Source organism: Echeneis naucrates, chromosome 8 (assembly GCF_900963305.1).
Source record: "Echeneis naucrates chromosome 8, fEcheNa1.1, whole genome shotgun sequence".
In the NCBI taxonomy this organism is placed as follows: domain Eukaryota; kingdom Metazoa; phylum Chordata; class Actinopteri; order Carangiformes; family Echeneidae; genus Echeneis; species Echeneis naucrates.
The window spans coordinates 17097106-17380965 of NC_042518.1; the positions used below are offsets into that span (position 1 = coordinate 17097106).

Below are 283860 nucleotides of genomic sequence, written 5' to 3' on the forward strand. Positions count from 1 at the left end.
ACATGTTCATAAAAGTTGTGGGACAAATTACACAAATCCCCCTGTGCCTTAAACATACACTGCATTATTTTAACCATTGCATGTAAATTATATTCTCTATCACAGAGTTGATAAAAGTGAAAAATAAATAAATAAATAAAATGAATTAGGTCTCATAAGACAGAGTAGATACCCATGTTTTGTTTTTTTTTTTTACAAAAAACAAATGTACAAATATTAACCCTGTCTGTCCTCAGGTTTCATTTGCAGGCATGAAACCACAACTATGACAAATATAAACAATTTAGTCAAAACACACAAAGTTTTTGGCTATTGAGGTCAAAACAAAAATACACACACACACACAAACAGACTGAGGTTTACGAAAGCCCCCTTATTGGCTGGTTGTCTGTCTACAGCCAATATAACAGAATTTTTCTTTTATTTCACAAAGAGCTAAAGAAAAATCAGGAAAGAATGTAAACCAGCATTGTTTATTTAAAATTACAATGATAATTTTGAAGAAAACGTTTACAGGTTTTAATTAATGACAATAATGACAAAAAAAAAAAGAAAACAAAAAAAAAGACGTGCCTCCCAGGCTCCTTTAAATGAAATGAAATGCACATTAGGGGTAAAAATGACCTTCACAGCGAGTGTGACTAACTGGAATGCCAGGTCTGATCCAGAAAAAGAAACAACCAACCTCAGACCTCTACCTTGAGCTTCAGGAAATGAGGGGTTTAATTATGTATGTGAATTTAAAAATACAAAAACATACTGACAACAGATGTATTTAAGACAATATGGCCCCTCTCAGTGTATTCTCCATTGCTCCACTAATTTTAAAAGGAGATGAGTTACAAATACTGACCCTATCAGGGCAGCTGGGGAGGGTGATGAGAATGTCACAAGAATTGTTTCCAAAGTGATTGAATTAAAGACAATGTTGCTTCAGGGTCATGGCAAAATTAGACCAGATGCGCAAAAACTACGGTTAGCCAGAACAGCCTCGACATCCACAGTGGGTGCACTCAATGATCCTCCCCTGCAGAGAGAAAACAAAACAAAAACTGCTGATTGGTTGTGACATTTACTGAATTACTGAATTTCCAACCATATTTTCATTTTCACCTTTTTATTGTTTTATACATTTAATTTACATAAAAAAATAAATAAAATAATATATAATATATAATAATAAATAAAAACACTACACACACAGAAAGCCATTTAAGTTTGATGGTCCTTGTTGTATTCAACTGTAGACAACTGTAGCTAATTTCCAAACCATGTTTAACAGGTCACCAGTTTCTCCAGATAAAGTGAAAGGTAATTTTTTTTTTACTGCCACTGTATAAAAGCACCAAAGTGGATTTACAATTCTTCAGGGTGACATAAGAGTTTTCTCTGTATCTTCAGTGCAACCACACAGAACAAGTTTGTAATCAAAATTTCATCTTGCCAATGAAAAATGTCCTGTTACTACACCAGCTTCAGATCCCTAACCAGAGAGTGGCCACACTGATTATTAATTTGTTCAGTCTTGTAATGTTGAGGATGAATCTGTTTACCAGACTTGATAAATCAATGTCCAGCGATGATGACAGATTATTTATACTTTTCCATGCCAATTTAATTGTTGATATCAGACTTGACAATTACAGGAGCAGCATGCTGTTAACTAGACAAGTTAGCTTGAGTAACTCTTTGACCGCACATATTTCCAGTTTATGCCATTTTTAACCTGTTCAAATCACTGCACGATTAAAATGTGTCCCTTCCTTACATAAAATGGTAAGTTAGCACACTTTTTGTTGTCTATGTTTAATTTATTCCCAGAGCAAAAACGTGCAACTTTAAGTTAGGCTCTAGGGTTAAATTGTGTTCAAGTGCTTTTCCTTGAGCAGCTTCTTAATAATAGAGAGAGCATGTCAATGATTAGACAATGATTCATCCAATCAAAGAGCCTGAGATACTTTATGAACCGCCAAGGGCTTTGAAAACGTACTATAGCTCACTGTAGCAGGTACCATAAGCGTAATTGATGCAGCTACCACAATTATATAAAACAGCAGAAAACCCAGGCTAATACATTTAGTAGACTGTAATTTTTAAAATGATATTTCCAGACTTACGACTTCCAGCTTGCTCTTAGGGACTCTGCAGATACAGTTGGTTCCAAAGTTGGTGTCTCTTGTTTGGATGCAACGCAGGCAGCACAGATTTTCATAGCCCTGCTTTTTCCACTTGGCAATCAAGTTCTTGTCTGCATAGCCTTCCTTTATACAATACTCATACAGCTCTGGACACACACACAAAAAGACAATAGTGGTTTAGCATCTCAACCGTGATTTAAAAAAAATTATAAAAATATTATATTTAGTAAGTAGACAGATATAGAAGGGGAAAAATTACAAATTGGATGTGTCACGCATTACATTTAAGTAGTTCAGTTGCAGAGCGAGGTAACTGTGCCTACCTCTACTGATGGCTTTCCTTTTGTAGAAGAGGTCAAAGATGTATCGACTCCGCTGATGATGCAGCCTAAATATTGGCCAAAGTGACTCAACCTTTCGCTTTCCCTCATGAGGTTCTGTTTCAGCTGTTAAGTATAGGAGAAATGAAATGAAAAGATGTGTGATTGTTTGGATAGATACAAAGCCACTGTAGCCTATGTGAGAGTAGTGCATAGGGATGGTGATGTTACAACAGGCCTCTTTAACATGTCAATATTGAGACCAGCCTCTGATGCGGAAGCTGAGATCACCTCCCAATAAATCTAGAAGGCCTAGGACCGAGTAATGCTTGTCCAAATAAAAGGGAAGGAGGGAAAGCTTTTCTACAGGGGTCGAGCAAATAAAAAAAAAAAGAAGAGAAAAGAAAAAGATCTAAGTATCCAACCATGTTAATCAGCGTTTAGAATAGTACGTTAGATTTATAATTAGCACCCACCCTCGTTTTACCAGCACCAGACTACATTACATACAATTGGGGGGAAACTGTAGTTACGCCTGAAATCAAGTTACCACCTCTAACTTCACGCTGCGGTTTGTCGGGCGGCTCATTAATGCGAGGAGCAGTCGTCGGAACAATCAGGCTCTACCGTCTTACCTTCCCTCATTTTCTGATCCAGCTCGTCCAAAGTTGGCTCAATGAGCTCCCAGCCGTCTGGGGGAGGCTTCCGACTCCTCTTTACTTTGGGCATTTCGCTCTGATTCGTAAAAAATACAACAAATGTTGCCGTGAAGTCTTGATTGTTTGAGTACGTTCCTGGCGCTATAATTTGACGTCATTAAGGAGGGCCTGTATCACCTTTCCGCTGAAAGGTGACATCATCCAAACAAATACACTCAATTAATCTGCGTTCAGTAACATCTTAAATCTCCCCTGAATCTATCACATTGTTTTTGCTAATGTAAATATGTGTTTAGGTCAGAATATAGATATTTAGAAGGCTCAAACTCAAGTATTCGCCCTTCTGTTGTTCTTGGTATATTGCATCACTTTAGTGTACTCGTAATTTGCCTTAAGATAAATAGTAAGATGTACGTTTGATATATTTCAGAAATTATTATATTTACTCAATTATCTAGACATTAAACAAAAGTATGTGTATCGTCATGTTAATTTCATCAACTGCATTTAGCAAATGTTTGTAAATTGGCTTTCTTGACGATTTGTTGTCAGGCACATCTTTAGACTCCCTTAAGTCCTGTGCCGTTTATCGCTGCTGTGAGAGTAATCAGCTGTCAGTTTGTGCTATCGAGTCTGCATTTATGTAGTCCGTCAGTGCCCACATGTTTGGGAGTTTATTATAAAGGCGTCGCTTGTCAACATGCCCAAAGGAGGTAAGGCTTATTTTGAACCTGCTACAACGTTAAGTTCCGTTATTTGTAAACGTGTAGCCTGCTGTTAGCCACCCAGGCGAGCTGCTGCTGGAAGACAAGGACTGAGTCTCTCTGACTTCTATGTTGTTACACCAGCACTGACAACATGTTTACAGCCCCCTCTGCTCCTCATGACACCTGTGTGTCTATGTCATCTGTCACCCTGTTCGCCGTTGCAGGTAAGAAAGGCGGCCACAAGGGTCGCATGCGGACGTACACCAGCCCCGAGGAGATAGATGCTCAGATGAAGGCGGAAAAAGAGAGGAAAAAGGTTGGTGGTGACCACAACTGCAGTCTGGTCAATCATATGCCACATTATTGCCAGTTATGTGCAGCTGATCACTGATCTTAAAAAAAGAAAAATCTAATTCCTACACTTCCCATAATGCCATTCAGTGAGCTATCTTGACAGGAATGAGTAAACTGATCTTGAAGTTTAACGGTGCTACTGATCCCCATGTCCCAAAGCACATCAGCCCCTGATGTCACTCAATTCCTCTCCAACTAGAGTATTGGCAGGTCATAGAAAGCCTTTGAAAGCATCGTAATAAGTCGTTTTTAACAACATTTCCAAAGGTCCGGAATATTTTCCCTTGCTTGACAATACTCAATACCTACCCGGGCATTTAGTTAAAATGTACAACTGTAGGGATAACATGAAATTCTTTGTATTTCCATTCATGAATCCATGAAAATGATCCTGCTTATCCTGCTTATCCTCCTTATCGTAGTCCAGGCATGGAAAAATTATCTGACAATGGCCTCCTCTGCATTGACATGTATTCTCCTTTGTAGAGAAAAATACCATGAGGAAAAACCAAAGTTTTTCTGCTAAATTTTTGTCTCTTTGAAAGAGCTATGCTTCATACAATTAATATGTAATTCATGCAATATAATTCCCTGACCAGTGAAAAATTGATTAATAAGTAATTGCCAATTTTTTCCCCATTCCTTGACACATGCTTATATGCCCTAAAGGGGGCAAGGTTTTAAAAAGTTTAGCATTTAGTTTGGTGAACTCTCTTTTACCTGCTTGGCTTTTGCTTATGTTCTACAGCAAGAGCAGGAAGAAGAGGGGGTGGAGGGTGCAGCTCAGAATGATATGGCAGAGGAGAAGTTACCAGGATCTGGCTCAGAGGACAGTGATGATGAAAATTCACTGGTAACTTAACACAATTTTGGACACTCACAAATTTCTTAACATGCAAAACAGTATATAGTTAGTATGTGTGATATTGTGTTATATTGAAAGTGCATTTTAATGGAAAGCTTCTTGCAACTTATTTTCCTCATGGCAGTTTTGTATGAGTAATGCTATGCAGTCATTTTAGTGTACGCTATATTCAAAGTCTTGTCCTTACACTGTACGAGCTTTTGGATGTGCTTGCAGAGAAGAAGAGCGGGTGTGGAAGGCTTGATAGAAATCGAAAATCCTAACAGAGTGGCCCAGAAGTCCAAGAAGGTGACGCAAATTGAACTTGATGAGCCTAAGCAGTTATCAAGGAGAGAAAGGTGTGTGTCTGTCCGTCTGTCAGTCAGTCAGATCACTGATACATTAATTCATTCATCTTCAACCGCTTTGTCTGTGTCTGGGTCGTGGTGTACTGGAGCCAATCCCAGCTCACATCAGGTGAGGGCAGGGTACTCCTTGGACAGGTCGTAGTCTGTCACAGGGCCAACAGATGGACAGAGACCAACAACCACACACACTCAGAGCTCCGGACAATTTAGAGTCAACAATTAACCTAAACATGCATGTCTTTGGATGGTGGGAGGAAACTGGAGTACCCAGAGGACAACACACACAGGCAGGGGAGAACATGCAAACTCCACACAGAAAGGCCCCAGGCCTGGAACCGAACCCACAACCTTCTTATTGTGGGGCAACAGCGTTAACCATGCTGCCTTGGGATACATGGGAACATAATTTTGTGTTCTATATTCTGAATTACAAATTTTAAAGTTTCAACTAGATCTCCCAGGATGCTGAATAGTAAAGGGGCAGAAGAATTAAAATTTAACACATTATTTAGAATTTGGCTTTCTGGTGATATACAGGAGAATGTCAGAAGAGTGTCACATCCACAAATTAAAAGCCCAACAAGTTTGTTTTACTGATGTATGCCTATAAACAATAGATGTTTTTCATTTACTGTTGTTCTCAATGTTTTAAACCAACTTTATATCTCTATCTCCTCATTGATCAATACACACATGCATAGAGAAGAGATTGAGAAGCAGAAAGCAAAGGAGCGTTACATGAAGATGCACTTGGCGGGGAAGACAGACCAGGCCAAAGCTGACCTTGCACGTCTTGCTATTATCAGAAAACAGAGAGAGGAGGCAGCAAAAAAGAAAGAAGAAGAGAAAAAAGGTACGAGTCTGGAATAACTTTTAACAAGCTAACAATGCATTTAACAAGATTCTTTAAATAATGAGGGCCCTAGCTGGAAAAATAGTACAAAGCAAATGAAACCCCATATGTGATTCTTTTTCACAATATTGGCAAAACTGTATTATACTGCAGAAAATTGGGCAGGTTGCCATGGCCTGTTAACATATACTATTGAAGCCAAAATAAGTCACACAGTGACAGCTATAGTTGTCAACATTCTAAGATTATGCAGAAATAACTTAATTTATTATTTAAAGTGCCTGAGGTGTGGGCTGTTGGGTCCCTGGCATACCTCACAAAGCTTACTCTATAGCTGCATGGATTCACAAACTGAGCCAAACTAGTTTCTTGTAATGATGTTATGACTACCACTCTAGTTAGTCTTTAATTTAAAACTGAAGCACAATATGTTAAATGTCACATAAATCCATATATACATAAATGAGAAGTGTATATTTGTTTGTCTGAAATCAAGGCTTCACTGTTTCGGTGGTAAATCAGACCCGAATATATCTGTAAGATGAATGTGTGTCTTGCCACTATGGGTAACTAGCATAGCTGGGACTAAAGGGCTTAATGAATGACATATTGCAAATGAAAGTGAACCAGTAGGATGATTTATGGTCCTTACTCAGCACTTGTGTACAGTGTATGCATGTGCTTGTGGTGTGCCGAGCTGACTGTGCATCTTTTATTTCCAGCAAAAGAAGCAGCAGCAGCAGCAGCTAGAGGAATAAACTCCCTGTCACTGAAATGATGCAGAGTATTTATCAAAGGCTTTTTCACGAGTTCTGGACTGACGCAGTATATATATTTGACTATTTTTAAATGAAGAGCTACTGTATGAAGAAGATTTGACATTATTTTAACATATGACCATTTGGAAAATGGTTGAAGAGACACCAATGGAGAGGGGTTGCGTATATTTTGGCATGGAACGATTGCCTTGTTGATCCTTCCAGGAAGTACAGTTACTATTGAGATGGGTCTTCATGTACACTTGGAATGAACCCTGTCTAACCTATGAGCTTGTACATGATATTAATAATGCTTAGACTTATCACTGTACAAGTCCAACTTTGTTAACTGAGCTTTGCCACTATGTTTTTCTTTGAGATCCTTCATTGTATATAACTGATTCATGAAAATATTTCAGATTAATATGATGAAACCAGTAAAATGTGTGTGTTCCATTTCTTTATTTGCTTCATTCCCCTATGAAAATACCGCCATGAGATTTGGAGCAGGCTTTTCTAAACTCACTTTCAAAGTTAATGAATAATAATACTGGAATGAGGGAAGAAAATAATTATATGACCCCACAATAAACAAAATCAATTTACCACAAATTCACACAAAAACATTTTACAACCTCCAGAAATAAATGTAAAGTAACATGACACTATAGTCGTCTTTAACTTTTCCAAATGGAATATATTTGTACTTTTAATATAACTCTAAGGAAACTATGTCAAATGTCCTCCTGTGTATATCAGTATGTTGATGCCCATAAGAATGAGGTTAATTACCAGTCAGTACTCTTTAAATCGATGGCGGAAGAGGTATTTAGGTTAATATAAACAAAACAGCGAAATGTTGTTTTTGAAATATCCCACTAAAAAGAAGTGTCCCTTTCAAAGTATCACATCAGCACCATTACATAATATCAAATGAATTTCATTTTGACTTTACAGCTTGAGGAAGCTGAGCTGATTCTAACTGCCTTATAACCTCTTTGTTAAATCTGTCATGATGAATCACATATTGTATAAATTGATGTCAAATTAGATTTACTTTATCAATCCAAATTATGAAGGAGCAAGATGGTATACAACTGTATGTAGGCGCGGTCATGACTTTAATCTGTAGTAACAGTATATAAGACTTTATCTGTATGTTCTCACAAAGAACGACTTTATTTTAATGTTGTCACACACTGTGGTCTTTGTTAATCAGTGTAAACACGACCCTCTCTAAGTGCGTCGCACCAGACGATCGTGTTTTTTCCAGACTCGGTGCTGTCAGAGAGACTGCGCCGGGTCCACAGTCCGACCACCGGGGGGCGGGAACGTCCTCCATCCGCTGGATGGAGGGCATGGCGAGGAAGACGCCGCGCCCTGATTGGTGGAAAGTTTCGTGGCTCTTCTGGTCGGGAGGAGGAAGTTTGTGGTGCGGAGCGCGAACTGCAGGAGGAGTTCAGATTTTTCCGTGACAGCTGCAGGAGCCTGCTTTCGCCACGGTGAGTCAGCCGACCGGTCTAAATGACACAAACAAACAAATGTACACAAAAAAAAGAAAGAATTCATGTCTGTGCTGGCGACCGGAGGTCGGTTTGCCTTAAAATTTAGAAAAATGTGTTTACCCGCTTGTTCACGGCAGCACACACCTGCCGGTGAAGTCTTCTGGACAAAACCAAAGCCAGGAATGATCCCCATTATATGATACGTGAATATTTCTACACTTGTTTACTTTCATTCTCAGCTTTTTTTTTTTGTTTGTTTTTTTGCTCAGTGTACTGTAGAAGCTTTACTCAGTCTGTTTCCAGACCGAGGGGCTCAGCTAATCGGAGCGGCTTCAGAAACACGTGACAGCTGCTCAGCTAACAGATAACCGTATCTCCTCAGTCCTCTGCTTGTGCCTCTGCATAATGGTTCAAAGTTCAGGTGATGACAGCAGGTCATCCAACAGTTGCAACACTGCTGCTGCCGGCCTGGCCTTGTTACATTGGAGTATAATAACAAATCTGTCTGTCAGCAGCACTTATTGCTTCTTTCTTTTCAACACCATGTCATGCTAACATATCATGATTGAGGGAAAAATTGTAATGCTTTTTTCATTACTCTAATTCTTGTCTAATCTCTGAGTCACGATATTTTTTCCTTCCTTCAGATCTTCACTTTTTGTGACCCGAAAATCAACAATCATGTCTCCAATGAACGGCCAAAGTGTGAGCAAAGAAACGTGGGAATCGCACAACAAGATGATGGGGGAGCCTCTGGTCATCAACGACTCTGAGGTTTGTTTTCAGGGAATTTTTAAAGGTTGATCACGTCCATAAACTGGAAACACCAATGTTAATACCTATTTAAAAGTAAAGCTTTTAAGCACACTTAGAACTGCAGCTGATTATTGTTTGCAATGATAATTATTAAAATTATTATGACTCTAGTAGGTCAGGGTGTGAGTGGTTGTTGGTCTCTGTGTGTTGGCCCTGCGATGGATTGGCAACCTGTCCATGGTATACCCCGCCCTGGCTGAGAGTTATTTGGGATTGGCTCCATCACCTCCTGTGACCCGGAAATGGGAAAGCGGTAGAAGATGGATGGATAGCATTAATTTTTATTATTATTATTATTATTATTATTATTGTTATTTTAAGGCCTGTTGCTCACTGTTTCTGAATGCACATGCAGACAAACTTAACGTCAAAAAGGGTTGGTATGTTGATCAATACTGAATTTGGGATGGTTGTCAGCATGAATCTCAGCCAATGAATTTTAATTTAATTTCTATTTATTTTTTTCTATTGAGATTCTCCAATCTTGTAGAGTTTTCTTTTTTTTTTTTTTTTTGTTTGTTTTTCTTTTTTGGGTTTGGTGTGTGTGTGCTCAACCACTTCACCTTATTCTAACAGGGACACTTGCTTTTGAACATGGACTGTTTATGATGTTTCCTGAGAAAAACAAAATGATTCTGTTGGTAAGTGTTCAAAAAATAAAACAGATTTATTAATGCTTACTGGCTGTCGCCCAGAAGGTGCTTGTTATAATGTTATGATCGTGGATCTGGACTCTGAGGATAACTTGTTTTTCTATAACAAACTTGATAACATGTTAATGCAGTGGCAGTGGCAAATAGCTTGGGTTTTATATTTGATTTGATGACTTAGTAGACACTAACCACTTAGACATAGTGGTTAGTGCTGCTGCATCCCAACAAGAAGGTAGCATGTTCGGTTCCTTGGCTTGGGGCCTTTTTCCGTGGAGTTTGCATGCTCTACTTGTCCTTTCGGTTTACTCCAGCTTCCTCCCAACGTCTAAAAACATGCATGTTTTGGTTTGGTGACTCTATTTTGTCCATAGGTCTGATTGTGAGTGGTTGTTCAAACTGTCCAGGGTGTACCCTGCTCTTGCCCAATGTGAGCTGAGATTTGCTTCAGCGCTTTTGCACTTTTGCTTATATAGTAGTGATTTTAAAATAAAAGTGCACAATACAATTAATTATATATATATATATATATATTATATATATATAATATATATATATATATATATATATATAATGAATTTAGTTTTTTATTGTATTTTTTATTTTTTTGCCAGCAACAAGTTTGTGTTACAAATTGTTATCTTACCCCTAAATGACACACACACTTTTTGTTTATTTGTTTTTAAGGTGTTCTCCATCATAAAAAAAGAGAAGCACCGGCAGATCTATGGTCTGGAGCTGATAGCGTCAGAGAACTTTGCCAGTAGAGCTGTTCTTGAGGCTCTGGGTTCCTGCATGAACAACAAGTACTCTGAGGGATATCCTGGACAGAGGTACAGGAATTTAACAAGTGTCGATCTCTGTGACATGTATCAATGTTTGAATCTATCTTAAGTCTTTCACAATGAATATGTGTCAGGTACTATGGTGGTACAGAGCATGTTGATGAGCTAGAGACACTCTGTCAGAAGAGAGCACTAGAAGTCTATGGGCTGGACTCAGGGAAATGGGGTGTCAACGTGCAGCCATACTCAGGTATTGCATACTGATTTTGAAATACAAAAAGGACTTAATGTTTGGTGTGGAGCCTGAATCATGCAATCTATCCATCAAACTGCTTGCTTTTTCCATTTCCTCTCATCATCTTCACCCTCAATAACTCTCTGATTTGTCACACTGGTGCTCTCCGTTAGGTTCTCCTGCAAACTTTGCCATCTACACTGCCATTGTGGAGCCCCATGGCAGGATCATGGGACTGGATCTTCCTGATGGAGGTCACTTGACTCATGGTTTCATGACAGAGAAGAAGAAAATCTCAGCAACATCCATCTTCTTTGAGTCAATGCCGTATAAGGTAGAAAGCTGCCATATGTGCTTTGTCAGCACACAGAAACTATATATAAGTTGACGAAAGACAAAATGCTCAACATTTAATTAAGTAACTGCTTCAGACTACAGACTTCAATAATGATTGGTAAATAGTGGCAATGGCAGTAGTGCAGATACACTCAAAGAATATTCTTAATTAATTTACACATGAAGGACAGCACAGTGGAAAAGTGGTTTGTGCTGTTGCCCCACAACAAGAAGGTTGCACGTTCCGTTCCCAGCCTGGGCCCTTTCTGTGTGGAGTTTGCATGTTGTCCCCGTGCCTGCGTGGGTTTCCTCCCACCGTCCAAAGACATCATATTTGGGTTAATTGGTGACTCTAAATTGCCTTTAGGTCTGAGTGTGAGTGGTTGTTGGTCTCTGTCTGTATGTTGGCCCTGCGATGAATTGGTGACCTGTCCAGGGTGTACCCTGCCCTCACTCAGTGTGAGCTGGGATTGGCTCCAACAACCCCTGCAACCTGGAAATGGATAAGCAGTAGAAGATAAATGAATGAATTTACACATGTACAAAATTTACACTTATTTAAAAATGAAAGTTTTTATTAAATTATTTTCAAAAATGTAACAATTTCAAATGAAAGTATGCAAATGAATAACTTTGTGGCCAAAGTACAATTCTTTTGATATTTAGTATTGCATTGATGTTGAATTGTTATTGTGTCTTTACTATGACAATATTTACTGTTTGCATTGTTTCTAGGTGAATCCAGAGACTGGATACATTGACTATGACAGACTGCAAGAAAATGCACGACTCTTCCACCCAAGACTCATCATTGCAGGTCCTTAAACTGACACTTTTAAAGACAATCGTTTTACAAATAACATGGTGCTATTTATCCAGAGAAGATGAAAAACATCATATTAATATCTTTATTGTTTTCCTCTTCAGGAACAAGCTGCTATTCCCGTAACCTTGACTATGCCCGCATGAAGCAGATTGCTAATGAGAACGGTGCATATCTGATGGCAGACATGGCTCACGTCAGCGGTCTTGTGGCTGCCGGAGTGGTGCCGTCACCCTTTGAGTACTGTGACATTGTTTCCACAACAACACACAAAACACTGCGTGGCTGCCGTGCTGGACTTGTATTCTACAGGAAAGGTAGAAACTGAATTGACCCTTATCAAAACATACTCATCCTTAGCAGTGCAGGTGCATGACTCTCCCTGTTTTCTGTCGGCCTCCCTGCCAATTACTGTCTGAAAGAAGGGCATAAAACAAATCAATACTTGACTCTGGCTTTACTAGTGCCTAACATACTGTATATCTAAATTTTCTCCTGTTTGTCTTTGCTTTCTTCCTCCAGGTGTGCGCAGTGTGGATGCTAAGGGGAAGGAGACTTTGTACAATTTGGAGTCTTTGATCAATCAAGCTGTGTTTCCTGGGCTGCAGGGAGGACCACACAACCATGCCATTGCAGGTATCCCTCTATTATCATTTTTCTGTTTCTGACTTTGAGTTTTCTATTAACAGCCATGGCAGGTATGTCAGCATCAATCTTATGTCTGTCTGTGGCTGCCTGTCCCCAGGTGTTGCTGTTGCTCTCAAACAAGCCATGACAATGGAGTTCAAAGCCTACCAGATGCAGGTTCTTGCTAACTGTAAAGCTCTGTCTGCTGCGCTTATTGACTACGGCTACAAAATTGTCACAGGTGAGAGACATGGAGCCTCTTTACAGACATAAACGTGACCAGTCTATAGCTGTATTTGACATTGCATTTGTCACAGCGCAAGTAAAATAGGACAATAACAAAGATTATCTTTCTCCTTAGATTGGGATGGATAATGTATAATGACTTACAAATAATATGGTAGTTTCATAGGCATTTTAGTTTCATTGTTTCTGTAGGAGTTTACAGGTCCCAGATCAGACTGATAACTTCAACAGTGATCAACAATAAATCCTTTGAAATGTGAGATCATTTTCCTTTGAATTATGCAGCAAGTCTCTCATAATTATGAGATAAAGACCATTGTTGGCTGTCTTGTAATTACAATATGCTATCTAGTAATTATGATGCCTTGAAGTCATACTTATAATTACAAAAGTGTTTTCTGTTTGAGGCATTCAGTCTGCCTCATTTCCTTTGAAAATAATGCTCCTGCCTCACTTGTCTTTTGTGTGATCTCTGACAGTAGATCTTTGAAAGCTTTGTGTGATACGTTGTGTCCTAATGTTTTTTACCTTTTCCTGTCTAGGCGGCTCTGACAACCATCTGATCCTGCTGGATCTGCGCAGCAAGGGAACCGATGGAGGCCGTGCTGAGAAGGTTCTGGAAGCCTGTGCCATTGCTTGCAATAAGAATACCTGCCCAGGTAGTGTGTGTGTCTGTGTAACAGACCCCGGCTTGAGGTCTGTAGACAGATTAAATTTGTTCTGCAAAGAACAGAAAAATGATGAGACAGGCAACAGGTAATGTGATTCCTTCGCTCGCTTCTGTTGCACTGAAGGCGAGAGTTGAATACCAGCCTCATCAAACCGACTCACTACAGAGGTGATGCCCCTTGTGGCGAAAACTAGAAATTGACTCCAAATATCCATTACCTACTAACTGAAAAAAGGCTCTGCTGTCACAATAAACACATCGAAACTGAAACAATTAAACCATATAATGTGATCTCGCATTCATGGGTGTCTGCTAATGACAATTAGCCAGACAATTATACATGCAGCATTGTTTACATGAGATTATGAGCCATTTGTGAATGCCATTCTTAATTTTCCACATATGTCTGTTTGCTTAGGGGATAAGAGTGCTCTGCACCCAAGTGGTCTAAGGTTTGGCTCTCCAGCTCTGACCTCAAGAGGCTTGGTGGAGGAGGACTTCAAGAAAGTCGCTGGGTTCATTCACAGAGGTAAGCTATAATAGATTACGTTGAACTGGATATTATGAGCAGCAAAATGATGACACCGCCCTCCCCTCCCAAATTAAAAGGAACATGCGTTTACAGTAATGAAATTTCTGTGCCTGCAGGTATTGAGTTGACCTTGGAAGTGCATAGGAATCTGGATCCTAAGGCCACTTTGAAGGAGTTCATTCAAGCTCTGTCCCAGGGAGAGAATTTCCAGGAACGCATAAGAGAGATCAGAGCAGAGGTGGAGGCTTTTGCTGGTCAGTTCCCAATGCCTGGCCTACCTGAATTATAGAGAGGAACAGTTCAGCGCCAAAGCCCTCTGGCATTATGATCGAAACATAATGCTAATTTTGATGGAGTTATGTTTCATGTGTATAGTTGAGCGAATGCCTGCTGAATGTGTCCCTCTTCAGACTAGTCTTAATTATTCAGATAATTTTTCGTCCTGTACTGTAGACTCAGTGTCAATTACTATTAAATTTAAGCTTACTTTTTTTTTTTAGAAAACTTGATTTCTTTAGTTATATTTCAAATTCCAGTTTTGTAGCAGTCTTTCCAGCACAAAGCATGACCACTAGTTTGTACATAAGCATCCTGTATCTTGAACCATTATCCATTTGATGGATAATAAAAATAATTTGTTTAAGTCAATTAAACTAACCATGATGAACGAAACAACAGCCTCCAAGCATGATCAATTTTCAATACTTATTACTTACTTACTTATAGGTCCTGTATTTTATAAAGGAATATTTCTATGTGTTTTTCATAATGAAGCACATCGAGCTATTATATTAATACTTTGAAAGTATCAAAGTGCTCAGTCTACCGGGAATACTATATACACTGCTGCTATGCAAAAATTTGGCTTTAAAATGAGCCTTATGGACTTTGTGATGTCACAGCTAGGCCCTGTGATGGACTGGTGACCTGTCCAGGGTGTACTCTGCCCTCACCCAGTGTGAGCTGAGATTGGCTCCAGCATCACTCACGACCTGGAAACACATAAGCAGCAGATAATGAATGAATGCATTATGTCACAACTATCGTCACCAACTGAAGCTATGTTCTCAGAGAAGCCATCCTGCATCCACCATCCAACCATGAACAATTATTTAACCATATTTCTTTTGACATTTATCACTGGCCTACATAGTTTTAATTCACTTTAGATGCTTATAAAGGGTGTAAGTCAAATTTGATTTGTTCAGACCCAGTTTGGCAATCAGCAGCAGGTCAGGACAGTGTATAAATATATACCTCCAAATGAAACAACTAAAGTAAATGCTACACAGGGCCGCTACAGTCAATCAAATCATAGAAAACCTTTTAAAGAGTGTATATGCTAATTGAGTTTGTGAAATTGCCGATTCCAGACATTGCTCAGTACAAGAGACAAGACTAACTGCTTTGAAGGTCTTCTGCTATTGAACAAATGATTTCTCTGCCAGTTTACTCATAAAATCACATAAAAAACATTTGAAGTTTTATATCGACAGTCAAAATGCATATAAAATACAGTTAAAAAGTTAATTTTTTATGGAAAATTTGGAAAAACATTTAGTATATTTAAAAAATTAGAAGGGATGTTTTTCATGTTGTTTTTGCTTTTTTCAAACGGTCTGCCAGGTTTTCTCCCTGAAAAGTTGCATTTATCTTTAGTAATATGAAGTTATTGTTACTAGGGAAAGTGATTTATTTTAGCAGATAGACAGACACTATCTCACTAATGAACAGTGAATGGGTAAGACAACTCGGTGCTTGAAGAAGATGGGAAACCCGGAGTCACTGGGGATAGGAACCAGTGATTATTCTTCAGTGGAATGCAAGGAGTTTAATAGCAAATGGACAGGAATTTAAAGGATTCACTGACAGTCTCAGAAGAAAACCAGAGATTATGTGCATTTAAGAGACGTGGCTGAAGCCAGCATTGGAGTTTGTGATAAAAGGTTATAATAGCATCCGCAGAGATAGAACAGAGGGAAGTGGGGGAGGGTGCATAACATTTGTGAAACAAGGAATACAGTATAGAGTATTGGAGAAAGGGAGAGACTATGAAATAATTGTTATTGAAGTGTGGACAAAAAATGGCATTGTTAAAATGGTAAATGTTTACAACCCCTGTAAGATGCTTTCATTAGAATTAATAGAAGAAGTAGCAGTACATTTAGACGGAAAAGTTGTGGAGATTTTAATGCTCATAGCACATTATGGGTAGTTATAATGATAGAAATGGGGAGGTGATTGAAGAACTAATGGAACTAAAAAAGTCTAGTGTGCCTGGATGATGGATATGGTACAAGAATCAATCTTAGAAATAATACAGAATCAGATATTGATCTTACTTTAGTATCAGAGACAAAGGCAGGTAACTGCAATTGGGAAATTATAAGAGACAACAATAGGAAGTGACCACTATCCAATAATAAATGGATTTAGAAGAGAATGGAAATAATAGATTAGATAGATGGGCTTACAGCTTACCCTATCCTAGGGGCAGCAAAGCAAGCAATTCAAAGGAAAGGAGGTAAGAATAAAAAGAAAATTATAAAATCTCGAAATAAAGCATTTAAAGTGTTCAAAAGAACTTAGAATTTCCAGACTCTTATTGAATATAAAAGGATTCAAGCTAATGTAAGGAAAACAATTAGAAGTGCTGGGAAGGTCTTTTGGAGAAAATTTTGCAATTCATAGGAAGGGAAACAGATATTACTAAAGTATGGGGAATGATAAAAAGAAGGAATGGAATAAAAAAAAGACTGTGGGTATCCAGTATTGGTTGATAATGGAAGTATTGCTATGACAAATGAGGCAAAAGCAGACATGTTGGCACATACCTTTGTCAAGGTGCATAGCTCAAATAATATTAGTGAAGAGGAGAAAAGGGGGAGGGAAATTACAATAACTGAAAATAAGACATCACTGCAGTTGAATGAAGATACTAATGATTTATTGAATATACCATTTACAATGGCAGAACTGAATCTTGCTCTTGGGAAAACTAAGTTATCAGCACCAGGAAAAGATCAGCTATTTTATATTATGATAAAACAGCTCAGTGATTCATCTAAAAACACCTTATTGGAATTATACAACAAAGTGTGGGAGAAGGGAAAATTACCACAGAAATGGAAGTAAGCAGGGGCTGTGTCGATACCTAAACCCTAACATCTAATATTTGCAAGGTAATGGAGAGAATGATAAATGAAAGATTAACATATTTTATGGAAAGCAAAGCGTATGTAGCAAGATTTCAGAGCGGAAAGGAAGAAATACTATGGACTCAGCTTTATGCCTGGAACATGAAATAAGGAAAGCACAAATTAGTAGGGAAAGTGTTCTGGCTGTCTTTTTCGATATAGAAAAATTATATGATATGATGTGGAAAGATGGCTTGCTAATTAAATTGAGTAAATTGGGGATTACTGGGCCCAATGTATAGGTTCATAGGATCAAGGAACTTTTAGTTTCAAGTACAATCCAAGTAAGGATAGGAAAAAGTTTTTCAAATAATTTTGTTGTTTAAGAAAAAAAAAAAATGCAACGCCGCAGTATAGTAAGTCCTTTGTTATTTTCTATCATGATAAATGACGTTTTCTTGAGTTTGGAGAAGGGGCTGGGGTTTTCTCTTTTGCAGATGATGGGCCAATTTGGAAGAGAGGAGGGAATGTATTGTGAAGAAAGTACAAGAAGCTATGGATAAAATAAACAAATGGTCGTTTAGGTGGGGATTTGACAGTAACATAAAAGTTAAATTATATCATCAAGAACTGGAAATAGTGAAACTATTTAAATTTCTAGGATTTTGGCTAAATGAGAAAATAACATGGACGGTGCATATTTAGAAAATAGTTGACAAGTGTAAGAAAGTTTTAAATATTATGAGATGTCTTGTTGGAAGCAAATGGGGGTCAGACAGAACAGCATTCAAGACCATCTACACAGACCTATATTAGATTATGGGAGTATCACATTTGGATCTGCAGCACATACAACCTTTAAAAAACTGGACATTATTACAATATCAGGCTTTAAGACTATGTGCAGTTAGAGCAACCCTGACTTCAGCATTACAAGTGGAAATGGGAGAAATCCCTTTAGAATTATAAGGAGAGAACTGCTTGCTCTAAGTTACTGGGTGAATTTAAAAGGACATAATAAAGATCACCCAACACAAGAATTACTGAAGCTTTGTTGGGAAAAGGAGAGGAGAGAAACAAAAAGCTTTGGGTGGATAATAGTGAGAAACTTCATATATCAGCAATGAATAACTAACTACAATGCATCGAAAAGTTAGACAACAAAATAGGTATTTTATTTATAATTCCAAAATGTAACATCAAAGGAAGCAAGAGAATCAACGATAAATTATCAGTATATACAGGAGAGATGATGGCATTATTAGTGGCAGGCCAGTGGGGGGAAGAACAGAGACCTTGAAAACGATAGTGTTCTCTGACTCAAGCTCACCTTTGATGAGCATAAAATATGGACAGTCAGATAGCAGAAAAGATATATTACTGGAAATCCAACAAACATTATTCAGAATCCAAATGATGGGACTGAACATAACCTTAGTTTGGATACCAGCAAGATTACGATTTGGTCACTCAGGACACACTCAGCACACTCTATAAAATAAAGAAACATGTCTCAGGAAAATGTGACTATTGTGATCAACAGGTAACAATAGAACATGTTATGCTGTACCTTGCAAAATATAATGAAGAAAGAAAAGATCTAATTTTGAGCCTCACAAAACTGAAACCGAGGTTAGATCTAGAGATAGTCTACAGAGAAATTCAAGTGACGCACTGTTACAATTTCTTGGAAGAAATGGTGTGACAAAAGAATAGAATAAATAAATAAACAATTAAACAATTCGATTAAGTCAAACGTTCGATCCACACTCCATACCAGTTAGTGGCGTGAACGCACCATAACGTTTTTTGCCAACCGCCAATAAAGCCAAGAAGAAGAAGAAAAAAAAGAAGAAGAAGAAGAAGAAGAAGAAGAAGAAGAAGAAGAAGAAGAAGAAGAAGAAGAAGAAGAAGAAGAAGAAGAAGAAGAAGAAGAAGAAGAAGAAGAAGAAGAAGAAGAAGAAGAAGAAGAAGAAGAAGAAGAAGAAGAAGAAGAAGAAGAAGAAGAAGAAGAAGAAGAAACCTCGAGGATCGCTTGGTCGAGCCTTGTTACGTCATAGAGAGGTCAGAGGTCGGTCTGCGCGCCTCACAGCAACTGTTGAAAGTAGAAAGCGGCTCCGTGAGAATCACAAAGTTCAACTCAGACCAGAGTCCCGGACTTTCACCAGGAGCACCTTACAGCTGCACGGGAGCAGCAGCTGCTGTGGTTTCAGATCTGGGGCTTGCTGGTTGTTGTCAGTTAGCTTCGCTAGCATCGTTAGCCACTTTAGCTGGCTGATGAAGAAGTCTAGTTAGCTAACTACCTCAACTTTGAGCTAGCTACTACAAGCGTGACATTTCTCTGAACGCGGCGCAGAAAATAAACACATGCAGGCATGCAGGAGATCCTGGCTAACGTGGATCACATCAAGTTCGACCTGGAGATTGCCGTGGAGCAGCAGCTCGGAGCTCAGCCGCTGCCCTTCCCCGGCATGGACAGTAAGTGCTCGGATGCTAGCTTGTCCCTAGCCGCTTTCAGGAACTCTTAACGGCGTACATCGTTTGCTTTCTCAGTCTGTTGTCATTACTCAGGTTGTAATCTGTCTTTATGCAGAATCCGGCTCTGCGGTGTGCGAGTTCTTCATGAGAGCAGCTTGTCTAAAAGGTAAATATAAAGCAATACAACATTTTCCACAGAGATTTTAGCTCTGAATGGGTTTGTTCTGTAGGTAATGTAGTTTCGCAGGCTGAGAACACCTGAAGATAGATAGAACCTTTCTTATCATTGTGTGTTCTACGATGGGACTTGTTCCGGGGCAATCCCTTTAGCAACATAATAAATAAATAAATAAACAAACAAACAAACAGACAAAAGTACTCCACTCCACAATGCTCATGACCAACCTTCCATACCATGATTAAAATTTAATAAAAAAAGACAATGAGAAATGGGGAATGTTTCAATATCAGGACAAATTACTGATATTAAGGGATACTCTAGTATTTTACTGTTTTACTTTGTAAAGTTGGGACATTCATGAGAAACAAAACAATGATCAATGTTGAAGAACACGCTGTTGGCCTCTAGTATGCATCAAGCTCATGAAAATCAGTGACCTAAAATTTCTCATAACACTATACCTTTTCATCAGAACCTCTCTGTCAGGAGCCACTAACTTGTTCAATGCAAGTGTCACTTAGTTTAAATAAGCTGAGATCTCCCTTTAACATGCAATGAGGACTTAACAGGACAGTGGAATTTAAAGTTGCAGGCAAATTTGAGTAGTGGTGATTTAAGCATTAATTTTATTTGGTATGAAACTGTTGGTCAGAAACATTTTGTGTGGCTGCTTTTGGTGGGAAGCTTTAAATCAGCAGTAACCGGAGACCATCAAATAGATTTGTGATACAAGATGTCGGGATGTCAAGCTTCTCAGGTCTATGCATGTGAAAGTAAAAACACATCTCTTTTGTAACCTTGTAGTTGACCTGAGCACCACAAACACTTTAGCATTACTTACAGGGTAATGAATCAGGGAACTAGTTTCAGTTGTCCCTGTTGAATGTTTTTTTTTTGTTTCTGCCCTCAGGTGGCATGTGTCCATTCCGTCATATCAGTGGGGAGAAGACAGTGGTGTGTAAACACTGGCTCCGAGGACTGTGTAAGAAGGGAGACCAGTGCGAGTTTCTCCATGAATATGACATGACCAAGATGCCTGAATGCTACTTCTACTCCAAGTTTGGTTCGTTGACTTTCTAAAAATTCTAAAAATAAGTTCAATGACCTAGTTAGCTTGGTGTGGCTTAATGTATTCTTTCCTCTGTATTTATTTGTGCGTTGATCATTACAGGTGAATGTAGCAACAAGGAATGTCCCTTCTTACACATTGATCCAGAGTCCAAGATCAAAGACTGTCCCTGGTATGACAGAGGCTTCTGCAAACACGGTAGGTCCCAGACCGCTCTGATTGTACAGTTTAACTTGCTTGTTTGAACATTCACGTACAACAAAACTGCTCTCTACGTTTTGATTTCTGTTTATGCTGTTATATTTCTGTTCCCCACTCTTTGTCTGTCTTTCCATCTCAGGTCCTGACTGCAGACACAGACACACAAGAAGGGTGATCTGTGTGAATTACCTGGTGGGCTTCTGTCCAGAAGGAAAATCCTGTAAATTCATGCAGTATGTTATCTTTATTTGACCATGCCTCTCTTTCTGTTGTAATAACTGTACAACTATGTCAATAGGTGAGATTTTCATAATCACCTTACACTTGCATAACTCTAACATGGGTATGTTCTTGTGCAGCCCTCGTTTTGAGTTACCCATGGGAGCTTCTGAGCAACCTCCTTTACCACAGCAGACCCAGAACCAGACGAAGGTGAGGACACGTCTTTTGATAGTGTTTGTATTTATCTCATTTATTCTAGTCTGAATTAATTTTTGTGTTCTGTTGCAGCCTGTGCCTACCATCGGCCGCTCATCACTCTCTCTAATCCAGTTAACCAACTCCAGTCCGGGCCAGCGGCCACAGAACAACACGGGAATGGGTGGTGTTCAGCAAAATAACTTGACCGCCAACAGAGGACCTCGTCCATTGGACCAGGTCACTTGCTATAAGGTGAGCCATCTTAATAATGGTCTGCTAATGTGGTCTTGTATTTTTGAAGTCTCTAAACATCATGGTAGATACTTTTGAGCCTTCTCACCACAATAACAGATAATAGATACACATCACACATTTCATTTGTTAAATGTAAGGGTACACTTTCAAATGCATGTACTAATAAACGATCATTAAATGTACTGATTGGCAGATTTTTGTTTTTAACGGCAAATGGAATACCCTAAGTTTGAAATGTTTTTTGTTGAACTATTCCTTTAGTGGTGCCAATTTGTACATCCAATTATGGTTATTCTCTCCTGATTATTTCTATACACTCACTACTTTTGATGAGTGCCGTTTCAAAATGTCTTCTTTTAATAGTAATATTGTTAATCATGTAAAGAAAAATGTTTTAATCCTTTTTGCCTTCCTTGTCTGCAGTGTGGTGAGAAAGGCCACTATGCCAACAAGTGCACCAAAGGCCATCTTGCCTTCCTGAGTGGACAGTGACCTTCAGCCTCAGGTCCTAACACCACACTGCTGTAACTCACCACCAACACCTGCTGTGAGCAGAGGACATGAGAGGAAGCCCCTCTGCTCCATGGGATGAAGTACAACAAAAACTTTTTTGCGTCCTACAAACTGGATATGTGACAATGTCCGTAAGGAACAGAAAAGACCAAGATCACAGATGTGTAGCTGTGATTGAAGGACTTGATTCTGAACAAGTAGATATTTTTAAATAGACATCACATTCAAGATCCAGCCTGCAAGAAGTATCTCCGGAGGTGTAGCGCTGTAACAACTCTGTTTCCTTGGGTCATGTGACTGCATGTGATACCAGACCACCTGTCAATTCTTACAAACATCTGTCTGACAATGTAAATAAGAACAAAACAGGAATATGATTAATACCAGCAAGAATGTCAGTTAATGCTGTTTGTGCGACTGGAAGTTTTCAGAACCTAAATTGATCCTGCATCACACTATTTGCTAAACACATTTTCAACTGTATGTGGTTTTTAGCATTTAAAATCCTGGATTTGATTTAAATTAGTTACAGGTGGAGGTTCTTTGTTATTAGATCAGAAAACAAGTCATTAAAATTTTATTTGTGTGGGGGGTGTAGCGCAAACTGTGCCAGAAGGTAAATGTCATTGTTTTGACAGTCAGAGTCTGAACATATTCTTACAATGTGTACAGTGTGTTCAAATAAATGTTCTTGATACAGACTCGCCTGTTGTACTTACATTCATGTCACATTCAATACTGAGAGAGCTGGCATTTAGAAAGTTCACATAGCGTTCCCGGGAGTTGAAAACTATTTTACGTTTGAACTATTCACAGCTGTAGATGTAGACAAAAGTATGATGTACAACTATAACCCTTTATACTGTTTATTGGTCACAACACACACATTAACACAACAGAGCTGAGGATAGAAAGAACAGGGGGTGTGAAGTGATCCAAGTTCAACCCCTGATGGCTGCCAGAGAGGCTTAGTGGTACTTCCTCCAGCGATCATGTTCTGGAAAAGGATGAGAGAAATAGAGGTGAAGGGCTTAATTTATTTATTTATTTACTATCAGTTGAGTGGTGTACACCAAAAACAGGAGTGCAAGATCAAACAAAGAAGCAACATTTACTCTTAGAAAACGAATTTATCAGGGACAAAAAAATATATATATTAATTTCTTACTGATGTGGTCGTATTCCCACACGTAGCTAAGGACCACATAGCCAGCCAACAGCATAGCTATACCACCGATGCCTCCCTTCTTCACATTAATGTACTTGTTGTAGTATCTGTCATGGCCTGCAAGAGAAGGTGGCCAGAAGAAAACAGTGAACAACAGGTGAGCAGCAAAATTATGTGATTTTAAATAAAGTGAGTGAAAATGGGCAATTAACAGGTGAAAGAAAAATCTTTAGTTGGGATTTTGAGTTAATAAGGTTGAATTCCTTATTAATCATGGTATCTATAAACTTCCCCTTGCTTTGGTATTTCTGGGTTTCCACTTCCAAATGATCTTTTACACATGTTTCATGAATTAGGCTGCTCAAATATGCAAAATGATTGTCTGATAGGTGATTGATCTGTTTCACTAATGCAAGAGTTCATTACCAACCTTTATTTCTATGATAGATTGTCATTGTTTTGGGGGACTGATCAGGGCTTAATCAGGTCATCTGAATGAAGTTTTCTAAAGTGCTGAAACAATGTTGGAGAATCACATTTTGCAAAACCGTAAAGATTTTGGAGATCTCTGTACCGTCTCTAACTTCCTGGAGCCACCTACCTTTACTGCAAAATGCTTTAAACAGGAAATGACAGGACTCACATGCCACTTATTTCTGCAAACTTCACTCTTATTTTGTAACAGAAACCTAAGCAGAGGACTCACAGATTCTTTTTTTATATTTTATCATATAGAAAGGTGGACTTGGGACATGTTTCCTCACCCCTGCGGACAGCTGAGATGAGCCCATTGGGAGTGAAGTCTCGCGTTCCAAGCCAGCTTCCCAGTTCTCCCAGCTTCACATCCATCAGCCGCTTCTCACCAAGGGGAACTGCTCATTGATGGAGACAGCACCAACAAGACACAAATCACAAGTTGGTCCTTGAGAACAAAGCTTGTTGTAGCTCGAGGAGTATGAGACAACAAATGAATAGCACAGATCTTCAGGCCTGACTCAAGCTTATGTCACTTTAATTGAGGGCAACGAGGCTAATTCATTTGTCAACAAAAAGCCCTCAACAATTCACTCCCTGTAATTATATTCAAGCAAAAATGTCAAGAAATAGCTGGTTTTAGTGTATTTGTTTTATGTTAGATCTATCATTGCGTTTTGAAATCACACCCTGACGGAAAAAAGCAACGTGAGAACTGTCACCTTGGATTCATTGAAGAATATTTTTTGGACAGTATTTCTGACATTTACAGTCAAATTATCGACAACTAATCCTGACAATAATTGCTGATTGCGGCACCGGATTCTGTAAAGAGACCAACACTTTCAACAAGGCTACATCTACTGTTTAATGTGCAACTACGGTTCACTTGCATGCTAACACTGATATACAGACTGCTTTCACAAGTCATTTTCCATCTTAGTCCACTTCATCCATCCAAACTACTTTACCCACCGTTTCAAATCAAATCTGAAGCAAATCGCAGCCATTCATTGTTTGCTTTTTTTTTTATTTTGTTTGATGGTTGATATTAACGGAAGAAACCCGTTTGTGCTCGTCACCGGGTTTAAGGTCTTAAGCGTGTTCGCCGACAGAGACGGTCACACGGTTTAAATACACAACAGCGTCCAAAGTCTCACAACCTCAGACAAGCTACATCAATTCAGACGCTTATCGCCTCAAAACACGAGAATTCAACAGAGCAAACGTTAATTTGAACTGACTCTCTGCCAATGACACCTAAAGTCCTTGACGGGACCAGCAGGACTGAGTGCGGCCTTCAGTCAGACCGACACTCCGGAGGACTCACTGACAGTCCGTCCGACACAGAAACACCCGCAGGCTCCAGAGACAGGGACCAGAACCGACAAACAGACACACAACAGACACACTGCAGGGTTATTTTAGCAGAGGACACGTTCAATTACCTGGTCTGTCCGCCATCTTGTCTGGTGCAAGGAGTTCGCAGAAGCAATGGTTGCTGGGAATAAAACAAGTAGTGCATTATGGGAGAGGATGTAGTTTTTAAATCCATTCGCCAGAGGGCAGCAGGAGAAACGAGACCAGACAATGACGGAGTAAAAAAGGTTTTCAGTTACATCTGCTGTTATGTAAAAACAAACAAACTAACAATAATAATAATAAAAACGTTGAGTTCATTTTGTGTTTCTGTAAAATAATGGACGTGTTTTCAGGAGAATTGTACCAGATGCGAAAAATAATAAATGTTATTTTCCTTTATGCTAAAAAAGCCTGATTGCACAGTTTTGGAAAAAGTCTACCATACTGTGAATTAAACAATGGGCTGGACAAACACATCAACTCTTCCATTAGAAAATGGAAGATAAATGTGAAAATGATTGGGAACCATTTATTTGAGGGCTAATTGTTGGGTGTGGTCGGGAGCTCTCTAGACTGTAATAATGTAATGTTAATGAAAAAATATATTAGATAATTTTTTTTAATTCAAAATAACTGATGCATCCATCAGATATTTCTTTTCCTCTATATATATTCTTATAATAAGTGTTCTTCCTAAAAGCTCCAAAGCCTTGAGACACAGTAGGGAAGCATAAAAAAAGACATTTGCTGCACTGAATCAAGTGTTTATTTGTCTAACAGTCCTGTAATCTCTACTTTTGCGAAATCACTGGATAATGTAAGCCTATTTCAATAAACCGAGGCCTAAAACAACAATTAAATTAGTCAAATGACAGACAATTAGTCTGCAAGCATTAGTCATTTATAAATATTTACAAATGTAAAAAATTTAAAGGGAAAATATAGAAAATCTTCACAAATGCAAATTAAACTTTTAATAATAATAATCACTAATTGCAACAAAAAATATTTATGAAAGACACACACACACACAGGCAATAAGGCTGGCAACCACAGCTAAAATGTAGCTTTTTATTAAAAAAACTCAGTTTCCACAGTAAATGCTCACTCCATCAGAGGAAGATTTTAATGCATTAATATATTGCCATATAATTTATCAGCCTTTACCTGAGGTGTCGCTTCTATCTAAAGCTTTCCACCATAAACAGGAGGAAATCATAAATTAATTTCAATTCAAACCTCTCTCTGTCTTTATACGTGTGGCATATTTTCTAGGGTTTTCTACACTACACACACGCATATATGTATATATATATGTTTCTTTCAACAGAAAGCAGCTGGTCAATGTTCAGCTGGTTGCAATGCTATCAATAACACAACTGAAGATATAGTTTAGATCTTACTCAAGTTGGTGTTTGTGTGTGAGTGGCAGAGGTGGAGCTGTGGTAGATCAGGTCAGTTCTGAACACACCCACCAATCAATACACTGCTCTCTATTTCATCTTGCGCTCTCTCTCTCTGAAACACGCATATACACACACACACAGTGAGTTATAGAGTGTAGTAGTGATTTTGGCCTTCATCTAAGGCTGAGTAGCATCTTCTTTCCTTTATTGAACTGATTTTCATGCTTCCCTCTAATGACTTTCATTAGACTGACAACGTATACAGATGTCCAACACCCACTGTGCTCCCCTGCACCCCACTCTCTTCTCCTTCCAGTAGGTGGCTTCATGAATACATTATGTGTATGAGTGTGTGTATTGAACATGGATAAATCGTTTAGTGCTTGTAGATGATTCAGCTTCCTTAAACAGCATGTTGTCCTCAATTTCTCTTCTCTTGTTTTTATTCCGTACGTATGTGATTTGATCTGTGTCTGTTTTTGTGAGAGCAAAAAGGAAAATAAAAATATAGCTTTTGAAAGATGAGTCCACCAAGTCTCTTAAATGACACTACATTAACCAGAAAATGGCTTCTTTTATAGCTGGAAATAAAAATGTTTGAAAAGGTTTTATTACACAGCTTTTACATAGAATATAATTTAGAATGGCTGTAATCAATAATTTAGTGGAGACAAATCTTCAGAGAATTGGCTGCAATTTAGCCAGCTCTGCTTCATGACAACTGCAGTTTTTGAGCTTTTTATCTTGATAATGAGAACAAACCTAACATGTGGTACATTTTCATTAAGCTCTTATTTACTGTTTTCTCTGTAAAGGTTTCTCTGTCCAGAGCTTATTTTATAAGCCATTAGGCTCACATTTGACACTGTATGTTAATTTCTCCAGGGCAAGACTGGTGTTTTTTAATTCATTGGTGAATTTGAGGACTTTGAGGATTTTGAGGACTGTGGTTTTTCCATTGAATTTAAGTTGATCATTCATTATGTTTGAATCGGGCAGATAGCTGTTTTTGAATAGTTTTGATGTGCCTTTATACACCACATAAAAAATATTTAACATACCCATACTTGATAGCTTTTTCTTCATCATAACTTCATCTATATGAGCTGATAAATATTTTCTCACTAAGCTACTGTATTAACAAATTGGCCCCAATGTGTTCATACATAATACACAGAAAGCATCAAATAAGATAAAAAAAACAACAACAACAGCAACAATTTATTTATTATCATCTGATTTCTACTTCTTTTTTCCATTTTGTAGAATTACAAAAAAATGTCGGTTAAACAGCAGAAAATCTAACACTTGCCCCTCCATGCATGCCTCCAGTAGCAGATTCCTGAATGCATTACTTCCTACCTACAGACACACACAGACGCAGATGCAAACACACAGCAATATACATAGACAATGGTAGACTGACACTGAAAAGCCATGCTAAGATAGATAGGAACATAGACACACAGATATAGTTTAACCTGCACACATATTTCATTTGGGTCATAAAGGTTACCAAAACCACTGCAGCAAATCTCATTTAGACAAGTAAACGCAGGAATAGGAATGACCCAGCGTTCCAGGTTCACCTGCTTGTTTATTGGTTTTGTTTGTCTGCTACAACACCACCTAGGGCCCCAGTGTACTTCAGAGGAGTCTGTACCAGCCACATGCACACACAGACATACACACACACACACAAACACAAAAGCACTAGGGGACGGATGATTTTGTTCCATCTCAAAAGGCAGGCGCCCCCGAGGTCTGCCATGGAGACAGCTCTTTGAAGCTGATGGAGTGAGATAGAGGGAGAAAGAATGAGGGAGCAGTCTAGAGCTGGTGGTGCGAAGAATGAACAGCTCGGCTGAGGACAGACAGGGATGAAAAGGATGAAGGAAGAAAAGAGATGAAGACTGCAAGTACAAAAGGAGAAACTGGCAGAATGATGACATGAAATGAAGGATAAAGAAGAGAAAGGAAAATGGGATTGAGCCTATGTCTGTGCATCTCTAAAAAACACGACCTTTAAGCATCCACCCTTCCAGTCACTCCCCGTTCATCCATCTTTTGCACACCACGTCAGAAATCATTTTGCTCTTAAGGCTGTGGGTTTTCCTGTATTATTGCCACTTTTTTCTTACCCTTGCCAAAGATAATCTCTTTTCCCAGTTTCTATCTGTTACATTTTTCATCCCACATCAACTTCTATCTACCACTATCCTCTCAACATCTTCACTTAATAGTAATACTTATTGTTCACTGACTAATACAAGATGCGCCTGTGCATCTGGAATTTAAATTTGCTGGTAGCATTAGTGCTGCAATTGCTAATTGCAGAGTTAAGATAAACTTAAAGCAATTTTAACTTCTTAGTATTTTTAGAATGAATATTATTATTATTATTATTATTATTATTATTATTGTGAGTGTCACCCATTTGGATCATTTTTGTTTAAGAGCACAATGCAACAATGCACAATGCAACGATTTCCTCTTTGTCCAAAGACATCATGTTTGGTCTGAGTTTGAGTGTGAGATGTTGGTCTCTGTCTGTCTCTGTGTGTTGGCCTTGTGATGGACTGATGACCTGTCCTCACCCAGTGTGAGCTGGGATTGGCTCCAGCTACCCCCATGACCCGGAAACGGATAAGTGGTAGAAGGTGAATGAATGAATGAATAATATGAACTGAATGGTCCAAATGGCTTTCAAATAAAGGAAAAATACAACATAGATTTACTGACTGATGGATTGATTTACTCTCCTGTCTTTATAGTGAAGCTGAACCATCAGGTAGTTATTTTGGATAAGCATGAAGAATAGTATCCTTAACATATTTATTTGTGCTTTTCAGCCAGCTTTAGGGTTCCAAGTGAGTGAGAGAGCAGAAAAAGCTTAATTTCCAAATTATTCATGAGAAAAGAATTAAAGTGAATGTCAGGACTGGGGTTAAACTCTAGCTCATTTACCTTTTCATAATATTTAGCCTGAGGTGAGGTATAGTGTGCATGCAGCTGTCTGTGCCTGTATCTGTCACACAGACACAGATAGATGTGCTGTGTCGTGTGTTGCCATATAATTCCACGACAAATCTCATGCGAGTGCTTCCGAGTGCTGAAGGCACTTTCTTGTTATTCACAGGTTCTTAGATTGGGAGTGTGCGTACACTAGTATTTTTCTGCGAATTCATCCCAAGAGAAAAACAAATGGGGGTAATTTGTGCACGTGAGAGCAGTGAGAGTTCATGTGCCTGCACTCATGTCTGCGTGGCTTACAGAAATAGGAAGAACACAAGAGCATGTTTGTTTTATTGTGCTTGCTTGTGTTTGATAAAAAACTGGAGATTTCTTTTGTGAAGGAGAAAGACAATTGGGTGACCATATGTGTCTGTCTATTATATAGAGCTTCAAAATGAGACAAAAGCTGAGCGGGACAGGAAAAGTAATGATGAATCACCAGTTATTCTGTTTCAGTTCGTATTAGTTTTCCTTTCTAAATCTTTTCCTCTAATCTGATCAAATACTTTTATAAAACATCATTATGAAATAAAACTGTTCTATACTACGGTTACTGTATATGGAATCAAATGTTGAAAGTTTCAGAGAAAAGCCTCAGAGATACAGAAAGTGTCACATGTAACAGAAACTGCAGACCTGACTGTAGAGCACTAACTTTATTAAGCTACAGCATTTGGCTCTGTTTGGAGTTCAGCCCCCAGCAACATGTTGCATGTTAGTACTGGCATATTATGTCATGAAGTTCAACAAAGCAACAGCAAACTAACTTCAGTAATTTTCCAGTAATAACAGTAAAACAATCAAATCAAATCAGATTTATTTGTATAGCGCCAAATCATAACAAAGTTACATCAAGGCACTTTACATATAGAGCAGGTCTAGACCAAACTCTTTATAAATTTATTTAAAGAGACCCAACAGATCCCCCGATGAGCAAGCACTTGGCAACAGTGGCAAGGAAAAACTTCCTTTAAGAGGCAGAAACCTCGAGCAGAACCAGACTCAGGGGGGGCGGCCATCTGCCTCGACCGATTGGGTTGAGAGAGAGAGAGAGAGAGAGAGAGAGAGAGAGAGAGAGAGAGAGAGAGAAAGAGAGAGAGAGAGAGAGAGACAGGCAGGCAGGCATTGGAGGGGGGGGGGGGGGGGGGGGGGGGGGGGGGGTGTAGGCAGGAACATATTGTTGCATGAAGTTCATGGAGTTGAGCTGTAATACAGAATTCATGCTATATGGGACCAGCAGGTGTTGCAGGAACATGGGATGGAGATGAGTCACCACCTGCAGGATGAGGACAGGGAGAGAGAGGAGAGGAACTGGGAGAGACAGAGACTTTGACTGTGGTTGGTGACAACTATCAAAATAAGTTCTGTAATAAATCTGAAAAACACAATTTTGTTGAACAGCAAAACACAGTGAATCTGCCCTGCTCTCTTCATGGTCCACAGTTCTGCTATAAAACCCATCTCGCTCTCTTTGTCACATCTCAACAGACTCTCAGTAGAGTCAATAGACTTGCGCTGCCTCTTTCGTACTCAATACTTGTTCCTGACTCCTTTCTGTCTTCTCTTGTGTCTCTACTTTCATTTTCCTTGAAATCCACACAACAGCATTGCATACCAACGGGGTACATGTGCACACACTTTTTTCCTCTCCTCTCCCCTCGTACCTCTCACTGTTTCTCTTCCTCCATCTTTAAGGAACTCATTTCTCTCTGCTTCTTGTTTTTGAGTTGCTTCAGCTACTCTCCCCTCTCTCACTTCTCATTTTTCATTGTCTTCATTCACCCTTCAATCTCATTATCATGATCTCCTTCTGTGTGAACTCTCCATTTCCTGTTTCTTCTTCGTCCCCCTCTGTCTCGCTCTCATTCCCCTCCTCTCTCCATCTGTCCCCGTCCCTCTCCCTCTGCAGTTGCACCTGTCTCTTTCTTTCAGTCCCCTACTTTTTCACCTGCCTTGAACATCATTATCTCCTCCTTTTCTTCCTCCTGGTATGTATTTCTCATGGTCGTTCACATCTTAATTTGCACATGGGCCCACCATTCTATTTACATTCTCGTCTCTGACGTTCTCTGTTTTTTTCTCCAAATGTGAGTGGGGGCAGTGAAAGGCAGTAGTACTATCAGTATGCAGAGTCATGGCGCTGTGGCTCTGCCGTCACTGATTGAACCAGCAGCTAAATATAGACACTGTTGAGGCTCAGCATCTTTACGAGGCTGGCAGGAGGGATGGTTGAGTGGATGGAGGGATTGACACACACACAGCTGTGAGGTAGTGTTACGGACTTACAGACACTTCAGTCAGTACAGTCCCGCAGGGTATTGGCCGGACAGAAAAATAAATCCACTGAGCGAAGGAGCCGTAACGTGGTCTGACCTTTTTACACATTCATAACAGAAAGCTGCTGAGAAAAAATATTTATGAAAGACACACACACGCACAAACACGCGCACATACACACACACACAATCAAGTCGACAGGAACTCATTCTTTTCTGGACAGATTGCTTTAGGCTAAAACAACATTACTATTCAACACACAGCATAAATCCAGAGCTGTGTCTTCCCCCAAGCCCAGAGAGTGAAACAGCCACAGACAGGCAGGAAGAGAGAGAGAGAAAGCATGGAAGAGAGACTGAGTGAGAGGGAGATAGTCGCAGGGATACAGCAAAATTGAGAACAAGAGAACCAGCATCACAGACAGACAGAAACCAGTCAGCTCAATCATAACAGAGACAGACAGGTAAAGTGAAAGATAGACGGTTAAAATAAGTGTTGTTTCTTTGTCCGAACACTACACAGTGTTTTTTCAACATCTCTCAGTGCTGTAGTTTTTTTCACTGTTACTGCAAATTATGATTAATTTTCTGTGGGATTGAAAAGCAAATTGGAATAAAAGCTTGCCTAAGAAGTAGTTGAACATTTTGGAAAATAACCCAATTCCCTTTTAGATTTATATGATTTATTAAAGAGTAAATATAACGCTACAGCGAACACATTTTAGCTTAGCTTAGCATAAAACCTGGAATCAAGAGAAAGAGCCAGCAAAGCTCTGTCCATATAAATCATCCTACCAGCACCTCAAGAGCTCACTGATTCATACATTAAGCCCCTTTTTTTTTTAAATTGCTGTTTTCGATTCTATAAACTAACAAGGCGTTGGTCCATTTTGTCATAAAGATGGTAGAGTGCTTACAGTCTTCTCTGTAGGAAAATTCAACAGGTGAAACGTTCTATTGTAATCAGCTACAATAAAGCACAAATGAATGTAATCATGTGAAACAACTGCAAGGGTGAGATCCAGCCAACAGCGTTGTCAGATAAAGTGTTTCAAGTGTTAGACTCACAACAATGAGACAAAAGAGTCAGGATGGAGTCAGCGTACACAACGATTATATCGGGTTCTCAGGAGCAGGGAGGTCCCTCCGAGTGAGTTCGGTCTCTGCTGTCCTTCCAAAGTAGGACCTTCCACAACACCCACACTGTTTTCAGGAGTTCAGCCAGCTTTTAGCCTTGAACAATATCTGCTAAGATGCATAGGAAAATGATGTAATCAGAAATAAGAAAGAGAACATGCTATACATAATCTTTACAAGATCAGCATGACATTATTTGTAAATGCAACGAGTATTCACCACAGAAGTCAGATATTATTCTGTATCTTTTCTGTTACAGGATATGAACTCAGTAACAATACAAGTGGGGGATTCAAACCCACAACCTGCAAAGCAGCTGTAGCAGCACATCAGAATCTGTTCAGCTGCACCAGCAGTTCACCTAAAAACACACACAAACCATTTAACTAGTTTCCATCTGTTTTTTCTCCACCATGGCAGCAGTGGGGGTGTGCAATATGATGGAGGCCCTGCCAATAATGAAGTATTAGCATATTGAAGTGAACTGATAAAACTGTCAATCACAGAGAGGCTCCAGTGCCAGCATTGTGTCTGTGTGTGGGAGCAAATGTGTGTGTCTAAAAAGATATACCCTCGAGAAAAAGACATAATGATTTCAGCCGCTCTATTGTTCTTTTTATTCATCTCCTGCTTTCATTATCTTTGTGCTATATGGCAGCACACATGTATTTCACATACAAAGCCAAATAAACGGGGCAAAAACCTAATCTATAAAATGAAGAGAGGGCAAGACAGAATCTGTAATGAAAAATCAAAGGTTTTAATAATTCTGGACGCCCCTCCTTGGATTTATAAACTCATCTGTGAAATTTGTGAGTTATAAGCAACCTGTTGTGCTTTTATGTCATTTTTTAAAATCTTTTCTGCCATTGTGAGAATATTTCTATCGGACTTATTGCTGGCATTTGAATAACCTTTAAAAACAAAAAGGCAAGAATAAAGTTTCCGTCTACCGCTTTATACAGCTGCTGATCACTGCAAGCTTACTACTACTCGTTCGTTTTCCTCCAGTGCAATGCATACATTTATTTTGCATGGGGGGAAAGTTGTTTGCATTTGGATTCATTGTGAGAGATGAACCCCCCCCCCCCCCCCCCCCCCCCCCCCCCCCTCACCCATCCATCCACGCTCCCCTTCTCTGCTGCCGGATGGTGCGTTCAGGAGCGCACGCAGTACGGCACCGGGGCATCCCTTGTGTCTGATGGAGACGGGCTGAGGAGGGACCAGGTCCGACCGGCAGAGCCCACCTAGAGGATCTTGGAGGGGGAAGGTCTCCGCTTCTGCAAAGCCAGGGGAAACGGACACGGGAGACACAGTGGAGGTAAAGGGGCCATTAAGAACCTGTTGTTTGTGTGTTATTGTTTCTTCGTTGAATGATGAATGCGGCGGACGGAAAAAGAAAACGCGCTTGGATCTGAGGGCGACATATAAACCTTCCTGGACTCGGTCAGGATGGATGAGATGGAGAAGAAGAGGAGGGATGATCGTCTGTTTATCACCCTCGCCTTTTCCCTCGCTTTGATTCGTTCCAACCTCTCACGTCCACGCACGGTTAATTGGTGTGGAGTTGGTGCATTTATATAACGCTGATTTCTCTCCGGGCCAGGTGAGCTGCTTCACTCCTGGTGCTTTCGTGATGTTGCTACGTCTTGGTTTGTTATCTTTTAATATGAGATATAAACATTAGAAACTGCAGGGTGGCATGAGACTGCAAATCAATTACAGTCGCTGGATGGAGCCTTTTGGTTTGGAGGATAAGGCTGAGAGCGCCGCCCCAAGCCTGGAAAGGGAAACTCTGTAAAAGATGTCTCTCATGGCCAGTGATTTGGGATCATTATTAGGTTTAAATCCTCCGTGGAACAAGTGCTTTCATGTCCAGGAGAGGGAGTCCTCTATTGAAGCACCTGTTTCCCTGTTTCTTTGGAGGCCAGGATGAGCCCACATAACGGAGGTGTTAACCTTCTTACATCATCCGGTCCTGCCAGCTTTCTAGGCAGCTAGGCGGTTTAAAATAGGATCTCTCCCTGTAAACAACATCAACAACAACAACAACAAAAAAAAAAAAAAAAAAGCAGCTGTACTGCTTCTTTTGGTTTGCAAGAGATGAACTCTAACACTTAGTTGCCAGGCTACAGGGCTGATGGGAAAGCTGTGAATGTTCCCAAGTCTTTGTGTAACCACCAGGTGAACACAATAGATGAGCTTTGTTGCGTTTTTTTGTGTACATATGTTTGCATATGGAACACCATCAATACCTGTGTACACTGATCTCGCTCGGAGCAATATAATTTCCCTCAACAGTTCCCTGCTGACAGGGTTGAATGAAAGCAGGCAAGCCAGCCATGTTTGAGCTGCTGTAATGACAGGACGGACACCTGGTGCTAAGTGTTTGAATGTAAACACGGGCCTGAGGGGGAACAGGCTGCTCTATTTTTCATTCCACTGTCAAATGTGATTCATAGTATGTGAGCATGTCAAAATTACCAACACACACGTTCCTGGCAATTATCATAACAATTTCTTTGAATCATTGATTCCTTGCACAAATGTTTCAAGTGCCACAGTAAAATGTCCTCTGGATTTGTTGGATTTGCAGCTATTGCCTCATTTCTATAAAGAAATATCTTTGGGGCGTTGGTTGTTGGTGTTGAGTGTGTTTAAGGTGGCGTTGGTTGATCTGACAGAATAAACCCACTTGTTCGACTAATTCCATTCATCTACTACCAGACACACAGAGGATCTCATTGATTTGACAGTTATTTCATTAGTACATTGGTGTGGACTTAAAATGGGAGAAAACAGCGGTGAAAGGCTGTCAAAGACTGCAAGATCTGGATTTGAAAAGTTCAAAATATTCAACCTCCATGACATAACACAGAGAAACATCACATTAAAGCTCCCGGAACCACAGAAGATATTTTTCTTATATGTGATTTAAAGAAATAATTCATCATTGAACCTATAATCAATTAATTGTATAATTGATTTTCGCCATTGTGCTGTACAGTAATAGAATAATGAAAAGCCTGTTCACTGAATTCAGAGCTGTGTTTTGCTGACCTTGTCTGCCACCCAGTCACGCATCCTCTGTCACTCCGTTTTTCCCACTTGATATTCCTCCCACACAAACACACAGACAGCAATGAAATGTGTCTCTTTTGGGCGTCTAACCTTGTCTTGTCACTTTCACTAAGACACTGACTGAAATTCTTTTATTTGTTTCTCTGTTGCATTTGTGTGTCTGCCTCTGTTTCCTGTTGTTTCCTCCTGCAGATCCTCCATCATCTGAAGGTCTCCTGCCTTTCTTCCAGGGCGCGCCACTGGGATTGTGTTTAACATGCACACTCCTTAAAGGGTGTAGCTTGTAGAACAAGAGAGTGTTGAGTGTGTGTGTGTGTGTGTGTGTGTGTGTTTGTGTGTGTGCATACTTGAAGCGGGGAGATGGGTTCAGTGGGAGCAGAGCGCCGAAGGCCCCCGCCGGTCCAGACGCCTGAAGAGAGGGATGTGTGGCGGGATGGAGGAAGAGCTGGATGGAGGGATGTGGGGAGGGAGAGCGGCGTGGTGCAGAGCTACAGCTTCGATTCGTACCAGCTGGAGGAGGAGGAGATCAATAAAGACGCCCCGGAGCGAGGCGTGCTGGCTCTGTCCGAGCCTGGTGAGGGACTTTCTCTTCTGACTAACTGTCTTAGCGTGTTTATATGTGTGTGTTCAACACCAACAATAACTTATCAGAGTGAAAAAGCAGAACCACATGAATACTCTTCTACTCTGCAGCACCAGGATGAACAAAGTGTGTTCAGATACATCGATAGGAAGCTATTATTTCACTGTTTCCCAATAAGTTCAAAATGTTTTTTTCCCCCCAAGATAAGTTAAGAGGGAAATACACAAATAAGGCAAATGTTTTCCTAATTACCAACAGGAAGAAATATGACTTGCTCTCCTGAGAGTGTGAATTTCTGGTTGATGTGGACTGAGGGTGGATTACTGCATTTTCTGTACACATAAAATAATATTTCCACTACACATTTATCACGGGAACGCACACTAATGATTTTATCACAATAATTTCACATTCATAATATCACAGAAATTTCAAAACACTATTTAGTGTGTTTTTTTATTGCCTATTTTTGTTTATTTCATTTGACTCAAATGCATTGTAGGCAGGAAGAGACTGTAATCATTCTCATGTACAAATTACAAAGACATGCAGAAAGAACTATAAAAGGCAACCGGGTGAACTGGTAAACAAAAGGCCTAAGAGCTGCCATCTGATATAGTATATGCATTATTGATATCATATTAATAATTCATTGTAAAATTGTTTGGTTAAGATCACCCTCTTGTGATGTTTAGTGTGTAATGTCCCTCCCAGTGACTGGACTGATGTTGTTTGGTCCCATGTGCGATTCCATTATTGCCAGTTTTATTCTGTGACATCTCAGGTTAGTAACAGCAGGTTCTGTAAACATTTCTCAAACAGCCAATGAAATGCTAACCCTAACCCTAAGCATGTGGCTCAAATGAATGTGAACGCTCAGGCCTTTGTAGTGTTTGCAGCTGATGGTGGAGGCCAGAAAGAATGAAAGCAGTGATGTATGTAAAATGCATGCATGTATAATGCATGTAAAACGCTGTCGGGAGGCCTGTTGCCTGGTTACTCAGGTTAGACAGGGTGCGTTGATCAGATCAGAAGTGACCAAGGCCACATGCTGAGGGCCTTAGATTGACATACCCCCCACCCCCGCTCCTTGTCTCCTGATCCTTTGCCGCTGTCTCGCTTCTTTTGTACCACTACACTTCAGTCTGCAACCGGCAAAATAGAGAGCGTATGAGTCCACCTTTCCCTTAAAGAAAAAAGATGAAGGTACAGTAGTCTGACCCATTTTGGCAGAACGAGGAAACTTTCTAATGCTAATTTTACACATTATTTCATATCTTCCTTGAGCAAAAGCACAGATACAAGTTTTATTAACCCCCGAACTGCCATGTAATCTGTTTGAATGAATTCAAATGCAACCCATACAGTGAAATATTCAAGCTGTGTTCAGCTATGGTGAGCCAGTGTCTTTACGTTTTCCTGTGCGATTTTGCTACACTTCAACCTGGGAAGTACTCAGGTTGATTTTTCTCCATTGTTTCTCATGTCTTGCCAGACACTTTCAGCAAGCTCTTAGTTGGGTGAAGTGTGAAGAGTGTTTTATTGTAATCTATAACCAGGAATATTTCCACAAACTAGGTCTTAGATAGTTTGGGGTATATAATTATAAAACCAGTAAACTGTAAATGTGAACATTAGGAAGTAAAAATCCATCTTGAAGTCGTCCCATTTTGTTGGTTCCTCAGCTGTCAAGCCAGTCACAATATGAGCAATGCAGTGTTTTCTGTTAATGAGGTTTGACTTTCGGGGGGGGGGGGGGGGGGGGGGGGGGTATTCCTCTGTGTGTGCAGCCATGATGACAATGTATCTCTGCTCATGCTACACAGTTTGCTTCAAAATGAATAAGCCTGGACTGTTTTCACATCCTTTGTGTCAAACAACGAATACTGCAGAAATGTAGATATGGCCATTAAAACAGCTAATTATCTATAAGCAGATCCTGAGATTTTGCAAAATCTTACTGCAGCCCAGCAACCATCAATGGATGATGAAGAAAATCATTTAGCAACAACCAGTTTTCATAATGATAAATTATATAATTATAATTATTAGAATAACATGTGGAAACATTTTTCCTTCAGTTAGCTGTAAAATCAAAATGCTCCAAAATCATTAATAGCAGGATCACAGGATTAGGGACAGAATCTAAACCGTATATAAAGAGCATCTTACTTCAAACACAAAGCTGAAAAACACAAACGTCGTGGTTTTGGCTGAGACTATTTGTGCAGCTAGCTCAGTTTCTGTGATCAGTCTTTAACCAGCTCAACAGGAACCTCCGCTGCATTAGCTGCTCTATCAGCAGAGCAGCAGCTTTGGCTCTGCCCTGCTCTATCAGCATTCATCCTGATTAGCTTTAATGAAGATGGAATGCTGTGGCTTCAGACCTAATTTGGATGTTTTGTCATAATTTTTATTCCCACTGCTTGAGCATTATTTCATACCCTTTTAATTCTCTAACCCTTGACTCCCTCATTCCCATCCCAGACTTTGAGGAGCCAATCCCTGACGACCGTTACCATGGCATCTACTTTGCAATGCTATTGGCTGGAGTGGGTTTCCTCCTTCCCTACAACAGTTTCATAACTGACGTGGACTACCTGCACCACAAATTTAAAGGTATAAATATGCATGAGCACAAATAAACCAGAAAAAAAGGATACATGAGTAGAACAGTGCCGATGTGGAGAGTACACATTTCCATCCAACTCCCAGGAGTGATGGCTCCGTTTTCATGTTTTAGGAACATCCATAGTGTTTGACATGAGTCTGACATACATCCTGGTAGCCCTGTTGGCCGTCATCCTCAACAACGTGCTGGTGGAGAGACTCAGCATGCACACCAGAATCACTGTGGGTAAGTCAGGCAGGGACAGACAAGTCTCTAATTGTGAAATACCCCTCATCACAGCAGCTTAGACTGCTAGTCTTTTATTAATGAACCTCTGGGAGTCTTAAGGCTTATCAGAGCAGAGTACACATAGATAAAATGAGAAGACAGTATAAAGAGGGGGAAAAAATACTGCAATAATCCTCCTGTGTGTTTTAGTTCTAAACTGTTTCAAACAAACTTTGTCAAAGACTTTGGCACAAGGGAGTCTGTTTCAAGATCTTACATCATCCCTTTTTTTCATTCATAATGCTACTGAAGTAAACCATGTAAGTTTGCACTGAGGTTTGTAAAAGGGTGAGTCATATATAACGAGATATTTTTAAGCAAAAAAGAAAAAAAAAAAAAGTCTTTAAAAATGTATGTTCCCTGAGGAGAGGTTGGCTATCTCTGCATATACGTAGTGTATGTAAGAGTAAGGTGTCACCATTCAGCCCTCTGCAGCTTAAAATAGCTTTGGTCTTGCATCCTTGAGGAGATGTGAATATCTGCACAAAAGTTTGTCTCTGGAGATAATAACTCGCGATCAGACTTCACCTGAAAGTGAGAGTGTGAGTGAGTCAAACGTTGGTGTAGTATGTGTTTAGTCCAATCACAACATAGCCAAGTTCAAAGATGTTCTCATTGTCTGCCTGTCTGTCTGACTGCAGGTTACGTCTTAGCTCTGGGGCCGCTGGTCTTCGTCAGTGTGTTTGATGTCTGGCTGGCGAAGTTCACGACCAGACAGGCTTACATCGTCAACCTTGTTTCAGTGGGAGTGGTAGCCTTTGGATGTACAGGTACTACGGCTTTGCTGTGGAAGACAGTGCCCTATACAGCTTTCTTTACTAATCAGCACTTCTGCTGCGTCTTTCAGCTAACTTTGGCTTTACCCCCAACAATGGTATTGTGTTGGTTCGCTCTAACCCCAATCCATTATGCAGACAGCTGCTGTCAGCAGATAAACGTTTTTCAAAACCAACGTCGCTTGAGCTAAGGAGCTCAATATTTCCCTCAGGAATTTATGGAAACAAAAACTAAGTGAAACGGGTGGTGGGGTGTGTGTGTGTGGGGGGATGACGACTTACATTCATCAGGTGGGCAGAAACACACATCTTAATTAATTTTTATGTTGCTCCATATGCTTCAGTGAAAACAATACAGCATTCAACAACTAACAACAGTGGTGAATATTTCACATGTGGAGACTAAAATAGTCAGCCTTAATCTGGGGCTATGACTCTGCATTGTACTCATTTAAATGTATTAATTATATTCTGCCCACTTCCGTTAGTGTATGTATACATATGCAGTAAAATGTAAATGTATGTATTCAGACAGAGATGTCCAGTGGACAACCCGTTGTGTCAGCACAAACACGTGGTTTTAGTCATCAGCTGCTGCTCAAGCCTTTCCTTGTTTTGGGAACATGGAGCATGGAATTATTTCAGCCAACAGAAATAACAGTTTAATTAATGCAGATCCAGAACTCGGAGCAGCCTCTGTCAGGTGATGTGAGGAGGTTGAAGAAGCAGTACCTCTAAATAAAGACTTGGGACAGTGGTGACTGCTAGGACACTATTTGTCCGGGTAACCACTTCCTCCTCTGTCCCCAGTGCAGCAGTCCAGTTTCTATGGTTACATGGGGATGCTGCCCAAGAGGTACACGCAGGGAGTGATGACTGGAGAAAGTGAGTTCCCTCATACACACAAAGATGTCCTTCCTCAATGTTTTTTTTTTTCTGTTCTCATTGGTCGCCCTGTTTCCATCCTACCTCTCCAGGCACGGCTGGGGTGATCATCTCCCTGTCTCGGATCTTCACCAAGCTGCTGATCACTGACGAGAGGAGGAACACGCTCATCTTCTTCCTTGTCTCCATCAGCATGGAGATGCTGTGCTTCCTACTTCACCTGCTGGTACGGCGCTCCCGATTCGTCCGCTACTACACCAACCACGCCCAGGGTAGAGGCCCGAGGAAAGGTCATGACCCCCGCAACAACGGGACTGGATACAGGGTTCACCATGACGTCACTGCAGAGGAAGTAAGATTTGTAAGTCTGCGGACACTTTTTTGGCCATAGTGTGTGTTTTTATGGTGTTTCCCTGTAGTAAATACAATGATGTGTAGGTATATTGAAACATCTGGTCAGATGTTTTTCGTGGAATTTTAAACACTGAGATTTACCTTTCAATAATGAGTAGAGACTCACTGAACCAGTAGCTTGGTTGCAGTTCCTTACCTTGTGCCTCTGTTCATTTCTTATCCAACTTTACCTAACTCTTGTCAGTGTCTTTGAATGGCCACACAAAGTCGAGCCCTTAAAAATTACCAGTATGGAACAAAAAAGTGTCCATTTAATGTGAAATTCTTTATGCTATTGCTACAACTGTGTGCTGTACATGATAAAGATGAATAGCACTGGCAGTTTGTCATGATGAAATGTATATTTTACAGTACTGGCCTTCTGAGAATCTAACTCTCACACTCCCTGTAGACCAACTAATGTTTGATTCATCAAATCTTTCGAAAATGTTTCAACAACAACTGTTTCTGGATTCAGAGAGGAGTGAGAGGTCAGAGGCTCCTCACAGTGTTGTCATACAACTCAATTTCTTTGAGTAGTGTGCATGTGTGTGTATGAAAGTGTTGGAAAAAAAATTTATGGGCAAATAGGGGCAAGAAAATGCAGGGGGTGGGGTGCAAGTGTAGGGGGGACAGCCTGCCAATAGGAGGAAGAGGCAGGGATCGTGCCGAAAGTAAATAAATAAATAAATGGCGTAACTGAAATAAGCAGCAAGGAAGGGGAGGGGGAGGACAGAGCAGGACACCAGCCTTGATAGAGACATGAAGAAATGAGGAAAATCCTCTTTGTCGTGTGTTTGTTTCTGGCTTTCTGTGTGTGTCAGTGCATGTGTTTGTGTGGGTGTCTGTGTTCAGAGCCTTCACAGGAAAACAAATGACCTCAGAGTTTTTATGTGTGCACATTTGTGTTGTTCGCAATTGCAAATGCATGCGTGTGAGGGATACCCCGTGTTTTACAGCACTGTGTGTGTGCGTGTGTTAAAGTGTGTGACAGTGATGTTTTCTGCATCTGGGGGCTGATTTAGGCTGCTCTTTGCTATGGTTGCTCGGGGAAACCAAGGCAGTGCTCTGTATTATGGGATAATCAAATAGAGTGCTGCCCTCTGGCCTGCAAGTCCTACTAATCAACTAATGGACCTTTCTGTGTCTCTCTCACTTGCTATCTCGCTCTCTCCTTGTGTGTGTGCTTGTGCACGCTTCTCTGATGTGCACTATGGAGATATATAATTTGATGATGAGGATATGTGTGGGTCCTGGTCTTATTTGCAGTCCTTCCTGCATTCTCTTTGGCGTCATTACATCAACCTGCAGCTACTCACAAATGTCCTCTAATAGCTGCTACCATAAAAGGCTGATGTCATGCAGCCAGGAAGCCATTATTGACGAAAAGAAGTAAAAAGATCAAGTTCAAAGCACTGAGACATATTTATTTATGTATTATGTTTTCCTCAAGTGTTTGTGTAATGCCCTTGAAAAAGACTTGAAAGCGCACCAATCATATGAACAACAAGATTGTGATGTTCCCTGTGTGGTTTGATAGTTAATCATTTGATCTTTCACATAATGTGTGTCTCCAGGGGAATGGTGGGACAGGGCCGGCCTCGACAGAGGAAGGCGCTGAGGACTTTGTGGGTGGTACCTATGTGCGATTTGATGCCCCAAAAGCCAAGATAAGGAGGAGCTGGCCTGGTGTCCGCGGTACTCTCGCTTTAATCTCCTGTACTCATTGCTCTATTAGCCTTTGACTCTCACAGATGGATTTGAAATTCAAATATCTCCTGGTGATTTCTGGGAGGACTGTTTCCTTAGTGAGTTTTCTTGCTCGGTTCAGAATGTCAAGTTTACATTTTTCGTCCTGTGTTTGTGCGTCTTCTCCAAACAGACATGATCTTGCATCGTTATGTGGTGTCACGTGTGATCTGGGCCTATATGCTGTCTATAGCAGTGACCTACAGCATCACTCTGTGTCTGTTCCCTGGACTGGAGTCAGAGATACGAGAACCCACCCTTGGGGAATGGCTCCCCATCCTCATCATGGCCACTTTCAACATGTCAGACTTTGTTGGCAAGGTGAGGTGCAAGCTTTTATCTTTTTTTTTTATTTGTTAAGTAAATTTCAATGATAAAAAAGAGAGAAGGAGACACTGTAGGAAGAAACTGCAAATGAAAGGAAAATAATTCATAAACACATTAACATGATCGTTTACCATTTTCAGATGGTAAATGATCGTGTTCATTCTCGTTATACATGGAGTCCAGTGTTTCCATGCAAGTCTCAGTCCAGCTCCACACAACAAAAGACCAAAGCTCTTATCTAAAATCTATTCCAATGAGCTTTATGATTATGAGATGCACAGTTCTTTAAAGTTTCAACTCTTTCCTCTCTCTTTGTGTTCTGTTTTAGTTGTGTTATTATTGTGATCGTTTTAACACTGATGGTATAGTTTGGAATATTTCATTCCCGATAGTTTGGCTATGCAAGGATGGAATGTGATTCAGTCAGGAGACAGGTATTTTTAATTCTAATTTAAAAAGTGCCTGCGTCTGGCACTGCAGTTGCAGAACAAGTTCAGTATTATAATTGTCTGTCAGAGGAGAGATAAGGAGGGACCTTTGGTTTTGGGTACAGGAGGCTGGGAGTTACATATTCATAAATTAAAATTAAAAATGTTTGTTTAAAGACTTTAAAGAACTTCTAGCTGCAAATTTTAGCTAATTGTTTTACAATTTGATCACAAAGACCAAAAATAGAGCTAAATGAGAGTGAATGACTCAGTTCTGTCTGGTGACCTGAAATGCGACAGCTTTGGTCAGAATGGTCAGCTTTGTGTGTAGTTGTGACGGCCTCTGATATTTTCTCTATCTGTATTTGAATTATTGAAAATGCAATGAAAATTTTCAACATTTTGGTTCCAAATCGACGGTCTTGTTTGGGGAGCATTCAGAAATAGAGTGGTGAATCCTTTTTTCATTCAAGGGCTTTGACAAGCTAGTTCTTATGATCTTGAACAATATTTTCCTGATTAGATTTTCTTGGTAACCATCAGACTATTTCTAATCATGCAATAAAAGCACAGTATCATGGCTGCACCTGAAATTTCATAAAGCTCAAAATCAAACACATATCTTTTGTCCAGCTGGAGATGTATTTGGTCTATCCTGGACAGGCTGTCTGGATCTGGTCCTAACTTCCACACCACATCACACCCTGATGTAGACTATAAACACAAACCAAGAGAGCTTATGGAGTTTGCACAAATGAAAACAGGATATTGTGAGTGACAAGAGCAGGAAATTTGAGTGTAGAAAAATACTTATGATACTGCAAACACCTCAGCCACCTGGAGGCAGGGCTGCAACATCCTCCGTGCCTCTCCTTCTCTTGTGTGAAACTTCCGTCCTCATTCACACACATATTATGTCAAACAATGCAAAAGACACACTACATACTAATAGTTAGATTTTTACTTTATTTTTTTTAATTTTCATAATAACTCATAATAATGTATCATTTAATTTTCCAGAGCGTGTCTGCTGCCCCCCCGTGGCAGAAAATTGTTACTGAAAAATGGAATAAAAATTTCAACTCTGTTATTATAAACCTAGTTTGTGAGGTCTGTTCTTTTACTGAAGCCTTCATACGTTCAGACCAAACTCTGGTCCATCTTTGCAGAAAAATCACAACAGATTTGCAGTTGTGTTGTCAGATGTTATGTTGTGTCACCTAATGGGCACAGTTAGGTATAATACTTTTATATACTGTGGCAACTGCTTAGTCTGTCTCACATATAAAATCCAATCAAATATTGCTTAGTGCCAGAAAACATGCAAATGCCCATTTATTATTCCTGATCCCATCTTGAGATTCAGGGATTTAATTGTATTTTTGAAACTCCTCTGCTCCAGAGAGCAGCCTGAGGGGACGCCATCACGCTTTAACGCTGAAGTTAATCTTGTGAAATCGTTGAAGGAGTTGCCCAGTATATTAAACCTGAGTGTAAGGCTCAGGAATGAAACCTTACCTGGTGGACTTTGAAGGCAAAAAAAAAAAAACAACAAAAAAAAAAACAAATGATTGAGCAGAAGTCGCTTGGGTCACCTGATTTGACTTTGTCCTCACTAAAAATTTGCTTTTGCTGTAATGGAAGGACAAAATATAGGGAGAAGAGAATTTCAAACTTAGAAAGGAAAATAAAGGAAGCTTAGAGGTGAAAAAAAGTCTGTCGAGAACAGAGAAGAGGGAATAGAGTAGAGCATTTCGATTCATCTGTTGTGCTCTCTGGCCTCTCAGGGAGGTGAGGATCCTTGGCAGCTTGTAGTCCCTCCAGCATCACTGAAATATCCCCTGCTCCTCAGATCTTGGCAGCGCTGCCGTATGACTGGTCTGGAGGCCGCCTGCTGTTCTTCTCCTGCCTCAGGGTGGTCTTCATCCCCCTCTTCGTCATGTGTGTGTACCCCGCCAACGCGCCCACCCTGTCTCATCCCGCCTGGCCCTGTCTCTTCTCCCTGCTCATGGGAGTCACCAACGGATACTTTGGGTCTGTGCCGATGATTCAGGCTGCAGGAAAAGTGCCGCCAGAACAGAGAGAGCTGGCAGGTGAGCTGTTCACCTCAGTGGTCGATCACTGAATTGAGAAATAGTTTATAAATTTTTGCTTCAACACATTGGAGTGATATTGATGGCTCTCTTTTTCACTCTCATTTCAATATGAAGTTTTGTAAAAAAAAACAACAACACAGAATTACTTATGTGAGCAAAAGAAAAGCTCTTCAGCTTTTATGTAATTTTTTGGTAACAAAAACAAACATTTTCTAGTTTCATGTTCTCCAGAGTAGGGATTTCCTTCTTTCCACTGCTTTATTTTTTATTTATATATGTATATATATATATATATATATATGTATTTATTTTTTTTTCATTGAAAAGTGAAAATATTTGAGTTTTTTTAGTGATATGTTCACCAGCTCAAGTCATGATTTCATGATTTCTTATCTTTGCCTACATTTTTCAAAATTTTCCAGTGCTTACATACAAATGTTAATGATCTAATTTAAATTAAAATTAGATAAGATTTGTCTTAAAATAATCACTAGTTAACTGGTACCATCCTGTTAACTGATTGCAAAGCGGCACCTTACTATGGGATAGGAACAGGAAGTTACTGTGGAGAAGCCAGTTTCCTGTTCTCTCTGTACACTCACACTCAGCCTCTGACTCTCTCTTCAGGGAACACCATGACAGTCTCCTACATGACCGGCTTGATGGTGGGCTCGGCTGTGGCATATGCAGCTTACAGCTTCACGGCTCCAGGGACGGGAACACACTCCTCTGGGATCAATGTGCACACCACTGCCAATGGTACAGGATACTGAATGTCTACACACGATGGAAACATACATCCACAGAGTTGGACGTAAATACACCGATATCTACACATAGCTGCAGCCATTAATAACCATACAATGCCGGAAGAAGAAGTAGCACAGACTGATAGATGTCTGACATATTTTTACTTTTGTCTGCATCACTGTCAAAATTAAACAGGAGACATGAGAGACAAAAAGTCTAGCACGGAAGGAAAAAATATTTAACATTGAAGACGTAGCAGATTTGGCTACTTGCTCATTCTCTAGCCTGGTACCCCAGTGACCTTCACATGGAGCTGTGCAGCTGTCAGCCCTTTGAGTTACTCGCAGTGTAATTATTGTCTGTGTGTGTGTGTGTGTGTGTGTGTGTGTGTGAACAGATTGGCTGACATTTGTACAGAGTAGAGTCAGGTGATATTTTTCAGCAGGGACTGAACGACTCAGTTTTCATAGAGACCTTGTGTCTCTGGTCATATATATTACATTTCATGATTTCTCTGAACTGTTGCTGTTCAACACAGAGAGCTGATGTCAGTGTGGATTGTTCTGGATCAGCTGTTTCAGCTGCTTGCTCCTTTACCACTTTAACGCTGAGTATCTGGAGTATCTAGGTAATGAAAATATTGCTATATTTCTCAGCCATAGTCAGTTGATGGTAATATCCCTTGGATTTGAAAAAAGCAAATAAATAAAATACTGTAATGCCAAGGGGGTTTTTAGTTTCAGGATTATTGTGGTTATCTGAGTATAATCTGAATCAGACCCAGATCAGTAAAGTTATGACTATACCAGCAAAATTTTTGCTCAGTCAATAAACACACACTTTATTCAATGTATGCAAACACCCCTGAGTTCAAAATTAGTCATGGGAAAGATTTTATGGTCAAAGAAATAAAAGGGAATTTCATATAAGCAAGTGATAAATTACCTTTTACTGTAACTCAGTGACACAGAGGTTAACCCTGTAAACATTTATTTTTATTCTGCTGTGTATTCAAAAGCGCTTTGCTTTCGCTTCATAGTCGTTACCATTAACAGCTGTTTACCTACCAGGTCAGAAAAAAATGTACTTCTCCAAGAGTTGTCTTCAGCAGAGGAAAGAAACACAAAATTCAATTCATACCGCTTTTCCCCTGCTGAGGTCAACATACTCAGCCGCCGGCCCTGGCCTGTCTCATCACTCTCTGATAGAGACTCACTGTAGCTGCTCAGAGGACCAGTTCGTGTTCATGCATTATAGAGACAACAGCCAGCACTCACCACCAGACGCTCCTGCGAAAACATCAAGTCCAGTGGCAGGAAAAACACACAAAGGCCCCAATAAGGGAGTTGTTGTCTCTCGCTTTTAAGTCAAAGGCATGACACACACCGTCAACACTGAAAACTCTTTTTCTTTGAGTTAAGTTCAACACGTCAGGCTTTTTTGTCTAATCCAACAAACCGTTATCAGCCATAAAATAACTATTATTAAATAGTGTGATTAGGTTTATCAATGTTGTCACTGGCAGCTGCTCATCCCTGGTACTCTAATAAAAAAGGAGAGTGAGAGACTCCCGTCGGTTAAGTGGAATTCACAGCCTGTGATGGCTGAGAAGAGACTGAAATGTCGCCATGAAGTTTCTCCGTGCCCCGACTTTGTTCCTCTGAACTGTGTCTGTGTTTGACGTCCATGTATTGATGTGGGATACTATGAGGTAAATAACAGTTAGTGCCAAACGGTTTGCCTGTTTCTGATCAATGTGAATGTAAAGCTGTAAATATACAGAACAAAATACACTCGAGGCAGTGAAGAGATTTTATTTTATCCAGTTTAAACCCTCTAGAAACTGTCAGACTCCTATTTTTTGTAGCTATATTTAGCAGAGGGGATGCAGGAAGGCCCTAATTCTTTTATTTCAATGTTATTTCAATGTTTGTTTGCTGCTTTTTTTTTTTTTTTTAACAGCTATAGCAGCCTCTCCAGCTTCTTAATTTCTCCGCATCTTATATTGGATTTGCTAAGTGATAAGAGGATCAGCAGAGTTCAGTGTTTGTACATTATGGAGAAAACAGGCCCAAGTGTAGATGGCCACCAAGTGCACTGCATTATGTAGGTGACGGCTGGAATGGTGCTGTTTGAAGACTGCTAGGGTGCCATTTGGGACATAACCTCATTACTGCATGTATGTCCCACTGTGCTGATGGCGCTACACTGCCCAGGGCCTTTCTGCTTTCAGTGAGCTGCTGGGTTTGATGGTGTTCTTAGTTATTTTTGGTCAGATGTATCATTAGAGGACATGGAAAGTCTCTTTACTCCCATTTCTCTTGATCTGTGGCTGAAATGACTGGGGGATTTTGAAAAAAAAAAAAAAAGGGAGATCCCACTATGTAAAGAATTTTATCACAGTACTTTTTCTTGAAACCAGTAGACAAGTTTTCCGTAGCGATAACCAGTTCAAACCGTAAACTGCTCAGAGAAGAAAATGACACTTTGTTTACAACAGCCAATTTCAAATCTTATTCATAATCTACTAGCTGAACACTCTTGATTTTTGTTCAAAGGTAATGAATAATTCATGAGTTCACATTACATCTTTTGTATTACCTGACACTTTAATACATATTTTTTTATAATGACAGAAAAATGGGCTTCAAGAAACTGTGATCACCAAAATTTACAGATTGCAAGGAGTGGAAAGAAGAGAGGAAATATAGTCATTATGTGATGTCTTAATTAAGTATTCTGTTCTTCTTAAATGTTGTAATCACATCAAATTCCCCATTTTAGCTCATCTCTGTGGTCTTGTACTTGTCAGTTTGCCTTCCTGTTTCAGTTTTTGTACTTCCGCCACATTAGCTTGTAATGACATACATTTTGTCACCAGTCACAGCAAAGAATTTCTGCAGGAACCACCTCATGCTGACTAATTTAGACTATACACTGTGAAATATCAGTATTGTGTTGACACAACAAAGTTGCATATAGTTGCTATGCTGTTTATATGTATATAGTCACTGTAACATAAGATATTTTGCAGGTGATATTCATGGCAAAAGTATAGTTTAAGTGATTCAAACTAAGAATTGGGTGCAGTGAGTTGAAGTCGGCCTTTCTGCTAGTGACATCATAGTATAGCTGTTGGGTGTCTATTAAGTTATTAATACAAAATCCACATACACAGTAGTCAGGCTGAATTTAGTTCATTGTCCTAATTCTTCTGACTATCCCGCCATATGGGAGAGAAATTTTCTCATGAGGTGAAATTATTGCCGCTGAAGAAAAGTACATACCCTTCTCTGTCTAAAAACAATATTCATTGCTTAACCTCAAAAAAGCAACTAACATCGTGCTCTAAAACTTTAAAAACTTTAAAACTAAAGCTGATTTGTCAAACAGTCAAATAATATGAACTCACATTTTACTTTGTTGTACATAATCTACATGACTTCAGTTTAAGATAATGACTTTGTCTGTGCCAAACATTGTACCATCAGCAACGCTTAATTAAAAATCGTTTACATCTAAGTTTGTTGCTTCATTCCTGTGTCCTCACTTTTTCAGCTGCTGGAAGGAAAAAAAAAGGTTTATTTTTACATATCATGGTTTAGATCAGGGCTTCTCTTTGTGTGTCAAAACAGGAAGCCACCACATTTAGTCAGTCTGAATTTTTTCCTGTCTAAACAGCTGTGAACAGAACAACTCAGCACCACAACTCCAAAGAGCAAAACAAAGTCAGCGCATACTTGGGCCACATGCTGTTTTCTTCCGGCCCAGTATACACACAGAGCCACGGCCCAAGTCTGGCCCAGACACACCATGACTGTACAATGCTACTTTCACATTTGGACCAATTCTGGCACACACACACAAAGCAAAACTTCTGACTGTCAGTCAATACCTGAAGACAACATGCTCTGCCCGAATGTGGAAGTATATCGGTTGTTTTATCTTCTTATGATTTATATACCTGAGTATCTGTGCTTCTGTGAAATCTGAAACATTAGTAAAAAGTTTTATCTGGTCTGACTGTAAGTTGGTTGCAAGTGTTGAATTACAAAACAGAAATCAATGAGCAGGTTGTCGCAAAAGGATACAAGTGGATAAGAAATTAGACATCCTTAGTCTGATGACAACTAGCATCTTCTCCCCTGAAGTTTGGCTGCAGTCGCTGCTTTTGTCCAGCAGACAGCACTGCTGCTCAGAGAACAAGCATGGAGCACGTCAGCTCCAAATGTGTCCCGGTGAGGGGAGTTTTGCAGACAGATGAGGGTTTTTTCTTAGATAGGATTGATTCTTTTAAAGGGAAGTTCTTCTTGTTTTTTCTTTTTTTTTTTACTTTTGACTTTTGCAGCAGGACAGCGTCTCATACTCATGTCACCAAACCCCAAATAGACCATATTCACCTTTAGACTTTATATCTAGGTTTTTATGTCTTAGCACGCTCATGTGAGTATGTGAGTGGGTGTGTGTGTGTGTGTGTGCTTGCTAATTTTGGATGTAGCTGCAGGGAAAGTCTCTGGTGTGTGACAGAGCAACTGATCATTAGTCATTCTGCTCCACATACTGTAGAGAGGAGGAGGAGGAGGAGGAGTAAGGGGAAGATGAAGTGCAAGAGAGTAGAAAGAGAGTGGAAGTGTAAAAGAGTACAGGGACTGAGGTCCAGCCGTCTGTGCTGCTCTCTGTGTGTGTAAATGCTGCCACTGTCTCGATGGTCAACATCAGTGCAGCTTTCCTACAAACACTTTTCTACTCTTTATAAAATGAACATTGGCTTCATAAGCCCACTCCCTCTTTTACATGAGCTTTATCTGTTTGCCTGTTGTTTTTGTAAGCATCTCACTTGGACACATGGCAGCCTCTTTTCTGTGCCACAAAGCAGTAACAAGGTGCCCTAAATTGTAAAATGCAGTATCAATCCTATGTAAAATTAAATGAATAATTGCCATATATGAACGTGAAAATGCTGTACGTGGTGTTTTCAGGTCATTGTGCTGGTCTTCTTCTTTATTGTGTCTGTGGGGAGAATCAGCCCTAAACAAAGACAGAAGCAGGTTATACATTTATCATTTCATGTAGATGTACGGCTAAATAGCATTTGGGACGCATTCAATAAAATATTGATATTTTTAAGATGTTCATCAGGGAAACCGTTCTACACAATGTGAATAAAGATTACTTTTTGACTATGGGAAAGACACGGGTGAGTAATGCTGCTAGAATTCCAATACTTACTGATGTACCATGTTTAACCACATCCTTTACTTTCATGAACATTAAAACTAATGCCCTGATGGTCAGGGAAGATATTGGAAGTGAACAAATAAAAGTGACTTGTCTTAGCTGAAGAGCAAAGGTAAGTCATTAGAATGAAGAAGAGAGAGAAAGACAAAATACAGGTTATATGCAGTGGATGTGACAGAGGGGGCAGTCCTCAGACAAATGGCAGAGCAACACAGAGAGAGGGCCGTGGAGACAAAGAGGATGGCAGAAGAGGAAGAGAAATGTGAGGGCATCAACTAGGAGAATGAGGAAGAAGAGGGCAGGAAAGGGAGCAGAAGATGAAGAAAAATGTCTGAAACAAAGAGGTTTGGGGTGGGAAGGAGTGTTGATGGATGAGAGGGGAGAAAAGAGAAAATCTGAGAAAAAGAGACAGTAAGCAACAAAATACACAAATTCACTCACTCATGGATGGATGGATTGATGGAGTACAATAAAACAAAAATGATCGTTTTCAATGTCATACATTTCGGTTACAACAAGCAACTGCTAACTGACTAGGGACTGATTTATTTTTGGCCAGTACAATTTAACTGTGTTTTGTAAATGCACATTTATTTTTTTGTTTTCTTTAAAATCAAATATTTCAATGGCAAAAAAATAAAGCATATTTTCCCAAACAGACATTGAAAACAAACAAACAAACAAACAAAATGCTTTGATGGAATGTGGTTTACTGATAGACTGATGAGGATCATGGAATAAAAGATTTTCAGGCTGCTTCCTTGAAATCACCATATTTTGGAGTACCACCATATACTTTATAAGAACAAGATCAAGTTCAATGAAAATATATGCAGACTGTCAGACCAGCAAATTTCAACAATCATCAGGTGCAGCCTGAAAGCCAAAACCAGTGAAGGGACACTTCACTGGTGTCAGTGGTTGTTGGTCCCTGTCTGTCTCTGTGTGTTGGCCTTGTGAGGGACTGGTGACCTGTCCAGGGTGGGATTGGCTCCAGCACACCCCGGTGACCCGGAAATGGATAAGCAGTAGAAGATGAATGAATGAATATCAACAGTGTCATAAACTCCATCCTTATGAACTTTGGCAGCTGGACAGCCAGAGGACACTCGCCCCTCATCCTCAGAAGAAATGAAGGCCTTACTCCTTCATCGGGACAAGCTGCTGGAGCTGGATTTAGCTGTCAGGTATTCACTGGGCATCACCTTGTCTTCACAGCTACAATAGGATCTCATTCACACTGTCACTCCTGTCTAAATACTCACAACAGCAGCTGTGTGTGTGTGTGTGTGTGTGTGTGAGGGAGAGAGAGAGAGAGATAGAGAGAGAGCAAGAGAATGACAAGTAAACATGTCTGAAATACAAAGACTGTGATGTTTCATTCATTACATTGTCAGCATGAATAATAGATATCTAATTGATATGCAGTACATCACACACACACACACACACACACACACACACACACACACACACACACACACTTACTTCCATGTGGGATCACGCTCTGAACTAATATTTGTAAAGCTCAGTTGTCATTTCAGATTCAAATTTATCACAAGAGGCAAAAGAACAAGAGAGCGAGTGCAGAGAAAGACAAAGAGATCGAAAGGCCAAACAAAATAAAGCACACAGAGATAGAGAGAGAGGCCAATGGGGAGAGAGACTGAGAGAGAGACAGAGGCACAAAAACATATATTATACAATTGGTGGGTGTGGAAAATAATAACTATTTCATTGTAACATCAGAAATGTCACTTAATAAGCTTGTTGCTTGTTGTTTCGTGTTTTTCTACTTTGCTTTATGATTAAGATTCCACAAACAAATAACACAACTTTGAAATTGTCTTTATTAGCGCTGACAGGCAGATTTGTGGTGAGCCCATCTAGCTGTTTCCACCTGATTCTAGTCTAGCTATGATAACTGTCTCTTGACATTTTAGTCTACACCTTAGTGTGGCTTTGGGAGTGGTATCAATGTTTTTGCTCTTTTTCCACAAATAGCTCAAGTAGAAACCCCAGTAAAACCATTGTTGATATAACAGGATATAATGTGTTCATTTATTAGTTTTTAGAGGTGCTAGTGAGCAGATTGCGTGACCTTCAGAAAATGGCTGTACTAAACTGCTGAACTGACATCTGGATTCAAGATGTTCAGTTTCATAACAGTGTGACCTTTTTCAGAAACCTAAAGCTCTAGCTTGACATGTATGAGAGCGAGCCGCTGGGCACTACATATCCAGGAAAAGCCAGATGGAACTAACACAAGTAAAGTAATGAGTGGGACAGAGCAGAGAACAAGAGAAAGACGAGGAGAAATTAAAGTAGTGTTGGAAACAAACAGTAAAAAAACTTTTGTTTTCTTCTTCACAAACAGACTTGAAGGACAAACACAGTTCTTACAGTTAGTGAACAGGCTCGTCTGAATAACAAGCCTTTCATACTGTTGGTGCTCAGTGTGTGTTTGAACGCCCCCTCACTCAGACACCTGTCTCCTGGGAAACCGGTGTGCACTACACATGTACACACACACATGCACAGACGCACATTCACTACTTCCTGGAAGAGCTGAGAAGAAAGACCGAATTGGGAGGGGAGGGTGTGTGCGCACACACACATACACACACATTTTGGCTCTCTCTCTCCTTGTGTTCAAACTGTAATAAATACTCTGCCAATGGCGTGTCTTTCTTCAAGGGATGTTGGCCAATCAGAAGCCTGCATGCCGACACACCCATAAGAGGGTGTGTGGAGCGCTGCTGAGGTAGGATGGAGAGTGTGTGTGTGTTTGGATGTGTGGACACCTTTCTGTGCTAATGTATTTATCTGTGTGTGTGTGTGTGTGTGTGTGCGTGTGCGTGTGCCTGCCAGAGGAAGCTCCCAGCAGGTTCTGATGTTGCTGATGTTGGTCCTTTGGGGGAAACAGAGAGGTGGCTGAACCCCTGACTGCTGCTCTCACCATGAAACAGGAACACACAGTCAGTTCATGTCAGCAAAGATTTAATTACACGTGGACACACAGGCATTCAGACAGACCAACACACACACACACACACACCCTCGCCCGCTTTTTGAGGGCACAGTACTGAACAGTGAGTGCTGGAAAATGTGTCTCCTGCGGTCAGCTCTGCAGCTCAGCTGAGGAAGCTGAACTTTCCTCCATTTTATCACAACCAGCAGCTTCATTACTGGGCTGCCAAAATGGAGGCATGATAGAGTCCATTGTTGATTAAAGGGCCAGGCCACACAAACTGAAACCAGGCACTCAAGAAAAAAAAAAAAAAAAACTAAACAAAATAACGACAGGAGCTCATTATGGTGGGAGAACTGTCTCTTCTGGTAACACGGCAAACTACAGATAAAAAGATTCAAGATGACGTGCATTTAGCTCAGTATTTACCATGAATCATTCTAATTTATCAAACATATTATCTTATAGACGGGTGCCTGGATGCAAATGGAAGTAGACAAGAGTGGAAACCTTAAAAGATTGTTGGCTAGCTGCTGCTTCCCTTTTCCCAGGTTCTATACTAAGCTAAGCTAACTAGCTGCTGGTGTGCATATTTTATGCTACAGAGATAAAATTGTCAATCTTGTCTCTGTAACAAGGCAAATAACATTCCTCTAAAATATCTTTCAGATAGTTTTTCAAGGTCTCATCTTTGAGCGTTTGTTTACTCAAAAATGAAACTATGCTGTTTCTGAAAGAAACAAAACCAGCCAAAGAAAGCAACATTAGAAAAGAGCTCAAAGAATTAAAACATTGTTTTTGCGCCAGAGTCACAGCACAGCCAAAGTATAGTTCCATGTGTTTATTGATTAACTATAAAATATTGAGTTACTAAAACAATTTGAAAGAAACACTGATAAACATGGTTGCTGTCTGTAAAATAATAAAAAACAAACAAAAACATTTTTCCTTACACATACAGTATAGGGCGACAGAATATATCCGGTTTCAGATTTTTCTCTAAAATGTATTCTTTTGCATTTTTACAAGATTAGACATGTGTACAAAGTATATTCTGATAGCTTTTCTCCCCTCGACAGCGAAGGATCATTTACAAAACTTAGATGATTTTTCTATTTATTTTCAAAATAATCTTTTTTTTTTTTCTGTAACGGGACGATAACGATACTGAAGGAACAGCAGACGAAGAACCAGCCTCCAGTCCACCTCTCTCTCTCTCCCATTCTCTCTTTTGCCCTCTCTTCCATTAATCTCTCTCTCACTCTCTCTTTCTCTCTCTAGCAGCTATCTCCCTGTGCCTGTCAGCAGTATTGCTTGAGAGGCGTGGACGATTGTTCAGAGAGGGGAAGCGGGGTGGGGGGGGTGGGGGGGGTGGCAGGAATACAGAAACATAAGAAAAGAGAAACAACTGAAAAAAAGAAATAAATCAGAGGGAAAGGAAAAAAAATTTAAAGACCAAAATTTAAACACAAAAATCTTGATGGAAAGAGCATATAAAGTCAGACTCTTAAAACATACGACATCAAAAGAAAAAGAAAGCAATGTGGGGAATAGCTGATGCTATGTGTGTGTGTGTGTGTGTGTTGTTTGTGTTGGACCCTGTTTGAAGGCCTGAGACTGGGCTGTGGATGGAGATAGGTGGGCAAATAGAGATTGATAGACGATAACACACACACCTTGTGTAAATGTGTGTGCATATGTGGCAATATAATGGGATAGGGATGTGATGTCTTATCAACCTCTCTCTTTCACACATATTCAGAAAAAAGTGCGTTAACAGCTCCAGGGATTAACAAAGATTCATAACGGGGCACTTTAACTTGTTCACTCTACAAATACAAGTAACAACCTGCCTATCCATTGCATTACCATAGCTGAGGTACCAATCAGAAATCCAACATTTGTCTGCAGTCCTCTAAGTTTCAACCACCGATCTTCTGTCTGGTCTCAAAAGGAGCTGTATATCAGAGCAGTAGCTAAAGGAGCAGCTGGGGCTAGAGCAGATAAAATATTCTGGCATTAATTGATCGAGTAATCTCAGAAAACACCACATAGAGTCACTCTGTACCTGTAAAGCCACTTTCGATACCAACAAACTAGCAGCAAAACCAACCTTATCCTTACAGGGTGGCTATCATGTCTGGATTTAAATGTGCACTGAAATGCTGCTACACTGGCAGACATCTTTTGTTATTTATTGGGGAAATGACACCCAAACATCTTGGGTTGTCCTCTACATGTCACGCAGTCAACACAGCGTAAGTAAAAATATGACTTGGCCTATAATAAAATCAGACAAATCCAGAGAAAATCAAAACACATCAAAATAGTAGAAAATATTAAACCTATTGAATATCAACAAGACAATCTTTAAACTCTGCAGTAAAGCAGAGAGGGCAACATGGTACGCAACACAGAGAAAATTAACATGATAATTACAGATATACACTGTATATACAGTATACTGCATACTGTACATAGATACTGATATATCTGATACACTGTCCATACACAATAGTGTAACTAAGTGGGTTAACAGCTCAGGAACGGAGGGTTGTTTAAACTACAAATCACAAAGAATAAAGATGTTTCCCAACATCAGCAGACTGGAGAAAACCCCAATCTGATTTCTCCACAGCGCCTCAGGAGCCGAGGATAAAGGTGTAGTGGGCGGGACCTAAGAGAGATTTGGCGAATCATCATCATAAGGCCTAGGAGAGTAAGGCCACCCAAGCGCTCACAACCCTGAGCACGACATTCAACAGTCTCACTCGAAAACGTTTAAACTAGGCACACTGAAAAAATTCATAAGCAGCTAAGAGAGCCAAACAGAACAAAGTGTAAAAGGGATGTGGTCGCGTGTGTTTCTGCCTGTGAGTAAGGATGAAGGGGCATATCACTGGCAGGCAGAGGAGAGGCAGCGAGAGCAGCGGGAGGGGGTTTAGCAAATACTCTGGGAAGACATACCTTACTCCCACTCACACAGTCTCCTCTGCAGCCAAGCTTGTTCAAAGTGCACTCATGTCAAAGAAAATTGTTTGGAGGGCTAAATGTGATAAGAGGTTAAGATGGACACCCATATAACAGCAGAGGCAAAATAAACAACAATACATAGAACATAGGACATTTAGGGGTTGCAAATGCTGCAGAGAATCTGATTAATGAAACCAAACTGTGGAGCTTTAGAAATTGAATTATGTTGATCTGATCTGTGCCAGCAGCTTCATACTGTACGAAGTATGAGGGCTCTGACCTTGCTGCATCTTGGTTCTGACTGCAGTATTTGCGACCCTGGACACACCTTAAAAAGGAAAAATCCACCCTCTTGGACTCCTGCACAGTTCATATACCAGTTTGTCTTGTTTAGTGTATTCGTGGAGTTACCTTGTAAGTCACTTGGTTACCCATTTTGCTTGGTTCAAAAAGGGAGTGTCCTACATTTCCCAGAATGCTTTTCAACACCCCCGCCCCTCCAGACAGGCCTGAATGCACCACATCTTCAGGCTGCCAAGAAACCGGCTGCTCTTTAAGGATCAAGTGTTGTTGTTCAACCACAGTACAAAATGGTAAAAACAACAAAACAAGTTACATAAAACTGCTGCTGCTTTTGTGTTTAAATTGTTTCTGGGTGGATTTTCCTTTTGAAATAAGGAACTCAAGATGAAAATGGGAAATGCTTTTATTAGTACACAGTTCCTTCCTCTCTCTCTAGCCTGAGTCTCTGAGGGAGTCAGAAGATTTAGTAAAACACTAGCAGTTGCCTGCCCAAGTCAGGATTGTCAAGGGGAATTGAAAGGGTTAAATTAAAGGAGGATAGACTCTCAAGTGTTTTTTTAAGTGCTCTCTGTTGGACAGCAAAGGGAGGGAGTCTCCACCTCTCTCTTTCTGTGCCTCTCTTTCTCTTTTTGCATCTGTCTGTCGCTCCTGCTGTTCTAGATACATTTATATGACTGTAACATGACTGTTAACATCACCACGGCAACATCATAATCACAACGTCATACCACTGGCATGTGTGTCTGTCTGTTCGTCCTGTTGGGGCAGGGAGGATGGATGGACAGACACAGGTCTCTCTCTGTATCATCATTCACAGTTCATTAAAGCTTCTTGACTGTTTACCTCTTTAGAAAAAAGTACTCTGACATAAATCTATTACATGAAAATAAAACACTCATATTTTCCTCTATGTAACTGTATATGTGTTTGTGTTACATGGGGGTGAATATTTACATGTGCGTGTATGTGAACATATGTCTGTGTTTATGTGGGTATATTTACATGTAAAAGAAGACTGAAGCACTCGTGTATTCAGAAACTCCCTAAGGAACACAATAAGCAAAACAGTCTGTGTTAATGGAGTCTGTGTGTGCAAATGTTCTGGGAGACTTGTTCCTTTTTCATAATACTGTCTGTAGTGTCTCCTGTAGTAGTAGTAGTAGTAGTAGTAGTAGTAGTAGTAGTAGTAGTAGTAGTAGTTGTAGACGTAGTAGCTGTTCATGACAGTCTGAAGTATATCATACTATAGGAGCGGTTAAGTTCATTGCATCACGGTGGCAGAAAAGATCCATCATGGGAGAAGATCAGTGATTAGACTTGGTAAGACCACGGGTTGGGTTTGACTCCTCGTGACGGCCAAAATCAGGTTTCAGATCACTCCAGGCGATTTTGTGTTTCAGCAGATGACCGGGACTCCGTTGGTGTTAAAGATCATGCCAGTGGTGGGTTCATAGGTGCCAGCCAGGTAGTAGAGATCTTCGCTGTCGGCATAGCGACGCGTGTGAGTCATCTGCTCATACTCATCCACACTGACCACCAGGCACTTGTGGCTGACCGTCTGCACGTCATTCTCGTCGCTGTGAGACGACTGGTAGAGAGCGCGCTGCAACCGAGACACACATTAAGTATTGTAGAAAACACAAAAGGTGATCAAGTCAGAAAAAGCTACATTTTAAGCAACAATTTATTAATATAATTTAAAGTGTAAAAAGAAAAATACATCTTTATATTTTTTGTATAATCGCCAATCGGTTGAAAAAAGCAAAAAAGACACTTAGGTTAGCTGGTTATTTTTAGCAAACATAAAACAAACAACACAAAGTTGCTATTTTATTTAAATGTGTATAGTTGACTAATTTCTCCTAATGTAAAAAAAATTAAGACAGTAAATGAAATGTTGGTGGTGTTATGCTACTGACTAATAATGCTTTGCTAATATCACAAGACTTCATACACTGATGCTACAGAAGTCTATAGGACAGTATGTGGATACTCAGTATGACCCGCACAGACCCATGTAATTATATATCTAATGTAGGTACAAAATCCAGGATATAAAATAGACATTTGTTAAGATGCGTGCCATCTGACAAAGACACAAGCTTGGAGGAAAACTGGAACATAAAGAAAAAACTTTTTAGCTTGTGTCCAGTGTGAGCATGTGAATGGGCTAGGGTTGAGTTTGGTATCAGTTCTTACAATGCATGTCTTAAAAGATACTTAGTCCTTTTGAAAAGTCCCCAAACCCCTGTGACAGTGTTAAAAAATGATTTAAGTTACTGAAAGATAAATAGAATAAATTAACACATATTCATTTATTTTATTCACTCATTGTGAATTATGGAAAACAATAAATGCCTAAACAAATGAAGGAAAATTAAGGGAAAAGTACAAAGCCTGAGGAGCAGAACTGAAAATAAAAAGGTAAAATAACCAATTTTCCATACCTCCATGAAGTCTTTCCTCTGGATAGAAGAGTGCAGAGCTGCTGGTAAAGACTGGCCACAGATCTGATCCCAGTTCTGTAGAGGAAACCAGACTTAAATTTAGAAATAACACCTCAAACTGAGACTCAGACATACTTATGTTTTTGTTCCTTTTTCCAATTGTATAATTTTTTTTGTATAATTATTCTTTCACTTCACAGCTTGACCTTTGTTAATAAAAACTCTACTACCTTCTTGTCTGTAAGTTTCTTTCCAGGGTTCGTCTCCTCTGGATGATAGAACCAGTTGACCCTGACCACCATGTTGCTGCCCCAGGACTCCCACATGCTCTGGATACGGCCAATGAAGGGCAGATTGGGCCGGCCAGCAGACAGGAAGACGGCACAGTCACCGATTCGGATCATCTCCCGGCCGCGAACAATTGCCTTGTAGAAAAGCTTCTTGGCCTTGCCCTTCATGCCACGTCTCTAGAAAGGATAATGAGAACAAACTGGTCACAGACTGAAAGGAATGATATGCTGGTGAATGTGTCTTTAAAGCGATAACAATTCATTTCTCTTATCATTTCCCTGTCTTGCCTCACCTGTGTGGGTTTCCCAAACCACTTCCAGAGCTGTCTGGCTGGCAGAAAAGCAGAAATTTTGGGCCTATTCTCTACACTGGGTAGCCTCTGACGTTTAGCCAACTCCTTGGTGGTGGGGAGGTGAACACCTTCTCTCCGCTTTGGTCTCCCCACTTTCCCCTCTCCTCCACTGGGCTTTGGTTTTGGAGGGCGACCTCTTTGTCCAGAGCCTTTCCCGGTGGCTGGTTTACCAGATTTAGTGGGGGCAGCAGCAGCAGGAGTTGGAGAAGTTGGCGGTGAGGGAGATTCTGAGGGCAGTGATAGTTCTTCATCTTCCACTTTTATCTCTGTGTCTTTCTTCACATCCTCTTCCTCCTCTTCTTCTTCTTTCATCTGTTCTTTTGGTTTGTCCTGAGCTGGAGGCGAGGAGACAGGGCCTGGTGGAGGTGTAGGGGTTCTCTCCTCATCTGAGCTGCTGGACGAGTCATCAGTGGAAGAGGAGGATGATGAGGATGAAGATGATGATGAAGATGAGGAAGAACCAGAGCAGGATGAAGAGGAGGAAGAGCAGCTTGAGGTGCATTTCTTCTTTATTTTCCCTTTCTCAGCTTCCTCCTCTGACTCTGAGCTGCTACTGCTTTGAGATTCCTCTTTCATCTTCCTCTCCTCTCTTTTCTCCACCTCCTTCCTCTCTTCTTTTTCAACCTTCTCCTCTCTTGTGTCCATCTCCTGTCCTCTACCAACACTTCCACGGCTGTCTGTCTTTTCCTTTACCAGCATGGGTGCCTTGTAAGTGGCATCTTTCTCTGGCAGGTTAGTGTCTCTCTCAGGAGCTCTCATTTTAGCTTTTAGCATTTTTTGATTAGCAGAGGCTGTGGTGATGGGGGTGTGGTCTCGTCTGACACCTCGACCCTCTAGCAACATTAAAGCCTTGGTTTTCTTGGTTTTGGGAGAAGTTACACCTTCATGGTCTAGCTTCACAAGGGGCTCTGCTGACAGGGACTTGCGTCTCACCACAGATCCTCCATCACTTTGCCCCGTGCTGGGTTTGGACCTGGAAATGGAGCTGGAACTAGGTCTGGAGCTGGAGGATAGCTGATCAGACGGAATTTTTAGTTTGGGTCTGGGTGCAGCTGATGATGATAATGATGGTGATGACGAAGGTCTAGGAGTTAGTGAGGAGCTGGGTTTGCCTGTTGATAACCTGGAAATGGAGTTGGACACAAGCCCAGAGCTGAGGCTGGTTCTGGAGCTGCTGTGATGGTCTGAGGAGGTCTTCATTTTGGGTGTGGAGGCCGAAGTTGGCCTGGGTGTGGATGAAGCACTGGGCTTGGGCGCTGCAGATGTTGTCATGGGTCTGGACATAGGTCTGTTAGTGGTAGGACTGACGCTGCTGCTATTCTCTCTTTCTCTGCGCTGGCTGTTGTATGAGCTGAGATTTGGCTCACTGTACAGATCCACAGTCAGGACTTTTCCATAGGTGGAGGGATAGAGGGAAGGAGGGAGAGTATGTGCGGGTTTAGACACAGAAGGCTGGGCTGAGCTGGTCTTTCTGGCCCCAGGTGTGGGAAGGGTAGGACTACTTGTAGGGGACGTGGTTGAGCTTTTGCGGCCTGGTTTTGTTTGTGTTCCCATTATTGGTCGAGATGCAGGACGGGGCTTCTCTTGTCCTGCCTTCTGGATAGAGGAGGTCCTGTCCTGGGCTGGTTTTGCTGGGGCCTGTGGTCTTTCTGCAGGCTGCACAGAGGAAGGTGGAGGATCATTTTTCTCCCGACCATCTGAGTTCATGGAGGTTTCTGTGGGGAAGAAGAAGAAAAAAGAAAAAAAAAAAGAAAGGGAAAATTAAATTTTTGTGTGTTACAGTGCCAAACTACACTGTTTACACTGGACATGCTGACATTTTCATTGTGCTGCCTCATGTTTTTTTTTTTTTTTTGTGGTTTTGCAGCCTCATATACTGAGATTGGAAGACAAATCAGCAAGGAAACAATTTTGAAATGGAAAGATTGCATTTAAAAATTGCTTATCCAGTTGAAACAAGGGCAGTGTCAGCAAATCGCGCTACATGCCATGTATTACAGCCAGATTAAAAGAGTTTATGAGTACGTTTGAGCAGGTTTACTGAACTGATATCCGCAATAACAGTCATTGTTAAGTTAGAAAAGCCTGATGAAAGACCTCTGAGTGTTGACCTGTTTTTGTTATTTCTGTTGTTTTAAAAAAAGACTCATCAAAAGACGACCGTGATAGCAGCATTTTTGAGTTTGACTCTTTAATGGTAAAGTAAGTACTGCAACAAGCCACATGGAGGCCAATTCTATTATTATTCCTAATCATCACCACAAATGAAGTAAATGTCTATCTGCCATTAGTGAATAAGTAAAGCACTCAAGAGAGAAACACACTGCGCTTCCATGATGAGCACTGAACCGTGAAATCCATCTCTTTTTTATCACACATTTGGCTCCAGTGTGTGAAGAGATGTCCTTTACGTGTCCCATGGAATTACTCAAAGAAGTAAAAAGGCAAATAAAGTGAAAAGTGATGGCAGTACTTAATGCACATTGGATTAGTTTTACTTTAAGCAGCCCCCTACCATTATTTTACTTCCTGTGGGAAACATTAGAAATTCTTTCTTCAATAATTCTCACAGCTCTGACACTTATGGTCAGCCATTTCTGTGGTATGCGGTGTTCCACTGATATAGTTCACAAATGTGCAGTTTTGACTCTGAATGTATCTATCAAAAGGTTACACAATGGGTTTGTGAGTTCGTAATAACTTTTAGTGTTTATGATACTAAAGTCAACCTTCAAGCCCTATTGAACCAACAAAGTGAGAGTAAGGACTTTCATTGGCCTGTCTATTAGCTTTGTTAAGTAGGAGGTTCGTTCAGCGGACAATGATTATCACCACAAGGCTCTATAAAAACATCTTGTGCCTTCAAGAATTTCATTTTAAATAACACTTCCCAAATACACAACAACAAATGGTAATGTTTGCTCAAGTGGACCAAATCAGGTAAATAAAGTGAGACATCGAAAGGGAGGTAAAGGAAAGGACGTAGGTAAGAACCGAGTGTGGAAAGCAAGAGAAAATAAGTTTGATGGCTCACCTGGTTTGGGTTTTGGTTTGCGACCAGGTTTTCCCTTAATCTTTGGAGCATTGTCCTCTGACTTTGTTCCTGCTTCTTTACCCTCTTTGCTGCATTTGCGAACTCTCCTCCTGGAGCAGCTGGCCACAAGCAGCGCGGGGGATGGCTCAGCACCTGGACATAGTCAAAGGGCCAGAGGGTTTCTCTCAAGAATATAACCTTGATTTATATCTAACATTTTTTTAAGATACGGAAATCAATTAAAAAGAAAGAAAAAAAGTAAAGTATGTACTTAGTTATCAATACATAATTATCTTTTGTAAAGTGCTACTCTTCTTGGAAGCTTAATTTGCCTCACTATATTTGATGTGAACACTCAGCAGGAGATGACAATAACTTGTGTTCCTAGTTGTGGTCTCCTGCTGAAACATAAGCACACACACACCTTTCAGAGAGTGTAGTGCAATAGAAGAGGCCTATCTTAGAATTAGTAGCAGCTTTTTAGTAATAACTTTTTATGCTTATACTAAAATCCTTAACACATTGACATGGACAAATGTAGATTGGTGAGGTCATAGAAAGGAACACAAACACATGTTCATCTTGATTCAACCCAAAAATAAGCTCTACACCTATGACTTTATATGAAGGTGTGATGAGAGGAAATGTGTGTGTTTGTACTCACAATGGATCTTGTAATCTGGTGGCAGCAGTCTGATGTGTGAGAGGGGGATGCGGCCTGTATCACCATCATCAAACTCCACAGTGATCAGATCATCATTCTCGTCAATATCTGAACTTCCTGTTATGAGGAAAAAATAACAGTCAAAGGTGAATGTTTGATTTTCGACACACTTTTAGCCAGTAAATACAAAAACAAACAGCCAAACAAACAAAAAAACCCATAACAAACACAGCTGCTGTCAGATCAGTGTTTCATTTGTATATCTCTCACACCCAAACAATTTTATTCATTACTGGAGAGTTCAGTGAATAAAATTTGTACGGTAAGAACAGAGCCCAGGCCAGTTATGTTTCCATAATCATCCGACTCTTCAAAATAATAGACTGCTGTATCATCCATTGAAGGAGCATTCTTCTGCATTTGTTTGTGCTGCCAGTAACATATAAATTGCCCATGTGAGTGGATTATGAATTAAATAATGTAAGCAGTGGGTGCTTGAGTGCTGCTGCTGTTGTACCATTGACAACCGTGCCGGGGTACAGGCAGCGGTACTGCTGGCTCCAGTAGGCAGCAATGCGGGTGCCCTCTGGGAGATAGCGCACAGATGGAGGCTTCACATCAATGATCTGCACGTACAGAACAGAAAAGTTGTAAAAGTCAACACGTGGAAATGGCACTTTTCTAACTGCTTAAAGTGGTATATCATGGGAAACCTCTAAATATAGAGGTGAAGGAGGGCCATAGTTCAGATATGTCTAATTTACTCACAGCTTCCTGTAGCAGTTGTTCCAAGCAGTAGATGTGTGGTCGGTTCCCTCTCTCTCCCTCCACCACCACGCTGTATCTACAGGGAGGAATCACCCCAGGAGGGTCAGAGTCAAAAGGTTGAGGTCAGTATGCAGGGGCTAGATCTTTTTGAAATGATACCGCTAGACAGTATTTGGTCACACCAGTTTTCACTGAGGTGTAAATGGTTGCTTTGCCCCACAGTGAGTGCTTATCTTGATTCTGATATGTCACAGGTCAGGGAATGTGCTGTCATTCACAAATAATGACAACGGAGACTTGTCTCTGGTAAAATGTTGTCTGGCATGGAGCAGAACTAGCACCTGGAATATCAGTCCTGTCTGAACAGGCCTTCATTTTGTTTGCTTTTAAATAAAGCATTCTTTATGCTAAGCTAACCAACTACTGGAATGTCTGCATCTCATCTAACAGGAAGGAGAACAACAAATTTCCGACAGCTTCAAACTATCCTTAGGAGAACAGAGGACTCCTCTACATGAACACCTGAGTGATCTTTAAAATCATTTGTTCTTCATATGAAATGTACAGGATTCTTTAAGAGGTCACTGTGCTTCTTTTCAAATCAACTTCAAACTTTAAAGGCAAAAAACTGGAGTACACGGAGACGTGTGTTTCCTCTGTTCTAGGATACACATAAATTATGATGCTCTGTTTAAAGATAAAACATCACCCTATGTGCACTCACATGTCAGGGGAGTGTACAGTGTTCACATGCCCGGCGTACAGTAGTTGGTCGTCCATTGGGATCAAAACTCTGAGCCCATCCACCAGAGAATCCTTATCCAAAACACACTGTACTGGAGCTGAACACAACAATGCATGCAATAAATAAGCACATTATCATTTAATGTGCGTGGTTGTTTTGTGAATGAGCACTTTCCTACAGTGTGTGTGTGTGTACTGACCAGGTGTGGAGGACCGCTCTGATACACTGTTGCTCTGCGCTGGGAGGAGTTCGTCTTCACTGAAGCTGCTGTCCTGGTTAGGCTCAAAGTCTTCGTCTGCAGCCATGCTCTCCATCAGCCGACTCACTGCCCCCCTGGAGGGCTGAACAGAAACATACACCTCAACAAAACATGCCTCATATGCATCAAAATGATATTCAACAGTGGAAATGACGAGTGTAAGCCCCTCCTAAATACCAATTTAAAATGAAATTGTGGCAGCTCACCAGGCCCACACATGACATATTAACTCACAACATATTAAATGGGAGTGGTAACATATTACAACACTTATGCTGTTACATTACAGACAATCATTCACTACTGTTTCACCAGCACACAGAGCCCTGCACACATTTCAGCTGCCTTTAGCGTTTCCTAAACAAACTAGCAGATGGAGAGCAAAGCAAAATTTTTGGCAGAAATCACATGAAACCAAAGCTTTACTTTTCTTTTTCTAAGATAAGAACAAAACAGTGTTAATTAGAACACAATGAGTCAATTTCTTGAAACCAATTATTCCAATGCTTGGACATTCCAATCTAGGAGTAAGTGTTTTCATTTAGGCCTAATAAATAAATATGCCTGGGTTTTTTGTCCTTTCAAAGATAATTAAGTTCACATCCATAATAATTTTGTGACTGATGCATCATTGGACTGACCTCTCTCGCCTTGGTCTTGGCTTTTGGTTGGCTCTTGCGAAGTGGGCTGAGGCTCAGAGGTACAGGGCTGTCTGTGATTGGACTGCTCAGAGTGGATGGACTCACAGGAAGAGAGGAGTCCTTTAGCTTCTTTTTCTGGTTTTTAAAAGTCACAACACACACATAGTTAAAATATGAATATGAATCTCATATGAATGAGAGAAGGGACTAAGGACAGATTTTTACATGTGCGCACGCGCACAAACACACACACACACACACACTGAGGGTAGGATGGTGCCAGGCTGCCTGCAGTTGTCCTTTCTTGTCAGCAACATGACAGACAGCAGGGGATTGCTCCAGTGACTGAAGTACTGGGAAACCCTTCTGGCACTCTGACACACACTAAAACACAATGTCTTTCTCACACTGGCACGCATACACACATGCACACGCACACACAAAAACACAAGTGTCAAGGAAGACAAAAGGATGTGAGGGTCCCAGACTTTAAAGGTGGAGAAAAGGAGTGAAACAGTAAAAGGAAGCGCAAGGAAAATGAGAAATGAGAGAGGCAAAACAAACGTTTGCATGACTTTGTTTTAGAACTCATCTCAGTGAAACAAAATTTGGGAATTATTGACATACTTTTACCACATCTTTTGCCTCTCTGCTGGGCAGAGAGGGTTTGGGTCTGGAGGTGGGTTTCTGGGTGAGAGGAGGAGCTGAGCTGGAGGAGGAGTTCTGACTGGTGGATGCAGGGGCTGGCACAGGCATCTGGCTGGTTGTGGCGTCATGGAGGAAAATCCTCTCACTGCGCCGCCGGTTCCAGCCCTCGTCCTCACTGAAGCCTCCAAAACCAGGGCTGGTGGAGAGGTCGAAGCTGAACCGCCGTGGTGACCGTGGTGAAGGGCGTGGTTTGGGTAGAGGCTTGCGTTTGATTGGCAGTGACTCATCTCGCTTGGTGGGGCTGGACTGGTCAGTGCGGCGTGTTGCTGGGGGCAACAGGGGGAGCTCTGGGGCAGAGCGTTTGCCGTGCAGCAGTGAGGGAAATTTCCTCAGTCTCAAATCTGAACCTGAATCTGACCATTCGCACTCTGAAGAACCTGACAGAGGAAAGAGGGTCACATGATGTAAACACTCACATTTTAGTAATCATATTTCTACGTTGTAATAAACACGAGACACACACACACACACACACACCCTATAGTTAAAATGAAATGAAATAAGGTGTTAAATTTTTTTAAATCAATATCTCAGCGAATAGGTCTATTGATCAATTTGAAACTAATACATAATTTATGTATCAATTACAAATGAATGAATATTTAATCATGAATCAATAACATAATCCTGAATGAATGGTCTGGGAGTGAACCTGGTCAACCCCACACACACACACACACACACACACACAAAGCAGAGAAAAAAACAAAAAACAAAAAAAGAGAGGCAACAAACAATCAACAACAAAAAAACCCCACACAAAAATTCCCAAAAAACAGAAGTTCATACTTTGTCTTACAACATAATTAAAGAGAATGATTGTTCTTTCTCACGTTTTCTTGTTACTTTCCAGAAAAGTAATAATAATTCTAAACTTAGTGTTTTTGGCACAAACTGTTATGATGCTCAGTTGCACACACAACTCTTGTGTCTGTTTTTACCCAGAGTGTTCTGCCTGCTGTGGTGTTTGCTGTCATGGAGGAGGCTCAAAGGGGCCGAGCTGACAGGCAGTGCGCTCGCTGCAAACCTGGCCAGTAGACCCAAGCCGCTCTCCTCACACCCACCATCATCCGAGTCGGACTCCTCGTTGTCATCGTCATCGTCTGCTGAGGTTTCTGTTTGAAAGAAAAGATTTTCACCAGGGAAGGTGGCTGAAACATTGGCATGGGTCTAAGGTCAAATCACTTTCAATTGTCTCATCTGACGATACAAAGACCAGAGAAGATGAATTACCAGAGGAAAAACAATGAAGATACAATTTTCTTATACAGCAATCTCGATATTACAGTAACACAATCACGGATAGGCATCTGAGGCACAGACGAACACACAAATGACATCATATGCCGAACAGAAGCACCAGTGAGAGAGAAAAGAGACTGTCCAAACCACTGCAGCCTTTCCTCACACTGCTATGCTGTGTAAGCAAGATACAGCAGGAAAAACCGTCATTTACCACATGCATGTGAGCCACATACACAGTCAACAGCTGCTGAAACCATGTGAACTGAGACTGACTCAGACAAAATTTATTACTGTATTTAAAAAACCTTCAGAGATAAGTGAAACTGCACTTTTTCCTCCTAGTTTAACAGGCACACAAAAGGCAGCACGCAAACACACACAGACGTATACACTCAGTGGTCAGTTTTGTGTTTTTTTTTTTGTGAACATCTACTAATGCAGGTAAACAAAATCTTCATTGAAGTGTCTGTTTAGTTTTTGTGTTCAAGAGGTGGTAAATCCAGACTACATTCTCTGTGTATAGCAAAATGCTCAACAGCAGCACCAATTGCAGCCTCCAAAATGATCATACAGATCAATACACATTTTTTTAACACAGCCTTAACAAAAACTAAACATTATATCCTCAATGAAGGGAGGATTTGTTGCAGGACTTTTGTTTCAGACTGTATTAGCCAGGTGTTCCTAATAAACTGCCACTTGGATGTATATAGACTGGAGGATACTGTTAACTGTGTGTTGCTGGAAGTTATCAGTTAGATCCACAGCAACAGATGAGCAGAGGTTAGAGTGTTAACACTGAAGGTAAATGCACAGTACAAGATTTCCTCAAGCCTTTTAAACCTCTGAACCCACCCTACAGTGATGTCACAGTGCACAGTGTACTCATGCATCACTGAGATGGAAATCAGCGAAACTATGTTTAGTTACTCCTGAAAGCCATAATGAACTGATTATTATCAATTAATTCATTTTTTTAAGAGTCAGAAACTTGGAGAGTTGAATTCCGTTGCACGTTGTACTGTGAATCTACCGTGGCAACAGCAGCAAGCAGAAGATGCAACAAGCAGGCACTGAGAGGACAGCCCTGTGAAGCCCCTTGGTATAATCTTCATATGAAGTTCGAGTAACCATGGTTCCCATTAATGAGCTTTAATTTATGAGAGTAAAAAAAAAAAAAAAAACCCCAAAAAAACCATTCAAAAAAGAAAGTAAAAACCCCAAGAAAAGATCAAGGTTAAAGTTAATGTTCTCTATATGTAGTTTAATTTCAGCATAGTCCCTGTTAGTGGTGAATAAGAAAAAAAATAAAATTTAAATAAATAGTGGGAGGGGCACTTCCTACTTACAGAGCAGGTGACAGGGGTGTGGCCTCAGGCAGGGCAGGACAGTGCGGCGATGAGAGCGCAGCCCAGCAGTAGCGTAGGCTGGCCTTAGCACAGTCTAGCTTAAGCAAAGCTTTAGCCTAAGCGTAGACAAGCCGCAGCGAGGTAGTACAGGCTCAAGGCTGTGCTATTCCTTGCCAAGCTTCTGTAATGTCGCAGCGGCAGCAGGACAAGCACATGGAACAGGCTGAGAGACACTCAAAGCATCATGGGTAGGACGAAGGGGGAAGGGGTGGGGAAGGGGTGAGGAGGGAAAGGTGAGAGGACAGAGCAAGGTGTCTGAGAGAGCAACATAAAAGGGAAAAGGGTTATTTGAAGGTTTAGTAGACAGAGGAGAAGCTCTATTGTCCAAATATCCCCAACATCTTATACAAATCATTGTTGGTTCATTTACGTCCCCCACATCGTCGAAACAATAGGCCACATCATCAATAAACATTTAGTCTGGTAAATGTAGCTAACCATTTCAACAAAATAGAAAATCAGCCAACTAGCATCAAAGTTATCTTTATTTACAACCATGAAGAATTATCTCTGTCCAATCAGATTCAGCTCTTGTGTGCTCTGAATTAGTCTTCTACATAGAAAAGTTTTTCCCAACCTTTTTCGGCAGAACTTAAGGGATATTTGACGAACAGAGCGCTAAAGGATGTGTGAGGTGCAGTGGCAGCTGGACGGACTCACAGAGACGGACAGACAGATGAAGCAGACACAAGGACCACAGCGCTTCGCTTTCTGTACCAATCAAATCAACACCTTTAATAAAGCTTATAGGTACCAAACTGCAATACAACAAAATCTCACAATTCACACAATTTTTCAAATGTACAAATGCTCCAAAAACGGTTTGCATTCCAGGCAATAAAAAACACCATCGAAATAGGTAAACTCTTCTTAAAAAAAAAGGCAACTTTTCAGAGAAGCCAGCAGCAAGAGAGGTAGAGATCGTCAAGCTAAAGCAGTCTGAAAACAGAGGCCTTAGCAAAAAGCAAACAAAGACACGAGCTGTGACGAGGCTAAAGGACACAATATTGTCTGACTCAACAGCAAGGGGCTAGGGGCTGTAAGATTTGGTCAATAACCTTGGTCAAAGGAGTCGTCAGAGGAGCTGAGGCCTGCTTCCTCCAGGAGCAGTGATAAGTGCTTGTGTTTCTTCTTCTCAGACTTCTGACTGGACAGCAGGGATGTTGGCGATGACACAGACCGCCTCTTCCTGGTCAGGTTGGCATGGGAACGCATTCCTGAGAGAGGGGGCCAGCCCCCTTGAGCAGAATTGTGCTCCTCTGAATCAGAGTCTGGTGCGGAGAAAGTGTGATTAATGATTCATGAGGTCACAGGAATAAAAAACAAAGACAGACAGAAAGGTGATTTCTGCTGATCCACAATATCAAGACCATCCTGCTATTTCCAATCGAATTAATGCCACATTTTGTCACATTTCTTCACATAACTACATGACCTGTGGGGCCTGCATTGTTACCAACTGACCAGTGGTAGATTTTCTACCACTACCACGCAATGGCTGCACAACAGGACCAGAAAAGATGTATAAGAATAAGAGGCATATTAAAAGGGGTTGAGATGAAGAAAAACATCTTTTAGCAAGTGCTAGTTAGAAGAAGAACTGACGACGGAAAATGAAATAAAATGGTTAGTTTAATTGTAAGAAGTACATGAGTGGGTGGAGGATATCCCTGTGTATGAGATATATTCTTAGGTTTTTCTTAATGTTGAATGTAGCATTGTTTTTTAGCTATTTTCATGGAAAATTAATTTACATTTGCTTCTCTTTAGGTGCTAATGACAGCAGGCTGCCACGAGATTCACTCAAAATACACCACAGTACATTTGTTTTCATCATAATCTAACGTGCCACCCACAACACTTAAAAGAGACTCTTCATGGAACTTAATGTCTATGAGAATAAAAATTGTTCAACATAAGCAAACTCTAAAAGTTTGGGAAAACTAATTAGAAGACTAAGATGTTTCTTTCAAACTACTATTACCAGTGCAAAACCACTAGACTTATGCAAATGCTCTTCTGTACTCAGTGTGCTTCTAAAAAGTGTTTTTGGTGATCGTGTTTGAAAAGAAAGCTTGGAATTAATTCTACCTGACACCATTATTGCCAGATTGTTTGTCTTCAGGTACTCACTGTTGGAGCAGCTGCTGAGCTCTGATCTCACAGGAGAGAACAAAGATGTCTTCTTCTGACCTTTCACCTTCTGCATGGTCTCTGAAGTGGAAGCCTTGACAGCCATTTTGTGTTTCCCTCCTTTTGTAGTGGAATGGATGGAGCGTACCTTCATCCGACCATCGGCAGACTTGCCCTTAGGCTTGTCTAATTTGGTATTGGAGGTAAGTTTGCGGGATGTGCTGAGTGAGCTGAGCTGTGACAATGACAGAGCTCTGTCAAGGTCTGATGCCAGCTGCTCCTGCTCACACACATGGCTGTGCTTTGCCTTCAAAACCTGAAAGCACACAGAAACAAATCAAAAACACAAATAAGTGACAAACACCTTACACTGCTGAATTGAACTCAAAACATGATCATCCAAGTGGCTTACCTCCAAAGCATGACTAGTGGAGGGCTCATGATCGTTCCAGTTCTTCTTTTTTTTCTTCTTTTTCACCTTCGCTCCCCCAATTCCTGCCTCTGTCTCCTCCTCATCTCTGGACACCCTGGACCTCTTCCTCTGTCCTTCCCCACCTTCAGAGTCCTCAGAATATTGCATTGTCCTCCCCATCCTGAGACAAGGCGGATTGTATGAAGCCAAAACCTCAATATGTATACAAGAAAACCCTAAGAAAAGGGGCAAAAATTGGCTGAATTGCAAATCATCACTCACTTTCCAGGTCTGTTGTCCAGTTTGTGAGGTGTGACCAAATGTTTTCTCTTCCTGGGACGCCCCCTGCCACGCCTGGTAAGACTCCGCCTCTCATCCTCCTGTTGCTGCCGCTCACTGAAAAACATAAAAGGGTTATGCATGTTTGGCTGGGCTGGAGATGTAGGAGCTTTTTTTTCTGCAGGTGTGTGCAAGTGTGTAATAACAGTAGCAGTGTGATTCATTTCTTTTGAATGTGGTTATAACAATATGTGTACAACCTTTATTCAATAGCACTCACTGCTTGTCACGGCGTCTCTGTAGCTTGCTCAACTCCCTCTGCTTCTCTTTATATGTCTTCTGGAGCTCAGCCAGCCGAACACGATATTCCACTTCTACTGCATCCAACATGTCCACAGACATTTTACTATATAGCTGCAAAGAGGGGGAAAAAGACAACTCTGTAACAAAATTTCACAAACCATCATCTCTTGGAGACCATGAATTTTTTCTTCATCTTACAGGCTCCTCCTTCCTCTGCCTCCAGCTGTACTTCTTGGTGGGATCCAGAATCCGGGGCAGATCAATGTGGGACTGTTTCTCAATGGCTTCCAAGAGGATCTGTCTGCTTGCTTCAAGAAGACAGTCCAGACCCTCCAATGTCAGATCTGGATGAGATTGAGCAGTAAACATTGCAGAAAAATAAAAACGCTAGAAAAAGTTGATGCAAATCATACCTTGTTTATTTCTACTTCCATTTTTTATTGACTTATCTCTAATTCTGTCAACCTTCATCCCACTATTTTATCATATCTACTTACCCTGCCCCTGGCTGAGGTGCTCCATCTCTCTTTGGGCCATCTGGCTGAGCAGGGCCATCCCTTCTAGTGCCACCATCTCCAGAGGCCCTGCACTACTACAATCTTCACCCACAGGAGGGTTTTCTGTTTGTGGTATGAGTATTGGGGCAGGTGGGGTGCTGGGTCTGGCCTGGGTGGCCATCTCACTGGCTGTCAGCAGGGCAAGCATCCCTGCCATGGGATCCTCAGGACCGATGACCGGTGGAGGTGGAGAGTCGGAGGTGGGGGGAGCATATACCGGTGTTTCATTAACACTTTCTTTCTTACTGGGAGTCTGTGAGTCGATAGGAGTGTGTAGCTGTTCTTGTTCACACACGGTGTTGCTTTGCTCTAATGACACACACTTCTGAGAAGACTCCTGGCTGTCAGACTCCACAGTGATGCAGAGTGGATATCGTGTTCGCTCTGGTTCCCTGATGGCCTTTCGTTTAGCCTCTGCTTCTGTTAGAGTGGGGGTTAGAGGATATGTTGCATGGCATGAGTAAGATGACATTTCCATTTTGATTTGACCTCCTTCCTTGTCTTCCTCTCTGACTTCTTCCAGTCTTTCGTCCTGTTGTGGTGGAGGACTGGGGACATGTAGAGGAGGTGGCTGAGGCTGGGACTGGGACTGGGGCTTCAGGGTGTCTGTGTCTGTCTCTCTACCTTGGATGACTTGAACAGGGCTACAGTTCTGGCGAAGCGGACCCAGAGGTTCTGGGATCATGCCAAGCTCAGCCTGCTCCAAACCGGGTTCCTGCTTGAAGAAAGACGGTGTTTTTGATGGCTCTCGTTTCTGTGGCTTGACGTCTGTGTCCAAGAGCCTTGAATGGAGGTGTGCTGAAGGCAAAGGAGCAGCTGAAGGTGGTGAGCGGGAACGGTGCGGTGGGACAAGTTCTGTGTCTATGCCTGTGGGTGCTGGGATGTGATACGGGGGGTATGGAGAGCCAAATGGGGCAGTGATGGACTGGTAAGGATAACGGGGTGGCAGATCTGTCAGGAAAGAGATCTCGTATAAGTTAATACAACAACATATGCAGGCCTGCTTTATCAACTTTTTAAACATTCCTCAGTCAATCACAATCCTAAAATCTTTGTCCAATTCATCCAATTTTATGTGAATCCAGTGAAGCCCACAACAGGCTCAATCCCACAGCAGCTGAGCCCTGAAATCTCACAAACATCCACCAACAGAATGAAACAGAGTTTTTAATGCTCAATCCACACATCAATAACTTCGTTACAAAATAAAAATCAAACTTCCAGGGACTGACCAGAGTAAATGCCTTGAAAGGGTCCAGCGGCTGGCTTCTGTCCTTCCGTCTGCTCTGTCCGTCCCATGTCACCATCCTCAGCTGCTTCTTGTTTAGGCCGCCGTGGAGAGGATGGGGGTGGAGAGGCTGACCGGGGTGATGGTGGGTGAGGCAGAGGTGTAGGTGGGTGTGCCAATGCTCTCTGACCCCCTTCCTCAGACTTGAGGGTGGTCACTGGCGAGGGGAGTGGTGGAAGTGGTGTGAGGGAAGACGTGGATGGGGTTGGCGAGCGAGAGGGATGGGGAAGTTTGCGGGGATGCAGAACAGGTGAAGGAGACGGGGAAGATATTGAGGAAGGTCTGGGTTTTGGGTCAGTGTTCCGCTTGTCTGTTTTGTCTTCTACCTCTGGCCGATGCTCGTTGGCTTTCAAACGCTCCTGGAACACAGGAGGTGACAGAGGTCTGTATATAGTACATTATACAGTATGTGCAAAGTATATGTATGATGTGCGACTGCTTAAAGTTAAAAATGTCAGTGTGTGCTTCCACTGTTCAGATTTCCACGGCTGTGTTATTCTCCTGCTGTAAATACACTTAGGGGCATCAAATGTGTCTTAACCCAAAAATGGCTAAAAATGGTGAGAAAGACATAGGTTAATTGACTGTGTTTAAATAACATTTTCTCATTTCTTCATGATTCTTTTTTAGAAACAAAATTATGTGTTGTAATCTGATTTAAAAAAAAAAAAAAAAAAGTACAATTTTGGGCTGAATGCCACAGACAAAGAAGAAACTATTAAGAAAATATGTGCATATACATGTAAATATTTTTCAGTAGAGGGTGTGAGCTACGTAGGTGTTGAAAAGATTGTGTGCTCAGCAACACAAAGTCCACTTACAACAAGCTGTGCATTTCTCTGCAGTTCCAGGACCTGTGCTGTGTGCTGCTGGATCATGAGCAGCTCCTGTTGGCGGAGCATCTGTTGCTGGGAGAGGAGCTGGAGCTGGGCTGCGTGCTGCAGCGAGCTGCCTGTACCATAAACCCCTGACCACACCGGGGCTCCACGCTCCAGTACATCACCTCCTGTAGAGCAATGAAAGGAGCCACGATGAAGACTAACTGTTTACATTATTTACCAATACCAACATCTTGCTCAAAATGAATGTGGTACTCATTTACTTCTGCGAATATGCAATTTGCTAAGTGACAAAAGTGTCAAACCAACATCATTTGCACATTTTTCCAATTTCACATGTATGTGTGTATACCATAGTGAGGCAGGTGTTCAGTAGGGATGACTATGAGCTGTCCAGACTGTGGATCCCTGGCAAACTGGTAGGAAGGGGGTAAAGAGCCAGGCAGAGATGGTGGGTAACCTGGGGGGAGGGTTTGGTGGAGTGAGGAGGGACCGAGGGCTGAAAGGGACAAAAGGGAAGAGAGAGAGAGAAGGAAGGTCAGAGACAGGGAAAGTGAGATTAAAAATAAATAAATAAAATAAAATAAAATAAAAAAAAATCTCTCAGCCAAGCTAAAACGAACCTTTACTCAGCATCATTCTTCATCTAGTATTTATACCTAAAGTGAAAACATAATGGAGTTTCATATGAGAGCTGCTGAATTTAGCCGCTTTTTGAGACGATTTTGTCTTTTTCACCCTCAGTGTCTAGACAGAGATGGCCCTTGGGGAGCTCCACGTGTGTGCATGCATATCTGTGCTTGCGTTCTTGTGTGTGTGTGTTCTAAGATTGTATTGTGTAAGCTCATGAAAGTATGCAAGTATGTGTGTCCTGATGCTGTTATTTCTGGACAACAAGTGTGGAGGAGGAAGTCTGGACTGCCCTGCAAAGATCAGAAATGTCTCTGGCACTTGACCCCTGGAGGCTGTTACTGGGCGGCTACTCAAGAGACACCACCCTTTCTGCTGCGCCAATTGGAAGAGGCTCACAGAGTCACATACAGAACTTAGAAAGCCCTTTATCAGCACGACACTGGATAAGTAAAGACTCAGATGTCTTCTGAAGAATGTGTACATTAAGAACTACTGTACAATTAATGCTTTGTTTTCTGCTATGTCCCTGTCCACATCTGGAAGTTTACCTTAGTGTTTCCAACAGCAGAAAGTCAACTTTTCTCACATAAGGAAACTACATGTTTCTGCTCAGTGACTGCTGTAATGAAAACACAGTCAAACATTCGAAGTTGTAATAAAAGCATAAAGAGTGCCGCACATTGGACTTAAGTATACCTGTTACCTGATTTATCAAAGCAGAAGTCAAAATAAAGATATATCCAGGACACTTTCATCCAAGAAACTCTAACATATGCCATTTTTCTTTAAATTGACAAAAATTGATGCAAATGGGAAGCACGGGTGATTCAGTGGTCAGTGGTTAGCCCATATGCCATGGTATTGTAGCATCCTGTGTTCGATTCCAGCCTAGGACCTCTGCTGCTCTCTTTTCCTGTTTCCTGTCCGCTTCTCTGCCACTTGGCAATTGAAAGCCCCCCCCCCCCCCCCCCCGCCCCGGAAAAAAATATACAGATCAATTATCTGAAAATTTGCTCATTAATGACTCATTTTAGCTCTTAAGCACATCTAATCACTTACATCCTGTTTTATATTTTTGGACTCACTAAATACACCACACACGTTTCATCAGGCAATTTTGGGAACATCTAAACATGGGCTTGTCACAGTTAGCAAGTATCTCCAGTGTTTGGCCACATACAATATGGTGTGCTGGAGAGCCAGACTGGGGGGGCTCCAGGTCGGGGTATCCAAGGGTGAGAGGTCAGAGTTGATGGGTCTGGAGGCCAACGTCCTGCCCCTGCCAGTGCAGCCCCTCCTGTCACCATAAGGTTGGGGGTCATGAGGCTGGATGTCATCATACTGGGTGCCAGGCTGCTAGACAAAGGGGCTGGGTGCATCTGAGTGAACTCTGCCAGCTCTTTGGACTCTCTGTGAGGAAACAGGATGCATTTTCATTCTCTTAAGTTACCAAAAGGATAGGTTCTTGATTTTTTTCATACCTTTTATTTGGCTAAATAGAAAAGCTTAACAGCAAGGTTACACTCCCTAACCTGAGCACTTTTTCTTGCTCGCGCTCCAGTCGTCCGGCCAGCAGTCTGTCATCATGGTGTCGAGCACGGTCCTCCCCCCGCTCCTCATCTAAAACAGGTTCAGGTATGTTTGGTTAAGGATGATTTTAGTGGCTGCATCCTGAGACTTCTTGAATGCTTAACCCACAGTTCTATGTGTAATATTGAATTAAAAGTGAGAACAAAAATATATCAAATAACAGCAAGGTAAAAAGATACGTGGGGGGAAGAGAAAGAGAGAAATGGGAGGGGGGAGAAGATAAGGTGACACCAGTTCTGTAACACTGATATGACATGTCAAAACGAGAGTAGAGGCTAAAAATATGATGTTGGGCCAAAGTCTGAACACAAAGAGCAGAAGTACACATCTAGTACACACACACGTACACACACACACGTACACACACACACGTACACACACACGTACACACACACGTACACACACACACACACACACACACACACACACACACACACACACACACACACACACACACACACACACACACACACACACACACACACACAGAATGACAGCTCTTATCAGTTATTAGCCTAATGCCAAAGAGATGTATGAACACCTCTTCTACTGCCTTACTATACACACAGTCTTAAACCTATCCTGCTTACTAAGAGGGCCAGTGGTAAATGACAGATGGAGAGCAAGGGGAAAAAAAAGAAGACGAAGGAAAGCAGGAGCACTCAGCCAAAACATACAGAATAAACATGAGGTTCTCCTCCTCACACTCGCTCCCTTTAACCCTTTTCCATCGCATCAATGCTGACTGAAGGTCCCCGAGCAGTAGAAAGGTTTCATTTGAGTTTGCTAAAACCTTCAGTTCTGCTCTAAAAGTGTGCATGTGTGTGTACAGACTCTAAAGGGACAAAAGACTAACAATTCCTGACATACTCCACAGGAAAGGTTTCAAGACTGTTACCAAGGTTACAGGGAACCTGTCCCACCTGCTATCCTCCCTGCATCAGAAAGCTAGCGATTAGCACTGCACGCCCCCCCCCACTGTTCTATCACTGGTCTTCATCTCACACTCCCTAAACTTCGTCTTTGCTTTGCTATCAAACTGCTTTCTTCTCGTCTATCAACTTATTGATCTACATCCATCAGTCCATCTTTTATTGCAAGCCTATCCTCCTCCTCAGTTAAAATCCTATGCTGTTTATTTAGTGCACCTCTCAGCATGAAGGACTAATGCTACTAAACCAATCACTCTGCTCAACCCTCTAACAGGGTTGCATGTGCACGCACATGCACAGACACGCAAACAGACATGCATGCATGCATGCACGCACACCCAGACACACACACATCTACAGTATCCTGCAAACAAACCGTTCCTCATATAGTCTAAAAACTCTCACACGCACACCCTGTCTGTCATTCTCAAGACTGATCCATTGCTTAGCAACGCATCCATGGTCTTATTGTAATTCAGGGCTTGTTTTCAGCTTTTAGCTGCACTCTGTAATGACATGTTTAATGCAGAGAGGGTGGAGGTGGGGCTGAAGAATAGAGTGGAGAAGGAGAAAGGGGGCCTGAGGTGGGACAAGGAGGGAGTGCCTCTACAAAGACCTTCTCAAAGAGGAAGGAAGGATGGGGAAGGAGGGAGGCATTCAACAAAAAGAAAAGAGAAATAGGCAGAGAGGGACAGAGAGGCTGGACTGTGGGAGGATAGAGAAAAGCAAGGAGTTGAGAGAAACAGAAACAAGGGGAAAGACAGAGATGGAGAGGGAGCACTGTCACTGAATGACCTTGACCAAGAATAGAGCACATTATGGTAGGAATTGCTATGCAGCACAGAGTACCAAGTGACATGCCAAAAAGAACCTTTCAACAAAATGCGAGTCATGACATAATTGTCAAAAAGTTGTTTTAACAATTCCAGTCACGTTACAGAGATGAGCAGCTCAAAGTCAAACGGGCTGAGGAAATATGACTTTAATCTGAAAGAAAATGACTTCTCCATTATTCATGCAAGCCAAAATGAGGAATCATTTGTTCTTGGTTCATTTAACTAAGGGATCTATTGTCCCTGTAGTACAAGTGTGAAAACAGCAACATCAGATTCAAATGCAGAAGCAGGAAATTTTGCATTTGGTAAATGTTTCAAATATGTTAAGTACACTTGATTTAACTTGCCAGAACCTTCAAACATAAAATGGATTGTGTGATCAACTGTGAACTTCACAACCTGACTCCTTCTGGTACTTCAAACCAAAGTGGATACGGTATTGGTTGGTTCAAAGCAGGATCACAGCAGGAACAATTAAGTATTCAGGTTAATTTGCTTTACCATTCACATGCAAGAAAACATATTGTATGGTTGAGTGTTGCAGAATGTGCACTTGAATTTGCCAGGTCTATCGCTCATGAAAGAATGCTTACCTTTAATAGTTGTTTGCAGCAGTGGTCTCTGCGTGTCTGAAGGTCCACTGGTTGGTTTAGTGGTGCTCCCATTGTCTCTCTGTCGGGCCACAGCTACAGCAATCCCAACAGGAGGGTGACGCACCTCGCCCTCTCCCTCCCGGCCAAATGAGCGGGCGCTGTCTGGCCGCTCCTGTTCTCTCTTCAATTGTGGAGGAACCCTCAATGCCCCTGAACCAACTGATCCCACTGCGAACCTCTCCCTGTCTCTCTCCCTCTCCCTTTCTTTTTCCCTCTCTCTCTCTCTTTCAGCCTCCATGCCAATGTTACCCAGACCACCAAAGGGCCCTCTTCCATCTGAAGCATGCCTGGAAGACCCAGGGCCTTCAGCACCAAAGTTTCCACTGTATTTAATTAGGCTCTGCATGGCTGAAACTTCTGTGGTTTCAGAGCTGGATCCTCCACCTCGCTCTCCCCCACTGGACCCTCCCACCAGTGTACCCCCAGGTCGATAGAGGGCTGATGGGTCCAGAAAGCGCCTCTGACACCCCTCTTCACCTGCACGCCCATGTTGGGAGGGGTGGGTCTGTGGGGAATGGCAGTGGGAGTGTGGGTTGTTGTTGGATCTGTGCGTTGTGTGAGGAGAATGGGACAATTGTGTGTGTGTTGGCTGGCTGTGGGATGAGGACATTGAGTGTCCATGTTGGGCTGCCAGAGCAGCCATATGAGTTGTGGCATAGTTGGCCAATGGGCTGATATTATTCCATTTGGGCTCTGCCCCTGACCGCTCGATACTCAATCGGATTGAGTGTTTAGAGATGTCCCTGCTTTCTGGGCTGAACCTTGAATGACTGGAAGGGTATGATGTGTCCTGGCCTCGTTTACCAATTGAACCATTGGAACAAATGACAGAACCTTCCTCTCTCTGATTGCTTGAATCGCTAGATTGGGAGAGTCGAGGATGATCCATTAGGCTCCTCTCAGGAAACCGCTGGCTCTCTCTCTCTCGTTCTCTGTCTCTGTGTTTATCACTGTGTTTGTTGTCACGGGCCTGTGAGGCGATCTGGATTGGGCCAGCCCGCTCGTCATAAACCTCCACAGAAGGCACATATGTTGGGGCACTGACTCGTTGCTCTCTGATGAGCTCTCTAGGTGCAGAAGGGTGGGGTGGACCAGCCACAGAAGGCTGGAGCGCTGGGGGAAGGACATAAGATATATGGAGGGTCCCAGCCGACGTGGCCACAGAGTCATTCCTCCTCTGTCTGTCTGATTGAGAGTTTGTGTTGTTGGAGTTAATGTTAGAGTTGTGGTGGTGAAGGGGTCGAGGACCACCCTCTTCATCCCGACCCCCTCTGTCAATTTCTGGTCCATGGAACCTGCCTGTGCTCCCACCTGGAGGGAGGGCGGCTTGTGGAGGTGATGGTCGGGACCTAGCCTCTACAATCGAAGGCTGAGAGTGTGATTTGTGCTGGTGGAGGTGAGGATGGAAAGAGTAACCATCTCTGTCTCTTTCCGTGTCCCTTTCTTTCTCTCGTTCCCGGTCTCCGCTCCTTGCCCAGCGATCATCCTCACTCCTCCCATCTTGCGTCAGGTCTACCACGCTGTGTGGCCGCTGCTCCTCTCTTGACCGCTCTCGCTCTCGCTCTCTATCCCTGTCCCTCTCCCTCTCCCCCCGGTAGGCCCGGTCTCTACCGCAATCCCGGGACATCCTCTGTGGGGGTGTTGAGCTGGAGGGTGTGGGCGGCGGTGCAGAAAGAGGATGGATAGGCGACTGGCTCAAGGAGGCTGGCAAGTAAAAACCATCTGCAACATAGAAGAATACATGAGTTTAAAAATACAAACACACAATGCAGCACAGAGGCAGAGAAGACTACGATAAATAAATGTCTTGAGAAAACAATGTAAAACCCACAGCAGATAAGGCACATCAAAAAGGAAGAAAGAAAAATGTTCCACATGTTATAAAGTGAAACTGGGCCAGAACTGGTCCACCTGTTGGCCTTTTTCTAGCTGGAGAATTGACCCAGTTTCACAAAAAAACAGTACACCACTGAATCAAAAGCAATGTCTTAGCACAAAACCTACAGCTACTGATCTATCACGGGATACAAGAGAATCTGTACTTTAAATACAGCCATTTGTCTTCATGAAAGCTGGCAGTGGCAGTGACTGACCTTTATGTGAGTCGTAGAGAGGGTGCTGCGAGAGAGAGGGAGGATCAAGGTGCCCCAGGGACAGATAGGGGCTGGAGTAGAGGCTACTTGACAGTGGAGGGTAGCCTGTAGACACCAATACAAAATATGTCAAACACTGCAGATTAAACAAAAATATGTCAGTAGTGTAAATATTAAGGCCTCCTTAGGTTATGAGAACTAGGACAACCCAAGCTACTAACCAAGACTCACTGACTTTTTGGAACTGCAATGAATAGTCATTTAATCATTTATTTGATTGGCAAAAATTAATCAGCAACTAATGTGATATTTGATACATTGTTCAGTCTGTACCGTATTTTTCGCACTATAAGGCGCACTTAAAATCCTTAAATTTTCTTAAAAATCGGCAGTGCGCCTTATGTATGAATTCTTGTTTTGCTTACTGACCTCGAACCAATTTTATGTGGTGCACTGCGCTCAAAAAATTTGTCAAAATGTTTTAGTGCAACTTTGGTAAGCGACGAAGCCACTCCGCTTGATGGATTGTCTGAGCATTCCCAACTGACAAAGGGAGTTGTATTAACGTTGGTCCTTGGTTGGATATGGGCTGCAATGTCAGACAACGTTAGATAACTAATTATGTAGTGCTGGCAACCAACCACCATCCAACATTTAGTCAGTGTTACCTTACAACAATTAAGACACTAAGCCAACGTTTGGTTTTTAATGTAAACCCAATTTTCAAATCCATATCATAATCCAATTATAATCAAATGTTTTACAACATTGTTCCAAAGTCACACTAACTCTGGCAACGATAAACCAATCAAAGAACAGTACTGAAAGCAGACCCTTTCATTGATATAGCACCTTACGGTCCACAAAATACGGTAATTTAGATTCTTCCATGTTAAATATAATTGAAAACTTGTATTATCCTAACAAAACAATTAATTTGGAAATGCCACAGTTTATTTCAGATCCTTTCATCACTTCACATCAGCACACCTATAAGATGAACCTACAGTGACGCCATTATTGACTTATCCACCATGGGCAGATTGATTTCCCTATGCTCATTATCATTTAACCCACCAATTATTTTGTAAATCATTTGCTGTATAAAACATTCTGAATATATTCAACATCAAATTGAAAATAAACATTTGAACTAGTGACTTTTTCTCTTATGCTTTGAAAATAACATGCTGAATCATTTTTCATTTAATCGATCTCAGCTTCACCTCAGACTTGTTTACAGATCACCAGATTTGGCCACTTTTCAATCGCAGCAAACTTTCCCACCTGACTTAACTGTTTAGGAAAGAGGTTATCGTCAGCCCCACATCACCTGCAGCGACTCATCTTGTTGATCAGGTTAGTCTGTGGTTGGTGTTGGGCAAGAGACTGTCTGTCAGCCAGCTGCTGCTCTCACAGACCAGCTCTTAATATAGACAAAGCCTTACTCTCTAGTGTAATGCTCTAACCACAACTCTGATACTGGTTGGTGTCATGGTGTTAGGCCAAAAGCAAAAAAAAAAAAAAAGCAAGAAAAGATTGCCACCTACAGAGGATGACACATTCTCTGATTTAACACTTCGGTCATTCCAAGACGTATCAAAGACACTGATGCTGTTCCACCATGAAGCAGTGGGGACAAGAGTCGGATATAAATCGGTATGTTTTGAGAGGCAGAAATGGAGAAGGCAAAAGAGGCAGGTGGTGGGGTTGTAAGTGGTTTGTGGAAGGAATAGGAAGACAGAAATATTAATATAAGAAAGAGGAATGATGTGATGGGGGTAAAGGAATTCAGGTTGGGTTTCTTTCAAAGCTTCCTTTAACCACAGTTAACAGCTAGCCTTGATCTCTAACAGCTTTGATATGGGTTCCTCTGCAGCTACGGTGCGTCCCAGGCCTATCTAAAGTCTGCCTTATAATTGTTGCCCGAAAACGTCTCCAGCTTTAAACAACTTTAGCTGCTATTAAAGCAGCCTCCAGGTATTAAGAAGCTCTCTTAGGCTATGAAGGGTTTTATTCATATCAGAGTGAGCGGAGCCTGTGGCTGCTCCAGCCAGCAGGAGGTTTTCGCTTCTTTAGATATTCAACTTCAATTCAGCCAAAGCTTGAAGTCAAGACACAAAAGACCATCCATCATTTCTGCTTGCTTTTTAGGCTGACTGCAACGTCAAACAGGGCCAATGAGCCAAATACTGACCCTCTTAAATGTTCTTCATACAATTTTTGGTTGGAATTTTTTTCCTTCAACAACAGGTGTCTAGATATTATATAGACAGATTATATTCTGTGACCTGTGAGAGTCCATCGTTAGTGAAGAGACATGCATATAATGCAGTGTTAAAAGATCTACTTCCACACTTGGGCAAACACACCTATTTTATTTTTAAAAGAGATTTAAAGAATTCAATAAGTTTATCTTAGCACAAACAACAAAAGATAATGCACAATTTTACATGGAGTTGTGAACATTTGCAATAACTACAGTTAGGTAACAGTGTTGCCCTCTTGAACTGTCCCTGAATTGGAGAAGGAGGGATCAAGGCAAAATCTGGACACTAATCAAACACTATCTGATTGGCTGTGTTTGGTAAGCACTGAACAAGATGTGTCACACAGGCGATACAATCAACTTTAAAAGAAATCCTAAAAAGAATTCATTCGTCCTCCTCCTTTTGCCTTACCAAAGCGCACTGTGAAATGTGGTTCCTCCTATCTGACCTTCTACTCCAGTGAGATTTGATAAGGAGACACAGGGCATGAGGAAATGAGGAGGGATGAGAGATTCAATCACTGAGCCAGGCCTTGAAAGGAGTTCAGAGACAGAGAGGACAGAGTGGTCCAAAGAGAGGACATATTACATATTCCAAAACATGCATGCAGCATGCTCTCATGGCTGTTCTGACTGGCAAACAGAGGTGCAGCAAAGACACTGACTGGGCTGGTAAAAACTTTATGTATTTTCTGTAAGATGGAACAGCACAACCTATGCAGCATAATAAACCAACTTTTATCAAATGAGCCAAAAGCAGCCCCTTCATTGTGAGGTTTTTCCAAAATAGCACATTTGAAGCCATTAATAAACTTAGCCAGACGACATTCAAATTATTTCATTATTGTATTCATACAAGGTATAAGGTTACCTATGGCTGACCTAAAAGGTATTTTTATTAGGCATATTAATGTAAGAGATAGCTTTAACAGGTGTATTGATATCTAATCTTTAAAAAAAAAAAAAAAAAAAAGCCCTGCACAGTGCTGGAGAACTTTAAACCCTTCATGTGTATGAGTGGACATACCCTCACACCTCTGTATCTAAAACTGTGTTCATAAGCTAGGTTGGGAAAGAGATACAGAAAAGTGGGCCAGAGGAGCTACAGAGAAACTGACAGGAAACTCAAAAAAAAAAAGAACAAGAGGGGAAAATAGATTACAGTAATGTATGACTGGCCGAAGTAAGAGAAAGGCTGTGGACATAGGAAGCACAATTCATTTAGGACAGAGCCAGGAGCAGAGCTACTAGCAAAGAGACAGAAATGGAACAGGATCCCACTGGTGTAAGCAATGAGGAGCAGAAGAAGGACAGGCCTCCTGGGCATTGGACAAGAGCGGACTAGGAGAAATGTGATGAAAATATGATGTCACAAGTGTCTTGGGCCATTTGAGCTATGCACTAATACAGAAAAAAGAGGACAGACGCTTCCAGGAGAAGGGGGGACAGTGTAAATGTTTATTGAGGCAAATTTACCCTCATGAGCGTGTGATGCCCAGAGTTGAGCCATCTGAAGACTGCTGGGATTGCCTGATCTGTATGCTGGGTCAGAAGTCAAGGGGGAGGGGCCTGGATAACCTGAGAGGAAGGGACTGGAGCCTGATGGGAAGGCATCACCTGGGAAAAAAATAATAAACACAAAAACAAAACAAAGCCTGTCAGTCACCCTCATACCCAAAGAACAAAACTAATAAGCAATCTATACTATATGTTCTTTCCTTTTCCTCTGAGTGCGTAGAGCACAATCAATACACGTTGATGTTCCTACACTGGAGAAATCTGTTTTAATCGCATTATTACCGAGCCACCATTATATTGCATACACTCAATTTCAGCAAGACAAACCACAAACAGACTGCACTCTGAGGAAAAACACAGTTAATGTAATCACCAACTCACCCACAATTGTCACAGCAGCAGAGGAACCACGCGGTGTCTGTCACTGTGCTGGGATGTCACTTCTTCAGGATTCAACTACCTCCAATTAATCTAATGAACCTATTCTCATCCTTACAATCTATTCAAAAGTTCAATAAATAATTATAAAAAAACAAACAAACAAAAAAAAAACACTGATAACTTCACTTTAGATTTTGATTTACTTTTCACATAAATACATATTTTCTCTCTAAAGGAAGGTAGCATCTTTTAAGATCTCATTTTAAAAAAGGTACTGTCACTGCTAATATGCCAATTTTCCACCTGCACAGACCAAGAGCCACCATCACCAAATGCAGTCTAAGGCCCTTTTCATTACCCACAATGCTGTGGTTACAATCTGTCTGTTGGTTGTAAGACCTGTCTCCAGGGAAATGTGTACAAGTATTGACAGTTCCTGTCATGACTTTCACAATAACGAGGAGAGTGGAGATGGTATAAAGATTGGAATTCACATTATGGATTGCAGTACTACCACAGAAAATTGACAACTCTTGGCCAGAATAGTCCCCTCTACTTACAGTGGTGGTTTAAAATCCATGAAAGTGTACCGATCTGGTGTGTTTCCTTATTTTTGGACTGTAAATGAAAGTCATTTAAATCAGAAAGAGAGGATATGGTCTTATTGTTGAAACTGGACCAAAGGGAACATCATTTATCCTCTTTAGTCACCTCAGCTCTTGGTACTGGGGACACATTTTTGTTACTACTGTTTAAACTTTGGTTTATACAATGTCAAAGAAAATAGTAATTAGTGAATATCACAACTTCTCAGAGCTAAAAGTGACAGCTTCAAATGTCAGAATAAAAGTTCAGAAACCAGATATGTATACTTACAAAATCCAACACAATTCTAAATACGTGCAGATCACTTTTCTGTTGACTGATGAGATAATTGAGTGATCATTTAAGCTCTACTTCATGATGCACCATGTTTGGATCCCATTATAGTATGGTATGGTTCAAAGTTCTGTTTCTGACAGACACTTTCTGCACAGATAAATTATTTCCAGAGTTTAAATTCAGTCTTTCCACAGACTGTGCCGAATACTTCAGCCTCTGCAGTCACTGTAAATTTAGTTTCCACTTCAGTCAGGTCACAAAACTGCCTCTAAAAACATGCTCTTAAAAGATCATTTCTTGTTTCACATGAAATTTGGTATATAACTAAATTACCAACATATAATATTCAGGATGTTAAGGTCACACATGGGAGGGTTTATTCAACGCTTTGGAACATACAGGCCCATGAAAGTGAGTGCAGAATCAGATAATCCGTAACAGTGATGTGGCCAAGCAACACATCAAAAACTCAAAACAGACATTTAAAAAAAAAAAAAAAAAAAAAACACTGCCCGATTTAGATCTGTTCATGATGGTTTCTCAGTTAACGCGTACATGAACTGTTCCCTCAGAAAAAAAATTACCGTATTTTGCGGACCATAAGGCGCACCGCATTATAAGGTGCAATATCAATGAACAGGTCTATTTTCATACATAAGGTGCACCGGGTTATAACGCGCATGATAAAACATATATAAAGCAAAGCACAGTATGTGTATGTGTACCAGTCTTACAAAATGTGGCGGAGGTAAGCGTACTGCGTACACCTGAAGTTAGTGTGACATTGGAACGTCACAAAACATTTGATTATAATTGGATTATGATATGGATTTGAAAATGGGGTTTACGTTAAAAACCTTACGTTGGCTGGACGTCTAATTATTGTAGGGTACCACTGACTAAATGTTGGATGGTGGTTGGTTGCCAGCACTACGTTATTAGTTATCTAACGTTGTCTGTTTGCAGCCCATATCCAACCAAGGACCAACGTTAATACAACTTCCCTGTGTCAGCTGGAAATGCGCCGACATCAAGTGGCTTCGTCACTTACCAAAGTCTCACTAAAAATTTTTGACAGATTTTTGAGGGCAGCGTACCCCATAAAATTGGTTCGAGGTCAGTAAGCACAACAAGAATTCATACATAAGGCGCACTGCCGATTTTTGAGAAAATTTAAGGAAGAAAAATACGGTATACCTCATGTTCAGTCACATGACTCCACCTGCCAAACTAAGGTTAGTCCACTGGCAGTCTGGATGATACGACGATGCTGAACCTCATCATCTCAACTTAGTTTTAAAATGCATCATACTTGCTACATCTACACATGGCATCCCTAAAATTGAGATACCACTCAAAAAAAAAATTTGCTTTTCCAAATTTAAAGATTGCATGACTTAAGAAGCTGTTGAATAATTTTGTTATTGATTTAGGGTCAAACATTGTCGAACACTGTTTTGACAAATTTCCACTAGATTGTAGAATCTTGACCCTTAAAGCAACCACGGGCACTTCAACTAATAATTATAATAATAAAAAATAAATAAAAAAATTTAACATTAATTTCACATTGCCAATCTTTCAAGTGAGGGCTGGTTGGTGCAACATTTTTAGGATAAATATATTGTGTCTAGAGCAAGGATTCATCCAAAAAAAAAAAAAAAAAAAAAAAAAAAAAAAAATCCATTCTGCATACCATGAGGTGTGTGTTCACTAACCATGACGAGGCCACACACACCTCACCATGAAAACCAGGTCCATAACTTTAACATTGAAAGAGTGACTGCTCATAAAATATTTCATATCTTAACATGATACCAGCATTGATCGTGTTTTATTAGCCTTTTTTTTTTTTTTTAACTAGACTCCATTCCCAGCATGTGTGCCCCAATGACCATTAGTAAACTTTGAACCTTTGAACCATTACTGCCTCTTCCAATCACAACCTTCTAAGAGCTGGAAAAGGTTTCATGTTTAGCTGAGGTTCCTCCACCCAGGCCATTACTGAACGTGCTGCACAGCCATTACCCTGATAAAACTAACCATGTGTGTAGGGGAAAGGGTGCTATCTGTATAAGGGCGAGGGGGAAGGGCCTGAGTGTGTGTGTGTTTCTGTATTAGTCCTGTGGGAATCTGAGAGACTTGCTGTGTTTGCCGAGTTTCTCCTGCATCTAAATCAGTACATTAAAACTGCAGTCCATCAGCAGCTATACACACACACAGTATTTTAAAATAAATAGCACATGCAGCTTTCCAATTAATCACAAACCAAGCTGCACAGCATTCGGGAGTAATGCAGCGTGCCTTTACTCACCTTGTTTGAAAAATACTGCGTAGGTGGATCCTTACACACCAAATAGCTATTAGACACAGATATACTGAAGTCCCTCCATATTTGGATATATGTGTGTGCATCTGTGTGTATTTACTCAGGACCTGTGTGTGAAGCTTAAGTGGCTGCACAGCATCATGTTTTGATCACTGACATGTGCAAACAGTTCCATGTAGCTTTGCAGTGAATGCCTTATGAACCAACCACTGCAACAAACAGATAAAGAAAAAGATACAAATGCAAAAAGATACATACACATACAAACGCACACCCAAACAAGCATTTAAAAATTGACACATGCATACATACACTACAAAAATATGCTGAACCAGCCCCAGCACCAACCGTCCCCCACCACTGACATACACAGCCTGTGATTAATCTTCAGTTAGTCCCAGTACGTTAACTCTGCTGGAAAACACCCCCCTTGTCAGCAGCAGTCAGGACCAGCACAGTGACTTTGTTTTGCTTCCAGACAGACAAAACTTCACATATTACAATGTCAGAAGTGAGAGCAGCTTATGCTTATGTTTACAATACATTCAAAAACACTTAGGCTGTTTAAAAAAAAACAAAAAACTTCAGGCAATTATTATGCTTTTTCCATCATGACATGATTAATCCATGACCTGATTCCATAGGGCTGGACGATAAATCAATTTATTGATTAATTCAAATTTCTAGTTTAGGACGATTAGTTTTCAGTGAAAATTAGTTTTTTTCTTTAATTCTCACCGCTGAGGCTTGCTTTGGGCTCTTACACTTCAGTGTAGGCTGAGCTTTTCATGATGTAAGATGCACAGTGATGCCCACCTGTATCCGCCATCTTAGACAGGTACATATTGCAGCTCCAAATAGAGCAAATGGCATCTGACTCAATCACAATTTTTGAGAAAATGTGACCCTTTGACAATTTAACCTGAAGGGAATTAGTTATAACTCTAGAAGGGAAAATCCAAACATAAAAAAGCAACATTTGTTTGAACACTTTTTGTCATTTACAGTTTGGTTTTAGGAAGGAACAAAAATCAATCATGAGCGTGAATCAAGCGTGGTGTGAAAAAAAATCTGATGTGGGGATTTTTTTTTTTTTTTTTGCTATATTGCCAAGCCCCAATCCACACTGCAAATAGGTTTTCAAACTCCATCTAACAACCCACAGTGGCTGCAAATAGTTCTCCTGTTTGTTGTACTCCTTTCTTGAAAAAATTAAAAAACATATTAGAGGAAAGATTGCTGCCAGTCCTAACCACAGTAATAAATTCACATTTCCTGTGACCACCACATAATAAAAGCCTCCCCATGCTTGTCGAAAGCTTTTAATGTGAAGCAGCTGCAGTAGGAAATGTTTGGTTTGCATTTGCAGTAACTTAATACAGCTCCATAGCACTGTAAAAGAGTGAGGGGTAGGCAGTGATGGTGATATCAATAAAATTGATAAAATTACAAACTGCCAGGCTGGATTACAGGCTGCATCATTTCCTTAGAATCCCTCCTGTGTATGACACCAAGCATTAAACCTACTAGATAAAGACATCCTTACACTGTAAACATGTTGAGTAGCTGGTGCTGAAAAAATAAGCATCAAAAGCTAATACAAAGCAAATTAAAAAAAAGATAGACACTGCCATAATCTCTACTGACAGAGTACGACATATTTTTTTTCAGCCTAGTGATGACATGTTACACTAAATTGTATTCTGTTAAAAACATGTAATGATGCCCGAGTTAAATGTCCAATAGCAGAGGCTGGCTATTCATCTGTGTGACTATAAAAAGTAATTTGCCAGTTGTTAGTCATGCAGCGTATGAGGGGGAAGTATGATTCACTTCCAGCAGCTCATGACTGTTTGTAATTTGATCACATAAATTATATAATTTTGCACGTACAAACACAAAGAGAGCCTTTTTCACTGCTACCTTTCCCTCCAGTGTGCCCATGTGTGTCAGGCTACGTACCAACAATGTTGTTGTAACAAATTATTCTCACCTATTTATCTAATTGTTACCTGGTGTGCATGTGAGGAATGAGATGTTGACATACCCCCTTTATAAACACACACGCACACTGAACACATTCACAACCACCACCTGTCTGGGATGTTAAGGTCCTGGTAGGTTGTCAGCACTTTGCATTCCTTCAGGCCACTCACCAAGGTTTCTCTAACATACACACACATGCACTCGCCAACGCACAGACACAGATGCCCAGTATGCACTAGAGTATAGATCAATCTCAGTATCACAGGCACGCCTAAAGGCCCTTTATCCATGTGTGTAGAATTAACAAACAAACACACACACTCCACAGTTGTGTTTCATGCCAGTATTCAGAAAAAAAGAAAAAGACAACCCCCCCCCCAAAATAGTCTAAGGGAGGAAAAAGAGGAGGGGTAGAGTGAGAGAAAACATTTGCCCTCCTAGCTCCAGAAACAACATCCAAATGGTAGCTGAGAGGTAAATGTTTTGAAATTACTCTTTCATTACCTCCCTCTCTGTTTCTCTCTGCCCTTTCCTTCCTTTCTTTCTCCACAACTGCATACCATTTTCTCACCCTATACACACACACACACACACACACACACACACACACACACACACACACACACACACACACACACACACACAGATACACACACTCACACACCATTTGGCTCCTACTTCAGATGACAGTTAGTTTTCCATATTGGGATAAGTGAGTTGCCAAGAAACAAGCTCTCTGACTCCCAATATGTTCTGAGTCTCTACTTTCAGATCCCCGTAAGAAACGCATCTCAATATCAAAGAAGAGGTCTGCTTGAGATTGAGTCTTGATAGACATGTCTGCAGATCACACACACACATGCACACAGGCCCACAGTGGAAAATCTGTGAAAATTCTTGATTACATATAGATCTACAATATGTAAAATGGACTGAAACACAATAGAATTCAAAGCACAAAAAAGTACAGTAGGGAGGGGGAAAAAAAAAACATTTCTGGTACAAATGTGTGCCATGCACGCACGCATGCACACATATATACACTTAGACACTGCATGAACCCATCTGTTATCCATCAGTGGCACTCAGAGCTGGGTTAGCTGGGGGGGGTGTCTCTATTGATCTCTGGTTTTTATTCCCTGCAAGAAAAACATTCAAACAGTAAAAATCTACTGTGCAACCCTTCTCTGTCCCAGTTAACTGGCACACTGACACTGGTAATCATTAATCCTGACTGTAAAGCAGGGAGAGGCTTCCACACATATACAAGAAAGAGGTGAAAGCATGTCTGGCACAGATACTGTGTCGGTCTTTGTGTGCATGCTAATTCAGGCTGTGACCATGTGGTTTCAAGTGTGTTAATGATTTCAAAATGTACAAGTCTGGTCTCCCTGCGTTCTGAAGAAACTGTTTTGTTTGTGAGCTCAAGCTGAACATAAACTGTTTCAACTTCACTCACAAAAGCCTGCGCCTGTGATGAGTTCCAAGCTACAACATGTCAACTTTGAGTCTCACTGCAGTGAGTTAATGCTGGATAGATCTCCTCCTTTGTAGTACTGTTTAGTTATAAAGAAATAGCACAATAGATTTACATGTATTCTAAGCACTGAATGTTAAAGGAACTTTGCTGGCAAAACATTCTTACTTGCAGAGCCACGTCATTCAAACATTTTATCTATCTGGTTTGGGGGATGTGTTGCAAAGTAACTTGTGGAGAAGACATGTATAATGCAACTACAAGTACAAAAAAAATTAGTCCGGTACTGAGTCAGGTACTCTGGTTTCCGCCCACTGTCCACTGTTTGGGTTCACTGGTGACTCTAAATTATCCGTAGGTCTGAGTGTGAGTGTGAGTGGTTGTTGGTCTCTGTGTGTTGGCCCTGTGATGGGCTGGTGACCTGGTTGAGCCCCGCCCTCACCCAGTGTGAGCTGGGATTGACTCCAGCACCTCCGCAAACCAGAAACGGATAAGTGGTTGAAGATGAATGATTTAATAAATAGATTAGATAGATATAAAAAAATAAAAAAAAAACCCACACATTTATATATGTATATACATAAAATAGTTTAAAGCACACCTTTTAGTCATGCATTATTAATAGATAGTTATTTTTGCTAGTGTTAGAATACATTTGTGTTCTGTGTTTGTAGCAATGATGAGAACTGATAGTGGTATAAAGTTTTTAGTGTGTGATTAGGATGTAGATAAGCTACGTGATTTAATAATAGTCATGGACCTGGCCAATGTGCAACTTTTGGAGAAGAGTCACAACATATTCCCCTCCTGGACATCAGCAGATTATTTTCACTGAGCATTAAATTGCCACTTTTGTGGAGCTGGAACTAGCAAATGTTTAACATTATCCTCTCATCAATCAAGTAGTTAACTATTAACTGAGTGTGGGGGGGGGGGCAGTTTTTTCCCCAAGGTTTATGAAATATTGTGGTCCTTTTTCACAGCAGATATATTGAAAGGCATGAAAAGTGCATGTATAGCCGGGCTTTGAATTCATTTTTGTAAAATGAGGGGGAATTCCCCCCTTGTATGCCTCTCATGGGGGATTGTTAAAATGTAATTTTAATCAGATCATCTTATCTTATTTGCACCACCAATTTAAAGGGCTGTAATTATACAATACACACACAGCATTTGAAAATAAATAGCACACGCAGCTTTCCAATTAATTAACTGTTACTAATATTGATACCCATGAAAACATTCAATTCAGCTGATACCATTTTTAATTTTGTGGGGACAAAGAAGTTACAAAAATTTAAAAGGCATTTTATTGACATTAAAACTGCAAAATTAACTATTTTTAATTGAACATATAATATTTCTTCTTAACGGAACCACAAAATGCTAGTTATCTGATCACTTACAGAAAGTTGTAGGTTGATTTTGCTCTGCTTCACTCTGAGACAATAAGAGGAATTAATGCTTGTTAGTTACAAACATTAACATAAGGTCATCAGGTCTACATTGTCTATTAACTTTATAAAGTGGCAACAATAATAAAGTTGCTGCCTAAAAACTACAGGGTCAGGACCGACAGCTAACTCCTGCGAGCTGAATGACACTGCTGTGTAAGCATGGGGGTGCGGTCTTACTATGGATACTTTGTTGAATGAGCATTATATCCGGCATACAGCATTTTAGTAATAGTGTGTGTGTGTGTGTGTGTGTGTGTGTGTGTGTGTGTGTGTGTGTGTATAGGGAGGACACTGCTCTAAGAAAAACTGTCCGGACACTTAACAATGATCTAGCCAGTCGGTTTGGAATTAACACTGGTTATAGTAAAACATTGCAGAAATTCCCTGCGGGTAGGTCCTGCTTTATGGGTACTTAATTTGCGGGATACAAATGAAAAAAAGAATAAAAAAGCAGCGCACTTCTCACAATCCTGCAGCGAAATTCAAGACCTGTAGAGTGAGTCACTGTTTACAATACCAGGCCTTTGACACTGAAGCAGCTAAATTGAATTCAGCCATTACAGCTAGACCAGCCAGAAAAGACACAAAGTTAGAGTCATATTACTCCTCTGAAATTTTGTGTTGTCAGTCCTGTGTGTGAGCTTCTTTGTGCCACACTGCTGCACTCAAATCTTGTGTTAAGTCTGCAGTAGTTATTTTAAAACACACCTTGACAGCAGCAAATGGGAACATTCTGACAACAGACTTGCTCTCACGCACACAATATCATGCTGTGTCACACACAGACAGTGGTATGCACAGTTGCATACTTACACAGATCCAATGAACGACACACACTCGTTCTGTAACAGAGGAATATGAAAAATATATTTTACACCTGTGGGGCGTGGCTGGCCAACTTAGGGTGTATTCTGTATCATAAAGTATACAAACTGACTGGAAATTACCTGATTCAAAGACACTATGACTGTCAGTGACAAGGACTAAGTAAAGAAGGATTAACCAATTGAAACTAGTCGAGGGCTGTTAGTGTGCAGATTATTTGGTTTACATAGTCTCAAGATGATTTCAGAAAAAGGATGGTTAATGGTCAGAGATGGAAGTCATCATGGTGCCTCAGATAACTGAAAAACCCAACCAGTCAGCAGTTAAATGTTTCTTTTCTTAAATGTCAAGGCTGCTCTGTGTGTCTCTTTAACCCTGCTGCTCATTTACAATTTTACCTAGTAATCCGGGAGGGAATATTCTACTTCTTATGTAACAGGACACGTACAAACTCGAAATGCAGCCAAAGTGACAGGCATAACCCAGTGTGTGACCTCTGTGTGTCGGAGGGTGGTGTTTGAGTTATGGGCAAGGTTCTGGCGGAGAGAGTGAACAACTTAGCTAATGCTTTGGGTATTTCAACATGCCACAGCACGTTTGTTCTCTCACTCACTCACACACACATGCACACGTCACTCTTATTTTTGACAGCTGAGTGTGTGTTGTATGCATGTGTCTATGTGTCCCTGTGTCTGTGTGTGTGTGAATGACTGTCATTTTTCTCCCTCTGACAGGTTTATTGTAGTGGGCCAGCAGTGCCTTGTGCTTTCTCTTAAAGAGGTTTTCTCTCCTGAAAGATTCAATTAATCTGAGAGGGGACATGTCTGAGTCACATCTTCTCTCACACACACACCCACACCCATGTAGGAGTCTGTGTCTTGAAAACACATTAAACACACACACTCACCACATTAATTTTAACCCAAACAGACACACAAACCAAGTAGTGTGGAAGAAAAATTGGTATTGGGCAAGATAGACACGGCCTGCCCTGCGAGTTGAATAGTTTCTCTCCTTTACCTGTGTATGAGACTGAAAGAGAGAGCATTTCAAGGGCCACAACATTTATCTAACCATGTAAGAAAGTGTTGTGGTCAGAATAACCCCCCCCCCCCCTGCAGAGAGTCTCAGGGGGAAACCCCAGCTCTAACTGTACTAAGCACAATCACATGCTCCTGTTCCCATACACAGGGTCTAAATCTAAAAAATTTTCACATTATAAAAAAATCTAAAAGCAACACACACACACACACACACACACACACGCACACACACACACACTACAACTTTTGCTCTTATCCTTTGAAAACAAAATACTGCTTCCCACCTTAGGGATTCTGCATCTTTTTTTCTCCTATTCCATTTGTCTTGAGTAGTTCTCATCTCAATCTATTCCCCTCTGCACTCAACACACCTACATCAGCCACACTGCCATCACCTGCTTCTCCCTTGCTACCAATAAATGTGCATATATGTTTACATATAAGCAAAAAGAAAGGTTAGGTTGCTGGTTCAGACATGTTATCCCTCAAGTCTCACGGATGAAGGGTGCTGCCCTGAATGCCTCATTCACCCCAGCTTGCATTTGTTCCAAACTGTACATCTGAACTTATCAGTTCAGTGTCTGGACACTTAAGAGTACTCATCTGCCACTGTGTTGAGTAACAATAGCCTCAGTGTTCATGCACGCTACAAATTCTGCTCTCAATACCTGGAAAAAAGCTGCCAGACAGGACAGGAAATTGTGTACTTTATTTTTACTGCAGCTTCACTAACATTGCTCTGTATGCGAAGGAGATGAGAACAGAGAAATCCAAGGAAAAATATGTTACATGCAGTTTGACCACCATTGTCAGTGCAAAAGGCTTCTTAGCAGGAAAAGTGGTCCCCCCCCCCCAAAAAAAAGATCTCACCTCCGCTACTCTTGGATGCAAGAGGGAGGGAAGGGGATGAAAAGGACAGATGGCCTCAAACTGGTGATGGAGGCATCCTCATCTCCAGTGAAGATAACCACTTTCAGCAATTTTACATTTATAAACATTGACTAAGACCTTGAAACACATGGACAAGACCAGTGAATACAGAGGAATAGATAGTATGAAAAGAGGACTTGCTGCTGGTGTCTTTACAGAGGGCCCCTCTCTTGCTGCTGAGTGAACAAACAGCACGAATGTCAACAAACTATTTGCACATTCACAACACATCTGAAACAAACCCAACTCTCCCACACATCTGACAACCTGAAGGCATGGAAAAGAAGGTGACACTCTAGTCCTGTAAGTTCGGTGGAAATCCTGTTAAAACTGAACTTAAAAAATAAATTAAGGGAGACTACTGGGAAATAGATGCGCGTTGGCAGCCATAAACAGTCAACCCTGCTATCAAGAGCTCAGCCAAATGCAACAGTGCAAAAAAAAGTGTCTTGAATTCCATGAAACACATGTAAACAAAAACAGAAGCAGGGCGGCCTTGGCTCCTCTGATTGCACACTGGCTGCTTGAGAGCTGGATTCATGCTGCTTACTGCAATTAAATGGGAACATTATGAACATTTGCAATTACCGGGTAATTATTATGTAACAGGGCTGTGTAGTGTTATTACAAGCATGGGACCTACATCTCAATCGGATTTGGTTAATGTAATGTGTGGGGATTCGATATGGAGGAGCTCCATAAAGCTAAATGACCTGTGTCGTACAGTGGTGTGTTTTAGTGGGCGGAGGCTGCCAGTGTGTGTAGCAGGGATGAGAGTCAGGGAGTGAGAAGGTCAGTGTGTGGGCAGAATAAAATGTATCCCGTTTTAAAGGAGTGTTTAAACTTCCAATATGGGCTGGAACAGCGGTTGGGTCAATTCCACTTCACAGCCCCTCCCTCCGGCTGCACAGCAAGTTGTTCCACACAAGCACATCTGCACACACACCACAAGCAGTTTTCAGCTCATTTCAGAGCCACAGGAGTGGAAATGGAGGAACATCATCCCAGCTGAAACATGCCGCTGCTGCAAAGAAGCTTTTTTTAACCAACAAAGGCTGTTTTGCTACGCTTTTCCCTGCAAATGCACATATGTGATCATTTCACCTGAAAACGTTCCCAAGTTATTCTGAAGGCAGAAAATCTGAACAACTGGCTGCAATAAGCTGCACCCCAGCACATCCCTTTGCTGCGATACACCCATCAATCACCCTAACACTCCCTGCTGCGAATTGATTTCATCTCTGACAGCTTTTGTGTGCGTGCATGAGTTGAGGGTGTTGGTGTGTCAAATTAACACTTCATCAGAACCCTACCCTGCCAGCTCTGCCTGACTTTACTAGACCTCTACTAGCTGGCGTGCCAAATGACAAGTGCTGCATTGTACCCACGCTCAGCAATGAACACGGGGAGCATAGCTCAACTGGAATATTATTATCTATATCAGTGGGGTTTACCCCAAAAAGAAACCAGTGCAGCTGCAAGTGAATCTCCGATGCCAGCAACAAGAATTGATCCAAGTAACTCATTGAGAGTGTCTGACAGATTTTCCATTATCCAAAGGACACATCAGACAAACAAAACATATGGTTTGAACCTTTACATGAACATTCTGGCATTCCCTCTGACTAGCTGACCGCAAAACTGTATGCAAATATGCAATGTTATCTTTTGTTTTTGCACAATGTTATTTCAAGGCTTCCATTACTACTGGCTGGAACATAGATCAGTGTGCGGGCTGCGAAAGTAAAGGGAAAATCACCAGCTCAGCAGGGGATTACATACACTGTAGATGATCTACTGACTGCAGTAGGGTAATACTGTCTGTACATACACACATTCTCTCTCTCTCACACACACACACACACACGGCCGGTACAGAGTGATCTAAACAAACACATCGGAGCTTTATAAAGCCTCTATGTACTTAATGTCACACCTTTTCTTTAAATGACACATATCAAACCATCCAGTTTCCACCTAACACGCTCTTTTGAGCACGCACGCACACACAGTGGTTATGCCAAACAGAATTGTTACAAATACAGGAAAAAGGAGCATCAGCCATTTACCAACTGCTCCGGTAGAGTGTCTTTCACACCACATACTGGAGTCTGAACCACAGGCATTTGTCAATCATACAAACACTCAAGTAACCCCCCCCACTCCCGGTCTGTCATCCCAGTAAGGTCACAACTTCACCACCCCCCCCCATATCCCCAAAAAATACTGACACTCGCATGCAAACACAGCCTGCATCTGCTGCTCCCACAGCAATGAGGGTGTAATAGTCCACATGCAATTCAAAACCATTGCACCCTGACCTGCACACTGCTGCAACAACACCCACACCACACAACGCTCAACAGTCAGTCCTGTTGTGCCTTAAAAACCGATGATGTGTGTGTCGGAACCTGCCAAGTAATTTTCCGCTGATGCGTTGCCCACTGCTAATACTGAGAATCCTTCACATGATGCCATGTTTTCATATCTGAAACTTGTCACAGCTTTATAACAGCCACTCCTCCTTGTGAAAGCGGTATCACTTGGCACTAAACACCGTAGCCACATCAAAATAATGACCGCGCATACTGCCACTAACTATGCGCATTTTGGCGCAGTTTTATATCAAGTTAATATTTGACAAATTGATGGTTGTGTCTTTATTTAGCAGTCGGGGTAAAACAATCTATGCGTGTTGTACTTACTGTGGTGTGAATGTAGGTTAATGGCCGATGGCAAGAATTTTCCAGAGTGGAGAGGCGGCGGATGACTCGCGCCCAAGTGACCGGGCGAGGGAGGGATCCTCCCGGCTGCTGCTGCTGCTCCGAGTCGGTGAGACTCCATTGCGAGCCCCGCCAACAACGGAGGTGGTACGTGGACGGATCGAGGAGGTCCAAAATCTCTGCCATCCATTATCCACAGAGGGAAAGTTGTATAAAGAAATTGCCCGTTCGGATAGGCCCCCTATTCCGAAAAAGACAATTATGGCTATAATAATGTCTTTAATTTTCCAGGCGATTCGAGCTCCTTTTCAGCCATCCTGCTGACCTATAAGATACAACAAGAAAACCGATTGATTTTCAATCTATGATCAGACTGAGGAAACCTGTGTTTGAACTGGTAGTTTTAGGATTTCTCTTCTTTTCAGCGGACAGGCGGCCCATACGTGCAATGACGCAGTTTGGAAAACCACTTCAAAAACTAAACGCCGAGTACGGGCTGGTCGACATTAAAGCCATATGAATTGCAGCTGGTGATTCCCAACTGCAGATCTGTATGCAGCTTTAATTTATATCCAAAATATTGTTATCTAATGTCTGACTGGCAGCTCTCCGCCGAGCAGGCAGCCGCTACGGGGCTCCGCTTTCCCAGGGAAATACAACCAGGAGCTTGGGCGGTCGGATGCTCAGTCCCGGCCGTAAAAACACCGTGTGATCGTTGAGTGGAAACGGGCAAAGGCGAATTTTAACAGCCTCTTCCACCTTTTCCGATTACCCAGCTGTCCTCAAACGGTAAACCAGCAATGTTGACTATGGGTCGGCTCGCCTTGTAAACCAATACACCATAAATACTAGAGCCGCATCAAATATAAATTTCAAATGGGTTAAAAATAAATAAGGTTGCAAAAGCCTGCATCATTAATCAGCCAAGTTGGTGGTGTTTTGTTCCCCGTAGATGCAAATATAGTCCGGGCTACTTCGCAACTGGCCATGGGTGCTGCCCAGAGAAATCAAAACCCAGCCCGTAAACAACACTTCGGCACAGTTTAAAAACCAAAACCTTAGAAACCGGACTATCATCCAGATCCCGGTTTGAATCGGTATTAACGTACAATACTGTTTTTTACACCATTAATTGACGAGTAATTGAATTTCGACCAGAGAAATGCTTATCAAATTTGTTAAATGTCGATTTTAGTCGTTTTGGAAAAACAGCTTGTTAAATACAATCTTGGAAGAAATGTTGAGTGTGGCATTAAAATAAATAAAATAGAATAAAAGTTAGTTGAATGAGAACAAGAAGGAGCCATCGCGACTTTATCCGCAGGCACCGCGTAGATATATTTTTTAGCGTCTTGTGGATGCTCGGCTAGCCGTTTTTTTTTTTACACAGTAGCCAAAACTATAAACACTAGTTTGTTTAGTTAATTAAATTGCTTATTCTTCGAAACCAAAAAGAGGCGAAGGTCTCGTTAACCTTCAACTACTGCAAGTAAACACATTACAGCAATGACTCTTGATATAAGCAGGCAGGGGGGATCTGAAGGAAAGCTCGTTCAGAAATCACAATTAACCTTTTTCTCCTATTTACAAAAACACGGCGGACACAAATGTTGCTGTGGGCTATGTCAAGAAGACTCAGGTTAGGACGGTGTCCCCCTCGGTGGTGCTCCATGCGGCTCGGCAGCACAGGGGCTCGGCTCTTCAGCCACGTTTCAAACTTTTTCTCGGTTCCATTAATGCCACACCAAACTTCCTCCGAATGAACGTCTCGAAAGTTAAGTTTCCAAACCTACAACAGCTCCCCCCACGCCAAAAAAAATATCCAAAATGTCGTGTGCCAACCTCCGCGCCCTTTCGTTCCTCATTTACAACACAAATTGTGTTTATAAAAAAAAACAAAACAAAACACCGAACACCGTGGCATTAAGCTGGGGAGAAAAAGAAAAACTAAAGCAAGAAAAAAAAACATGCCGAGCGCTTACTTGAATTTAGAAAGTCTGTGGGAGAGGAAGGAGCTAAAAATGCAAACGATTCTCAAAAGCGGTCCTGGCTGCTGGGAGAACTGGAGTAGTCCATTACAGGCTCGTCCGAAGGTAAACTGGGGGATAGCTGGGGGGAGAGAAAGCCCCCGACGCGTCCGTAAACTCCTCAGCAATGAAACACAGCATTGTTTTGTAGACCCCGCCCCTCTCCTTCGCCACCACCCAACCCCAGGCCAACCCCGTACGGCGCTACACAGCTGCACTCTGATTGGCTACAGCGACTGTCAATCAAAAGTCCCTGGTGTTTGAAGAGGAAAAAAAAACAACTGGCCACTCGCCAGCACTATAAAACCAATTATGGAGCAAGGAGGTTGAGCCGTTTCAAGGTCCCCTCACCCTTCAAGACTGAACGATCAAAACAAGCGGTGGGCTCCTGGCTCTTCTTCTTCGGTCGTCTGTATCGTGGATGGTGGTGGTTTTGGTGGTGGGGGCCAGTTTCAAGGCGACCCCCACACCCCCACCCATCCATTTCCACGGTTATTATGACAGACGCACATGATTGGGAAGCGGAAAGTGAGGGGGCGTTGTTGCCCCTCAGTAATATTGCACTAGTTTTTAATGTAGTGTGAGTTTACTTGTTCTCACCAGGCTGCGGTGGATAATTACCAAAGGCAGTACATGTCTTTCCACTTCAGACGCTCCCTCCTCCAAAGGAAAAGACATGCAATCTGAAACATCAGAAAATCTAAAGACTGTAAAATCAATTTCACAACTGCGCCTCAATTCGTTATTTGGTTATTTAGTTTGGTAGTTGTTACAAAATTGCTTTAGCTTGGAAAACACATAATAGCCTGGGTAAGGTATTAGGGATATACGGTTAAAAGAAGACTGAAACATGTGAGACCTATAAGAAGCCAAGATATATTTAGGCCTGGCTAACCTAAAATTAATTTCTTATAATAAATGGACTCAATAGCTCATCGTTGGCTTCATATGTAAGAGTCAGTCGCATTAATAAGAAAGACGATTTAGGGAGGCCCAGCGCCTAATGTCACATCTTTATTTGAGATGTATTTCATTGTGTAAGTGTCACCGCTCTTAGCCTGAGTGTGCAGGCCGGGCTCCGACCCTGGCACCCCCATGTCCAGCCCTGATCGGTCCTTGTCGCCTTCATGAGCACCGAATTTCGGATTCCCCACATACATTTCCCCTTCAGCGGCTCCCGGCATGCAAATGCACAGACTGGGCTGTAGATAGAGATGGACGTCCCCTGGTCCGAGCCAGGGACGCTCAGATTAGCATGAGAAGAGGAGAGCAAAGTGTCGTGCTCAAACCGTGGTATTATGCTAAATTCATTAGGAGAGAGGGGGGTCGGCCTTCAGTGTGATCTGGGCTCCTAACTCACGGGTTGTCCCGTCTTCTGCCCGGTGCCGTGGATGCAAGTTGTCAGCTCCTTGGGATTTGTGACTTACATAGTTACAAAAAATGTAGATTTAAAAAAAAAAAAAAAAGAAAGAAACGCAGGCGGTTTCAAGTTACCCGTTTCACCCCCCCCCCCTCCTCGCCCTTCAGGAGCCCCTCCTCATCCTGACTGTGTGTCGGTTTCAAGGCGTCCCTCCGTGAGGGGCAGAGAAGCGCTTCCACCGAGCCCAAACACCCGGAGCAGCGGAGGAACCGGACGCACCCGGGACCTGACAGCCAACGGCGGCGGAGGAAAGGCGCTCCACCATGTTCGTCCGGTGTTCCCGTGAGACAACGGAAACCCCAGTTTTTTTGTTGTTTTTTTTTTGTAATCCTCTAGGACGTATTAAACACCGAGCCGAGGAGAAAGAGGACGCCGCGCAGCGACGGCTCTAACCCCGCTGAGCCTCTCACCCCTGACGGTGCACAGGAGAGGCATGCGGCAGCCGGGTTGTCCGGTCACACACCGTCTCCGCGTCGCTCGGACTCTGCTCTCTCTCAGATTAAGGCACAATTGTCGCTCAGTTTCCGCACAGAGAGCACGAGGCAGGTTTCATCCACTGGCTGTGGGGGTCCATAGCTGCAGTTTTCTTTAAAAAAACAAACAAAACAAAAAACAGCACAGTCACGGTTCTGTCAGCCAACAATGTGCACAATACATTAACATAAGTGCAGTCATATTGTATGTGATTCTCTGATTTATGTAATATCTCCATTTTCATTCTTTCCACCAAAAACTGAAATCAGACTACTAAATTATTGCCGCCTGAGATGTTGCTAAAATGATCTTCAATCCGCCACCCCATGAGCCAAAACAATCTAATAAAGACTGATTCAAGATTTCTCAAACCACTGTCCACATAGATAACAGCAGCCAGTTCATTAGGAGAACAATGTGTGTTTTATATCTAGGTTCTCACCTTCAATTAAATGGCTATTACAGACCTATCGTCTATCTGTTTATTTCTAGGTTGCAGCATCTCACAGTGATGCTTAACTACAGGAACAGATGGGACCATTTGGTAGATTATATTTTTTTTATAGCCTATACACCAACTGGGTTCTTTGTGGTTGGTCCAACTTTAAGCTCCAAGCTTGTCCTGTATGCAAGGCTGCAGTGGAAAAGTACTGAAATCCGTGATTTATTACATAAAATCCTGCTGAGTCAATAAAATAACACAGCCGATTTTTCACTCCACTGACATTATTTTGATCCTGCGAACCAATGCACAATATGATCATTAGTTATCCTCAGCTATATTTTAGGTTAGTTGGGTTTTGTTTCTCGCCCTTCTTGTTTGTCTCTTATTTTATTTTATTTTATTTTTTTTGAACACCATGACTAACATCAACCTCTAGCTGTTTGGCTGCTAAAATATCATTGCTGGAGCTCAGGTTAATTCTGTCCCATCAGCTGAAGGATCAGGTAAATGATTTGATTTGGCGGCCAGACTATCTGATTTTCTCCGGGCATGTGGCTGCATTAACCCACAGGGGACAGAGCATAGAGGCTGCACTGATTAATTCATCTGGGGGTTGCACTCCTCTCTGGAGGCAAAATACATAAATAAATAAATCCACTAGGATGTCCTCCTGCATAAGCACCCAACCATCAATAACAGTGCTTTCATAAGCACATCTCACCTCACTCTGGGGGAACTAATAAAGCTTGAATGCATGGCTATGTTCCCAATTACATATTTTCCACAATATTCCATAAATGACAAATAAGACACTGCAATAAATAACAGCTATTTTATTTCCAGCTATTTTATGTGCCCCCTCCCAACTTCATTCTTGAATACACACCAGTACACACACACACTGCCTGTCCACAGGGCTGAATCATTCATCATACCTTGCCTAATGCTGTCCAGAAGCACTGTACTGTTGTTGAAACAGGCACTGCTGCACTGCAGCAAGACAAATCCTCAACGTTATTTTGAAGAGAGCTAATTGCAATGTCATGTTATCTGTTGGGCTGAAATATACATGTGTACAGAAAAACAGACAAATGCAAGAAACATGGCACTGAGTCTGAGACATCACCAAGCACACGCACATTCAACCCCCACTTGGGCACACACACACAGAGACACACACAGCCCACATGGGGAGCCTGTCAATCATCACACAGGGCCTTGCAGGGTTTTATGGTGGACCACTGGAAAGGGTGGGGGAAAGCTTTCTGCTGGAGGACAAACACCCAGCCACAGGCACTCTACTCTGAGAGTCAGCATACAGCTGAATGTGTTGTTGTCAGATGATATGAAAATCTAGAAGCCACGCACATTACATTTTCATGGTTTTATCATTGGCTGATGCAATTTCTGGTTATTGCTAGTAGCTTCAGCTGATTGAGCAACATTTAGAAATCAGTGAGAGACATGTGCATAGAGTAAATTAGGCATGACTGATTGATCCCACATGCAAAACTGAAAATGACGATCAAAATCTAGAGAAAATTTAATAAATTGAACAATATTTCAACCATATCAAACCAAATTAAAGAGCGACACTTATATGGTAGAAATTATACAATTATACATATATGAAATCATAGAAATGATCAAAGCAGCCACTGTACTTATACAAGGCTCTCGGTCCGTGTTAAAGAACTAAAGAAATTAGATTTGACCTTTTTTTTCTTTTGGGGAAAAAACCCACCTAGCCTTGACAAACCCTTAAAACATTGATGCAACAGACAGACAATACTGCTGAATGACAGAAACAAACAAACAACAACAAAAAGGAGCAATGGTGATGTGTCAGGGCCACCGGGAAAAGCAAATTCCTGCATGGACTTCCATTCCTCTTCTCTGTCGTCAAACTCTCTGGGATGGGTTGATTTGACTGAGATATAGAAAAACAGATGGCGCAAACTACATGTAACCAACATTTGTGGTCTCATGTCAGTGAACCAATCATTGGTGCCGAGGCTGTGCATGACCCGCAGTAAACTTGTCACCTGTAAATCACTCTGAAGCATACGAAAAGAGGACACAAATCTGTGTGTGAATATAATCAATTATTCTTTGTTGTCCTGCTTGTGTCAACTGTGGTAGCTTTTATATTTGCCTTTCACCCACTTTATATGCCAGACTCTTGCAGCAGAGTGGCCCCATCTGCTGGACAGAGATGAGACCTGCAGGGTGGATCTGCTCCCTGACCACTGGGGCTGTTGGAGGCTCCACAGCTGAAGTAAATGGAAAAACACAGTTAGCCTAATTTTCTGACAAATTGGTCTCTCTGTGTCCTCTCTCAAGGGAAGACATTGTGTTGTTACAGACATTTTTGAACTGAGTAAGTGGAGCGGCTCATTCACAAACCTGGAGTGCTCAAACCTGCAAAGGCAACACACAAGCACAAGAACCTCAAGGAGCACAGAGGAATACACTTACTCCCACATACAGAAAAATGTGCACACACGCACGCACACACACACACACACGTCCAGCACTGTTTCCCTGGCAGTGAGTGTTTTGCTGGCGTGGCAGTAAAAGGATATCAGAGTGAAGCAGTCTCAGCAGAATCACAGGGTGGTGGTGGGGGGCTGCAGTGAGATAGAATACATTTCCAATATCAAATATGCTTCATCTTCAGTGTGTATGTGCATGTAGGTAGAAGCTATCATGCAGCACAGTTTAATGGGGACATACATGAATTCATTGCAATGCAAACACTCACTTCTGTATGCAGGAGCCTGGCCCCCCTGGATCATCATATATCATGAGGTGCCTACATGCAGCCCAGGATACTGTGGGATAGTCAGACTAATGTCTTTGGCTTGTGCTGGATCTAGTGTGTCAAACACAGAAACAGGATGTGATGCATAGAATCTGAGGGTGGGGCTGCACCATCCACCATCCATCTTACTGGCTTTCATCTCTGTACTATGCAAATGTGCAGCCCTGTCTTTTGATGTGGACAGGGAAGGTGCGCGTATCAGCAGAAGATCTATTTCCCCTTTTCTTGGAAAAAAAAACACAATTGGAACTCGCATGCTCCATTTTTTACCCATGCTGCTGGATTAAGCATGCTGTCTGTTGCACCCCAAGCAAGAGGAGAACATGCAAACTCCACAAAAAAAGGCCCTAGTACCAGTAGTAACCACTTAATCAAAAATGTATCATTATTTAAAAACAGAAATGAACAAAAATCAAATGGCTTTATGACTAAGCTCTTCGCACAAGTTTTACTGTCAGTAACTGTTCAGAAAAGCAGAGCGAATGAAAACATAATAACACTCAGACTCACTTCTGACTGTGAGCAGATAATAAAAATCGGCATTTATCGCCATCCCCTGTCTGAACTGTGTAACTACTGTAAATTCACAATAAAAAATGTATTCGAGCAGCAACTACAAGTAAGAATTTACCGAGTAATACTAAATAACAGAGCAATGGAGTGGAGATGCAGAACTGTAAGAGTCATTTCAAACTAGTGAACATCCCATGATCTAATGATGACACAAAAAGAGCCTGAGTACATGTTTCATGAGGTGATGACAATGAGTACTCTGAGATCTGAACTTCATGTGTGACTGACTTGCTCAGGGTCTCTCTTGACCTTACTGTCCTCAATTTGACTCCCAGTCAGCTGAACCTAATTCAACACTGCAGCAGGAATGCTGAGAACAGACGAAATGCAGGCCAGACCTGGTGATGGTTCTGCCACGGTGATGACAAATTTGTACAAAGACTGCACAAACCGCATCCATTCAAAGTTTGTTTTGCTGCTTGCATAGGGGAATCTATTCCTTTGTAATAGAATAGTGAAATCGTGCATTGTATGTACAGAAATTACCAAATCCTACATGAATCTTCATTTTACACTTTTTTACAAAATGAAAATCTGCATTCAGTTTTGTAGCCCATCAAAACTATCATTTGCTGGTATAGTTTGCTGATTGTCAAGAGCACAAACATTGCAGGGTATTGTAAGGGTGTGCAGCAAAATAGCAGGCATTGCCCTGATTGCTCATTCAGATTTAGATCAGGCTGTATTGCTGCTGTGATGTTTCTATTGTCATGAGGTTGTGCGATTGCTTCCTGTTGTAAAGTTGACTGTTGGCTGCCCCTTGGGAATAATACCTTTAGGGTTATGCTACTGCATTAGAGCTTTGATAAGCTGCAATTTGAAGGTTTTATCTAAAAAAAAAAATAAAATAAAAAAACAAATCCCCACTGCTCTAAACTGGACAGTACAAGTTTTATCTGTACATCAGGTTTTGAAATACTAATGCAACCCAGAGCTCATTTGTCACAAATGTCTGAGCAGTTCAGATGTGTAAACAATTGAGTACTGCAATTTCAACTCAGTCTAATGGAAATGGTTGCATGCAACAGGTCAGAGGTTTAAGCAACTCCAGCATCATTGTGAAAAGCTCCTTTTATATTACATTTTCAAAATGTAGTTCTCAGGGAGTTTGTGAAAAGGGTACATGTTTCATTTTTGCAGGTTACTGCTAGGATTAAAGGCTCAAAGTCAACAATTCAGTCTAAATGCCAACACAAAACTAGGCACTGCAGTATTTGCATAGTGTTTGTATAAGTGTAGAGATTTACTTTTCTATAGAACACGCAAGACAAGAGTCAAACATCATGTCGGAACACATGTGCACTTTATTGGGATTGTTTAGTCAGTGTACAGGTTGGCCCCACCGGTCTGGCACCCCATGTTACCCCATCACTTCGAGACCCCTTGCCCCACCACCCAGGTGATGAAACCTCCAACAGCAGGAAGAAGAGGTCACGATTGGGTTTTGCATAACCAAAAAAAAAATAAACAGGACCAAGATAATTTTTTAAGGCTGAAAGTACAAAAAACCCAGACATAAATTTACATACAAGCGATACTACAACAATGTTTAAGTATGCGCCAACCACTGGGCAGCCTTCACAGAGGCAAATACGTGTCTGAACAATGCAGTTAACATTTGGAACCATGTGTCTGAACAATGCAGTTAACAAACATTTGGAATGACTCAAAGAAAAAAACAAAAACAAAATGTACATTTTTTTTAAGTCCCCAGATGCAACTGCAGAACCCTGGGGTGCTTTTTCTTAAACCTAGCCAAACATTACTGTCTCCTTCATTGTTCCAGTTTTTTTAAATCCTGAGTCAAGCGCCAAAAATAACTGAAGCCATGCCAATGAGTTGGTCATCTAGGCTCTGCGCCTGAGTGTGTATGAGAAATGTGTGGTGTGGTTGTTTTGCACAGAGCTGAAGTTGCTGGGCGTTCGGTTGGGGAGGGGGAGGAGGAACAGTCTGTTTAGAAGCATTTGCGGTGGACAATGGAGGGGCCGGACTCATCGTACTCCTGCTTGCTGATCCACATCTGCTGGAAGGTGGACAGGGAAGCCAGGATGGAGCCTCCGATCCAGACAGAGTATTTACGCTCTGGTGGGGCAATGATCTGCCAAGGGGGAGGAGAAAAACCCATTAGGAAACTCATAACATTTACAATGCATCTGTACTGTCATGCAACTGTTGTCAGCTTACCTTGATCTTCATGGTAGAGGGGGCCAGGGCTGTGATCTCCTTCTGCATCCTGTCAGCGATGCCAGGGTACATGGTGGTACCTCCAGACAGCACAGTGTTGGCATACAGGTCCTTACGGATGTCGACGTCGCATTTCATGATGCTGTTGTAGGTGGTCTCGTGGATTCCACAGGACTCCATACCTGTGAGTAAAGACAAGACACTTGTCACCAAGTTGAAGAGCAACAGAGCCACAGAAGGCTGGCTGTTTTAACATGTGATGCATGTTGGGTTTTAGCTGGGAAACTCACCGAGGAAGGATGGCTGGAAGAGGGCCTCTGGGCAACGGAACCTCTCATTGCCAATGGTGATGACCTGGCCGTCAGGCAGCTCGTAGCTCTTCTCCAGGGAGGAGGAAGAAGCAGCAGTACCCATCTCCTGCTCGAAGTCCAGAGCGACGTAGCACAGCTTCTCCTTGATGTCACGCACAATTTCCCTCTCAGCTGTGGTGGTGAAGGAGTAGCCACGCTCTGTCAGGATCTTCATGAGGTAGTCTGTGAGGTCGCGGCCGGCCAAGTCCAGACGCAGGATGGCGTGGGGCAGGGCATAGCCCTCATAGATGGGCACTGTGTGGGTCACACCATCACCGGAGTCCATGACGATACCAGTGGTACGACCAGAGGCATACAGGGACAACACAGCCTGGATGGCAACGTACATGGCGGGGGTGTTGAAGGTCTCAAACATGATCTGTAAAGGAAAACAACACTTAGAATTTTTCTCTGCAAGTGTTAAGCTTTGTGGCCACTGCACCCACTACATGCAACAGAGTGAGGCTTGGAATGAAGTTAGTAGAAAAGGTGCAGAAAGTCAACATTCCTTCACACTTGTGCATGTCAGATGACAATTTAAGTGTTGATCTACTGACTCAGCTACACAATGTCGACAAGTGCAGAGAAAAGCACACAGTCAAGAGACCTGTTGATGACAGACCATCTTAAAGGAGAGAGGTCCTGGAGGAGAGGGAGGAGCAAGTGAGAATGGGATGAAAAGGAAACCAAGAAATGAGGTAACTAATTTAATAGAATTTATTCAATTACTATCTAGCTAGCTAAACTGAGTGAGTTCATCTGCGTTTAGCAAGATTATGTACCTGGGTCATCTTCTCCCTGTTGGCTTTGGGGTTCAGAGGGGCCTCTGTGAGCAGGACAGGATGCTCCTCAGGGGCAACTCTCAGCTCATTGTAGAAGGTGTGATGCCAGATCTTCTCCATGTCATCCCAGTTGGTCACAATACCATGCTCAATGGGGTACTTCAGGGTCAGGATACCTCTCTTGCTCTGGGCTTCATCACCAACGTAGCTGTCCTTCTGGCCCATACCCACCATCACTCCCTGAATACAAAAGCAGAAATCTTTAATTTCCAGAACACACAATAAACATTCAAATATGTCTTAGTCTAAGTGGGCCTTGCCTTTAGGCAAAAAGCTGATTTAGTGAGTAAAGTTATGGAATTTGAGTTTCAAATATTCAAGCGTTTAAGGTGCTTAAATGCTTTTCAAAGCATGTATTTTTCTTAATCCTGTGAAGTCACGCCCTCACCTGATGCCTGGGGCGACCGACGATGGATGGGAAGACAGCACGAGGGGCGTCGTCTCCGGCAAATCCGGCTTTGCACATACCGGATCCGTTGTCAACAACCAGTGCGGCGATTTCATCTTCCATGGCTGAACTGGAGACAAAACGGAGAGAAGATACGTCAAGACCAGGTCCGACACAAAGCAGCTCAGTGATCGTTCCGAGCTTTCACTTCCTGTTAATGCGTCAGCTGCAGTGGCCTACGTCAGCCGCTGGGTGGAGCTCGTGCGCCACATTCCGCCGCGGCAGACAAAAGGAAGTGGCGCTGCGTTCTGATATTACCATATAAGGACATGCTTCGGTTTTCAGCAGCTTTGCTGCTACCGGCGCCGTGGCGCGCGGCCAGCGCACAGCAGAGGGGGAGGGAGGAAGAAAAAAAAAAAAAAAGGCGTCGCGATACCACTCCCTCCGGTTCACTACAGTCACTTCCCCTATTGCTCAATCACACCGGCTTTAATACCACAGCAGAAAGCTCTGCGTCATGCCATCCACCATTTAGTGCATCGGTCATCTGATACTGACCACGCACACTGTTAAGACTTTAAATTGGACAGCCTTGATGCGTTCGATGCTGGCTGTTAAGGAGAACTCAAGTTGCATAAGTGACCTATGTTAACTCATGAATGATTACAAGTCCCTGACTGATGCTCCATTTCCTGAAAGCCACGCCTTTAACCAACTGTGCATTCTAGCACACTCAATTTCCTCAATTTAGCGTGTTCAACCTGTCACCACACTAGTAAATGGGAAATTAGATCATTAATTTCGGTTACTGGTCAATTTGGGCTTTTTACAGGCCTTGCATTCTTTAGAGTCTTACTGACAATTGTCCTTATCGTTTTTAATTAAGTGACCATTTGATATTTAATGGAATCTCGAGTATTAACAAATATGCCTGGAAAAAACTAATTAGTGAATTTACCACTCGCAAGTGTAAAGGGCGGAGTTGCATGATGTGGCTAGGCTAATATGCTAAAGTAGGTCACACCCCGCCGCATTGGTCGCACAAAGGGAGCAGCCTTGATCCAGACAACCTAAAGTCTGACGCCCCTTACAAACTATTCTAACGGGGAAAAGATAAAACTCGGCAATGAAGAAAGGAACTGGTCAACAAAATGACAAGCCCACTTTAAGACAGTTTACTAAGAACCATTTCCCATATGCCGGCTACATCCAAAAGCACCTGTGAGCCACCTTAGTACTTGTGTGGCGGACTCTGACCAACACCACTGTTCATTTTAAAGAGAAACCAAAACCTCGAAACATTGATAGTACTTTCCTATGAAGTCTTACGATTTCATATTTAAGATACATTAGCAGTAAGTGCGGTGCTTGACAGGACAAAGAACCTCGTGGTCCTTGACATCTTTTACATCCCAAAACCGCAAATTTAACAAACAAATACATTTGGGAAAAAAACAACTTGCTGTTTACTCTGTTAATTCTGTTTTACAGGTCGAAATTTTCAAATATAAATCTCATTTCCTTACCTTTGGGAGGGGGGCTTTTTGCTTTAAGGGAACCGGTTTCAGGCAAATGATATCCCGCACAAGCTGTGTGTGACGGAGCTCAGAGTGTACCCGTTAGCCGTGGGCGCATGGCTTTTATACTGCGTCAGCTGCCCGGCTCGAGCCATAAAAGGTAAACTTTCGGAATGGCGCGCTCTGATTGGTCCAGCGTCATGCACTGGGGCACGTCGCGTGCACACTCTGGTGCACTGTGCGCTCGCGATTTGAAGGGGAGAGAGAGAGAGAGAGAGGGAGGGAGAAGCGATAATAGCAAAGGATTGGAGAAAATAAGAGGGAAGGGATTGATGATGTGAGGCCTAGTAAGCCCTAATCTCTTCATACACTGTTTTAAACACAAGGTTAATTGTGTATAAACGTGAAGTTAAACTTTAAGTGTGAAAATATCTCCCTGCACTTGCTTTTAGCAGTTTGGAGGCACAAACTTACATGATAAAGGCAAGAGCTCAGCTCACTGGACTCCTCCCTGTGAAGGCTGCAAAGACCCATGACTTTTGTTCAAAGGCTGCCCTTACTCCAAGTCCTCTGACACTGATCTGATTTTTAGACTAACAGAGGGGATGTCGCCATGCATTTTGAAAAACAGCAGTAAGCTCACTGGGAGTCACTGCCCTGCATCACCAGGTCAAACACATGACATAACACAGGATAGTGGAGCCGCCCCGTACAGATCAGGCAATGGCTGTCTACTTATGTAGGCTACCTCATCCCCATATTCTGTCAATGCTTACTGATCATTTATTTATTGATCAAGTATTTGTGCTTACTGACTGCATAGTGTTGGGCTCCACCTAAAGATCCTGTCACTGGTTGATTGCTCTCTCTCGCTCTGTCTGATATATGACAGTTTGACAAAGGTGTTTCATTCATGGAGAGGATGGGATATGTTAGCATTCACAGATTTTAACAGTATTGGCACTGTACTAGTGGTAAAAGAAAAATAGCAGTGAGGTAAAAAGACACCCCAAAATAAATGTTGAGTGAAAGTATCAACCAAGGTTTTCAGTTACAGTTTCCTTTCAACCATGTAGGCTGCATTGGTATTGCATGTCATTTTAGTTCCTGTAAAGCAGAAAGTACTTGAAAATGACTCCCCTTATTCAACCTAATTAAACTTTATCATTGAAAAAAAAACAAAAAAACATACAATGCTCAGATTTATACATTACAATTTTGGGGCCTTTCTCCCTCTGTCTGACTGATGAGGCTGATGTGACACATTCTCAGGCAGAAGTCTGGAGGCCTTGGCAGGCTGCTATGATTCCTGATTCACCATAAGTTCTACAGACAATCAGGCCAGGGTGTTATAAGAAATTATAATGTTCCACTTTCAGGCACTTTTCTTTTATTCCCATTTCCTTCTCCCCCCTTATTTTCATCCCACTCTCTTCTGTTCCCTTGTCAATTTGCTCTGTAATATATCACACAAGGAACACATTTTTATTTAATTTTTGTTCTTAAATTATGAATGTATATACTTTCATAGAATGGCTGGGTGGCATTAGTTTCCCTTCAAAGCTGTGGCTACTGAGACATGCAGCAAGTTCTTATCTTCCTCCTTTACCACTTCCCCATCCTCTGTTACTTGTATCAAATCTTGTGTGTTGTTTTATTTTTGTTTGGTTTTTCTTGGTTTTGTCTTCGATTCCTTTTCTTCATTCATGCTGTTCAGTTTGCTTTAAAAATGACATTATTGTCAACAGCACATGGCTCATATGACCCTTTTAAATCAGTTACATTCATTCTCCACTGCAGTGTCAAAAAGTGCTCTTTTCATAAAGATGACAATGATTTGAGTAACTTCCCTGTAATCCTACAGATTCTGTTATTCACAACTTGCCTATTTCCAAATGCCAATTTTAAACGTTAATAGAAGGGAATAAGCAAGATCGGACTTGTCAATTCATCACAGATGGTATTAGAGGGTTTCTGGACAAAAGAAAGTATGTTTGAGTATGTATGATCAAAGGTCTACTGGGCACACTTGATTTACAGGCCTTAAGTCCAATTGTTAAGGATCAGATCCCAGTCCTTGTTTATCCTTGTACAACTTAAGTTGGCCTGAAACTTGTGTTTTCAGTCATATTTGTTTAACTGAGGCTAAAGTTGCATGTCCGGCTGACTCTGTTAACAGGGAATTGAACATAAAACAGCTGAGAGGATTGTTCTGCCATGTTGACGCTGTGCTGGCATAAATAGGAGTTAGCTGGGAAATATTCAATCCTGCTGAAAGGGATTGCCTCTATTCTGTGTACGCGTGTGTCTGTATGTTTGCACGTAAATGAATGAGTGAATCATTATTCTAGCAAGGCCACTTTGATCTAAAAACATTTTGATGGCATGGCATTGTTCTTCAGTCACTCATGAATACAAAGTGGAATTAGATATATGCATCACTGTGTTTAATTACCTGCAACCCAGAAACAGAAAAGTGGTTGAAGATGAATGAATGAATGAATGTGTTCAATTAATTGTCAGCCATCTTAAGACAGCAGGTCTTTGGATGTGTATTTTTGAACAGCTGAGTGGTAGCAAGTAAGAGGTCTCTGGGTTAAGTGGTGTGTTGTCAACACTCTTCAGTTGGAATTTCTACAAGCCGAGTGCTTGGAATAGTGTCCTGGGAAGCTCCTCTCATGTATCATAACTGTGTGTGTATTTACATCTTGGGTGCCAATGAAATGCAGACCCTGTGAACTGAAGCCAGGCTACCAAGATCCTTTTTGCAACAAAGCTACCTAATGAATTTATACAAATACTCTTGAGGTGTTGTGTATATTGACTGTTACTATGAGTAGTGGTTGTCTAAATAGACCACTTGTTAAACTAAGTGATACTTTAACTAGTGCAACAAGTGAAAGCTCTGAGCTTAAGCCTGTCATTTAGTGTCAGGGAGAGTTGGTGAGCTGCTGCAAATTATTGTAATTTCACAGAAAAAGTCCTTTTTCATTTATCAAAAAACATCCTATAAGTATGTTTCAGCAAAATGGATGTTCAGCGACTGTACTGCCGCTAGTGGAAGCAAACATGATGTCAGAGTCAGGTGGGACAAAGATTTTCAGTCAGGTGAATTGTTCAGCTGTGCAATGCTTGTGGTTGCTGCTCATCTTTTTCCTTTATGGCTTGTAGGAGGCTGAGGGCTCCACCTGGAATGTTATGCCATAAATTACATAAGCCTGTAAGTAAGGTACTTCTTACATGGACGGGGAAATCCTATTGATTTTATCTTTAAACTTCATAAACCTCTGTAGCTTACAAATACACCTATCATATGCTTGGCATCTGCAGCATGAGCAGAGTGAGCAACAAGTGATCAAACTGACATTTTGCTTTTTGCCTGCTGAAGTCAGGCATCACTGTGGCCATGTGAAAAGTCAATTAGTAACTCATCCACCACTGCAGCATGTGTGTTTATACCCGTGTATGTGTGAAGGTCAAAGAACCTTAAATGTCAACAGCCAATCATAACCAAACATTATCTTTAATGACAGAGTGAGTAGGTGTATTAACTCTGTGGTAAGCTTCACGTGGATGGTGTGTTAAGGTGATGAGCACACGTTTGAATCTGTGTTGCTACACCTTCCACTATTTTGACTTAAAGACTCAAATTCGCATTTCAGTGACCAACTAACACACTCCATCGACACTCAAACATACTCGCTAAGTATTCATGTGTGTTCCCTTTACCATGTATGTGTGTCTGTGTCGTGTCAGTGTTTACTGCTGAATTGAAACTGTTGTGACACACTTGTGTGACGTCACCAGCTTTCAGATTGAGTTTTCACTTCAAATAAGGCAACCAACCAGCCAGCATCACAGAAGAAGAAGTCTGTTCGGCAGCATTGCCACGCCCCATATTACTACACCCGTCCCACCATGGCTTCCTGTTCCTCTAATGAGTGAAGATGCTGCAAGTTTCTCTTAGATAAACTTGAAGACAAAAACAAGGGCATTTTGGTGAATATGTGGGCTCAGGTCTGTGGGGGTGGGGAGAGAAACCATGGAAGGCCTGAAACCAATGCGTTAGACTGGCCATAGGGGGTTAGGAAATGGACATGATTACTATTCCTTTTATCCACACACAGAAACACAAACACAGACATACACACATGCACACACACACAATTTTAAATATCTGATGTCTAACATCTACTAGACTGTAAGACTGCAGTTCAATACAAAAAACATTATCTGCAATTAGCCTTGAGTGAAGTTGAAAGCTCAGGTCTGGATATGAGGATGTCAAAGAGGGCTGGGAAAGAGGGATAAGAGGGATAAAGCCCATTAGATCGGGACTGATGGAGTAAAGGGGGCGGCTCTGAATAAGGAAAAGAGAAACGAAGGATGATAAGAAATATTTCATTACATCTTGGAAAGGTATCACTTCTGTCATCCACAAGAGTTTTATTCTTGCTTCAGTGTATTGTTTGACATGTGTAATAGTCTGTATGATCACATGAAGTCAAGCTGAATACAGCAATGTTGGGATTTCCTCATTTACATTCAGGTGTTGGAAGGAGTAGTCTGACACAGAAGATTGAGACCACCGTAATTTTTGTATGTTAGATATAAAAGTAAGGCCAGAAGAGTGTTTGGTTAGCTTAGCTTAGCTTATTGAGCACAAAGACTGAAAACAGGGGGAGTAGCCTGACTGTCCAACGGTCCCTTTAACAAAAATAGGCACAGAACCTTTTGTAAAATAGCAAAAACTAATTATATTTTTTACAATGAGGGATTGACTGATTGTAAAACAAACCATGTAACTGGTTTGGCCAGACTACATCATTTTTGTTAAGTTAACTAACTGCTTATTGCTCAATTTGAACATAAACATTACTTTGAAAAAGCTAAAAACCAACTAAAACACAAATTGAGTTAGCAATGGCCATGTCTTCTTTTATAGTTGCTGGCATGCAGATCTTGTTACTTTTGGACAGGATCTGCTAGGTAAGGGGAAGGCTAGCTGTTGTCAACATTTCCAGTGTTAAGAAAAACATCTCAAGGTATTCTTTTTCAAATTACGTTTTGATATGCTGATGTCAAAATTTTTTCTGTCAGCAGACTCTCCTCATTCAACCATTCCCCCACCTCGCTAAGGAGGCATGTTCGTCCTCTGCTCCCTCCTCACACCCTCTCTGTCTCCCTTGTCTTTGCAGCCGGTTGAAAGTGACTGGCTGACCAATTGTTTGCCATCTGTGACTGGTCATGGTTTCAGAGAGGGAAGCCCTATTCACTGTCCCCTCACCCCCTTCCTGCCTCCCTCCCATCCCTCCACACCACCCTCTTCTGACACAGCCAAAGGATTGGTTGTCTGCAGCGTCATTGATCCATGGGTCACCGTGGTGATAGTCTGAGTCCAAGGCACGGGCCACATACCAGCTGTGTGTATTTGTGTGTGTGTGTGTGTGTTGTGCCTGCCAGCTGGCTTATTCGTGCTCCGATTGGATTAGCTTCCCATTTACAGCCCAAATGGATCCTTAACTCCAACCCCCCACTTCTTACTGATGCACACTTAACTGGCCACACCCCATCATGGCATCCTGACCAGCATCTTTGGCCATTTACCAAATCTGCTATCTCTGAAACTCCTTATAACTTTCAGATTACAAAGCACATGGTGTTGTTTTACAGGTTTGGCATCTCCTCTTTGAATTTTGTCATATCTCATTCTTGTTTCACTACAACTATTGTCTTGGAGCTCTAGAACAAATGTGATGTGTTCTTGCCGGCTTCAAACTAAAGCAGAAAGTCTATGGCTATGAATAATCTATCAAAGTGTAATGCTGCCTTGAAGAATCTCCCAGTTCTTTGAAAATTGGGTGATAATTATGGCTAAATCTGATCAAGAGCTTGAACTGTATAATACAATTTCTCCCAGAGTTTTTGCACACAAAGAGAGTTTCTCTATAATGGATCAACTATAACATAATAACCACAGGCAGCGCCTGAGGCTGTGGCTTCTTTGAGTCTTTTTGTTCCTTATGAACACACACCAGGCCTTCTGTCCACTCCTTCCTGTGCACCAACCTCACTTTCTCTTGGTGCCCCGGCCTTCTATTGGCCCAATGTACAGATCATGAAACAGGCACTGGGTCACCAAGTGTCTTTTTCTAGAGAAATGTCAGAGCAGAACTCAAATCAATATGTGGAGACATCTGGTTGTGTATATCATGTGAGATGTTGTGTATGCACAATAATAAAGGGAATAGAAGGAAACCTTTCAGAAGAGAACATGAGTATGTGTTTTTGCATGGAGTTACCAGGTAGGTACCATTTAAAGTAATTCTCAATTTTTAGGGATGTCAGAGAAGATTTAAAATCCACCAATGCACATATACACACACACTCCTAATAGCAACCCCGCCCGCATGGTCGTGAATCCAGGGAGGCTTATCTATCCTCCGCCATCTGTCCCTGGTTAGTGGGAGGACTCCTTGGCTCAGATTGGCTCATTTCACATGCTTCCAGCCTTTTGATTGGCTTGTTGCGGAGTTGTAAGCCTCTTGACTGGTGGTGGCCCTGCTCTTACTTCCTGATTTCCCTTATTCCATCGCTGCCCCCGCAGCTGTGCAGTGAGAGAGGTCAGCCACCTACACACGCCCATGCACTTTGGTCTGTAGTCCTTGGCAGTCAGCTCTGTTTGTACATTCCTTATGTAATGTAACATACCTCATAAAATTCTCTCGTTTCCTCATTCTCTAAGTATCTCTTCATATCTCTGTCATTCTCTGCCATTTACTTCCTGTTTCCTGTATTTCTATTGAATATCAATCAAGAGTAGAACCACTCATTAAAGTGGTGAAACTCAAAGGAAATTAAACCCATCTTCTCCATTTCCACCAAATAACAATTTCAATTCTGTGCTTCAGCAGCTTGCACCCAATGCCCCTGAAATGCTGAGTAAAGTTTGCGTGCTTTGCTTTGCTTTGTTGTATTGTAACACCTCTTTTTTGTTTCAGGCCAGGCAGATTGTGTATATATGTGTGTGCTTGTGAACCATATTGTTTGGTATGGCGCGGTGCTGTTCATTGCTGTTTGCAATTCCCACCCTTCTCTGCTCTCACTCTAGCTGTTTGAATGAGCTGCCTGGTCTGTGTTGATTGGCTGCTGTCGGCTGCCATATAAGGACATAGGGCAGCAGCAGAGGCAGGAAATGGGGTAAAGAAGAAGTGGAAAGCCGGCTCTCTGAGACCGGCAGCATATTCTTCTGCCAGTACAGAATAAGTGCCACACCTTCCCTCCGATCCTTCTACAACTCTTCTCCTCAGTTCATGACATGTCATCCCTTCATGACTGACTGATTCTCTGATTTTCTCCTTTCCCTTTGCACACCTCATATCACGCACTCTTTTCTTCTCCTCTCCTGCTGTTTTCCTCCTCTTCCTTCTGACTTAGCATGGCTTCCCTGTTAGCACATTCAAAAACGTGTCAACACATTGGTAATACCTGCTGTGCCCATAAGTCTGCTCAATGTGTGTAAGTGGAAGCCTCTTAATTACTCATGGCAGCAATCTCTCAGCTTAGGGGAGCACACTAGCTTTACTTTACAGCTGATGGTGGAAAAAAATCCACTTGGAGCTGTGCAGTAGCACATGGTGCTGCTTCATCGGACTGTTGATATGAGTACAGCATGATGTAATGACTCAGTGCCAGGCATTCAAGGGAGATCCCTGTATTTGGCAGTAAATTCCAGCTGACGTTAGCTTGCTGATAAACACAAGAATGTCAAAGAATGTAAAAGATTGTTGTTTCAGAAGTGGAGGCCACAGGTATGTTAAAACTGACAGAGAAGCCTCGGGGCTGTGAGTTGAGTAATGAAGCTTTCTAAATGTATCAACGCAAAGACAAGTTATAAGTACTGACCACCATTGTCGACACTAAGGTCTTAAGATTTGACCATTTTATGAGCCGTTTGCAGTATATAACAGTAAATCTAAACACTGTCAGTGTTTCTGCTCTTTCACCTGACAATTTTATTGAGTTATTCAGATGTGTGGATGTGTAAGTGGTCCAGACACATCCAGCTCCAAAGATAACACACAGCACAAGCAGAGCACGCTGGAGACATCCCATCTGGTCAAAACAGACCCGTGTAAATGGGGTAATGTTGATGAATGGAGTATGGAGAAAAAAAGCAGATACTGTGTAATAATTGAAGCATGATTTGTCACATATTACTGAGAGCCTGCTGGAGACTGGTTGTACCTGTGAAGTGACTTGATGATGAGGGAAGATGACAGTGCTTCTAGTTTGATTTCACAACTCCTTCCCCTCTCTGTCTATCTCACAGAGTATGTGTTTATATTGGATTTGGCAGGGGTGTGTGAGGTGTTATGATGTGCAATTGTGGGCATTCTTTATTTGTGATTGTGTGCTTCCTTGTTGACCTGGGTGTGTATAAGTGAGGCCACACCCTCCTGTTAATGCTGACCTCCATAAAAGGAGATCTTTAAGTTTGTCACATGACAACAGTCTGAGGAATGCAAGACTAGTCACATGGGATACTGCCTCAAGGAAATCAGCTTCACCCCCTAAGGACTGTGAAATTATGTGTGTCTTTTTGTGTGTGTTTGTCTCAATAGGTGTGTGGCTCAAATTCAAAAGTACCTACAGAACCTCATTTTAATGTATGTGTCAGCATTGATATGCACAGAGTATCCTTGCGTCTGTTCGTAAAGTGCATGTGTCTTCCTATGACTGTGTGTCTCTTTCTTGTGTGTGTGTGTGTGTGATTATAGGGGAATTCACAGCTCGAGAGATTTCACTTCTCTTTCAGTCATGTTTCAGTAACTGGAAACTGCAGAGGAGGACATTCCAGTTTCCTTCTCTCTGTTTGTTATGTGTCTGTTTGTGTGATATGATGGATTGTGTACCTCAGTTTGCGGCCTGTAAGTCACAGAATGTGTGTTCGTTGTCAGACAATATTTCATGTCGGTGAATTCAGAGATGTGTCATTGAACTCTGTGCAAGCAAGAAACAGTGCTACATGTGTGTATGTGCGATTATGTAGAAATGAAATCAGCTCTGAAACCACTTCCTAAAGCTGAAGCTGCTGTGTGGGCCGCAACAGATCCTGCTCTGTGCTGCCTCCTACAGCTTCCAGCCATCTACTGAAACCACATGGCTGTCTCACTTTTTCTTACTCAAACATGAAGCAACTTCCTTTTTATTCACTATAGGGGACCATATAAGGTCAACATTTGACAGGTATTGACACAGACACCAGCACTGCACTAGTTCAGATGCTGGCATTGGTGGAGCGGTGGAAGCCATATCTGGTCAACGTGAAGCTGCATGAACCATCTTTCTTTTTATCTGGGGTTCTGTCAGTGTGTGTGTGTGTGTTAGTCATCAAGAACACCGGAAATTTTGGGCAACAGCTTGGGGAGGCTGTTTAGCTGTCATCAGCATACAATTTCTGGTTTTTCCATAATGGACAATGACAAATCTTCTTTTTTTTGCCATGCTGTGACTTCGGGGATGGAAATACAGGTCTATCCACACCTTTGGGCCAAAGAGAAATATTTCAACAACAATTTCCATTCCTGTTGCCTTAAGAATGAAGGCTTTTGGCAAGATCCCCTCACCTTTCCTTTGGTGCCACGGTGAGACTGACATATATGGTTTTGATGAATTGATGAATTGATGAAACACTGCTGTGGCACCGTGCAGCCCTATTTAGCTGCTAGCGTGGATGCAACCCTCAACATTAGCCCTTGAATACAGATTTCCTCACACACTCTGTTGCTACACTCATGCCTTCTTCTTGCATTATCACTTCTGCCAAATAGTACTGAAAATTTTTAACCAGCATTTGTAGGGTGTGTGTGTGTGTGTGTGTGTTTGGTGGGGGGGTATAAAGCAGGGGAGAGCCTGTCATACATTTATGGGTAAAGATATATAAATGACTTTTGATGAGATTTTTTTCCCTGAAGTTTTCTCACTTGACAAACCCAAATTTGTATTTGTAGTAGACAGATGTACAATTTGGAATGGAACTAGTCTCTTCTCTGACCCCTGTCCCTGTATCATCTGAGGAATGTGCTGTGCCCTACTTTACCACAGGAAATGAATAAACAGATTCTAATTCAGGCTTCAGTCATCCCCGGGCAGTTAGTTTCTCTGGTCATGATCTACCACCACAGATTTGGCTCAGTGGTCAACCCTCACCACTTCACCAGCAGTTGGGAAAAGTATCTGCATGAAGAAAGGAGACACAGAGGAAGAGGGCGGACGGAGGAATATGAAAGAATAAATGCAGGAAAACCATGTGCAGCTGAGAATGAAGAAAAAGCACAAGCTGCATTCATTCAGGATCCTTTTCCAACTCAGGCTTTGCTCTGTCTCACATCACCACCTATCTCCCTCCCCTTCCTTTCTTTCCCCGCCAAGCCAGAGCCTTTACTCCCCAACCTCACAGCTGAGATCCCACTTCATCCCCCCTGCCTCCACCAAGCCAACACACACATCCCAGAGAAAACAAGAGGAGGTGATGTAATGTAAGAACAAGCACCAGGCTGGATTCCCCCTCTTCTCTCCCTCTTTTCTCTCCTCTATCTGATGAACTCCATTCATTCATTCATTTGCTTGACTGGTATGTTTCTCTGGCATGGCAGTTAACTGCACCATCTGTGTGTGTGTGTCGAAGTTAACAAGCCTGTTTGGCAGCATGTCCAAATAAAGCAACCCTCCCTTCTTCCCTCTATCCCTCCCTCTCTCCAGCCCTCCTCTCTTCCTCTGCATTGTTACATTGACCATTTACACAACGATGTGGCCTAATTGCACTCCAGTTTGGCCATTTACTGTGTTCACATATTTGCTTCCTGTCAAGCTGTTAAAATGGAAACAGCTGCTTTAAAGAGCGGATTCAAGATATCATACATTGAAAGAGGAGACAGGGAAGGAAAATCATAAGCAATGAAGGAATTTTTGTATGTGTGCATGAATGAGCCTGTATTAATGGGTACTTTATGTGTGTGTTTTTGTCTGTGTGCTTTTGTGCATGATGTGTGTTATGATTAATCACTTGGAATTCCCTCAGCAGTGGGATACAATCACACTTTCAAATATAGGTCAAGAGGCACAGCACTTTTCTTGCACTGTTGTGTAACGTTGGTATCCATACACATGGATACTAGTGTATATATGCACATCTGTGTCGCTTGATCCTGTGCAACCAAGACGCACAATGTGAGCTGTGACTGTGCTGATGTGCTGGGAGCAATAGAAGAATACTAGAGTAATAATGGAGTATAGTTACTTTATGAAACGTTCAGTTGCACGGGTGCCCTCTATCTCTGCAAAAAGGACGATATGAAAGTAATAAGTGTGTGTTTGTGTTTTTGTGTGTATGCCATATCTCTGTATATGGGCTCAGTGGATAGAATACGGGAGGGAGAAATGAGACTTGCAGGTAGATAACTTGCTTCACAGTCATTGGCTGAGGGCTGCAGGTAACACCTGGGCCCATTACCCTATAAGGAGACTCTGGTAACAGACTGTAATAAAAAAAGAATCATTCACTCTATCTGCATACTCCCTCTCTCGCAAACTTCCACTCCTTTTTCTTTCATTCCTTTCATCCTACCATCCACTCCCCTTGATCCAGTCAGTTTTCTTTCTCTACCTTTACAAAGTCTATTTATTTGAGTCCTCCCTCCACTCTCTGTCCGCCCTGCTGTTTCACACACTCCCCTGTGCAACAAACGGCTGATCAGATAATAGAGTGAGAAGATGAGTTGGAAGATGAGGGAGAAGACAGATAGATGGAGGACTGAGGTATGCCTTTCTTGGCACATCTGATTATAAGCTGATAACCTGGAACATACTACCAAGCTGTTACATAAGGGGTAGGAGACACCCTGAGAGACTTTATGTGTGTGTGTGTGTGTGTGTGTGTGTGTGTGTGTGGGCGTGTGTGCCTTAAAGAGGGAGAGAGAGAGAACAAAAAATGGGTGACAAGTTAGCAGCAGACCCAATTCTGTCTTGTTTTCCTGAGTTTCTTTGGTAACGTACGGATAACTGGGTCACATTGATTTTTTTTTCAATGTATAAGAATTTGCTTGTATCTATGTGCAGAGACCACATTATTGTTGAGGGGGAGAGGAACATATTGAGTATCTGTGGGTCTTGGCTTTAATTCACCCTCTTTACAGTGACCTATTTCACAATATATTACATCATGTATAAACTGGTTTCGTCAAGCTGACTGGCATTATAGTGTAGTAAATGCCCTGCTCTGGCATGTAGCGGTAAATCCTGAAGAACACACTTGTGTCTTTTACAAAATAAAACATGGAAAGGAAATGAAGGAGGAATGTTGTTTTCATAAATGACTAAATGTAAAACTTAAACTTAAACTGGGAAAATTCCCCAGACAACACCCCTCCCCTGAATGTTTCACTCTGTGTCAGGGAATTTCATGTACATTTTCATTTTGGCTGCAGTTTCTAACTCTGAAACAATAAAGGGTCAAAAGCCTCTATTGTGAAAGTTATTACCTGAAAAACAGGCATAAACAACATCGAATATAAATACTCCAGAGCTCCAGAGAACTTAAAGTCTACGCCTCCTTTATGTCTGCTACACTGGTACAACACCCCTGAATTTCTATGGAATGTAGGGCAGAGATTTGGGTGATACTATATCATATATAAACATATAATAAATAGTTTTACTCCAGGTCTCTACACCTGCTGTTGGACCTGAAGCATGTCCCTGGGCAATCAGCAAGAACAGCCACTTTAAGGAGCACTCAGTGATTTCTATGTCAAGTTTTGCCAGTTTTTTCGGGTTTACGTTTCTTCTTTAGTGGAATACTACGAGAAAATTTAACAGAAATCCCTAATCAGTTACCAGGACACTGGACATTTAGTAGAAGTGGCTGATTAACGAGAGGATAAATAAAGAGCACATTAAAGCTTATTAAACATACATTAAAGGTCAAAGGTAAACAGTTTACTGCAAATGCCTACCTTGTCCTCTGTGTGTGGTACTATCATGCTGAAGCCATTGGGGCCCTGGCTTGGCCCACAAGTATGGCTGACCAGTGGGTGTGTGCGTGTGTGCTTGTGTGTGTGTGTGCGTGTGTGTAAAATAACCATCTGTGCCAGATGTTGAGATACCCCTGTGTGTGTGTGTGTGTGTGTGTGTGTGTGTGTGTGTGTGTGTCACACTCATGCTTGCTTCCATTATCAATTCCCCATCATCAATTATTCACATCAGGAGACTGAAACCACAGAGGAAAGATAAATAAATAAATAAATTAGAGTCAAATCTTACATGTCAGCCCTCATCTTTACAAAAAGGCATGCTGAGCTCACTTGGCACTTGAGTCTGTGCTCATTGCTCATGCTTTCCTTAAAAAAAAAGAAAAAAAAGTGTGTGTTTCTGTGTGTGTGTGTAAAAGAACCAGAGATCTGTGTAATAAGAGGCCAGCCGAGAACAGCTGGTGTATGTGTGTGTGTGTGTGTGTGTGTGTGTGTGTGTGTGTGTCCAGAGAGGCTCTGTAAAGGGGGGGTCTTTGTTGCAAGGGAATATGATTAGCATAAAATCCCTTATTTCACATGAAGTGAAAGAGATGAAAAGCTTCAGAAAGACAAGTAATAGGTGGATAGATAGATAGATGGATGGATAGATAGAAGAGGGGTGGGGGTCTAAGGGAAAGGAAGAGGGGAACCCATGGGATACAACAGGAAAGTGGTGGCATTGACCAGGAACACCTGCCAGCTCACACAAATGTACCCTCTGTGTGTGTGTGTGTGTGTGTGTGTGTGTGTGTGTGTGTCCATTCCTTGCAGATACACATGTGCAGCTCTGTGGGTGTGACCGTGAAATTGATTCATAAGTAGGTGGAGGCTGTGACTTCTGTAGTTTGCTGCCGCTGCCAGTGGGTGGCTCCTTCAGACTGAGAGAGGCACTGAAGTACAAGGCCTGATAGCACACACACACACACACACACACACACTATTGTCAAAAAAATTAAATACACATCTCGTGTAGAATTTCAAGCATCAAACAATTAAAAACAAGCTAGGAAAAAATACATCAAAATTATTGTATAATTTCTACATTACACCACAGCACATATATAAAATGGACAGAAATTTATATGACAGAAATCTGCAGAAACTGTGACATCAGTGAGAATAAATTATGCAAATGAAGATGTTATAGGTACAGTATAAATGATATTAGTCATAAATAAATCTTTTAATTAGTATGTATAAACTAATGTATGTGGTATTTGTGAAGTATGCATAATACACAAACACTATTGAAATATTGTACTAGTAGAACTGGAGGAGAATGTGACATGTCATTCCATATAATGTCATTTAAACTAAAATATAGTTAGATGTAGCTACATATATCACTAACCCCGTAGTAACATGCAGGGAGCAGCTGTAATGTAGCTGGATGCGTTAAAGCCATGAGCTGCCAAAATATATTGTTGGCTGGCTGTTGTAACTGTGCATACAGAGTTCATACAACCGGTGAACAGGTAGCTGAACTCTTTCAAGAATTTAAGATTATCAAAATTTTACGTTAGGATCAGTGTGCTTTTTGGCAACACAACAGTGTGCAACAAAAACTGCTCCTGTGAATATTTTTATGGGAACAATGTGGCAAATGAGCACAAGATCTATACATGGATATATTTCTATAGATATGCTATATGTGAAGGTGTTTCTTCTGTGAACAGGAAAATTGACAGTCGGCGGGTAGTTTTGTTTCTTTCAGATGATTGGTTTAATTTTATAATCCCCGGTTTTATTGGCTCAGTTTAGAACGACTTTAAAACTTCAATGAGCAGAATCTGCCCATCACCAAACACCAGACAGGCAAAGGAAATTCTCTCCATTTTTGGATGGAGAAAATGTAAAATTTGAAGCAGCTGTTGACTGCCACACAGATCAAAGACGTGGTCCGTGGTGTTGAGAACAGAAAGGAAATCAGCCAGGAAGGAGGTATATTCAGGCTACTTACTGCAGAAACACTGTTCATTCATGAGAGCAGGATGTGATGTCACAGACCCTTACTGAGAAACAGGAAGATGTATTTTTAGTGGCCTCCTGATCAAGTTTCCCTGTAGTCAGTGCAGTAGGTGCCAATTAGCTCACTTGCACACACACGTACACATACAGGCAAAAGACAAAAAGAGTGTGGTGGGTGCTCATGACCTTAAGAAGAATATCATCATTTCATCTTCAACAAAAGTCAGTGTGTCAGCTGTGGGGGATGGGGAGGAGAAAATGAGATGAGATGATGCGACAGCTGCACGCAAAGCTGACTGTTATGCTATCACACACACACACACCACATACCAATGTAAAAACCCGCTCATGCCTCATTACTCTGTTCCTCGACTGACCTATATCTTTGAGTCTCAGACACACACACACATACACACAGAGCTACACATGTATGATCATACACACTTCATAATGTGTTAAACAGAAGGACAAGCTTAAGAAATGCTCTGCTGATTTTGGCTAGATTGCCTTGCTGTCGTCATGACAATATGAGGGTGGAGAAACTGGAGGTACCCCCAAAGCACACACACACACACACACACACACACACACAAACACTGTTGCCCTTTGACCCAACTGCTGTGTGGAGAATGGTGGCAAAGGCCGGGGGGGGGGTGCTCCCCAGTGGCTCCAGCTTCCAGCTCTTTGTTGGTGGAGTGGAGGCCTTTGGTTGGGCTGCAGCTGTGTGCACACACTCACAGGCAAACACATACATTCCTTTATGACTGCAAAAGACACCAGCACTCACAGCTCACACACGTACATCACACTTTCTGCAATGTGTTGGTGCCAGTTTGAAAAGTGTTTTCATAACAGTTGCACTGGCCCCTGCCCACTAAGAGACAGTATCAGTATCCATGTTATTAAGATAATAAGATTTAATTTAATAATACGGTTGTTTACGCCCCCTTTATTTAGTAAAGCTCATTGTGATTCACAGTAAGGAGTGGCCACTGGCAGTTCTACAAGGCTCTAGCTCTGCACACAGGTGCTTTTGGGCTGGATAAAATAGCCCCAGTCTGCTTATTATGACTATGCTTACATGGTGGTTGGTTTATATTTACCATGTTGACCATCTCATTTCAGTCTCTCAGTACAGATTAGGATGAGTGGCACTCAGAGATGAAGAACATTTTGACCTTAAGTTGTTCAATAAAATTGGCATTGGATGGAAAGATAAGGGATGAGCAAGTTGATTTGAGTTCAACATCAAGCCAATGGTTGTTGAGACATTTCGAAGCCACAAATGTCCATCTCAGGTACAAACTGGAGGATCAATAAAAATACCCCTAAATCAGTAAGGTTCATCTTCTGAGGCCCTGCAATGTACCCACAAAGTGCCATACAATCCACCCTTTAATAAAGTGCTCAACTAACCAGAAAAAAGGGGGAGAACCAGAATGGGGAGGGGTCTCTTAGGACACATACCATTAGGACAATGATCAGTGTGATCAATAGAAAGGCCAGCTGAAATCAGGGGTAAGTACACTCAACAGGTAGGTCATCTGCTCTCCTCTCCACAATTATCACTTTAGGGACTAAGCAGTGGTGGACACTAGGACATAATATGAATTTCATGCCTTAATGGAAATATATTCATGACAGAGAGTCATGTGATTTATTGCAAGACCAAAGTGGGACATAATGTCTGATGACCCCACTCACAGACTGAAAGACTCACTGAGCTCAGCCACCGATCGAGTTGCATCCAATTAGCTGCCCATTGTTGGTAGTAAAATATAGGTCAGTATGGGAGACTGGCAGATATCTCGTAGACCACATGTTTCTCATAATCATTCTGAGGTGTATTTCCAGTCGGAACCAGCCAAAGCGTCTGCATCTGAACACCCCACCACATCCTTTCTGTACATTGGACTTCAAATAGACACGACTGACACAAAAACAGGTCAACAACCATCTCACTGTCTTTCTTTCACACATGCATCTTGTTACGTTTACATCACAATTCACTAAAGGCTGAGAATGAAATAATTTGTTACAATGAAATTAATCAGACGCAGACACCTTTGAAAAGACTCCATTTCAATAATAACTTCTCCCATACAGGCCTCTGGTCGGCCACATTCTCCAGACACATCTGGAAAGATGTTCCCTGATTGGTGGATGTTATAATGCAGGGGTGACAAAGACTTTGTGATTGGTTTTGGCTCAGAGGTGTGTGTTAAAAAAGCCGTTGATTGGCTAGCTTTACGTCTGCTGACGCAGTGCTGCAGTGTTGGGAGTGTAGCAAGTGTGTCAGTGTGTCAGCCTGTGCTTGTGTGTGCACGCGCTCACTGCAGCAGACAGCCTGCCCTTCATCAACCAACAGATTTGAGCCTGGTCTCCGTAGCAACCCCTCTTAAAGCTTGACTTGAGAACAAAGATAGTTTCCCTCTCTGTCCCTCCCCACTTCCTAAGAGACTCCTGGGGTGAGATCTCCCAAGTGGCCTGTGTTTGTGTGTTGGTTTGTGTTTGGATGAAGTGTAGAGTAATCACCAATATATGTTAATCACATCAATTTAATCACATATCTGGGTCAAAGCCAGAGAGAAAGATAGAGAGAGAGAAGGCGTCTGCCTGTCTGTGTATGTGTGTGTGGCGGTGTGTTTTTATTCATGTGTGCTCGGCATGACGGAGCGTCTCCCTCCACATCACAAATGAACTTACATTAGCAACAATAAAGGCAATCATCACCTTCACAGATACAAACAAACGCATACACACAAAGAGTGTGAGTGTGACTTCTGTGTGAACATAGAAATAAAGTACATATACGTACGCCTCTTCAAAACAAGATCTTCAAATTGACCTGAGCATCTTTTGGCTGCAGATTTTCTCACATCTGCCTGAGAGATCAGTTGTGCATTTGTTCTGATTACTGCATCTGCAGAGTGCTGTGCACTAGAGTTCTACAACAGATCAATCACCTGCTGAACTGAAGACAGTTATAATCTGCAATCAAAGTCATTTTGACTTGGAGGAAGCAGGGGAGGCATATTAATGCTTGAAATGTACGTTTAATTATGTCAAACTGCATGGCTATCATGAGGTGTGTATCTTGTATTAAGTATTTGCTATTCCTCCAGTCTTTAAAGAAGACGAGCCAAGTTGGAAATGATTGCAAATTCAATATAATTACGATGTGAAGACATCATTACTATTCACGAAACTTGTGACAAAGCCATCTTCAATTACAACATTGATAGTGAGCAATGCCCCCCCCCCAAAAAATGGATGCCTCATATCTGCCAAAGCTCAGCAAATAAAAAGAAGCTGGGATTCTGATGTCAGTGCTCATTGTTTTAAACCTCATATTGGAAACAGTCTTCATGATCTGTGCCACATGATGCCTGATATTTATAATGAAGTGCAGCACTGTATATATCTTTGTTTTCCATGTGAAGACAACACTGCTAAATAAATCAGTCGTCTTGCTCTGACGCTTATCAGACTCCTGCTCATTTATCCTCCTAAATGTGACCATGTTTGAAACAAACTGTCAGATGATTGTCATGAGGACACTGATGATGAGAATGTCATTACCTAACCACAAACTGTGAATGTTGACCATTGTCTGTTCATCAAAAAAGAATCTGAATCAATTATTCATCCGAATCTGCCATCGTTGGCGCACAAAAATATGGAGATTTGTACTTATGAGAGAGAGCTTGTAAATGCTGCAATACCCGCGCTGTTGATCAGCTCAGTTTGTATGTGGTCAGGTCATATTAAGGTCTGCTGCACAAACATTGACCCCTGTCCCTAAGTTGGACGCCTTTAGCAATTTATTTAATGAAACGGTTAAACTTTCAGGGATTTCTTTATTCAGCACAAAAAAGGAGGTACATTTCAGAGATGTTTACAATTAAAAAAAAAACAAAAAACAAAAAAACACCCAGATGAGTTTGCTCTATCCTCTGTTTGATATGGTAATGAGCTGCGCCAGCTCCCCCAACAGCAACAATATTAATATTTTACAGCCTGTGTTCTTTTTTCCACAATAAAAATTGTAAATAAAATGAAACATTGATGTTTTACATCATAGATTATGAAAAGGACTTTTGGTTCATCTGAATGTCTCTTTGTGTGCAAAAAAACAACAACAACAAAAAACCTGGTAAGAATGCTAGAACAAAGCAGGTGTGCATATATCATTGATATTAGCAGCTCGTGTTATGAATGTATGTGATATAACCTAAATATCAGACTAAGTGAAGACAGGCACATTTAATGTTTGTGTGGACTTGGAAAGTGCCATTTTCTTTATTTATTTATTTATTTATTTTTCTGTAAATAAGACAACTACAGGAATCTGTTTGACCACCAAGACTTGGGGTTGTATGTCTACTGCAGGGAGCAGCTACATGTGCAGTGCTACTCCTACTCATTTTACAGGTTAGGATGTTAAAATTAAACATTGCAAAACATGTGCAGGCAAAAAAATCTGAATCAGTCCGGTGATTTCATTAGACTGTGATCCGGGAGCTGAAATTACATTGATATTAGATTTGTTTGAACATTGGGCTCACCCAGACTGCTGCGGAGAGAGACGGGGAGTCAAGGGAAGATTACCAGCAATTAGATTATTCTCTGGGGTCAGATTACTTTCCATTTGCAAACCCACCAGGATGAATTCTGAGATACTGCTGTGATCCAGAACCACACTCAGACACAAAAGTGCAGTTTATGGAGTTTACTGTGGAGGGGAAAAGGGAAGTATGAACAAGGAGGGACTGGATACGGAGGCAGGCTAAGCAGCAGTGATGGGGAGCAGGATTGATGGGGAGCACGGTCCAGGCAGAGGTCACAGGAGGGCAGGTAGGAGGAGTCAGGCCAGAGATCTGAGGCCAAGGAAATCAGCTTGTAATGGAGATCAGGACTGCACACGGTGAAAATGTGGGTGAGTCAGAGCAGGGTATAAATGGAACCCTGGTGATTAGGGATGAGTTGCAGCTGAGGGGACTGGGACCTGACTCCTACACACCTGGCCTCAATCCTGCACACACACCCACAAAAAAGGGTAATACACACACACATACCAGCAGGCAGAGGCTATGACACATTCTTCTTCTGGCCATTATTCATTCATCTTCTACTGTTCATCTGTTTCCGGGTTGGGCGGGGTGCTCTAACCAATCCCAGCTCACTCTGGGCAAGGGCGGGGTCACCCTGGACAGGTCATCACAGGGCCAACACACAGAGACAGACAGAGACCAACAACCACTCACCTTTAGACCTAAAGATAATTTAGAGTCAGTTAACTTAGACATGCATGTCTTTGGATGGTGGGAGGAAACCGGAGTACCCACGCAAAGAGAACATGCAAATTCCACACAGAAAGGCCCCAGGCCCCGGAACCAAACCCATGTCCTTCTTGTAGTGAGGCAGCACGCTAACCCCTATGCTGCTTATCGTGACAAAATTGAAATATTCTGCTGTCCATATTATTGCCGTTGTTGCTTTTGACCAATCTCACTTTATCTCAAAAGTCTGAAAGACAGTTTTCTATTATTGGTGTTCTTTATTATGGTGTAGTGATAATGTATGCAAGGCAGTCCAAACCTACTTTCTAACACTATCTTGGTTGTATGTAAGACACAAAAACAATTCATTTCCCATCTCTACAAATGTAAAAATGTCAAACATTCAGAATAACAATAAAATAAATTTTGATCTTCAGCCTGTCTACCTTCATTCATGTATCATTTACTTCAGGGTGCTTCTGCATTATGGATGGATACCTGCTAAAGCCTGTTCTCTAACTTAAACGCATCCAATAGAAGTCTGAGGCTGAGGTCTTAAAGAGTTCTTGCCATAGTGACAGAGCCAGAACTAATATGTGGTTTGTAGAAGAGATGCAGGGAAACAGCTCAGAGGTCCATCCATCACTTTGCCTAAGGCACAGGGACAGCTGAGCTGCATCACCAACACTCCTGTCATGCCACTGGGAGGGAAATGAGCCACAAGCTACTTCTGCTTTGACCTTTGCGTGTGTCTTCTGATCAAAAACAAAGACAAATAGATCCACACTTAGATATACATATCTGCATGTGGGTGTTTGGTGCATATTCATGCTTGTGCAGTGACTGAGGAGATGCCAGAGTGATCTGTTTGGCCTCTTTGTTTACGGGGCCTTTCCTGCCCTCTGATGTGCTCGGGCCATGAATGGAGCTTTGTATCTGAAAGAACACAACTCGTTCTCATGATTTGAATGCTGAGTCCATCTGATCAGTGAGTCCGAGACAGACATGAGCGTGATATGATTTGGACAAAAAAACAAATCCCTAAATGTCCCTCAGGGTCCGGGCGGGGGCGGCTGAAATGTCTCCCTCTTGATCTTGCGGCAGGTCACACGCAGTTTGCCCCCTCTCAGTCCGAGTCAGTTCGGTTGGTCCCGGTTCTGTCTCTAATTTCACTACAACTCCCACATCTATGGCTATCTGAGGGGGCGTGGCCTGGAGCGTCACTGATGCTTATATAGGCTGCAGCTGTGGCAGCGGGCTCGCGCTGCTGAGACAGGCAGAGCACCGAGGACCAGTGGCGCGCGCTCACAGACTCCCACTCAGCCCCACACACACATACACACTCCCCAAACAAAGAGAAGCACGCGAGGCAGCACAGTATCACACCCTTTCAGCCGCGAGCTCAGTCACTGGCAGAACCGCCCCCCACCCCTCAGGCTCTCACAGAACCGGCCCGGTCATCCACACCAAACATGACGACTAACGGCGCGTCTAACGGAACCAGCGACATGCTGCAGATCCAGTTCGGCCTCATCAACTGCGGGAACAAATACCTGACGGCGGAGACCTTCGGCTTCAAAATCAATGCCTCCGCCACGAGCATGAAGAAGAAGCAGATCTGGACTCTGGAGCAGAGCGGCGACGACTCCAGCGGGAACGTGTTCCTCCTCAAGTCCCATCTGGGCCGGTACATCGCCGCCGACAAGGACGGCAACGTCACCGGAGACAGCGAGACCCCAAGCCCCGAGTGTCGGTTCATCATCACCGCCCATGATGACGGTCGCTGGTCCCTGCAGTCCGAACCGCACGGCCGCTACCTGGGTGGCACCGAGGATCGGATCATCTGCTTCGCCCAGACCGCCTCTGTGGCGGAGAAATGGAGCGTGCACATCGCCATGCATCCGCAGGTGAACATCTTCAGCATGACGCGCAAGCGGTACGCGCACCTGAGCGACAAGGTGGACGAGATCGCCATCGACCGGGACGTCCCGTGGGGGGTGGACTCCATGATCACGCTGGTGTTCCGCGAGCAGCGCTACCACCTGCAGACCTCCGACAACCGCTTCCTCAGGAATGACGGCGCGCTGGTTGCCACCACGGACAAGAGCACAGGATACACGCTGGAGTTCCGCTCCGGTAAGGTGGCCTTCAGGGACTGTAGCGGCAGGTACCTGGCTCCCTCCGGGCCCTCCGGGACCATGAAGTCCGGCAAGAGCGCGCGCGTGGGCAAGGACGAGCTGTTCGTGCTGGAGCAGAGTCACCCGCAGGTCGTGCTCACCGCGGCCAACGAGAGGAACGTCTCCACCCGGCAAGGTGGGTCAAAGTGTTTCATCCCTTGGTGGAGTGAGGGTTAAAGTGATGGAATGTCTCCCCCGCAACACACACACACACACGCAGGCAGGACAGTGATGGTCTATATATTCACACACAACAGGCCTTCATGCTGAACAATGGCTTGTTTTCCCAGAGTCCATCAAACTGAAGGCCTATCACATGTGGGTCACAGAGGCTCATCATCACAGGATGATGTCTGCTCCAACCCCTCTGCACTCATGTAAGCATAAGAGCTGCCAACTTAGTAACACCCACATGACCTGATGTCTTCCTAATGAGTTTTACAGGGGTCAAACTGTCCTCAGCCCTGTTAACACACGCAGTTCCATGTGCACTCGTGCCAGCATTCAAATGTAAAATAGCCTTAAACTGTCAAGAGCCTGAACTGGCATAGGGCAGAACAACTGCATGGTTAAAGGAAAGAAAGGGGGACAGTGGAGGCCACAAAACGGCAAAACTATTGACACCACTACATCAACTGAGAACAAACACTGGTCATTTAAAATGGGAGACATGAGCCATCACCACTGACACCAATGTAGCATTGAACAGAAACTGAGTCATCTTAATTTTAATCACAGGCCCAGATGAACTTGCAGTCCAAAGCTAAAACCACTTTCTTCCTGTAGCTCTATAATCACATGGTTGCAAAACTGAGGTTTGGGCCCTTTGCGGGTTTGAAAGCAGTTGAGATCTTCAGACAGATTCAGGCCTCTTCTTGTTTTTATTTATTTACATTTTTTGTGTGCCAATAATTAGTTGTAGCCCTCTCCAGCCCTCTCTGTGATTATTTTTACCCTTTTGTTATATCGTGTGTTGATTCCATCCATGCTTGGTTTTCAGCTGTTCAAGTGGGCAGAGATACAAGCTTGTCCCTCCTGCCTTCTTCCTTCCTTTCTATCCCCATCCCTGCTTAAATTTTCCGCTTCCTCCCTGCCTCTTCCTTTCACCTCCTCTCATTGTTCATCCCTTCTTCTTTTCAATATTTCTCACCATTTCCTTATGTCTTCCTCTCCCCCACTCTCCCTTTAGTCACTCAGCCTCCTCCCCCACTGCTCCCTGCAATGCTGGCCTTCATACTTGGCTGCCGAGTATGAGGTCATTACCAGTGGCATTCCTCATGCTGAGCAATTAATAGGTGTCCAAATGAAAGGCTGTAATTTTCTAAAACTCCTTGAATTTTTCCATGAAAGATACTGAAGTGAATTAAAATTAAAGTCTGAGTGTACGTGAATCAAAGTTATAAGACTATGGCACTGCGCCATGTTGGATGATACGGCGATCACTCCATACCCCAGTACAGTTTGCTTTGTTTAGCTTTTAGCTGCTATATTTTTCTGTCCTTCCCCTCTCAAAGTGCTGCTCAGTCTTTCACACAAAATGGAGGACAGTTTTAAGGTGGATGTTGCATTAAAAACATTCATGGCATGGAAACATTTTTGAAAAACTGGCAGTTTTAAACAAATACATTAGGATTACATTAAATGGCATCTGTATGAGAGCACAAATTAAATGTTCCAAATCTCTGCATAGCAAAGACGCATTGCTGCCGGTTCAATGTTTTCTTAATGAGGTTATGGCTTTATATCACAGAAGGCTGTATAATGCTGAATACAGTTAAAGCAGCTTCTCACTCACCCAAACTTGAGTATTAAACACAATCATGCATAGAGTACATTAATGCATTTAGCATTTACCTCTGTACAACCAAAGTCCCGTTAGGTGTTCTAGCATCTTAAATGGAATAATTAGTTTCTGCCTTATGCAGCTACTTTCCATCATGTTACCTGAATTCAACTAATGTTAAATGTCATAAGTGAAAGTGCTTAATTTTATAATAAGAGCCACTCTAGTGTTCTGTGTCAACATGTAGGGTCGGAGGTGAAGCTGCATGGATCTCTTAAGCAGGAAAGGTGTTGGTGTTGTGTATTAATCTGTAGGACCACTGGCCATCATGTTACTGATGAAAGGTTTTTGTTTTTTTTTTTTCTGGTAAAGAAACTAAATTGAGCACTGTTTACATTGAGTCTCCACACCAATCAGCATCTATTTGACATTTGAACATGTAGAATAAACATCTCTCCCTTGGAACCATTTGCTGAGATGATTTGTCTTAAATTCAATATTTACACACATGTTCACAAGCTTGTGATCTTGTCCATTTTGTTGGAATAGAGCTGACTCTGAGCTTGTTATTGACCCAACTGTAGATCAAAAAAATCAAGACGGCACTTCCTATTACTCTGCTGTTGTGAGCATGACATGAAAACGATAGACCCACTTGTACAAATGCTGCTAGTGGGGGTGACTGCGAGTGTTTTGGTCTCAATGTCATTATAAAAAGTCACTTCTGGTTACAGTAATTCAGCGACATTTAGATTGACTCACTGCTGGCCATAGTACTATCTAAGTCTTATATTGCAGATTTTAACCACACGAATCAGACAAGTAAATCAAATTGCACCTCGTTGTTGTTGAGTTGCAATTTTGTATGGGTAACAAAGTTGCCTCATCTGAGCAACAGAGCTCCTGTTACTGCTCTAATCACTTTCTCAAGGTCTGTAGAGTAGTTTGGATGCTCTCATTTGGGATGATGACCCCCATGGTCCTCCCTGCACTGTCTGCCTAACCCCCAGCTCAAATCTGACCATAATGAGGTCTAAATCTTCTGAAGAAGATCCACTAACAACTAGATTATTGTGATGTGGATTAAACGTTGAGTGGAATTAAATTGATTCCAGATGTTTTTGAACCTGACAGATGCTTGTAGCGTCTCTCTGCAAGGGGTATTTGCCTGGGAAGACATGAGCCAAGATGGCGGTTGAAGTCGGCTGGCTTCCATTAGCAGCCTGAAGGAAGGCTTTTGACGTGTGCAAGCTCAAATGGGTCAGTCTGAAAGCTGTGCTGCCCAAAGAAAATGCCTGATTGTGTGCCTCCATTTAATTTTTGATTACATTTGTTTACTTAGATGCATTGAATGCAGTTAAGGTGTTTTGCAATTTATTTTCTCATACTACTCTTGCTTGAAGTAAAAATTTGCCTTTTTTACTGTGCCTTCATAATGATTTGCTCATTTTTTCTTCATGTTTATTTTAGAGATGCAAAATAATTTTCTGGGTTGGTTTGACTGTACTTTTTTTTTTTTTTTTTTTTTTTTTTTAATTCTGGTGGTGGTTGCAGCTATGGTTTTGTGTATCCTCATCTCAACAATGGGGCTGGGTTATAAAATATGACCTGAAAAGATGGGGTCATTGCCGGAACTCAGGAAAAAAAAAAGACAGATAACTGGCCTCTATTCATGTAGGTTAAACTGGCCTACTTTGATGTTAATATTGAAAACAAGACAACAGTACCTCTAATGTTAAAAGCTCTTTACATTTTGTTTCAAGGAAATCACTCAATCATTAATTTTTGAGCACTGACTTTGATGTTGCCAAAAACCTTTAGCTTTGCACTGTCATTTGTTGTTTCAGCAACATCTGTTTTTATTCCTTCTGAACATTTCTGATTCCTGAACATTAACTGAAAGAGCTCCTCCAGGGAGTTTAGTCGCGCCCCCCCCCCCCCCCCCCCCCCCCCATTGTACCAAGTTTCTTGGAGTGGGATACTGTGACATGATGGCCAATTTGTTGAATTTCATTAAAGTTAATATATACTTAATGTTTGAAATGTATCAGTTTATCATTTCCTAAGTCACCAGAGATGAGTTTAATCTTCCATCTGACAAATTAGATAAACATCAGGGCAATCCTTCTGTTTCTTACTAATTGACCTGATGTTGCAGCTTGTTTCTGCTCAAAAGATCCACACTCTTCATCCCTGTTTACTGACAGACTGTTAAATGTCCTCTCACATGAACTAAGATACTATTATCAGTCTGTTTGCCTGGAGCAAGTGGCCCATTATGTGGCCTGTTCTGCCCCTAAACTGTGGAAGTGTGAATGAAGACTGGCTGTCAGTTTGTCCTCAGCCTAATGGATGAGAGCCCATCACATCCTGTTGGCTCCTGCTGTGACCACAACGTGCTGACTGCTCTTCTTAGCTGATGCTGCCCTGGGACAATGGCTGTAGGGACTCCATGGCAAGGTACATGTTATGGAGATGTGAATAGGTGTTCTTTTCTGTAGCTTATTTGTTTAAGTGGAATGTGATTCTTGTTGGGACCAGGTTGTGTTTGTCGGAAAGTTACTCAGGTTATTTTCAGACATTTCTGTTAGCATCTAACAATATGGCAATGAGCCCTTCAGTGTTCACTAGTTCTGGCTTCTCGCCTCTGACTAAGCCTCTGGTTTTTATTAAAAATGAGATTTATCAGACTTGGTTTAAAGGCACAAAGCTTCCTGAAAGTTAAAACATGACCAAGCTTCACAAAAATGTTCTAAATGCCAATCAACTCTGAAAATAAACATTTATATTTCATTTTAAATGTAAACATTTCTAATTTAAGAGAATTAATTCTACTTTCATATCTGTCCTTTCAGTGTAAAGCTACAGCCAGTTAGCTGCGCTTAGAACAAAGACTGGAAATGGATGGGAATGCTGCATGCTCTCCCTCTGTAACAGCATTAACTAGGGTTTTACTTGGGCTTATGTGCTGCACTGCTTCTTGGCTATTAAGACAGACTGCTGTAGGTAATTCTGTCAAGAGGGTCATTAGCAAAAGTGGTGTAACGGAAAAACCTCTAAAATCCACAATATATTGTTCCTACATTAGGATTTTTTTTTTTTTTTTTTTTTTGTGTCGTTAAAGACAAGCTTTACTTGGATTAGTCACCTTTTTAAGGCTGACCTTGTTACCTTTACACAGAACCAGGCCAGCTGTTTCCCCTGTTTTCAGTCTTTATGCTAAACTAACAAGCATTATATTTAGCATATGGAATTAGAATATTGCGTGTGGAAATATTGGATTGTAATTGGTTTAACTCAAACTGTGCCTCTGGTTGTGGTTGGCTTTTTTTTTTTTTTTTTTTTGCGTCTAAAAAAAAAAAAAGGTTGAAAATTTGTCATGTCAAATCAGAATTACAGTCTAGTTGTACATCTTATGTTGGACACAAAGGTAGACAAAATGTGGCTCCATGTTGTGGCTGGCCATGATTCAGCCCTGACACCCTTTTCTGTGTCCTTCAACCCCCACCCGCCCCCACTGGCAGGAAATGAGACGCACAACTGCAACCTGTGTGTCTGTCCCTGCAGGACTCACCAAAATGAAAAAGTAGAAGCAAAGCTATCACTTCAGGCATCTCTGGTATTGTCTACTGGTTTTGACAGCATCCATGCTTATGGTTCTGATGTTTGTGTCTTCAGTGTGCAATTGTATGTTGATGTACGAGATGAGCTGCTTCACGCTGGCTATAAGGAGCTGCTCCTCTTTGTCTACTTTATTATAGGTTAGGCTTTAGCTGGTCTCCGGTGCGTCATTCTGCTCTGGGTGTGTCTCCACATTAATGCCCTTTGACTCCCAGTTTGACTGTACTTCAACTGATTTTGGTGACACATTAAGCACAAAAATGGGCTTTGAATCAGTTAACAAAACATGTGGGTCATCCCGAGGCTCAGTGCTGTATCTGACCTAATTTTTAAGTTTCTGGTTTTGTATTTGGTTGTTGTCTAGTTTGTGCATGCTGTAACAGTGGTGGTGTTTCAGCCAGGACAGTGCTTGGCTGGTAGTCTTGCGTGTGTGTGTGTGTTTGGATCTGAACAAAGGCCAATGATCTGGCTCCCTGTTTGTGCTCCAGCTGGTCGCCTCCTCAGTCAGTCCTGCTGAACAATAGGGGCCACACACACAAACAGACACACATTGCATTTGATAGAATTGCGTGTGTTCACAGCAGGCCTCTGGTGCTGGCTCACAGTGAGTGAGGCCAACAATCTGTGCCTGCCGCTGTCAGGCTGAATGTGGTGGGCGAGGTGGGCAAAAAGATTGAGGGGTTGCAGGGACAGCTCTGCATGTGTGGTCACTTTTGGTGTGGCTTACTGATGTGTGCCTGATGCTGCGTTTACAGACCCTCTTCCTAAGTTTGAAGTTCAGTCCCTGAGCTTCCAAGACTGAGGCAACCAGATGTATCTGGATATAAAATAAACTCACACAGAACGTCATCCCAAACCCAACATCCAGCCTTGGCCTCTCTCTGAGTCACAGCTGGAGGGCCACAGGCCTTGGGACAAGTGTTTTGTCTTGTCACGCTTGTATATTTACTTTGTCTTTGTACCCACCACTGTTCTGTCCTTGTGATCACTCGTGACCAGTTTCAAGGTGTATGTGTGGGAAGATCAGACACTAACACTCTACAGTGACAGAAGAGCAGAGCAACGAGCCAAATAATGTCTCATTCCCTCCAAAACGTTCAGGTTTGTAAATATCATTCACAAGCATAAAAACCCCCTTTGACAGCACCTGAGTATCTCACTTGCATTAATTCAAATTTCTCTGGAATAATTTACTCAAACCATCTCGAACTGAAGTGACCAGTGTTGCACAGCTTACAGTGCAGCCTGAAAAGTGGGTTAATTTCCTGGTGTCTTTTCATATAGTAAAATTTATTACCTTTTGTATTTTATATTATAAACACAGAAAATGTTTTTGCTTTGTAGTTCCTTCATAACACTGAGCTCCACTATATGACGCTCTCTCCTATATTCAGCATTCTTAAAATTTTAGATGTAGTATTTATATTATACAGCATGTATTTAGTTGGATGTACTATTGAGGAAAAACAAGTATTTAGACTTTGACAGATGGAACTCAGCACCTCAGTTTTTTTTTTTTTTTATGTTTTTTTTGAATTAATGGATTAGAAACTGCGCTTTTATGCAGCCTTGGCTATTGTAAAACTGAGAAAAATCATAAAATTGAAGAATAATCTGAATCATACTAAATTGCTCTTGGTCTTTTCAGAATCTGTATATTTTAGTCCCAGATTGACTTTACTGGCAACACTGGGCCCTTCATGCCGTTGTTGTCTGGAATAGATTAAATGCCATAGATTCTCTTGGATTTAGTTGCTTTTTGGAATGGGCCCATTCACATTGTAGGTGAGTCAGTAACTCCTCCTGGGTAGAAGCCTCCAGCAGATGTTTGTTCTCCCTCCGCAGTAATAAATGGTGTTAACTGTGCTACTGTACTGACTGTGTGTTGGCTGAAGTGGAGGCAGTGAGGATTAGAGGACAGTTCAGCGACGTAAGTGATGAAGTGATGATGCAGTCGAGCTCTGACCCTCCTCTCCCCTTGGGTTTTTTTTTTTCCCCTCCTCTATGTTCTTTTAAACTGTTGCAGCCACTTAAATTTTATCTTTGACCCACCCCAACCCCCAACATGTGGTTCCCATTACGGTCAGTTATATTTTTCCCCTGAATCATTTGTGTGTGTGTCTTTAAGAGCCTGTGCACTCGTACATTTCCTCACATATTTCTGCAGAAACTCAATCCGTCCGCAGAGGCCAGAGTTCCCAAGATGACTTTAGCGGGCACTCAACAGGAGAGGAGAAATGTGTTTTTTTTTTTTTTTTTTTTGGAAGCACAAATTTCCTGAGTGACTAACACCTTATACAATGCTTTTAATGGCAGCATGGGCTTCTTTAGTCTACATGCAGTTTGATATTAACCAAGTGTTTGACTTTAGTTGGTCACAGTGTTCAGCCTGTAATGGGATTAAAATTAATTAAATTAAAGTGTAGGCACTAGGTTTGGACAAGGCAGAGGAATGTTTAATAATGACAAAGTACAGTAATGCTCATTCTGCTGCAGCAATAAAAATACAAGAAATTAAACTGGAAATATTATACAAGTTAACCTGGAGAAGTGTTGAATTAAGGTAGTGGGAATACAATGATTATTATTTTAGGCTTTTCCATCTATATCTTCAGTGTGACCAGTGGAGTCAGTGAGGCTGGAAGAGAGCAAGAAACATGGAAAATGGGGGAGGGGGGAGGGTGTCACAGATGAAAATGGAGAAGGATAGAGAGCATGAGTTGGTTTGTTTCCTCAAACACATCTTTCTTTCGCACCATCTGCCTCTCTTACACTGTGTCTGTCAACTTTTCAGCCACTATGTATCTGCAAAGCTAAAGACAACATTCAGCTGTACTGTAAGTGTCAATTAGAAAATGAAATGCAAGATGGTGTCAATGACTGCTGTCTTTAGCTTCAGTCATCACTGCCAACCATTATGTCTAGTTTTTCTGCTTTCTGTGGCCATCCACCATGACGACTAATCCTTTGAACTCTACTGTGGTATGTCTGGGCGTGCGTGTGTGTGTGACCCCTATTAATCCAAACTGTCTTAGGTTGCTCATTTAGTGTGTCTCATCCCAACTAGAAGATGCATGTGGGCATTTTCCTGCAACTGCGTTTTTCATGGTCATCTTCTGTGGCCATTTAAATTAACCACTGCTCTACAACTACCTCACCTCACCCAGGTATGGATCTGTCAGCCAATCAGGATGAGGAGAGTGACCAGGAAGTGTTCCAGGTGGAGATTTGCCGTGAAAACAGGAAGTGTGCGTTTCGAACTGCTGCAGGGAAATACTGGACCCTCACTGCTAATGGCGGTCTGCAGTGCACCGCCTCCACCAAGTAAGAGAGAGAGAGAGAGAGAGGGGGGGGGGGGTGTGATTTGATACTGTTCTGCAATTTGAGCTGTAGCATGACTTAGAAATTGAGTGGAGTGTGATTAATTTCGTTGTGGCAGATAAAGTGCATTTGTGTGAAATCTCAACCTGTGAAGAATAAATCAAACCTTTGGCCCTGTGTTCCTGGATCACTTATTTGAGAGGCTGGTGACAGTTAGCATACGCTGGTCATCATTGTGTTGCAATTGCCTAATACTCGTTTTCTGTATTTGTGCAGGAATTTTCTTTCTTTCTTTTTTTTTTTTTTTTTTTTTTTTTTTTTTTTTTAAATTTTGGTTTGTTTATTCACTTTTTGTGTGTAACAAGTTGGATGCCTACAACTACTACAACTACTTCAAACTGTAGTGGTGTGATACAGAGCACAGCAATAACTTGTTCTACTGTAAGGTTGTAAGAACTATGTTAACATGGTAGCCGACAACCCTCTAAGATAAGGAGCTGAAAGGGTCATCGACACTAGACAGCGCTTTGCAGGATGTTCACCAAATTCCTTCTTCACATTCTCGAGCTTTGACCCAGTTCCCTCCTCACAGATTAAACCACAAAAATGTTATTAAAAAGTCTTGTCATGTGGTTGTAGGAAAACATTGTGGAGAATGTTTCAGAGCTTCTCTCATGGAAAGTAACAAAGAAAAGACTTAGTTTAGATCCATCAAGATTGAAGCTAGGCTAGAAAATAAAACGCCTTGCTGCCACTACGGCTACTTCATTCAAATTAATCAAAGACTACAAGTCTATCCCTTTACCCCGAGCCTGCATATCCAGTTACCCAACAGGGACTTAAGCCCTCGATAAAATAGCAGGGTTTAGTTCTCAGAGCAACAGGAGATCTAAATGTGAATATGTTTACACTCATTCAAGGGTGCGACTGGATGCTTAGTTGCCATGTAAGTTTAATTGTCCTTACTGCTCATGCCTTCACTTTCTCTATCCGCAGGTCAGCTAATTGCTACTTTGACACTGAGTGGCGTGGGAAGAGGCTGACTCTCCGGGCTGCTAATGGGAAATATGTCGCAGCCAAAAAAAATGGCCAGCTAGCAGCCACCATGGACTCTGCAGGTCTGTGCGATTAGTTGATTTGGCCATTCAGACAGTGACAGCGGGCTAAGAGATTTACTTTTCACCATGACAGGCAGGAATTTCAGAACAGTTACTGATTAAGTCATGTCTGTTTCAGTTGTTTCTGGCCTTCAAAGGCTTCAGCACTTCTGAGGGCTTGTTTCGTAACAACCAAGCGTAGCTGTCTTCTCCATAGGGATTTAGCTTTGTAGGAATCTTGTTTTCATTGAGTGTGTATTTAAATCTGGTCATGGCAACTGTATACGTGTTGAGAAAACCTGAGTCGAGTTACTGAGGAGCCTGCCACCACAAAATGTCACAACAGACATGGTTTTTGCTAACTGTGCAAAAGATGAGAATTTTGCCAGCAAAAATCAAACCACATGCCATGATGCATTTTGAAACAGCATTAAAAACCTTCAGATTTCTTTATTTATTTTTTCAGGATTCCTTTTAACCTCTGCCCTTTTCATTGTAACATGTTGGTTATGTCCTTTTTTTATTTAGTTTTTTTTTTTTTAAAGATGCACACGTAAATAACCAAAATCCACAAGTTGCTCTTGTTTCGATGTTCATCCTTTATCTGCCCCCAGGTGAGACTGAGGAGTTCATCATGAAACTGATTAACCGCCCAATCATCGTGCTGCGTGGGGAGCATGGCTTCATTGGCTGCAGGAAGGTGACAGGCACACTGGACTCCAACCGCTCCTCTTATGACTACTTCACTCTGGAGTTCAGAGATGGCGCCTACAGTCTGCAAGGTCAGTTTCTGTCTCCGTTCTCTCTGGAGAGGACGCGCTCACTGAAATGACCAGCCATAGACCAGCTCCACTACAGTGTACTGAGGGTGGAGGGGCCTCCAGCAGGCTTACAAAGGATTAAATCATGTATTCTTTCAGGGATTCTCATTATGGATTTACTCATTAATCATGTGTTGGTGTCAAAAGGGAATTTCATATGGTTAATTTCACAGTTCTTGCATTATACAATTCAAGCCAAATTTAAGCTAAATCTTTTGTTCCTTCCTCCATTTTCACACCCTTCCCCCACCTTCTCCACATGCAAAACCTCAATTACACTCATTCTTTCCTCCCTGTAATCTGTTTCCCCTCCTCCTCATCCCTCTGCAGACTCCACAGGTAAATACTGGATGGTTGGAAATGAGCAGTCTGTGGTGAGCAGCAGTGACACGCCTGTCGACTTCCTCTTTGAATTCTGTGACTACAACAAGTTGGCAGTTCGCCACGCTGCAGATGGCAAGTACCTGCGTGGTGACCACGCTGGCGTGCTGAAGGCCAACGCTGACGACCTGGAGACCGCCACACTCTGGGAGTACTGAAGGAAGCTGGGGAAACCACAGCAATGGGGTTGTGGTCTCCCACTGCTGTAATGCTGGTGAACGAGTGATGTATGGCGACACAGCATGGCAGCACTAAATGTCCACATGTCTACCTATCCACCCCGCCCCCATGCCCCCCCGCCCCCAATCCTCATGTTAGTTCCTGTACTTTGACTTTATTTGTTGATAAACTGCACAGAGAGAACAGGATGGGTAGAAGGTGGGAGACTTCTCTCTCTGCATCTCCTGCCTCCCTTTCCTTTATCCTTCCTCCCTCCCTCCCTTTCCCAGCTCTGCAGCGCCAACCTATCTGTTGCCATAGTTACCATGGGGCTGTGCACTTTCACTTTTTCTGCTCCAATCTGGTTTGCTGCTCGACCTGTCACTCACTCTCTGTTGCCTTGCGATTGGGCCACCCCTCCCCCCCAGAGTAGAGCAGAGCCACATTTACAGAGCCCCCCCACCTGTCTCTATTGTCTGTGTGAGCAGCGTATGCTGGCAGTATTTATGGCATCACCTCTGGTCTGATAGAACCGTTTCTACCTGATCTAATCTCCCAAAACAGACTCGCTCCTGGGTTCAATCTGCTCCAGATGCCTCCTGGTAGCTGGATGTGCACACACTGGGTGCGTGTGCGTGGGTTGTGCAGATTAGGCCATGTGGATACTGATTTTTCTGTCAGACCAGGCTGAGTATGTTTATTTCCATGAGCAGGCCTTGATGCCTATGTGTGATATAACTGGAGTGGATCTTATGATTATAAAGATATCAAACATGATACAACTGATGGGTGTAAACCCCACCCTCCCCCATCTCTACTGTAAGAGATTGAAATGTAAACCAGCTTCCCTGTGTGTTGTTTTCCGGGTGGCAGGGAGTCCATCTCCTGGCCTAAACAGGATGTAGAAAGTTCAAACACTTGCCCACCTTTTTCTCCTGCACAAGAAAGCCTATTGTCCTGAGAACAGTATAACAGAAAATGAATAGAATAAATATGGTGCAGTCACATATGTTTACTGCACTCATGTCTTACGGGGGGAAGAAGAAGAAGGGAAAAAAAACAAAAAAACACATACACTTGCTGACACAGTTGGATTTGTTTTGTTTTGTTTTTTTCTATGTCCAAGGCACAGACATTATCATGGGAAGGAGTAGGTAGCCATAGCAACAAGAGTTAAAATGATTTCTAGATCCTTTTTGAAAAGCTGCTTTTTGAATCCCTCAATCAAACTTAAACCTCAGCCTTTATCTCAGACCAAAAATTTGATACTGGATTAATAAACTGTCATCTCACACACAACCAACACAACTGGAACCTGGTGCTAATAACTAACAACCCATAATAGAAGAAATGTTACTACCTGTAGACCTTCTCACACTGTGTGGACCAGCAGACAGGCCTGTGAGTGTCCTTTGCATTTAGATCCTTCTTTGTGCAGTTGTCACCATGAGATTTGACCAAACTTTGTTTTTGTTGGATGTTTTAGGTTTCTGGCTCGTCAGTGAAGTTGGGAAGGGATGAGTTAAAAAGAAAACAAAGATGCTGACCCTGAATTTGTCGTCTATTTAACTGAGTTGTCTGTTATTGCAGTTGTGTAGCACATTGCTGCCATGGACTCTGCCCTTTGATTCTCAACCTTCCTGCTTTCCTCATAACGCATTAAGCAGCGGTGGTTTACGTTTGATTTTTCAGATTACCTTGGCATGTGGCCCTGAACTATTGGGCTTATCCATCCATCATCATAATCATCATTCCTGTGTGGAAAACCAATCATTGCAGCCAACACTAAAACAAGTCTGTCTAACTTCTCTTCTGAAGCTTTGACTGACTGTCTCTTGCAGGAAGGGCTGAGAATCTCAAACAAAAATGAGAAACCAGCATCTCCAAGGTAACCGAGACCAAGTCTTAGACAAACGGATGTGGAAGGGTAAACATGTGGTAATGACTGTGCCTTACTTTTGAGTTTTTGGGCAGTAAGAGAATAAGATTGGGGTTAAAAAAAAGAATGAAGTCCACATCTTTGCTTTGTATAACTGGAAATTCCTTTTGTATTATTTTGTATTTTTTTTTTTTTTTTTTCAATACTGTGGAATTGATCTCTTGTGCCATTGGTTCACCTGAAATCCAACAACCAATAAAACTGGGATTTGGAATGCTATGTGTCTGTCATTTATTCACTTAAATCCAGATTTATTTATTTTTTTTAATGATTAGGTGCTTTGGACCATTTGTCATTGAAGAATTTGTTTTTAAAAAAAATTTCTAATATTGTACACGGGATTGTTTTAACACTGAGCCAGTTATGTTTGCATTTATATTTTGTATTTCTACATTGTATGTTTTAACATGGCCTTGGATGGAATGCCACTACATGCCGCTAGTAAGTTAATTATAGCCACACATGCTAATCTTAGCAGCATAATTTCCTGATGCCATGGTTCTGACATAGTTTTGGCTTTAAAGAATCTGAGCACAAAGAAACCTGGACTATCCAAACCATGCAGAATATCATTACCTTACCTTACATCACCTACTGCAGCTCCATGCACATGGTTAAGGTTGCTGAGCTAAAGCTGGATATTTTAGTCAACAGTTAGAACACTGTTTATTTATTTTGAAGTCAACATGTTATTCAGGAGACTTTAATGTTCACTTCAATCTGACATAAAGCTCAGTCTAAAAGTATTGGGCACCTGAATCTCTGTTCCCACAAACCTGCTCTGGGAGTTTGTTTTTGCTTGGTTTGGTACCTTCAAAACGCTGGTATGTCCTGCACCGTTGTGTAAACCGTTGCTCATTTCATATAATCATAGTCCTTCATGTGAGTTTCTGACCTCATCAGCTCCAGTTGCTGTCCCACTTAAACTTACATATGTAGTAACGCACACTTTTTCCTGTCTCCTGAATGGAGCCTTTGTGTTGAAAAAGCTATGTCAGTGCAGGAAAAGGGTACTGGAAGGGCAACCCCCCCTCCAGAAGATTCACACACACGAACACCATTCAGGGTGGTAATGTAATGATAGAGCCTCCAGAGCAGGTCTCTAATCCATTTCCCCCATCAGACTTGCAGATCCCAGAGGAACACCCAACATGGCAAAACAAACACACACCTCCCTCCATCTAATCTGCTCCCCTCCGCTGCCTCTGCTCCCGGCCCCACCTAATCCCCCTCCATCTCTCTCACTGCCATCACTCCCTCCTTACTTAACACACTTTTTGAAATTTCAGCCTCTTTCTTTCCCAACCCTGTTTTTTTCTCCTCCCTACCCTGAATGATTTTGCTGAAAAGATGAGTCACTAAAAATATGACCTAAATCCCAGAAATGGGTGCAGTGGTTTATGGGTAAAGTGCCAGACTGCAGCCAGAGCCAGCTGGTTGGGTCTGCTTCTCATGCACGGAACAAGTGAACCGAGGGAGGGAGTGAAAGGAGGAGAAACTGTGCAAAATGGCTGCCATCTCTACCCATGTCAGAGTCCCCATGCACCCTGACCAATTGCCTTGTTACTATGGAAACACCTGCTGCAAGAAAAGGAGAGGTCTGAGTCAAAACAATGAGGCATTGTCAGGGCCAGATGCGTCAAAAACCCTCATTACATCCAAATCCAGGCTGACTACGACCAAGCAAAGGCTGTGTGTGTGTGTGTGTGTGTGTGTGTGGTTTGTTTGTGGGGGCAATTCACTGAGCTTAAGTGGTTTGGATGAAGATCCTTGGGGAGCAGGCGGAGCAGCAGGAGGAGTGCGTCTGTCTTTGATCAGAAAAATCATTCATCATTGAGGAAATGGCGCCAGGGCCAAACTGAGCTTAGCTGCTGCAAACCCCTCCCTCTTCCTACGGTCCTCACATGTCCTCCACTGCAGATGTGTGCATGCGCTGCCTTCTCCACCTCTCATCTGGCCGCCAGTTCTCTCTGCTCTAATCAAATCTACATCCACCGGTGTTTTTCCATCGCTCAGCCAGTCGGCCAGCCAGTCAGCGGGTCACAGGGTCAGTCAGTAATCTCTTTAGGGGATGTGCAGGGCTAACATGGGTCTGTACAGGATGAATAGCTGTTGACTTACTATGAGAGTTCAGCCACTGGAGACAGAGAGGGCACTTCTGGCATAGTTTTACATGTACAGCAGACTTAAAAAGATGAGTACTAAAATGTCTGTCTTAAAAATGACATCAATTTCCTATTTCCACTAGAGATTGAATCAGACTGTTCTACAGTTAAAATGGCCATCATGACAACATTTGTTTGTTCATTCGAAACACAAAGTAAAGCTGAGGCTGATGCCATTCGTTTGTCATATGACAACAGAGGAAGAGAAAACTCCAGGCAGATGCTACAAATGGTCCTGACATAAGCTCTTTGTCCAAATGTGTAAGACATTTCATTCAAAGCCACAATCATCAGGTCCATGCTGGCAAATGAGGAAAAATTGAGAGCATTGAGCATCTGGGGAATGCTTGTCCACTGTCTGACCTGCCGGTAACCCTGGATGAGTCAGGGGGTATCAAACATGATTAAGGTTCGTCATCAGGAAACATGAATACCTGAAGCAGCTTAAGAAAAAGAAAAATCAGCCTTTAGGTGGAGTGAGAGGAAAAGTCAGGGAATCATCGGGGTTAAGTCAGCAGGATTCCTTTAAATGCTGTGTAAACTGTAGCTGTAGTGAGCAACACAACTGTAAAAACACACAGTCGTTAAAAATAGACACTCTCATTAAGGATACACACAAACAATAACAGACACAAACAATGCCAGCGCAGATGGAGCAGCAAAAACTGTCTGGGGAGCACATGCTGCCAGATACCAGTGGTCCCTGTGGACGAGGCCCCAGAGGGCTTTAATACACATCTACACACCACAAAAAGTTTGACTCTCAGGGTGTGAAGGTTGTCAAGGTCATTGAAAATAATGCAAAGATTATGGCGCTTATTGTACAGTCTGTGTCATGTTTACTCTCACAGGAAGATGAATTCAGACTGACAGGAAGCTGCAGCAGGGGCCATGTTTGTCCGGATCAGGTGTGACAGGAGATATGCAGGTCATGCGTGGTTCATGTTCTCAGGACTACAGACAGACGACGGCGTCTAATCACGGCCCATTCAGAGCATCAGGTCCACGGATGCCATTCAGTGAAGGGGCTGATGGTTTGTGTTTGGTGGTTTGAATGGGGACCGTTGACGTTGTCGTGATACTAACTGATGTATGATTTACCTCAAGGCAGATAAGGAAAGTTCAGGATATTTAGGACACAATAAAAACAGCTTCATTTATTGCTGAGTAGACTAAAAATAACACATCCCGAGCCAGAGGTTCTTGGTAAACATTAAAAAAATGAAAAAAGAAAAAAGTTTAATGTCAGTTTTTGGGTAATCCTGCAAACCCAATGCCTGAAAATGGTCTCATTGTAAAACATTGTGTGTGTATTCCAAGCATTTGTTCTTCCTTCCAGTGGGAGATTATGAGAAAATGTAAAATGCAAAGTGAAAGGATTTTTCCGCACGCCATCCCTGCAGTGTATTTTCATATGTGAGCGACAGCACCACGTTGCCATAAGTTTCAGTTATTGAGCCTCTAAAATCAGTTTGACCCGCTTTTTATTCTTTGAATTGAATGAGTCGTGAGCAGATACAGCCCACTGTAATCCCTGACCCACACACTCATCAGCTGGGCCTTAGGGTGTCCTGAAGGACAAAGAATGAAACGTGGCAGGGAGGATTTCTTTTAAAGGTGTGACTGTTGTCAGGGATTCAGGCTTTGCGCTCTTCTCGTCATCAGAAGAAGCAACAGTGAGTCAGGCAGAGCGCAATGCAGGTCTGAGGTCAGGGTTAATATAGCAGGGGGTGAATACTCAGCACTGCAGCCGCCATGTTTACAGCAATCGTGTGAGTCACATGCTCATATACCCATGAGTGAGGACAGAGGTCAAGTTTAGGCTGCATCTGAAATCACTCCCTACTCCCCACTTTGTCCTCATATTTAGTGTGGACTATTACAGTCTATATACTGAAGGCTTCAATCACACACAGAACTCCGCTGCATTATAGAAAGTATAGTCTGTGTAATGGTCAATCTAACAATTCATCACAGGTGCTCATGTGGCCCCCACTGGATGAACCACAGAGACTTTTCTAGCGCCACCACATGGCTGATATTTAAGGTTGCAAATAAAATATTTCTACCAACTGGAGTGTTTTCTCCAAAATACCAGCCGGATGCAGTTATGAACTCCTAAAACTACCAGTCATGTTCTTAAGGACTCTGTAGAGGCCTCTGCCATTGTATATCTTTTGTTAAATACAACATTGACTATTTCATTCATGATGGCCTGGCTGATGTTACAAGATGCTGGATGTGATTAGTCTCATTCTGGCTCCCATACAAACACAGTCTGTCTCATTCCACCCATGACTAATACCATTAGGGCCCCCAGGCTGAAGTGGGGGTTTGCTCTACTACATTTATAGTCAACAGTGTGACTGAAAGTGTGTCTGCATATGTGTACAACAAAATGATTTGTCACACTCACAGCACACTCGGCTGAACAAAGAAGTCCCCTCTCTGTAACATCACAAAGCCCAGCAGTCTCTATGCTAGGATTGGTGGAAATCACCCTCTCTGTCATGTGATTGGTACGTAGCTTGGGGGCTGAGTTATCATGAGTCAGCCCCTTTTTTTGCATGAGGTGAGGGAGAGAAGAGGAGAGGCAGATACGGACTGCGTGGTCTGAAAGGGCGACAGGCCGGGGTGTTTATAACAAGGTAAAACCATCAAAATGACTCTAAATTTGTATGAAGAAGAACCTTAAGCTGATGTGAATAGAGTGCTTTATTAGAAAGCACAAAAATACACAAACTATATGGAAGAAAGGACTGCTTTTTTTTTTCTTTTCTTTTTTAAAAACTGTATAAACTGGAAACAACAAAATTTAAGCAGAAAAACTGTCCAAATGCATGAGAGGGTCATTCTACAGATGAATTTCCAATAGTTTCAGTGTGTTTTACTATTTAAACCCAGAAAGACAACAATGTCGAGCAGAAGGTCTGAACTGGATGGAGTGAACAAATAGAAAAAGATAATGCACACGATTGCACCAGGATTATCACACACTTGTCATTGTGTGTTAGAAGCGTCTGTAGTAGCGGTGGGGGGGTCCATAATGCATGGGCAGGTTGAGAGGGGGGTTCTGGTGATGATGGTGGTGGTGGTTGTTGTTATTGTTGTTGTTATTGTTCAGTGGGGGCAGGTGCTGCAAGGGCGGAACGTATGGTGCTGGGGGCAGCCTGGGCACAATCACCTGGTGGTACATCCTGCCCTGGGGTGGAACCGGAGGGTATCTGGCACGTGGAGGGACGAACAGGGGGGCTTGTACCGCCTGAGGGTGAGGAGGGGCCAGGTGGTGTGGCAGGGCCAGGGGGTTCGGGTTGGCCAGGTTTTCGGGTGCTGGACCCACACGCTGCCTTTTTACGTCAGTAATGGGCTCAGGAGGAGGACCAACCCTCTTCCCTGAAGTATCTGAGAAGAATAAAAAATAGCGAGGTTATTGCCCCGTTTCTGACTGGTTGAGAGAGCCGTCCCTGGAGGCTAATGCCTCAAACACTCATCTGCCTCACACACTTCACACAAACACAGGAAACACCCCTGCAACTGCTGCCGGTTCATGCTGTAAACAGACAGGTTGTGTGAATAAATAATGGTTAAAAGGATGAGGAGGAAGCAGCAGAGAGGAAGAGTAATGTTGCTGCGCTGCAACATTACTCTGCCAGGGAACAGAATTCACCATCAGTGTAAAAACGGGGACGGGTGAGGTGATAAACGGGACACAAACACTGTCAAATAATTCATCGTTTCAAATAGTTATCAAAGTGAGGTAAGAAGTTTGCGACTGCTTCCCTGACCTGAGCATTTCTTATTCAACTCCGCCTCTCCTTCCTTCTGAATCTCCTGGATGATTCGTTCGTCGTCTTGCTGCAGAAACACAAACACAAAGGAGCGTTAGATGGATAATTAACTCAAATGGCAACTTTAACGTCTATAAACAGTTGTACTTCATGGAACAACAGGAACACAGTTGCAAGATAATGCATAATAATCAGTTATTAGTGATACTGTTTGAAACTCCTATTGTGAGACCAGTTTGGACTGAGATGTCTCTGGTCATTCATGAGGTCCTCATTTACAGTGTTGTTGTACCGAATTAGTTCACAGTAAAACCAGTGAGCCTCAGGTGCAGACCTGCTTCGTTCTTCACCTCGACGTCTGACAAGGAAAACCTGACAAGGATAATGCTGACCCTTTTCTCATACCCTCCCTTCTTGGCAGTGCTTCCTGGACTAGTTCTTGGCTGGCTCTGGTGCCTCTGCAGAGCTGGAGCAGCTCCAACTCATTAACTTCTCAGGGACTAATTGCTGCTTCTGGCTGCCAGTGACACTGAGGCCAGGTCATGAGGAGCTGCCGTGGAGTCAGATGCTCAGGTTCAAAGTTCGAGTAGAATTGGTGAAAGTCATGGTGGGAGTGACGGAGTGTGTGCACAAGACTGAGGCACTGAGTAACAAATTGTTGAATTATAGATGACAGAATAAGCAAATGACCAAAGAAGAAAACACATGGGGGGCAGGAAGAACATGTTGGGAAAGTTACCGTTGGGTCGGTCCAAAGTGAACACTTGCGGCAGTGACGACAGGGCGCGCCAGGAGAGCGGGCATGTTGGCAGAAGTGGTTGTAGCCGGTAATGGCCTCTCGGCAGAGGTAGCACATGAAGCTGCCGCAGCGGCATGACATCCGGTTGCAGCCCTCTGACTTGACCAAGCCCGTTCCGCACTTGACGCACTTCCTCACCCGAGCTGCTGTCATACGCTCCTCACTGCAGCACAACGACAGACAAACACAGTTAGAAGTTTGCAAACAACAAAAACATATAAGAGGAGCACAGAAAATAGATTAGAGGTGGAGGAAGAAGGAGACTAACAGGGATGACAAAGCTCCAAATGACAGAAGCCAGATGATTTTTCCCCTGAGTAGCTCAAGGGCAGAGCTTTCCTGTTGTGTTTCAGATCTTGATATGAAATTAATTATTTTGTCTCTGGTGTAGATTCATGATTAATATTTATCTTTACAGATTAACCAGAGGTCATTACCCAGAGGTTTTTTTCCCCCAGGGTCAGAAAAACAGCATGAAAAGTGAAATATCTTCACATTGTGTTGACTATTGCTAAATCATACAGTCACCATGACCTGAGTAACAAAGATCCCCGAAGTACTGTACTATATATACACGCAGCAGGTACTGCTCATGGCTGCACTGACTGCTCTACAACTCTTGAGAGGGTGATACAGACGAAGCAAACAGTTTTCATGTCTTTAACTATCAAATTCTCATATTAAAAGTCCAAGCAAAAAATTTTAAACTAGATTTTTTTGGAAATTCATTACATATTTAGTTTTTTTATGCACAGTATTTCAATGTTTCAACCAATAATTTAGGGTTCTTTATTCAGACAAATAAATCTGTAATTCATTCTTCAGGTGCTACTAAAGAACAGAGTTAGATTTATATAAAGGTAATATTAGACTTATGTTTATACCTTTGCTATATGAAAAGGTTGACATATGACCACAGAGGCACATAATTCCATTATATGTGGATATGTGAGACCTAACCCCTACATGCAGAATCAAGTAATTTTGTCCTGTTATAATCATCAGGCCTGTCCTGCTCAGACCAAAATTCACTGATCTGTCCACCAGGCCACTTCCTGGCTCTTTCAGCACCAGGAAGTAAGAAGATCTGTGAACAACTCAAAACAGGAAGTGCCGCTGATGGGCCTGCTGGGCCAAGGGAAGCAGCCGGCCCTTCCAATTCCGGGAGGGCTGTCCGGGAAACTGAGCTGTTTACCCAGCATCCTCTGAGTGAGGAGTCGGGGGTGGACATTTGGATAATGGAGAAAGAGTCAAAATATTCATGGATACAAGACAACAGTCAAGAAATATGGACATGAGGGATGTCCCAGAAAAGGCATAAAATTAACAGAGAAAATGTAGTAACAATAGTTAAAAGACAGGCTGGCTGGGGACAAAGGGAAAGGCCACACTGTTCTTTAAGGGCTGGTGTGCATTTTAAAAGGTGGTGAAAGTCAAAGAAGCAACTAAGTCATCAATATTTGAAATATCTGTGGTGTTCTGACATTTTGCGACCTTAGTGAGCTTTTAAAACAGCAAAAAGCTAATTTCAAACATGTTTAATAGTGCTGCTGTGATGAGTCGAATGTGAGATACTTACAAAAGCACCCTCATGCGGATCTCATCCCTCTCTAGGACCTGCTCACACGTCTTCCCTACATGCTGCTTCCACTGGACATGGCACTTTCTACAGCTCTCCTTTAAAAAAAAAATGAATACAGTGAATAATCTGAAAAAAGACCGAGATAGAGGAATGTCAGAGCAGAAAGACAAAACAAAAGAAGCGCTTCTTGTACATCATATCATATTATATATCATATATTGACAAATAGCAAGAAATGTTACTACATTTGCACATCCATCCACCAGCCTAACTGTTCCTCGGACATTAGTGCAGATACTGCTGAATAAGAGGAGCCTGCAGTTACAATATTCCTCGACTGTGCCTGCTCTATATGCTGCTGGTGCTGCCACTGCAGGGACTCGGACTTGCACAGACACATCTAGGTGTGGCTCTCCCTGCAAATGTGAGCGTGTCTGCAGTGAGAGTGCGATTTACTCGCCACTGACTGGTTGGTTGCCTAGAAACAGCAACTCCATCTTCTCCAACCTCCTTTGTCGAGTCGGCCCCAAGACGTTCAGCGGAAGGGCCAGACAGCATCACATACACATCAGCTCAGGGTTGCCTCCTTTGCTAACCCTTAGCTAAGTGGTGTCACCATAAATATTTGAACCATTCATGTAATATTGAAGATTGTGGCAGATGACAGCTAATGGAGCACAGTATGATCCATTTCTCAATGACAACCTCCAGTCTGACCCCCAGCTTTTGGACAGAAACGCACACACTACATCCAGTGACCTCCCTAAATGTGTGTGTGTGTGTGTGTTTTAGCTTTTATGCATTTCTGCTAACATAAGCTTGTAGATCTCAACGCTTTTACTTTGACAGCTGTGGGTGTACAAGGTCAGTCAGAGGTTGACGAACAGGGGTGAAAAAAAAAAACCCAACAACAACAGTGTTTTCACTGGCATTTGGAACAGTTTAGATTTTAACACTGTAAAGACTCCCTACTCAAGTGAGGGTAGAGTTCATTAAACACAGAACAGATAACGCCTAGACCAACAGCATTATCGTTTTTTAGGTATTTTCAGCCTTATAAGACAGTGTCCAAGCAGATAGGTGGATGGAGACATTAGAGTGTGTATGGTTGTCCAGAGAGGTAAAGGACTGTCAGCAAAAGCCAGATCACACAAAGAAACACAGAGGGGGGCAGGAGGCAGAGTGGTGAGAGATCACCCCCTAGTGGTAAACAAAAACCAAGAGGGGAGATATCAGGCGAAACATTGAGCGCATGTTTGCATGTGGTATCTGTTTGGCAAGCTGTTGAAAAACAGGAACAAACCAGAGTTCTTATAGCGTGGCTAAAAATACAGGCTGTGATGTTGCAGTGCACCGTTGTGTAGGGCGTGTTTACCCCGCCCCTAGGTGTTTCATTTAAATCTATTAGTGCGACTGAAATATTATAAAGGTTAAACTAACACACAGATATGCACACACACATTTTATTTTATATGCAAAAGACAACAATGTCAACTACTGGAATCTGGAGGAAAGGTGCATGTTCAGTTTCTTCAGGCCCTCCATTCCTTCCACTGTATGCACTCCTCCCATGCTCCAACTTGTCCTCCATCTCTGTTCACTGCATTCCTTCCTCTTGGGTCCTATCCTCCTTCCTTCTTCCCCCAGCCAGTATCTCCTTCCTCCATCCTCACCTCACCTCCTCTGGATCCTTCTCTTTTTCTATCTCTTTTGCTGTGCTGCAGGCTGCAGCAGCCCTTATATGGCAGTGCAGGCTGTCTGCAAAGCCTCTGATTGGGGGGACTTGCATCCAGTGCGTCTGTAGTTGTGTGAGTGTGTGTGTTTTTTTTTTTAGGGAGAATGGGTTTTACTGCAATCTAATCTGAGTGTAGCGCACAGGGCAGAAAGGAAGAGAATAGATGTATACCTAAAAGGGCTCTGTGATAAAAGAAGCTTCTTTGGGAGAACTGATGAGGCGTGCAGAAGATGTGATAATATATTTGATGCAACAGCTATTACAAAACACAAGCACACTATTATTGCACAGTTTAAGCTCGTTTGCATCGAAGTGGCCATTCAGTGTCCTACATATTACAATCCTCCAATTTCATGAAATAATCATAACCAGGCCAGAAACAAGCCTGTCCAAATGTCCTCATAACCACATGTGGAATACATTAGCATCCACTAGTGTGTGCAAGTGTGCATGTGCGTGTGTGTGTGTGTGTGTGTGTGTGTGTGTGTAGGTCAGATGGAGTCAGGGGAGAAGAGCAGGAGAAAGAAAAGAGAGGGAGGAGAATCTGGGTCAAACTTATGTGTCCAACCAGTAAGAAACCAGTACGAGGAGAGTGGGAAGTGTGGTTGACCAATGAGGCCACAGCGTGTAAGGGGACGGGTGGGCACATGGAAGTGTGTCAGTTACATAATGAAGCCCCTCCCTGTTTCATGGACTGTATGGGGTGAGGGGACCACTGCAAAACAACCGTCTTCAGCTATGCTTATGCTGATGGGAACCAGAGCCCAAATAAACTAATAATATAAAAGGAAAAAGCAGCACATACTAAAGCCAAAGTGTGGAATAATTACACACTTGTAACAACAGGTAATATCTGGATTTGCTGGTTAGTTTCGTTCACACGGGGGAAACGCATACGCTCCTGATAAAAAGCACAGAATGAAGATGTGAGATCTTGATTCTTACACACATTAAATGAACAAAGAACAATGAGCGGAAATACTGACCACTCATAGCTGACCTACATCTGCAGCTGCTGGTTACTCAATTATATCCACACAAGAAAAAGATATCTGGAGCACATCTGACTTGTTTTTCCTTAGGGTGAGTAGGCCTATGAGAATGTAATAGGATGTAGCGACGCATTCTAACCTCAGCTACTGTGAATCTCTGGCTCCACCTACTGTTGAATGGACAGAAATGCAAGGTTAACAATGACTACTGGATCTGCACTGAACCTTAGCATTTATTTAACCGCAGAGGTTTATCTATGTATTAAAAAAAAAACTAACTACTTGTACGTACAATATACAGCCTTGCCCTCACTTCTCACCTCACAAAGAGGCAATAGAGACAACACGGAGTAAGCTGTTAACAGGGATTCTCTGCGAGTTACATGGAGCTAGTGAAGCCTGGGCACCGTCATAGTCAGATTACAGTTTATTAGGTCACGTGAAATAAATGCAAATATAACAGTAAATACCAACAGGATAAACAAGTATTGGATAGACTGTGGCTTTAGATTCCCAGTACAACTAGTTTCAACATGAAGCAGGATTTTATCACCATTTGGAGCCTGGTGTATAAAACTCTGTCATTTAATACTCCTGCTTGGTTTTACTGAGTAAATAGAAAAAAAGGTCACCCTTTGACCTGATACTATAGTGGTGACTCACAGAGCTATCAACTTTGTAGTTTCTTTGGACACTGTTTTTGACCAGTTAGTAAAAGTCAGCTCTGCAAACCTTTCCAGGCAAATTCCTGAAAAACATTTTTTAAAGTACTTGAACGATTGTATATAAAATAAATTTAGTCTCTGCTTCCTTTAGCTGAAACAGGGTTTTGGTCTGCAAGCTCCCCAACAAGTATTTCATCCCCTGGTAAGTTTCCTGCTGGGGGAATATACGAAAGGTTAAATCCAGTAAGGCAGCAGCACAGTCAGTAATAAACACCCCCTGATGAGGATCCAAGATTTAATTTGCTCAATGAGCAATATTCCAGCACTAGTGTGAATAATGCACTATAACAAATAATGTAAGCCTTATCTACCTTAGACAGTTACACAAAGCCTCATCTAATGGCAAAGTGCTGAGTAGACATACAGTGCACACAGACACAATTTAATATAACACAATTTCCCTCCCTTGTTCTGGGAATTTAGCGATAGTGAGGTTGAGTCATAGAGCAATAGTGCTGCGGCAGAAGAGGGTGAGACGTATGAACAGAATTGAAAAACAAAACAGAGATAAGAAAAAGAGGAGGGATGTGCATGTGTGGTTTGTGTGTTTATACAACTTTGTGTGCAAATATTTAGGAAAAATGATGGAGATTTTCAACTGGAATCCATGTGACTGCTGCAGCAGACACAAAGCATCAACTTCCCCTGCATTCCTCAGACAAGAGGGAGGTGGCCTAGAGATAAACAGACAGAGGTGGCGACCTTGCAGACGGAACCGTTTCACCATCAAACACTGTTCATCAATCTCTTCTTTCCCATTTAATTTGCTCTCTGTTTGTTCTCAAGGCTGCTCTGAAATGGATGCTGCACATCGTGCTTTCAGGTTTTACTTTGAGTTATTCAAAATCATTTATTAATCCTCTTAAAGAAATACCAGCCAACTCTCTCTTCTGTAGAGTATAATAAGAGTATATAACTGACAAATGGCCATATATGATTACACCAGGGGATGTCTTTACTGCGTTGCCTTGTGTATTCCTTTAACATTAGAGCCCATAGTGGAGAGAAACCAGCAATTTAACAGGCCCACAAAGTGCTTAACAAACTAAAGAAATAAAGAGCTGGACTGACCTTGCGGCACCGAGGGTTGGGACAGCTAAAAAGAGACATGTCTTTGTCCAACAAGGCTGGGAAGTTGCAAAATGGACACCTGCAAAGACCAGGGAGGAAAGAGGAATGAAGGTGTGAGGAAATGATGATGAATGAGTGATACAGTTGTGCATATGAGACACCAACGATCCCACTGAGTCAAAACAAATATTATTTCGGAACCCTGATGAGTGATGTGAATGAATGAAACTTACTGTTTGCAACCCATCAGACCTTTAGATATTGATTATTTGTATTAATAAATGTATCAATTCATTTGTCATTTATTTTCTTTCCTTGTTGATTCGTTGTTTTGGCTTGATAGTGTTGGGAAATGTTTAACAAAATGTTGTAGAAAAGAAATTTTCTACACAGCTAAAATTACAGGTTTTTCTGAAAACAAAGGTGCAAACTCTAGCTCATACACTTACCGCACTAATTCATCAGCACAGGTGGCAGCGACTGCCTCCTCTGCTTGCCTCTCATAATATTTACACAGTATGTTTTCTGGTAGGACCTTCTCCAGCTCACACACTGGGTAGGAGCATGGGCAGCCCGACTCCATGCAGCTCAGCTCCGACTGCAACAGAACCACACACACAATCAGAAATGCACAAGTACATTCACAAGACACCTTCAGATGTCCTCAGTCATACACAAAGGGCGCACCAGATTATCAGAAAAAAGAGCACGCTTGGTTAATTTTTTACCATCATATATGTAAATGAAAAACGCCATCTTGAAATACAGTCTCAAAGACTAACCAGATGTCGAGAGATGATTACTACATAATTATGATTGTTTTGTTGGATTTGATTCAATTAAATCAGTGTTTATAAACTGTGAAAATCACATGTCCTTGAACCAGGTCTATCTATGCTTTTAATTACTAAGACTGTATTGTTTTTTTTTATTAGAAATTGTGTACTTCTACCTCTAGTGTTATACACCGAGAAATTATTCCTTTAATTTCACTGCAGAGTTAGGATGTTCCCACAATGTACTGACAGTTTAGTAGAAATGTCCCCTGCACATATCAATTTGGTAGAACACATTTATTAATATGATAAGGAAAAAAATATTCTCCTAAAGACCATAATAGCAGAAAACTGTGTTTAACAAGCTGTTTGGTGATGTGCTGCTTTGAAACCACTGTTTGAATTATTATTTATTTATTTATTTTTTACTACAGCATTAGCAAGGACCAATTCACATTATTTGGGTTAAATTGTTTGTAAGTGTGTTTACCTTTCCGGAGCCAAACACTGCCTCCTGAGCATATTTGACCAGGCACTCTTTACAGAACAAGTGACCATCTGAGCACTGTGTCATCTTCTCAAATGCAAACTCCCCATAACAGCAGCCGCACTCAATCAGCTGGCCGTCCTGGAAAAACAATGACACATAGTCAAATTTTTGCGTAGCTTTCCTCTTTGGATCTTTTCTGCTGCTGTCAGAAAGCTGTTTTGTAAATTAGTGTGAGGTGGTAGCAGTAATAAGTCTACTAGTAAATTAGACTTCAAAGCCAACAATTATATTGAGCCATTTGACTTAAATTACACCATAACACTTTTGTGTATCACGGTAAATTACATTTTTATGATACTTCATGGAGAAGCCATTAATAGACAAAACAAGCAGGTTTGACTGGAGAAAGGACTCTAATGCCAGTGTTTTTTAGTGTACAGCCCCTACAGTTTAAATCTAGTCATTTTATGCGAGGTGGATACAGAGCGCTTCATACCTTCTTATACTCATCTTCATTGACCTGCAGAGCCAACAGGAAGTCCTCATGCTTTAGGGAGAGAGAGTGAGAGTCATTCATTCAGGGAACTACTGTGAAAAAAATACACTCAGACTAATAATAAAAGAAAGGCACACAATAAAAGGTGAAGTCCACAAGACTAAAATGGTTGGTTGGTGTCTAAATTTGGCATCGATCTTGAATTTGATATTTGCATTGGAGAACCTAGACATGTTCACAGAGGTGACACAGCCTAAATGTATGCCTTAGAGATGATTTATTTTGGTAGACTATATCTTTCATTGTTTTAGTCAGCGGACTATAGATGAAACAAATACAGAAGACGAAATGAGTAAGTCTAAACCGCTGACAGTGTCCTGCAAATGCTCTCCCCAATTTATGAAGTAAAAGGCACTGAAGGATGTTGGAGATCAACTTTCCCAGAAAATGCTCTCTGAACAATTATTTTTTCAGCCCATGTGTGGCATTTTGTGTATTTTAATATGTTTAGCTTACTTTTTTTTATTATTATTATACTATAGATGTTTTATTAGTATTCTGTCTTATCTGATATAGCTTTCCGACATCATGAATCTAACAGAGTTTGTCCTGGCAATAAAAGAAGTTCAACTCAATTTTACTGACAGCAGTTTGCAATCTGTTAGAGACTGAGAAACATGACATCATGGCATTATCATTTAATTAACTAAACAACAGAACTTGGTCTGTGTGTGTGTGTGTCTGTAGTACCTCTGCCCATTCCTTGGCTTTCTGCTGGTAGAAAGACAGCTCCTTCTGGACAGAAGCTTCCAGATTACTGTATGTCCGGCAATAGCGACGGTCATTCTCCAGAAAATTCATCCTTTTGTCCAACTTTGTTGAACCTGGTGACGTGAGCGAAGTGAAGTGAGTACAATGGTTTCTTCAGCAAATAATGACTTGATTACAAGCAGAGGAGTGCACAGAGAGAGAAGAAGGAATGTTCGCTCACCGTGCTCGAAGTGGAAATCAATGTAGCAGCGCTCAGAGGAAGCTCTGCTCCGCCGTCTCTTTCCTGAGGGGTCGCCTGAATCTTGCCACTTCTTCAGAGCTTCACATAAGGCCTAAGAGAGCAGAAGGGGAGAGTATGTAAGGAAGTGCTAAAAAGGCAACTGTAAAAGAGGGGAACAAAGTCAAAAATGGGGAGAATTGCAGTTGCATTGTTGAGTTACAAACTGCACTACTAAGCTACACATACCTTGCGTGTGATTGCATAGTGTCCCTTCAGAGCATTAAGAGCCCATTTGATGTCCTGACAGCTGAGCATCCTAAAATCTGCCATGAGCAAATCAGCAGCCTGCATCATAGCTTCAGGTCCCACTGTGCCAAGCTTGGCATAGTCAAACAGGTCCTCGGTCACCTGAAAAGATCCATTACATAATTAACACAGATACCTAGACACTCAGAATCCCAAATCCCCTTCATGCATTTTAAAATCAGAATTATCACAAATGTTTTTAACACAAGTCTTTTTGTTGACTAGAGGGTAAGAAAGAAACCGAGAGAGAGAGAGAGAGAGAGAGAGGCATAATAATCTCTATCTCTAATCTCTAACAGATCGAAGAGGTGGATGCCGTATTGTCAGAGAACCTGAGGTGGGATTACTCTTTGTTTCTGAAAGCTTTCATTCAGTATGTGGGTGTAGAGACCTGTATATTTTACACTTGCTGTTTCATTTCTTTGGCACCTCATAATACAGTGATTCTCTCAGTTCAACAAAAGCTTCATTAGAAAAAATGTCTGCTAAGTGTGATTGACAGAGCTACATAATGAGGAACAATGTCTCAATTATTTTTAATGATGTAACTAGTTGTTGTTCATGTTGGTGTAAAGGACAAACCTCTGTCTGGGTGTCTCCAGACTCCAGTAGGATGCTGGTCAGAGCTGCTGTGGCTGCTGCAGTCTGCCTCCTAGGATACTCTTGGTTCTCCAACAGCAGGTTACAGATACTAGAAACACAGAGAGGAGATGCAGGGTTTGGTCACACACGGACACACAAACAAAGTATATTGTCCTGGTAATACTCTCTACTATAATTTATACAGATGGTTTGAATTCAATATTTAATTATAGGTCTATTAAACCAGTCATTCATCATCTGTCAACCTAAACAAAACAAATTCAGGCATACAGATTTGATAATGTAGCCCAAACAATTAGTTTCAAGCCATGCATGCCTGCTCCATTGGAGATAAAAAAAAAAAAAAAAGGACAAATGTCAGACTTTACAATGGTATTTATTTTGCCTCTAATCACCAGAAAACATTTTCAGAAAAATCTCAATCTCAAAATCTTTTAAAATCTCAGTTAAAAGTTTAGGCACTTTCATTATCAAAAAGCACTTATGGAAAATACTGAAATTATAGATGCTTTCTAAAGTGAAAAATTCTAAAAACTGTTTGCCAGAGAACACACTGGCAGTGAATTCTTGTTTTGTTTGATCAAAGCTCTGAAACTCAAATGATCAGTTTACTGTAACCGTTGAGTTTACAAACCTGCAAATTATCATAATTAAGTGACTAAACTGCAGATTTTATAGTTATAGTAGTAAATGTGCACACATTACACTTTATTAAGTATGTTATGTCATATCTAATAATCTTATCTTATTTTGATGTAATTTCATTCTATAACAAAAACATTTAGTACCAGTGATACATGTTCATGGACAAGACTTAATACAGACACACAATATAAGGCACACGTACAAATACAAGGTATCACCAGACCAGTGATGGAGGATGTTCGACTTCCATGAATGAGACTAGTGTTGGACTACCTAATAACTATTTAATTAATAACAGCTGAATTACTTATCTTAGTGCCAAATTAAACACTGGAAAAAATGAGTGGATGCTTCTTACACATTCAAGTCGTTCACATTATTCTTTTGGATTAGTTCTGCTACATAGGTTTCCTGGACATCTGGGAATAGGTCCAACTGTGGAGAATACACAAAGAGTTGGCAGGATATAGGGGGAATTGGGGTTGAGAGGCATTGTCACATAACTGCTGAAGTCAGCGAAATTGACATTAACCAAGCTGATTCTCTGTTAAGATGCAGTGCACTTTGAGCGTAGATTAGATAAGGTACTCACAACAACAGTGATGAGGTGTCTGATGTGGGGATGTTGCTCTGGTCTCTCTCGTGGAGCCGAGGGACCAGGCCTTGCATCCTCTATTCGTGGAATGTCCTCTGGTGCAGGAGGGACTGCAACCAGACCAAGGGCTGGAACAACCCTCTCTGGATTTGGAGCCACAATGAAACGAGCATCTCCTCCATTTGGAAGGACTAGGGCTGGAGGAACAGGGGGGTTGGAATTCACACTAGCCACCCTGCTGTTCAGACCATGGGATGGCAGACCCACTCCACCAGCCTGAAGTAGAGGATTGGGAACAGCCTCCCCTGGTGCTTGGCTCCCCAGGATTATCCGGTGACCTGCCTCTGGAGGTCCTAATCTCTCTGGAGCTGCAGCTACTAGCACAGCAGGGGGGATCACTGGCATCACCTGAGGGGCTTGTGCTGCCTGGACTGGTGGCTGGGCAGGGGCCTGGGCCAGTGGTTGTGGCTCAATCTGAATGAGATTGCCTTGCATTCGATTAAGTGACACATACTGAAGCACTTTCTGCGTCCTAGGCTGCAGCTGTGGTTGGGTTATCAAAGCAGAGGCTTTGATACTGGGCTGTTGTGGATGAACAACAAGCTTCACCTCATTCCTCTTGATGATGTCTGTCTGTACGGCTGCAGTTTTAGTTGATGTACCAGGCTGAGGCTGTGTCCATGTGTGAGACTGTGCAGAAGTACTAGCCTGAGGATTGTCCTGTGAGTGAGTACTTGTACTTGCCTGCTCTTGAGTCTTTGCTGAAGAACTAGATGCACCTCCTGCAATTGCACAAGGATTGCATGTGGCACTGGCAGATGTACCCACCTGGGTCTCCACCTCTATTTTTGTTGGAGAGCCAGCCTGTGTTTTTTTCAGTCCAGATTTGCTGGTCTTAGGCAGAATATGTATTCGTATGGGTGATCTGGATGAAATGGTGTTAGCCTTGGTATGTGTGGAGGTAGATGGAATTTGGACAGAAGAAACTGCATGGACCTCCACTTTTCTATGTGTTGACGTACCTTCCTGTTGCTGTGATAGCGGGGTGAGTTTTGGCTGACGCAGTGCGTATGAAGAGCCATCTTGAGACTGTGAGGCTGCAGAAGTGCTGGACTGCCCTGGTGTCTGTGCTCGTATGGTGGGTCTTATTGATGAGTTAGTGTTGGGATCTCTGGAGGTAGAGGGGGCAGAGCTGGGGTCCTCTGTGGGAAGCCCGGATGTTGCAACTTGGATTAGGTTATGAGAAGTGCCACTCCATTTTGCTGCTGGGCGAATCACATGTCTGCGTGCAGGAGTTAGTGGCTGCAAGAGAATACGGGAAGCAAAAGAGACAAACTAATACAAACAATAAAAACTAATGAAGTCAAATAATGGTAAAAGTGTTGAAGAAACAGGTCTACTTTATCTGCAGAAAAGAAATGTATTAAGACCGCTCTGGTCACCTCTAGTATGCTGATGTCGTCATCATCTGCATCATCTGGGACTAAAACAGGACTGCCAGGTACCAGAGTAACAGGCTCTTCGTCAGAGTCGTCAGAAATTGTAATGAGCTCCCTCTGACGGGCACAGGAGCCTAAACAGCAACGTGTCACAGTTAATATGGGGATGGATAAAATTTCATTATCATTTGTGAACATTTATGTCATTAAGGGACAAAGTGTGCAGCAGCATCAAGAAAGAACATGCAAGGAGCCCTGTTGCAGGTATTTATATTTAACCTCATTACAGTACATTAAGATGAGTAAGGAAAAAAGCCCCTACATGCAGCCCATTGTGAAAATGTAAAAGCTATGCATGGTTTCAAACGGCTTCAAATCTGTGATCAGTGTCATGATGCAGGGGGCAGGAAAAAAATGTGATTGTGAAAGAAATCTGGTTCATCTAAAAAAAAAAAACAAAACAAAACAAAAAAAAACCCCAAAACAAAAACCAAAGGCAAAATATTCAAGAATATTTACTGCGTGTATGCCTGTGACCAGTCCAAAATCAGACCAAAGGATCACTGAAGTGGTGCTTGTTTTGTATAAATTTTGCATCATGAATCAACAGCAATTTTGTTGTGGAACACAGTCTAAATCAACTTTATAAATATGATGCTTACACTGTATTCTTTTCAATCTCAGATGTTGCATGCCAACTTTGAACATATTCACCACCAAGACCCAAGATAAGGGACTACTTTTTGTCTACTGGGGCACATATGACAACTGAATCAAATCAGCACTTTCCAAAAACTACAGGACACGTGTAGCATGTCGTGAGATGCCATGCTACTAAATAAATCCACTAGAATATATTGTAGTGTTTGCCAACCTGGCAATGAAAGATGATGTGATTACTGAGTTGACATATGTTCAAATGAAGAGAAGAAGGTTAGTCTCACCTTGGCTGCGATGGACATTGAAACTTGCCAGGTGAATAACATCATCATCACTGCCTCCATCTGCCATTGTGAAAGTCAGCAGCTCCCTATAACTGCCCACACACACAGTCACTGCTCAATCAGTATCATCTAATCCACACACACACACACACACACAAACAAAATATATTATGAAAATGGTAATCCCCTAAAATACTAAGACATGCTTTCACTTTAAGGTGAAACTTGAACTTTGCAGTAGACAGCACTCCACCCTATCACCGTACATAATGTGATCACTCATATGCTGTTACCCTAACACGAGGTATTCAATAACAGTAAAGAAGAACTTGACTGAAAAGGAAGCCTATTAAAAATCTAAAATGTAAACATTTTGGAGGAGAATGAGTGGACTGCGTGTGTGTCACTTTTCAAATATCAACAGCTAGCGAACTGAAAGTTGATTTGACGCGTTGACAAAAATAATCGGAGAGGATTCTTTTTTTAACACTGTCATTAGTATCTTGATTTGTTCACCCAACACTAAACAACCTAAATAAAATCAAACTGGACATCAATGCAAAGCTTGTATCTTACCAAATAGTAACGTTAGATGCTAACATTTCGAGTAGTTGACAGTATAGTAATTGTAACTATTTTAATTTGCGTTTTATTCATCGTCTTGACATTAACCTGAACACTGTAATATTGGCTTGAAGCTTAAAATGCGGTTATGAAAATGAAAACATGTCAGACCAACAATCGATCGCACACACAGCTAAGCTAACGTTAATTAGCTCAGCTGGCTAGCTAGCCAGTATGGCAAGTAGTTACCGCAGTTTTGCTACGATTTCTGCCCATAACACAGCTGAAAACCAAACATGTAAAGTTGAGGGCGTGTGGATGAAAAACGCACAGTCAGAGATAAACAATACCGCAGCTCTGCGTTGCTTAAACAGTCCAAAACGCCAGCTTGGTGGACTGACAATCCCTGAATATCGAAACAAACTGCCAAAACAAGAACAGTCAGACGTCACGCGTACACTGCCTTTCGTTCCGTAAGCCAGTGGCCTTCTGGGAAATGTGGTTTGATGGGAGTGAGCCCCCTTCGGAATTGTAATAGGATTCAGGGCTTGCTCCGGGGAAGGTAAGTAGACGGTGTTTATTCAGAACACAGGAGACCCAGAGACGTTGGGCGCGGTCGTGGGTGTGATCCAGAAAGCGGGTTTGTGTGAAAACTCTCACTTCTTGAGATGAAAGAAAACCTGGGTTAGAAATCCTCTACTCGGTGTCCGTTACCAGGGTGACTACCTGAGGAACCAGGTCTCTGTCTGTCACCGCCCCTCAAGTCAAGAAAGGGGAGCTGTAGTTATCTATCATCCAATTTGTCTGCATTAAAATTTGTATTATACATGTATATGTAATGTTGTATATGCAAACTCTGTATTCAATAATCAGTGAAAAAGTGAAATCTCTGGTGTTGTGAGCGGCCTCAGTGGCCGAGCAGCCTTATCAGAGCTGTATGATGATGAGTCAGGGTGAAAGTGCAGCTGAAAGCCCTTAAGACTACACTAACTATAATGCTTTAGAAAGAAATATAGGCTGCAGACCGTCTCAAACTGTTTTTATGCATAAAACATGTTGAAGTATAACTTTGAATTGTTCTAATCGGTGATCTGTTGATGATGGTTTATGAGGAGTCACTTTGTATATTTGCCTTCTGGACAAAACCCTGTTTCTTTCAACTAATTGTTCTACTATCAATGTAATTCATTTTTACCAAAATCATAAAGACCTAGAAGGCTTTCGAATTAAATGTGTCCAAAATATTAATTTATACAAACCTCCGATAAATTTTGGTTTGAATAAATATTAGCGGTAGGGGAGAAGAAGAGGTTACATTGGGAAGTGATCAGTAGTGCGTAACGATAACTAAAGATAACTATAGCACCACCAATTATATCAAGTCGGCTGTTCAGTCCATGCAATTTAAAAAATGAACATTTATGTTGGGAATGTTTTAGTCAGATGGCATGCTACACATTGTATTGCATGTTAAAACGCAAAGTACTATGCTGTATCTTCACACTGGAAGCATACACTGGTAGATTCTAAGAGGTTACGACCCACAGCTGGAACAGAGGTCTGCTCATAAGCACGGAAAAATGGGGAGTACTATTGCTGATGAAGATTGGTAAGGGGAGTACCAAGGGACAAGAGAAACGTGCAGAAATTGCACAGTCATGGAAAGTTACAAATTTAGGTGAAAACCAGCTCAAACTGGAATTTTAATAGAGCAGGTTGTGGTCTCGGAGACGACAGGAGGGGCCTCAGGGATATAGAAGCAGGTGTTTCAAATGATGTTCGTCGGTGTGATCAGTGTGTATTCAAACCGATCAGTCTAATCCGCTCAGCTGTTTGTTCAGATACTTGCTGTATTTCGAATTAACGTAATTTCCCCCGGAAAAAAACAATAACCCAAAAACAAACCATTTCAAGATCTGCTGTTTATGGAGAGCAGAAATGTAGGATGTTTTTAGATAGTGTAGTCAAAAGGAATCCATTGATTAGGTGATTTATTTTCATTGCCCAGTGTTCACCCAGCAATTCTCACAGAAGGAAAATAATGCACATAACATGGCATGTATTCTCAATTTAATTTCTTTTAATATAATCTTATTTACATTGTGTCTTTTCATAAATGTTTAGTACATAGTAAGTTACAATACTCTTGCATCCATTACACAGTGAACTCAGAACCTAGAAAATGCAGATTGAAATACTACTTAACAGTCTTCAATCTACAACAGATCCCAATGTTTTCCACAATATTCGCTCAACATTTAGGTTTTTGATTTCATTCACTTCTATGAAAAATTATGACCGTAAACAGATGTTATTCATTCATGGTGGTCTTGGGGAGGGTGACTACTTTTTAACTTCAGGCTATTGGCCAAAAAAAAAAAAAAAAAAGACAGGCAAAGAAACAATCAGGGCCCCAAAGGAATAAGAAAAGTTGGTGAAATGGATAAAACATGTATGAAAAGCTTGTGATGTTTTATTATACATGTCAAATACAACCAAAGAATTCCTGAAGTCGACTCCTTACAACCATTGTGGCTCATTTTGAAAAATATCCAGGTCATGCCCTTGTTCCTCTCCATAATGTCAGTACAGTTAGACTTTAAAGTTAGGCCTGGGAGTGTCAATCCCTTTCACTTCAATAAATGTAACATGGTATTTAAAAAACACCAAACGCACTAACATGTTCCATACACTGACAAGAGTATTTCACCGCAGTGATACGAATGTTAAAAAAATGTAACGAAATTCAATAAAACCCACTTTGTGGATTACTTGAAATTGCAAGTTAACTGACCCTTCAACTCTGATAGAGGGGGTAATGAAGAAATTAGTGTAGGCCCTTTGCAGGCACATAGCAGCTTGGTCGGTAATCACTTAGTAATAAATAATAAAATATCAGAGTGGATCAGAGTGGTTGCAGATACAAATGGAAGAGACAAAGAGTCACCAAACAGAGGAGCAGGCTCATTTGATCTTTTTTTTTTTTTTTCAGCGTAACTGAGACACACAGACAGACACACACACACACACACACACACACACACACACGCACGCACTTAAAACAAGTCTCACCTTTCTTACATACGCGCATTCTGATACACGACAGTGGTTAAACACGAAGCATGTTACTAGTCAATCAATCAGCTTGTCAGACAGAAAGACAACCAGTCTCCACCTTGATCTTCACATGTGACTTCAATGTGTTTGTTCGCAGGCTCATTTTTGAGTGGCTGATTCTGTCCGGAGTCTCGAGCAGGACTGGAATCTTGTGGTTACACATTCTGAAGAATGACATCATAGCTTGTTAAAACTGAAGGATAAAAATGCTTCTTCAAAACTTCTGAAAAATGTTTAAAATACTTTTTTTTTTTCCCCTCCTCCTGCTGTGCTCCCTTCACCGCCCAAAAGTTTAGTTGTGAGGAGGTCACAAGAGAGTGTGTGTGTTCTTGTGAAGCTTGGCCGCTCTGTATCCTGTATTTGTGATATTTTGATGAGGTGTGTGTGTGTACATGTCAAATGTCAAATAGTTGTATGCAAACACAAGTGTGACTTTGTATGTTGGTTCTGGTTGTGGATTCATCACTCCACAGCGAAGCCGCAAGTCTCCTCCACAGCTGTCAGCAGTTTCTCGTAAAGTTTCTCGTAAGACTCGTAGGGAGGGATGTCTATCCTGTTGAAACTAGAGACAGAGGATTAATCAGTGACTCTGAGCTTGACACAGTGAGAAATTATTATTATTTTTTTTTTTTTACTGTGTGTCCTTACCATGTGTGAGCCTTGGGCAGGTTGTCGGTGTTGGCATCTATCAAATGGATGGTGAACAGCCTTGGTCCTGCAGAACCTGTAGAGCCTTACACACATACATTCTAGTTATCACTGCTCTATTCTGGTACACAGATCATTATTCAGTATTTAAAACAACAATGTTTCTGATAAAAGAATGAGTTGGCAATGGTTTAATTGCGTTCTTTCACTAGTCTGTAAAGGCATTTTAAGTAAGTACAGCTGGTGTTTACATCAGAATCTCAGTTTTGTGTTCATTTTGGGCAAGAGAAGAAGCTACTCAACCCCAACTAAAATCGACTAACAACTGACATGCCTCCAGTGATTTATACCCCCCCCCCCCCAAAAAAAAAAAAAAAAAAAAAAAAAAACTATGCAAACTAGCATCTGAATCAAATGAAACTTGTGATTGCTAAATCGTTAATTTATGTGGTGTTTTCTAACAGTGACATGTTTTAGATGAACAGACTTCTAATGGTAGAATCATACAGATATTAGATAAGGAATCATTATCAGCAGGTACTCAAACATAACTGACTGATACCGCAACAAGTAATTTCTAAATCTACAGCTGCAACAATTGATCCTTAATCAATTAACTGTTGACTAATAGAAAGTTAATCAGTATCTTTGGACTGCTGATTGGACAAAATACATCTCATTACAATGAGATTTCTTTTCTGATTTCCACGCATTGTGTTTTTTATTACTCTGCATATCTATGTAAAAGGTCTCTTAGATAATTATGATTGCAAAGACAGAAGTAGAATGCGAAAATCAAATAAAATATGTGTGGAGTCCATGTGTATGTTTTCTGAGCCAGTGCATGACCAACCCTGCAGTGCCTTGAAACCCTGTAGTGGGACTCTGGTGGAGCCTGTGACAAACTGCAGCAGACGTCCTCTCCTTTCCTCAGTGAAGGCCTCCACTGCCTGCCAGAACCACCGCACCACATTGCTTTCACTTGTGCAATGCTTCAGACGAGTGTTTGTCTTCCAGTCGGCAAGGTCAATCTTTCCCAGTCCACCGATGATCAACTGGACAAGAGAGAGGGGAAGAGATTCAGAAAAGGTAAATATGGCCAACAAAATAAAAAGGCACAAATAAATAAATAAATAAATAATAATAAAAATCTGATGACATTAGTGTAGTTTTTTTTTTTTATTATTATTACTGTTTTCCTCTGTGCACCCAAAACTAAAAAACCTGCACTAAAATTAAAGTGCAGTGCAGCAATATGGTTTATGGTGATTATGTACAGTCAGCACCCTTACCTCTAGCTCTTTATGGTCAAAAGGTTTAAGGTGATGCTGAGGGATGAGCTCGCTGAATCCCTTCTGTAATGCCAGAAATTGGGCTTCAATTCCTCGCATAAACCTCCAGTTCACATAAAGTCTGAAAAATGGAAACACAAACAAGCAAGTCAAATAAATATAATGGGATAAACCAGCAAAAGTATTGTACACAACAACTCTTGTCTTGTTTCTCTCTCGGGCCCTCTCTGGCCAATACCCACACAAAAGATTGAAAATAATTGTCTCTTTGTCTTTACCTTACATATTCTTTCTTGTTCTCCTCAGTGACAGGGATATTACGCCCATTAGGTTTGAGCTCATGTTGTAAAAACTTTCCAAAGGCGTTGTGCTCCACACAGAATGTGTGGTCGAGGACTGAAGTGATGTCGTTCTCCCTGCATGGAGAAAATGTGAGTAAATAACACTGCAATAGCAACCTGCTGATGATTGAAACATATTTAGGTGGAAATGCTCACAATATCCAGACGAGGCTCTTGTGCAATTCAGGGTCAGTTGTCTCCAAGTCATTGAGCTGGATCGGTTTACCTAGCAGCTGTTTGTAGAAGGGCAGCGTGAAGCTCCCATTAATGTAGTGGCCATGGAAAACTGCAAGGCCCATAACACGACCAACAAAGTGAAAATATGACAAGTGGTCCTGCAAAAAAAATGGCAAAACAGGAGACACAGGGTCAGACAGAGTCTTCTTATTTATATCAGCTGTGATGTGTGCTGGTGTGAACTCACAGGGTTAATGGAGGAGTCGGGGTTGATTTGTAGTGTGTATATGTTGTCGGTGGAGTACTGGAACAGTCCGTAATAAGGGTTCAACATTTCATGACACAGCAGGTACAGCCACTCCCTGAAGACACCGCAAGGTTAACAAATGTGTGATAATCACAAAATCAGGTAAAAATTAACTTTATTCAAACTAACTTCAACTACAACTCTCAATTACCTGGCCACACCGCCATAATCAAGACCCTCCTCCCCCCTGAACTTCACCATCAAACGCTTCTTCAAGTCTTTGGGCCTCATCTTCATTATCTGCCGATAAGACTCCTACGCCATAACACAACATTGTATGCATCAGCAGAAACAAAGGACACAATGAGGCATCCACAACACAGCCCCTTTTCTCAGTGATGTTCTACTCTACTGTGTATTAATAGGCACAATCAGGGCTGCCTTTGTGCTTTTCTACAGGGCTCAGACCCTTAAATAATGGTTTGTTGTGACTGGTGTAGGAGTCAGGAGGAGTGTGGATGCGTTTGTATAAATGGAAGCTTTCACAGTATCTATGCCCTCTGGAGACTGCATTCATACAGTCGCCTAATCTGTCTGCATGTGTGTGTGAGAGAGGCTGGATGCAAGACGAGGGCAGAAAGATATGGAGTGACATTTTTTCCAACATCTTTTTCTTTAATTCCTTTGTGGCTGCACACCTGCACCCACCTCAAAGATCTCCTCTCGGGACACCTCTATGCGACAGTGTCCTGCTTGAGGCTGCTGCAAGGAAAGCTCGTGTCGGAGTAGCTTCAATTTATGGACCAAGTCTCTCTCGTAGCGTGCTGCCACATCTCCTTCTCCCCCTCCCCCTCCGCCGCTGCCCACCCCTCCACCTCCCCCCTCCTCACCCCCCACATCCATCTGGGGGGCTTGCGAGGACTCCTTCACTTGGGATTGCTGACTGGAGATGGCGACAAGGTGAGAAGTAGGGGGGCAACATGATGAGAGTGAAGATTGCCAGGCAATAGGTGAGTTGAAAGAAAGAAGAAGTTGAAAAAAAGAGCAGACTGGATTACACATTGTGTATTTGCCAGGAGCAGCTTAATCTGTTGTGAACGCATATTTTTTTTTAATCACATGAATTATTAACAGAGTTGATGACTGTTACTAGTTTATGTTACAGTCTGAGTTTGGCATTACGGTGGTCCCAGATTAGAGTAGATCCAGAAATCCCTATTTGTCTGCTCACAAGTGTATACCAAGGTTCATGCTGGAGTAGATATGATAATTACGCGTTTTCTTCTGCATGCGTGTACCTGATAATGGTGTGTAATCGTGGGTCTGTGAACTGTGTGGTTCGGTTGTTGTGGTCCACAAAATAGATACGGCCAGAAACTGTGCTTCGGACCTCCCAGCCCACTGGCAATGGACCAAGCTCCTCGCAGCTCACACTGGCCAGGTCCCTGCATCAGTGACAAGTGATCAGACTAAAACTGCTGCACTCTCAACCACAGTCCTTGCCAACACTCCAAATCCTACATACTATATTATTCTTAAACCATGATGCTGACCCTAACCCAGCCTCATGAGGACCAGTGAAATAACCTGAGAAATTTCCCTTTATCTGTTCGTGTAATTAGTGCAGAAGAAAAAAGACAATGTGAATTTCCATTTTTTTAGGCTAAAGACAAACAACAGAAGGAGGGTATTTGTTCATGCACCAGGGTCCAGCTTTAAACATTTCTGCTCTTCGAGTGACCAGTGATGCATAAAGTAACATTTGGATAACGTAATCCATGGATTTCTTGGATTTGAATTCAAATATTCAGTCATAAAGAAAGAATAGACCTTCAAATGACATAAGATTGCAATGATGCTACTAAATGCAGTTGCTGCAGTGACCCTGTTTCCCAGCAGGGTTTATTCAGGGCCATCTCATTTCAGGCTACGTTTGGAGTAGACCTAAGTAAAGGTAGGTATAGTCATACCGTGGTATCCGAGGGTCATGCCAGGTGCTGACGCCTGTCTGTGTGTGAAGGAAGTACACTTGGCCCTGTACTGTTGTTCGCTGCTCTGTTATAAAAAAGAAAATAGAGAAAGGTGTTAAACAACTTCCTAAATTTGACACATTTGGGTCAAATCATTATTAAGTGTAACAGCAACATTTGGCATTTGACTGACCGTATCCCTCTGGTAGGTCAGGTGGTTGGTGCCCGTGAGGTCTGTTCTGAGGGGTGTGTCCATGGCCTCTTGAGTCCTGCCCTCTGATTCGCTGAGTTTGAAGACGGCTTTCCTGACTGGGCGAGTCAAGCCGACAGTTCCCGCCCCCTGCTGCACCAGTGGAGTCGGAGTATGGAAGCGGCTCTTCACTGAAACATCCCTCAAACACAGGCCTACATATGCAAACACACGCACACGCACACGCACACGCACACGCACACGCACACGCACACGCACACGCACACGCACACGCACACGCACACACACACACACACACACACACACACACACACACACACACACACACACACACACACACAGTACACATGATGCGCCAACTGCTTTTTATTTTGAGCTCAACCAAACAAATAAATGATTATAGTTTAACTGACAAAACAAGTCAGAGTCCTCTTAACATGGGATCTCAGATTTATGAAGGACTTCACTACAACATCATAATAATTTTATTAAAAAACAGAATTTGTGGCTGTCACTCCCTGACTTACCTACAACTGACATTTGTCCTTGAACTACATAATACTGACTAGCGCAGGAAAAATTTATGTAGGACTGTCAAAAGCCATTGAGATTTTGAGTTTACCTGTGGGTTCTTTTTGAACAGTGATCCATTTCTCAGGGATACATTTTTACTACTTAGACAATTCTAGGCTGAAAGTTAGATACATTTTTGTTTTGGTTTTTACACACACACACACACCAAAAAAACAAGCAAACAAACAAACAAACAAACAAAAAAAACCTGTACATACTCACCCATCATTTTCCAATAGTCCTCTGCAATCGACCACAGGTCCTCCGCTGCCAATGCGGTCTCGTGTCTGCAAACTCACTGGAAACAAACAAGTGGTGAATTTCAGAATGATAGTAGTGTGATTGGGGGCAGGGAAAATACTAAATGAGTGAGACAAATTGACAACAAGAGACACAGCAATACTGTTTCTCTATGTCCAGCCTTACCTACTATCTGCCCCCGCACTGCGTCGCTGTCTGAGGGGTTTAGCTTACATAGATCTAGGCGCTGGTCTGAAAATAAAGGGGAAAGGAAATGCATCAAAAGCAAAAGTAACTGCAGTGTAACATGCTGGTGTATTTGCAATGTATGGTAGCCTGTAATGATGAAATGCTATATAGAATCAAAAAGCTGTATCAACAGACAGACAGACTCACATCCTGTGTCTTTTAGCCTACTGATGGCATTGGAAAGAAGTCGTATGCAGCCTAGGAAACCTGCCCCTTGTCGTTTATGGATCTTTTTGTGGTTCCATATACTGATGGTGATGGAGTCTGTCTTTCCAATGTAGCTGAAGCAGAGACATCATCACACTCTTATGTATCTATTTTGAAAGTAATGCACTGAAGAAAATTAAGCCCATTTATTAAATAAACACACCTGTAAACATGGATTTATGTATAAAATATGGCCAAACATCTGTAACAGATTCTAATATGTCAGAGAAAATCAGCAATAACCAGTAGATAGGTTATGAGTGTGGGTAAAAGACTCACAGGTCATAGTGCTGATTCCATTTGGGGTCCAGTGTGCTCTTGACTGTGTCTGTGGAGTGGCATTGACCTGATCCATCCACCACAACTTTGGCAAATGGATCTGGCAGGCCTGTTTGGACAGATCTCAAATTACTTATTTGCAGCCACTAAATTACACAGAGAATATAATAATTACACTCCGATGAATTTTTCTCTAGTCCATATCTTTCTGAGTCTGGCATACAGTGCACAGTACTTGGACCTATTCATAACATATTCTATTGACACAGATATGAACAATATTTGTGCACAGAGTGCACAGTTTGGTCATAGGATAATGATTTTTGGGAAACGTAGCGGTAGAAGATCTTGAGCCTGGCAATATTAGGAATGCATACGACAACCATAGGAAATTAGTTTACAGTGCTGCTTTTCATGGGACACCAACAGATACTTATGGAAAGCATCATCTCTCCGAGTTCATCAATTATCATATTTTCAGATTCTCGCACATGAATATAACCATTATAGAGGTACTTACGAAAGAAGTCTTTCTTTGCGAGGTTCTTGGCACATAATACTGCAAAACAAAAAATCATGATGAACAAAATGCCACAGAGACACAAGTGTGCAAATGATGGCAGTGTGTAGGCTGCCTCAAATGGATCTGAGGAAGACTTCGTTAGGGTAAAATATGAATACCAGGGAATGGTAATGAGCAGGAAAACGTATGTGACATGCAAACAGAGTGAGCAGTAGTATAGGCTACTGTTAGGACCATTGAACAGACACACAGCACCCACAGTTAGAGATAGAATGGCTTCTCAGCCACATCATTCTGTGGACATGGACAGTCCCACTGATTAAGTCTCTCTGAATTTTTAAATTTCTGCTTAGAGTTTAATTCATTGTGTCCATGTATGTATTTGTCTACCTGATGGCTTCTGTGGTCTTACAGCTGGTATATGGGGGTTTGCTCTGTGATTGGTATCTACAATATTCACATTTTTAGAAACATACTCAAGCCCAGTTTGTCACAAACATGAGTCCTGATTACAGGGCAGTGTATTCATTGAATAAAAACAAGCTGCTCGTTTGTTTTCATGGATGATGTCATGCACTCAAAAAGTGGCTGCAACACAAGGTGACGTAAAACCTACAATAATATTTACATTGTAGTCCAAAATGGCCCATTATGATTGTTTGCATATATGTCCTTTACTGGAAACTGAATGTGCTCAAAGAATGTACATACACATGAATGGTAAGCTTTATATGTCACCATTTCTCAAAAAAAAGAAAAGAAAAAGAAAGAGCTAGCAGTGTTGTCAGAATCTTAAACCTACCAGCCACTGTGGGAGAGCGCAATTTAATTCCTTTAACACCACACAACAGGTAACTTAAATACATGAACTACAATGTTTTGTGGGCTGCTATTTCAGGAGAAGAGTTAAAACAAATCGAAGCAGACCTAACCAACGAGTAAGTCATTAGGTTTTCGGAAAGATGGGGGCTTGTAGTGTGTCTCCCTAAAAGTTCCTTTGACTTTCTGAGGGTTTAATTTCCTGGTGTATATATCTAGATAAGTTTAAATAAGTAAACAAATAAAAAATAATGATAACAACAACAAAACAATAATCACAGTTGAAAAAATTAGTTGACTAATTACTTAATTACTCATAAAAAATACAAACAATTTAATAAATAACTTTTAAATAACAATAATGTCTCAGTTCATTATCAGTGCAAATTTAGTATCTTTGGATTTTATGTTTTAAAAAAGAACAAGGCAGACTATTTGAATATGCCACCTCAGGCAGTGGAAGATTATAATTATAATTAATAATTATCTTTTCAGATGAAATTGTTAGAAGAGTAATAAAAAATGTCTTGAAATTAATTAATAAAGACAATAATTGTTAATTGAAGTCTTAAATGTAACCTGTGATTTGAACAATGGTGAGGATGATACTGGCACCATTTCAGATATGGAGAATTGTGCGGCCGTCTTGGCTCAGGGGAACAAAAGCAATCCAATGCTCTATACACACCGGTGTTCAGTGACTTGCTACACCACCTACACTGTTATAAAGCATAGCTTTGAGATCCAATTAAAATCTGGCATGATTTGGTTTGGTCCAGACAGTCATCTAGGAAGTTAGTCAGTTGGTTGGGTCGGGATGTGGTGACTGTGGTGGAGTACATGTGTCTGGTGTGGCCTAGTCTATTTCCTGTGATTAACCCATGGAGAATGGCTGCAGGATATTCCCTCTTCCTCAACCCTCTCTATTCCGTCTCCTGACTCACACATTCCTCATTGAGACCTCATATCTTCTACACAGACAGGATGAAAGAAACCATGACAGAGACAAACCCTCCTGTCTCCTTTTCTGGCTTATCAGGAGAAGACTGTCACTGCTGTTCTCTCCTCCCCTCTTCCCTTTAGTGTCTGCCAGAGGAAAAAGACACCCCTAATTTCAATCAGTCCCTCCTTTTTTCAACTCTTGACCAGCTCTTCTATGGCACTGATGGACCAGTTCTCTGGATCTCAGGAAATTCCTCATTCAGTCAAGGTCATGGCTGGTAAAGACACACACAGCAACACTCAGCTTGTTCTCTTTCCCCCCCATTGCTGCTTTCTTTTTTGGCATTTATGTCCTATCAGGGAAAAAAATGGGGAAGTGGAAGCAGGGAGATGATTTCTATTCATCCAATCTCGAGGGAACAAGCAGAAACAGTTCAAGGGAAATGTGAAGAACTGAGCTACTTCTGTACCAAGCAAGCGGCTCCTTGAGGAATATGAAGTCACAGCACGTTTGTAGCACAATCAACATTCTCAAAAAGATTTCAAGAGTTTGTGAGCTTGCTCTCCTCTTGCACTTTAACTAGGAAGAAAACAACAATATTCTTCAGGCAAGTGACAAGAACTATAAAACTGTAGAGACTTCGGAGTTCATTTAAAACTTCTGAAATGACAGATAAGGCTCATGTAGAAGGAGTAAATAAATTAAATCAATGATCAGAACAATTAAAAAATGACGAATACATAAATCTGTACAGGCGCAGCAAATGTGTTTTCAAATATACAAAGATTTACACGAGAAGTAGCCTGGCCTATGTGAGGTTACAATAATATAATTTTCTACTTAATCTTTAATTTTTTCCACCCTTTCCATTTAGTTATTGCTCATTTTGTCCTCCTTTCCAGTTCTCTCCCTCGCCCTCATATAAGCATCACCTGCTTTCCTGACATTGTCTTGTTTTGGTACTTAGACAAGTTAATGTTCAATCGGGGAATCTGGCACCAAAAACCCAGCAGCACGTGTTGCTTCTCTAGGCAAATTAGCAAGATTAGGCTAATTACCTTGCTTAATTCAGGGGTCTGTGATCCCCTTGATTAATTCAACAGTATTTTATAAAGACTGTTTTGAAACAGAAAATCATTTTCCTACTTTGTGACCATCTTTTCCCTGCAATCAACGCTGTTCTGATTGTGTCCTTGCATTCAAGAAATGTATTTCAGAATCATAAATCAAAATCAAAAATCCTAATAATGCTGGGGTTAGGTATTTTCTGTCTTTTGATTGGGCTACAGTTAATGTTTGATTTATATGTGTGATGTACACACACATTTATGCATTTAAAAAAAAAAAAAAAAAAACTATGAATCCAATCAAATATTTCTTGCTGGTTGAGGTGTTAAGTTGTTAGACTCTGAAAGAGGATTTTTGCATGTTTCCCCACAAATTCTAATACTGTCAAATCACATTCCACTAAACTGCATTACCTTTGGATATTGTGACATCTTTCTTATACCCAGAGTGAGTACTTCTCCTTCAGCTATTTTAAGCTTATCCCTGAAAACTGGTGACAGGGACAGAAAGACACAACAATCACCTCTAAGTTGGCGAGAGCGCAGCTATATAAATGCAACCCAATCACTGAAATGTGACCTGAAGTCAAACTTGCCACAGACAGACAGGCCTTTCTGATGTAGGCCAAGCAACCCTTCTCTCTGACAGACTAAACAAAGTACAGGCTAGCCAGGCAACATTGTGCTCCCATTGGCTCATCGCACATTCCTCACCCAATTAGAATTCTTCTCATACCTGTGGAGGCGGGACACAGTGTGGGGCAATAACCTCTGCTAGCATCTAAACTGAAATAAAGATGAACTGGTTTACACCCACAAGACCCACACAGTGTATTATAATAGGTCCAATACATGAAATTAAGTAAAACAGAAATCATTTACATTTGAGAAGCTGGAACCAGTAGGTTTTGCCAGTTTTCATTTAATGAATCAATGTTTGATTTTGTTCACTGCTCAAGATCCATTGCTGGTGGCAGACAACTGTATGCAATAGTTTACTGTATGAATACAAATTAAAAGAGTCAACAACAGAGAAAGTATTACAATAAATCATTTCTCAAAAGGTATGCCTTCACTTCTCTCTTGAAATTCTTATTCACAAAATGGGGAATAGAGTTGAGAAATACAGCACATCCTGAACATTTTTAGAAGCACTTCAACAGCAAATGGGACATCACTTTACCCGAAAATCAGCCGCCGTGATTGTACACTCAGTGTGTTTCTTGTACCCTGCTTCATTCAATGATCATATCAACCAGCAAGAAAATTCTAGTGTGTACTCGAGTTTGATTCGGGAGAAGGACAAGGCTATGCCCAGGGGCACAGAGTGACCATTTCCATTTGAATGGAGGCCCCTGGGTGCCCAGTTGGGTTACATCTGCTACAGTAAAAACCTACTGTTACAGCTGTGCGTTTGAGTGAGAGCGTGATATTGAGAGGGAGAGAGAGAAAGAGACACTCCAGTGTGCCCTGGAGAGGAAACTCTGACCCGAAAAGGTGCACAAATGTTTGAGCTGAACTTAAAGGGGCAAACGTGTCAATCTTCTCTGGGGAAGGACAAGTTCAGTGAGTCAGACATTTGTCTAGCTGCAGCTGACACAGCAGCGAAATGCCAATCAATACTCATGGGTAAACTAGGCTAACATGTCAAATCTACCGACAGATCAATTTTCAGAGAGGCTGCTGCTCGGCATTAGCTTTCATCTTTAATACAGAGGTCGTCGCATTCAGGTCAGAAGATGGGTTCGCCGGGTCAGCCCAAAAACTGGGTGTAACGTTAGCTAGCCAGCGTTAGCGGTCAACAGTAACTACAATGTTACTATTAGCTTACGCTAGCCAGCTAAGAGGCAAGTGCTAGCGTCTGATAAAGTTTTTGAACACGGCTTTCAAGCGTTTGTGTTTTTAGTAGCCCTGAAGCAGCTGGCAATTCGGACGTGTGAGCCATGGGACCCACAGATCGGTGAACTGCTTCTCCTGTGTCCTTTCTGTAATTTATCTAGCATCTCAGCTAACAAGCTAGCACTTCTGTATGTGCCACACAAAAACCGGATGTTTGGGCAAAAGGCAGAGCCCCAAAGACACTTCGCGACGTCTTGTTGGGTATGCTTATTCAACACTTCAGACCAATGCTTACATGACGAGACATTTGAGCCACATTTAAAACATGCACCGTAAGCGCGTTCTTTCGATTTCAATTTTTACCTGTCAGTCGGATTTTGATGCTGGACCCGTTCCTCCGAGTCCCAGGATTCGACATCACTTCGGGAAAAACGGTCACGAAAACTTCCCGTTGGAGTCTTCCAAAAACACAGTTTCACCACTTAACAGGGGCGCGAATAACTTCAGTTTAAAATCATGCGGTTTATTTTAGTTTTCCTCACGGGTAAAAATGTATTATTTCAGGGTAAAGTCCTGCGCTCCTTCGAAACCCAACAACACGGGAGAACATTTTTGGGCAGGCTCAAGCACGTACTGACGTCATGATCTTAACGGGTATAACGTTACGTGCTCGCGTTCGGTAAGCGTGGGCGTGCCCGTGAAGGAGGACTCAGACCTCAGGTTTAACCTTTATTTCAGATTCTTCATCCTACATTAGATTGAGAAAGAAAGACGCATGTATTTTGCATAGTGACAATACAACTTCTTTTCAATTTCTACGTAGGTATGGAATCATATTAATATTACAGTTGATAAATTCAACAGAGCAATGAAGAGTAAGAAAACAATTATCATTAATGTACTTTGCTTCATAGGCATGCGCATGTTTGCTCACACATTTTCAGCAGGTTTACCTTATAACTATCCTCTCCAATTTAAACAACCATACACAGCTGTTTAAATGAATATTTCTGTTTTCTGCTTCCTCCCAATACTTAAAGAGACTACCTGCAGCTCCTGGATATGTAGTGACAAAAATAATATTTTCTGTGAGCACTTCACTGACTGTTAATCTTTTACACTCCACTTTCACATGATATTCTACAATGTACAATACAATTGTAATTGGCAGTGGCTGTGTGTGTGGAATTATCTTTGAATGTTGAAGAATATCTTTTAAATGTTTTTAAACAATTCTACTGTACCCAGGAAGAGTTCAAGTACTTAATATATGTCTTATGGGTTGGATTGGATGGATTGCTTGTATGATGCTTGATTTGTCTAAGGGACCAATAATCAGAAATAAAGTCTCAACCAATGGGAGCAGAACATGACAGCATGGTCAACTCAGTAGCACAGGTTGTGTGGTCCCCTGGTTTACCTCTTGTCATAATGTTTGACTTGACTGATGTGAATACACTTTTTTTTCTAATATGCTCTAGAAACTGTCAGGAATGAGAAATATAGAATGTGGTTGGCTTTAACACTGGTAGTATGTGGTCAAGGCTGAGGGAGAGTTGGGCTGCAGGGATTTTGGCTCTTTAACAGCACTGGGTTTAGCCTCACGACGGATGTAATAGCTGCTAGAACAATGGACCCTCTCAGCAGCCTGTTTACAGGGCACAGTAAATCCTCATAAGCAGTGAAACAGCTTGTCAGACACTAGACAAGGCTCACAAATATATACTTAGTCTCACAAACATAAGTGCCCAGTTTTGACCTTTATGCCTATTCTTTTATGGCTGTGTGTCTGAGTCTAGATGCTCATTGTTTCTGCACGTCTGTCCAATTCCAACTTGTCTTTGTATGTTTAACTATGTCAACACTACACAGATGGTAGTGCCACCACACACACACACACAAATTAATTTGTCAGTCATGTACAGCTGCTGGTATGATTATGTGATTATGTGTGCGTTTGTGTCCACATTTATGTGTGTATGACCACATGCCTATGGTGTGTGTGTGTGTTATTCAAAGAGCCTCTGGGACCAGCTGAATGTGCTCACAGCTACTTAGATGATTCTAGCCATAGCGACAAAGTTAGTTATAGCTGTGGGAGCACACACACACACGCTCACACAAGTAACAATACAGCATTTTCGCATTTTTAAAAAGAAGAAGAAAAGACCAAACAAGGACAAAAATACCATTACATCAGACTACAAGAGGGGGAGTAAGAGGAGATCGTAAAGAGAACAGTGGCAGATATTTCATACACTGTAAACTTTGTGCTTAAAATTTGTGAAATACAAAAAGATTTGGATTCAAGCTGTTGTCAACTCTCTTGAGGTTGATTATCCCTCTCTCTCTCTCGCTCTCTCTCTCTCTCTCTCTCTCTCTCTCTCTCTCTCTCTCTCTCTCTGTTTGTGTGTTTGATTGGTGCCAGCCTATGTTCATCAGTGCCTCCTCTGGGGAACACAAGCAACAGCTGCTTCGGTTCTGCAAAAACCTCCCTCTTGATAGATCAAGACGAATATACAATACTGTATATTCGTCTTGATCTATCACTCTACTATCATATAGTAGAGTAATACTGCCTCAGTTTTACTCTACTTTACAGTCCTGTCACCTGATTTCTCCACTATATTTGTTTGACTGGACAGGTTAATAATTATTTATTGATTTGTATTTTAAATGATAAACAACATAACATAATCTTTTAAAATACAAAATATGTTTAAGCTTCAACTGCTGTTTCCCCAAACAGTCTGGATTGTGACCCCTCACAAATATCTGAAGCTTACAGTTCCACCAAAGAAGCATCTCCTCTATAAACTTCTCTGTTTGAGGTGCAAAGAGACACAGAGAAAGAAAAGCTGAGATATAAATGAAAGAAATGAATGCATATTCATCAAGCAATAATATTTTTTGTGTGTGTGAACTTTGGCTAAACATGATTCGGCCATCTCATAGCTGCCCTATAGCATAAATCTGTTTGTTTCTACCCTCTTCTCTGTAGTTTATTATAGAACCAGAAAATTATACACATCTTCTGCTCTGCTGTCGTGAAACATGGCATACTGATTTGTTCAGCAATAAACTGATAGTAGGCAGTCATAGAGGTTTAGATTAAGATTACACTAAAAGATTTAAAGAGATGACCCTTAATGTAAGATGTATTACTCACCTGAATCCCATTGGGTACACAAAAAAATGGCAACTGGTGGTCAAGAGCAGAGGCATGATGGGATGAAACTGAGGTGTGGAAGGGCGGAGCGATGGAGTGATGGGGTGAGGAAAGGATACGATTTCCCTGTGACTAATGGCTTTCAAGGGAAACCCGAAATGGAAGGAGGCAGATTGAAGAATTCCCAGATCCTGTGCTGCCAGAAAGATTGGAAGGATGAGACCTCAGGGTGATGGCTGATTTTAGAGTTGTGACCATATCTGGAAGGAGAAGTCTTGATATATAATATGGCTTCAGCACACACTTCAGCATACTCCTCCAAAACGTGCTCCTGCCTCCTGCATTGGTGAGTATCACCCTGTTGAACCGACAACAACTTTCCTTCTTCTCACTCCTTAGAGCGACTTTTTCTTGCTGTTTTTTTTTTCTTTATCTCAGCCTCGCTGTGCAGCAGCCAGTTGGTAAGTGAAGTGTTCAGTTGGTGTGTGTTGGTGGCAGCAGCAGCCATGCCAGGTGCATATAAAGGAGAGTGTGGGGACGATGTGGACCCCATGCCATTCCTGGTACCTTCAGACAAGGAGCGGCTGGATGCTATGAATAGGCCATATGACATCAAGACCTCCTGCTGGGTCAAAGACGAGAAGGAGGCTTTTATTGCTGGGGAGATTCAGTCTGAAGATGGGGACAAAGTCACCATCAAGACCATCAAGAACACTGTAAGAACACTGAACCTGAGCATTTTGCCCTAGATGTTAATCATAAGTGAACAATCGTAATAATCATGATTAAAATATGGACTAATTGATTTTTTTTTCTGATCAGACTGTGACTGTGAAGAAGGATGACATTCAGCAGATGAACCCTCCTAAATTCTACCAAGCCAGTGACATGTCCAACCTGACTTTCCTTAACGAGGCCAGCGTCATGGAAAACCTACGCAGCCGCTACGTTAACATGAGGATCTATGTAAGCTCGTTGCTGACAGCAGAGGGAACTTAGTTCTATTAGTGCACAGCAAGCAAAAGCCGATTTGAGTTAGCTATGTTTTCTGTGGGGCATTCCTCTGTTTTACACATAAATATCAATCTATTCTATCTCAGCCTGTGAACACAGTCATGGCTTGTCTTCTCTGTCTCTGAAGAAGTTTTGTCACATCTGAGAAAATGTCCCGAATGATATAATAGCAATTTTATCAGGGTAATCTCAGTTTGTGGTTGGAAATTATATGAAAAAACTGAAATCCTAGGGTAGCTTGTGTGAAATGTAGTTTTTTATGGTTTCCTGGTTTGGCCCAGTCTATGGATGGATTGAAATTATGGACTGAAAGTGTGGCAGGATATTTAGCCTCTACATATAGGATTTTGACCTTTCATTTTAAAAATTCTCTCTTACAAATCCCCCCAATCTGTGGATAGTAAATACTTAATGTTTATATCTATCCATCCATTATATATACTGCTTATCCATCAGGGTTGGTGGGGGGTGGAGCCAGTACTAGCAAAGATTCTTAGAGGTCCCCTCCAAAAAAGAAGATAGCTGAATTAACAAGATATAAATTGTAACGCTCCATCACTCAAAATATCTCCTCAGCTGTGACAGATATCAGGACTTTCCCTGAGGTGCATTAACATTTGTCTTTCGAGACACACAATAGATGGGACAGTCAGCATGCTGAAGAGGGAGTTTCAGGGTATTTACGAAGCAGATATATGAAAATTTGTTGTCTTTATTTCCTGCTGCATCCTTCATTCTTCTTCATTTCTTCCAGACCTACTCAGGCCTCTTCTGTGTGACAATTAACCCATACAAATGGCTGCCCATCTATGGCGCAAAAGTAGCCCAGATATACAAGGGGAAAAAACGCAACGAAGTTCCTCCTCACCTCTTCTCCATCTCTGACAACGCTTATCACGAAATGATGATGGGTGAGGAGTGGGTGATGGGGAGAATGAATGGCTGTATGTGGAACAATGAGGAGAAAGACACTGAGGGGAACTTTTATAGAATAAAAAGGAGGAAGACATTTTAATCATCATAGGTCAATGATGGGTGAGTGGTGGGAGGGGAAGTTGGAAAAGAAGGGATCTAAGCATGGAAGTGGTATGTAGTAATTTGGGATACCCCTCATGAGATGAGTTGCTTGAAAGTCATTATGCAGTTAAATGTGGAAAGAGGGAGTGGGGCAGTTGCTGGAGCTGTATAATCACTGTGGCGTGTGATGATTTGTTCAGGGAATACACAAATACTTTGCAGCCATTATGTGGTATCAGGGGAGGGCTAACAGGTGTCTGTGTTGTTGGTACCGCTGACAGGGAACATGAGCAGTCCTCTGATCTGCTCAGAGGGAAATCAGCAGTAATTATGCTTGTCTTACACACACTCACTCCGTTTCTTCCCTCTACTATTTCCTTTATGTCCTGATGTTGCAGAGCATGAAAACCAGTCTATGCTGATCACGTAAGGACAACACATTTTTGGTTTTTTACAAAAAGAGCTTTCCAGAAATTGTGTATAACATGTAGTCTGGATACTCTCATTATTTTTAATTCCTTAATGGTGTGTCTGTCCTCCAGTGGAGAATCCGGTGCTGGTAAGACTGAGAATACTAAGAAGGTCATTCAATACTTTGCCAATGTTGGAGCCTCTGGGAGCAAACTGTCAGACTCCAAGGCAAGTGTATTTGTGCATAGACATGATTTCACTGTCTGCTGTTCTAGTCTGACATAAAGCATATTAATATCGCTCCTGACCTCTCCTTTCCTCTCTTCTCAGGGGTCTCTTGAGGATCAGATCATTCAAGCTAATCCAGTGCTGGAGGCATTTGGTAACGCTAAGACCATCAGAAACAACAATTCCTCACGTTTTGTAAGGACACATATTAAAAAAAGACCATGTTTTTCATCATTGGAGGACACAAACATTCAAACTTGCAAAAACAACCGTACAATCAGCAAATCTCTGAAAAATAACATTTATGTGTTTCAGGGAAAGTTCATTCGCATCCACTTTGGGCCAACAGCTAAGCTGGCTGGTGCCGATATTGAGACTTGTGAGTGGATTTCATTCATTGTTTTATCACTTCTGGTCAAGCTTTACAAGAAATGGTAAACACCATCATTCTTGGCTAATATGTTCTATGTTTAACCACATGTAAACACAATTGTGTTAACAAATCAGCTGTGACAGGTGAATTGCTAAGCTAAGTGTATTTTTATAAATTGTGTGTTGATGTGACTGCTGTGAGGTCTTTTCTGTCCTTATGCACATGTGTGTTTGTGCATCAGATCTGCTAGAGAAATCAAGAGTGATTTCCCAGCAGGCTGCTGAGAGAGGATACCACATCTTTTACCAGCTCCTTTCTGGAAGAAAGCCAGAACTCATGGGTGAGAGGCATAAAGCTGTCACTGGTTCATTTTGAATTCATGTAAATGTGAAATAGTGGGGATCTTTTTCTCTGCTGGAGATACCTTATGTGAAGAGTGATTAAAAATGTTCTTCCTCTTTGTAAGATGAGGGATAAATTGTCACTACTGATAGATGATATGATTTGTTAAAGAAGAAGACAAACATGGCTGTCCCTAAAGGTGTTAAATAGACTGTTGCTAAGTATAAAACAGTTGGATCAAATATTATTTCAAATAATGAAACAGCATTTAAAATAGTTAGCTAAAAGGCTGAATGATGAAAATAGCTTGAAATTTGAATCAGAAGTTGAGCTACATTGTTAAAGTCAATGGCAAATGGTGAAATATCAAAAAGTAGCACACAGTTAATGTTTAGCTTAAATTAGCAAGAAGGGATAAATGGTGATATATTTATATATATATATATTTATATTTTGAAATATTTGGCAGAAACTGTTCAAACTAATGGGATAAACACAATTGAATATTGTTGCCAGTAATAAATTCAACCTTCACCAAATTCAAATTTAAAAAAATGTCCAAAGAATATTAGCTATTCATATAATCAAGTTACATAATATCCATTATGAAATCATTACGAAAATAATTTATGCTATATGATAGGATACCCATCTTCATCTGAGATAGCTGTGGGACTTTCTTTGACTAATAATGAACCACAATTAAACACTGAGATTGGCTTTCATGGAGATCAATGATTGTTAAATATGTTTTCCAGGGGCTCTGCTGTTGAGTCCTGACCCCAAACAGTATGTGTGGGTCTGTCAGGGAGTCACTGTGGTGGACAACATGGACGATGGAGAGGAGCTACTGCTCACCGATGTGAGTGAACGCTGCTCTCTCTCATGTTTGCATTCATAGCATATTTTTGTGAATTCTTCTGGCTGTGCTTTGACTGTAAATCAGATCAGTAGGGAAAAAAAAAATGAAAAAACTTATTTGCATCAATCAATTAGAAATCTTGTCAGGTAAATTCATTGGCCTGTTGATGGCGCTGTAACATCTTTTTGCACACAGGAAGCCTTTGATGTCCTGGGTTTCACTCCTGAGGAGAAGATGAGCATCTACAAGCTGACCGGAGGCATAATGCACTTTGGCAACATGAAGTTCAAACAGAAACCCAGAGAGGAGCAGGCGGATGTGGATTCCACTGAGGGTATAAGAAGCCATCTTTCCCCTCTCTCTTGTTTATTCTCCTTTTTACTCTGCCCATCTGGCCTAGAGCCTTCTTTTCACCTTCTTCTTTTACCCCCATTTCATTCTGGGGTCCCAGAACTATGGTTTATACCTTCCATTAATCTAGGCCTTTATTTATGTACCGCATTGTGGCTGCATGATTTATTTTAGCGACTATGATTACTATATTATCATTTCATTAATTCCTTGTCCCCTCACTTATTCCTTTCCTAAAGTGGCTGACAAAGTTGCTCATCTCATGGCAATCAACTCTGGGGAGCTGCAGAAGGGCATTACGCGCCCCAGGGTCAAGGTTGGAAATGAGTTTGTGACCAAAGGTATTACAAGGAAATTTTTTTGGTTGAGGAAAAAGGTCTTGAAAGCAATGACCACACAATAAGCAGAGACAATGCACTTACCCACTGTTCAATATTTGAACTCAGGTCAGAACCAGGACCAATGTGTCTACTCCATCGGTGCTCTGGCAAAAGCCATCTATGACCGCATGTTCAAGTGGATGGTGACCCGGATCAATAAGACCCTGGACACCAAGATGCAGAGGCAGTATTTCATAGGCGTGTTGGACATTGCCGGGTTTGAGATATTTGAGGTGAGGTGCAGATGGATTGGGTGTTGGATTTGCAAGTTTTTTCATCTCATGATCCAAACCTTTCTTTTGTCTGCAGTTCAACAGCTTTGAGCAATTGTGCATCAACTTCACCAACGAAAAGCTGCAGCAGTTCTTCAACCACCACATGTTTGTGCTGGAGCAAGAAGAGTACAAGAAGGAGGGCATCGACTGGGTTTTCATTGACTTTGGTTTGGACCTGCAGGCCTGCATTGACCTACTGGAGAAGGTAAATGTTCTCACAAATACATAGCAGAGATCAAGTACAAAACTATGAGAGTATAGAGTCTACTCTTTATTACACATATCTCAATTGTTTTCTGTCTCCTTTGCAGCCTATGGGGGTTTTCTCCATTCTGGAGGAGCAGTGTGTGTTTCCTAAGGCAACTGATACTACTTTCAAAGCAGCTCTGTATGACAACCACTTGGGCAAGTCCTCCAACTTCCTCAAGCCAAAAGGGGGAAAGAAAGGAGCTGAAGCCCACTTCGAACTGGTGCACTATGCTGGCACTGTGAGTATGAATTGTTCTATTTGATTTATGGATAGATGTTAGGGGCTAGTGCATGTAGGTGCTGGAAGTGCAGAGGAGTCTCTGGTAGTGTATTGCTGACCAAGTGTATCTACTCTGTCGATAAAGTTACTAAAATGAATTAACATCAAAGTAGACATGTGTTCAGTCAACCTGTTTGTACCTTTCACAGGTGGGTTACAACATTGGTGGTTGGCTGGAGAAGAACAAAGACCCTCTGAATGAGACGGTTGTAGGACTCTTCCAGAAGTCCTCCATGCCCCTGCTGGCTCTGCTCTTCAAAGAGGAGGAGGGCGCTGCAGGATCCAAGAAGCAGAAGAAGGGATCTTCTTTCCAAACGGTCTCCAACTTCTATAGGGTAACAGAAACAACAGGATGTTGTCACATTTACACATGTCCACAGGTGCAAAGCCACAGTCAATAATCCTGTTTCCCAAAAGAGAATGTTGGTCTGAAATAATCTCTTTCCACCCTCATCATGAAACTTAATTTGAGGCGTAACCAGAATTAGAGTAAGGAACAAACTCAAAAAGATCAATATTTCATCTACAATCAAACACATCTGTAAACCTACATATGAAGCAAAGGCTCACATCAAGCTAACCAACTCACAGGAGTCCTTTAACTATTCACACTCAACAGGAACAACTGAACAAGCTGATGAGCACTCTGCGAAGCACTGCTCCCCACTTTGTCCGCTGCATTGTGCCAAACGAGTTCAAGAAGTCAGGTCAGTGGGTGAAAAGTGTGTTTGTTGCTTGATTTACTGGGAGGGGAAGCTATTTACTATAGTTCTAGCACAATGCCAAGTAGAAAGTGAATATGAGGGCTGATGACGGACACAGACACGCATCAAAATAATAAATTTAACTGCAGGACGAAAAGTAAATCAATCTCATAAAAATGGGCACATCTTGCTTTGTCAAGCTACGAGGACGCGTGCATGCACACACACACACACACACACACCTACACACATGCGTGCACACACACAAAGTGCAAAATGTATTTCATGACTTTGTCCTTTATTTCTTTATTGGGAGGCTAGCATTCCTGGCCTGTTCTTCAGAGTCACTTCATTGTCCAAAAAGTGTATTCGCCCAAAGTTAAACTTTTACAAAGTCAAATAATAAAATACATCAACAAGACATCTGTAACATCACCTGTGTTTCCTTATGGTCAAGCTTTGAAAACATCTGGATCCCTTTCACACAGCTCCCCCTAGTGCTCAGAGGAGCAGAGCTCCACTCAGTCCATGGCTCCTGGAATGTGAAGTAGTTCCAAATGTATTCTTTGTAGAAACTTTGACAATCACCTTCATTCTCTTCCATTTTATAAAGGTGTCACAGATAATCACCTGATCCTCCATCAGTTAGCCTGTAATGGTGTGCTAGAGGGCATCCGCATCTGCAGGAAAGGCTTCCCCAACAGACTACAGTACCCAGAATTCAAGCAGAGGTCTGACCCCCCCATCTCTTGTGTGTTGATCTCAATTAATCCAGTGTACATCTCCATTTGTTAGAAGTACATTGATGCTAAAATCTGTACATTTGCACATACTTTAATTCTTCCAGTAAACATACATATGTGTTTCATTTTTATTCTCCATTTACAGTTCTATTAACATCTCCCAAATCATTTAGTCTTTGTTTTTCTCAAATCAGAATCTCAGCTCATCTTTTTCTGCCTGCATAATTCTCGATTCAACATTTTCTTCTCTTGCTCTTGAAATCTAGGTACTATATTCTCAACCCCAATGTCATTCCTAAGGGATTTGTCGACAACAAGAAGGCATCTGAGCTCATCCTGAGCGCTATTGGTCTGGATAATATGGAGTACCGCATTGGTCACACCAAGGTACGTCATCAGCCATATTTATACAAATTAGCACACAACTGCATGCAATGGTATCCAGAGGTGGAAAGTGAAATAATGAGGTAATTTGTTTAGGTATTTCCAACGATTAAAAAAAAAAGCTGCAGTTAAAAGTGACCTTGACCGGTTGCATTGTGTTATGCATGAATGATAATGATTCAGTTATATACACAAAGTGACGGAGGCCACTTTTCATGAAAAGTAGTGTTACTTTTGAAATTTAGGGTAAATTTTTATTTCATATATTAATTATTTCCAATTAAGTAGAAATACATTTTGGATTACAAGACTGTTATTTGATTTAAATGTTTTAAAGCTGAACTTTTTCTTTCTGCAGTCCGGTATTTTTATAGTCTTGTATATCAGTTTTATTTGACTAAATCATCCCACACTGCTGGTATGTACTATGATGTATCATTGCACAGTCAAATCAAGTCTACCAAGGCTTTCTAAATAGATGACACTCATTAATGGATAATTAAATTGGAAATCGGTCTCATACATTTGGACCCCACTGTATATTAATAAATGTATTATATTACAGTTTACATTTTGGAAGGATCCTTGGAAAGGTCCCTTTCCGACTGCCGTTACTCCCTCGCTCACCTGCTTGTGTTTCCACCTCCTCAGGTGTTTTTCCGTGCAGGCGTCCTGGCAAAATTGGAGGACATGCGTGATGAGCGGCTGGCAAAGATCATAACCATGCTGCAGGCTCAACTCCGAGGAATGCTAATGAGGATTGAGTTTAAGAAGATGGTGGACAGGAGGTGACTGTGTTTGTGTGAAGGCAAAGCAGATTTTTTTATTCAAAATTTGTAGATAACAACAGTGTTTGTTCATGAATGCATGTCATGTAGAATTGCACTGATAGCCATCCAGCGAAATGTGAGGAAATTCCTTCAGTTACGCTTCTGGGGCTGGTGGAAACTCTACACGAAGGTAAAATGCTGATTTATCTCCTCATAACCAAAAATAAGTTATTTTCATCAAGACCACCTTCAACATCATGGCATGTGGCTCCCTCAGGTGAAGCCCCTGCTGATGGTCGCCCGTCAGGAAGAGATCTTCAAGGCCAAGGAGGAGGAGCTGAGGGTGGCAGAAGTGAAGGTCAAGGAGCTGGAGGGCAAGATCAAAGATCTTGAGGGACGGATGGTCACTCTGTCACAGGAGAAGAATGACCTGGCCTTGCTGCTGGCTGCAGTAAGTGCACATCTGCACACAGTTTACTTTATACAAGAACACTCTCTGAGTGATCATTTACGGCATCTCTCTGGAAATTGTTTCATTATCGAGTTAGTGTGCAGACGATGCACATAAATTATCCTTCAACCAGAGATTTCTCTAACAGCTCACTCACATATACAAACTTTATCTCCTGTTACTGTAGGAACAGGACACACTCGGGGATGCTGAGGAGCGCTGCACACAGCTGATGCACCAAAAGGTCCAGCTGGAGGAGTCTGTCCAGGTAATTTACCTCTTGATGAGTTAATAGAAAATGGAGGGTACTGACAATGCAGTGATTAAACAATGAGAGCAAATAACTAGCATAAAATATTGACATTACATAGAACATTTACGCTTTTAAGTGACTAATGACAACATTTGTTCTCTATTGTTTATAGCTTGCACCAAAATCACTGAACTGGTTTTTAAAAACTTACTGTCTATCCATAAAGCACTGAATGAGTCAGAGCCAAAAGAACAATCTGATCCACTTGTATGATATGAGATGTCCTGACCCTTAAGGTTATCTGGGATAGATTCACTCAGTGTTCCCAAAATCAAAACTAAGCAAAAGGACAAAGATTTTATTTTTTCTGCTCTTCGCCTGTGGAAGAAACTTTCGAAAATCTGACATCTGTAGGAATTGTAAGCGCATTAAAACTGAGCTTAAAACTTTACTATTTTCTGCAGTGTCCATAAATCATAACATATTTTTTCATCTAGTGTACTACCTATCGTTTATTGTTTTTCTTATATTGTGTCCAGGTGTCCTACATTTATATGTGTCCTTGATCCTTGTTTTTATAGTTTTAAATGCTATTTTTATATCATCATGTTCTATTTTTAATGTATTCCCAAGCCTCTGAAGCTCTTTGAACTGCTTTGTGTCTGAATGTTGCTATATTAAAAAAACTTGCCTTTGCTGCATGTATTGATTACAAAGAATCTGTCTTATTTTTTACTAAAATTATATTATTAAATAGGATCTGCGTGAGCGTCTGGAGGAGGAAGAAGGCAACACTGCCTCCCTCCATGGCCAGAGGAGGCAACTGGAGGGGGAACTGACTGAACTGAAGACAGACCTGGAGTCTCTGGAGTCCACTCTGAGCAAGACTGAAAAGGAAAAGCAGGTAAAGGGGAGTTGGATGAGGCTGAGGAGGGGAGAAAAGAATAGCAGCAGTGGAGACATGTTTTCACTAATCATTTCTAGTTGTAGATTTGGAACTGATGAACAAAAAGCCAGGATATTATGTGTGAGATTTAAAGTTTACCGCTGAACTCTTTTTCCTTTTTTTCTTTTAGGGTCTGGACTTCAAGGTGCGCAGTCTGACAGGAGACCTGAGCCAAAGGGATGACCATATTGCCAAGCTACAGAAGGAGAAGAGGTTGCTGGAGGAACTGCAGCAGGTTGACAAACACACAAACAAACAGGAAAACACAATCATTCAGATATTTCAGAATGTCAAATGTATGCGTACAGATTAAATAGTCACCAATTGATTTTGAAATTTATTCAGAAAACTGTGGAGGACCTCCAAACAGAAGAGGACAAAGTTAACCATCTAACCAAGACCAACAGCAAGCTCAACACCCACGTGAATGAGGTGCAAGACTCTTGACCTGATAGGATATATTCAGCATTAGAACCTTAATCATGCACAAAGGGGCTTATACATGTTTGTGTCTTCACATGTGTGTGTGTAGCTGGAGGACAGTTGGGAGCAGGAGAAGAGGATCAGGGCGGAGGTGGAAAAAGCAAGAAGGAAGGCAGAGGGAGACCTGAAGATGACAATAGAGAACCTGAATGAGATGGAGAACGCAAAGCTTGACCTGGAGGAGGTCATCAAGAAGTGAGGGGGCACTCCTCACAACCAGATACAGAAACACACTTGGCAAACCGTAGTTCACCTTAGTATTGTTGTAAAAACCGCTTTCTCATTTGAACACTGTCACTGCCAGTGGCTCCTGATCCTTCTTCTTTGTGGTTATCTACATCTAGGAGAGATTTTGAGATCAACAACATGAACTCAAAGCTGGAGGATGAACAAGCTCTCAGCTCCATGCTCAGCCGCAAGCTCAAAGAGCACCAGGTTTGTTGTTGGACACACAACAGCCCACAGGTTTTTATCTGCAGCAGCTCAGGAGAACCTTTGACTTGACTAGTGACAATGTTTAACCTGAAATGTCAAGTTATGTTTTGGAATCATTCCTATAGTCTGTTGGTTAATTGGTTCATCAACTTGATAAATACTGAAAATGGGGAAGAAATTAGTTGAAGAAGCACAAGTTCATCTCTTTCTTTTTCAGGGCCGCATTGAGGAGCTGGAAGAGGAGCTAGAAGCTGAGCGAGCCATGAGAGCCAAGGTACAGATGTTATCTTCACTAGCTTCATCCAGAATTTCAGCCATGACACAATATTTTAAACTTCGCACATGACTGGCAACTACACAGTCCTTTATTTCTATTTTGTCCAGTGTAAACATTACATGTTGTCATTAGCGAGCAAAGTTGGTACCTTCTTTGTTCTCTGATAGGTTGAAAAGCAGAGGTCAGAGCTGTCCCGAGATCTGGAGGATCTCAGTGATCGGCTAGAGGAGGCAGGAGGAGCCACAGTCGCCCAGGTGAGCGTGTCAGACAACTGTCAATCAGCCAGAAGGTATCATTGAATTTCACTGTGATCTCTGCCCTCCTGACCTCCACAACTTCCTGTGTGCTTCAGATTGAGCAGAACAGGAAGCGTGAAGCGGACCTGTTGAAGCTGAGGCGGGAGCTGGAGGAGGCAGCGCTCCAATCAGAGGCCACAGCAGCAGCACTGAGGAAAAAGCACTCAGATGCGATGGCAGAGCTCGGGGAGCAGCTGGAGAACCTTACCAGACTGAAAGTCAAACTGGAGAAGGACAAACAGAGCATGAAGGCTGAGATCGATGATCTCAATGTCACAATGGAGGCCACGCAGAAAGCAAAGGTGCAAAGTTTTGTGATTAATTCCGGGAGAAAAAAAACATACAAGAATGTAAACTCAGATAAATGTCTGTGTTTGCTTGTCTGGATATCTCTCTGTAGATGAATTCGGAGGCACACGCCCACAAGCTGGAGGACAACCTGGCAGAAGCCAACGCTCGCCTGGCTGAGATGGAGCGCAATCAGACTGAGCTCAGCACGGCCAAAATCCATCTGACAGGTGGGAACGCACAAACACATAAGACACAGCAAATCAGAGTATGGTTTTGTTTCCTAAGCTTTTTTTGTTTGTTTGTGTAGCGGAGAATAATGATCTGAGCCGTGAGTTGGAGGATGTGCAAAGTAAGTTAAACCAAGTGACCAGGCTGAAGGCCTCACTCACCCTGCAGATTGATGAACTCAAGCGGCAGGTGGATGAAGAGAACAAGGTACAATTTACAACAAACAACACAACACCACAAACAAAAAAGCACACATATCTGTTTAACCTTCATGTAGAGGAAATGTGTTGAGACCTGCCCAGTTCAGTCAGTGACGCTTTTCTCGTTGTTTCTGAGTTTTGATTGTCAGCTCTTTCTTTAACGTTTAGGTGACTGCCTTTCTTCTATATTTTTCATTTTGTTGCCGTTAAAACTTGGCTATAACATCATTGTCAACCATCTGATAAAACTGTGCCCTCTCTCCCTTTCTATAGGGTCGTAACACAGCAGTGGTGGCCCTGACCAATGCCCGCCATGATCTCTCCCTGCTGAAGGAGCAGCTGGAGGAGGAGTCTGAAGCCCGTGGGGAACTGCAGCGCCTCGTGTCCAAGCTGAATGCTGACGTCACCTCCTGGAGGAGCAAATATGAGACGGACGCCATCCACCGCACAGAGGAGCTGGAGGAGACTAAGTACGTTAGAATGAACAAAAAAAAAAAAAAAAAAAAATTAAATACTGCCTCAAATAAAAGGGAAGCCAATGTTTTTTGTACCATACTTATGTACAAATGAACTGGTAAATCTCGTTCAAAACACAAACAAACTTGTTAATTTAATCCTACATTTGACTCCTTCCTCTTTCCCTCCACCCACTCACATCCAGGCGCAAACTGGCTGTGCGTCTCCAGGAGGCTGAGGAGGTGGCGGAGGCAGCCCAAGCCAGAGCTGCCAGCTTGGAGAAGGTTAAGCAGAGGCTGCAGGGAGAGGTGGAGGACCTCACCATAGACCTGGAAAAGGTACACACTCACACAAACGGAAAATTGGTCAATCTTTGTATCCTACTCGCAAAACACTATTGTTCTTTCTTAAGATTTCAGTTTACTTACAGTGAAGAAAAGATCAATTAAAATAAATAAAGGATTCCTTAGCTGTAAGTTGTATCATGCATTCTATAAATGCACAGATAGGAAAAGCATGTTTTTTGAGTGTGAATATGCCTTTGTCTGTGTTTTATGTGAATAGTCCAACGCAGCAGCTGCAGCTCTGGATAAGAAACAACGAGTTTTTGACAAGCTGGCGGCCGAGTGGAGCCAGAAGAATGAAGAGCTGCAACTGGAACTGGACAACAGTCAGAAAGAGAGTCGCTCCTACATGACAGAACTCTACAAGCTGAAGACGGCCTACGAAGAGAGCCTGGATCAGATAGAGACTGTCCGCAAGGAGAATAAAACCCTCTCAGGTACAGAAGCTCACAACGAGAGAATAGATGCTAGCCCCATAAGAATCCAATTGAATACATGTGTATGGTAAGATGACCTTCTCTTCTCACAGAGGAGATCAAGGAGCTGGTTGACCAGCTTGGGGAAGGAGGCCGAAGCGTCCACGAGCTGCAGAAGGCCAAGAAGAAACTGGAGGTGGAGAAGGAGGAGCTGCAGCTGGCTCTGGAGGAAGCCGAATCTTCACTAGAGGTGCAGAGTGCTGACTCTTATTGTGGGAGCTATCTGTGGAGTAATGTTGGGAGATATGGTAATGAATTTCAGAAAGACAATAACAGATTATGAGTATATTTGTTTGATGTTGGAGCAAATGGGATGTTTGCATACATTCTTAGGGCCATTTGTCAAAATGTGGTGTGTGTGTGTGTGTGTGTGCGTCCATGTGTGCAGGTGGAGGAAGGTAAGCTGGTTCGTGTACAGCTGGAGCTGGCTCAAGTAAAAGCTGACATCGACCGCAGAATCCATGAGAAGGAGGAAGAGTTTGAAGTCACCAGGTTTGACTCACTGCTACATGACAGAACACACATCTGATAACTATGCCCACACATAACAATGTGTGTTGCAGTGTTTTTAGTCGTGAAAATGGAAAATAGAAGATATTGAACAGTGTTTGCTGTATAACTTAGAACAACTTTTGTGGTTATAAACCTAGTCTAGGTTCTATATTAATAGTGCGAAAAGTTCAAAGCTTACTTTGGGAAGCTAAAACAAAGCAGTCACCTGTCATCACTCTCAACCAAACCGCCAGCTTGGTATACCTTGACTAACCACCTGGCAGGAGTGCTGATCTATAATTTTACTTGATCACTAAGAGTCAGACAGAGGAAAGCTCAGAGCTGTCTGATTTCTTAACTTCTCTTCTTTGCCAATGCTCCAGAGAGAGGCCTGAAGGAGGAGATATAAAACAATGTTAAGATGGTTTTTAGTTTTCACAACCAGAAATATGTCTTCTTATGGCTATTGTATCCTCAATAATGTATTAGCCACCGTACCATTTATAACCATTACTCCTAATCTACAATCTATACATATGTGTTGTCCAGGAAGAACCATGTTCGTGCTGTGGAGTCTCTGCAGGCCACTCTGGAGGCAGAGGCCAAAGGTCGTGCTGAGGCTCTTAGGATGAAGAAGAAGATGGAGGGAGACCTGAATGAGATGGAGATTCAACTGGAGCATGCAAACAGGAACAATGCTGAGCTTGTCAAAACCCTCAAGAAACTGCAACAGCAGATTAAAGTAGGGGTTACATTTAATCATCGGCAGCCTGAATGTGCAACAGCTTGGCAAAATATCAAAGCAAAAAGTAATGTAAAAGCAATAATCCTTGTGTCCTGTCCCCTGTCTCTAATCCAGGATCTGCAGGTGCAGATGGATGAGGATGCCCGTCAGCATGAAGAGCTGAGGGAGAAGTACAGCCTCCAGGAGCGGCGTCTGAGTCTCATGCAGGGGGAGATGGAGGAGCTGAGGGGGGGCCTTGAGGCGTCCGAGAGGGCCCGCAAACAAATAGAGCAGGAGCTGGTGGACACCACAGAGAGGTTCAGTGAGATCCACATGCAGGTACATGACTGCACAGGACGACTCCAGAGGCACATACGTACACACAGATGATCATTTTAACTGTTGATATTTATACTTTTATTTTTGATTCATTCTGTTCAAAATGACTGTTGTTTTTTTCTAGAACCAGAGTCTAACTATCCTGAAGAGAAAGCTGGAGGCTGACCTCGCCCGACTGTCCAGTGAGAATGAGGAGCTAATCTCAGAGTTTCGTGCTGCTGAAGAGAGAGCCAAAAAGGCTGTAATTGACGTATGTGACCTGATTACACATGCACACACAAAAAAACATATGGAAAGTTTTAATGTGATGGAAAAGCCTGAAGCATGTGCTAAAATAAATGGTTTGAATTGATGGTTTGACCTGTTTTGTGTGAGACACGAAATCCAAAAGGAAAAGTGCCATGACATATACCGCTCCATCCAGGCAACACGGCTGTGTGAGGAGCTGCGGCAGGAGCAGGACCGGAGCGCTCATCTTGAGAAGGTCAAGAGGAACCAGGAGCAGAACCTCAGAGATCTCACACTGAAGTTGGAGGAAGCTGAGCAGCAGGCCTTGAAGGCCGGAAAACGCACCATCCAGAAACTGGAAACCAGGGTAAGGATTTGGCTGTATTGAGGGATGGCAGCAAAACAGACAACACATGGGGGCCAGGCCATTCATCCACAAATTTGGGTCATTTTTCCAGATCAAGGAGTTGGAGAATGAGCTGGATCAGGAGCAGAAGCGCCACGTGGAGACAGTGAAAAACCTTCGTAAGGGCGAGCGCCGAGTCAAGGAGTTGACCTTCCAGACAGAGGAGGATCATAAGACCAATGAGCGCATGCAAGAGCTGGTGGAGAAACTTCAGAACAAGCTCAAGTCCTACAAACGGCAGATAGAGGATGCTGTGAGTAAAGTCAATAACACTGAACTTATGAATTAGTTTTCCTGGTAACAGTTAGTTAGACTAGCAGCTTCTTTTACAAATACATGTTTCCACTGAACTAAAACTTAAACTCTGCTCCATTTATATCAGTCAGGGATGTACCAATACAGCTCAACGCCACCAAACACATCCTCTTAAATGACCAACAGGTTGAATTGGCACCTAAACAGTTACAAGGCATAAAGTACCAGTCAAAGGTTTGAATGGGAAAGTGGAAAGTGTGTCCAAATTTTTGACTGGTACTGGATATGGTGAATTAGTTATTGGCCTTCTGGAATCAGATAAGATTTTTGCTACCTCTTTTGTGTATATTCAAAATGACCAGAAATTGAATAACGAGAAATATCTAACAGTTCTTCTAAATTGTGTCAGTTTTATTTAATGGTTCATGAATCCCAATAGAGCCTTGAATAGAGGCTTATGACAATCAAAAAATTAGGACAGTGTCTTTATTAAAATCCTCAAAGGCAGACATACTCAAGAACAACCCCTCCTCAACAAAAGTGAATTGCAAACCTCCTGTCTGTGTCACTGTAGGAGGAGCAGGCCAACAGCAGCCTGTCTAAGTACAGGAAGACGGTCCATGAGCTGGATGATGCCGAGGAGCGTGCAGAAATGGCGGAGATGGCCCTAAACAAAATGAGGACCAGGAACAGAGCCTCAACCACTAAGGGCTTCACCTCAGTGGAGATTGTCCAGGTCACCAAGCCAACCAGTGGAGGACAGGACGGATAGAGAAGAGCATCGGCTTTGTTAGCAGGTGGGCTTTTACACACGCAGCTGCTGAGTTTGTGATTTTACTCTTTCATCTTTGATTTTCTTTGCTTTTTTTTTTTTTTTTTTGCTTCCACAGAGTGACAAACACCCATTCAGCCCTCTAGAGGATACTTCACCGAGGAAGTGTGACAGGCACAGGCACCCTGAAAAAAGTCTTAAAAAGTTCACACAGAGCTCTTTAGAAAGTCTCAAGTGATTAAATGAGTCTTTAACATCACCAATAGTCTTAATCAGTGTAGTCATAGGATTGTTCACATTGCTTGATTTAGTCCATGTTAGCCTGAACACTTTTTCTTTGTCTATTGTCTTTCGATGTACATCCAAACTTTTCATGTGTACCTGTAAGGATTGGAGGTTTGGTTGTCTGACCTCTGGTCTCGTGGTCTCGTTTTTTGAGCCTAATATAAGCGTGTGTGTTTGTCAATTTGCTGTCTAGTGTGTGTCTGTGTCACTTGCATCACCTCAGTCAGTGTCCTCGGGCCGGAGGGGGGAGTGGATAAAGCTGCGCTCTCATTTCAATGATAGAAAGCCTACCTGTGTTTGTCGCTGCTGCTTGTGTGTGGTGATCTGCTGAAAAGTCTTAATAAACTACAAGCAACTGATGGTGTTGTTTCATTATTTGTTAACCAGAGAGAAATAAGAAAAATTCTGCTATAGCAGCTCTTATGTTTTCCCAACTTGATTCATAATAATGCAGTTAATTTCTAATTTATTAAGGGATATAATCAACTGACGCAGGGATTACACCAGTCATAGCTGCTGGTTTAATGGAACAAATGTATCAGCGTCACGTGTTGTTACAAATGTAAAAAGTTATCACCCAATGAGCCAACTCCTCTTAATTGTGAAGGCATTTTTTATTGTTAATATTTACATTTGTAGTTTTTTTTAGGTTTTGGTTTTGTTAGCTAGAAACTAAAATTTAACTAAAAGGTTTGATAAATACACAGGGGCTTCCTGTCCTGAAACCAAATAACAGACAGAAAAGTTACAAACTAACTTTTATGATTATGATAGCAAATATGCTTAATTAAGCAACTGTTTGCTAATATCAGATTTAAAGATGTTGGCAGAATATTGCAGCAAGAAAGGTGGAGCCCAGCTTGCAGCATTCACTGTGACTTATTTCAGTCTCCATTGGGCTTCAGCAGTACAGCAGATATTATGCTATTAACCAACTCACCATATTACCTCTGATAAACTTTAATCACTATCAACTGTGACACTGAAGATTACATATGTTCGCTCTCTGAAGCGACAGCAAATTGCTCATTCACATTTTGTTTTCAATGCTAAATGAGTTTTTTCTTTGGCATATTTTTCATTTGATCATATCGTTAATTTAACTGTTGTTGTTGTTGTCAGTATTCTCTCTGTGAACTTCGAGACAAGTGAACCTGTGTAACACCAAACTAAAATCTTACAGTGGATCAAGAACAAAAGGCACCTATCTCGTACATCAACATGGAATTTATTTTCATTTTAGTTTCAGATGAATGTTTCACATTTTATACAAAATCATTAGAAAATGTTGGACACTCCAAACTCCCTAGGCCAGTCCTTTTAGTGGCTTCAGACACCAAAGGATTAATGGGAACTCATGCAGCTCAGCCTGAGGTCCCGATCAAATTATAATCCACAGTATTACTCAATAGCCAGACGCTCACCATCCCCGAGTCTTCAAATCCTAACCTGACATTATGGTACAGTGATATCTTGCCACATCTATTTATGTACAGAGAAGAGATAGAGTGGGATGAGGAAGAGGAGGAGACTGTCACTGAAGACTAATCACTGCCTTTCTCTACTGACCTGCTGCCTGACTTTAATGGATCGTCACCACCAAAATATCTTTGATTTATGGACACAGTAGCACATCAACACCACCATGCATGTTTTCATACGCATGACACATCATTGGTTATGGTGATTATAAAAAGGTTAATAATCAGTTTAAAATCAACCAATGACTGTGGGCCTGAGGAGGAGGGGTGGGGGTCCACCAAGCCTCTGCTTGGATGAGGTAAAAGTGAGTGTGGACAAGTGGAGGCTAATTGCTTATTGTTTAGCTAATGTACATGCCCAGCAAACACACACAAATGAAGTCTCAGCATGAGCACGCAAACACCACACAAACACCTCTGCCTCGTGCCAAAAGTTTCTAAATCCTTCTTTAAGGGGTAAACTCAATTAATGCCACAATTGACAGGACAGTGTGTGACTGGATGTGAGAGTAGGAGGTTAGTAAAGAGAGTACACACCTTTGATTAAGATCAAACAACTGAAAATAGACTTTATTGAGCCAATGCAAAGAGATCCCTCTCTCGGACAGGAGAAACCATGACTCTGGGGCAGAGAGGCACTTACACAATCACTTTCATTTTACACAGTGCTTACTTCTGTGTGCGCGTCTTAATTGGAGACACAGCTACAATTTTTGGATCAAATGTCAATTACACACACACAGATACTCATTTTCACATTGGAGCATGTTTTTAGCAGTTGGCACATGTACATGCAAAGCTTCAGTCTGGCCTGCACAGGCAAAACTGAGGGAAAAGGAAGTGAAGAGGGTAAGGAGGGTGGAAAACACGGACATGGATGTGGACAAACAACCCACAGACTGACAGACAGGCTCTTAAACATTTTGAGCATTTAAAAACACCCCCTGGTCTTTAATCCTGTCCCTGCCCCCCTTGTGTCACATATTCATAGCAGCACCAGAGGAGCCCTCTGATTGGTGGATGCAGCCGCTAATTAAGTCAGTCAGTTTCAAGGATGAGTGGTGGTTGCTCGTTCTCGTCCTCTAAGCGCAAGTCATTAAGGTCATCCTCTAGGCCTGCCCCTCCCACAGCACCCTGCTCTTCACAGTAACCTTGGAAACACAAGGTCGGAGGTCAAATATTGAAAGAAAACATTCAACTTTGGAGCAAGTCAAACAAAATAATTGCCTTCATAGCTGCATTTGTGCGACTGACCTTTAGTGACAGCAGCACTATAAGTTTGTGCTACAAGTGGACGGTCATGTGATGCCTGTTCAAGGATCTCATTGGGTGGATCAGCACTGCCATCCAACCTGCAGACAGCAACTAGCAGAGTTGAAACTCAAGAAACTCAAAGGAAAACTCTTTCTGTACATTTGTGTGTGTGTGTGTAGGTCACCTGTGCTGCTTCATTAGTGTACATTCCCCGCCTTCTTGTGGATCCAGGTTGTACAGATACAGGTAACCATCAGCTGCTGCAACCAACAACCTGGGAATCTTCTGAATCCTAATTTAAAATAGCAAAAATAAAAATTAACATTTTACGGAAAAGAATTAAAAAAAAAAAAAAAAAAAGAACAGAAATTTAAGGATTACGACAACCAAATTGAAAATAAAAAATTTGCGTTGGCACAATTTGCCATTACATTTTTAATCTTAATACTAAATAGATTAAAACAAAATCAACTTTATATATCAGGTGATAAATAGAAGTACTAAACAAACTGACAAAGAACTGCAACGCTGATTTTCATGACATGTCTGCACATGTAAATGTGTCCCAGATGGCAGACTGGCACTTACACAGCTAAGGCGCAGATATTCTTGTGTCCGCAGAAGGGCAGACGTACGGTGGCAAAGGCTCGCCCCTGTGTGAACATTTCTGTAACCTGGGAAGGCAGGTAGGTGGTGGATGCCATCAGGACCTTACCCAGATAGCCTCCCCATGTGGTGGGCTCCTCTGCAGGCCTATATGCACACGCATGCATACAGAAATGAAAAGAGCCGTCTCTCTAATGTAAATATTGATTGGTAGAACAACCCAACCAAGGTGTTGCAGAAGACATTTTTTTTTTTTACTCTGGTGTAAAAGGAGAGAAACAGAAAGATACGTACACATACTTCTCCTTCTGCGTTTCTAATTTGAAGATGTGGACCGTCTCTGTGTTACTTGAGGCTGAAAGGTACAGGCCTTCCATACTGAATGCCAATGAACAAATACTCACACACCTAAAATATGAGGAAGAAAAACGCAAACAGAGTACATGCCAATTCATGCACAGACACAGATACAGAATCAAACTTGTCCATCACAGTGAAACTGCTCTGATTTCTGAAAAACCAGAACCATCACCAATTTCAGCAAATATTGTCTACCTCTTGACTCCTCGCCGAAACTCAAAGAGCTTCTGTCCCTCTGGGATTGAGAAGACACGAATAACTGTGCCCTAGGAGGAAGTGAAACACGCAACATTAATTCAGGGAGAAAACAAAAACAAAGCAAAAACCTAAATAAATAATTACAAAAAAAGAATAATTATATATATATATATATATATATATTTATTAAGTTACATAGATAACAGGCCAGTCCGCCTCACAGCAACTGTCTTACCTTTTCTGAGGCTGTGGCCAGTTTAGTTCCACTGGCATCAAAAGCTAGAGCTGCTAAGGGGCTGTCGTGAGCCGGAATCATATTAGCCGCCCGCTGGAAAACAAATAAACAGCCTAGTTAGAAATGTGTCATTTTATTCTGCCAGACAGAATAAAGAGAAACAGCGTCTCAATGAGTAAGATTTAGCTCAGGCTCGTTTTCAACGTGAAGTTCACTAGTCACCATAGAAGAATCACTGGAAAGAATTCTTCAGCTACACATGAAAATGTAAAATGACAAAAAAAAAAAAAAAGAGAAGGAAATATGTAAAACTGGGGTTTTGTTTAAAGTAGAACGCATTAATTGCGTTTACCTACCAGGTTGACTGTGTCAAACACTTGAACTTCTCCTATTGTAGCACTCCCGGGGTATGCCAGGTAACAGTTATCATTGCTGATGGAAAGGGAACATAAACCTGAAAAAATGTGTTCACATGTAGAAACTGATTAATCAAGGACAAAGCAGATCAGAGCAGAAGCACTTTCATCTGAACTTCAAAATACATTATCCTGAGACAAAACTCTGTATATTGCGAGCCTCGAATAACCCTAAGAATTATAGAGGGTTTGGCAGCATTTGTCTCTCTTTCCCTTGTTCTGTGTTAGATCTGAGCTCAGCTTAACAGTGAGAGGGCCTCAGCCTTTTGGGCAGCGGCATCCAATCAAAAATAATGATGAGCAGGCTGTAAAAAACACAATTAACTGGAAATAAAGTAAAAATGAAAGGGAAACCCGAAGGAGGCTCCTTTCCTGATTTATCTTTGAGTACATATAACATACTGGGAAAAATTCCTCCCCTGTATTCCAATGTTTGGGCCCCATCCCCCCACATGAACACAACACATGGGACAGGGAATGCTGTTGCTCAGACTTACCTGAAGGGTTGGGTGGAGTCTCTCTGATAGTGTGCAGCACTTTCATATCTCTAATATTGTGAATGTACAGTGACTCCTCCAGACACACAATCAGCCTCTGCACAACACCAACAACATCAGCAAACAGTTTTACGACTATTGGTGAAAACATGTCTGTGGTGAGCCATACAAGTATTTCTTGGCCCTTGTTTTCCTACCTGTCTGTTGAGTTTAACAGCCAGTATGGTGTTGGAATAAGAGTAGTTGCAGATCTCAGTTCCCTTCTTGAAGTGACAGACTTTGAGCTTCCTGGGGGCCTTTAGGCTGACAATGGCTACCAAACTGCTGGAGAACAGACGCTCTACAATACACACATCCTCTGTGTCCGCTGCAGACATACACAGACAAACGCACACAGATTTAATCACGTCATATTTCTCATCTTTTAATAACAGCCCTTCTCTGTTTCTTGTGGTAGTCATTTTTAACTGTTTAGAGTTCAGGTTTATTGACAGTGCAGAACAGAACCTAGTATAATAAATTAAACTAAATAATGAAACTTATTTGCAAGAATGATTACATGCCATCCTCATCTTGAGGCTGCTACTCTGACTTTGCATTGGCTATTTAAATACGGCAAGACATACTAAAAAGTGCACGTTAATTTACCATATATGGGTGCATGATAAGAAGTAGTCCATAACTTCCTACAGTGTGCATAAATCCAATTATTAGGAGGAGGCTTTATGTTAAAGAGCAGGGGGAAAGTGCTGACAAACTTTATTAATATTTAAAGTAAGAGCACTTCTTTAATGGGGCATTGGTTACATTATGTCTTGACAACATGCATTACACACCATACCTCAAACATATGACCAAGCAATATAATGTCTCAACATACAAATGTTGTACAATTATTCTGCTCATTGTGTAGATTTAGTTGGTAGGCAATACTTACTACATTCATATATCTGTTCCAATTTATCCACAGCGGACAGGGAGAAAAACTTGTATCCTGATTTGGTGCCAACAGCTAAGGACCTGTTCAAATAACAACACAAAGAGACACAGCAGCGCAGCTGATCTAGCATTAAAGTGAGATTCAAAATCCACACACACAGACACTGGTGGATTAAAATGTCATTATAACGGGGGTCTTTCACACCAGACACTATGGGCCAGACTTCTTTCTGTGCCGTCACACGATGTTTTGCAATAGCACCAGGCCTCGTTGGTCTAAAGCCGGTCTACAATACCGGAATAATCGTCCATGGGTAACAAAGGTACCTGTACATATGTTCCTCTAGCCTGTCTAAAGACAAACGGTGCCCCAGTTTGAGACTGTTAGACCACTGTCAAACTGTCCTACTGTGGCGTCAGACCGCAAACATAGCTTCTGCCCATGACAAACTTAAATTTGTTTTACTTCAGGCAAGTCAATGTGCAACTAACTAATTAACGCGAACTGTGTTTACCTCTACCATCCGAGAAGTTACATGACACCTAACCTACATGTGCATTGTGGCTAAAGTTAGCCTCGGACCAAACAACATCACGTTAGCTACAGAGCTACGGTGGTGACGCCTGGCGTAAAACATGTTTGGGGATTTCCATTAGCTAGCTAACATTGGAGAGTCATGGCAGCCGGTCCTAATGTAAGAAACCACATCCAGGCCTTTTCACATCGAGCACTGTTACTCATTGAGACACCCACACAAGTCCACACTGAGCTAGCTGCTGTCAGCTAGCTTGACAGCACAGGCCATCGGATCCCCAGCCTCTCTCCCCTGGCCCTGCCTTACGTGTTGTCCTGGTTAAAGTTGGCGAAGAGGAGCTGGCTGCCGCCAGCGTCCCCGCTCTGACTAGCCAGGTTCATGGATTCGGCACCATGGACATATAAAGCTCCGGTAGAAACAGCAGCTGCTGAGCTGGATATTGCCTGTGGTGCGGGGCTTCACTGGGCCATCTCTCCTCTTTGGCCCTGCTGTAATGATTGTTGTTTTTCATACAGGCTGCTGCTCTCCCTTACTGCGCATGCTCCTAGCGCAGCGTGAGGCTCTCTTAAAGAGCGAGTGCGGATTTTGCTCCGCGCGCTGCCCCGGTGACGGTAAACACACGAGATGTTATCTGATCCGAGCAGGAGTTTCTGATTCTGATGGCTCCACGGAAGAGAGGAAGCACGAGCTGACATCTGCCTCCTGGAAACTTTCCGCGGCACGAATACTACTGGGTGTTCATCCTACAGCGCTCCCTCCTGGCAACGCGGGCAAAAACCATCTGAAATGAATGGCCGACATTCACATTGAGTTTAAAATCATTCTTTTTTTTTTCAGCATATGCCAGATAAGATATTGCATCGCGTAGGCGGTATTAGTAAAGGTTTGTTATTTTATTGGTGAAAGTATTTGTGTGCACTTTCAGGGCAGAGCCTATTATTCATACTTATACTTTATTATACCAAAATAACCATATCAATATACAGTACTGACCATGTATCAGATTTTATTTGTCTATTGCATATATTTATAGACTAAAAAGTATGACCGAAATTGCTATCTAATTCAGGTTAAACAAAGAAGACCACTTAATCCCCAAGATTTGATTTATGTCATTTATGTCATTTTGTAAACCCCATTTAATAATTTTAATATCCCTGTTTTTCATGTGCCAGAAATCATTATCATTGATCTGGGTTAGATATAAGGATGAACTTGGCAACCTACGAAATAACAAATGGAGTGACAAAATCTGGGGCGTGGAATGAAAAGGAAATAGTGAGAGTAATTTGGGATGTGAGTCACACATCTTGTGTGCATGTATTAGTTTCAGGGCAGTTTCAGGTGTAAGTCTGAGCATGTTACAGTGTGATCGTGATGAATACAAATTACTGAATGGATATAATGGCACGTAAGAAGTGGCTGCCTGAGACACTCTAGAAAGCTGCTGTTCATCCTGTGCACAGATCTCAGAGAACAAAAGAAGGACTAGAAACAGTCAGCTACATGGCATAAGTAGAAAACAGGAAAAAAAGCAGCAAAACAAAAAAAAAAAAAAAAAAAAAGACATGAAGAATAAATGAATCCACCATGATGAACATGTACATTGTTGGTGCATTTATTTTCAAATTTCATCTGTAGAAGTACCTCTGTGTTTCCATCCATGCACCCATCCATTGAGGTCCAGGTCCTCATAATTATGTGACAGATGTGTCCTTTGGACCAGTGTTGTGTTTTCAGGGGCCGAGTGGCTGCTTCTCCTCTAGAGATCTGTCAGTACAGGCAGAGGGCCAACACACTGTGTCCTGGCCTTTGGTTTACACAGGCCACAGCTTTAAAACAAATGTACACAGAGAAACAGAAATGAGGAATGGAAAAAATGATGGCAAGGTGACATAACCTGCTATTAATCACGGCGATCATTATGATAACAATGGTAACTATAATAGTCTGTATTATGCCCTTTAGCACAGAACACAACTGCAAAAGTAAATGTGTAACACGTTCTGCTGAAATAGTGGGAACTTGTTCTGAAGTCTGTTTGCATAATGTATCTGTTTCATGCAGCTGCCACGCACGGCCACAAAGGGATTCTAGTTATTGTTGGACAATATTTAAATTTCCATTCAGTTTGTTTGTTTGTGTGTGTGCGCACGTGTAGAAAGTAAGAGGGGAATGGGTGATCCGGCAAGATGAAGAGTAGCAAGACACTGAGAATAACAGGGCTTTTATGTGGCACAAATCAAGGCAACGCAGATCCATAAATTAATGTAGCAGACACACTTAAAATTTAGAAAATATTGCTGTACTGTACTTTAATTGGAATGATTAAAATAAAATACTGCTTACAACCGGGTGCGTTTTTCTTAATCATTTAATAATATCGGACCAGGCACTATTTTCTGCATGAATAATTGTACTATTTTTATTACATAAAACTTAGTTTTATATATTAGTGTGATCTGATTTGAGTGAAATGGGGAGGTGTTTGTGTTGAACTTGATGGTCTGTCAGACTGCTCACCCCTCACAGATACAGCCATCTCCATGTTTTCTCTCGCCTGAGACTATTGAAAGCAGCTTTACAACTTCTCGATTTCCGCATGTACCACTCACGTGTCCTCCAAAACACAGCCTAACTGTACACACAACACAGGCCAGTTGAAAGTGTAAATAAAGTGAGCTCGGAGAAAGTTGAGGTGTTTCGGGGAGGGCTCGCTGTTTGCTGCTGTGCTATCAGCAGCCGGGACGCGGGGGGGGGGGGGGGGGGGGGGGGGGGCAGAGGAGGGGTTACAAGCTCAATCCGGCGGAACATCCCGCAAACACATCAGAGAATCGGAACAAAACTCCGCACGGTGGCCCGCTGCTTTCTAGCTGCGGTGCGCTCCGCCTCCGTTCCCCCGGATGGCTCGTGGTTTGATGTCCAGCAGAAGCCCCGGCGCTTTGGTCAAAAGCCGCTCAACTGTTGTTGTTGTTGTTGTTGAATAGTTGGCCCGACTACGCAGGTTGTCCTCCTCGGACCTGTGTGTTTATGCTTGGACGTGCTGCGGTGGGACATCCGGAATGGGAAACCCGTAGGAGTCGACGACGCTCGCGTGCTGCAGTTGAAAGAGTGCGAGCGGACCGCCGCGTTGAGCGCACGCGACTAAAGCACGAAATGGACTTGAAGAGGACGAAGTTTGGCAGGTAAGTGTTACTGAGACACAGAGCAGATCGACAAATGTCACCATGTCTCCACAGGGACACACACCGAGCATCCATGCGTAGTGACGCACTGGCAAAGCGGCAAGAAAGAGTTCTAGATTAGTTTGTGTTTGCTTGTGCGTGTTTAACTTGTCAACCTCGCCACTAAAGACTAAAAAGAGCTGACCAACTAAATTCAATCACTTTATTTAATACACCTCTCCATCTGTTTCTCATTGTGTGCTTTCAGAATCAGTTTATTTTTTTTTTTTACTGTAAAAATATTTATGAATAACTAAAAAAAAACCAAAAACGATTTATTAATAAAATGTGCACGGAAAGGTTTCCCAAACCTTGATGCTATTTGTGTGTTGTAGGTGTATAAAAACCTGCTATCAAATGAAAAGACAATTAAAAGTTTCCCAACTAAACAATTAACTAACAACAGTTGACAGCAATGAATAAACAATGGTAATATGAAAGGGTAATGGATAAACGGCTAGGATTTGGTAGCTAAAATCACGGTTAGCTCATCCAGGCTAGTAAAAACTAAACTCTGTAACGGGTAACGATCTTTAATGGGTAATTTCTGTTAGCATCAGAAATAGCTAAGATAACAGACAATTACATGAAACAATTAGCTAGCTAGCACTTAATAAATTGTTAAAACTGCTTAAAGTAATGGATAAACAAAACACTTTTTAGCAAAAAAAGAAAACAGTTGGTATTAGCTAAAAGCATTGAATGAAACTTAACAGTAAAATAAATTCAAATAACAGATAAAAACATCTGAAATAGTAAAGAGCTATCTAAACTAATCTAAACAGGAATATACACAAACATTAGAGAGGAACATAACCACATAGACCATGAAAAAACAAAACAAAGCTCATGAAATTGTTCACTAAAAGTGTTCCTGAGCTTGTTGAATAAGGTTGTTGGGGTACAGAGGTTGGGAGCTACCTCTGCAGTGAATAGTATATCAAATCGAATTCTTTCTCAGACCATTCATCGCTTTGTTTGTATCTGTGTGTCTGAACTGTTTATGTGTGTGGGTGGGAGATTTTGATCATCGTGAGAAACAGAGTTGGAATCCCAGAGGAGATGAACTTGATCTTTGTTGGAAAAGGAATAGTCCTGAAGTTACAGGGTGTATTTTAATACACACACACACACACACACACACACACACACACACACGTACACATTCCTATAATGTACAGTTTCCTCACAGGATCCAGTGTTTCTGATCCTCTTAAATGCAGCCAATCCTTAATGCATGGAATTTATGTAATGTATTAATGCATGGAATGTCCTGTAATTGGGTTTTACAATTAAACACTTATGAGGTAAAAGAGCTATATGAGGGAAAAACATATACACATACAAATGTACAACATGTAACTAGAAGGAGAGCAAGTGTGTGTAAGTAGCAGAAAGAAAGAAACGAAAGAGAATAGTGTGTTGACAACAATGTCCTCTCTGATCTGAGCCTGTGAATCCCTCTCCCTTCCTTTCAGCTCATTACACACACACACACAAACTTACAGACACAGGGTTCTGTCATTTCTGTCATAACTGATTAGAGAATATTAGAGAGCTACATTCAGGTTCATTGATAGCTCTACAACATTCCAGTAGTGCTCAGAAAAATACTGTTCTTTCATTATGCACCAGGGAGAAAAAGATGAATGGCAGCCATACAATAATCAAATGTTATCGTGCTAAATATTTTCTAAGAATCTATTGTTCCTGGGATTCCTCGTTGTTAAGAGAGAGAGAAAGTACATATGAACAATAGGTGTTTTGTGCTTTTGAGAACTCTGATGCCTCGCACTTCCAACCTTCCAACCTGACTCACAACAGGAAAACACACCGACATTCCTGTTATGAGGGTTGTGATGGTGAGTGCACACAAACTCTCACCCTCTTTCTCTCTTGTTCTCCTATTTTTCGCTATTGTCAATTTGAATTTTAGACTTCAAAAATAATGAATTTACATTTTTGGAGATCAAGGACATTTTGTGAACTTCAGGGTTTTAGACTTAGATTTAGATTTAGGGTTAAATTTGCTTAGCTTGGGGTAAAACATTCAGCTGTGACGATTGATTTTGGGGTGAAAGGACGATAAATTTATTTTGTAATCTATATAATTATTTACACATTTATTCAGAATTTCCACATATTCCTTGTTAATTTTAACCTTTCTCTATATAATGTATTTATGAGAGACAGACAACCAGGACATGTCTTTAGAACTATCAATCTATAAAATACACTTCTTGCTAGATTTGGAAGATGGTGCAGATTAATGTACTTGTGCTTGACCTAAACTGGATTACCAAATTGGTAAATCTGGCATTTGCCTCAGAGTCCAGAGGTCTCAGGTTTAGTGCATACTAGTTGGTTTTGGACATTTGATTAAATGTAAATTAGAGTAAATTCAGACCACTAATGTAAAATATCAGCGCTGGCAGGTGCTGCATTTTTTTATTGACATGATATTATTATCTAATGCCTTGGCCTTATCTTGTGGCCCTGGGTTCTCTGGTTAAAGTAAATGTTCTCTGATTTATTAGCAAGTGTGAGGCATTCTACAAAAGGCGCAGTTCCCCTGTAAAGCCTGTGCTACTGGAGAAAATTATTAAATAATTCATTTGAGAAGCTGCAGGTCCCCCCCCCCAAAAAAGGAAAATAAGCCAAAAAAGGGATCTGAAGAAGTACATGGACACAGCGTTACCCCGACAACTCTTCAATGTTTGGAAAAAGAGAAAACCATGGTCCTTGAATGCTAACCAGAGATTCAGATTGAAAAACATAAACTTCACATCTTTGAACAAGAACCAGAAAAGGCTGTGCTTTGCAAGGGTCAAAGACAGAGTGGTTGAAGGCAGAGTGGGAGGCTGTTAAGGAGAGAATGGAGTTGGCCTTAAAACTTTCAGAAAGACTACATGACAGTATTTAAATAGTAGGTGAAGCATCTGAAGCACCAACCTGATGACAAACATCCTCCTGCTTCCAGCTGACAGGTAAAGTCAAAGCAAAAACAGAAGAAGTGTCCCTCCAAGCTTCCTGTTCTGAAGATGGACATCTGTAAATCTCAGAATTCAAGGTCGATGAAGAAGTCAAACAAAATTTGGCAGAGAAAAATATTACGTTTCCATTCCCATTTCTTCCTCACCAGCCAAAACTGCCCTTCATAGTGATTTCCTGGATTCGAGATCCATTGGTCTCTAAAATATATGTGCACAGAAACAAGACTCTTGCCAGAATGGTAGTTTACATCACACGCAACAGTAAGGCTGTGCATGCATTTGGTTTCACTCAAAATCATCCTATGCTGAGGCATCTTTAACTGAACACATTAATATCTCCTTCAGATAATCAGTGTCATAAAATCAGAAGGAAGGCAGCATCATTTCAGCCTGATTTGATGCCTGTTGACTGCTCTCACAGTGTCTGGAATGTTACACCTCAAAGAACTCCAAATGTTTTTGTTATTTGCCAACAACTCAAAAAATGTCACAAATTCCTTCAAGCTTTATGATACATTTTATTGTGACCATATCAAACACCACTCTGCAGTAAAAATCCTTCCTCCTGGGAGAGAATCCACTGGGGGTCTTGAAGCACAATTTCTAAAGCAATTACACAAAAATGCTCTTCATAGTATTATTGAACTGTGCAAATGTGCATTCCTGTTTAATACACACATTACCTTTTGGCAAGTGTTGCACATGTTGTGCTCTCAGATCAGTTTTTGATTGATAAGCCATGGCTTATCTCATCTGACACGGCATCTCTGGGTCTGTCGAAAGCAATGACATTGACTGCTGTTGTGCTTTTGAAGATTGCCTAAGTCCAACTCCCAGAGGTGGACTTAGGTAATATAGTGTTTAATAAACCTTAACTCGAATGTAAAAAAAGTTGTGGTGCTGTAGTTCAAATCAAGGAGCAGCCTGGTTACCTTCCTTCGTCTCGAATCCCTAACCTATCTCTCCTCTGCTTCACTTTCTCCTGACTGCACTCCTCCCTGTGCAGAATTAATAGACCGTTACAACAAAAAGCAATGTGTTTGTGTGTGTGACTTTAAATGTGTAAACAAATAACACAGCTGACTGACAAAGACACACCTGTTGCCCTGCGTGAGGAACTAAATTCAAATTAGCGTGTGTGTGTTCATCTTGATGTATAAAATGCAGTTTCGTAACAACTCCAGATGTGTTTTTTTCCTGTAAACCGGGATTTAGAGATTTACTGCTGATTAAATAGCATACACAATACATGCGATAACCTTCTTAAACTATGTGACAACGTGACAAATAATACAAATGTAGTTAATGGTTGTAGTCTGTGGTAGTGCAGACAGTGACATCACTGATGACCATAGGAACGCAGACAGGTGCCTAAGTAACGATGAGGCACACTAAAATTCAGACAATGTGATGTGGATTAGAGACCTGTAAGTCCCCCAAGAATGATCACACACACACACACACACACACACACACACATACAACATGCACACACACAAACTACTGACTTTCATTGGTGTCAGCACACAACTTATTCACTAATAAAACAGTACCTAGCCTCTCCTCCGTGTCTACATTCATCACATTTTTCTTTTTCTTTTTTCTGTGTTTTTTCTTTCTTTTTCTCTTCCTTCCTCAGGTTCATGAATTGCAGGGTGCCAGCCAGTAGGAGATATCAGCCCACTGAATATGAACATGCTGCAAACTGTGCCACACATGGGGTGAGTAATACAATTTGCCAAAGACAGACGCATAAGCACACTTTCAGTGAAAATCAGGCACCTATTTTGGTTGTTTGTCTCACTCTAGCCCACACTCCCCATGTCCTTAAGAAAAACTAATGAAAAAGATGGGGAGGATTGCGAGAAAAGAGTTAGAGTGGGGAGGATTTTTAGCTGTGTGATGGAGACTGTGGGTGATAATCTGTGATTCAATCTGTAGCTTTCTCTAATCTGCTATAATCTCTGCATGCTCCTGCCTCTGTGAGAGCAAGACAGAGAGTGAATGAAACAGAGTGAGTCAAATGACATGGCCATAATGACTGTAAAGCCTCACACAGAGTGCTGCCTTTTATAGCCAGTCCTATTTATGATACATGTCGATTGATTCACTGGTTCACTGCTGCTGTGCTGTCTGCTGAGGTGACATTATGCAGGACAGTTTGCACAATCTCTTAAACTTCATCAGCATGAAACCACACATAGGCAAGCTACTGCCAGATAGACACCAGGTTTGTCATAACAGGAATTAGGATTAGGCATTTATGGTTAGGGTTCAGTTTAGAATAAAGTGAAAACCAACCAACAATTCATTAGGCATTTTTAAAATTAATAATACAACCTTTTTATTTTTCTCTCTGATTCCTTCTATAAGAAAATGCCCAAGGATAGTCTGAGGAAACTTAAATATGTATTTGCACTCTATAGGATGAATTACACTTTTGCATACTAATAATAACGAACACTAGTCAATTTAACAACTTTAGGACTTGAGGCTAGCTATTTACAATTTCCAGTCTTTTCCAGGCCTAAACTCAGATAAAATAAACTGAACAGATGCTTGGGATGTTTTACTGCACAGACATGAGATTATTGTTGCTAAGTATAATAGCTAAATTGTTGCAGCTGTGTTTCATGGAATTGGAGAAATAGCAACATTTACAATAGTTTTCCAACGGGACCAGTTTTGGTTTCTATAATGTGAACATGAAGCAGTAAAGAAGGAATGTGGAGGAACCCCTGGACTATGCACTTATTAAATGTCTAGAGAATGCTTCGAGCCAAGTATTTGCAAATACCAAAGTTGTTTTATTGAGTTGAAATAATTTTTCAACAGTATGTAATATATGATTGAAAAAGCTATACTGGATACACATTTGAAATGGTCACAACAATATGGTGTGTGTGTGATGGTTTTGTGCTTATGTGATCCTTTCTAGTTTTGGATCCTTCCTAGTCTGGTGGGGGGGTCGGTGCTCTACTTCTTGTCTGGGGACCCTTGGCATCGTGTTGCTGCCTGGCTCTATGGGAGCGGTCTCACTGGCTTGTTCATCACCTCAACACTCTTCCACACCGCTGCATGGAAAGTCAGCCACCTCCGGTCTGTGTGTGCTTGTAACAGAAAATGCTATTAGGGATTTTGCAGATGTGCATGTATGTCCTTCTGTGTAGACTTTTACATCACACTCAGACATACAGTTTGCTAATTATGACAGAGCCAGATCGCTTCAGTTCAGGACGGCTTCCTTGACCACCGGTGTCCACCACGGTGTCAGAGGGTTACCGGTCCTTGAGGCACCTAAAACCTTGAGGTCACAGCTCCCCACAGCAGCTTCGGCAATAGAAGTTTTGAACATCGACCACTCAGATTTAATGTCCCTAGGCCTCCTCGAGACGTTCCCAGTTCACCCACACTACATGTTTGGGCTTGCCAGGTCTGTCCTGAGTCTTCCCCCGCCACCTAACCCAACTCACCACCAGGTGGTGATCAGTTGACACCACCTGAGTATCCAACACATGCGGCCTCAGATGAGATGACACAATCACAAAATCGATCAGTGACCTTTGGCTTAGGGTGCTCTGGTACCAAGTACATTTATGAGCATCCTTATGCTTGAACATGTTGTTTGTTATGGACAGTCCATGGCTAACACAGAAGTCCAACCACCCCTCGGGTTCAGATCAGGAAGGCCGTTCCTCCCAATCACGCCCCCCAGGTGTCTCCATCATTGCCTACGTGCGCGTTGAAGTCCCCCAATAGGACTATGGAGTCCCCTACTGGAGCCCCATACAGGACCCGATTAAAGGTCTCCAAGAACGCCGAATACTCCGAACTGCTGTTGGTGCATACGCACAAACAACAGTCAGAGTCCCCCCCCCCCACAACCCTGAGGCGTAGGGAGGCCCCTGGGGAAAACTCCAACGTAGTGTCGCACAGCCGGTGGCTTGTGATAATCCCCACACCCGCCCGGCGCCTCACCCCATGAGCAACTCCAGAGAAGAATAGAGTCCAACCCCTCTCCAGGAGTAGGGATCCAGAACCAAGGCTGTGCATAGAAGTAAGCCCCACCAGATCCAACTGGTAGCGTTCCACCTCCTACACAAGCTCTGGCTCCTTCCCCCCCAGCAAGGTGACATTCCATGTCCGCAGAGCCTTCACTGCCACCCAACTGGCAGCGCACCCGACCCCATTGGTTATCCCCGCAGGTGGTGGGCCCACGCGGTGAAGAAAGTGCCACATTGCTTTTTCGGGCTATGCTCCAGCCGGGCTCCGTGGCATGTGCGACCACCAGGCGCTTGCTGACGGGCCCTCCTTCCAGGCCTGGCTCCAGAAGGGGGCCCCGGGCTTCCTCGGGCGAGGGTCATTCTTTTCTCCCCTTGTTGTTTCATGGGATCTTTTGAACCACTCTTTGTCTGGCCCCTCACCTGCGACCAATTTGCACTGGGAGACCCTACCAGGGGCACTTGTCCCCGGACAACATAGCTCCCAGGTTCTCAGGGGCACACAAACCTCTCCACCACGATAAGGTGATGTTCTCCGGCGAGGTGTTTTACTTTTTGAACCAGGAATTTACTTCTCAATGGAAACAAGTTCATTAGGAAAATGGCACCAAAAGATGATTATGGTTTCCCTCTAGCCTCAAGTTCTCTCACACATCATCATATTATTATAAGTTTGGCTTATTTTTAACAGTATGTTCATAAATGAGCTTATGATCATGATCCAGCCTGTCCTTTATATGTTTTTACAACAACTTTGAAAAACTGGAAAATCCAGACTGGCATCAATTATGAAATAATAATGAAGCTAAATTAGTCATACACTTAATAAGTGAATAAAGGTTTCCTTCTTGCATAGCCTCAAGCTCTTTTCATTTAGTGTAAAATTAAGTTTCAATGATTATTATGACCAACACAGATTTTATTGACAAGCGAAAAGAAATCCCTCTTTGGACAAATAGTCCAAATAGACACAACAAACACTGTGTGATACGTTGAAGGACATAGTCAGAACCAGTTTGAAATTGTCAATGGGAATTCGAGTGTGGTTTTAACAACCAGACTTGCCCCTCTAAAAACTTAAATTACTACTTTAGCTCTTAGGTGTTTTTATTTTTTGGCTGATAAGTATGCTCACAGTCTGCACATGGCATGTCTCCATGGTTATGGATGATCAACAGAGGATTTTCCCAAACTGAATAAAGCTTATCATGTTCTTGAAATGAGCTGTTTTGCCATCTTCTCTTTGTCTCGGTGCAGCAAGCTGGAGCAGCGCTTCCACATGTGTGACAGAATGGCTATCTACTTCTTCATCGCTGCCTCCTACTCTCCATGGTGTGGCCACTTAATCATGCACCATCTAATGGACAACTAGACTGGTGAAGAAGGTCATCGTGCCATCATGTATGTGATTGTGTTTGCCTAGGTTGATGCTGAGGGAACTGGGACCATGGGCTTGCCACATGCGCTGGCTGATCTGGGTCATGGCTTGTATAGGATCCATGTATGTCTTTTTTTTCCACGAGAGGTAATGCTGTCTCCTTCTGTCTCTCTCCTCTATGTCCTGGGTTAATTAAAGTAACCTTTGCCCAAACTGCCGTCCCTAAGTGTTGACAGCAAACTCTGGAATGCTCTTTGAAGCTGAAACAACTGCATAGAGAACTGGAGGTATTATCTTCTCATGTCCCAGTTTTCTACCTGCAGGTACAAGCTGGTAGAATTGTTGGCATATGTGGCCATGGGGGCTGTTCCTGCTCTGGTCATCTTGTCCATGGTAAGAACAATCACAATCTAAGGTGCTGATTGACTCTGGTGAGAACCAGACAGAATACGTAGAGCCAAGTCAGATGTTTTGTTTGTTTCGGCCTATTTCCTAGAAATTGCAACTAGTTAACAAAATTCACATTTTCCAAAGTGTATGTAGAGGGACTTCCTCAACTCTGCAGAGTCACTTATTTCCATTTGAGCATTTTACAAAATTCAACTCAGAGAAACTTCAAACTTCCTTATGATGCCACACACTGTATTTGCTTATGTTGTGGTTTTTTCGGCCAGCGTGTTGTTTCAGATTGATATATCCCAACAATAATTCATTGCCATGAAATATGATAAAGTTGTTATTATTTATTTCATTTATCATGCTCAAAGGAAAAATCCTACTGATGACCACACTAGGGGGAGAAATATTGCGACAAAATGGATTACTAAGAAATTTGTTACATTTATGTCCCCCCCAATATAAATTTTAATAACTTGCAGACTCATGTACTAAATTTGTCAGTTTTTGTAACTATTGCACTATATCTCTGCCTGAATAGTGAAATTATACCGGCTAAACTAAAGTATGTCAGCATTTTGATTGGTTGATTTCTTTTTGGCTATATTCTAATTAGTTGGGTTGTAGCCTTTTTCTGATTGTTGCTTACAAATATATTTAACTGCAAAACAAACCAACCAAAATATGGCTACAAATAGATATCTAAGTAACATTGTGAGGGATTTACTTTCGATTTGGGACAGACATTAATTTGGTCTTAGGGATGTTTGTCAAAGGTCAAAGTTCAAAATCACGGTGACCTTGCAAATGAGTTTCGGCCCTGTGAACCTTGACTTGCACTCAGGGATGAGCTGACCAGAGTTTGGTGATCAAGGGCCAAAGGTCACGTTGACCACAGAAAATACATTATCATCCATAACCTTAACCATAACCCTTCTTTTTAAAGCAAGTATATATATCTGTATATATATCTATATATACAGATATATAGATATATATAATTTTCTGGACATGATTTATCTGAACCCTTTGGTTATGGGCTCTTCTGATGTGTTACAGGTGGAGCGTGCTGGTGTGTGTGAACTGGCAGTCGGAGGTGTCTTCTATGTTGTGGGTGTAATATTCTTCAAGAGCGACGGCCTGGTCCCTTTTGCACATGCCATTTGGCATCTTTTTGTTGCGGCTGGAGCAGGCATACATTATTATGCCATTTGGAGGTACTTGTATGTGTCTGGGCCGCCACTGCAGACAGCGAGGTGACCAGCTGATTTCAACAAAAATCACACGGCTCACAGGGTGGAAATAAGTTTAGTCATGAGATCAGCATGCTTTGAAAAGAGCTGACCTGATGCTTGACGATGTATGCAGAGAAATGGTGCTGACATGATCAATGCTGGCTGACCGTTATGGATGAGAGAAAATCCTCCCTTGGTGGGACCAAACTCCTTTTATTGTCTGTTACCAGCCAGTGGCTGGCCTAATCACGTAGCTGCAGCCAGCGATTAGAGCAAATGGGTAATGACTGATAAGAAGGTATGATGACGCTACATAGTGGACATATACACTATACTATATACAGAAATTTGATGTTATTGTCACAAAGACAGGCAAATAACACTATTCTATTTCACCACATAGATGCCAATCTATAAAGAAAGAGAATATTTTTGAATTACCGCCCTGGGTATGGATCCAAATGTGTATTAACAATCTCATTGGTAATGTTTAGGTAAATAAACACATGATGTACCAGGAAGTTTTAATATCATTGCTCAGATGAAGAGATAGTTTCACATTTTGGGAAATTCCTTTATATATTTTCTTAGTGTTCAGATTGATGCCAGTCTCACATCTGTATGCTGAAGAAGCTACCGCCAACCGCCTGTTAGCTTCGCTGAATACAGAATTTGTAAACAGCTAAACTCAATCTCTGAACTGTTATCTCATGTTTTTAATTTGTTGAAAAGTTTGAAATGTGTGATGTAAGTCATTGCGGTCTTGTCCATCACAAAACTGAAAGCAAGTCACTGCTGCTGTGCTAAGAAAGACTATCTTACTGCGCAATGATAAGACGGCATCAATCTTCTCATCCAACTCCTGTTATAGTCATACATTCCTTTGAAGTGGGGCCAAAATTGAATGAAATTGTGCAACTTGGTGTCACAGCAGCACAGCAGCATAGTGGTTAGCGCTGTTTCCCCACTGGTTCGGTTCCTGGCCTGTGGCTTTTTTGTGTGGAGTGTGCATGTTCTCCCCGTGTCTGTGTGGGTTTCCTCCCACCATCCAGAGACATCATGTTTGGGTTAACTGGTGATTCTAAATTGTTCGTAGGTCTGAGTGTGAGTGTGAGTGGTTGTTGGCCCTGTGATGGACTGGTGACCTGTCCAGGGTGCACTCCGTCCTCACCCAGTGTGAGCTGGGATTGGCTCCAGCACCCCCCACAACCCAGAAATGGATAAGTGGTTGACGATGAATGAATGAATGAATTGAATCTGAATCACCATGTTATTTAGTAGAGGAAAGAAGTCACATTATTTTCTCAACCCACATTATTAAATAAACTACGTGACAGTAAAAGTTTACTGTCTCTGTCTGTCAGCGCTATGATGGACTGGTGACCTGTCCATGGTTTACCCCCCAAGCCCTTTAATTCATACTGTACTGTATTCTTTGGCGTCCCAGTCTTCAGTTACCAATGGCGGAGTCAACTGTTTTGAAGTGTGTTGACAAATTGAAGGGTAACATATAATATCTGATTGAAAAACTGATCAATGAATGCTGTCACTTTACAAATAAAACAGGTTGGCCATCTTTCCGTTGAATTTAAGTCGAAGTAAGACAGCAGGCCTGTGACTGTTCTAATTTATGTATATCAGCAGATGGGTTAGTATAATGCATTCCTGTAATGTGATTTGAAGATGAAAAGTCTAATCTGAGATTATCACAACACTGATGGCTATAAAGTGGATCAAATGTTAAATTCACAAAGAACAACAAGGCTGTATGTATTTGGCCAAAGGACCACTATTGGTAGTGATGTGCTCTTAACCGGAAGCATTTCAATTAACAGCACTGACAATTTAAGTAGCATATGAAATAGCATTTTGGAATTAAATAAATGTTAATTATAAAAGCATATTAGCCTTTTATTTTCATAGATTATAATTCTAAACTAAACCAAGCACTTCATGGGTCACTTTGAAATCTTATCTAACTTTTAGTAGGGAAACATCCTTTTTATTTTCCAATTCTGTTTTAACTTGTGGAAAACAGAACTTAACTCAGGAATTGAACATTTCTTTTTTTCCCCTCTCTCTTTTTAATCAGAAGATCTATTTTGTAAAAGTTTATCTCTCTGAAATCACTGTATTAAAGAGATATTAAAGATCACTATATTAATTCACTGGCAGTGTCTGTGTGTTTTGTGAATTTATTTATTGCTTATCACATTTCAGTTAAACAACATTTATTTTAAAAAATAATATGCAAATTCAAACAAGATTCATTATGATACCCATTTCTCAAGGGCTTTTTTTTTTTTTTTTTTTTTTTTTAAAGTGCCAATGAAAGATGTCAATGTTTCTGTTGTTGTGAATGTGTGTCACTGTGAGTGTGTGAGGCTGGTGAGGGTTCGCAATTGCAGTGGCATGGACATGTTGGTGTCTCTATGCCACTGTGGTGTGGTGACATGTGGAGGTGGAGTCAGGACACTCTGAGCCACACCGGGGGTCTTCAGCAGCGACCACAGTTCTTCCCCTCGTGTTACTATGGCAACAAGGTCCTCCTCATCTGAGCACCATGTCACTGACCCCCCTCTGGTTACCGTTCTTAGCTTGGACAGGAACAGAGACACTCTACAATACACAAAACACAGAAAAACATAACTATACCCATGTCTCTATAAAAGAAATAAAAACTTTCATGTGTATGTCGGTCAGTCACCTGGGGATGAGGTCATGTGACCGTGATGCCAGTTTAGCGAGAGCACTCATTAGAGTAGTGATGACTCTTGGGGTGGGGCAAGCTGTTCCAGGTGGTGGGGTAGATGAAGTTATTTCAAAAAGCACCGCCTCCAGTGACTCAAAACAGGAAGTGATGAGCTTCACAGAGCAACGAGAGTCACGTGACACAGAGAGGTACTCTCCTAGCACCCACACCTGAGAGCCAAAAAGAGGCTTTGATTGTTACATTATTTTAATATGATCCTTTAACCACATTTCAATACAGAGGGAAAGACAGGAAAAGCTCTGAGATGAGAAGCAGGATCTTAAATACACAAGACAAAAAGACATGCACAAACACAGTGCCATTACCACGTGTGTGTATATTTCTTCCTTGCTGTAGACATTGGCTGTGGTTCCAGCAAACTCCAGCAGCACGTGAGACTGGTCCACTACCACATAGGGGTGGAGCTTACACAGCCGGAGCAGGTGGCAGCTGAACACCCTGAACAGGCAGAGAATGGGAGAGAGTGAGGAAATGGCATGGCATGGAACTATCGGAAACCCTTCAACAGCAGAGGAATGCTGTAGCTCCAGTTTGTGTAAAGGTTTACCTGTGTATCTCTTTGATGTATATGGGAAGGTTGAGCAGGAGGGTGCTTCTCTCCAGCATCGCCAGAATTAAACTGGCTAAAAGCTTCTCATCAGCTATCTATAAACAAGATGCATACAAGATACAGTTTCTAAACTAAACACGTTAATGTAGTAACTGCACATGCAATGTGTGTATCATGGTGAAATTTTGTAAAGAACATTTTAATATTTTCACCGTAATGATTGTGTTAAAAAAAATGTGTAACATCACAGGGACTGTTTGTGCACAGTGCGCAACTCTTGGCCAGTCAGCCGCCTCGGCTAGCAACTCATGGAGCATGCTCAGTCTGTCTATTGTGTCGCCTGTGGAGAGTGAGAAAAGTTTTATTTATTTTTTTTTTCTTAAAATCACAATTCCAAAATATAAGCCAAGTTAAGTTTCCCAAAACCAAAAATCGAGGAACAGTCCTGACAAGCTTGGACATTTCCTTAGATTACTTAAAACTGCTCAAAACAAATGACACTTGTCCATGTAATCAGGTGTACAAATCACACACACATATTATTACACATTGTATGTGTGTATGTGTGTGCACACTATCTCAGTGCTGTGTTATGTATTTGCAAATTCATCCTGCAGGCTGGAATTGACCCGCCTGGGGGCTAAATCATTTTATGAAGAGTTTGATCTAGATCTGTTCTGTATGTAAAGTGCCTTGATGTAAGCATATGTCTGACACCCCTGTTCTATGGCATTAGATCTATTACTGTTTTTGCAGTTGGACGGACTACACAATTATCAGCCAGAGGGTAGATAAGCAGCTTTGACAAAATGTCAAACTATTCCTTTATGTTGTGTGACTGTAGTTACCTGATCCTGCTTCTGTTCGAAGCAGGTAGAGGAAAAGCCCTCTGAATTTGGTGCTTCGAAATGCATCCAGAGAGTGGAGGGCTTGCCCACCCGCCTCAGAGATCGGCGAGCATGTTGCCCTGCAGTACAAAAGCACACACACATGCACATACATAACCAGTGAAATATAAAATTTCATGCACAGTCATCACAATTATCAGATTGTTTGACTGTTTTGACAGTTTTGCTCAGTTGCCACTGTGTGTGCGCACCTGAGCTGTAAGACCAGTGTGGCAGAGAGGCAGGGCAGGTCCAGCAGTGTATGGAGCAGCTCCACTGCAGTATCTGTGGTCACCAGAGAGGGCAGCAGATCCACAAAGTCATCCACCACCGCTGGGCTGTCCCATGCCAAGAACTGCAGCCACAGAGAGTGACTGTAAGAAGAAACCTTGTGCCTCCCACACTTTGTGTAATATGCATTCCTCATTAGTTTAGCTGGATAAGGAAGAGTTTCTCTGATTTTACCTTCAGCAGGTTTGGGAAGGAGCGACTGTACTGAGGAACTCGAAGCTGCAGGTTCTGGAGGTTCAGCCGAAGGAAACGTAAAAGCTCATGAGCCAGAAAGGGGTCATTGTACAGCTCAGCAGGGAACCGGCCAAACACCAGCTTCCACACACTCTCACAGTCCACTGCTACCATCTCACCTACACACATCAAGTTCAAATTTAGTAAATCAAGTAACTGAACATGTCCGAAGGTTCTCAGTCATCCAGGTCATCATCCAAATATCTTCATACTAGGTAAGAAGTTCTGTCACTTTGCACTCAATGCTACAAGGCAAGTAACTGAACAGCATACTTGAGAACATATTCATGTGAACATGTGATCTGAAAAAAGAGACAGAGATGTGAGGTTTGGTATCAGTATATGTTTATGCAGGTACACACCATGGTTGAGGTAGAATTGTGCTACTGGAAGCAGGACTCTGGCAAATGTCAGGTCAGAGTTGAGCCGACCAAAGAGTGCCTTAACACATGGGAATGATCGGTAGACCAGTGAGACCTCCTCTACACATACAGTGTTCAAGATGCACACTGCCTCCACTAGGCACTATGAAAGGAAATGGGACAGATGGACACCAATATAAATTAAATTAACAGCAGTGCTTGGAAATAAGTGCTCTCTGTGATTTACTTTCTTTTCTCTTCCTTCATTCCTTCTTGTCCTCCTTGCTGCCTGTCCTAACCTTTCTTACTGAATATTCATTTCCCTCTCTCCACATATGTATTTGGCTCTTTTATGTGTAGGTGTGGTGTAAAAGAGTAAATGCATAACAGAAGAGGCAAAACAGAGAAACCAACATTTACTTCATTTCCAGATTGAGTTGCTTTTCTCTTTACACGCTACACAATTTTGTTCATTCTGAGGACCAAAAACACTAACCCTGACATGTAAATGTAGTGGAAGTGGGAAACAGACCCTGAGCATAATCTTACTTAGTGAATAAGCTTAATGAGTGCTAAGTTCCATAAACTTACATCAGGGAAGACTAAGAGGAAACGCGGGACTTGTGAGAGCAGAAACTGAACAACTAAATAACACTGTCCTGCTTTGTGTATGACTGCACTGATTTACTGGATGTACGAAAGAGCTCACCGCCTTCTGCAGGTCTGCATCTGTCCTTTTTTGCGCCACTGAGACAAAGATATAAATGGACACCGAAATATCAATTACACATTGTATAATATAACATACCATTAGAAAAGAATCCGAACATTTGATGACAAACAATCTTAATATTTGTACAAGTTATTGATTCACATGCTGCATAAATGAACTGCTTATCTAACACAAATGCGCTCACTGCGATCGCTCTGCTCGATGAGGCGTAGGCAGTACTGGAAAGCCTTCTCCCTCAGACGCTCTTTTGGAGGCAGCAATCGGCTGGAGGAGGAAGTCGCTGAAACCATAGAAACCACTGATCCCTCCACCTCCGACCGGTCATCTGAGACACGAGAGGTGATGATTAAAAAGTCATGGCTCAAAACCTCTTTGAATAAATGATGGAGTATGATAAAAGCCCACATGAACAGCATTAGTGTAGTAGAATGGCCAACGACCACAACATTTAGTGAAAGGTTTTGTGTTAAAATGAATTTAATCAAAGCTTTTGTGCTATTGTTTTGAAAAAGTTTTGTGCAGGAGGAAAATTTTGGAAAGAGATTTACAGCTCCCATCCACCCCCCCAGATTATGCATACACGCCTGTGCACTTGGACAAGCCTGCAGTTTTTTCCTAATTGTTTCACAATGTACTGATCAACAGGTGGCAGCATCACATCTAGTAATTCAAAGATGGTAAACAAGTTTTAAGTTCTCCCCCAAAAAAAAAAAAAAAATGCTGTGGGGTTGTGGGTAGTGAGAAGAGTTTGAGCTAATAACATTCATCCATGAAGCAATCATCCCTTTAGAAATCAAAGATAAAAGAGCATTGAACAAAAGTGGAACAATAACCAGAGTACAAATTTCCCAAAGAGTAAAAATCATATCCTTATGGATTGCATACAGTATCCTTTGTAAATTGATGAAAGTTGGTCTGAAGATAAAACATTCAAACAAGGAATTAAAAGGGAAAAAAAAAAACTTCTGTTCGTTACACACCTTATAAAGACCACATGCTAAATGTAGTATGTTTAGTATAGTTTTGTCATTCAAACTATTGCAGTCTGAGTAGTTATTCACCACAGTCAGAGAGTCATCAGAAGTTTTGCATTTACATAAAATGCACACACACTTGGAAGCGTAGTTAGCAAGATATACATTAAGATTTCAGGTTAGAAATTATTTGTTAAATCAAAAATAGTTGTGAATCATGATCATATCAGGGAGTGAGATGACCTGCACCAGCCCCAAAGTAAACAGAAGATGTAGGAGTTACAGCTTCAGAGATGGACGCACATGCAGGGAAGCTCCACAGACTGACATATCTTACCATTAAGAAAGGAGTGGGAGTGTGAGAGGGAGAGACTGAGCTGTAGCCTGTTTGCTGAAGATGATGAAAACACAAATGAAGTCAACCAACCCGAATGATACAAATTTTGTTTCAGCCTTCACAGCTGCTTGTACAGATGTGTTTGTTCTCTGCAGCTAGGACATAATGTAATGAGCATCTCCTGCATTGAAAGGAAAAGGTTGTGGTTTGTATCAGAGTCATACCAATATCAGCTGCGGCGTTGCCACTGGAAACAGAGTGGTAGGTGAGAAGCCAATGATGCAGCATAGAAAAGGAGTAAACATTCATCCACTGGTCCTCAGTAAAGCCTTGGCCCACACACAACACAGTGAAGAAATCTCCGGAGACTGTCCCATCTAGCTCTGCTATAGGTACTGGCTGTTAGAAAACAAACAAAAGGAATACCGTAGAGAAGCTTATTTCACCCAGCCAGTTGTTATAATTATTGTAAATTACTTACCTGACGTGACCTGGGTCCTATGAAGAATCCTCCAGAGGAGGCCCCACCTCCTTGAGTAATGCTTGCATAACGCAGCCAGTCAACAAGCTTTTTACTCAGGAGGGTCAAATGATCTATGGCAAGTGGCGCAGAGAAGAGTGAATGTGAAAACCTTCGCTCCTTTCACTGCACAACTTCGCGAAACAAAAACTGGAGGATCAATGATTTAAATTTGCAGAGAAGCTTGGGCCTGATTTTTTCCCCATTACCTTCAGAGAGGCACTCAGGGCTGTGTGTGAGGACTGTGTTGAGGATTGGCAGCGTGTGTGTGAGGGAATGAACCGGCCCTTCTGATTGACGGCTCTCAAGGCTGCGAAGGACCAGGGCGCAGAGAGATGACAGATCAGCCCTGGATACAGCCTGTAGGGGTCACAGTATTTGAAAGATTACAGGTTAAGAAATTAAAATAGCAAGCTGCTTCACAAGTTGATATGCTACTTTTTGCTGAAATCAGTGAAAATAAACTACTTTCTATTCTTACACCTTATACCTTACACCTTACACCTTATAGTTATCTTTCACCTACAGATTTTCCCCAAAAATCACTCTACTGTCTGAGCCAAAAGTTCATTAGTCACTTTAACCTCTCACAATGTAAGTTTGAACACACCTGTGAGAGCAGCAGCGCAGCAGTGTGAGTGTTAAGCTGACCGATGTTTTCTGTGTAGTTCAGTTCCTTTCCAGAGGGGGGCAGTGTCTCTCTGAGCACAGCTGAGCTCAGCACCTGTAGCTGCTCCACCGGTGAGGACAGGAGAGAGAAAAGCCTCCTCTGCAGCTCTGCAGGCAACCTTTGGCCAACGACAGAGAAAACATACCCCAGTATAAAAACCAAAAAGTACTATGCGTAGACTGTCGGACGGGTTATGAAACAGTTGCATAGTGTCCGAAGAGCAAAGTTATTGGAATCTATGAGCCGATCGTCTGAGATACTTTTTGTCATTAGAAACATGTTGAAACGTTGTGTGAAATTGAAATAAGGCTGCGCCTGGTTAAGTTGTTGATGCCCTGGAGTTGGAGGAGTTAAGAGAAGGAGATAGAGTGAGGGAGAGAAAATGAGTTGGATCACAAATATGTCTGAAATGTGCAGAGTGTGAACAGACAGAGAATCGTGGATGTAAACTGAGAGGTACAGGCTGAAGCTCTTACGTCCTGGTGTACTTGGTGGCAGTGAGGATGAGTTGGAGCCTCTGCAGAGAGTCGACGGTCTCCCGACCAAACTCCTTCCCTTGGAGCAGCTTCACCAATCTGCCATAAAACCTCTGCAGCTCAGACTCCTGAATCTCTCTGGGGAGGGAAAGACCGCAGTTTTTGTCTCTGCCACGTCCTTTTACTGAAAGCTAAAAATACTTGACTACCTAAACGACTGACATGGTTTTAATTGAGCCAATATTTAATAATCCACCAATAGTTTAGATTCAATTTTAAGCGTAACAAACATCATCACCGGAGAGCAGAGTTAGCTTTCCCACTTGTCCTAAAGGACTTTTAAAATAAATGAACTTAAAACACTGGCACGTATCGGCAAGGCTAAATGGCCATAGCCGCATTAGCATGACAGAGGAAGTTACAGGGAAAACTGTGCAAACAGACGAGAAGCGCTGACGTCGACAGTAATCTTACCTTGCCTGCTTAATTAAACTCTCTGACCCATGAGAGTACATGTTGAGAGAGGGAGACGGTCATTACTCTGCTGAATATGCCTGCAGCGGAAGGTAAACAGTCCGGCCACTCATTCGGTCCTGACTGCAATCACATGACATGACTTTAGTTCCGCCCTCTTTCATTCTTTCTTTTGCATTTATTGGTGGATTGCAAATGTCTGTTAGATGCATACCACCACCTACTGTAGCAGAGTGTGTATCCTTATGTATGCTGCTTATTGCTTCCCATATTCTGCCTGTCAACCTTGTGCTGTAGAGGAAAACGCCTTCCTAACAGCCCTCTGCTGCTCCCCCTGACCCCGACAGTCCTACCAGGCTGCACTCCCACTGCCTCCTGAAACAGCCCCGTTTCTGAACTATACTCGACACAATGCAATATGTTCAACATTTCTTCCCTTTCCCCAATATATACATTGTGTCATTTAGTCCTGTGTGTCCGACTCTGAGTCTCACGATGATGATTCCCTCTATTCTATTTCTTTCCTTATAGTTCTGTTATCACTTATTTGTGAATTGTGTACAGCCTTCGTCCTTTCTGGTCTTCTTCCCGTCTTTGCTGCCATATTTCAATTCCTTTCGTCTTAATTATGGCTTTTCCTTCACTTATCCCAACAGGGGCTTGGACTCCTGTATTCTTTCCTAACGCCCCTTTTGCTAGTTCATCAGCAATCTCCTTCCCTTTCACCCCTTCATGTGTTGGCACATCCACACCCCCCTCACTGTGAAGTCTGAAGCTATCTATACGTCTGGCCAGCTTGACTATTCTAATTTCTTCCGCTGTCTCTTGTATATTTAATCGGGTGATGGTGCCGGCCATCTCTATTGACTCAGTGATTACTTTCCACTCATTTAGCTTTGCTTGCCCAATCTGCCCTTGCTTACTCGGACTTGGGCCCCGTTAAATCTCAGCGACTGGACTTCCATCCACTCCATTTCATTCCCACTATCTTCCTCGGAGTCAGTGGACATGATACGGCATTCAGAATAAACAAATTTCAATCCGGCCGCTCTCGTTTCCTTCACGACTAACCCACTTCCCCTTTCTTCGGCCCGCCCCGTAGTTCCGCCCTCTTCGCTTTCTTCTTATTCATTTGCCGGGGACGCAGCCTTAAACTGCTTTATAAAGTTCCACTTCTACTTCTTCTTCTTCTTGTGGGCTGAGGGTCTGACTGGTGCAATACAGTGGTCTTGTTGCCTTTATTGGTTTCCTCGTTGTCATCTAAACTGACTATGGCCATCAGATCAAAGTAATAAGAATGTCCCTCCTGGCCCCAAAGTATAAGAATATAAAATTGCACACACTGCAGAGGAACATGTCTCACACATTCAGTGTAGCTTAATGAACACTTCCGTTTAACTGGATCAATAAATAACTTGCCTTGTTCTTCCTTCCTCAGATTTCTGTGGTAATCATATGTAATGCTGATGGTTGTGGAGCATAATAAAAACATCCCCTTTTTTTCTATTTATGCCTTAATTTTTTGTAGATCAGTGTTACAGATATGTTTCCCATTTCATCCATATGCATATGAAATCCAGATATTTTCCTTGAACATGCCTCTTTATTCTTAAATTTGCATTCATATGAATCCCACATGCATCCAGCTTCATCTCTATGAAGATTCTCATTCATCCAGGTCATTGTTCTCTGTCTCAAAATTGATTTGTAGGCAACTTGACTTGTATTTGTCGATGTAGACGTTGAAGACGTTTCGCCTCTTATCCAAGGGGCTTCATCAGTTCATGTTAGTTGGTCTACTAGTCGGCACTAGTCTGACCAAGGCAGTGGAGAAAGACCCAGATATTTAACCTCTGTTGGTGTGTTCACCAAAAAGTACCTGTGAAAGTACTGCTTTCAATTGACCATTGCATCAGAACCTTCCAACACAGGGCGGATAATGTACCAACCTCTACTCGGGCCCAAGCAGAGGAACATAAACATCTGAAGGGAGTCCTGAAAACATGTGGCTATCCGAGTTGGACATTTGGCAAGACAGCAGCACACTCCAGAAAGAGTACTAATATGGATGATGCTGAGAAAACAAAAGACAAACGCAAGAACATTGTCATCCCATACGTGTGTGGGGTCTCAGAGAAACTCAGGAGGATTTTTAACAAACATCAAATCCCTGTAAGTAACCTGTGAGCCCAGTATTGATGAAGCCCCTCGGGTAAGAGGCGAAGCGTCTTCAACGTCTTCATAGACAAATACAAGTCCAGTTGCCTACGAATCAACTTTGAGACAGAGATCCAGCTTCATGCATAATCTGTGCGGTGACAATATTTCTATAAGCACATCTGGCCTGGCATTCTCATTTGATGCTTTATTCATTGGAGCAGAATGAGATGCCACTGAATTTTTCAGCTCATGTGTTGAATTATTCCACTGGCAAACCCCATGATCACAATTCTTCACCCTTCTTACTTTTAACTGTAAACTTTTCTTGATCTTTATACGAATTAACAACTAGTATACCCCCCCCCCCCCCACTGCCCACACACACACTTTCTATTTCTCTTTTAATAGATTCCCTTTGATAGTGATTTTCTTACTTGATATGATATTGTAAACACTCCATATTCCTTGATTTTGGTGTTTCTTTAAATGCATCTCCGAATTTTTTAAGTTCTTGTCCCTCAGCATTGGACTTTGAGGATTTATATGGTGTCCATCTGGTCGAGCCTAGTTATCTTACGAATACTGGAATGTATTCATACGTAAGCCTAATGTGCTGGTGAGCGTGTCCCAAAAGAATTTTGCTTACAAACTGGCAGTAAAAAAAGGAATTGCTACATATCGCAATTAAAAAGGTCTTTTTAATCAGAATCAGATGGAAAATCTCTTTATTCACAGAGCCCTACTAACACCATAGTTAGAGACAAATCCCACATTGCAGACTGTGACATGCCTTTTTATACTAAAGTCAGGCTATGCGTGTGTATTGGGTGGAATGGCTCCATCCTGTTTCATCCTGTTTACAGGCAATCCTAGCTTTCATGGAAGGAAGAAACATTTCTCAAATTCACTTATCTGGAACCTCTTGTTTGTGTGTGTGGTGCACTTTTCTCTGACTCAAACTCCAGAGGTTTCCTTACTTGTTGCTTTGGCCTGTTTGGCACCAGTATGGGTCATGGTGACGCCCGAACAGGGACCCTGTCACTCCCCTACAGTGCCTATAGAGTTATGCCTATAGTGCCTTTTCACAGAAAAGCTTAATTGTATCCATTCTAGTGCATAGTCACATTATATAAGCAAATTAATTAATGGAAGGCAGCATGGTGGCAGAGTGGTTAGCACTGTTACCTCACAATAATAAGGTTCAGTTCTCTGTGTGGAGTTTGCATGCTTTCCTCCAGGTACTCCAGTTTCCTCCCACCATCCAAAGACATCATGTTTGGGTCAACTGCTGACTCTAAATTGTCCATAGGTCTGAGTGTGAGTGGTTGTTGGTCTCTGTCTGTCTCTGTGTGTTGGCCCTGTGATGGGCTGGTGACCTGTCCAGGATGTGCCCTGCCCTCACCCAGTGTGACCTGAGATTGGCTCCAGCACCCTCCATGACCCGGAAATGGGTAATTGTTAGAAGAGGAATTAATGAATTGAATCTGAATCACCATGTTGTAATTCAGTGGAGGAAAGAAGAAGTCACATTATTTTCCTCAACCCACATTATTAAATAAACTACATGAGAGGAAAAGTGCACCACTATCAGAACCAAAATGATATTTAGGTAAGAGTGAAACTTATTCATTGCCATTTTTGTCAGTGGTGGTTGATGTGTTCAGGTTTCTGTTCAAGTAAAGCAGGACAACTTTAACAGTACCTTCAGATAAACGAATCAGTCAGATAAATCAATCATCATGGTTGATGGCCAACAGTTACAGACGTCTCCACTATTAGATTGTTACATTGATATAACTCGTGTTGAGGAGGCTCTGAGAGAGTGTAATCATCCGATATGAACTGTTGTGCCACAGTGATAAGTCCTGTCTGGGGACAGCAACAGAGCATTAAGTCTCTTCCTCAGTGCAGTCAACGTGTTGTTTCCACCGCCCGCCCCCGCTCTCTGTCTGCCTCTCTCTCTGTCGGTGTCTCAGTCAGTGGGTCGGGGCCACAGACAGTTCCCATGCGCCCCTCAGCGTCTGTCAAAGCCGATTCATGGACACAACCTGAGCCTCTGGGATTTGGACTGAAACAAGCGGGTTTGGGGATTTTTCAAAGGAAGAGAAAAGACAAGGCGAGAGAAAGAAAAGCCGAAAAGGAGAGCCAGCCACACTTCGGTGAAGTCTGCTTTCTCTCCGCCTGTCGGACGACTCATCGGCCGCATTTCAGGTAGGCTCACTGACTCCGATCGCGCTCCTGCTGCAAGGTCGTGGATGTGTCGACTGAGCGCGACCATAATAATAATAATAATAATAATAATAATAATAATAATAATAATAATAAAGCTGCCGTATCCGGACTCGTGAAAGTGTCCAACTTTGAGTGGAAAAAGGGGGACAAGTGTCAGAGTTAGTCCTCCCAGCCACCTGCTGTGGTATCACCCTTCAAATCAGGAGCGCACGTCCAAAACAGACGGGGACTACTCCTCAAACTTAGTTAAAACCAGCTCTGCTGTCTGCTTTTATCGTGGCTTTTATGTGTTTAATTTAACCCTACAGAAGCTATCAATGGGTTTGCCACCGTCACGCTCAAGCCTACTTGAAAAAAAAAGAAAAAAGAAAAGTGATATGCTTAGTAACGCAATAGCTGAACGTCTGTCATTTCATCGTTATTATCAAAAATGTGTGGTATTCCAGCAACAGGTGGAGACAGGTACAGGTGGAGACATGGACAGGCTCTATGCGCACTGGGATTTTACTGCATCCAGCTCAGTTGATAGGATCTACTAATGCCATCTTTACCCATTCTACTGAGAGGGGTTTTAATGTCTCCCCTTCATTACAGGTTAGGTTAAAACTCACAGCCCAATTCATTTGGATCAACTTTACATAATACAACGTAATTCAATTACCCTTTGATGCTGATATAAACTCCAAAAATTGCCGAAACTAAAAAACAAAATAAAATAATAATAATCAAACTGGCGACTTTTTTATTCTATAAGTGAACTATAAGATGGGTTTTCACTGCAGGCACTGTGCCCTTCTTTTTCAAAATCATGCAAATTGTATAAGCAGCAGACAGAGAACACAGAGCCCTGATATCAAATTCCCATAGACTTCAGTTAGTCTGCTGGACAATGGAGCCTTTATGATGGTCTGCACACCTGTACCAATCCTATCTGTCCATCAGCTAGCTAATACCAGCCCAGCACCCTCAGCGTGGCCCTTGAATAGGCCCTTCATTGAGCCTTAGGACTGAGTTTGACCCCAGTTGATTGGCGTTGAGACAAAGAGAATACATTATCACTTATGTGCTAGAAGCCAATATAAATAAACAACATGAACCACTGAATGGAAAGCAAAACATTTTCTATGAATTCAGTGACTAAGCGGCACTGTTTGACGTTGGATTCACTTGTCTGTAATCTGTATTCACATACAGTCTATGAGTCAGTCACACACAACTGCCAGTAGATTTCTTTTCCACTGTGATGGACAGGTTGGTCTCCCTGGCATCAATTCTGTTTGCGTGTCTGTGCGTGAGCAGAATATAGCTGTGGTTGACGGAGAGTAAATTGAATCTGGGTCACACTTCATTTTACAAACTCATGCATATTTGGCATTGTGGTTTGTGTACATGAGGAAACAAAAGAGAATTTTATTATATGTGACCCTTTTCATTCAGGTTTAACATCACAGCAACAGTGACACATGAACAGAACGACTGTAGAAAAAACTGTATCACACTTGCACACTCTGCCTCTTTGTTTTCAGTGGCCAAATTATCAGGAAGATCAAAAGACATCTCGTCTCGCTGCAAACAATTCAAAACTGTTTATAAATAGTAACAAGTAACCCGAGTAACAAAGTTTCGTGCAAAGAAAATAAACATTTCCTCCGTAGCTCTAATATCAGCACAAAGCACTGCAGCACCCATAGACCAGTGCACTTGGCTGTAAACAGTCGCAATGGCTGAAATGCAAATATAATATTTCATATATATAATATCTAGAACAATGGAAACAGCAAAGAGATAGAATGAACTATAAATATCAATAAAGCAAGTAATGAAAGTGTATATGTACACTAACAACATATAAGACATGACTACGGCCACAGTTGATTGGATGCAACTGCTGTGTGGATCAACGCCAACACTGCATCACATTTCATGATCATTTAATGTTGTGTTGCTTTTTATTATATTTGCTGCTTTCCAATTTGAATTTCCAAAATTGTATTGGAAAACTGCAGCTGTAATCTCTGTTGGAATGACACGTTGTCATAACTGTAATATGCAAATTCGTTATTTTCTTTTCGAACTGTGAAAACCTTGTGCATTGTTAGCACCCTAAGGATTGTGGTTCCACAGACACCCCAGCTTATAAATCATGTTCTTGGTTTGGTTCGAGAACCGACAAATTGCACGTAATTTCAAAATTAATTCATTGAAAATAAAATGCAAAAGCAATCATTACAAATCATTAGAAATGAAACCAAAAATTTTAATATCTGCAAAAGTAATCACGTTGTGATTTTTTTGCAAACATGAAGATGAATCAAATGATAAAAAAGACCCATGTTTTCTTTCTGTTTGTTTTGGTGGTCTTTGTAGCTGTGCAAAGCCCAGGATATGCCACATTGTGGTATTTCAATGTTTTTTGATTTGCAGTATTTTCTGCTATAGCTGGAGAAATCAGATATCGTAGATGAATATGTCCAGACCCTCACTTGCTCCATAACCATAATTTTAGGGGGTAGAAGATGATGTAGACACAGCTGTCAAAGCCAATGAATGACTTTTGAAGTAACTTTCTAACATTGTTTGTTGCAAGTATGAGAATAAGACGTCTTTGGCTGTTATTACTGGTGCAAATCATATTAGTGACTGTGAAATATAGCCAGCATTCATATTATATGCATGATTTTGCACTGCATGTAGTAAAATAACAGTGATATCAGTAGTGGGCTAGTAATAAGGAAGTCCAGTACAAGAGTGCTGTGAGCAGGTGTGAGATATTAATGGAACCAACTAGTGCTCAGTAGAAGACAGCACAAAGTCATGTTTGTTTGTTGGAGGTGAAAAAAGGGAAAATCAAGGCTTTAGTTCGAGAACACATGCACACCTCTAAAAAAATGTCAATCAACTCCTCCAACCACAATACTATAAACAAAAGCAGCTGACTGAGAGGACTTAAAGAGAATAAGAGAAGAGAGGAAGAGACCTACTACACACATCTGGTTTAAAAAGGAGGAAGCAAGGATGAGTTTTCTCGGTAATGAACTCCAAAATAAGAGAAGAGAGAAGAGGAAACATGTATGTGGTTACTGAAGAGGTCTGTGCGTGCGTGTATGTGTGTGTTTGACGTGCGTCTGCATGCACTGTGTATTTCTGCATGAGTGCATGGGTATATGTTAGTCTGAGCACTTGTGGTTTCATCATCTACTGTGAGCGTGACAGTACATGCACACTCAAGATAGAAATAATATCTTCATGTGTTAACAGAGTGTGATATTTTCTTTTACATTTGAAATTTAGCTTATTGTTGTTTTTGCTGTATGAGTCTGGAAGGAGGGGAATCTATCGGCTGATTGAAGTTTAGTAAAGGAGATGTAAAGACAAACTGCTCTCCTCAGTTAAACTTGTGTTTGTTTGTGTGTTTGAAGCGTGAAAGTGTGAGCCCCATGAAACCTGCGAACATGCGTACTGCGGACAACAGTTGTATGCAAAAGTGTGACTGATTGTGTGTGTTTACATGAGTAATGACATCAGATAGCCCTTCTTTGCATAGCTGCAGTGTACGAGTCACAAAGCAGGATTATAGGATAACACCTACGAAGAAGACAGCATGCAAATTGTGGAGGTGTGTGGCCAGCATGTGTGTTTGTGTGTGAAAAAAGACTGAACGGATGAAGAGAGGAAATCAGGTGGGAGTAAGAGGATGATAAAGAGAATAGAACTAAGTTTCTGGAAAAGTAAAAAGAGACAGGAAAGGCCAGTGGAAAGAAGTCAGTTGATTAAAAATTAGGTGTTTACATGGGGAACAGAGGAAGTGGAGAATGTGTGGGACCCACATGAGCAAAATGTCACCCTGGTTCTGCTTTGTTGTACTTTGTGAAGATGCGCATGGCTCTATTGCAGCGTAGTCTGAGTGATCATATCACATAGGGCACCTCACTTCTGAATGTAAAGAAAACTTAAGGAGCTTTACTACAAGCATGATCACGTAATAGCGATCGAGCTGTATTATTTATTCATTCACCCAATCTGAGAGTTCATCCAATGTACACAGAAGGTGGAAGTCAACTTCCTGCTTTACACCCCGTGCAGACACCTAGTCCCCAAAGTCATTATTCACCTGATGTTATTATGGATGTATTTGTATATTAAATGCTAAAGCCACCATGCTAACATGCTCATAATAACAGTCCTAATAGGCTGATGTTCGGCAGGTTAAGGGGGCCTGCTAGCATGGACTTCCACCAAGACAAAACATTTTATTCCACTGGGTCTAGATTAATTTAGATGCTATAAAACTCATAGATTATGCTATTGTGATTTTTTTCCTTAAATATCAACATGTGGACACTATGAGTGTTTCTATAAAAGTGAATGGAAGTCTATGAAATAGTTTTTGAATTATTTCAGTCGAATCCTGAGCTTCGTGATCAAGTTCACATTTGTTACAAATATCAATTGTGCAATAACTGAAAAAAATAAAATGTTACTTGAAGAGCATGCTTTGAAGCCACATTGTTTACCTTGAAGCAAAAAGGGGAATAGCCCTCAGAGCTAATCATGGCTAACATGGCAAAAATAAAGCAAGGAAGCGAATGAAGACAGGCATTTGTAATATTGTGCGTCAGCGCCAATTTGTTGATTTGATATCGCCTTCATTGTTTCATCCAGCTAACCTTGTTATCGAAGAGAACATGATGTTTGCAAGCTTGTGGTTCCTCAGGAACCCCCCCTCCCCCCAAAATATCATTTTGTTTCTACATTCTTTGATCACACATTTTGTTGTCAATTTGTCCCTTGTTTTCACCAGTTGACCTTTGTGATGTTACCCCTTTGGGTAAAGGGAATTGTAAGTCGTTAACAGACATGCACACCACAGTGCCTTGCAGTGATTCAGTTATGGATGCAACAATGAAAAAAAATCCTAATGTCCACACGGCATAGAGCAAAGGCCCCTGGGGATCTTATTGCCTTTCAGGGTGTAAGAGATGGAGAACGGGACCTCTGAGCTGTCTGACGAGGTGGAAGCACTGTGGGAGAATGTGGAGAGCAAACGCTACGATCTGTGCTGCATCATCTCTCCGTCTAAACTCACCCCGTACCTCCGCCAGTGCAAAGTCTTGGATGAGCAGGATGAGGACGAGATTCTCAACTCCTTGCTGCTGGTCTCCAAAGCAAACCGCACAAGTAGGCAGAAGGATGAGTGTGTGCTTTATCATGTTATCTTCACTGTTGAGCTTTTTGTGGTTAAAGTGTACTTTTCCATTAGGCCGTCTACTTGATATCCTCCATACCAAAGGAGAGCGGGGTTATGTGGCGTTTCTGGAAAGTCTTGAGCTTTACTACCCTGACCTCTACAAACTGGTCACGGGGAAGGATCCAACACGACGCTTCTCCACCATCGTAGGTGAGATACCTGAACAGACATATCTGCCTTATTTTTCACATTGCTCTCAGCTTAACCAGCGTGGGTTTAAATGGCTAAGACACACTATTCTGAACCACACCAAGGCTTTTGCATGGAAACAAACTCAGTGTCATACCAGTGTGAGGTAGGTGTGTTGACACACCTACCTTCACTAATGAAGCTAAATGAAAAAATACACATTTATTACCATTTGTTGAACAGGTTTTGTAGCTCAGTCTATAACACTTCTCCTAGATCCTTGCTTAGCTGGTTTGTTCAGTTTCTATCAGAATGAACCAGTTAAATTGTAAATTCGATCCATATTGGATCAAACTAAAAACACGGTCTCGCAGACAGAATGGCTTTTATAATATACGTTAGATTCAGTGATTTTTTTTTTTTTTTTGTGCCTGCTGCCTGATGTGTTGCTGCAGTGGAGGAAGGCCACGAGGGCCTGACACAGTTCCTGATGAATGAAGTGATGAAGCTGCAGCAGCAGTTCAAAGCCAAGACGCTGCAGCAGGTGGAGCTCAGCAGGAAGAACTGCACGCTGGAGGACGAGCACAAAAAGCTACGACTTGCCAATCAGGAGCTTCAGGCTTTCCAACAAAGTAAAATGCATTCTCGTTGTTTTTGATTGTGACATGTGAGACTGCATCAGAGTTGCTCCGCTGAATTCTACCCACAGAAGAAAACAATAAATATAAAAACCAGTAATGAGTGATGTTTAGTTTAAAATTGATGAGAAATAAATCCAAATCGTGTGCACTGAAAGCCCACCACAGGTGCTTGGTTTACCCTGCCTGGTGTACCACAGTTAAATTTATTTGTACTCCGCTGTCAATAACAATGCCTACCAAAGCATGTTCATGAAACCAGGGCAGTGAGGTATATGCCACCATGTCCTGTAAGTGTCTGCAGCTGGCACAGGAGTCACTTTCATGTTTTAAACAAATGCTATAAATAATAACACCCAATCACACCCACACTTCTCTGATTGCACTTTACATTCGAATGAGGAATATCTAGTGCAGTTGCCATGTCAACTATTTTGTTGTGACTTTCCTTACCTGGTCTGAAAACCAGACCTGTTCCTTCAAATATGTCTAAGTGTCATGCTATTGTTTGGTTTCCTGATGATGCAATACTCTGTTAAATCAAAAGAATTCATGAAAAACAGCAGATATGCATTTATTTCACAAATAAAATAAAATAAAGCAAAAGCAAAAAAGCTCATAGAGGTATAGTTAGTTTAGCTAATGAATGCTTTTACAACTTATTTTAGTGATTATGCCCTAATGCAAAGTTTTATCACACTCACAAATATCACAAATTCTGATTTCAAATTCATCCATAAGTAGTGGTAAACTGTAGCATGAAATTATTTCTGTTCAAAACAGAGCTCGAGAATCAAATGAAATTCTGAATTCAAAATATCTAGTGAGGTGCAAACAGTGTAGGAAATGTGCAGTCCCCAACATTTAGGAGTGTACATAGCACTTACCTGTCATGTCCAATTCTTTGTACAAGATATTATGTCACGTTACAAGTTAAAGGTTAAAGCATAAGATTTCAGACATTTTGCAATGATTCCTAAGAGTTGACTGTTGCTGGTTCTCCAGGATATAATAAGTTGAAAGAAGAGAGGAACACCTATAGCGATGAGCTGCTGAGAGTCAAGGATGAAAACTACAAACTGGCCATGAGGTACGCCGCTCTCAGCGAGGAGAAGAACATGGCAGTGATGAGGAGCCGAGACCTGCAACTAGAGGTACCGATGGAAACGATGCCTCATTTCAGACATTCTGGGGAACAGTTTGAAAAAATGGGGTGGGGGGGTTTGACATCTTTCCTCCCTTTTGCATGTGTAGATTGATCAGCTGAAGCACAGGCTAAACAAGGTGGAGGAGGAGTGTAAGATGGAAAGGAGGCAGAGTCTCAAACTGAAGAACGACATTGAGAACCGGCCAAAGAGAGAGCAAATCTTTGAGCTGGAGAGAGAGAATGAGATGCTCAAGATCAAGCTACAGGAGCTACAGTCCATCATACAGGTCCGACTAGTCTGAAACACGCACTCCTGCTCTGTGTTCTTTGTGTTTACATGGATATTAATGTACTCAACAGAAATACCTGCAACTATGTGACAGTCTTCATTATTTAAATCCATAACTGTGACAAAGTAAACATTTGTTTGAAGTTGTGTTTCTTAGTAGCTAAGAATTGTGCGTCCAATATTTGTTCTCCCTTAAACAAATTTTTAAGAGCACTGTGGCACTTAAGATAAAGCTTTGTTTATCTCAATAGCAAGTCACCACGAGGTTTAACAGGATTAATATCCAAAACCAGCCCTATTCCTGTAAGGGAATCCTCTCAGTAATGCCTTGATGGATTTTCTTTTTCAAATTTCAATCAAACATGAACTTAGCTTCAAGGATGATGACAATTTGGTGGGCAAAGGGCAAAAAATATGTCTCAAATTATTCATTGCTGTTAATCAGGAAGGGTAGATAGTGTACATATTTTCTGAATTTGGCTAACTAACAGAGGCAAACAAACTGAAGAGAGTAATTTCGGTTTCCCTTATTTGCAGCCTGGTCCCCTGCCTGCATCAGACAAGGCCATCCTTGACATTTTGGAGCATGACAGACAGGAAGCACTGGAAGATAGACAGGATCTTGTCAACCGACTCTACAACTTACATGAAGAAGTCAGACAGGCAGAGGAACTACGAGATAAGGTAAGATGAACACACTTACATATGCAAACAGGTAGTCTGCATGCTCACATTTGGGGTAATATGCGAAAGTTTGAAACCTTGTTTGAGTAAATTATTGTGTGCACATGGATGAATGTGAAGCAGAGACAAAGAAAGACAGGTTTTTAAAATCATAACAAACATAAATATTGACCAGAGAGCTTAAAGCCCATGAGACCGTCTATGTAAAACACGGCCTTTTCAGAAAGCCCCTTGTGAGGCTTTTCTTTCCTTTCTTTCCTTCTTTGTTTCTCTTCCCCCTTTCATCTTTCTTTGCCAAATAATGTGTGTTTGTGTGAATGTGTGTGTGTGTGTGTGTGTGTGTACACAGTATCTTGAGGAGAAGGAGGATCTAGAACTGAAGTGTTCAACACTGCAGAAGGACTGTGAAATGTATCACAACCGCATGGACACCATCACCATACAGCTGGAGGAGGTGGAGAAGGAGAGGGACCAGGTGCAACTGCACATTATGACCATTCACATTTTTCTGTGTGATAAAAATAATTATAATAATGATTAACTATTATATATAACTTCAGCATTTTTTAAAAAGGAACAATATACTCCAAGTAAGGAAAATATGTGCATTTTGTTGTCGCTCATTTGTTGCGTTGTTGCAGGCGTTTCGGTCCAGAGACGAGGCCCAGCACCAGTTCTCCCAGAGTCTCATTGATAAAGACAAATATCGTAAACAGATTAGAGAGCTGGAGGAGAAGAGCGATGAACTCCATATTGAGATGGTACGCAAAGAAGCCAAGTTGGTCACCCTGGAGTCTCGCCTACGACGGATGTCTAAGGACAGCGCTTTGGACCAGGTTAGAAATGCCACGGTAAAGAAGTGCAAAGCTGGTCGTCTCCAATTTTTCTTTTGTTTAAATGTCTTATTTCGCAAAATTGTTTCCATCATTTTCTTTTTTTTTTTTTTTTTTGGTTTGGTTTTTTTAGCATACTCTGCAGAGGGACATACCTCCAACCATCATCTCTCAAGAGTTTAAACCTGTCCCTGGCCAATCAGAATGGTCCAGTGATGAGTCGCCGGAGGAGAAGTTGCTACCTGAGGAGCCTCGCCTGAAACGCAGACTTAACCTTAAAGCTGCGGTAAGCAGCCTCTGCACCCTATCCACGTTTACAGTCTGACTTTACAGTGTATCTGTACTTACTGATGAAATGTATGAAATCAACAAAATCATTTGTTTGAAATCTCTCATATCGCCATATGAGGGATTTCATATGGTCATTATATACGTAATGACCTGCAGTCTAATATATTTATAATAGTTAACAGGACGTCAAATTTTTTCCATATCAGAGAAATCACAAGGATGATTTTTAACAAATGTAGAGTGTAATATATGTAATAAATGTAAATATAACTGAAGACCACAACAAAAGGCTGTTTATTGTTTTTGCAGCCATTATCAAAAGAATGATGGCAATAAAATTAACTTAAAAACATAAATGATTTATGTTGTAGAACAGAGTTAAGTCTCCAGTGTGTGTACCCAAAGAAAGTCAAGTCAACTCTGAGGCTACTCAACCTGCAGGTAACACCCTATCTTCATTCATATATTCGAACCGAACAATGTCACTTCCTTTCTTCAAGTTTGTCCACATTTGTCTCAAACTTTCAGTCAACGGAGGTGATTTCCTGGACATTCAGATGTCAAACCCACGTTTCAACAGCAACTCTCTCCCTCCCTCCCCCTCATATCCTCCCACTCCAGTTTCACCACTTTCCTCCTCATGTCCCTTTCCCGCACAAACTCCCTACGCTACAGTGGAGCACGGAGAGAGGCCAAACATGGTGAGGCCCACATCAAGCCAATGCAGAAAAATCTTTTCTGTATTAAAGTAGTTAATAGTTATGCAGTAGGGTCCAAGTCAGTAACGTCAGCTTCTGTTTGCGCCAGCTGCGGTACCGTCACGACAGCATCTTGTCCATACTCCCTGAACCACCCGAGTCGGGATCACTGTATCGCAGAGAAAGAGAGAAGGAACATGACTTCCAACCTCGCAGGTAGTCACAACCTTTTATGAGCTGATCAAAGCAGAGCACATAACATACATGCTGTTTAAATTGGTTTTTGTTAGCTGTGTAGATTTAACAGGTGATAGTTCAACCTGTTTTGACAATTGGGCCGGATTCTGTTTGGTATCTTTTAGCCTCTTGGATTTTGACAGTGACAACATGGAGATGGAGTATGGTAAAGTACTCTTTTACGCAAATCGCACAATCACGCTAAAGATGTTTTGGTTACTCCTGGTCATTCTTGCCTATATTTGTGTCTTCAGGGGATGAAGAGCGTGGTCCTCCCTCTGTCCATTCTTCTTCTTCTTCCCATCCATCTGAAGGGATGGACACCTATGACCTCGAGCAGGTCAAAAGTATCTTTAGGAAACTGTCTTTGGAGAGGTACAGCAGAGATACTCATATACCCCATGTACACGAATCCTCGCAAGTCACACTTGCCAACTATGTGTAAATGTTTGCTTGTGTGCAGGCCGTTCCGTCCTTCTCTTTCCTCCGTCTCGAGACTCAGCTCATCCCTGAAGCCGGTGCAGGAGCTGTCGTTGCTAGGTGACAATCTGTTAAAAGACATCACCCTGGTTGGCGGCAACGAAAGTGGGATTTTCATCTCGGCTGTCCAGCAGGGTTCCAATGCCGATCAGGCCGGGCTGCGAGAGGGCCATCAGCTCCTGTTGGTACGTAGTCACCTGCTGTGATGTGAGCCGTGCTGTCTGCATGGGTTAAACACACAGGCCCACACAGGCTGAGAATAATTTTATTTTGGTTCAAGAAATTCATATACAGCAGGTTGTGGAGCATACAGTGACAATTTCAGGCAAAAAAAGAAGGATTTTTTGTGTAATAACCACCGTTTGTAAGTGTGGCACTAATTTACAGGTGTCAAAATGAAATATAATACACCTGAAACATGATCCTCTCAATCACCTGTCTTGCTCTGTGACTGCTTGGCCAGCTTGAGGGTTGCATACGTGGGGAGACCCAAAGTGTTTCATTGGATACCAGCACACAAGAAGAAGCCCTTTGGACACTGCAACACTGCTCTGGATTGGTCCAGCTTCACTACCGAGCCAACTATGACTGTAGGTTCTGTTCATGTGTATGCATGTGTCTGTTTGTGTTATATTGACATATTATGAATTGAAGCATGTGCATTTTGCAGCCTATCGTCGTCTTCAGAGGGACCTAGCAGATGGAACGCTGGCTTCTGGAGACTCCTTCTACATAAGGGTCAACCTCAACATCTCTGGCCAATCAGACAACTGCTCCTTGAGTGTGCGTTGTGATGAGGTGGTGCATGTCCTTGACACCAGGCACATGGGAAGTTGTGAATGGCTGTGCGCCCGTGTTGATCCCTACACCAACTCCAATGTGGGCGAGCGTGGCACCCTACCAAGCTTCTCAAGGTGCTGAGCAGTTCTGTTACAAATTAAAGACTGTGCATTATATCATATGAGAGTTAGATGAAATTCTTTACTGGGGCTGTTTGTATGTTTGAAAATTTAGACATAGCTAATGTAAGCATTAAAAGCTGCTCACACGCCACTTTAAAAGAAACTTCAACATCAAACTTCTTTTACATGCCAACAGCTGTCTCTGCTGAAGCAGCGGAGTGTAACACTAATGTCTCTGTTGCCTAATGAAGCGTACCAATCACCGAGCTAGGGCCAGCTCATCACTTTCCAACAGCGACTCACTGTTGTCTCCTGCCTGGAAATGTTTACTGCTTAGGGAGTGTATGATAACAACTTAAAATGACATTTAATTTTAAAAGAGGAGACATTTTTTGGTTTGCATTTAACCCTAACACTGAGATAGTAGTACGTTCTCACAGACAGCTCTTAAGATAAATCCTGAAAGTTGCCTTACCCATGGTTTTAGTCTTGTATTTCAGAACAACTAACAAAGTTGTGCCAGTATTTTGCATGTGTACCACGCCCCCTCCCTCTGGTCCTGTTCAGTACTTGGTAGCAGAGCACTACAGTAGTCAAAGTCTGCTGGATACTAATGGATAGGTCAGTGTTTTTGTGTCACAAGAACAATGGACAAAATTCTTGCCAGGTGAAATTCAACACCAGCCATTCCTGGCAGAAATGCATGCTCCGCAAGCAGAGAAAACTTTCAATACTAAAGCACATCCTATAGCGGGAAGTGACTGACCCCCATGAGTCTGTCCTGCTTCAGTGTGTCATGATACTAAACAAGATACGGTGGTGCTGAACGATTGAGCAACTATATGCAGACACAATGGTGCTCTTTAAAAATAACAAGAAGGACAGGGAGAAGGGCAGGCAGACCCTTTGCTCATAATACATGATGCGTTGGCTTTAGCATTTTCATCAAAATGATGTTTGCCAAATGTCAAATTGATGAGAATTTGTGTATGTGTGTGATTGTAGGGCCCAGCAGATGCTCCTAGTGAAGATTCAAAAGTTAGTGTGTCGAGGGGGCAAAGAAGAAAGCGAAAGCCACCGCAACAGTAGGGTAAGAAATGTTTAGAACTATTTTCGCTTCATCATACACAAACATTTGAGTCCATGATCAACACAGCAAATATACTGAAGCAATCCCTCTGGGGCGCAGGGTTTGTATGGTAGTTGGCAAGTGTTTGCAGGATGTGAGGTGGGTGAGGGAACATGTTTTTGTGGCTTTTATAACAAGACCTTCTCATTATCAGGACATCTGGATGGAAGGGTTTAGACAAGGGGGAGAAGGTGTGAACCTCACGCTTTGTTTCATATCTCTCAAATGTGGTGCATTGCACTGAGCGACTGCTTGCAGAAATAGTGTACGAGCCAAAACAGGCCGCTATAGATCTAAGATGGAATAGTTCTGGACAACGACAAGGACTATAATAAACGAGTAACGTATTCTGCACAAAGGCTTCCCCGACGATTGTGCTGTTCAAGCTGAACAGATACTGTATGTTTATAGGTATCCACAGGGCAATACAAGCATCTTTAGTCTAACCATTTACTTCAGAGCTGTTGCATTAAGTCTGGTAATGAACAAAAATCGATCCGTCTCATGATTCTTCGTGATTTCTCTGCCGTTCATGTCATTTATCTGCTTTTGCTCATTAATTCCTGTGCCTGTTTAGATCAATTTACAGCCAGAAGAGACCAGCCCCATGCCTGATCCTAAAGCCAGCCCACGCTTGTCTAGAGCGAGCATCTTCCTGACTCAGATAATACAGGTAATAAACCCCCCCCCCAAAAAAAAAAAAAAAAAAACAGGTAGAGCCTCCACTTGCCCAGCACATCAATGGTAATGGCCACAGGCAGCACGCTCAGACCTTTCTATATTACAATATTTGTATTAGGGCTGTCAAAATTAACACATTAATCCATATTAATTCATTAGCATGATTAATTTGCTTTACATTTTTTTACACAATTAATATAAATATAATTAATTAATCACTGTCCAAGATGGCAAGCTGGCAGTACAGAGCAAAGCCAAGCATTAGTATGCAGGACTGCCCCTTGGAGAGGTGGTCAGTAGTGATGGGTGATCTCTGGTGCTTAGCTTATACTGTCTCAGCAGTTGGCTAAAAGATGAATAAGTGGGCCACAGTAATGTGGATATTTGCTTGTTTACTAAGTGGTTTCTAAATCTGATGGTTGGATGGATATTGCAATCTGGACACCACATCTATTCTTCAGTTAAGTGTTTATATATTACCCACACAAAATTAAACACAATTAACAATGAATGAATATTAATTGTGATTAATTTAAATGAATCCATCACATGAATCTGATAAAACATTTTTAATCGTTTGACAGCCCTAAGTTATGTTTGTTGTATATACTAAATAGACCAAGGATGATTTGCAGAATGTGTGCTATTAAACAAAGCTTTGAATCTCTGGTGCTTTTGTTTGTCTGCTGCCCTGTGTAGTTTGTCAGCAGGGTGGATATCAAGTACAAGCGAATGAACAGCAGTGAACGCGTGAGGCTTGTGAACTCCGGCAGCACAACACTACCCAGACAAGGCTTTGAGACACTCAGACCAGAGGGTGGGTACGAGGCAACGCAGGGCTTGATAAAACCAGTGCAAAACCACAAGAAACACCTAGAAAAAGCTGCAAGAAAATATACTGTTCATGTTAACTGGCAAAAATTACAGCTGACACATTTTTCACTGGTTAAAATTAGGAAACTACAGCTTCTCTGAGTTGAAATTGAAATGAGTTGTCGACACTCAAATACTGACAGAAGATGAATTAGAATTCAAAACACATCTGATGAAAGAAGGCTGATTTTCTTTTTAAGTTAGGTGCTGAGTAAAATTGAAATATCAGTTGAAACTGTTGAGCATTCAGAGTAAGTGAAAGCTGAAGTGTCTTCACTTTTGAAGTAGAAAGAAAATATACAGGAAGAACTTTTTACGAACAACATTTAATTTAACCAAATGCAAAATGTTTTGATCATTTAAAATAATGTTCAAAATCTACCTTTTTAAAGTATCATGTTTCTTTCTGTTCTTGGCTGTGTCATTATGTGTTATTCTTTCTGCATATATATCGGCTGTAAACAGATGCCGCTGATCCAGACAATGAGCTTAGCAGGGGTTTGAACCTGATACCCTACAGTCCTGTCACCCCCCAGAGGACGCAAAGGAAAAGACCAGTCCTGTTCACTCCTGCTGCTTTGGCCAACTCTATTATCCAGAAAATACTTAATATGGGGGCGGCCATGGACTTCAACATCTGCAAACCAGGTCAGTGCATGATGTGAATAAGTGAACCCATCATCTTAATGTCGTCACCTTGTTGACATATCCCAAGTATGTTCACCTATCGTGAAACAAAGATAGAAGAGATAGTTGATAGCAAGCCATTTCAGAAGGACAGAGGAGAGAGAAAACAGTTAATATCAGGATTTAGGTCAGGCATTGTTCTGCGCTGAAGTGTAAATGTCAGAGTGTAACCTGAGACAAAGTGGCAGGATGGAATATCGCCAAGTTGATAATTAGGCTGATGATGACAAGTTGAGTTTTGATCTCAATTTTTTCATGATATTACTAAGAGAGATTTATACAATCAAGCCCGCAAAGATTCAAATCCCCTCTAATGACAAACCAAATGTCCCCATGAGAGAGGAGGGTCAGACAGAGTTAAACATCTGGCAAACCAAGAGATTAGTATCTTCACTACTACTGGAGATTCCCCAGGGCAATAACCTCAAGGGTTTCTGTTCCTCTTGTGCTAAATGTGCAGGGGTAATCATTAACATAAAACCACCATTTTTCGTCTTTCACAGCAAAAGATTTCTTAACATTTTTCACACTTGACAAGATTTTTCCTCTCGCTTTTTTCGGCTGATTAGACATGCTGTCCAAAGAGGAGTTTCATCTAAAACAGAACGTGGAGCCGTTTGTTCACTACAAAGAGAAACAAGCCACATTTGAATGCATCACTCGAGAAAACATTGAGGCTGTTGCTGCTAAGGTAAACTATTAATTGTGTGCAGGCACATGAATTCATGTGCTTATTTGTTTGTTTCTTTGCAAAAGTCTCGCATTAGAAGCATTTGCATGCCTCTGGTGCCAGTAGCTGGCCAGGCAAGCTTAGCATAAGAAGAAAAATTACAGTTAAAAGTGTCAAAAGCTTTGTACAAAGGTTGGTTTTAATTAGTCCGTTTTTCAGGTATTAGCAGGTGGATAAATTACTGTTGCTTGGATTTGGACTAGAGACTGTTTCAAGTCTTGATGCTAGATTAACCTGACTGGCTGACTGTTGGACTTAGCATTATATTTGGTGAGAATTGGCATGAGGCAAGTATTAATATTGTCAAACTATTGACAATAAAGTCAATTTGCATTTTATCACCTTATTTACATTTTAGCTTTTGTTCCAATGAATTAAATTATCACACCACTGCCATAAAAAATCTCTGAAGAGGTAAGAAATGACAACTCTGTGTTTTTAAATCTAACCGTCAGACAAAATGCCATGTTAAAAAGCACCTTTTGTGTGAGTGAGGGAGAGTACAGTATGCGAGGTGTTCTGTATGCAATCTACTTACTCACTCATGTATGAACATGTCTGCAACAGACAGTAGACCTATATTTGTCTGTAAAGCAAATTTTTCCACCCGTCACCAGGGCAAACATTGCCTTCTGGAGGCCGAGCTGAGCTGCGTCAAAGACCTGCTACGGAGAGAAATCTATCCGATCATCATCTATGTCAAGATCTGTGAGAAAAATGTCAAGAAGTTACGGTAAGTCTAAAGTTACCCAAACCTCAGTTACTGTCACATGTTTACCCAGCACCTCTTACCCACAGCTGCAGGCCACACCTCTTTTTCCAAATGCAACCACATCAATCCTTTGATGAGATTTTGACTCCTGGCAGGAGACGAGGGTTCAGTTTGACTTTTTCATTGCATTTATGTATGAAATGAAAATGAGTCTGTATTTCAACAGCGATCTGAAAAGCTGAAATTACATGTTCTCTGGGTACATTTTAGTCTGATCTGTCAATGACAATGCCAGTAGAAACACATTATTTCTGGTGGATTGTGTCTTTAAAGGCATGACCCCTAATTAAACCCAGTATTGTCAGTTTTATTTTTGTGAGAATGACAACAAAGTGCACAGAACCCTGTTGCAGAGTGTCTACAGGATCTCATCAGGTTCTGGGCTCCAAACATTACCGCACTCACCGCCACTGTGCTGCTTCCTTCCTGTTTCCTGTCCACACAGGAAGTTTCCTCTGCGCGTCGAGGTGGAGGAGGAGTTTGTGAAGTTGTGCCGGGCGAAAGAGAAGGAGCTGGAGGTCCTTCCCTGCCTTTATGCCAGCTTGGAGCCTGAGGCCTGGGCAGGACAAGACGACCTCATCAGGGTCATCAAAGACAGAATACTAGACGAGCAGAAGAAGACCGTCTGGGTGGAGCAGGACCTCCTGTAAAAAACCACACACAACAACCCGGACAAGAAAAGAAACATGTAGCTGAGCACCAAAAACAAAAAATATCTCTGTCCATCATGTTTTTACTATGCATATACCTAATATTATGCTCAGACTCCATTATGGACACTCTAATAATTTTAGGCTTTACATAAATGCATTATATATTTTTTAAAAGTATACCTTAGAGAAATAAACTGACTGAAAAGATAAATGTGTCTTTATGTCCCGTCTGTTACCTCTTTAAACAAGACTGCACTGATCTCTAGTGGCTACAGTCAGGTTTTCACACTGTAAAAACTTCAGTCGAACCAGAACACAATATGTGCCGTATATGTATATGATTTATTTATTTACATCGACTATGGTTTTTGAAAATGTGTTGTGTTCCTTGTCAAAATATAGCAGAAATAGAGAGGGAAATTTGGAGAAGTTTTAAGACCATAAAAGGAAACATTTTCCAAAAGTTATGGTTTCAGTGAGCACATTAGAAATATGCACACTGGGGGATGACAAGGTCCAGTCAATATTTTCGCTCTTTCATTATTCCCTGTGACCGACGTGTGACTTGACTGACCGTCAGCAATTCATTCAAAGTATTTGTTAACAGGTGACCATCTTGTCGGCTTAACTTGGGATTCCTGGCCTGGGAACTGCTGACATTAGATTATATTGTTGATTGAGTCTGTATTTTAAATCACTTTTGGAAGCATTATCATGTGGTCTAGCTTTAGGCCCATTTCTGATATGTATTCAATACTATTCTTACTGAAGCTGCAGACAGCTATTACTGCATGTCACACCAAGAGATCATCAAAGTCACTCACTTTGTGAGAAACAACCATTGCTTATACATAATTATACTTAACATTCCTTTGGAAAACGCAGGAATGTTGAACCTGGTCTCATATTGTGGGTTACTCAGCAACTTTATCGTTGACTCAGTTAACCTCATCTGGCTCTGCGCACTTCTGTTTTTCCAGGTCACAAATCAGTGCTGTGATTTTTTTTTTTTTCAAAGTCAAACAGAAGGTTCATTTGGACAAAAATGTTCAGGCCAGAAGGGGATTTGGAGTAACGGCTTTCATAAGGATGCTAGATAATCTCCTCATCTGTGAGAGGAGAGATGCCCACGTCAATATGCAGCAGTCTCCCGTACATTAATGTTGTGCCACATATGTAGGAAACCAAAAACGTCCAGTTGGCTTCACTGTTGGCTACTATTTACTGCTATGCGCCTGTCGTTTTTAGTGAAGTACAACACATCAACATCAGAAAAACGTGCAAGATTTGTTTATATAATACAAGCATAAGTGATTGTCTGCATATCAATATTGTGACAAGCCTGCATTTCTATTTTCATCACCAGTGCTTAGAAAATACATTACAAATATTGTCTGCATCCTGTCTTCCTTCTCTTGAGGTTTTCTATGTAGTCTAATACTTTGTATTTAGATGTGTTGGTGCTTAGTGTGTGTGTGTGTGTGTGTGTGTGTGTGTGTGTGTGTGTGTGTGTGTGTGTATGTGAGATCTAAGCAAAATTATTGCCAGGGTACACAGCTATAATAAGCAAATGCATGAGAACACAGAGAGCAAAATAAAGAGTTGGAGGAGGTGGAGGTTATGATGCTGATTGAAAGCATATATGTGTGTGTGTGTGTGTGTGTGTGTGTGTTTGAATCAGCCGCTCTGTGGGGGCTCCTTGCCACGTTTCATGTTAGAGGATGAAAGAAGATCAGATATAACAGGATTCTAACCGCATCGGCCCGAGGCTGCAGGAACAGACCGTGATCCCCACAGCCTCACGTCCTCATTGACATTCCTTGGTTTAGTTTTTGCAGCGTGGGTGACATTTGTGTCATGCAGGTACAGCGGGGTATTTTCAGCACACTGCTCCGGTGGGAGGGCACAGGGAGGGAGAGGGGCCCTGGGCTGTCTGCATAAATCATCCTCGGGTAGGGAGACGTGTTATGCTGGCTGGCGCTGACCCAGAAAAGAGATTTTTTCCCCCCTTCATGATCTCACTCTGCAGAAACCTCAGCCTCCCAAGTCTCGCGGTGTTTGCAGAGCTCCCGCTCCATCTCCTCAGATAAAACTGGGGGCTCGCGGCGCAGGCAGGTTCAGCTGACGCGGCGCTGGCAGCGGGCTCCACGGACCAGGTGAGGCGGTGCTGCTCCTTTGTTCGGAGCCGGGGGAGCTCCACGCTCTCCGCAGCAGCTCCCACTTCCACCCAGACACCGCTATGCTCACTGGCTGCGGCCGCGGATGAGACCTGTTATGGGGTTTTGTTTTTTTTTTTCTTTTTTTTGCTGTTGTTGTTGTTTGTTTGTTTTTGTTTTGTTATGTCGTTTGGGTTATTTTTTTTTTCTTCCTTCGCCTCGCTTCGTTTCGTCCGAGCTAATGGGACACCGGCTCTGGCCACAGGCTGAGAGGGAACAGCCCGTCCCTGCTCTGTCCTCAAAGCCTACATTGTGTCCGGTCTGGCATCCGCCGGCGGCTGCGGCGGACGGGACGGTGGGTGGGCTCCGGACGGTTCTTCGTGGAGCAGTGCGTTATTTCCCGGCGGTAATGTGGCCGTGGACTAAAACACGAGCTGTCAAGCCCCTCCACGAAGAGTCAGAGCCTCACCAACAATGGGAGCACCGAGGAGCACGAGCCGTGAACTGAGGCATCTGAAGGGTTGATGTAGCCGGGATAACGGCAGCAGAGCAGCATCCCGGTGTAGCTTTGCAGGATGATAGCAAAATAATGATGGAAACTGCCAAAAGTACCTCACTTCGCCATGTAGAGTACCATGGGGTCATTCTTATCGAGGTGGCAAGACAACTTTCGAAGATTCTGCTTTTATGGGCTCAATAATTAAATATTAGATGCATTATTAATCATTTCGTTCTTTGATAATGACAATATGTCAGGCTAGCCAACATTTGGTTCTATGGTATTGTGATATTTTTTAAAACTGATTTTCAAATTCTAAATATTACACATGCTTCATCACCTAAAAAGTAAATACAAAAGGAGAGTCAAAATTAAGTACAGACTTTTTATTTTACTAGACGCAAATAGCATTTATTATAGCTGGAGTTTGAGCTAATTTTGCCTGTCAAATAACACCTCTTTGTCTGTACATACTGTTGAACCCATGATTTTTCAGTGGCGCCGTCTTGGCATGAGGAAAGAGGAAATACAGTAATGTGAGGACTGTTGCTCAAGAGAAGTTTGTAGGAATGAATCAAGAGACACCCTTTGACTTTTAACCTCAGTGGGAAGGAGAACGTAGGCCAGACATAAAATGTAATTACCAACTTTAATAGTGACTGAGATAAGCCATGTGTGGAACAGACACTATTTGTCCTTTAGGCGACTTCAGGGGATCTTTCTGTTGCTATCCACAGAGTCATGGCTGTCCACTATTTTGTGGACTGCAGGAGCACAGTGAGCTTCAGTGTGTTTTGTACACACAGAACGTATCTTGGTGAGGTGTGTAAAATATTTGCTATTGGCCGCCTTTCAAAGGTTGCTAACATTGGGGGCTTTTATGACTTTGGCGGTGCTCAGTATTAAAGTGTGTCAAAGCTGTATCACAATCTATGAAAGCCTGATGTGGGTACAGCAGTACCTTTGTGCAATGGACAACACCACTTGCATGCCCCTTGGTATGCAGATATTTGACAACCACTTGTGATTTCACTGTTTGGAGTGGGAGTTTGGTCAGCTCTGAGAGGTGAAGCAGAAATTTGGTGTATGCCTTGCTAGAGAATTAAAACCACTAAACGGAGACCCACTCATTTTGTGCTAGTTTTCAGGCTGTTTGGTAACAGCAGAGAACGTATATCTTGGCTCATGTGAGTGATTGTAGCCTGAATCTGTATTATGATACATTGGTGTGTGAATAGGGAGGCGTTTAAAAAGGGAAGAAAGCCAGGGATGCTCACAAACACTTAAAAGATAAATCTGTGTTATTTCACATCTTGGTCTATTATTTTTTTTTTTTTTTTTTTACATTTTACTTGCCTTCTGTGTGTGACTTGGCACAGTTGACACTGTCTATTCTGTTAAATTCTCTGCCTGTTTGTCTTTTCTCCTACTTCACATGTGCTTGAAACAAAGTAATGGCTTTTTGGTGACAATGTGGAAGCTGATGCTAAAACAGGTATAGAATCTAATCCAGACACAGGAGTGGTTCTTGAGCTAAAGCTAAATTAAGGTGGCTTTCTCTCTCTCTTTTGTGTCTGTGTGCAGGGTGCTGCAGGCGTGGAGCAGAGGTGAGCGTTAATCCGTGAATGGCTGGTCACACTCCTGAGCAGCACACTCCTGCAGTGCACCAGCATCATGATAAGATACACCACAGATTCTTCTCTAGCTGCCGTTTATTTTTTGCCATGGTGAGAGAGAGCTTCTGGACCTTGACTCTGTTGCTATGGTGACCTTGTAGCAAGAACCCTGGTGATCAAATAAGAAGATCCAGGTAACCATTCCAATCTGCTGCCATGGCGATGCTGTAGAAACGCCCTATATAGTCATTATTCTGTTGCTATGGTGATCCTGTAGCAAAGAAAAAGTCACTATGGGAACATCCAGGATGTTCCGCATTTTTGTCGTGCTGGGCTCGGCCTTCATGATCCTCCTCATCATCATCTACTGGGATGATGTTGGAGCTTCTCATCTGTATTTGCACACTCCAGTCTCGCCGGGCCCCAAAATCCCACACCACCCTCCTCAGCAGAAGCCTCAAACCTCCCGAACACCATCCTTTCTGTCCGACATTGATGCCTTCGTAAACCAGTTCTTAGAACCAGGAACTGGAGAGCCGACAGACCCTGTCCCCGTTGACACAAGCAACCAATCAGAGAAAGCAGAAGAGCGGTATATACCACGACGGGAGTGGAAGATTCACCTGACTCCAGTGGCAGCAGAGCTCCGTGAGAGACAGGTTAATATTTGAAATGATTATTGTTATTCATTAGAAGGAGTAGTAGTGGAAGTAAATGGTTAATCGAGCCTTTTGAATTGTTGGAAAGTATCAGCTGCATCTGAATAAAGTGAATAAAATAATTCCTGTAGCTGCTTTCATAGGGACTCTCAAAGTATTTAAACAGAACAAAACCATTGTTAATGTTATTGGCTTCACTGTGGAACAACTTGCCCACAGCAAGAACAATCACATATGTAGAAGCTGATTAGACAGCAGCTGGTCTTCTGATTCATGTAGTATGAATGCCGCCTGACTTTCACACTGGAAGGATTTGCACAAATATCATTTTAGAGAGCCAACCAAGGCCAAAGTCATTTGCGTTTATGGATTGAAGTAGGCTTTACGCCTTGTAATATTGACGGATTTTAGAATAATGTTCAATCAAATTCAGCTGAATTATTGTAGCTTTCTTTCTAGCTAATACCAGAATGTTTGTACCAGGATCATTAAATTTTAACCAGCAAATGTTTAATGTCATCAGCTGCTTAAGATCTCTGCTAGGATATAACATAGTCTCAGTTGGCACTTTTTTAAGGACCAAAGGAAAAAAACAAAAAACAAAACATGGGCCTTAGCCATGCTCCACCTGTGTTTGTCTTTTCAGTGGCCTGTTATTTTGGGCGTGCAGAGCTTTGCTGTATTTGTGTGCCAGGACCTGGTTCACTGATCAATCACAAGATTGAATCAGTAGCCTGGTATTAGTGTCGCTGCATCTTTGTCAAGTTTGATGAGCTTATGTAATCAAGCTTCATACTGAGAAGTGATTTAATTAACCAGATTATGCTGAAATGTGTACAACAGCTGAGAGTAAACTGTGCCAATATTTTAATGCATACCAACAGTGAAAGAGTGATTCTGTGTTGATTTGTTTGAGCATTCTAAGAAAAATTATGAGAAATATGATCAGATTCATACAGTTTAGCTGCTAATGATAAATTTGTGTGCGTTTCCTTCATGGATGACCCAGGAGCAACGCCGGCGGTTACTACAGGAGATGTGTGCTAATGACAGCATGGTGTTTCCTGGCAAAAACCTCTCATTTGATGACATTCCCAACAAGGAGCTGGACCACCTCATCGTGGATGACAGGCATGGTATCATCTACTGCTATGTTCCTAAGGTATGCCAATGCTTTTATTGTCTACTGCTTTATTTGAAGTTCTTACATCAAATGAGAGCCGCAGTTTCTTCATGCAACAAAATCCGACTCATCCGGCTCAGTATGTCTTTGTCCAGTCAAAGACATACTGAGCATGTTATGCCCTTGTGGTTTCTACTAGGTTTTCTGCAAATATTTTTCCTTGACTTTGTGTCACTCAGGTGGCTTGCACTAATTGGAAACGGATCATGATAGTTCTCAGTGAGAGCCTGCTGCAGGACGGTGTTCCCCAGAGAGACCCGCTGGCCATACCCAGGGACCTGGTCCACAACAATAGCATGCACTTTACATTCAACAAGTTCTGGAAACGCTATGGCAAGTTTGCAAGGCACCTCATGAAGGTTTGTTAAAATATTTATACCACAATTCTATAAAATTTATCCACTGCTGTAGTCATTTCTTAAAAGTTTGTTTTACTCTTTTTGATTTGCCCCTGTTTTCTCACTGAGCCGTCTAAACCCTAATACAGTGGTCACTTAAAGTAAAAAGGTGAAACTAGCTTGATGTCAAGTCTGTCTATGCATGCCCTTTCCTTAGATGCTTTATTATGATCAGTTGCTTCATCTGTATATATATATGTGACAGTAATATGTTATGCACTATTTTTGAAGGTAAAGCTGAAGAAGTACACAAAGTTTCTTTTTGTGAGGGACCCCTTTGTGCGTCTCATCTCTGCCTACCGGAATAAATTTGAGCTGCGCAACGACGATTTTTATCGGCGCTTTGCACAGGTTATGCTGCGCCGCTACGCCAACCAGCCGACCCCTCCTGCTTCTGTGGATGAGGCGTTTGCAGTGGGCATCCATCCCTCCTTCTCTAATTTCATCCAGTACCTCCTAGACCCTCAGACAGAGAAGGATATACCCTTTAATGAGCACTGGCGGCAGGTGTATCGGCTCTGCCATCCATGCCAGATTCAGTATGATTTTGTGGGTCACTTGGAGACAGCAGAAGAGGATGCTGAGCATCTGCTCCGCCAGCTGCGTGTGGACAATGTGGTGGAGTTCCCCACCTCCCATAGGAACCTCACAGCCAGCAGCTGGGAGGCAGACTGGTTCAGCACAGTCCCTGTGGAGGCACGGAAAGAACTCTACAAGCTATATGAACCTGACTTCAGACTTTTTGGCTACGACAGACCAGAGTCTATCCTGAATGAGTGACTCCAGTTTGTGCTAAGCTGGCTTTGCAACATACAATTTTTTTTTTTTTCTCGTTTGTTTCCTTGTTTTTTGGGAATGAAATGATGCAGAACTCCAACACTGAATGTGCGTATCATTAAGGACACCCACTGATCTAATGAAGTGAAGCCAGGTAACAGTTATTATCCATCACTGATTTGATTGAAATCAAAGATAATGTGCACACAATTTAGAATGCATAAGTTCAGGTACGGATTGCGCTGTCATCTGGTGTTCCTATAATGTGCTGCACATTCAGTTAGCCCTTAAAACTCCATGCCGAGTGTTTCGTACCCCCAATGTCGATGTCACTTCACGCCTGTGATTAGTGATGTCACGGCTGCGTTGTAGCTAATTGTGGTGATCACATAGGCTTTGTAGCAGGATGTTGTAGTGAAACCTTGTCAAAGTGATGCCACAATGCCAGGCTGTGCTTACTTGGAAAACCTTTTGGTTTTTTGGCCAACGCCACCCAGTAGCTTCGTAAATGTGGCCCTGTAAGTGCAAACAAGGTGATACTGAATCAGTTTAAATATAGTTGCACTAGAGTGTTAGTTGTCAGCTAATTTATTTCAAATTGTGGAAGTGGTATGTTTATGTAAAGCATGAACAGGATTTTTTCATTCAACGCCCTAATAACAGGTGCCAAAATCACAAACATAATTCTTTTATACCTCATGCACAGAAGATATTCATGTGTTACACAATACACAGTTCCACCTCAACAACATACTCTCCTGCTTTCTCAGCCCTGATATGGGTTTCAGCATGGAGGTCCATTGAAGTATAGTAAACGTTATTTCTGATAGTGTCTTAGCAGCTTGCCTCATTCCACAGTTTCAGAGCATGATTACAAAAGCCTCATCTCCGCCTCATCGTGTAGAAGCACAGCAACTCCTGTGAACTCTGGACTGAAGAGCTGCGTCTAGCAGAGCTCGTCTTTGAGGCAGAAAACTGGAGTTTGAGCTGTTTTTTTTTTTTTTTTTTTTTTTTAAGACTTCATCTCAGAAGCACTTGCACAAGTCTATTTAAACACTTTTAGAAAAGGGAACATTTTCTTTTTTTGCTTGTTGGTTCCATGTCACTGTTATCCATATTTACTTTGTGTTTTAATGTGCAAACTGCAACCGTAACCCTGGAGACTGCAGCAGTGCTGATGCCCCCACCCCGTCTCTCCCTCCCACCCAAAATTGATGAGAATTTTTAAGCCGCATTTCCTGGAGTGCAGTGTTTTGTAGCAAAGAGCTGAACAGATAACACAAAGAAAGTCTTACTGAGTATGTACAATGCTGCTGCCTGGTGTGAAAACATCTTGCAACAGCTTCTGTTATCATCAGCCTTTCAAAAACAACTCTAAAGGCAGTGCAACATGAGTCTGAATTAATGTAAGTAAAGGTTGGCCTTTGTTTACAGTCAGGATTAATCACAACACAATCTGGGCAAGGATTGGGTCATATGATTTATATTGGTGGGAAGAGAAGATAGTGCCTTTGGTTGCATACATTTACACAGCAAAAAAGTATTTTTGTAGGAGGACTTTGTTTTTACTTAAAGCATAATACAGTATGAAGCCACAACTAGGTATATTTGATATACTGGGCCTTTATTATCTTGTGTGATTATTGTTTTGGCCAATTAGGAAATAACAGATCCCTTCATCAGGACTGTCTGACCTTCTCTGGGACTTTGTATTATGTGTGAGGACTCTGCCAGTGTTCTTTCTAAAGTGCTTGTGTCCAGTGGATTTCTGTGTGTCATTTACCACATTGGATAACTGTGTGCTCTGTACGTGATAAAGACGTGCTCCTGCCACACTGTTCTGCAAGTCACTAACATGTATGTGTTCACACACTATTTACTCAGTGTTGTCACACTGCCTTTTGGATCTGTGTGTGTGGGGTGTTTTGTGAGATGACACTCTGTATTTTTCATCTTAAACTTTTGAAATTCCCACTTCAAACCTGAACAGAAAAGGACTGAATTATCAAACATCAGTGTCTGTCCCCCCCCCAAGGTGTTATCATCACAAATGCAGATTTATGCAAAGGGAAAAAAAAGTCATCCACCACACTGTTTTTGTCAAGTTGTACTGTATTTTCATATCTCTTTTGTATTTTTATGTTATTGAATTTTCTTACGAGTGTCCTTGCCTCCCCTTTTCTTTACTGTTTTTCTTTGAAAGAGCACACTGCAAATCTATGAAATTGAGTAATTTTGTAAGGTCAAAATATTATTTATTGGCAGAATATAACTGCATACAGTCTGGTTTCGTAAAGGTGGGGTCAGTCACAGTGGGCCTTGAAAATGAGGGTTTGGCTGCTGATATACATACTTTTCCTCAGTGATTTGACAAACACCACATTATTACAGCTTAAATGTTTGTTGAAGCTGCAGTACCAAACCGCATCCTACATTTTGACCTCATTTCATTTCTTATCAAATAGTGGTAAACACCAAAATCTATTTTGTGAATAGATGTTTTTTTTGTTTTTTGTTTTTTTTGGTAAAACTCCCATTCCTGGGAAAAATGCAACGTGTTCATTTGGTTTCTTTAATATTATTGTGTCATGCATCAAGTGGTCCAGTTGCAAGAGAAATAAAAGTTGTGGGGTGTGAGGGAAGATTTGTTAGTCTCTCTTTGTGCACACCACTTGCCTCAGCTGAGAGGAAAAAATTTTAAGTTTAATAAAGATATATTCAGATTATACTGTTTCAAAATTAACATGAAGCTGCTGTGTTAGCCTCTATTCAGATATTGCTTGGAGAGGAATTAGTCACATTCAGCAGCATGAAGAAGAATTATCACTATAGTCAGAATTGACATGAAGGCTTGGGGGGCATTTCATCAGCATGACTAAGAAAGTTTGCATCATGGGCACATGCAGATTATATCAACAGCCCAGAACAGCCGATTGTTAAAAATATTACGTTGCATGTCAGTTTCATTTACGTCCTCAAAATACTGTGGATAATCAAGTAAAACCAAACGAGTTACGGTTTCAATGTGACATGAGCTTTCTCAATGAGTCAAACATGGCTTCCTTCATCAGATAAATATCAGCGTGGTGAGCTGGTAGGTCTTTGTAGAGCACTTACACAGTGGTCTAACTGCAGTGCCTCAGAGTTTGACAGAGCTCGAGTCAGATGCACAAAAGCTTATTTAGTTGTACATCACTTTCTGTAGCCTCACGTCTATTAGTTGGGGGATATTGCTGTGAAGCACAATGACTCATTGTCAACGTTTTCAGATGCACATTTGAAGACATCCACATAAATAACTATATAATTCTATGCTGTATAATTCATAAACAGGACCTGCACATATGAAGCTTTTTTTCTTCTGCTTTGGGAAGAAAGTGCCAGACAATTTGTTTGGAATTATTTCAAATTGAGTTAAACGCTCTGCTTTGAAACGGACCATTTTGACCATTGTATGTCAGTGAGACTTTGAAGCACAAACACTGAGATATGGAGCAGGTTAGTCCAACAGCAGGACTTTGAACACTTTTTGAGCAGAATCCAAAGCCACAGGAATGAAACAAAACTCCTCTTCCAGTGGTATGACTTACCTAAATGAGCAGTATTTTCCTCAGCCTTGAAGGAACAGAGAGCAGGAAACCACATGGAAACTGACAAAGCCAAACCAAACACACGCAGAAGTAAAGGCTAATTGGAAACAGGTGGGACTAATTGCGCCACAGCAAACAAATGAGAAGGTGGGAAACACAGAGGGGAAGGAAGAACAAAAGCTAACACACAACATGGAAGGTGGTTTCAAAATAAAACAGGAAATGATAACAAAGACCTTAGGCTACACCAGTGTCTTGGTTCGTGATATTAATACAATAATTATTAAACTAATGAAATTTGTGGTGTGGAGATTTAAGACCAGACATTTTGAAATATGGCTCTCTCAAATACTTGTTGCATTCATCATTATTGACAAAGTTGGATCCTGCTCATTTTTTTTTTTTTTTCACACTTCCTCCACAACCACCTTGTGCAGCAGACATATTAATATAAACTTGTACTGCAGATCAAAGCACTAATCATGTTTCCATACAGATTAACGAGAGAAAAGGTAGTTCAACTTACTCACAGCTGCCAGGATGATTTATCATATTCTTTAGGCTTTCTTTAGAAATGGAAATGAACATTGTCCAGTCTGCCAAAATGTGTGCCATTCTTCAACTCATTCACCCCTGATCAGTACAATCACAGTCACAAAATGTTTGCAATGCTTGAAATTTTATTCGCTTAGTAGACATAAATGGAAAAAAATGACTCATGAAGTTTGTTTTTCCTCACAGTACCGTGAATGAGTCATTTTTTGTAAGAGAAACAATGAGGAATAGGGTTCAAGAACAGTGACTAACACTGCGTTAGTAGCTTATGGTACTTTCAGTCTTAAATTATATGTCCATGTAAATTGCCCGGTCTGATTATTAACAAATTCAAGTACAGAAAAACTAGTTAGAAGTCTTTGCTAGATGCATTATGCTGAATTCCTGGGAGAAAGCAGTGACACATATTCCAGTGAGTCTGTCTGCCATGACACTCCTCCTGAGCCAGACAACTTAACACAATATAACCCGCCTCAACTTGCCTCCAACTGATTTAGCTGCAGTGCAAGTACTGACAGGATTCAGAAAATAGATCACACCTCTCCTATGTTAGCTTCAATGTCCATTGACTCTTTATGAAATCCACAATAGCCCTTCAAATACTTTACATTTATATCTAACACAGATGGTCTTATCCTGTGATCCCTGTTTTCAGGCTCCTGTTTGGTGGAACCACATGAGGCACTGACTACTTCTCTTCTCTCTCCCTCTCCCTCCCTTATGTATTTCATACTGCTGCAACACATTAACTTTGTATTTTCTCTCTCTTGTTGTTCGTGCTTCACTGTCGTCGTTCTGCAGGTAACTTTGACTGACTCTGGAGCTGCAAGCATCCACATCTGCCACTACAACACCAACACCTGCAACACCTTTTCACTTCAGTTGAAAAGGTGACATTAATCACAAGTTGGATAATAAATGCTTTGAATTGATTGAGGCTCGTATTTCCTTCACAAAAGTAAGGTCTTAAAAATGACAATAGTTGAAGTTACTTCACAGTGGATACTGTGCACTTAAACGGTGAAAACTGATCAGAAGTCAACTGTAATTGTTGTTTTCCCTCCAGCCCCCCAGAAACCATTTCACCCTCTCAGTTGATGAGAAAACTATGGAAGCGCAGGGGCATTAAAAAGTCTTCGATCTTTTTATTGTAATAAGCTGTGGAATCATATTTCCAACCTCTTGTCAATACTTAGAAATATTTTGCTTAGTGTAGGAAATTATTGTCATCGACCATATAAGCGAGCTCCTTTCTAAAAAAAATGTAGTATTCTGCACAGCTTCCTCTGAGGATGTTATCCCCCTCTGGGAGTGTCTGATGCGGAGCCCTACTATAGACACATTAAAAGCAATAGACCCATCTGTCACCACTGCAGTGTGTTCAGTTACTTCATCTAATGGTTTTAGGTGCAGTGTGACCAGTAGTGTGACCAGAATATTCATCCAGCTCTGTCTGTCCACCTTTGCAACAGTAGGTGTGCTGGATGAGCCCTATGTGTCAGGAGATACCAGAGGGATTTAAGGAGAGGTGGCTCTTCATAATTCAGTGTTGTACCTCATCAGTTGTAGTTTGAAGGCATTTTTCACAAAGGTCACTGGCTCAGTTGATATAGCGCTGACTCTGACAGGGAAGGTAGGTCACAACATGAATGACTTTACTCATCTCATAGTAGAACTTCATTTTTTTGAAAGCATGCTGACAACTTTGATTAATTGTTAAATGAAATGGTACAGTGTGCATAGGGGACTTTCAAGGCTTGTGTAACATACCAGGTCATATTGGCATTTCTTGGTGGGCATCTCCAGCTCAGGAGTTGCAGGTTTCTTTTGGCTTAGTGGGCTCAGAATGTGAGGCACACTCTGACGTCTGTGGGACGTTTGTAGAGCCGTGGGTGGGTTCCTTATCAGACATCAAGTCCACTGATGCAAATTCTGATTTTAGAGAGCAGAAGCCGTGGGGTGTCCTGGAGGGTGAAGTAGCATTAAACTGGTTCCTGCACAGAACAGTAAATGTATTTTACTGTAACATTCTCATATAGAAAAGACTCAGTTATTGAAGTAGGTTTTGCCTAATATCTTAAAACAGACCCTGGGCATGTTCCCGGATTAATTGTATTGATATTTTTACATTAGACAAGAGGATTGATTCCACTCAGCTTGTTAAAAACGGTGTTGCAGCCACCAGGTGTTACGCTTAGCTTAGCATAAAGCAAACAGCTGGATACGACTACACCGACCATTCCAGAGGTTATCAACACAAAATTGTTTTCATTTGCAAGTATAATAAATAATTCAAAAACGAATTATATACATGTCTATTTTTTGGCTGAGGACAGCAATCTGTGACCTCTCGTCACTGTGCAGTTCTCAGGTATTACATGGAGAGTGTGGGCCAGCAAACAGTCCAATGAAAAACCACTGGAAGACCACAACTGATCATGTTTACACTTGAGGTTTTGCGTGGATTAAAAATTTGAGATATAACTAAGTAGGCTTCAGATCTAGGAGAGTACCCATCTTCTCACTCAGCAAACAGGCAAATTTCCCATAAAGCTGAGCTATTCCTGGAACTGACATTTTTTAAACCAGAAACTAACAGATTGTGTCACCAACAAAGGATGTCGTGATTTGGCAAACCTTTCATTCTCTTGGCTGGTGTCTCAGACTGAGGGCAGACTTTTCTCTGTCCGCCTGGCTGGCCCGTGCTGACAGGCATTGTGTGACATGGCGAGATTTGGTGGGTGGCTGCAAACCTCTATTTTGGACTGAAAAGCCTCTTGCATTTGCCATTAAGCATCTCCCAGCAAAGATTTCCTCTGCTGCCATATTAGACAGATATTATCATTCCCTCTTCAAAAATCTCACAGCTCTTTTACATGCTGTATTTATCCACAAAAAAAACCAAAAACAAAAACATAAAAAAAACATACTTGTATCAGTAAAGGAAAGGATCAGTGGGCAGGTGTATTTTCTGTTTTTTAGACCTGTCTGTATTTAGAACCATAGAAAGTCCAATCAGCCATGTTGTGCTCACTCCCTCTCTGAATCAGACAGGAATGCAGGCCAATGACCATTTAATGCTGTCTTACTTAAGCAAACACATAGAATGGGAGCAGTTCAAATATAACCATAAAATAAAATTCTTACTTGCCATGGAAGGACTGATTTTCAACTCCACCAGGCCAACCCCAAACACAACATTTTTAGGACAGCATCATCAAACAGATAAACAGGCCAAGCAAAATATCCTCAAGGCAGTGAGTATCATGAACCCTGGTTGAGTAAAGATAACTTAATTCACTCGTTCTCCCTGATAGTTGATATTGAACCACATAATTAATTGATTTTGGATACAGTCACTGACATCAAATGCTTCTTTGAATGAAAGTCAACACAGGCATTACAGCATTGTAAACATATTCACAGCCTCTTGTGTGACCAGGAACGTTTCACTCACATTTGGCCCACAGCTAACGGCTCTCAACAGGACCCTGAAGGTGAAAATGTTTAGCACAAGTCTCAGGATTTCATCTGTAACTATGTAGCCTATAAAAGAGATCGAAATACTGTATATTGAAATATTGAAGTAATATAGAAACAGTCAAAAGGTACAAACTACAAACAAACAGCTGTACAATGTCATACACAGAAGATAAATGTATGCAGCTGTCAGGCAGCAGGATTTCTCAGTTATTCTACACTTGAAAATAATGTGCACCACTGAGACTTCTGACACAGTGCTTGTCTGTGCTCTGTAGCAATTCGTTGTCCAGAAGGTTGAGATTTTCAGAAATACACTTCTGTACTTGCCAAGCCAACACCAGGTCAAGCTTGAAAATTGCAGAATCCCAAAACCAAATTAGGCATGAGCAAAAAACACTTTTATTGTAAATACTCTGTACATTCAAGTTTTAACCTATTTTTCTAGACAGATTACCTCAATTCCATTGTAGGACAGTTTGATGACAGGGATAAATGTTTCTTCAATGGCCGAAGGACAACAACATTATCAGTCACTGGTACGAGGGAGAAAAATGTCCTTTGACTTGTACCCAATTAATCACTGATATCCCGAACTTGAATGTCTTCGACCCTTTTGGGTTTTCAGCCTCTCATAAAAGGAGGCGAAGAAGCGTTTTCTCTCAAGAAATCCGGGCCCAACACAAAGGGCATCAGTATCACCGCCTTCCAAAGCAACGCAGATTAATACCAGAGGAAACTTTAAAATTAAAGAGGCCATGATCAACACCATGCAACCCATCAATGAATGTACCTATGCTGCAGGTCCATGAAATTTATGGCTGGTAAATACATCCTGCAGCAGCCTCATACTAACTTACTGTAAAGTCATCAAATTGTAGTCATGTATTATGAATCACCTGAGCCACAGTCCTATGCTTGGGTTTGAGAAAAGTCTATGAATGAGTGAACTCCCAGGTAATAGGTGCAAAACAAAAAGACCCTACCTCCAACATTGTTTGAAATGAGATGTTAATAGTATTGTATTTTGAAGTATCACATGAAATAAGAATGCAACTCTTCACACATCTCTTTGAGCCACTTCACATAAAGTGATTCCAGCTGATTCACGACATTCTCTCTGCAAATAATAACGTAAGAGAACATTTTAAATATTTAAACCTTTCCCTGAAACACATTTACAACAATGAACATGCTTTTTTTCAGGGCTATCTCTTCAATATTTTGATATCGATAGGGAGGAAATAATATGGTAGGTAAAAATGTGTCAGTCCTTTGCTGCAACGGAGCATCATCCTCAAATGCACTGTGTGTTTTCACAGTGCCCATCGGTCCTCTGGTCTGGATCAAATCTGCTTCATTGGGCAGATCTGCCATGGTGGGACCAGTGATCCCATACCACTTGGGTATATCTGGGAAAGCTGGAGCTTGGCTCTTTGTTGGACTGAAATGGGATATTCACATGTTGGTGCATAGTCGGAGACAGAGTCATTCAACAAAAAGTACACACAGGGCAGATGCCCTAATAAAAGAGGTTAAATAGCTTGGTTAAATATAAAGCGGCTTGAGACTGCTAATAATTTGTAATGAATAGTTACTCCTATTAAAAGATAGCAATGAAATGTTATTTCAAATATTCTCTGAATCAAGTTGAGCTCAAAGTTAATAGTTGAGCTTCAACAAACTGGACAGTTAGTAGTCAGAACTGCTCATCGTTTTTACCTGAACTGAGGAAAACAACAAGTGAGAACTTCGCTGCAGGGCCTCAGGTTTTATTCATGAGAACTTGGAAAAGTTGGTCTGTCTTATTGTGTCTGGGTCAAACAGGAGAACCCCTGTGACGTCACGGCCCCGCACCAATCGAAAGATGACGACACACGTGATCCCTCCCGAAAAAACACAAACAGCGTTTTAATGATCGACATTTTCTTTTAATACACGTGTTCGTGTGAAATATATGTGTGAATGTCCATTATTTTTCAGTTGAACATATAATGATTTCATTTACATACATTTATCTTTATTTATTTTGGACAATGAAAACAAGTATATATCCTGATAAAAATTCTATCCTATCCATATAAAAATTATGATAATTTATCAAACTGATGCCTAGAATAATTTTGTTGTACAAATTCGGATACCCCTAAACCAAACCACAACATCTTTAAACCTTTACTTGAGGTGAACCAAACATGTGCTATTGAATGTAGCACACTGTAGGTGAATGTAAGCGGCGATAATCAACTATCCACTCACTCACCTTCATCCGGGTCACAGGGCTGAAAGAGCCAATCGCAGCTCACATCGGCCGAGGGACGGGGTACCCAATTCTCAAAATGAGATCATGTCATCTTTGGATAAACAATAATGTTTGCTAGGTAATTTTTTATTTATTTATTTAATTCTGTTTTAGCAAACGCAGTCATGAGCAGTGAATCAGTGGGGGATTAGCTGTTGTGGAAATACATTGTGTTTTGTGGTTAAGGTGGTTTACTTAGTGCTTTTCTTTTTTTTTTTTTTCATTTAAAGTTATTTTAAAGTTAAACAGAAACCCATTTGTTTTCTTTAAGGAATTCAACACAAGTAATTTTACTTGGTTGGAAACCTCCAACCAAGTAAAATCCATGTGTGCTCACTTTCGAATGGTACTAACAGTGGTGGGAATTAAGGGAATTTATTCTTGGCCTCACATAATGCTGTCCTCCTGTGGATCAGTTGGACATAAAGCTGCTCTTGATCAATTGATCAGATGACTAATATGAGTTCCCTTCAGCTCTAAAATCTCTCATCTGTCAGTTCATTATTTTTGCTTTTACAGCCAGCAGCTTAAGAGCTTTGATTCACCCAGTGTCATTTTTCATTTTCATTTCACAGCATGTAGTTCTTCTAAAAGGAGACAGATATTTTTCTCTGGGTATGGTGCAAAGTAACAAAACAAGTGGATATGTGACAATTCACCAAGTAACCAGAGTAACTCTGCAGCCCACAACTGACTGCAAATAAATGACTGCAGATTTAAGTAAGGTTGTTTTTTACCGAATATTTGGTTTGCTAAATTCTAAGGTAACAACTTTCTGTTTTGTGAAATATCATTGTGTCCTGACCCTCAGAACAATGGTAATTACCAGATATTGTTTTGACTTTCATATGGCCCCAAACATTTGAAAGTACCAAAACACAAATCAGTCAAAGTCAGGTCAAAGGAAGAAATCTCACTGTGTTGCGACACTCAGGCTCAAAGCCAGCATCTAAAGTTAGTTTAGCACCATGTTTTAGCACCACATACAAGATTGTTGTGACCAATGTTTTGGTTCACTTCTTCTTCTATTATATGCTACATAAATCTTTACTTCATTTGTTCATCATATAGAGTGACAATACTAAATATAAGCCATCTTTCAGTTTGAATTTTCTGTCACTAAAAGAAACCAATGCATGAGAAATATTTTTTTTAAATCAATAATCTTATTATGCTGAATATTGACAAATGCATTTTTGTTGTTGTTATGACATCAAAGATATTAAGAAAATGAATGCACAGATTCTGGCCCTTGCATTGGAATGATGAATGTATTCAATTTTCTCCAACAGTTGTGGTTCTGGCTCTCTGTAGGAGCATGCATATTATCTTTTTATCTAAAGTTTAAAGTTAAAGCAATGAGCTGTTTGCTCTCCATATTACTGAGCTCAACAGTCACATCGTCAGTTTGTCTCCCTTCATTTATTCTTTATTCCTCCACACTGGCTCTGATCAGGTACCCATTAAAAGTGATATACACATCTACATCATCACTGTAAATCGCATTCTCCCTCTCCCTCTTGTACAGTCGGACCCACACCTCGTCGTTCAGCTCCAACTGTAACATCAGGCTCTGACTCTGCATGATGGAGCGGTCACTGGGCTGGGCATACACGATGGCCTGCTCTCTGTCATTGTGCATGACATGTAAATATGTCTCTTTGAAATTCCATGTGTGGACGTTCACATTGAAGAAGTAGATCCCTGGGATTTGGCAGAGGAGCTTTCCACTGAACATGTCAAAGTGGCCATCAAGGTTGACAAAGACTGTGTCAAACACCAGTGCCTGGTAAGACTCCAGGCTGTGGAGGGATTTGCGACGGCCAACGGAGAAGGCAGAGTGTTGGATTTTGCATGGGTCCCCTGGGAGACCTGCCTGGCCTTTTGCACCTTTTGGGCCAGTAGGTCCCATTAAGCCTGGAGGACCTTCAGGTCCAACTTTACCTGGAGTCCCTCTGTCGCCACGATCTCCTTTGTCACCTACACAAAATAATTAGAGAGAATTACATACAGAATAAAAAAAGAAAGGGTGAAAAGAAGTTTGATTTCCTCCCAGAGTCAGATCAAATTAAAATAACATGTTTTTTGGTGTCCACTTGTAGTGTTAGGCCTGGGACTTTCTTTAAACAATAAAGAATGTCGCTCAGGACAAGACACAAGGCACAGGAGCTTTTTTCTTATTGTCACATACAAAAATCTATGAGTTTGACAAGTCTGAGAGGAGACTTTTTTTTTTTTTTCAATTTCAGGATAGTGAAGGAGGAAGCCAAAGTTGCTGAATCTGTCTAAATGGTGAGAGTCATGTGTGCTCAGAGAAACACACAGCCTACTCTACTATCACCCTCTTATACTTTAAACCTTGCAGGAAAGTAAGCCTGAATAGGCTACTCTTGCTAAAATGCGGCTGACACTGTTGGAGCTAGCGTACGTGGAAGTCTAAACCAGCCAGAATTATTGTCTGAGTACCTTTGAGGATGGTCATGTTGATGTATGTGCGGACTTCTGGCACATGTGCAAAATCTTCAATGGGTGGCTGAGCTCCACTGCCCTCTGCTGGTTCAAGGCCATCACAGCACTGCATGCAGAGGGCAGGGGGAGCACTTGGGGGAGGCACAAGGGCCACCAAAGAGGGAAGGCACAGGAAGATGAGGACTCCCAACATAGCTGCACCTGTCGAGTAACAACAGCGGAAAATATCAGATAGCTGAGAAAAGCCTTGAAATTCTACATTGCTTTAGTTTCCAACATTTTAAGCATTTCTGCCGTTGGATCTGGATCCTGATGACCTGCTCATTTATTCCACTTGACCATCTGCAAGTTTATCTTGGTCAGTTATACAACAGTCTCAAACAGCCAGAGCTATCTCCACAGTATTGGTGTTGGACAGTGGCCTGGTTGCACACATTATCATTCTGCTTTCAGGGAAAAACCCCGTGGCTTGTTTTCATTTCTTTAAACCAATCACCATCAACTTGGGTAGCAGCAAGGCCTCACTGTAGCAGTTATTCAGCCACAAAATAGCACAGCACAGGAGCTTCTTTGGTGGAGTATTTGCACAGATGTAGGTGTGCCCTGATATTAAAATGGGCATTTCCCTTTAGAGAGTGAGTGCTCAAAAACAGCAATGAAAAATACAGACTATATGAATTAACAATCCAAGTCTTCATCAAATATTGCTTCTCAGTTTGCATGTAGCTAGCTAGTGAGAAGGTGCTCAGTCGCAGACTCATACCCAGAGCCCAGACCCATCATATCTGAGTAGTAATACAGTGATCTGAAAGTGTCAAGCTTCAAACAAAGGATCAATGTGCACCTTCCAGGTTACTGAATTCTACTTGGCAGTGTGTTCTACAACATTTAATAAGCAGTATTGATGTCATTAGTCTACATAAATCAAAATAAAAAGCCAGCTGCCCCCACAGTGGAAGCATAGTATTCAATTTATGTAACGTGGCCAAATATGATTTGTTCAGCAGCTGTTTAGAAAAATGACTGTTGGGTGAACTAGATGTCATTCCCAGAGCAGTGGAAAAAAGAAAGAAAAATCTGAAGCCATGAGCCAGACAAAATACTGAACATGGATTGTATTGAGAATGACATTCCCTGGCTGTAAAATACTAGACAGTGTCCATACAGGCTCTGAATGGTCAAATGGTGCCTTGAAGACTTGCCGAAATCCACAAAAGCCTAGAAATGTACATAAAAATGAGCGAAGGTTGGGGCGATATGGATTGTAATTGACCAGAGAATTGACTGTCCACATAGCCCACAGTTCATCAACAATCAGCTCAAGATGTTTGTTCTCTCACAATAGTGTGTTTAACCCAAAAAAGGCCATGGAGGGCCTTTTTTCCAGACAAGAGCCAACTGAGAATTTTTCTGTGGAAAAATTGTGGCTGTCTGCCAGACTACAGCGATCGGCTGGTCTCTCAGGAACAGTGTCTGCTGCTGTGTTTACACAGGACAGCTGGATCCTTACTGACAGGCCTGGGGATATAGATTCTACATAGACGACCACATGCAAACAGAGATATTTCAAATGTTAAGATCATATATGATAAACTGTCCCATTATGAAGAGAGCAAAAAGTTTCAGATCAACTTCATTTCTGGGCAGCATCACTCCTCCAGTATTTGCTTCTCTTCACACTGACAGGAGGATAGAAACAGAGGACATGACATCAGTGGCACCCACTGCTGTATTGTTTGTTTGAAGTAGCTCTTAACATTTGCGCAGAAAGATGCAAAATGATCAGAGAAGATACAGATGAATTGTTTGCAGCACTTTCAATTGTTTTCAGTCTGGGTATTTGGCTGAGCATAGCTTGTATGACACTTCTTCAGAGATTTCACACATACGGTCACTCAATGTGTGTGATATGACTTACACACAGACCAGGGACATCACATAACTGCTTTTAATGCAAACCCTTACTGAAACTCACACACAAATCAAATTTTTATTCATGTATTTATCTTGATAAAAATAGCAAATACATTGTATTTTGTGTTTAATCTTAAAGGTCTAGTTTTATCGGTAAACGCATGAGCTGCAGCAATGGACACATTACAACTCGTGTATGTTGCAGGTTTCCATGCCCCTGGTTGTATATTTGTGGTATAGTGTAACCGAGTGTCGATGCTGATCAAAAAAAAAAAAAATTCCTAAATACAAAAATAAAAACACAAGCAAAAACAACTTGAAACTGACATTGGTGTCTGAATGGATCTCACCTCGGTCACTTCTCTGCAGTCCCTTCAGTCCGCTGAGGAAGGGGACAGTCCTGAGGCTGACTCTCTCTCCCTGCTCCGCTCTGTGTCTCTCTCTCACTGTGAGTTGTAGGATGCCTCCTTAATAAAGCCCTCCTAGTTTCACACGGGCCGTGGCAAAAAACTGTCTGTCCGTTTATTTGACAGTAAAACCCTATAAAACATGGATAAAAGAGGGAAACTGTGCAGCTGTCAAAACTGCTTCGAGAAAAAAACAAAAAACAAAACAACAACAACAACAACAACATAAACGTGCACGTGTACCCTAATTCTGAAATGACTGAGGGGATTTATTTCTAAAGTCATGGAAAATCCTGTTCATTTGCCCCCTGGTCTGTATTTCCGCTGTGCGGAATTCCTTCCCTATCTGCTACAGCTGCAAGGGCAGAGAGACATAGACATAGACAGAGAGAGGAAGAGAGAGAGCGAGAGAGAGAGAAACATACGGGGACAGGGTGAGGTAGAGAAAGAGATAGACAGCAAGGGAGAGGAGTGAGAAATAAAAAAAAAGAAAAAAAGAAAAAAATGTAGGATATTAATGGGACCCTCCAGAGCTCTGGCTCAAGAAGACGTGGAAGTGTGTGTCTGTGTGCGCCCGTGATTGGGCTCAAATCATGATGAGACACCTTCCATACATACACACAAAGATAAATAAGATTAATAGAGAAAAAAAAATCGTATTATGTGTGCACAGAATTGCCGATCATGCCTATGTGTGTGTGCATATGTATAAATTAGATACATAATTCTATCTTTGTATTATAACTTCTTGTAAATACAGGGATGCCTCTTGATAACAGCTGTGAATGTTAATGACCAAAACTTTTTAATAGCTCCTTGAATGTTGTTTCTTTCATTATCTAAAAACAGTGCGGCATTTGATTTCCTGCAGAGATGGGCCCACTGCCAGTAGATTATCTTAGCTTAACATAAAATTAGAAGAAGGCCAGTTCTTTATTTATTTATTTTCCCAGAAAATGGGTGTGGTGTTTTCCAAAAAATGTCAGACTGTAACTTGAAGCTGCGTCAAGCCTCTTGTTTCAGCCATTAACAATTAACGTAGAAATTATCGATTTATTTTTTCTTTAGAGATCATAGCTATGAAATACATGATGAGAAGCAAACATCGGAGAAATAGCTTTCTTCAACCAGCCCCTGCAGCCACTGCTCCAGTGTACAGACACAGCAACAACTTAGTCATAATAATAATAATAATAATTAAAAAAGCCTCATCAAACCCTTGCAGAAGATAGAGAGGTATGTGAAATAAGTCTGGTTAACTATTTTATGGCCCAGGTTGCTTTTGTTTTCATACAGGACATATAGCTAGAGGACAAGTGGAGTGTTGACCAAGATCTGTGCACATGTGAAGCATAAGCACAGCTGCTGAACATTACTGCCTTTGGGTCTGGAGAGTTGAGGTTTCATAGACTGTTCTACCATTACATAAGAAGAGCATTCTTCTGTTTTTCTGGTCAATGTCAACTATCACCAGATACAGTTGCAGTCGATGCCAACTTCCTCTAAACGTTTACTATCAGCTGTATCAGACCTTCATTTCCTGAGGCAGCTCATAACTTTGTCACCCCTTCATAATCCTTCTCTGGCGAGCCTTCACTTTTTATGACTGCACTGTGTTTCCTTTGTCTAACTGTTTGAGCACCCTTAACTTGCTCTGAGACACCTGGGTGTGGTCAGTGTACATCATGATATTATTTTTACAGCTCATTAAACAGACTGGAGACTTCAGGGGCCACCGGCAGGATTTTTTTTCTTCTTCTTTTTTTGTCTCATCCCCCCAAAAAGACGAAAAAAAATAAAAAAAAATAAAAATAAAAAAAACAATAAAACAACATACTGTTAGTGGTTGACATAATTATGGGGAATTGCACTCAAATTTGGATACCAGGGGTGAGTTTTTGAAATTTTAGACCTCAAAGCATTTCTGTGGTTTTGCTCAAGAAAAAACACACAACATGCTGGTTCACAAAGTGAGTAGCCCATATAATTACAAAGGACTGTAATTTAACATGTACTACATTTAAGGCAATAATCTATTTTAAGAGCCTAATGCATTTTGATGAGATAATTGCTCTTGCAGGTTGTCATGTTGCTATATAACCTAACAATGTCTCTGTGTTGCTGTTGATTATATTTATATATTTACATCAGCAGACAACTGAGAACTCATTGTATGAAAAGAATGATGCCTTTAATTAGTTCTCATTTTCACAGCCAAACCAAAATTTTGTGTAGAAAATGGATTCCTTCTCACTCATCTTCATCCTTGTCACAGGGCTGCTGGAGCCAATCCCAGCTCACATCGGGTGAGGGACGGGGTACACCCTGGACCACACCTACGTTCAATTTAGAGTCTGCAGTTAACCTATACATGCATGTCTTTGGACGGTGGGAGGAAACCCACGCAGACACAGGGAGAACATGCAAACTCTGCACAGAAAGGACCCAAGCTGGGAACCGAACCCACGACTTTCTTATTGTGGGGGGCGACAGCGCTAACCGTGCTGCCCTGGTTATCCTTCTGTTTTTGTTTTTTGTCTAAACACTGTCTAAAGTAATAGGTTTCAGCAAATGTATTTATTTTCCTTTTGGAATAATTAAAAAGTAAAGGAATAAGGTTTAAAGGAAAAGACTGAGATTCCTTCTGTTTGTCTTATACAGAAATCTCACAACCAATTAACTTAGCTTGGTTAGCATATTTGTTTGCTTTCCGGTGAAAAACTAAATCATTGAAATATAAGTTTGTTTATTTGATAAAGTTCATATGTCAGACCCTTTTCTTGCAGGACTAAATGCTCTTGAAGTCAACCCTATTTATATTTTTGGATCATCACTGAGGCATGCTCATTGGTCTGTCACATTCAAGTGCAAATCCATCCTTTCATTTAGGTGCAGGAGGCAGGATACACCCAACATAGCACAGGCTAAATATATAACTCCCTACAGAATTTATATTGGATTCATATTGGGGAAGGCAAAGGATGTCTTTTTGCGCAGACACAGACTGTCCCCTTAATTTAGAAGTCACTGATGATGGTGTTGATGATAGTATTTCTCGATTTTTTCAAATTTAAAGTCTGGATTATTTTGGACTAAAATGGACTCAATGGCCTGTTGTACGTGAAAGAATGTAAATAAAATTTCAGATTAACTCTTAAGAAAAATCAAATCAAATCAAATGTATGCTAAATGTAAATCGATCACATTCTGGTTGACATCTAACTCAATCAGTGTCCTCAATTAAATCTAAACGAGGTTTTTGTCATTGTAAGACTGAAGATTTCCATACACTTCAGTCTTTAATTATCTTGGCAGAAGTGACTGTTCCATTGTTGTTACGTATGGACAAACTTTGGACTATACTGTCCTGCACATACTTGGTCTGTTCCATGTACTATGGTTCACAATTCCCGTAAAAGTTACAACGAAACGGTTGTAAGATAAAATCTAGATTCTTCTCAAAAAGAACTAAAGACCTTTTCTGCTTTTCAAAATAATTTTGAGATGTTTCACTTCTGTTGTTTCTGCTATACACTGGATCACAAAAGCCTTGTATAACACTGCCTGAATGCATGACATTAAAGTATGATTTCATAGTAGTGATATGATATTGAAAGCAAAGTGCAAATGTGTGGCTGATACTGATATTTGAAAATTAAAAAGAACTGCCAACAATATATTGGCCAAGTTTAACTTATCCAGCATATCAGAACATGTTTAAACAACTGTAAGAGTAGGGCCCTTTCTATCACCAATATGCCATTGCCATTGCCATTTTCCATATTTCTTTATTTATTCACCATTTGCACAGCAAAAAACAAAAAAAAAAACAAAACAAACAAAAACACACCCTACAAAAACAGAATTAGTCCTGGGTATAATTTATTGATTAGGAGAAACATTCAAACTTCAAATTAGTTTCAAAGAACTGAACATTTGCCTGTTCTTATCCTCTAGCTGCTCTATGCACAAGTCCAGCAACATAATTACGTGTTATTCAAGTGCATGTTCTTATCCTTCAACTGGAGTTGCCAGTTTTTGTGCCAGGTGTTCCCCTGCTTAATTGTAGCTGACACTGCTGCATATGTGAAGAAATATGTTTTTTTTTTTACATTGCATTGCTATATGAATATAAAAAAACAGCATTACTAAAAGCCTCCCTTTCCACATCAAGATACCGCAATTACATAAAGGCTTAGATAGCAACAAAAAGATAATGTGAAGTAAACAATGGTGTGGCAAATTAAAATTGCCTTAAAAAGGATAATGACTACATGAAGCTTAGATGGGAATTCAAAGCGTCAATACTAAAAGTACATGAATAAGGTTGCAGTTACTTCACTGATCATTTCTAGTCTATCAAATCATTTTTCAAATGCACAAAAGCTTGGAAATACAGGTTCTTTTGTAGTTAATAATTTAGCACTTTGATAAATGTCATTTTAGCAAAAGTTGTATTCATTTAGAAAAATTCTCCCATCGTCAGAAAATGTAGTTAAAATCACACATAAAATAACTTGTGGTGTTATCAACCAATATGGAAGTTCTTTTAGCACTTGACCAACAAGTATTTTCCCGCTATGTAAAAGGCCCCATTGGACTCTATGTAGTGAGGTAGATGATCCAAGTTAGTAAAGAATTACATTGGAAGAACATTTCTTCCCGCCTAACAACCTTGACAAATTATGATGAAACAAGGCTTTGATATGTCTGGTTTTCATCTAATTTACTAGCTCGCTTTAGTGCTAGCTATCAAATCATAAACAGATTTAGCAACACCAAAGATTTGGCTCATGGGTCTGATAACTGAGCGGAACTTTCAGAGTAAAAAGCTAGTTTCACTAATGTTCAGACACCAGCTTTCTCTATTTCTTTCTCAATTTCTCTAGCAGGCATTTAATGGTGAGAGTATTAAATGTACAAAAAATTGAAACAAAAGATAAATTTATTGTAATTCAAGAAATGATGATGTGAGTTGAATGAGTGAGCTCCCCAGTGAAAACAGTGCAACCCAAATAGTTTACTAAATTAAAATGATTCCCAGTATCTGTTGAAGTTGTGGACTGAGGTCTCTGGTGTCCTCCACAGCTAGTTTCTCTTTATCTATTAACAAAGTAAATTAGTCACATTATTATTATTATTATTATTATGAATAATATTATTTTATTTTTATTTTTTTTTTACTTTATCCTCATTCAATACCTGGTGAATAAGAAAAAGCATTCAATCAGCACAAACTAGTGAGATGTTAAAACCTGCCTTCACTTTCCTCACGTGTGAGCGTATCTCCATCCATATAGGTCAGACAGGTGTCCAGATTGGCAATGCCTG

At 41.5% G+C, this 283860-nt stretch overlaps 18 protein-coding genes across 35 annotated transcripts; 9 read left to right on the plus strand and 9 right to left on the minus strand.

Moving 5' to 3' along the window:
- Nucleotides 1-382: 382 nt before the first annotated feature.
- bud31 (BUD31 spliceosome associated protein) lies at nt 383-3283 on the minus strand. The gene is made up of 4 exons (XM_029508992.1): nt 3094-3283; nt 2462-2584; nt 2118-2284; nt 383-1027 (listed from the first exon to the last, which is right to left on the minus strand). Exons 1-4 carry the CDS (start codon nt 3185-3187, stop codon nt 977-979), a joined length of 435 nt encoding a protein of 144 aa, XP_029364852.1. The 5' UTR covers nt 3188-3283; the 3' UTR covers nt 383-976.
- Nucleotides 3284-3691: 408 nt separating this feature from the next.
- Nucleotides 3692-7570, plus strand: pdap1b (pdgfa associated protein 1b). Its single transcript, XM_029508614.1, has 6 exons — nt 3692-3830; nt 4049-4140; nt 4927-5031; nt 5260-5381; nt 6092-6243; nt 6966-7570. Exons 1-6 carry the CDS (start codon nt 3818-3820, stop codon nt 7019-7021), a joined length of 540 nt encoding a protein of 179 aa, XP_029364474.1. The 5' UTR covers nt 3692-3817; the 3' UTR covers nt 7022-7570.
- A 614-nt stretch (nt 7571-8184) lies between these two features.
- Nucleotides 8185-14877, plus strand: shmt1 (serine hydroxymethyltransferase 1 (soluble)). Of its 3 annotated transcripts, none has more exons than XM_029508344.1 (12): nt 8185-8503; nt 9154-9280; nt 10660-10805; nt 10892-11007; nt 11166-11326; nt 12064-12145; nt 12256-12468; nt 12674-12787; nt 12897-13019; nt 13567-13683; nt 14113-14223; nt 14343-14515. In XM_029508344.1, the coding sequence occupies exons 2-12, from the start codon at nt 9188-9190 to the stop codon at nt 14513-14515; spliced, it is 1449 nt and encodes a 482-aa protein (XP_029364204.1). In that variant the 5' UTR covers nt 8185-8503; nt 9154-9187. The 3 variants fall into 3 exon arrangements, with proteins under 3 accessions (XP_029364204.1, XP_029364206.1, XP_029364205.1); XM_029508346.1 differs by lacking the exon at nt 8185-8503 and adding an exon at nt 9899-9963 and having other exon boundaries at nt 9173-9280; nt 14343-14877; XM_029508345.1 differs by lacking the exon at nt 8185-8503 and having other exon boundaries at nt 9188-9280; nt 14343-14877.
- A 4407-nt stretch (nt 14878-19284) lies between these two features.
- Nucleotides 19285-23181, plus strand: cpsf4 (cleavage and polyadenylation specific factor 4). 3 transcript variants are annotated; one of them, XM_029507925.1, is made up of 8 exons: nt 19285-19841; nt 19957-20007; nt 20933-21085; nt 21194-21289; nt 21432-21525; nt 21652-21724; nt 21803-21964; nt 22391-23181. In XM_029507925.1, exons 1-8 carry the CDS (start codon nt 19739-19741, stop codon nt 22457-22459), a joined length of 801 nt encoding a protein of 266 aa, XP_029363785.1. In that variant the 5' UTR covers nt 19285-19738; the 3' UTR covers nt 22460-23181. The 3 variants fall into 3 exon arrangements, with proteins under 3 accessions (XP_029363785.1, XP_029363787.1, XP_029363786.1); XM_029507927.1 differs by having other exon boundaries at nt 19739-19841; nt 21652-21745; nt 21905-21964; nt 22391-22459; XM_029507926.1 differs by having other exon boundaries at nt 19739-19841; nt 21878-21964; nt 22391-22459.
- Nucleotides 23182-23332: 151 nt separating this feature from the next.
- Nucleotides 23333-25638, minus strand: atp5mf (ATP synthase membrane subunit f). The gene is made up of 4 exons (XM_029507928.1): nt 25571-25638; nt 24413-24520; nt 23649-23765; nt 23333-23477 (listed from the first exon to the last, which is right to left on the minus strand). The coding sequence occupies exons 1-4, from the start codon at nt 25584-25586 to the stop codon at nt 23449-23451; spliced, it is 270 nt and encodes an 89-aa protein (XP_029363788.1). The 5' UTR covers nt 25587-25638; the 3' UTR covers nt 23333-23448.
- An 8835-nt stretch (nt 25639-34473) lies between these two features.
- On the plus strand, nt 34474-50790 carry slc29a4a (solute carrier family 29 member 4a). 3 transcript variants are annotated; one of them, XM_029509432.1, is made up of 11 exons: nt 34474-34639; nt 36592-36973; nt 39470-39601; nt 39726-39839; nt 40523-40651; nt 41468-41542; nt 41635-41903; nt 43513-43633; nt 43818-44005; nt 46292-46532; nt 47163-50790. In XM_029509432.1, exons 2-11 carry the CDS (start codon nt 36760-36762, stop codon nt 47306-47308), a joined length of 1629 nt encoding a protein of 542 aa, XP_029365292.1. In that variant the 5' UTR covers nt 34474-34639; nt 36592-36759; the 3' UTR covers nt 47309-50790. The 3 variants fall into 3 exon arrangements, with proteins under 3 accessions (XP_029365292.1, XP_029365293.1, XP_029365294.1); XM_029509433.1 differs by lacking the exon at nt 34474-34639 and having other exon boundaries at nt 35135-36822; nt 36871-36973; XM_029509434.1 differs by lacking the exon at nt 34474-34639 and having other exon boundaries at nt 35135-36822; nt 36871-36973; nt 41635-41894.
- Nucleotides 50791-56320: 5530 nt separating this feature from the next.
- On the minus strand, nt 56321-103849 carry tnrc18 (trinucleotide repeat containing 18). Its single transcript, XM_029507631.1, has 30 exons — nt 103684-103849; nt 101684-102026; nt 87627-87767; nt 83882-83986; nt 81729-83510; nt 79310-79397; nt 78958-79187; nt 77497-77643; nt 77127-77311; nt 76250-76664; nt 74958-75968; nt 74659-74804; nt 74438-74571; nt 74161-74274; nt 73879-74059; nt 73467-73782; nt 72392-72604; nt 69621-69794; nt 68599-69056; nt 67972-68106; nt 67271-67412; nt 67051-67168; nt 66327-66402; nt 66076-66184; nt 65559-65675; nt 64895-65047; nt 61801-63575; nt 61448-61684; nt 61218-61292; nt 56321-60373 (listed from the first exon to the last, which is right to left on the minus strand). The coding sequence occupies exons 2-30, from the start codon at nt 101889-101891 to the stop codon at nt 60167-60169; spliced, it is 9192 nt and encodes a 3063-aa protein (XP_029363491.1). The 5' UTR covers nt 101892-102026; nt 103684-103849; the 3' UTR covers nt 56321-60166.
- Nucleotides 103850-110745: 6896 nt separating this feature from the next.
- On the minus strand, nt 110746-114896 carry actb2 (actin, beta 2). The gene is made up of 6 exons (XM_029509506.1): nt 114755-114896; nt 113229-113358; nt 112781-113020; nt 111939-112377; nt 111649-111830; nt 110746-111562 (listed from the first exon to the last, which is right to left on the minus strand). The coding sequence occupies exons 2-6, from the start codon at nt 113349-113351 to the stop codon at nt 111419-111421; spliced, it is 1128 nt and encodes a 375-aa protein (XP_029365366.1). The 5' UTR covers nt 113352-113358; nt 114755-114896; the 3' UTR covers nt 110746-111418.
- Nucleotides 114897-136345: 21449 nt separating this feature from the next.
- fscn1a (fascin actin-bundling protein 1a) lies at nt 136346-150571 on the plus strand. Its single transcript, XM_029508185.1, has 5 exons — nt 136346-137378; nt 145814-145970; nt 146964-147085; nt 147679-147846; nt 148216-150571. The coding sequence occupies exons 1-5, from the start codon at nt 136538-136540 to the stop codon at nt 148422-148424; spliced, it is 1497 nt and encodes a 498-aa protein (XP_029364045.1). The 5' UTR covers nt 136346-136537; the 3' UTR covers nt 148425-150571.
- Nucleotides 150572-155226: 4655 nt separating this feature from the next.
- Nucleotides 155227-171517, minus strand: rnf216 (ring finger protein 216). 2 transcript variants are annotated; one of them, XM_029509421.1, is made up of 17 exons: nt 171402-171517; nt 170507-170635; nt 169566-169696; nt 168121-169425; nt 167887-167963; nt 166863-166971; nt 166221-166382; nt 165975-166086; nt 165734-165867; nt 164984-165034; nt 164488-164625; nt 163671-163819; nt 163222-163300; nt 158696-158793; nt 157057-157279; nt 156315-156384; nt 155227-155931 (listed from the first exon to the last, which is right to left on the minus strand). In XM_029509421.1, exons 2-17 carry the CDS (start codon nt 170571-170573, stop codon nt 155540-155542), a joined length of 3297 nt encoding a protein of 1098 aa, XP_029365281.1. In that variant the 5' UTR covers nt 170574-170635; nt 171402-171517; the 3' UTR covers nt 155227-155539. The 2 variants fall into 2 exon arrangements, with proteins under 2 accessions (XP_029365281.1, XP_029365282.1); XM_029509422.1 differs by having other exon boundaries at nt 171421-171493.
- A 2514-nt stretch (nt 171518-174031) lies between these two features.
- On the minus strand, nt 174032-186421 carry smurf1 (SMAD specific E3 ubiquitin protein ligase 1). Of its 2 annotated transcripts, XM_029508858.1 has the most exons (19): nt 186176-186421; nt 181142-181180; nt 180622-180730; nt 180283-180416; nt 180073-180138; nt 179869-179944; nt 179056-179267; nt 178863-178947; nt 178191-178337; nt 177768-177835; nt 177601-177728; nt 177104-177207; nt 176893-177007; nt 176625-176803; nt 176406-176543; nt 176128-176248; nt 175689-175890; nt 174836-174920; nt 174032-174749 (listed from the first exon to the last, which is right to left on the minus strand). In XM_029508858.1, the coding sequence occupies exons 1-19, from the start codon at nt 186228-186230 to the stop codon at nt 174650-174652; spliced, it is 2163 nt and encodes a 720-aa protein (XP_029364718.1). In that variant the 5' UTR covers nt 186231-186421; the 3' UTR covers nt 174032-174649. The 2 variants fall into 2 exon arrangements, with proteins under 2 accessions (XP_029364718.1, XP_029364717.1); XM_029508857.1 differs by having other exon boundaries at nt 177601-177835.
- Nucleotides 186422-189487: 3066 nt separating this feature from the next.
- On the plus strand, nt 189488-205989 carry LOC115047061 (myosin-16-like). Its single transcript, XM_029507717.1, has 44 exons — nt 189488-189697; nt 189804-189947; nt 190750-190906; nt 191411-191438; nt 191555-191651; nt 191754-191846; nt 191967-192030; nt 192266-192364; nt 193125-193232; nt 193428-193562; nt 193819-193920; nt 194026-194192; nt 194269-194439; nt 194546-194722; nt 194913-195098; nt 195383-195470; nt 196081-196198; nt 196477-196597; nt 197246-197382; nt 197473-197554; nt 197642-197815; nt 198003-198083; nt 198826-198972; nt 199145-199249; nt 199360-199446; nt 199547-199692; nt 199842-199932; nt 200150-200206; nt 200377-200463; nt 200562-200807; nt 200906-201023; nt 201104-201231; nt 201498-201694; nt 201886-202018; nt 202245-202461; nt 202554-202690; nt 202889-202992; nt 203542-203734; nt 203852-204055; nt 204180-204305; nt 204480-204650; nt 204742-204942; nt 205519-205741; nt 205835-205989. Exons 1-43 carry the CDS (start codon nt 189488-189490, stop codon nt 205714-205716), a joined length of 5832 nt encoding a protein of 1943 aa, XP_029363577.1. The 3' UTR covers nt 205717-205741; nt 205835-205989.
- A 1228-nt stretch (nt 205990-207217) lies between these two features.
- wipi2 (WD repeat domain, phosphoinositide interacting 2) lies at nt 207218-213193 on the minus strand. 3 transcript variants are annotated; one of them, XM_029507930.1, is made up of 12 exons: nt 212830-213193; nt 211986-212068; nt 211246-211415; nt 211049-211145; nt 210492-210589; nt 210136-210228; nt 209898-209968; nt 209643-209750; nt 209325-209489; nt 208921-209028; nt 208716-208834; nt 207218-208654 (listed from the first exon to the last, which is right to left on the minus strand). In XM_029507930.1, exons 1-12 carry the CDS (start codon nt 212901-212903, stop codon nt 208521-208523), a joined length of 1320 nt encoding a protein of 439 aa, XP_029363790.1. In that variant the 5' UTR covers nt 212904-213193; the 3' UTR covers nt 207218-208520. The 3 variants fall into 3 exon arrangements, with proteins under 3 accessions (XP_029363790.1, XP_029363792.1, XP_029363789.1); XM_029507932.1 differs by having other exon boundaries at nt 207218-208633; nt 208737-208834; nt 212830-213190; XM_029507929.1 differs by having other exon boundaries at nt 207218-208633; nt 208737-208834; nt 209637-209750; nt 212830-213185.
- Nucleotides 213194-215315: 2122 nt separating this feature from the next.
- Nucleotides 215316-226766, plus strand: LOC115047310 (monocyte to macrophage differentiation factor 2-like). 3 transcript variants are annotated; one of them, XM_029508141.1, is made up of 7 exons: nt 215316-215708; nt 220380-220461; nt 221679-221843; nt 224003-224073; nt 224165-224266; nt 224443-224512; nt 225575-226766. In XM_029508141.1, the coding sequence occupies exons 1-7, from the start codon at nt 215554-215556 to the stop codon at nt 225773-225775; spliced, it is 846 nt and encodes a 281-aa protein (XP_029364001.1). In that variant the 5' UTR covers nt 215316-215553; the 3' UTR covers nt 225776-226766. The 3 variants fall into 3 exon arrangements, with proteins under 3 accessions (XP_029364001.1, XP_029364000.1, XP_029364002.1); XM_029508140.1 differs by having other exon boundaries at nt 221679-221839; nt 223999-224073; XM_029508142.1 differs by having other exon boundaries at nt 221679-221839; nt 223999-224073; nt 224165-224242.
- Nucleotides 226767-228044: 1278 nt separating this feature from the next.
- Nucleotides 228045-235155, minus strand: ap5z1 (adaptor related protein complex 5 subunit zeta 1). Of its 2 annotated transcripts, XM_029508005.1 has the most exons (18): nt 235032-235155; nt 234558-234695; nt 234022-234199; nt 233621-233771; nt 233373-233485; nt 233116-233290; nt 232892-232945; nt 231765-231905; nt 231557-231594; nt 230848-231010; nt 230426-230604; nt 230173-230315; nt 229922-230040; nt 229286-229413; nt 229071-229168; nt 228829-228961; nt 228458-228672; nt 228045-228369 (listed from the first exon to the last, which is right to left on the minus strand). In XM_029508005.1, the coding sequence occupies exons 1-18, from the start codon at nt 235070-235072 to the stop codon at nt 228117-228119; spliced, it is 2460 nt and encodes an 819-aa protein (XP_029363865.1). In that variant the 5' UTR covers nt 235073-235155; the 3' UTR covers nt 228045-228116. The 2 variants fall into 2 exon arrangements, with proteins under 2 accessions (XP_029363865.1, XP_029363866.1); XM_029508006.1 differs by lacking the exon at nt 232892-232945.
- A 3972-nt stretch (nt 235156-239127) lies between these two features.
- card11 (caspase recruitment domain family, member 11) lies at nt 239128-256735 on the plus strand. Of its 3 annotated transcripts, XM_029507945.1 has the most exons (25): nt 239128-239402; nt 244393-244601; nt 244684-244821; nt 245256-245432; nt 246444-246592; nt 246693-246872; nt 247412-247558; nt 247908-248033; nt 248200-248409; nt 248525-248677; nt 249054-249123; nt 249211-249383; nt 249490-249596; nt 249743-249783; nt 249872-249992; nt 250081-250282; nt 250561-250687; nt 250768-251011; nt 252005-252089; nt 252706-252801; nt 253509-253626; nt 254148-254330; nt 254939-255060; nt 255717-255832; nt 256317-256735. In XM_029507945.1, exons 2-25 carry the CDS (start codon nt 244403-244405, stop codon nt 256519-256521), a joined length of 3489 nt encoding a protein of 1162 aa, XP_029363805.1. In that variant the 5' UTR covers nt 239128-239402; nt 244393-244402; the 3' UTR covers nt 256522-256735. The 3 variants fall into 3 exon arrangements, with proteins under 3 accessions (XP_029363805.1, XP_029363807.1, XP_029363806.1); XM_029507947.1 differs by lacking the exon at nt 239128-239402 and having other exon boundaries at nt 244403-244601; nt 249304-249383; XM_029507946.1 differs by lacking the exon at nt 239128-239402 and having other exon boundaries at nt 244403-244601; nt 248200-248394.
- Nucleotides 256736-258623: 1888 nt separating this feature from the next.
- LOC115047349 (carbohydrate sulfotransferase 12-like) lies at nt 258624-266384 on the plus strand. 2 transcript variants are annotated; one of them, XM_029508210.1, is made up of 5 exons: nt 258624-258680; nt 260764-261454; nt 262464-262616; nt 262817-262996; nt 263267-266384. In XM_029508210.1, exons 2-5 carry the CDS (start codon nt 261089-261091, stop codon nt 263813-263815), a joined length of 1248 nt encoding a protein of 415 aa, XP_029364070.1. In that variant the 5' UTR covers nt 258624-258680; nt 260764-261088; the 3' UTR covers nt 263816-266384. The 2 variants fall into 2 exon arrangements, with proteins under 2 accessions (XP_029364070.1, XP_029364071.1); XM_029508211.1 differs by lacking the exon at nt 258624-258680 and adding an exon at nt 260557-260674.
- Nucleotides 266385-273920: 7536 nt separating this feature from the next.
- Nucleotides 273921-280902, minus strand: LOC115047585 (complement C1q tumor necrosis factor-related protein 1). 2 transcript variants are annotated; one of them, XM_029508615.1, is made up of 3 exons: nt 278473-278555; nt 276206-276409; nt 273921-275719 (listed from the first exon to the last, which is right to left on the minus strand). In XM_029508615.1, exons 2-3 carry the CDS (start codon nt 276399-276401, stop codon nt 275169-275171), a joined length of 747 nt encoding a protein of 248 aa, XP_029364475.1. In that variant the 5' UTR covers nt 276402-276409; nt 278473-278555; the 3' UTR covers nt 273921-275168. The 2 variants fall into 2 exon arrangements, with proteins under 2 accessions (XP_029364475.1, XP_029364477.1); XM_029508617.1 differs by lacking the exons at nt 276206-276409; nt 278473-278555 and adding an exon at nt 280854-280902.
- Between the last annotated feature and the right edge of the window lie 2958 nt (nt 280903-283860).

Coding starts and splice junctions, on each gene's coding strand:
- rnf216 (XM_029509421.1), bottom strand. CDS start 170,573: ATGGCAGATGGAGGCAGTGATGATGATGTTATTCACCTGGCAAGTTTC. Junction 169,426..169,565: donor ACGACATCAGCATACTAGAG/GTGACCAGAGCG, acceptor ATTCTCTTGCAG/CCACTAACTCCTGCACGCAG. Junction 166,972..167,886: donor AATGTGAACGACTTGAATGT/GTAAGAAGCATC, acceptor CTGTGTTTCTAG/TATCTGTAACCTGCTGTTGG.
- atp5mf (XM_029507928.1), bottom strand. Junction 23,766..24,412: donor CATCTCAGCTGTCCGCAGGG/GTGAGGAAACAT, acceptor CTTCTCTTGCAG/GCCATGACAGATACTACAAC. Junction 23,478..23,648: donor GTGGGAATACGACCACATCA/GTAAGAAATTAA, acceptor ATCCTTTTCCAG/AACATGATCGCTGGAGGAAG.
- fscn1a (XM_029508185.1), top strand. CDS start 136,538: ATGACGACTAACGGCGCGTCTAACGGAACCAGCGACATGCTGCAGATC. Junction 137,379..145,813: donor GAACGTCTCCACCCGGCAAG/GTGGGTCAAAGT, acceptor CACCTCACCCAG/GTATGGATCTGTCAGCCAAT. Junction 147,086..147,678: donor AGCCACCATGGACTCTGCAG/GTCTGTGCGATT, acceptor ATCTGCCCCCAG/GTGAGACTGAGGAGTTCATC.
- smurf1 (XM_029508857.1), bottom strand. CDS start 186,230: ATGTCGAATCCTGGGACTCGGAGGAACGGGTCCAGCATCAAAATCCGA. Junction 179,945..180,072: donor AGTGCGGGGGCAGATAGTAG/GTAAGGCTGGAC, acceptor GTTTGTTTCCAG/TGAGTTTGCAGACACGAGAC. Junction 176,544..176,624: donor AAGAGCCTCGTCTGGATATT/GTGAGCATTTCC, acceptor TTCTCCATGCAG/GGAGAACGACATCACTTCAG.
- pdap1b (XM_029508614.1), top strand. Junction 5,382..6,091: donor CAGTTATCAAGGAGAGAAAG/GTGTGTGTCTGT, acceptor ACACATGCATAG/AGAAGAGATTGAGAAGCAGA. Junction 6,244..6,965: donor GAAAGAAGAAGAGAAAAAAG/GTACGAGTCTGG, acceptor TTTTATTTCCAG/CAAAAGAAGCAGCAGCAGCA.
- tnrc18 (XM_029507631.1), bottom strand. CDS start 101,891: ATGGATGGCAGAGATTTTGGACCTCCTCGATCCGTCCACGTACCACCT. Junction 72,605..73,466: donor GCTCAGCAGCTGCTCCAACA/GTGAGTACCTGA, acceptor TCTCCGCACCAG/ACTCTGATTCAGAGGAGCAC. Junction 65,676..66,075: donor CCCCGGCACGGTTGTCAATG/GTACAACAGCAG, acceptor TCCTCATAACAG/GAAGTTCAGATATTGACGAG.
- ap5z1 (XM_029508005.1), bottom strand. CDS start 235,072: ATGTACTCTCATGGGTCAGAGAGTTTAATTAAGCAGGCAAG. Junction 233,486..233,620: donor CCCTGAGTGCCTCTCTGAAG/GTAATGGGGAAA, acceptor CACTTGCCATAG/ATCATTTGACCCTCCTGAGT. Junction 228,962..229,070: donor TACATCAAAGAGATACACAG/GTAAACCTTTAC, acceptor CTGCCTGTTCAG/GGTGTTCAGCTGCCACCTGC.
- actb2 (XM_029509506.1), bottom strand. CDS start 113,351: ATGGAAGATGAAATCGCCGCACTGGTTGTTGACAACGGATCCGGTATG. Junction 111,831..111,938: donor CTTCCAGCCATCCTTCCTCG/GTGAGTTTCCCA, acceptor CTTTACTCACAG/GTATGGAGTCCTGTGGAATC. Junction 111,563..111,648: donor CCTCTACCATGAAGATCAAG/GTAAGCTGACAA, acceptor CCCCCTTGGCAG/ATCATTGCCCCACCAGAGCG.
- LOC115047349 (XM_029508210.1), top strand. CDS start 261,089: ATGGGAACATCCAGGATGTTCCGCATTTTTGTCGTGCTGGGCTCGGCC. Junction 261,455..262,463: donor CAGAGCTCCGTGAGAGACAG/GTTAATATTTGA, acceptor TGGATGACCCAG/GAGCAACGCCGGCGGTTACT. Junction 262,997..263,266: donor TTGCAAGGCACCTCATGAAG/GTTTGTTAAAAT, acceptor CTATTTTTGAAG/GTAAAGCTGAAGAAGTACAC.
- bud31 (XM_029508992.1), bottom strand. CDS start 3,187: ATGCCCAAAGTAAAGAGGAGTCGGAAGCCTCCCCCAGACGGCTGGGAG. Junction 2,285..2,461: donor AAGGAAAGCCATCAGTAGAG/GTAGGCACAGTT, acceptor GTGTGTGTCCAG/AGCTGTATGAGTATTGTATA. Junction 1,028..2,117: donor CTAAGAGCAAGCTGGAAGTC/GTAAGTCTGGAA, acceptor TTCTCTCTGCAG/GGGAGGATCATTGAGTGCAC.
- card11 (XM_029507945.1), top strand. CDS start 244,403: ATGGAGAACGGGACCTCTGAGCTGTCTGACGAGGTGGAAGCACTGTGG. Junction 246,873..247,411: donor AGCTACAGTCCATCATACAG/GTCCGACTAGTC, acceptor CCTTATTTGCAG/CCTGGTCCCCTGCCTGCATC. Junction 248,034..248,199: donor TGGAGAAGGAGAGGGACCAG/GTGCAACTGCAC, acceptor GCGTTGTTGCAG/GCGTTTCGGTCCAGAGACGA.
- LOC115047061 (XM_029507717.1), top strand. CDS start 189,488: ATGCCAGGTGCATATAAAGGAGAGTGTGGGGACGATGTGGACCCCATG. Junction 193,921..194,025: donor AAATGAGTTTGTGACCAAAG/GTATTACAAGGA, acceptor ATTTGAACTCAG/GTCAGAACCAGGACCAATGT. Junction 196,199..196,476: donor TACCCAGAATTCAAGCAGAG/GTCTGACCCCCC, acceptor CTTGAAATCTAG/GTACTATATTCTCAACCCCA.
- cpsf4 (XM_029507925.1), top strand. CDS start 19,739: ATGCAGGAGATCCTGGCTAACGTGGATCACATCAAGTTCGACCTGGAG. Junction 21,290..21,431: donor CAGAGGCTTCTGCAAACACG/GTAGGTCCCAGA, acceptor TTTCCATCTCAG/GTCCTGACTGCAGACACAGA. Junction 21,725..21,802: donor AGACCCAGAACCAGACGAAG/GTGAGGACACGT, acceptor GTTCTGTTGCAG/CCTGTGCCTACCATCGGCCG.
- LOC115047585 (XM_029508615.1), bottom strand. CDS start 276,401: ATGTTGGGAGTCCTCATCTTCCTGTGCCTTCCCTCTTTGGTGGCCCTT. Junction 275,720..276,205: donor CAACATGACCATCCTCAAAG/GTACTCAGACAA, acceptor TATTTTGTGTAG/GTGACAAAGGAGATCGTGGC.
- shmt1 (XM_029508344.1), top strand. CDS start 9,188: ATGTCTCCAATGAACGGCCAAAGTGTGAGCAAAGAAACGTGGGAATCG. Junction 12,788..12,896: donor ACACAACCATGCCATTGCAG/GTATCCCTCTAT, acceptor GCCTGTCCCCAG/GTGTTGCTGTTGCTCTCAAA. Junction 13,684..14,112: donor CAATAAGAATACCTGCCCAG/GTAGTGTGTGTG, acceptor CTGTTTGCTTAG/GGGATAAGAGTGCTCTGCAC.
- slc29a4a (XM_029509432.1), top strand. CDS start 36,760: ATGGGTTCAGTGGGAGCAGAGCGCCGAAGGCCCCCGCCGGTCCAGACG. Junction 41,543..41,634: donor GGGAGTGATGACTGGAGAAA/GTGAGTTCCCTC, acceptor CTACCTCTCCAG/GCACGGCTGGGGTGATCATC. Junction 46,533..47,162: donor AGAACAGAGAGAGCTGGCAG/GTGAGCTGTTCA, acceptor CTCTCTCTTCAG/GGAACACCATGACAGTCTCC.
- LOC115047310 (XM_029508141.1), top strand. CDS start 215,554: ATGCTTGGACGTGCTGCGGTGGGACATCCGGAATGGGAAACCCGTAGG. Junction 224,074..224,164: donor GCTGCCTCCTACTCTCCATG/GTGTGGCCACTT, acceptor GTGTTTGCCTAG/GTTGATGCTGAGGGAACTGG. Junction 224,267..224,442: donor GTCTTTTTTTTCCACGAGAG/GTAATGCTGTCT, acceptor TTCTACCTGCAG/GTACAAGCTGGTAGAATTGT.
- wipi2 (XM_029507930.1), bottom strand. CDS start 212,903: ATGAACCTGGCTAGTCAGAGCGGGGACGCTGGCGGCAGCCAGCTCCTC. Junction 211,146..211,245: donor CTGTTAAACTCAACAGACAG/GTAGGAAAACAA, acceptor GGTGTTGTGCAG/AGGCTGATTGTGTGTCTGGA. Junction 208,655..208,715: donor TCAGTCGCACAAATGCAGCT/ATGAAGGCAATT, acceptor TCAATATTTGAC/CTCCGACCTTGTGTTTCCAA.